Here is a 288,358-nt window from a genome sequence, read left to right as displayed (position 1 = left end):
TCAGTTGACTGGATCAGCTGACATGTGTAGCTAAGAGGTGCAGGTGGATCACTGAGCCACTCGTGCCTTTTTAACCAGTTAAATCTTGTTGTCAATCTCTGACCGTGGGATTTGACGCGCTCTGGCGGGGAGCATGCCATTCCTCGCTCTCATCGACAGCTCCGTGATATGATTGCGGGGCGCTGATGGGTTGTCATGACAGCCGATGGTCATCAGATGACCCCTGTGTCTGTCATGATGTAGTTCCTGTGAACGCCGTCTGACTGCTGACGTGTATAGGAGATCAGCATTTCTGCTGTATAGAGCAATGCTGACGCATCGCTCTGAATTGCAGAGTATATGAGCTTCAAGTCCCCTAGGACTACTAGTAAAAACAAAAAAGTGTTAAACAGCCCCCTTTTGCCCCATTGAAAATAAAACAATGAAAAAAATATACATACAGTGCTGGCCAAAAGGTATTGGCACCCCTGCAATTCTGTCAGATAATACTCAGTTTCTTCTTGAAAATGATTGCAATCACAAATTCTTTGGTATTATTATCTTCATTTAATTTGTCTTCAATGAAAAAAAAAATAAAAATTTGTCATAAAGCCAAATTGGATATAATTCCACACCAAACATAAAAAAGGGGGTGGACAAAAGTATTGGCACTGTTTGAAAAATCATGTGATGCTTCTCTAATTTGTTTAATTAACAGCACCTGTAACTTACCTATGGCACCTAATAGGTGTTGTCAATAACTAAATCACACTTGCAGCCAGTTGACATGGATTAAAGTTGACTGAACCTCTGTCCTGTGTCCTTGTGTGTACCACATTGAGCAAAGAAAGAAGAAAGAAGAGCAAAGAACTGTCTGAGGACTTGAGAATCCAAATTGTGAGGAAGCATGAGCAATCATAAAGCTACAAGTCCATCTCTAAAGACCTGAAAGTTCCTGTGTCTACGGTGCGCAGTGTCATCAAGAAGTTTAAAGCCCATAGCACTGTGGCTAACCTCCCTAGATGTGGAAGGAAAAGAAAAATTGATGAGCGATTTCAACGCAAGATTGTGCGGATGGTGGATAAAGAACCTCGACTAACATCCAAACAAGTTCAAGCTGCCCTGCAGTCCGAGGGTACAACAGTGTCAACTCGTACTATCCGTCGGTGTCTGAATGAAAAGGGACTGTGTGGTACGATACCCAGGAAGACCCTACTTCTTACCCCGAGACATAAAAAAGGCAGGCTGGAGTTTGCCAAAACTTACCTGAGAAAGCCTAAAACGTTTTGGAAGAATGTTCTCTGGTCAGATGAGACAAAAGTAGAGCCATCAACATAAGAGTCTGGGAAAAGCCATCAACATAGAGTTTACAGGAAAAAAAAAGAGGCATTCAAAGAAAAGAACACGGTCCCTACAGTCAAACATGGCGGAGGTTCCCTGATGTTTTGGGGTTGCTTTGCTGCCTCTGGCACTGGACTGCTTGACCATGTGCATGGCATTATGAATTCTGAAGACTAACAACAAATTTTGCAGCATAATGTAGGGCCCAGTGTGAGAAAGCTGGGTCTCCCTCAGAGGTCATGGGTCTTCCCAGGACAATGACCCAAAACACACTTCAAAAAGCACTAGAAAATGGTTTGAGAGAAAGCACAGGAGACTACTTAAGTGGCCAGCAATGAGTCCAGACCTGAATCCCATAGAACACCTGTGGAGAGATCTCAAAATGGCAGTTTGGAGAAGGCACCCTTCAAATCTCAGGGACCTGGAGCAGTTTGCCAAAGAAGAATGGTCTAAAATTCCAGCAGAGCATTGTAAGAAACTGATTGATGGTTACCGGAAGCGGTTGTTCGCAGTTATTTTGGCTAAAGGTTGTGCAACCAAGTATAAGGCTATGGGTGCCAATACTTTTGTCTGGCCCATTTTTGGAGTTTTGTGTGAAATGATCAATGATTTGATTTTTGTTTCCTTCTCGTTTGTGTTTTTTCATTGCAAGCAAAATAAATGAAGATAATACCAAAGAATTTGTTATTGCAATCATTTTCAAGAAGAAACTGAGTATTATCTGACAGAATTGCAGGGGTGCCAATACTTTTGGCCAGCACTGTATGATTGGTAAAGAGCATAACAAGAAAATAATCAATAAGATGCAATCAAAACATCACATCTACTGAAAAATGGTATAATTAAAAACATGAGCTCAAGATGCAAAAAATAAGCCACATAGCCCCAGATCTCGAAAAATGAGAATGTTACAGATCTTGGAAAATGGCAACAAAAGCACAATTCTTTTTTTTTTTTTAATAAATTGTCAGATTTTTTTTTTCTACCACCTTAAATAAAAATAAAACTACTCGTTTGATATCTATGTACTCGTACTGACCTGGGGAATCATACTGTCCTGTCAGTTTTACAATATAATGAACATGGTAAGTAGAAAAGAAAAAGCAAATGTGGAATTGCACTTGGAATTTATTCCTGTTTTTCAGCACAATATGTACTAGAAAACATATAAACCAGCATTGCAATACATTATCTGTCAGTGCTGCACTGACAGAAGCATTTTAGACCATACACTTATTGAGGTCTAAAACGCTTCTTCTAGCTGAGTGACCCAGAGGTAATCATGACGACATCGGGTTGAATAGCCATGGTCAAGGCGTCGCGATGATGTTGCGGAGGCACCAATCTGACGCGAAACCGAGCACACTCCTACTACCAGCCCCCTACATTCACCTCGTCATCAATATCAATCATGGCATGTAGGGGGTTAAACAGCCAGGGACGGCACAGGGACCATCCCTGACTGTAAGAGCAGGGGCTCTGCTATAACTTACGCCAAGCTCCTGGTGGCGATCACACGTGCACTGTTCCTGGGCACTCGCAATCGCCAGTACATACTTCCAAATAGGACATACCGGTACTTCCAGTGTCATGAAGGGTTTAATTAACATATCTATTAAAGTGAATTTGTCAGTAGGATTAACCCTAATAAGCTATCTATATGGGTCAGTCCAGTGCCTTGCGAAAGCCTTCACCCCCTTGGCATTTTTGTGTTTTGCTACCCCACATCCTGGAAATTCAGTTTCTTTTTATTTGTTTTTTTGCAGGGGTTGCATCAGTTTATGTAAAGAACATGCTTACAATTGTGAACATTTGGTTTTCATTTTATTGTGAAGCAAACAACATAGAGGACAAAATAACTGTAATGGTCAGTACACACGGCGAGTAATACGGAGTGAGTGGAGTGCGATAAAAAATTGCATTCCACTCGGACCAATATTACTCTATGGGGCTGCTACCATGAGCGATTTTTTTTTTCTCAGCCCTAATCGGACCGAGAAAACAATCGCAGCATGCTGCGAGTGCAATACGAGCTTCTTTCACTCGCACCCATTCAAGTCTATGGGGGCGAGAAAAATTGCATTGCTCTCGCGCTACACCGGTGTAATGAGAGTGCAGTGCGATTCTACCAAAACAGAAAAAAAGGTACATATAAGGCACCAGGCTTTTGAATAAAAGATAATGACTACGGCGGACCTTGATTTGTGCAAAAAAAATATACAATACTTTTTTAAGCATGGTGCAATAGACGCATACATATTTAAAATCCAACATGAATAAATTACACTATCAACTCCATGGATCAGATCAAGAATAACACATAGGATATCATTAGGAAATAATCACACATACAATGTATTTCATGAATCCTTGCTGGGAACTCAATATAAATCTGTGTTGATATCCCCTGTGTGCTATATATGGTGTTTGCAGAGCCCTGTCATGATGGCTGGTCAAAAGCCACAATAGACTTTCAATAGCAAAAAAAAAAAATGGTTCTTATAGGAATAGTGCAGGAAGGCTAAGTAGCCTTAGATATAAAAATGAGCACCAGGGGTGAACGCCCCAAAATAGTTATCAGAGCAACATGCAGGACCAGGAGTGAAAGTGTAGCAGCCCGACGCGTTGCGCCAGTCAAGGTGGCTTCATCAGGAGCTATGTGTTATATGCTATATGTGTGCTATATGTGTGCTATACATGGGCTCTGCAAGCACCATAGATGGCGCACACAGGGGATATCAACACAGATTTATATTGAGTTCCCAGCAAGGATTCATGAAATACATTATATGTGTGATTATTTCCTAATGATATCCTGTGTTATTCTTGATCTGATCCATGGAGCTGATTATGTAATTTGTTCGTGTTGCATTTTAAATATGTATGTCTATTGCCACCATGTTTAAATAAATATTGTATATTTTTTTGCACAAATCAAGGTCCGCCCTAGTCATTATCTTTTATTCCAAAGCCTGGTGCCTTTATATGTACCTTTTTTTTTTTTTTTTTTTTTTGCTGTTTTGGTCCCATTGTTTGGTACATGGCACAAGACTTTATTGAATTATTTAGGTAGCGCCTAACCTCCCTCTTGGTGTTTTGCAGTGCGATTCTCGCATCAGCCGGCAACGGAGGAAATAGGGAGATAAATCCCTCCCTCTCCTCCTCAGCGCCGACCTTCCCCTCCGCAGCTGTGGTCTGATTGCACGATCGGACGACACTTGCATGACACTCGCATGACACTTGGCTCTCGCTGCGAGCGTTAGCTGAGTGTCATTCGAGGACTCGCATTAATTCCTGTGTGGTCTCAGCCTAAACTTCATTGCACAAAACTATTAACCCAGTCAGTACTTTGTAGATCCTTTTTTTGTGGCAATTACAGCTGCAAATTGCTTTGGATACGTCTCTATGAGCTTTCCACATCTTTTCACTGGGATTTTTGTCTATTTCTCAAGGCAGCTTTTTCTAGGTATATAGTTTACTCTGGTGAACAGCAATCTTCAAGTCTTACCACAGATTCTCTATTGGATTAAAGTCTGGGCTTTGAGTAGGCCACTCCAGTACATTCACACGTTTCCCCTTCACTCAAATGTTGCTGTACTGTTGCTTTAGCAATCACTCAAGTACTGCTTTAGCAGTATACTTTGGGTCATGGTCTTGTTGGAAGGTCAACCTCCATCTCATAATCAAATCACTGACAGACTGAAAAAGGTTTTGCTCAAAAATATTCTTGTATTTTCCATCATCCATTTTTTCAATTTGTACCATTTTCTCTGTCCCTGCTACCGAAAAAAATTCCCTGCTGTTAAAAAAAACATCCCCACAAAATGATGCTGTGCCCACCATGATCCACAGTGGGGATGGTGTTCTTTGGGTGGTGAGCTTTGTTGGTTTGGCACCAGACATATTGTTTATCTTGGTGTCCAAAACGTTCAATTTTCATCTCATCTGACCCCAGCAACTTTACATACATTTGGGGAGCTCCCATATGTCTATTGGCAAACTAAAAACAAGCCTTCCAATTTTTGTCTGTAAGTAAAGACTTTTTACAGGTCACTCGTCCATAAAGGCCAGTTCTATGGAGTGTACGGCTTATTGTGGTCGTATGGACATGTGACGCCCTGGCAAAACCAGGTAGTCACAGATAGGCCCCCGCACAACACCCTTCCCTCACTTAGGAAACACACAGCTGACCTGAAACCCTAGTCACCCCCCCTTAGGGAAAGATAGACACACCAGTGGGCGGGACCAGGCGGTTGGACACACCCACCCAGGGGTCTAGACCGCCCGGGGTGGGAAAACAGTCAGTTGAGCAGTTGAGTAGTGAAGTTTAATAGTTCAAGTAGAGGAGTGTGGGCTGGAGCTAGGTGTAGCTCCAGCAGAGGAAGTTCAAGTTGAACGGTGCCAGGGTTGGTGCCCTGGTGCCTTGGCTAGGAGGCAGACGGTGGTCTCCGTCAGCAGGAGACGGCTCGGCAGAACCGAGGTGGACCGGGACAGGGTTGTAGCCCGCCAGTACTCACATGGGGAACTGACCCAGAAACCGTAGCACAGAGGGGGTACTTGGACCCTGACGCCAGGACCGAAACCAGCGGCCTAGCTAATTAACCGATTGAGGCCAGGATTATAGGTCCTGTCCCACCCAAAGTCCCTAATAGAAGATAACAGCCCACCGACAGGGATAGACGGCCAGGGCCCATAGATCCCACGGACCAGCGTCTGCAGGCACGGCTCCTTAGGCCACATCCAGCCGGGAGCGAACTCCTGAGTTCCAGACCAGGCAGTCCACCATTCACAAAACAAGTACAGAGGAAAAGAACAGTGACCACCAGCCTGGGTGGAGGACCCGAATGCAACCGGCCGTGGCAGCCAGCCACCAGCACCCTGGTTTACCAAAAGACTTGTGTGATTCATTTACTGTGAGTAACCAAACCTCCCTCTGCCTGCTCAGGCGCGCCGGCCCTTGCCATCGCTATACTCTGCACAAAGACACTGGGTCCCCGGGCAACCATCCCTACCCACAGAGGGGTTAACATCCAGCTACCACTACATCTCCCCCAGCTGCCCTATAACAGCAGCGGTGGTGTCCCACCTCACTACACACCGTGGGTGGCATCACAAACTCAATACGGCCGAGTCCGTACATCTACGTCCCCCCTTTTATTCGGCGTGTCCGGGCCCGGAGACCCTCGAGCCACCCCCTTAGAAGGTCCGGATCTGAGCAGCGGTGGCTGCTGGCACAGGGAAGGCACTCCCCGAAACTTGGCGTCACGAACAGGATACTTACCCATCCACTTACCTGGTGGAAGTGTGCCTTGAATTGGACAGTCAGTGGTGGTCCGTTGAAAAATTTTCAGAAGTCGCCATTTTTGCTGCCATTTTTAGGCACGAAAACTGCAGCCCAGCGTCTTCTTCCCCGAGAAAAGGGCGCGAAGCCGAAGCCCCGCACCGTGGGAACACGGCCAGAAGGTGAACCCCGAGGTCATAAAACGAAACTAACTAGCCGAAAAAGAGAGTGCTTGCAAAAGACCAAGGGGGAGAAGCGGGAAGATGTCCGCGCCTAACCCAGATGGTGGAGTGGCGCCGGCTGCTGGAGCGGCGGCAGCCGCAGATGTGGCGGATGACAAAAATGTGGCAGCTCCTGCTCGGGTCGCAGGAGCGGGGAGAGCTGTGGCTCTGGTGGTCACCCAAGTAATGCCAATCTCCTTGCTCTACGTGCCCAGTGCTGCCTGGCTTCCCCAGTATGATGGGAAACCCGATGCCCTGCAGGTATTCAAGAAGAAAATATGTACTATTCTTGATTTGTATGCCAAGACTGGCAAGCAGCGTGCATCTGTGGTACTCTGGCAGCTGACCGGCACCGCTGAGCAGGAGATGGAGACTTGGGCGGACGCTGACCGAGTCTCGGTAACCACCAGTTTTGACAAACTACAGATTGCTTTTGAAACCCGTACCGAAGCAGAGTTGCGGTTGCATTTCTATAACTGCCGACAGCACCCACAGGACAGCATCCGAGACTGCAGACGGTCCTACGCACGCTGAAGCAGGTGGACCCTATTAATGAGGCTGAGAGCAACAAAATGCTGATAGAGCAGTTCCTCCAGGGGCTAGGGTCCACTGAAGATCATTAACAACTACGGCTGTGGTCTCTAGAGTACTCGAACTTGAGCTTTGCAGTCCTGAAAGACCGGGCCATTAAAGCACTACAGATGGTCAATGCTGGTGCCACCCACCCGCCGTACTGGCCGGCTGACACCGCTCCCGTCTCGGTAGCAGCCCCCTTGTTGGCCCTGCCGGCCCCCGCAGCACTGGCCGGAACTCCAAAGGACCTGTCGTCGCAAGTCCAGCGCCTGAGTGATGACGTCGCCAGGATCCTCGCCGCCTTACAGCTACCATCAAAAGCCAAGCTGCCGGAGAAGATACAGCTCGTCGACAGCCCAGAAGACGTCCCTTGGATGCAACGGAGGAGGAACAACGACAGCTGGTATGGACCACCCCTCTGCTACAAGTGCAACAAGACTGGTCACTACTCCCGCCGGTGTCCTTTAAATGAGCAACCCCCGAGGCCAATGGCCAATCCTCAGGAATAGATCCTCAAGGCCCAGCTGATTGGCGTGATCGATACATTGGAGGTCGCCCCATCATCTCCCTTGCTGTGGACGGTATCCCGACCTCCGCCCTCCTCGACACCGGTTCGCAGGTAACGGCTATGCCCTATATACTGTACAAACGTTATTGGTTTTGACAGTGACCTCCTCCCCCCCGGATGCCAGTTTGACCATCATTGTGGCCAATGGGCTCCCTATGACCCAAGTGGGGTTTAAGGAGGTGACCTTGAAGGTGGGGTGAGTGGAGCTGAAACATCAAGGCCTGATTGTGGTACAGAATGACCCCAGTGACCGCAACCCAATAATAGTCCTGGGGACCAACGTGATTGAAAACTGCATGGGGGAAGTGCTGCACCTTTTGCAGCAACTGTCCGCCACATCAGGAGGAGGCCAGTAGAGAGCTCTGCAGCGTGAAATATGGGCCCTCCTGCAGCGGCAACAGGTGAACATGTCAGGTGGAGAGATTGGTGGCGTGCGAGTAATTGATGTGGCACCTCTAGTGGTGCCCCCGCGGAGTAAGATGATCTGGTGTAGGGCAGTAGTGGGTCCCTGTGGACAGGATTACCTGGCAGTGGTGGAGCCTCTGCCTTCTGAGCATTGGTCCACAGTAATGGCAGCCAGAGGGGTGATTGATGTCAAGAAAGGACGAGTGCCCGTGAGAATGATGAACTGCAGAGAGGAAGAGTGTAGGCTACCTCGTTACGCCACCATTGCTAAATTATTCACTGTAGATGCAGACGCCATCCATGTTGCAGCCTCCACTAGCACCGCATCACAGCCAGGCAGTGACACCCCACCTGAGCAGTTAGAAGGGTGGTGCCAGGAGCTACATGTAGGCACCAAATCCATACCTGCACATCACAAAGAGGGGGTGTACCGGGCAGTGCAAGAGTATGAGCAGGTATTTAGTAAACACCCATTAGATTTCGGGAGGATCAAAGGGGTCCAGCATCATATTCCCACTGGCACACATCCACCTATCAAAGAGAGGTACAGGCCGATTCCACCTGCACATTACCAGTGCGCCAAAGACATGTTGAGGAACATGAAGAAGGCAGGGGTCATCCGTGATAGTTGTAGTCCCTGGGCAGCTCCGTTGGTACTGGTGAAGGACAGCACCATGAGAATGTGTGTGGATTACCGGAAGATTAACCAGATAACGCATAAGGATCCGTACCCCGTTCCTCGTATTGAAGAATCATTGGCTGCGCTGAAGACAGCTAATTATTTCTCTACCCTTGACCTCACTAGTGGCTACTGGCAGGTGTTGGTTGCGGAGGAAGACCGCGAGAAGACTGCGTTCACTACCCCGATGGGTTTCTGCGAGTTCAACAGCATGCCTTTTGGGTTGTGTAAGGCCCCAGGAACCTTCCAGAGGCTTATGGAGTGCTGCTTGGGACACCGCAACTTCGAGACAGTCCTATTGTACCTAGATGACGTTATTGTCTACTCTAAGACGTATGAGGCCCATTTAGAACATCTTGAAGCCCTCTCCAAATACGGGATGAAATTGAAACCCTCTAAGTGCCACATGCTGAAGCCCAGAGTGCAGTACCTCGGGCATGTGGTGAGTGCCGAAGGTGTGGCCCCGGATCCCGAGAAGATCACAGCCATCCAGAGTTGGCCACAGCCTACCACAGTTAGAGAAGTGAGGCAGTTCCTGGGCTTGATGGGTTACTACCGTCGTTTCATCAAGGGTTACACCAAGATGGCAGCCCCCATGCAAGACCTCCTAGTGGGACAGACTAAAGCCTGCTTTACACGGTACGACCGATTGTGCGATTTCACAATCGATCGTACCCGCCCCCGTCCTTTTTGCGTCACGGGCAAATCGCTGCCCGTGTCGCACAAAGTTAGTAACCCCCGTCACACATACTTACCTCTCGTGCGACCTCGCTGTGGGCGGCGAACGTCCACTTCCTGGAGTGGGAGGGACGTTCGGCGTCACAGCGACGTCACACGGCCGCCGGCCAATAGAAGCGGAGGGGCGGAGATGAGCGGGACGTAAACATCCCGCCCACCTCCTTCCTTCCACATAGAGACGGCGGCGGCCGCGGGAGGCAGGTGAGCTGCTCATCGTTCCCGTGGTGTCACACGGAGCGACGTGTGCTACCACGGAAACGATGGTCAACTAAAGTAAACGATATTATGGAACCTAACGAGCAGTACCCGACTCACGATTTGTGAGCGATACTGCGTCGCTAGGAGGTGTCACACAGGCCGGCATCGCCAGCGATGCCGGTCTCTTGCTAAGTGCCATCATTGCGAAGTGCTGGGCAGTTACCTCAATGGCAGTGGACTAACTTCCGTCTTCTCTCTCTCTTCACACAGGTATATAACTCTGCTTCCTGTCAAGTGAATTGTCTGTTCCCCACTGCATTGGCTGAATATGTGTTCTGGTATATAACTCTGCTTCCTGTCAAGTGAATTGTCTGTTCCCCACTGCATTGGCTGAATATGTGTTCTGGTATATAACTCTGCTTCCTGTCAAGTGAATTGTCTGTTCCCCACTGCATTGGCTGAATATGTGTTCTGGTATATAACTCTGCTTCCTGTCAAGTGAATTGTCTGTTCCCCACTGCATTGGCTGAATATGTGTTCTGGTATATAACTCTGCTTCCTGTCAAGTGAATTGTCTGTTCCCCACTGCATTGGCTGAATATGTGTTCTGGTATATAACTCTGCTTCCTGTGATGTATGCTCTGTCATTTTCATAATCTATGTAATACTCACTGATGTATGACTGTATATTCCTCTTTGTAAATGTTATCTGATGGTGGATGGTGTAAATCTGTGTAGACTGGAAGTCCGGGTGGGTGTCAAATGTCCTGTTCCCTTTGATTCCTTAATCATCCCCTGGTGTGAGCAGCATTTGTTGATTTCCCTTAACAAGCTGAGCTCCCATAATCCCCCTCACCTACCCCTCTAGTCAGCCCTATATATTTGTGTCTTTCTTAAGGGGTGCATGCATGCGGGGTGTTGCATGCATGCCATCTCTTGCTAAGTGCCATCATTGCGAAGTGCTGGGCAGTTACCTCAATGGCAGTTAGACAGGGCAGGAGTCTGCAGGTAAATTACTCTTTGACGCCATCTGTTTTAACCTTAACTATTATCTCACTCTCTATCATCCTATATGCTTTTTCTGTTCACTTTCACCGCCCTGTCCCCCCTCCATCACCACTCATCCACATCAGCCCCTCTCTCCTCCCCTCTCCTATGTACAGCTCCCAGGCTCTTTTCACCTATCTTAATAATCTGACTCAATCAAGCTCCAGGGACTTCCAAAAAAAGCCATGCCACAAGTCCAAAAACCATCTGACCTTTCTCCTTCTACTCCTACTTCTTTCAGGTGATATCTCTCCTAATCCCGGTCCACCCCAGGCTAACTTTACCCCCTCCCCCACCTCCCATAGAAACCCTGATAATATTATTAACATTCCCTTTACACCCTCGCTTCCCTCTTTTAATTGTGCTCTATGGAATCCACGGTCCGTATGTAACAAGCTTCCTTACATCCACAACCTCTTTCTCAATAACTCTCTTAACTTACTAGGCCTAACTGAAACCTGGATTCAGGATTCTGATACTACTTCCCCTGCTGCCATCTCTCATGGTGGCTTACACTTTTCCCATTCACCAAGACCTGGAAACAGACATGGTGGTGGAGTCGGCTTACTCCTGTCCCCACAGTGCACCTTCCAGGTCATCCCCCCAGCTCCATCACTCTCATTCCCATCCTTTGAGGTTCACACCATCAGGCTCTTCCATCCCCTTCCCCTCAGAGTAGCTGTCATATACCGTCCACCAGGCTCACCCACCCAGTTCCTTGACCACTTTTCAGCCTGGCTGTCACACTTCATGTCCTCAGAGTTACCAACCCTGATCCTAGGAGACTTTAACATCCCCATGAACAGCCCCTCCTCCCCTTCTGCATCCCAGCTTCTATCTCTCACCACCTCCCTTGGCCTCTCACAGCTCTCATCCTCTGAGACACATGAAGATGGTAACACCCTTGACCTGGTCTTTATCCGCCTCTGCTCAATCTCTCACTTTGACAACTCACCTCTTCCCCTCTCTGACCACAACATCCTCTCCTTCAAGCTCACAAACCCTCGTCCGCCCCAGCACACTCCCACCAATCACACATTCAGAAACCTACAGGCCATCGATTCTCAGACACTTTCAGACTCTTTACACACATCACTGTCCCCTATATCCTCACTTTCCTGTCCTGATCTGGCCGTAAAGCACTACAATGACACACTCAGGACTACGCTAGACCAAGTAGCGCCCCTCACCCTCAGAAAGACCAAACACAGAGTAAAACAGCCCTGGCTCACATCACAAACTCGATTTCTCCAGCGATGCTCCAGGAGCGCCGAACGCCTATGGAGGAAAACCCGCACACCAGAAAACTTCATCCACTACAAGTTCATGTTAAGGACCTATAACTATTCCCTTCACCTCGCCAAACAGACCTACTTCACCAACCTTGTTTCCTCACTTGCCAACAATCCAAAAAAACTCTTTGACACCTTTCACTCCCTCCTCAGTCCCAAAGTACAGACCCCTGTCACAGCCCTTCATGCTGATGACCTGGCCTCGTATTTCACAGAGAAAATAGAAAACATCCGCCAAGAGATCAGCTCCCAGCCACCAAGCCCTGTGAATCCCATCCCTCCCCATATTCCATCCAGCTCACTTTCCACATTTGACCCAGTCACAGAGGAGGAAGTCTCCAGGCTCCTATCCTCCTCTCGTCCTACAACTTGCCCTACTGATCCCTTCCCCACACCTCTACTCCAGTCCCTCTCTCCGGTTGTCGCCACTCACCTAACTAAAATCTTCAATCTCTCTCTCTCTTCGGGTATCTTCCCCTCCTCCCTCAAACACTCTATCATTACTCCATTATTAAAAAAACCTTCTCTTGATCCGTCCTGCACAAGCAACTACAGACCAGTCTCCAATCTCTCCTTCATCTCTAAACTCTTGGAGCGCCTGGTCTACTCTCGCCTCACCCGCTACCTCTCCTCTCACTCTCTTCTAGATCCTTTACAGTCTGGCTTCCGCCCTTTACACTCAACAGAAACTGCCCTTGTCAAAGTGACCAATGACCTATTGACAGCAAAACGTAACGGTGACCACTCTCTGCTTATTCTTCTTGACCTTTCTGCTGCCTTTGACACTGTTGACCACCATCTCCTTCTCTCTATGCTCCACTCTATCGGCCTAAAGGACACTGTTCTTTCCTGGTTCTCTTCCTATCTTTCTGGCCGCTCATTCAGTGTATCAGTTGCTGGCTCCACATCTTCTCCTCTTCCTCTCACTGTTGGGGTCCCTCAAGGCTCAGTCCTTGGCCCTCTTCTTTTCTCCCTCTACACTGCCCCAATTGGTCAGACCATCAGCAGATTTGGCTTTCAGTACCATCTTTATGCTGATGACACACAGCTATACACCTCCTCCCCTGAGCTCACCCCCGCTGTACTACAGAACACCAGTGACTGCCTGACTGCAGTTTGCAATGTCATGTCTGCTCTCTATCTGAAACTTAACCTTTCCAAAACTGAACTTCTTCTTTTCCCTCCATCTTCCAACTTTCCTCAACCTGACATCTCCCTCTCTGTGTGTGGCACAACGATAAGTCCTAGGCCGCAAGCCCGCTGCCTGGGGGTTATACTTGACACTGATCTTTCCTTCACCTCCCACATACAATCTCTTGCCCGCACCTGCCGCTTGCACCTCAAGAACATCTCTAGAATCCGCCCCTTTCTCACAATGGAAACGACAAAAACCCTCACCGTGGCCCTGATCCACTCTCGCTTGGACTACTGTAACTCTCTATTAATTGGTCTCCCCCTAACTAGACTCTCTCCTCTACAGTCAATCCTTAATGCAGCAGCCCGGGTCACCTATCTGGCTAACCGCTACTCGGATGCCTCTGCTCTGTGCCAGTCATTGCACTGGCTGCCCATATATCATAGGATCCAATTCAAACTGCTTGTTCTCACCCACAAAGCTCTCCACAGTGCAGCACCCCCCTACATCTCCACCCTCCTCTCTGTCTATCAGTCCACCCGTTCTCTACGCTCTGCAAGCGACTTTCGACTAACATCCACACTAATTCGAACCTCCCACTCCCGGATCCAAGACTTCTTCCGAGCTGCACCAACCCTCTGGAACGCTCTACCCCAAGAACTTAGGACAAATCACAACTTACTCAGCTTCAGACGCACCCTAAAGGCGCATCTTTTTAGGGCGGCCTATCACACTCCCTAATCAGATTCGATTCACATAGTCCCTCTACAACCTCTCACAACATAGCTCCACATCAAACTCCATGGCACCCAAAGGCATCTCAAGGCTCGGGCCCACTGGTCCAGGAAACCATTATCCAGCCCCATTTCCGTGAGATGGTTGGATTGTCATTGTAAATAAGCACTTGAACCTTGCCTCTCCCCCCATCTCATTGTAGATTGTAAGCTCTCACGAGCAGGGTTGTATTTTTTTTCCCCTCTAAATATTGTATTTCTATAACTGTTACTTGTTTGTATATGATCCTCCTGAATTGTAAAGCGCTACGGAATATGTTGGCGCTATAGAAATAAAGATTATTATTATTATTATTATTATGTGCGTCACAAAAACCGTGACCCCGACGATCTATCGCACGATAGATTGCCTGGTGTAAAGCACCCTTAAGACTTGCAGAACTCCCGGGCCCCCATTCGCCTGGGGTGAAACGCACGAAGAATCCTTTCAGCAATTGAAGTCGGCCCTAACCGGAGAAAAAATTCTGGCCTACCCCGACTATGGCCTCCCGTTCATCCTCTATACTGACGCAAGAAACATGGACCTGGTTGCTGTTCTGTCCCAGATGCAAGATGGCAGGGAAAAGGTAATTGCTTATGCAAGCAGGAAGCTCCGGCCAACTGAAAGGAATCCCGAAAATTACAGCTCCTTCAAATTGGAGTTCTTGGCACTTGTCTGGGCGATAACGGAGAGGTTTAAGCATTACCTGGCATTGGCGAAGTTCACAGCCTATACGGACAACAACCCTCTGACGCACTTGGACACGGCAAAGCTTGGGGCCCTGGAACAATGTTGGGTAGCCCGGCTAGCCAACTATGACTTCACTATCAAGTACAGAGCTGGCCACAAGAATACCAATGTAGATGCCTTGTCCCGGATTCCGCACCTATCTGATGGAGGGTTGGATGAAGATGAGCTGGAAGAAATTAAGCTACCCACGTTCCATCAGCCAAAGGACGAAAAACCTTATGTTGGCCAGCAACAGGCAAACTTTGACTCGTTACCCTGCCATGGGTGGCAAGAAGCTCAAGATCAGGAACTCGCGGTCAGGCTAGTCAAGATGATGATTTCCCAAGATGCTAATGTGACGCCCTAGACCCCAGGGGTCACCGGTAACAACAACCACCACACGACACACACACCCCCATCCCTTGTGAGGACACACCCGTCACCCAAAAGGGAGACCTGATGCCTCCCTCAGGGCCAATAGGGCACACCAGGTGGGCGGAGTTAGGCTGAAAGACACGCCCACCGAGGAGAATACAGTCCTGAGGCAGGAAATACAAGCAGATTGAGTTGTAGAGTGACAGTGACAGGAGGTGTAGAGGAGTAGAGCTGTCAGGGTCCCAGGTTGGAGCCTGGGATCCCCGTAACGTCAGGCAGGCAGACGGTGGTGGCCGCCTGCAGGAGTACCAGTATAGCAACCGGCGGAACCATAGGGACCGGGCCAGGGTTGGAGCCCGCTGGCCCTGAACCAGGGAGTCAACCGTTTACCGGAGCACCAGAAACCGGGTACTCAGACCCCGTCCTAGCTTAGAAGCCACTGAGTTTAGGCAATTCACTGATTTCAGTCTGGACCTGACGGGTTCATCCTCACCCAAAGTCCCGAAAAAAGGCAACAGCCCACCGATACCGGGTCAGAGCCACCGCCAAGGGCCAAACATCCGACGGGCCAGCGCCTGCGGGCAACCGAGGGCTCTTCTGGCAGCTAAACGCCGGGGAGCGGACTACCACTGCTCAGGCAGGGGATCCAAAAGTCAAAACAAGAGGTGCAAGGGAAAGGGGCCACCATCAGCCTCACAAGGGACACAAGCAGCCGGCTGCGGGACCCGACCATACCCAAACTTTGTGACTCTGAGTGTGAATTAATGAATTAATAGTGAGTACACCAGTGCCATCCGGGCACGACATCGCACCGCAGCACGGCGCCCTGCACCCCGACAACATCATCGCGCGTCCCGCCTGGTCCCGGGACACACCGCCCCTACCCACAAAGGGGCTAACATCCAGGCTGCACCTTCAACACTGATCCCGGGAGCCCCCTTCACTCCAGCCGCAGCGGTGGTGCATCCCGTCACCACGACCCGTGGGTGGCGTCACGACCCGCACAACGACAACGCGGCCCCCAGCTGCGAACCTCGTCCCACACCACCACCCCACTGCCTCTCCTTAACAGGGCGATGTGGCCCCCAGTGCGGAGGAGCTCGAGCCACCGACAACCCGAGCCCGGACCTCGAACGGCTCGGCCCGGAAAGGGAGCGGCCAAGCCCCTCTCAGGGTGGTGCATTTCCAGGTTAGAGCCTACTGCCCCCTCAGAAGAGCAGCGGCTATGGAAGAAAGGGACCGCCTATACTTGCAGCAGGGCAAGCTGTACAGAGGGCTAATCAACCCGAAGACGCACGAGAAGACCTGCCAGCTTGTGGTGCCGCTTGCATACGTACCTGTGGTCCTGAAGGCTTATCACGACTGGGCTGGACACTTCGGCTGGAAGAAGTTGGAGATGCTGCTGAGGGAGCGCTTCTACTGGAGCCGGATGAGAGAGTCCATAGAGACCTGGTGCAGAGAGTGTGGTCCCTGTGCGCTGAGAAGACTGGATGAAACTAGTCAGAAGGCCCCGCTACAGCCAATTGTCACCCGCCAGCCGTTGGAGCTGGTCGCCTTGGACCATGGCAAGCTCATGCCTAGCCGGAGCGGCTATACGTACGCCCTGACCATCGTAGACCATTATTCCAGGTTCATGGTGGTGGTCCCTGTCAAAGATCTAACGGGCTGCACTGCAGCAAGGGCCTTCAAGGTATACTTCTGCCGGCCGCATGGTTACCCGGAGAAGGTGCTTACAGACCGGGGCCCGGCCTTCGAGGCGGAGGTTTTTCAAGAGTTCTGCAACTTTTACGGGTGCAAGAAGATCCGGACCACGGCCTACCATGCCCAGACTAACGGGATTTGCGAGAAAATTAATCACTTGGTTCTCAACCTCCTCAAACCCCTGCCTCTGGAAGAAAGAAACTTGTGGCCCAAAAAGCTGCCCGACCTGGTGAACATGTACAATAATATCCCCTGCAGTTCCACTAAGTGCACGCCTGCATACCTGATGAGGGCCCAGTCTGGGAAGTTGCCGGTGGATCTAGAATTGGACGTCGAGGTACCTGAGACCATCTCCCAGACTGCCAATTGGGATGCCAAGCACCAGAAGCAGTACCGGCAGATCCAGGAATATGTAGAAAGGAACCTGTGCCAGAGCAGAGAGGCAAGAGAAGCATTTCAACAGACGAGCCCGGGCTGCCCCCTTTGGACCCGGAGATGTGGTACTGAAGAGGAAAAGAAGGATTCACAAGCTAGATGACCAGTGGGAAAGGACTCCTTATGTTATCCAACCCACTGGATGGGAAGACCAGAAAACATACCTTGTCAGTTGTGATCAGGGAAAGACTATGGCCACTGTTTCCAGGGACCACCTGAAGAAGTGCCCAGAGCCCCTGAAGATGGTGGAGGAGGTCTCCCCTCCTACGCCAAACGTGGAACAGAAGAAAGAGGTGATCCACACTGTAATGGGTGATTTTCCGGCTGGTTGGCCTATGCAGAATGGAGCTGTGATTGTTCCCGTTATCATGTTCCCACAACCCGTGGAAGATAGAGAACCAGCAGGGCCTATCAGCAATACACCAACCCCAGCGCCCAGAGATGCACCTACACCCCGCCCCCGTAGGCCTCTGCCAGCCATATTTGACGTTGGGGAAGAGGGGTCTGTACTTCCCTCTCCCCCACCGGTCCCATGCGAACCTTGAAGGGTCAGAAGGTCCACACGCCCTAACTTGGGTCAGCCACCACTCAGGTACAGGGAGACCGCAATCTAATGAGTGGTGCCTGTTAGTTGCATAAATATATGTATTAATGCCAATTAACTGAGATCTTCACCAGATTAAAATGTTCAGGTAGCGGTTCTCAGGCTACCCAAGTTTGAAGTCCCCGTTGGGACCGTCCGTTTTATAGTCCCATTTCACAGTTCACGGACCATGGCTTTGGACTGGAAAGCCATCCCAAAAACTATTGGGTCTTGTAAATAGCCCCAGACAAACCTTCTCACCCTGCAGCAGTCTCTGGAGAGGCTGATTGGAGGAAGGGCCTGTGGTAGAGTCGGCCGAGGCCCAGTCACCAACAAAACTGGTGACAACCCTCCGGGTCAGGGGTCCCCTGGACATGGGGCCCTTGAAAAAGGACTGGCGGGTAAGGAACGTTTTACCCGGCCCGTACGGGCAACACCCCGGACCTACCCTGGACTTGGGCAAGGGGTGCCAACCTGTGTTTTAGAGGTGGCATCAGGGCTAGGTTGTTTTGGGTGGGTGAGGTGAGAAGGACCCGGTCCGTCCCATCCCGGTTTCAAATGTGCAACGTTTAAGAAAAGTGCCTCCCGTAAGGGAAGAAACCAAATATACTTCGATGTAAATATGTTAGTATACTTGTATTGTGTTTTACCCCTTTTTCATCTCTTTCAGTTCCTGTTCAATAAATGTTGGTGGTTGGACAGCCCGCGGACGGTCTGTATTAAACCAAGGGGGAATGTGACGCCCTGGCAAAACCAGGTAGTCACAGGCTCCCGCACAACACCCTTCCCTCACTTAGGAAACACACAGCCGACCTGAAACCCTAGTCACCTCCCCTTAGGGAAAGATAGACACACCAGTGGGCGGGACCAGGCGGTTGGACACGCCCACCCAGGGGTCTAGACAGCCCGGGGCGGGAAAACAATCAGTTGAGTAGAGCAGTTGAGTAGTGAAGTTTAGTAGTTCAAGTTGAGAGGAGTGTGGGCTGGAGCTAGGTGTAGCTACAGCAGAGGAAGTTCAAGTTGAACGGTGCCAGGGTTGGTGCCCTGGTGCCTTGGCTAGGAGGCAGATGGTGGTCTCCGTCAGCAGGAGACGGGAAGACTGCTCGGCAGAACCGAGGTGGACAGGGTTGTAGCCCGTCGGTATCGACACGCCGGCCCTTGCCATCGCTATACTCTGCACAAAGACACTGGGTCCCGGGGCAACCATCCCTACCCACGGAGGGGTTAACATCTAGCTGCCACTACATCTTCCCCGGGTGCCCCATAACAGCAGCGGTGGTGTCCCACCTCACCACACACCGTGAGTGGCGTCACAAACTTAATACGGCCTAGCCCGTACATCTACGTCCCCCCTTTTATTCGGCGTGTCTGGCAGACCTCCGGGTCCGGAGACCCTCGAGCCACCCACTTAGAAGGTCCGGATCCAAGCAGCGGCGGCTGCTGGCACGGGGGCGGCACAGACATATACTCCATTCTCTGCATGGGAACTCTGCAGCTCCTTCAGGGTTAACTTTGGTCTCTGTGCTGCCTCTCTGATTAGTGCCCAACTTGCACAGGCTGAGAGTTATGGTGGGCGGTCCTCTATTGGCTGGTTTACTGTGGTACCATGTTCTTATCATTTGATGATAATGGATTTGTGTTCCGAGGGATCATCAGAGATTGGGATATTTTTTTTAGAACCGAACCCTGACTTGTACTTCTCAACAACTTTGTTTCTGACTTGTTTGGAGATCTCCTTGGTTTTCATGATGTTCTTTGGTTAGTGGTATTGCAGCCTTTGTGGTCTTTCAGAAAAGACGTGTAGGCCATTTGACACTTAGATTGCACACAGGTGGACTTCTTTTCACTAAGCATTTGAATTATGAAAATAATTGCTTGCACCAGAAATTTTTAGGGGCTTCATAGCAAAAAGGGTGAATACATATGCACATGGGAATTTTTTTTTATTTTATCCCATATATTTAATTTTTGCCTATATTTTTCCCACTTCACTTCCCCAACTTAGACTACTTAGTGCTGATGCATCACACATAAATCAGATTACAAAAAGTATTTAAACACAGGTCGTAATTAGGGCTGAGCGGATCCAAACTGAGAATACCAGCCCCCAGCTGGCTCTGTCTTGGCTGGGTATCTAAATTTTTTTTTTGTTGGTTTTAAAAAAAAAACCCGCATACGATTTCTCTTAGACCGGAGTCGCACTTGCGACGAGGGATTCCCACGAGTCTGACATCGCTTCACCGGCACAGCTGCGCACACCTCTGACAGGAGCGTGCATGTGTTTCTAGGTACATGCACGCTCATGTTCAGAGAATGGCAGGCCATGCCGGCTGATGTCATGCCAGACTTGTACGAGTCTGTTATTGCATCACCGGCACAGCCGCGCACACTTCTGACAGGAGTGTGCATGTGTTTCTGTCTACATGCACGGTCATGTTCAAAGAATGGCAGACCGTGACGGCTGATGTCATGTCAGACTTGAGCGAGTCTGACATCGCATCATCAGCAGGATGGCATGATAGATCCGTTGGATTTCTTTACTGGATAGATTAGTGCATCAAGGTAGGATGGATAACATGTAGATATCTAACATTTTTAACATTTTGTCATACATTTCTGCTCATTGCCTATTGATAGTACATTTTTTTTAGGAGCTTTTTGTTGGATTTTGTTGTATCTATGAATAAGATGTAGCGACTGGTTCACTGTCGAAACGCGCTGGATCGAGATTTATTCCTTTGCCTTCTGTGCCTGTACCGTGAATTTTTAACTTTTGAAACAAACATAACTTTTACATATCTCTGTCTGCGGTCCACTGGATTCAATATCTTTATGGATTGATAGTACAATGTTCTCTGTGCTGTCTGGAGATCATCTAACGCCTCTAAGCAAAATAATATGCCAGAGTATGTGTCTGCTATGGGATTGTAAAACAAAGGATCTCGGCTCTTTTTCATCCCATCCCTTTTGCCAATTATAACCAGTTTAAGATCAGATCACCCTCTATAGAGTGGAAGAAAGGGTGGAGAATTGGCTGAAGGGTCATGAAAAGGGTGTGAATTGAGAGACCTTTTTTCAATGATTTTACAATGCGTGAACCTGGTCCAGGTTGACTTTGATCCTACAGTGGTTTAAACACAAATGATCACAGGAGTAAATCACCGTATCTGGTAATTATTAAGAGTTATCATTATGTGAATTAATGTGCCTTTTATATTAAATCATCCCATAAAATTGAGGTGATGTTTTTGCTCTATAAACAGAAATAATGAAAGCAGAATATAGTGTTTTTACATGTAAGCCACTTGGCCCATTCAGACTAGAATCTACAACAGATGTCTCTATTATATGTGTGACCTTGCTTGTCTGCCGGTGATGTCTGTAACTCTCCGTTCTACTGTGTAATATGTTATTGTATCTTCGCTTTAACGTTTCAATAACTATGTGTGAACTCTGGCTGGGAAAGCTCTAAATTGACAAGTCTGTTTGTACAATGTATATCCCCTTGCTTTGTATTTTTCTGTGCGCAGCTTCAGGAAATTCTTCTGGACTACATTACTGATCCCAAGTTGGAGCTCGTCCTGGTTATGCTGGTGGTGCCTTTTATAGTCAATGTGAGTATAGCTCGCAAAATATCCTTTTTTTAGCATATTATGGCTATTTTTTTTACCATGAGAATGGCATTGGGTGATAAAAATTAAGTTTAATCATATAAATTAAGTAAAATTACATTTTTGTTAGAATCACCTCAAAACACTGAATATAAGTTTACTGTTTTAATACAGATAAAATTAAGCAGATTAGCGTACCTCAAAGTATATCACCATATCAGCGCCCTATAAATAAGTGGTTTCCTAATTTTTCTTCTTTTCAGGCTATAATGTTTTGGGTGGTTGATAGCTTAATAATGCGAAAAGACAGAGGATTAAAAGTGGAGAATGATCTTCATAACTGTGAAGGTACAGATGGATTACCATCAGTGGTTGATGAGGAAACACAGGTAAGACCCCACTTGATGTGGAGACTCCCCTCCTTTCCATTATTTAAATTAATTTACAATCTATACTTAATAGTTGAATAATTGAAGAACATTATGGTTTTATCATAGTGCCTTGAAAATCAAGCAATGGCCATTCATCAGAATATTAGCTATGTACAGTGCCTTGAAAAACAATTAATACGCTGTGTACTTTTCCACAATTTTTTAAACCAACAAACTGAAAATTTATTTTATTTATGTTATAATGTGATATGCCAACACAAAATAGGAATCATTTTTGAACTGTGAAAGAAATGATTCATGGTTTTCTAATTATTTTAAAAATCTAAATATGAAAATTGTGATGTTCATTTGTATTCAGCTCCCTGCAGTCTGATACCCTTAAAAAAAAAAACCTGAGTGACCAATTACCTTCAGAAGTCACCTAATTGGTAAATTGAGTCTTTCAATAATGTGTAGCTTATTCTCAGTATAACTACAGCTGTTGTGTGAAAGCCTCAGTAGTTTGAGAACATTAGGCATCAAATAACATCATAAAAACCAAGCAACTTGCAATCAGGTTATTGCTAAAGGTGTGGAGAAGAGTAAAGCAGGGGTAGGTTATAAAAAATAGCCCAAGCTTTGAATATCTCATGGAGCACTGTTCAATCCATCATCCAAAAATGGAAGGGTTATGGCACAACTGCAAACCTACGATGGCATGGTCTTCCACTTAAACTGATATTCCAAGAAAGAGGAGCACTAATTAGAGAAGAAGTCAAGAGGCCCAAGACCACTATGGAGAAGCTGCAGAGATCCACAGCTCAGATGGAAGAATCGGTCCACAAGACAACAGTTAGTATACTCCAATCTGGCCTTTTGTTTACAAAAGAAAAGAACATTTTTATAAGCAAGCAAAAAGAAGTCCTATTTTCAGTTTGCAATAAGCCATGTTTGGGACACAGCTAGCATATGTGGAAGAGGGTGCTTAATTTTAGATGAGACCAAGGTAGAACGTTTTGTGCTAATTGCAAAACGTTATGTGTGGCATAAAACGAACACTGCACATCACCAGGGAAAAAACATCCCCACAATTAAACATGGTGGTGACAGCATCATGCTCTAAAATTGCTTTACTTCAGCAAGGACAGGGAAGCCAATGTGAAGATGGGTAGAGCTAAATGCAGGACAAATCTGGAGGAAACCTGTTGCAGGCTGCAAAAAATCTGACACTGTGGCGTAGGTTTACTTTCCAGCAGAAAACATACTGCCAGAGCTACAATGGAAATGGATTAAATCAAAGCATATTAATGTATTTAAATGGCTTAGTTACAGTCCAGATTTAAATGAATCTGTGCCAAGACTTGAATATTGCTAGTCACAGACACTCTCCATCCAATCTCATTGAGCTAGAGCTAGTTTCCAAAGAAGATAGAGCAAAAATGTCATCCTCTAGATGTGCAAAAGTGATCGAAACATACCCCAAAGACTTGCTGCAGTAATTACAGGAAAAGGTGGTCCTACAAAGTATTGACTATTTGCCTGAATACAAATGCATGTCACAATTTTCAGATTTATATTTTTTAAAATACCTAGAAAACCATGTATCATTTCCTTTTACATTTCACAAATTTAAATAAAGTATTTTACTCTGTGTTTTGTGTTTTTTCTTTTTACGTACACAATTAGTATTGGGGGGTTTCATAGACCCCTATCCATTACTAACCCAGGGCTTCATGACAGCTGTGATTTTTTTTTACTTCTCAGCTGTTATTAACCCCTTTTATTACCCTGTTTGCCACCACTCCAGGGCAATTGGAATGAGTTGGGTAATTGCCAGGATTGGCTCATCTAAATGATGTGCCAATTCTGGTGAAGCTGCAGGCTGCTATTTTTAAGCTGGGGAGAGACCAATAACCATGGGTCTCACCAGCCTGAGAATACCAGACTCCAGCTGTCAGTTTTATCAGCGCTGGGCCTCAAAATAGGGAAGACCCTATGCCATTTTTTTTTTCAATTTTTTTTTTTATTTCTACGCTCCACTTTGGGGACCCAGACAGTTAAGGGGGCTTTACATGCTACGATATCGTTATTGTTTTATCGTCGGGGTCACGTCGTTAGTGATGCACATCCGGTGTCATTAACGATATCGCAGTGTGTGACACTTTTGTGCGACCTAAAACGATCGCAAGAGCGGCCAAAATCGTTTGTCGCGGAGAGGTCGTCCTAAAACAAAAAATCGTTCTCTTCTAATTAACGATGTTGTTCCTCGTTCCTGCGGCAGCACACATCGCTATGTATGACACCGCAGGAGCGAGGAACATCTCCTTACCTGCCTCAACCGCCAATGCGGAAGGAAGAGGTGGGCGGGATGTTTACGTCCCGCTCATCTCCGCCCCTCCGCATCTATTGGACGCCTGCCGTGTGACGTCTCTGTGACGCCACATGAACCGCCCCCTTAGAAAGGAGGAGGATCGCCGGCCAGAGCGACGTCTCAGGACAGGTAAGTCCGTATGACGGGGGTGTGCGATTTTGTGTGCGACGGGCAGCGATTTGCCCGTGTCGCACAAATGATGGGGGCAGGTACGAACGCTAGCGGTATCGATACCATTATCGCAGCGTGTAAAGCCCGCTTTAGTGTGACTGCAACCAATCCAAGACACCGCCATAGAGAGTGGGGGCACTGTCTGACTGTAACCAATCACAGATGCTGTCACAGAGGATGGGTGGGGAAAGCAGTGAATATCCATAAGATTTAATGAATGGACCCAGAAGAATTGTGACCGCTGCACAAAATCTCTAAGTATAATTGTTCAGCTCAGGGGCAGACACAGACAGCTTGGAGCCCCTGTGCAAGAAATGTTGCCTGGGCCCCCACATTCCTTTATGGCAACAAAGCTGCAGATATATATGTATATACATGTATATTACATAGTGCCCTCTTTTGTTATGTACAGCACCATCTCTTAAATATCAGATGCTCTTATTACTTTTGCTATTTATTGCGCCCTGTCTTTAGTTTATAGTGTTCTCTCTTGTTAGATATAAAATGACATGGCTGCTGATGGAAAATGGTAAGGTTTATTTTCTAACGGAGAACCTGATGGACTGGTCTTCTGGTCAGATGTTGCTCCATCAGCAGACATTTTAGATCTAACAAGAGAGGATAAGTAACATAGAGGAGCTGTGAATAATAAAAATAACGAGAATACACTATAGAAAAGACAGTGCTATACATAACAAGAGAGGACACTATATAATAAGGGACAACACCATACATACATAACTAGACAGCATGCTAATAACAGACATAATAAAAGTCTGAAACTATGTAATAAAGGTTGGCACTTTACATAGTTTACACTAAATACTAATGGATGGTGCTATACATAATAAGGCTATGTGCGCACAGTGCGTTTTTCGCGGCGTTTTTGCGCGTTTTTCGGGTGCGTTTTTGGCCTCAAAACTGCATGACTTTGCTTCCCCAGCAAAGTCTATGAGTTTTCATTTTTGCTGTCCACACACAACTATTTTTTTAAGCTGCGTTTTTGAGCTTGAAAAAAAAATGGACATGTCAATTATTTCCTGCGTTTTTCTGCGTTTTCCTGCCCATGCAATGCATTGGAAAAACGCAGCCAAAAACGCACCGAATCGCGGTAAAAATGCATGCGTTTTTTGATGCATTTTTTCGACGCAGGTGCATTATTGTGCGTTTTTAGCGGCCAAAAACGCACAGAAACGCAGCGTCAAAACGCAGCGTGCACACATAGCCTAAAGCTACATTCCTACATGCGTGTACAGTTTCAGTGTGCTGCCTGACTTTTTTTTTTTTTCTCGCATAGCGCACAGATCCATGGAGTATGTCCTATTCCTTGTAATCGGATCAGAACAGCACATGCTCAGAGTCTCACAGATCTCATTCTCAGATCTGTGATTTCCAGATATTTGAATTGATCTTTGAAACTCTGGGAGTCCATGTTCCATTTGATAAAAAAAGGCTTGCAGCACACGAATGTGAGAATGTGACCTAAAGGATTTAACAAATAACAGCAATACTCCAAGTCATACAGCACAGAATAATTATTTTCATAAAGTTACTTACCGCTGACGTCTCCTCTGCTTAGGTATTTTCTCTGGTTTCTTCTCCATCTGGTCAGACCTTCATGTTGCAATCTTCCAGCCACGATTCGTCTTGTCACACTGATCACTGCAGCCCTGAAAATAGCAAGGTTACATTTATTGTATACATGTCATGATTGACTCCTGGCTCAGCTGGAGCTGAGCCTTTTTTTAGTTTCACTTCTGATGCAAGTCACGTTAGGGGTTAATCCTTTCTGCCTCGTTCTGGAGATCCGGCTGCTTTATTAGGGCACTGTTTCTCTTGGACTTCGCCAGTGATACTTCTGGCTCTGCTGTGTTCTGCTCTTGAGGGACCTGTTGTCTGCCTTGCCCCCTCCTGACCTCCGTGTTCACCTGACCTGTTAACCTCCTCTGTTGTCTGTTTCCATCAGTGTCTCTCCCGCTGTCTCCCTGTTCATTCCTTATCTGTTTACCTTTATTCTGTCTTGTCTTCCCACTCCCCCTCGCTTCTAGGCTCTGATTTCCCGGCTACTGACTATTTGCTTCCCTCTGACTATGTTTAGACTTTGCCCTTGTGTACTTACAAGACCTCATGTTGTGACACGGCTTTCTGACGATTCTACTGCCATCTGGTGAGCTTGACTAGTATTACCTCTGCTAGGGAATTCCCTGCTCAAACGTTTCCTCCACTTTTACGCCCCCTAGTGGTTTACCAGCTAACTACCTTCTCAGATAGTTTCAGGAATACTCTCCGTCCCACATTACTGCGCTGTACTGCTATTGTACATCTTAGAGTACAGCGTGACATTACATTTGCCTCCTTAATAAAAATCCAATAAAAATCCCGCAGACTGCGCCACTGAATATAAATATGTATCAGACTATATAGTGTATAATTATTCACCCACCATTCTAAATAAGCTGCACTGTGCCCCCCATTAACTATATTCTCTGCCACCCAATAAAAATAAACTAATCAGACTCTGACTCTCCCCCCAATTATTTTTAAGGCTATGTGCACACATTATGATATTGTAATGGAAAATATGCAGCATTTTACAGTTACAAGCAAAATGCGTATTTTATGCAGTGTTCTTTTTGATAACACATCAGGATTTGCAGCACAATTTTATGCTTGAAATCCTGAACATGTGCACTGTGAGGTAGCGTGGTCGGCTGCGCGGCAGAAGACACGGGATCCAGGCACCAATGGTCACAGCACACGGTTTATTGCACAAACAAAAAGTCCAAAACAGCACACATGTCTTTCTCTGGCAGAAACTCAGGGAGTTGTGTTCACTCCCTCACACTAGGGACCCACGCCCATGTTCCTGTTTCCTTTTAACCCTCCTTTCAGCCTGTAGGGAAACAGCATTAACCCTGGAGTGGAGTTGCTTTCTATACATGGAGGGAGCACAACCGGGGCGAGATGTACCGGCCATCATAGACAACCCCGGTCACAGTCTCACATACCCCCCCTCAGTTCAAGCGTGCGGGGTTGAACTCCCGCCATCAAACACGGGCCGCGGGACAAGGCATCGGCGTTTCCCTGCAACCTACCGGTCCGGTGTTCAACCGTAAACCAGAAGTTCTGCAGAGAAAGGAACCACCGGGTAACCCGCGCATTCCTTTCCTTGGCGGACCTCATCCAGACCAGCGGAGAGTGATCAGTCACCAAGCGAAACTGTCGTCCCAGCAGGTAATAGCGTAGGGACTCCAAGGCCCACTTGATCGCCAGGCACTCCTTCTCCACTACGCTATAATTCCGCTCGGGAGAGTGAGCTTCCTACTTAAGAAGGTGACGGGGTGTTCCTCCCCCTGAACCACCTGAGACAGCACTGCCCTCAGGCCGACCTCAGAGGCGTCAGTCTGTACTATGAACTCCTTCCGGAAATCAGGGTTGACAAGAACGGGCTGTCCGCACAGGACCCCCTTCAGGGCCCGGAAGGAGTCCTCAGCCTGCGGAGTCCAGCGCACCATGACGGACTTCTTGCCTTTGAGAAGGTCCGTCAAGGGGGCTGATAGTCCCGCAAAATTTTTTACAAACCTCCTGTAATACCCCACGATACCCAGAAAGGCCCTAACCTGCTTCGTGGTCAGGGGTCTAGGCCACTTCTGGATCGCCTCAACTTTGTTAATTTGGGGCTTAATCACTCCTTGGCCTATTACGTAGCCCAAGTAGCGGGCTTCCGTGAGCCCCAACGCACATTTCTTGGGATTGGCTGTCAATCCGGCTGTTCGGAGCGCGTTCACCACCGCTTGTACCTGTTCCAAGTGGGTCTGCCACTGAGAGCTGTAAATAATGATGTCATCAAGGTACGCTGATGCATACGCCTGGTGGGGTTCCAGCACCAAGTCCATCAACCTCTGGAACGTGGCCGGAGCGCCATGTAACCCAAAAGGCAAGACAACATAGTGGAAGAGACCCTCCGGCGTAACAAAAGCGGTTTTCTCCTTGGCGGACTCCGTCAGTGGCACCTGCCAGTACCCCTTGGTCAGGTCGAGCGTGGTGAAATATCGCGCCTGTCCCAGCCTATCAATCAGCTCATCCACCCGGGGCATGGGGTAGAGATCGAACTTGGATATTTCGTTCAATCTCCTAAAGTCATTGCAGAACCTTAAGGAGCCATCGGGTTTTGGTATTAGGACAATGGGACTAGCCGATTCACTCCGGGATTTTTTGATGACCCCCCAGGCGTAGCATTGTCTTCACTTCCTCTGATATGGCTTGTCTTCGAGCCTCCGGTACCCAGTATGGCTTCAGGCGTACCTTCAGGTGAGGCTCGGTGACAATGTCATGTATCAGACTGGTCCTACCAGGCAGCTCGGAGAAGACATCGGGGTTCTGCTGAACCAGCCGTCTGGCCTCTCGCCTCTGTTGCTTGGTGAGAGGCTTGGTGAGAGGCTTCTCCAATCCTTACTTCCGGTTCGTCCTCTCCGGAGGTCGCTGGAGCCGGGTTTGAACGACCCGAAGAGGAGGGAGATGGGGAAAAATCAACCATCAGGCTTTCCCGTTCCTGCCAAGGTTTTAACAGGTTGACATGGTATATTTGTTCAGGTTTCCGCCTACCGGGCTGCAATACCTTATAGTTGACCACCCCGATTCTTTCCTTTATCTCGTAGGGGCCTTGCCACTGAGCCAGGAATTTACTCTCCGCCGTGGGGATCAATACCAACACCCGATCCCCGGGTTTAAAGGTCCGCACGGTGGCTTGTCTATTGTAGCGGCCGCTTTGCACAGCCTGAGCCTCCTGTAAATGCTCCTTCACAATTGGCATGACCGCGCTTATGCGGTTCTGCATTCCTAAAATGTGTTCAATCACACTTTTATGGGGGGTGGGCTCCTGCTCCCATGTTTCCTTTGCCAGGTCCAATAATCCCCGGGGATGTCGCCCGTATAACAACTCAAAAGGCGAAAACCCCGTGGATGCCTGTGGCACCTCCTCGGATGGCAAACATCAAATAGGGAAGCATCATATCCCAGTCTTTCCCGTCTTTGGAAATCACCCTTTTGAGCATGGTTTTCAGGGTTTTATTGAATCGCTCCACTAAACCGTCCGTCTGAGGATGATACACAGACGTACGCAACTGCTTGATCTGGAGTAGCTGGCATAGCTCTTTGGTCACTTTAGACATGAATGGGGTCCCCTGATCCGTAATGATCTCCTTGGGCAACCCAACCCGGCAGAACACAGCAAACAACTCCCGAGCTATAAGCTTCGCCGCAGTATGTCTGAGAGGTATCGCCTCTGGATACCGGGTGGCAAAAGTCAACGATCACTAGGATGTGTTGGTGCCCTCGAGCGGACTTTACGAGGGGCCCCACCAGATCCATCCCTATCCGTTCAAAAGGGACTTCTATAATGGGTAACGGTACCAACGGACTGCGAAAGTGGGCCAGGGGTGCGGTAAGCTGACACTCCGGGCAGGTTTCGCAGAACCGTTTTACCTCCCCAAAGACCCCGGGCCAATAGAACCTTTGCAATATTCGCTCCTGCGTTTTCTTGACCCCTAGGTGGCCACTCATCAGGTGTTTATGAGCCAAGTCGAGGACCCGCCGGCGATATGGCTGGGGCACCACCAACTGCTCTACCCCCACGCCCCGTATTTCATCTACCCGGTAGAGTAAATCCTGTTTAAGAGCGAAATGGGGGTACCTTACCTGGGCACCGCGCAGCTGTGCCACCCCGTCAACCACTGTCACCCGACTCCGGGCATGTATTAATGTAGGGTCCTGGAGTTGGGCTGTCCCAAACGTATCCGGGGACGCCTCCAACTCCGGGATGGGCTCGACCATCTCAGCCTCTCCTGCCAATACCTCTAGGGGCGACCTATCGGGTTCACATTCTGTCCCTATCATGGGGACCCCTACGGCAGGCGTCCCGGATTCGGGATTGTCGGGCTCAGGTCCCGGACTGTCCAATACCTGAGGGGACTTAGGAGGCCCCTTCCATAGAGTCCAAAAATACGGCAGATCCCTTCCTAGGATCACGTCATAGGGAAGAGTGTTCATAAGTCCCACCTCATGTTGCGCCTGACCGCAGGGTGCTGTGATGGTGACAATCCCCGTGGGATAGTCTCGGCGGTCCCCATGTATGCAAACCACCCCCACGGTACGTCCTGTGGCCTTTACTTCAGCCCTTAGGGTTGATCGCACAAGGGTCACTAAGCTTCCGGAATCCAACAAGCCTGTAACCGGACATCCATTAACCTGTATTTGGCACAAGTGGGGCTCAGTCTCCGGGGAGACAAGGTCCGCGGTACACACCTCCTGAGCATACATTGAACCCCGCCGGGTAACCCCACAATCCATGGGCTCCGTGGTGAGTGGACACTGGGCTTCCATATGTCCCAACCGGTGGCACCGCCAACATCTAATAGGGAAGGAAACCCCCTTGACGAGTTGTCGTTTAGGGTACATAGCCTTCCGGACCTCAGGGACCGTGGGCGCGGCCTCAGACGGGACGGTAGCGGACTCCTGCACCGGTGTCCGCGGTGGATCCTTGGCCCGAGGCTTGGAGGGGCCGGACCGACGGGCGGCACGCAAAGTCTCAGTGTCCCATATCAAGTCCTGCGTAGCCACATGCCGCTCCACCAGGCACACTAATTGGTCCAGGGTACTTGGGTCGCCCTGTCCTACCCACCGTTGAATGGTGACGGGTAAAGTGCGCACAAAGCGATCAACCACTACCCTTTCCACCATTTGCGCAGGGCTCAGAGTGTCAGGCTGCAACCACTTCTTTACCAGATGCAACAAGTCATAGGCCTGGGAGCGTACGGGTTTGACTTCCTCATAGAACCACTGATTTACCCGCTGAGCCCGTACACAGGTATTCACCCCCAACCGAGCAAGTATTTCGGCTTTCAGGGTCTCATATTCTATGGCGTCCTCGGTACAGAGGTCCAGGTACGCTTTTTGGGGCTCCCCCGTCAGATAGGGCGACAATACCTCAGCCCACTGGGGGGGTCGGCAGCTTTTCCCGCTCGGCCACCCGCTCAAACACCGCCAGGAACGCTTCCACATCATCCCCCGGGGTCATCTTTTGCAACACTTGTCTCACCGTTTTCCGGATGCTGCCGTCGTCACCCGGTCTCGGGGTTGTTGCTGCCGGTCCGGCACGGATCGACTTGGCCAGGAGAACCATCTGTTCTTGGTGCCTTTGTTCCTGCAATTGCAAGGATTGCTGCTGACGATCCAACGACCGGAGCAGGTGTGCATTGGTCTGTTGTTGCTGTGCATTAGCCTGTTGTTGCTGTGCATTAGCCTGAGCCAGCTGCTTTAGTATGTCCTCCATGGCGTCGCCGGGTTTGGGCTGTAGTATAGCCGCTCGAATCCAGGACATGCGCTGCTGGGTCACCAGGGATGGATGCTACACCTCACCGGGCTGGCATGCCCGCATTCTCCATCTGTGAGGTAGCGTGGTCGGCTGCGCGGCAGAAGACACGGGATCCAGGCACCAATGGTCACAGCACACGGTTTATTGCACAAACAAAAAGTCCAAAACAGCACACATGTCTTTCTCTGGCAGAAACTCAGGGAGTTGTGTTTACTCCCTCACACTAGGGACCCACGCCCATCTTCCTGTTTCCTTTTAACCCTCCTTTCAGCCTGTAGGGAAACACCATTAACCCTGGAGTGGAGTTGCTTTCTATACATGGAGGGAGCACAACCGGGGCGAGACGTACCGGCCATCATAGACAACCCCGGTCACAGTCTCACAGCACATAGTCATAGTCCCTGTCATGTGACCTCCCCCACCATTTATTATACATCCCTGATAGCTTCATAATGCTGGGGTGGCGGGTACAAGACACAACTAGGGCCATATATTGAATTGTGGGGTGGTAAGGCCACTGGGGTCCATGTAATGAATTGTAGGATTCGGGCGGATATTATTAGGGTCACATAAGGAATTGTGGGGTGCGGAGGAGGCTATGAGGCCATATAATGAATTGTAAAAAGGAAGCTATGAGGAACGTAATATAGTCCCCCACCATCCAATTCATTTTAATGGGAACCTGTCAGGTCCTCTATGCCCTATAGCAGCATTCACATCTGTATGCCAAAAGATTCCCTCCCTAATGAGCCCTCTGTAATGTTATTCACTAAAATGAATGTTTAAAAAAAGGAATTATAAAGTGCATTGTCACTGTGCTAATTAGGGCAGTGACTAGTTGATGAGGCGTTGTTTCCCCAGACTAATCGGCTTCTTTCCATGTTATCACACCCCTGTAGCATAATAACATGATTTCCACAAGCCGGCATCACCACTAGCCCCTGGAAATTTTGCGCATGCGTGCGGCTATGTTCACTAACATTGAATCTTATCTGAAGTCGGGTGCGTATGTGTCTTGGCTTCAGAGAGGTGTACTGCACATGATCGGAAGTGCAGAAACTGTTTTTCCGATCATGTGCAGTGTGCCATGACTAAAAAAAAGCATAAAAAGAAGCAGGAAAAAACGCATGTGAAAAAAACGTGCAAACACAATAAAAAATGCACATTTTTTCGGCTGCGTTTTTCCTGCCAAAACATGCTTTATGTGCAAAAAAGAAGCACATAAAAAGCAATGTAGGCTCGTAGCCGAACACTGTTAAACTGCAGATTAACCCTATATTTGCAAGTTAATAAAGTTACAGTGCCTTGTGAAAGTATTCAGCCCCCTTGAATTTTTTAACCTTTTCCCACATTTCAGGCTTCAAACATATAAAGATAAAAATTTTAATGTTATGGTGAAGAATCAACAACAAGTGGGACACAATTGTGAAGTTGAACAAAATGTATTGCCTATTTTAATCTTTTTTAAAATCTAAATAACTGAAAATTGGGGCGTGCAATTTTTTTTTTTTAAACTCGTTTTATTGAAGGTTAAGTAAATCATTACAATAAAAGACAATTCAGCAATTGTACAGTAAAGATAAGTGTAAATTGGTTAATAGCTAGATTAATAATGCATCAACAATCAGGTCCACATCTATTGCTTTCAGCATGGCATTAGTACAGTAGATAATTCAAAGGTGTCGGCTCGCGAACCATATCCAACCTGGGGCAAAAAGCCCATATTGACAAGGAATGTACAACCAAGGTGTCAAGAACCACGTCACATTACTGATACGGAGTTTCATGGATTACATATTTCTCCTTTCCCATCATCGGACCAATATCGAGTATTACTGCGATAGTAATGACTGTAGGTTATCGGTCAGGGAACCGGGTGATCCTCCGGTCAAGGGCGAACCCAACCATCTACCCCATATTTTGTCAAATTTATGTAAAGAACCTCTCGTCTTATATACAAATTGTTCTAACAGAATTATAGCATTTACCAATGCAATCCAAGAGGCTCTAGTTGGGGGATGAGTGTTCATCTAATTTAGTATAATGCCCTTCCGGGCCAAAAACAGGACCTTTTTTATTAATAGATTCTCATCTTGGGACCAGGAGTGTACATCCACCACCCCGAATAAACACAGGATTGGGCACATAGCAACCGCTTTTTGAAGTATGGTGGAAAGAGTCGCTACAACCTCGCCCCAATAGGAGAGAATGACCCGGCAATCCCATATCATGTGCCAGAAATCAGCACCGTCTCTCCCGCATCTCGGACAACCCACCCCCACTAAATTATTCATCTTTTTCATCTTTTTCAGTCGCTGGGGAGTGATATAACTCTGGTGTATTATATATAATTGGATCAGTCTATTATTAATTGCGAGAGAGACCAAAGTGTGGGATTCGACATTGTCATCCCACACTACATCATCAATTTCAGGAATCCTGGCACTCCACCTCTCCCGGACAGAAAGAGGACTGTTCATGGCTTTGGCCCGAATGAGGGAGGAGTATAGTTTGGAAATAAGACCGCCAGGGCCCTGTGATCTGATAATTCCAATGATTGGGAAGGAAGAGAATCTAGCCCCACGACCAGAGAACTGAGCCCAAAAGGCGTGCCTGATCTGGAGATACTGAAACCCATGAGATTCCGGCAGATCGAATTCCGCACACAGTTGCGCGAAAGGGCGGAGTTCACCATCACGGACAATTGAACCCAGGGAGACTATTCCGCGATTCCTCCATTCACCAAATCTCGGCAACCCACAAAAGTGTGGAAGGTCCAGGTTATCCCATAAGGGGGTCTCAATTGGTATGTCATGAAATCCGAATATGACTTTAGCCTCTTTCCAGATCCTGGCCCCTAGTTTGTGTATCGGGAGGACACGGCCCTCAGGGGCTCTCTTGTGATCTGTCAACAGTGGCCATAGGAGATCCACACCCGTGAACTCTGCCAAGAGTCCCTCCGGAGAACCTCTCACCCCAGGAAGTGTCCATTGACCCAGATATTTCAATTGTCCGGCCAGGTAATAAATATGAAGATCAGGAAGGGCCATACCCCCCAGGTCTTTGGGTCTCTGTAATTTGGCCAATTGGACTTTCGATCTGGAGGCACCCCAGACAAAGCTGATCATTAAGGATTCCAGGGCCTGAAAGAAGGAGCGGGGGATCTGCACAAATACATGCTGGGTAATATAAAGACACTTTGGTTGCAATATCATTTTAAGGAGGTTAATCCTTCCCGCCACTGAAAGCGGGAGCTGGCTCCATCTATTAAATTTTTCCCCGAGGTGTGATAACAGGGGGGCAATATTACTTGCTATCATCTCCGAAGGGCTTCTTGCCAGTATAATCCCAAGAATTTTAAAGTGATCCACCACTGGAACCCTACATATGTGGGTGTTCGCCATTTCCTCTCTGTCCCGAGACAGAAAGAGGAGGTACGACTTTGACCAGTTTATTGACAGACCCGAGAACTCCCCGAATCGATCAATTAGTTCCACAGCTCTAGGAATGGAGGAATCCGGATCAGATGCAAACAGTAACAAGTCGTCTGCATACAGAGACAAATGTTCATCTCCCTTACGGTGCCTCACTCCTCGGTAAATTGGGTCCGCCCGAATGCACACCGCCAACGGTTCCATGGCCAGGGCGAACAGGAGAGGGGATAGGGGACATCCCTGTCTGGTTCCCCTCCCCAAAGGAAAAGTTTCCAACACCCCGCCACCCACCTGAATGTTAGCAGATGGTGCTTTATATATAATCTCAATCCATCTAATGAATTTGTTGCCGAAACCAAATGCCCGCAGCACCTCCAGCAGGTATGGCCACTCTATAGAGTCAAAGGCCTTGGCCGCATCCAGTGAGACCAGAGCCCAATCCTCCTCTAACTTGGTGCCCATCTGTAAGACCACCTGCACCCTCCTCAGGTTATCTGAGGTACTCCTACCCGGAATGAATCCAGACTGGTCTTCATGTATTATGGAGGAGATTACTTTGATGAGTCTAGTTGCTAGTATTTTGGTAAGAATTTTATAGTCATAGTTCAACAAAGAGATCGGACTGTATGAGCCACAATCCAATGGGTCCTGTGAGACTGTGACCGGGGTTATCTATGACGGCCGGTATGTCTCGCCCCGGTTGTGCTCACTCCATGATAGAAAGTAACTCCACTCCAGGGTTAATGCTGTTTCCCTACATTCTGAAGGAAGGGTTAAAAGGAAATAGGAACAAGGGCGGGTGTGCCGGGTGTGAGGGAGTGAACACAACTCCCTGAGTTCTCTGCCGGAGAGGCACATGTGTACTGTTGTGGACTTTTGTTTGGATATTAAACCGTGTGCTGTGACCCTTGGTGCCTGGATCCCGTGTCTTCTGCTGCGCAGCCGACCACGCTACCTCACAGTCCTTATCTGGTTTCAACAGCAGAATGATGGTTGCCTCATAGAAAGAGTCAGGCAACCGTCCCCTGCGGAACGAAGCCTCAACCGTTTCCAGGAGGGCTGGAGCCAGCCCCCCCTGATATTTGTCAAATATTTCAATCGGGAGTCCGTCCGAGCCAGACGCCCTACCCCTATGAAGGGCCCCCATTGCCTCTACCATCTCCTCCATACTCCAAGGCTGATCTCTGGGCCGAGGTCAATCTGGGAAACTCCAGATCTCGTAAATAATCAGCGATCTCCTCCCGTGACACTGTCAGTCTGGATTCATATAGGTTCCTATAGAAGTCCAAGAACACCTCCAGAATGCCATTGACGGAAGTGACTGGTTCGCCGCTAGGGTCTCTAATCTTAAGGACCGCAGGTGAACTATTGGATTGGTGCACCAAGAACGCTAGTAAACTACTAGATTGGTTCCCTTGCTCAAAATACCTCTGGTTCGTGAAGAAGACATTATTCTTAGCCTTATCTTGCAAGTACAAAAAATATTTCCTCCCAGCCTGTAGCCATTGAGATCTGTTTTCCTCAGAAGGATCCGAGGTAAATCTATGTTCTAGTGCTCTATTTTGAGTGGCCAATTCCTCCTCCTCTCTGGCCGCCTGTTTCTTGAGATAGGAGATAGAGGAGTAACAGCATCCCCTCAGATACGCCTTAAGCGCGTCCCAATAAGCCAAGTGATTCTCTTCCACGGAGTTCGTCTCAGTATATGCCCTGATTTGATCAGGAATCCTATCGTTGGTTCCAAAGAGTGAAAGCCACCAAGGGTTAATCTTCCGTGATAGTTTACGTGATTTACATCCCTCCCATTTAATGCCTACAAATACCAGGGAGTGATCTGATACTGATCTGGGCAAGTGACATACCGATTGTATATGAGCACAGACTCTTTTGCTTCCACAGATGTAGTCAATTCAAGATAGAGAATTTTTCCCGGGAGTATAACATTTATATTCTCTCAGTACTGGATTATAAAACCGCCACATGTCGCACCATCCCACCTCCTGTAGGAATGCACTCAGTCTAGTTTGTATCGTAGGGGCGATCGGGACCTGTCGGGTGCTGAATCTATCCAGTCCTGGGTTATTAATCAAATTAAAGTCCCCCATGCAGAGCACCAAAGCTTGTGGGAATTGTGAGGCAAACTTAGCCGCCTCATACAGTATCGAGATTCCCGTTGCAGGGGGGATGTATATGGCTAGGATCACTATCATTGCCCCATCGATATGAGCCTGGATAAGCACATACCTCCCATCATTATCCTTTATAATCTTACCCGGGTCCCTACGCAGTGTTTTGTGGATTAGCACTGATACTCCCCTAGAATATGAGGAATGAACAGAATGAGCTGACCATTGAACCCAAGGCTTCTGAAGCATTCTAGTGGTCTCCAACAATAAATGGGTCTCTTGTAAATATACAATCTGAGCTTTGGATCGTTTGATATGTGTGAATACTGCCGCCCTTTTCCTGGATGTGCCCAGTCCCCGAACATTCCATGTCATCAAGCTTAAAGCCATTGAAAGATACCACTTGCTAGATTGAATGGAAAATGTCAAAAACTTAACCTACAGTAGAACTTTGGTAAACTTACCCTTAAATACAAACAATCGGCTGCACTCACGCAGCCGACAAGAACTGGTCCAGTAGTGTGACCAGGAGAGATTTTCCCTAGCAACGACTAGGGTGAACCAACCGTGGCTAGATGGTGTACTTGGTACGGGGGTGTCCTCTAACAAGGACTTAAGCGTCTCCTGCAGTCCAATAACTTGAATTTTGTTAATTACCCTGCTACATAGCCTTTAACATGCATAAATAAAAGGACCAAGAATAGAGAGGTATAGAAATAAGGGAGAGAAGGGGGGAGAAGGAAAGAAGTAAAGAAGAAAGAGAGAGAGAGGAGAAAAGAGATGGGAGAGAGGAAGAGAGGGAGAAAAAAAAAAAAGGGGAGGGGGAGGAGGGGGAAGGGAGAATGTAGAAATGTGAGGAAGGAAAAGAGGTGGCGGAGGGAGAACATGGGAGGAAACTGGTGGGGGGAGAGTGGGAGGGAGGGGGGGTGAAGGGGGAAGCTGGAGAGAAGAGCAAGGGGGAGACCTAAAGAGGGGAGGGGAATGAGGGGACAAGGGGGGGAAGGGGGGGAGTAGAGGGGGGATGAGGGGTTAAGCAAAAGGGGGGAGGGGGATAGAAGGGATGGAAGTGTGAAGGAAATGAGAGGAATATTTGCAGGTAGCCTTTGGTTATAAGATACTATGATACATGGTAACCTAAGAGACTCAATACAGCTCTAAAATAGATATCAACATTATGAACTTAAGTGTGTTGCCAAATGTTGCGAACCCAAACTAGAGTCCCGTATTGGAGCGAGAGTTACAGGATGGCATGAGTTCACTTGAAAGTGTTCTTGGTGCCGCAACAGCGGTCTGGCCCAAGTCCCGCCTGACTTTGCCTCGGTCCGGTCCCATAAGCGACGCACCTGCGACCGAGTGATCTGGAGCTCAAGCTGAACTTAGCAGTGATCGCATGCCACGTCGCATCCAAAAACGCGACCTCCAGCTAACCAAACGCGAGGGGGCCGACCAGGAAACCGGCTCAGTGGAAGGCCTATAATGATCGCACCCAGTAGCTCACATGCTTCCGAAGGGCTACAAGCGCACCAGCGCATCCTGACAAGATCATCAGCTTCTCAGCGATCTGGAACCAGGAGATCAGGGAACGGGCACAACAGCGATCCCGAGCCCCGCTCCACTCACATGACAGAAGATGAGGATAAAACAAAAATATTTCGCGCCTTCAGTAACAAGGGACGCCGAATACCAGCAGTGGAGGATCATAAAGCGATCGCAACAGCGATCTCAAACACGACGTCCCAGGAGTTAGAATCTCATTACCGACCTCACTCCGTAGAAGAAGAAATAAGTGGGTCGAAGCCGCGACACCAGCACAACAATGACCTTCCGGACATCGCCCGTAACTGCAGCGCATCAGCGTTTCCTTTTCAGTGAGTTGATCCAGTCATCCGCTTCCGCAGGAGAGGTGAAGAACAGGGAACGCTCTTGATGAACCACTCTCAGACGAGCTGGGAAGATCATAGAGTAGGCAATTTGGTGTTCTCTAAGGCGTTTTTTCACGTGGATGAAGGATGCCCTTGTTTTCTGGAGAGACGCAGAGAAGTCAGGGAAGATTAATATGGAAGCGTTGTTATGTGAGATCGGGCCCTTGCGTCTCGCCGCACCAAGGATCGTGTCTCTATCCCTGCTGGTCAACAGTCGGGCCAGGAGGGGTCTGGGCTGCGCTCCTGGAGGAGGAGGTCTGGTCGGCACCCGGTGGGCTCTTTCTATGGCGAAGGCCGCTGACAGCGTCGCATCAGGGAAAGTTTTGGAGAGCCATGTTTCCATGAACTTACATGGGTCGCTCCCTTCTGTTCTCTCCGGCATCCCTAGGATTCTTAAATTGTTGCGACGCAGGCGATTTTCCAAATCATCAGCCCTCTGTGCCCAGTTGTTTGCCGCGCTTTCCAAAGAGGCTAGTCTGCCCGGCGTCGCTCTTGCGTCATCCTCCAGCGTGGAGATCCGCTGCTCCGTCTCCTTTACCCGCTCTCTTAGATTTTGCAAATCCAGCCTGAGGAGACCCACATCGATCTTAACCTCCTCAATTTTGCCCGTCAGCGACACTTTTGAATCCTGGATCGCTGCAAGTAATTGCGTGGTGACTTGCTGCAAGGTCAGCTCCTGCGATCCCTTGGATCCGGCCTCCATGTCCTCCTCCTCCTCCGTCTCACTGGCTTCCCGCTCTGCCTGTTTACCGGCGCCATATTGCTGGGAGTCTCGGGCAAATTTCTTCAGCTTCTCAGCCGCCGCAGCACTGCGACCTCTACTCATATTACCGGTCAGAATGATCACCGCACCACAGATAATATGGAGGTGTATTTAGGCACCAATTTCGGCAGGATTAATAGGATATATCAGCGTTGGACTGCGGAGCTGCTCTCAAATGCGACCGCTCATGCTGCCTGCTGGCCACGCCCCCCTGGGGCGTGCAATATTATTCGTCCCCTTTACGTTAACTTTGTAGCGCTACCTTTTGCTGCGATTACAGTTGCAAGTCGCTTGAGTTGTGTCTAGCAGTTTTGCACATCGAGAGACTGAAATCCTTGCCCATTCTTCCTTTGCAAATAGCTGGAGCTGAGTGAGGTTGGATGGAAAGCGTTTGTGAACAGTAGTTTTCAGCTCTTTCCACAGATTCCCGATTGGATTCAGGTCTGGACTTTGACTTTTCCATTCTAACACCGGGATACGCTTATTTGTGAACCATTCCATTGTAGATTTTGATTAATGTTTGGGATCATTGTCTTGTTGGAAGACAAATCTTCATCCCACTCTCAGGTCTTTTGCAGACTCCAACAGGTTTTCTTCAAGAATGGTCCTGTATTTGGCTCCATCCATCTTCCCATCAAGTTTAAGCATCTTCCCTGTTCCTGCTGAAGAAAACCAGGCCCAAACCATGGTACTGCCACCACCATGTTTGACAGCGGGGATGGTGTGTTCAGGGTGATGAGCTGTGTTGCTTTTACGCCAAACATGTCGTTTGGCATTGTGCCCAAATAGTTCGATTTTTGTTTCATCTGACCAGAGCACCTTCTTCCACATTGTTTGGTGTGTCTCTCAGGTGGCAAACTTTCAACGACACTTTTTATGGTTATCTTTGAGAAATTGCTTTCTCCTTACCACTCTTCCATAAAGGCCAGATTTGAGCAGTGTACGACTGATTTTTGTCCTATGGACAGACTCTCCCACCTCAGCTGTAGATCTCTGCAGTTCATCCAGAGTGATCATGGGCCTCTTGGCTGCATCTCTGACCAGTCTTCTCCTTGTTTGACTTGTTTGAGATGAAAGTTTCGATGCATAGCCAGGTCTAGATTTGCAGTGGTATGATACTCCTTCCATTTCAATATGATCGTTTGCACAGTGCTCCTTGGAATGTTTAAAGTTTTGGAAATCTTTTTGTAACCAAATCCGGTTTTAAACTTCTCCACAACAGTATCATAGACCTGCCTGTTGTGTTTATTGGTCCTCATGTTATCTGCGCTTTAAACAGAACACTGAGACTATCACAGAGTAGGTGAATTTATATGCGGACTTTATTACACAGGTGTCTTATATTTACCGTATTTTTCGGACCATAAGACGCACTTTTTTCCTCCAAATTTGGGAGGAAAGTGTGGGGTGCGTCTTATGGTCTGAAGCTGCGGGGTAGGGAGCTGTGGGGAGTCAGCGCTATGCAGTGGGATCACAGTAGGCAGGGAGGGTCGCTGCTGCAAGATGTCGGCTGCTGGAGAAACCACGTGTGCCTGCTGCTTAAAGTCAGTGAATATTCATTAGCTGCTCCCCGCCCACCTCTCTCTGCAGTCAGCGGGGGTGAGGAGCAGCTAATGAAAACTTGTTTAATGTAAACAGCGGTCACACGTGGGAGCTCCAGACGCCGGCTTCCTGCAGCGGCTGGGGAGACTGTGTGTCCGCTGTGTAGGAGGCAGGAGCAGGGGGACGCTGCAGTCATGTATGGCCTGGGGGGAAGTGCAGATCACTGCAGTGTCCGGGCCAGAGCACGGTATACCTTCACAGCACAGCCGCAGGCTGTGTGCTGAGGGCTCAAATTACTTTCACTTTGCTCCTGCTGCCTTTACACTAGAAACAGTCTCCCGTAGCTGACAAGGACCTACAGTGATGTAATGCAGAGAGGTGGGCCAGAACAGCACAGAACAGCACAGTGCCCTGCCTCTCCATTACATCACTGCAGGTCCTTCAGATATGTGACAATACAAAGAGAAGCCCTGCGTCACTGAAAAGATAGGTGCTCTGAGGTAAAAACATATACAAAAAAGGAGATAACCCCGGCACACTACCACTCCCAAAAAGGCAATGATACAGTAATTTGTATGCAAAAATAATTGTTTTATTGACAAATTTATTCAATATTTCATCATATGTGCTTGGTCCAAAAATTATAATTGACGTTTCGGCTGGAGGCCTTCGTCAGTATGGACTTTTTTATCATATACTTATAGATACAAGTGAAGAAATATGGCAGTTAGGCCGCAAAATAACATATGGAAAGTCTCTCAGAATCCTTGTCTGTGACTTTAAGAGGACTTCGAGTAACAAATGTACATAAACAATTATTTGGCAGGCACAGTGACCATATGCTGGGATGTGAAGGGTTCCAAAACTATGGATACCACGTCTTCAATGAGATAACGTCTATTGGGTAGTATTATCATATATGGTATAACCAGTCGACTGAATTGTGGATAAATCCTATATTTCTATAGGAAAGCAGAAATGACTGTCAGCAGTGGGACCTCCCAGCATTTGCAACAGGGATATAGATAAATCTATACACAGGGACTGTGCAGGACCCTCCTCTCTGAACACATGTCCAGCAGTCATTAGGGAAGGTCATATTCTCCCACCGGTTATACCGGATTCTCTCCCCCTCCTGGACCAGTTAGGATTGTATAGATTTATCTATATCCCTGTTGCAAATGCTGGGAGGTCCCACTGCTGACAGTCATTTCTGCTTTCCTATAGAAATATAGGATTTATCCACAATTCAGTCGACTGGTTATACCATATATGATAATACTACCCAATAGACGTTATCTCATTGAAGACGTGGTATCCATAGTTTTGGAACCCTTCACATCCCAGCATATGGTCACTGTGCCTGCCAAATAATTGTTTATGTACATTTGTTACTCGAAGTCCTCTTAAAGTCACAGACAAGGATTCTGAGAGACTTTCCATATGTTATTTTGCGGCCTAACTGCCATATTTCTTCACTTGTATCTATAAGTATATGATAAAAAAGTCCATACTGACGAAGGCCTCCAGCCGAAACGTCAATTATAATTTTTGGACCAAGCACATATGATGAAATATTGAATAAATTTGTCAATAAAACAATTATTTTTGCATACAAATTACTGTATCATTGCCTTTTTGGGAGTGGTAGTGTGCCGGGGTTATCTCCTTTTTTCTTCAGATATGTGAGACTTTGTTTGTAATGCCAGGACCAAACTGAAGCATGGTGAGCAGCACAACAGTAAAAGTAAGGCAATAAATAATATAGTATAGGCATTACTGTACACCTGGATGGGGTTGGATCATATACATACATATATATATGTGTATATATATATATATATATATGTATCTTTACATACACACACGCACACACACACACTGTATAACTATATACACACAGACACACACACACATTATACACACACACACACACACACACACACAATCCAGATTGGAGGATCACACACATAATGATGGGGAACATACATATTCCATGATGGGGGCCATATATACAAGGTACCCAGAAAGGAGGATATGAGGACAGAATTTGGGGATATTATTACCTCAGTAACACTGTCAGCAGTAAAATAACAGTGTGTCATGACCACATTCTTTTACTTTAATTTTATTTTTTTCTATTTTTTCCTCCTCTAAAACAAGGGTGCGTCTTATAGTCCGGTGCGTCTTATAGTCCGAAAAATACGGTATCATAATCAGTCATTTAGGACAACATTGGATCATTCAGAGATCCTCAATGAACTTCTGGAGTGAGTTTGCTGCACTGAAAGTAAAGGGGCCGAATAATATTACACGCCCCACTTTTCAGTTATTTATTTTTTAAAAAAAGTTTAAAATAAGCAATAAATTTCGTTCAACTTCACAATTGTGTCCCACTTGTTGTTGATTCTTCACCATAACATTAACATTTTTATTTTTTTGTTTGAAGCCTGAAATGTGGGAAAAGGTTGAAAAATTCAAGGGGGCCGAATACTTTCGCAAGGCACTGTATCAGACCTGTGAAGTTGCCTTTAAATTGTCACTGTTGTTCCGACAATCTTGGGATAAATCAATAGTACAAACAAATATAAGAGATTTCATAATATACATTACCAGAGAATTGTGCTTATTTTTCCACTTAGAAGCCTCTTCTCTTCCTCTTACCCACTTAATTCATCTATAAAGTGCTAAAATCCATCTTGGTCAAAACAAGGCAGACTACTGTCTTACTAAAGTATTGGCTTACAATTGCCTATTGAAGTCTATGGAAAGGGGAGCATAATGAGAAACAGAGAGGCACACACAGACATGTTGCTCCTTTTTATCGTGAACGTTGAGCAATGTCTTTTTAACTCCCTGTTCTTTAGACTGCAGGATAGGAGTAAAATGTTACATAAGGGGTCCCATGAATTGACCTTTTATCAGAAGAAGAGGGCTCCCCTATTCTCAGTTATGCATAATGTATCTTATACGGCAACTATATGTAGAGTTGGCTATTCGGGTGCGTATGTTCTACATTTTGCTGCACAGTAGCTAAGTACTTACTGGTATTCCACTGATGTTGGGTAAATAGCTAGAATGAATGAATATACTAGTGTTATCAGCACATAAATTGGAAAATTATTCTGACATTTCTTCTTTAGTGTTTGGCTCAGGGTTCTGAGCAGGTGTTTGCATACACTGCAGCCAAGAATAATGAGTCACTAATGTCCATGTCCTGTCCTAGACATTCCACTTCCTAAACATGTCCCGGGAAAGTTTAGCTAATTACAGAATTATAAGATGCACGTCATGATTCTGCTTCTAGTTTGTCAAGTGAAACGCTGCTTAACAGGAATATTTTTTATAGAAACCTAATATTAAATACAAATAATTTTCTTGCATAGGCTAACATTTTATTACATAGTAATTAAGGTTTAAAAGAAAATCTATAATGAAGTCATCCAAGCTCCTTGATGATCATTTTACCATCATCAGTTGTACTGGTGGAGATTTTTATTCAGTTTTCTAAATTACAGATTAAATTTAAGCGTAAACTTTATTTTTTTTGTGTAGACTTGGAGGATACTCCTGTTACATTCAAGGATGCGATGCATACTCATGTGCATGTCTGTGTCTAGGTAACTAGTTATACACTGATGAGTAAAAGAGTAACAATATTTTGAAATTTTGATTTTCAGGCTCCCTATATTAACATCGACTACAGCTAAGAGAGACTACCTTCCATTTATAGACAAAAATCTTGGCTATGTCATACATAAATTTGACTTGCAATTATTTAGCATATGATTTAGTTATGCAGATACTTGTCATGTTACTGCATTGTTATGGTTTTGCTCCTGTGGTGGAAAATAAAAATTCTTCCAGTTTAGTACAAATGACAGCTTTTTCTCACCTTCCCTAACAGCTCAGTGTTTTAATTAGTTGATTACCAAGCGTAAGGTCATTTGTTTGACTCGAGGAGCAGACATGAGGAAGATTGCCCATGAAAATAGAAACCGCATCATCCAGCTCATTAATAGCGGTCTCTCAGCCAAGAAAATTGCCAAACTGCATCATGTGATAGCCATGACAGTTGGAAGAATATGAAATTAAGTCCGTCCATGCATTTAAAAGCCAAGAGGTGTTCGCCCAGGCAAAATATTGGAGTCAGCATGTCGGCTTATCACAACGTCTCTCAGTTCTGGTGCAACAAACACAGCAGAGAAGGCGGCTCGTATGATTTGTAATATTGAGCTCACGGATGGCCGTGCAAGCACCATGCAATGAATGTTCCAAATGTGTAGAATGGTGGCCTTCAAAAAGGTGAAGAAGCCTCAACTTCAATATCCTTATAATAAGCATCAGCTTGAGTTTGCAAAAAAGTTCGAAAAGTGCACAGTAGAAGATTTCACATGGGTGATTTAGAGCAATGAGACAAAAGTCAATAGACTAGGCTTTGATGGGTACAAATGGATCTGACTAATTTACATATTGATATCCATAAAAATTACTGTTTATTAAATTTTAGAATTAAAAACCAATATATTCAATCAAACAAACACACAATGTGCACGTAGTGTGTATGTGCACACTAGGTAGAGAGGTGTTAGGGATTGATATAGAGAGGCCTGAGGTAGAGGTTGACAATGCAAGAATTCTGATCAAAAATGGACCCCAGGGGTGTTATAACCAGGGCTGTGGAGTCGGAGTCGTGGAGTCGGAGCTCATTTTGGTGGAGTCTGAGTCGGTATAAAAGCACCGACTCAGACTCCTAAAATATATAATAAATTGGGGACAGTAGTGCAATGCAGAGTGTGATGAATATTTTTTCATAGGAATTTGGGAAAGTTATGAAATTTCCTATAAATGGCTGTTCTATTACTGATCTAAGGCTACATTAACACACAGCGTTTTTGCTGCGTTTTTTGAGGATACGTTTGTCAGCTGCAAAAGCAGATCAACTTTTTAAAAAACCGCATCACCTGAAAGGTTTTTGAGCTCATAAATAATGCTTTCAATAGCAAAAGTAGATTAGAAAAAGGCCACACAAACTGACATGCTCATTCTTTGTGAGGATCCTCACAAAACGCTGTGTCTGAATGTCCTATCTTGAAACCTATTGCCTTTGCTGGATGCCAAAGTCACTGCATTTCACTGAATTATTTTGCCATCAATGTTCGATATGTTTGTAACAAGAAAGAAATTGTTAGCAAGACACTGGCAGTAAAAGATACTAAAGCTCATCACCGCAGCCAGTTTCTCCAGGCCTTAGTGGAAAACGTTCTGCAAGACTACGAACTCAAAAAAGAACAGGTTCTTGCTATTGTAAAGGACAATGCTTCAAACTTGATAAGTACAATCAAACTGATGAATGAGAGTAATGAACAACAGCTAGAAGAAAATTTAGGATTTAGCTTGTTAGAGATGGAAGGCCACAGTGCTGCTCATGTAACTGAGTTACAAACAAATATTACAACAGAAGAACCGCAAAATGATACTTTAGGATTAGATGATCTTGTTGAAGCTGCTTCAAAACACTTTCATATTCATCACATGCGCTGTGTTGTGCACAGGCTGCAGCTGGCAATAAGAGAGAGTTTGCAAGATGGACCCCGGTTTCACACATCTGGCTTTTCGCTGGTTTGGCGGATGCGGCGCACTCCACTACAGTGTATACAGCATAGTGGCAGCGTGACAAACGCCGGTCACATGCTGTCATGTGACCCGGAGGTTGCGGCGCTGCGACTGTACTGTATCGTACTGTACTGGCATGCGCCACATCCGCCAAATCGGCGAAAAGCCGGATGTGTGAAACTGGGCGGACATGCTGGAAATCTAATTGGAAAAGTGAGGAAGTTGGTTATTGCCGCCAGAACCCCTAAAATTGATTCCATCTTGAAGAGACGTGCTGGGAAAGGGGCAATTGTTGATCAAGCCACTCGGTGAGACAGCACTTATTTAATGACTGATCGATTGCTTGAACTAAAATCATTTCTTATAGATATGGTGAACCCTCAAGTAACATTAAATGAACGTCAATGGACACAGGTGGCTGAATTGAAGGAATTGCTTAATCACCCATTTACCGTGACTAAAAAATTACAAGCTGAGGATTTAATTCCTGGCATTTTCATAAGGGAGTGGAAGAACTTACTATTTTGCCTGTCCCAAAGAGGAGGTTTAATTGCAGATGACTTTTCTGCTTCAATGAAACGAAGAGAGACACAGCTATTGGAAAATAAAATTCTTCTTGCAGCTGTTTATGTGGACCCAAGTCATTGTATACTGCTTGATGATCAACAGCTTACTAAAGGAAAAGAAGCTTTGAGTGAGGTAGCAGTTAGGATGAGCGGCTACAGGACTGCCAGGTGCAAGAGGACTTGGGGCCTGACAGTGCTACTGCTGCCATATCTTCATCCTCATCACATGAGGAGTTTAACTTTGACAAGTATTTGGATGACATGGAGCAAGCAAAGTGTTGCAGCAAGGAAAAAGATTTCACTCCGTCTCCTATAGCAGCAGATTGACCACATTTCAGTAACATTTTTCACTTGCTCTCAAAGAAATAGAAAAATTCAACCGTTCATCACAACTGACTGTGCATAAGTCAATTGCTTTATACCCGGAAATTGTTAGAGATGTTGCCCATGTGGTTACGGCTTTGCCTCCAACCCAAGTTACTGTAGACAGGTTGTTCTCTAGCCTTCAAATTATTAGGTCAGATTTGAGGTCATCTGTGAAGGATGATCTGATGGAAGCGAATCTATTTCTGAGAACAAATTCATAGACTGCACAAATGTTATTTAGTATGCCTTTGTTGGAAAACTGTTTTTTGCCACTTACATAGTGTATTACATAGTGTTATATATAACACTATGTAATGCATTATGTAAGTGGCAAAAAACAGTTTTCAACAAAAACATACTAAATAATAACGTTTAGTATATTGCTTTATATTTAAATGAAAAATTTATTGTAATACAATGTGAACATCAGACATTTAATAATTTTTATGATACAATAATCAAGATATTTAGATAGAACATCACATATATTTATTGGAATACTTTAGAACACAAAAAACTAATAAATTGTAAATATGTAATACAATATGTAAATATATATATATATATATATATATATATATATACGCACACAAGATATATATGTAATCTATTGTATATTACATAGTGTATTACATATTTACAATTTATTACAGTTTTTCTGTTCTAAAGTTGTATTCCAATAAATATATTTTATGTTCTATCCAAATATCTTGATTATTGTATCATAAACATTATTAAATGTCTGCTGTTCACATACACATGTTCATGTACTACAATAAATTGTTCACTTAACTATAAGCAATATATGTAGGAGTCGGCGTCTCGGAGTCGGTGCAAGGGAAATTGAGGAGTCGGAGTCGAAGGTTTGGCTTACCAACTCCACAGCCCTGGTTATAACTCTCCCTACTGTTAGTCCTGCCTAACAATGGGGCTTTAAGCACCCTAGGTGTGTGGTGCCGCCCCTTCCACGCCGGCTCTCCCTCTTTACTCCTAACTACCATAAGGGATACCCACCACCAGCCTCCAAAAAGTGCAATGTGCAATAAAATCAGTACACAAATACCAGACACATCACAGAGTGGTATTAATAGTTCATAATATACTCCTCCCCAAGTTTAGGAGACTCGCAGCACTGGTAGTAATTGACCCACCATTCGTAATAAATTGCCCAAAAATGCTAATGGGTCTTATTAATGCTTATTAATATTCCTGGTCACAAGGGGCTAGTATCAGTAATACCACCCTTTAATATATCAAAGAAATGTCATCCTGATACAAGGTCATAAATAGGGAATCTATAATACACACACTCTCCATCATATCATATATTATTCAAGGTATATAAATGACCCACAGTGATAAGTTTATAGTGCATTAAATCAGACAGTTGAATATAACCGTAGATGTTGGTAGGGTACTTTACTATTTGTTGGTAGTCTTCCTGGGCTACAGTGGATGTAAATGAGTAGATGTCAATACTCTCCCAAACTTAGCAGATTAATAAGTATATGGTGTCTTGGTGTTGTGTAGGTAAAAAACACACAAGTCCTTCACCCAAGTGAAGTACAAATGGATCTGGAAGAAATGAGAAAAAGGGGTCATGAATCAAGAAGGAACCTCAATTTCGGTGAAGGAAACCTACTGATATGGGGTTGTTTCACAGCCAAAGACGTTGGATACTTCAGTAGGATTGATGGAGGTCTCAATACTGAGTCCATGTGAGTATCCTACAAGACGAGTTAATTCATACCCTTGAGTACTATGGGTATGAAAAGGATGACATCATATTCCAGCAGGACAAAGACCTAAAGAATACATCGAGATTGGCGAAAAAATGGTTCAGTAACAATGATGTAGAGGTGCTGGATTGGCCTCCACAGTCCCCAGACCTCAACCAAATCAAACCCTTGTGGGTAGAGTGTAGGAAAAACCTGTATACATACCCAGAGGCCTGAGATCACATTTTGGTCGCAAAATGCTTGAATCTGTTTGAGAGGATGCCCAGAAGGATAGAGGCAGTGTTGAAAGCCAAAGGTGGTTTGCAAAATACTAATAAAATAATATTAATTAAAATTTTGATTTCTAGAAGCAAAACAGGAACAATGCAGTGACATAAGAAAGTGCTTAACTAATCATATGCTAAATAGTTGCAAGTCAAATTTATGTATAGGATTGTCTATAAAATGAAGGTAGTCTCACATTCAAAGCTGAAGTGGAAAGGGAGATATGGAGCCTGAAAGTTAAAAGTTCAAAACATTATTACCCTTTTGCTTGTTAGGGTACTACACTACAAGGACATAAAACCTAAAAATGAGTGATAAAACTGAGCAGGTGATAATTAGGCCCCACTTTTAGTCATTCTGCAAGTTTGTGAAGCAGTCTTGTAGACATCTTGCAAAGATCACATCACATGCATAAAAGGAGTCTGTTAGTTCAAACTGACAAACGTATCATATAAACTAAGCATATAGCCTTGTAGGTGATATAGTCCATTTAAAAATGCTATTTAGGGTGCTTGGTGCACCCTTGGTGTGGCCAGGAATCTCGGTACACCTTTCCACACACAGATTTTGCATGCACTGCCTTCCTCACTGGTGACTTACTGCGTGACATCTGAGCTCTCTCCAAAGACTGTGTTCGCTCTAGGTCAGTGCTGTCAATCGTCTGTGAGGACTGTGTCATGCAAAACCAGTAGCTTGAACTGTGCATAGAGCCACTTAGCAGTGGTGTACATATAAATCATATTGCCCATAGCATTAGTTCTAATTGCCTCCCTAGCCCTCCAAAAAAAAAAAAGAAAAATTATACAGTCATATGAAAAAGTTTGGGCACCCCTATTAATGTTAACCTTTTTTCTTTATAACATTTTGGGGTTTTCCAACAGCTATTTCAGTTTCATATATCTAATAACTGATGGACTGAGTAATATTTCTGGATTGAAATGAGGTTTATTGTACTAACAGAAAATGTTCAATCCGCATTTAAACAAAATTTAACCGGTGCAAAAGTATGGGCACCTCAACATAAAAGTGACATTAATATTTTGTAGATCCTCCTTTTGCAAAAATCACAGCCTCTAGTCGCTTCCTGTAGCTTTTAATGAGTTCCTGGATCCTGGATGAAGGTATATTTGACCATTCCTGTTTATAAAACAATTCCAGTTCAGTTAAGTTTGATGGTCGCCAAGCATGGACAGCACGCTTCAAATCATCCCACAGATGTTCAATGATGTTCAGGTCTGGGGACTGGGATGGCCATTCCAGAACATTGTAATTGTTCCTCTGCATGAATGCCTGAGTAGATTTGGAGCGGTGTTTTGGATCATTGTCTTGCTGAAATATCCATCCCCTGCGTAACTTCAACTTTGTCACTGATTCTTGCACATTATTGTCAAGAATCTGCTGATACTGAGTTGAATCCATGCGACCCTCAACTTTAACAAGATTCCCGGTTCCGGCATTGGCCACGCAGCCCCAAAGCAAGATGGAACCTCCACCAAATTTTACTGTGGGTAGCAAGTGCTTTTCTTGGAATGCCGTGTTTATTTGCCTCCATGCATAACGCCTTTTTGTATGACCAAACAACTCAATCTTTGCTTCATCAGTCCACAGGCCCTTCTTCCAAAATGTAACTGGCTTGTCCAAATGTGCTTCTCCTTGTGCAAAGTGCGTTGTATTGTTGACCGATGCACATTGACACCATCTGCAGCAAGATGAAGCTGCAGGTCTTTGGAGGTGGTCTGTGGATTGTCCTTGACTGTTCTCACCATTCTTCTTCTCTGCCTTTCTGATATTTTTCTTGGCCTGCCACTTCTGGGCTTAACATGAACTGTACCTGTGTTCTTCCATTTACTTACTATGTTGCTCACAGTGGAAACTGACAGTTTAAATCTCTGAGACAACTTTTTGTATCCTTCCCCTGAACAACTATGTTGAATAATCTTTGTTTTCAGATCATTTGAGAGTTGTTTTGAGGAGCCCATGATGCCACTCTTCATAGGAGATTCAAATAGGAGAACAACTTGCAAGTGGCCACCTTAAATACCTTTTCTCATGATTGGATACACCTGCCTATGAAGTTCAAAGCTCAATGAGGTTATAAAACCAATTTAGTGCTTTAGTAAGTCAGTAAAAAGTAGTTAGGAGGGTTCAAATCAAGAAATTGATAAGGGTGCCTATACTTTTACACCTGTCAAATTTTGTTTAAATGCGGATTGCACACTTTCTGTTAGTACAATAAACCTCATTTCAATCCAGAAATATTACTCAGTCCATCAGTTATTAGATATATGAAACTGAAATAGCTGTTGCAAAAACCCAAATTGTTATGAAGAAAAAAGGTTAACATTTATAGGGGTGCCCAAACTTTTTCATATGACTGTATATTTAGCAGTCATGAAGCCACTTCGTGTTCTCACCAGCAGTTCTCCCTTTTATGGCCATAATATAGTATGATCCCAAAATTGCCTCACATCCACACACACTGAGTAAAGTATCCCATGGTGAATCCCTCCCCAGTTTCACCATTTACGTTCAGTATAGTAAATGATGACTCCACAGTGCTTCCAGCAAAGTATGTCCCCACAGCGCCACTATCACAGTATAATACCACCATAGCATGATGCCCCCAAAATACCTCCATATAGTATGGTATCCCCACAGTTCGCCCCACAAACAAACACACCGTATCATAGCCCCCAAATAGTATGATAGTGTGGCGCCCCTGGGACTTCAGGCGCCACAGGTTACTGCACCTCCATTTAGGTGTGGTACTTATCCCGGGTCTAAGGAATGTCAGTACCGGTTTCACCAACATACACATACATAAACAGTGGGTTGCCCTCCCCAATGGGGACCGAGTCTGGTCACAGAAGGGGATTACCACAGTGGTTGGGTTTACAGGACGCCACCGCACTAGGGGCTCCTGATCCACTGGAACCGGAACTCAGGATCAGGGAAAGGCAACCACCAGGGGGTGTTAAGAGCACACAGTGGGAGAAGCAGGTTGACCTAGTGAGAGTAGTGAACCGGCCGGTGGCAGCGGCTGGGGGCAACAGCTTCCAACACACAACACCACTTAAAAAGGACAGCTACAGACACCGATCAGAGCGGACGTGCTGCGAGGCAGCTCTGTGGGCCAAAGCGTTTCAACACGGTCGCTGGGGAGAAGCAGTACAGAACCCTAGGGCAGGCATACTTCAAGTTGTCTACCAACTTTGCAAGGGTCGCAGAAACAGGCTAGAAAGTCACCGGACCTGTCCCACCATTCCTGGAGCCAAATAGCATATAGGATCCGGGGCTGAGGTCTTTAACCAGCCCCATTGCGGAACCGCGCTATCAGCATACAGGATGGGACACTTTACTGACACCGCGGTCCCTAAGTGCTTCACGCCACAGGGATCCAATACTTTCATAGGCTGACACACTGGACCTGACCTTTCACGGATTTGTGATCGGCTGGAGCCCATCGTGGCAGAGACTGGTACTCTGAGGCAGCTCCTGAACTACCAGTAATATAAAAGACCTGCAACCGCAGCCCCTGCCTCTGCCTCTCTTTTGCTGGCCCCAGCGCTGCGGTGCCAATGGGGACTACCACCACCCCCGTCCGTCCTCCATCATCCTCCCCGGGGTAACTCCGGTCCACCTGTGGGGAGCGACACCATCCCGGCTGTGACCTTCACTATCATCCCTGGCTGTGTACCACAGGTGGCATCACGATCATAAAAGACTTTCCTAACCGTCACTACCACTCTCCATCCTTCCTCCCGTTCACCGCCTTCCCTCTCTTCTGTACGCCTCGGGGTCACAAGACCGGTCCAGGCCAGCCCGTGACGACACAGAGGATCTGCACCCCCGGCCTGGCGACGAGTCAAGTGAAAACTCCTCGACCCCAGGGTGTTACAATAGCCTGTCAGTATGATGCCCGCACACAGTGTGAAGGCCCCTCACATAGAATGCGGGATCACACTCAGTATTGGAGCCCTTCGGTCCTCAAGTCAATTTGGGGTCTCTCACAGTACCCACAGAACATCACAGCTGTCCAAGCTAGGTATCCCTCTGTCAAGCTATTCTGTTATTTTTTCCTATCTATTCTAGCTGTTCTTTTTTTATATCTATTCTATATGTTCTTTCTATCTAGCTATCTATTCTTTCTATTTTTTCTATCTATCCATTTATTCCAGCTATCTATCAATTTTCCTATCCTATCATATTTTGTTTCTCCTTTAAAAAACCTCCTTTAAAAAACGCATTAACAAAAACGCCAAAAACTCACCTACATTAACCCCTTCAGCCCCCGGGCACTTTCCGTTTTTGTTTTTTGCTCCTTTTCTTCCGAGAGCCGTAACTTTTTTATTATTCCATCAATCTTGCCATATGAGGGCTTGTTTTTTGCGGGACGAGTTGTACTTTTAAATGAAACCATAGGTTTTACCATATATTGTACTGGAAAACAGCAAAAAAATTCCAAGTGTGGAAAAACTGCAAAAAAAGTGTGATCGCACATTAGTTTTTGGGATGTTTTATTCACCGTGTTCACTATATGATAATACTGATGTATCTATGTGATGCCTCAGGTCGGTGTGAGTTTGTAGACACCAAACATGTATAGGTTTATTTGTATCGAAGGGGTTAAAAAAATTCACATGTTTGTCCAATAATAGTGTCACACGTTTTGCGCCATTTTCCGAAACACGTAGCGTTCTTATTTTTTGGGATCTATGGCTCAGTGACAGCTTATTTTTTGCGTCTCGAGCTGACGTTTATAATGGTACCATTTTTGCGCAGATGCTACGTTTTGATCGCCTGTTATTGCATTTTGCGTAAAACTTGCGGCGACCAAAAAACGTAATTTTGGCGTTAGGAATTTTTTTGCCACTACGCCATTTACCAATCAGATTAATTGATTTTATATTTTGATAGATCGGGCATTTCTGAACACGGCAATACCAAATATGTGTATATTTGTTTATTTTTTAACCCTTTAATTTTCAATGGGGGGAAAGGGGGGTGATTTGAACTTTTTTAGGTTTTTTGTTTTTTGTTTTTTTTTATTTTTAAACTTTTTTTTTACTTTTTTTTTTTATTTTACTAGTCCCCCTAGGGGGCTATAGCGATCAGCAATCCGATCACAATTATCTATCTGCTGATCACAGCTATACAGCTGTAAACAGCAGATTCAGTCACTTTGTTTTTCCCTCTGCTCTCGGCCGAGGGAAAATGAAAGTGAAACATCATAGCTGCAGGCGTCATCACATGACCCTGTGCTACGATGGCAACCACCGATAGTCACATGATAACGCACGTGACTTCCGGTGGGGGCGGCGGTAAGTAAAAAAACATGGCCGCGCGCATTTAGATCTTGCTGCCAGACTTTGGCAGCAAGATTTAAGGGGTTAATGGCCGCGGGTGGAAGAGATTCCACCCACGGCTAGCAGGCACACATGTCAGCTGTTGAAAACAGCTGATATGTGTGCCGACCGCCGCCGCCTGCCCGCGGCAGGGGGCGGGGCTTAATGGGACACGATCCTGGACGGATAGATCCGTCCAAAGTCGTGAAGGGGTTAAAAGCCTTGTTTTTTTTTTTAAATTTCCAGGTTCTCTGTGACAAGGTGCAGTTTTGGTTGCAGTGTGTGTGCAGAAAAAACTGCAGCGTGCGCATATAGCCTAAGACTGGGAGCAGGGAACTAGAAGCACCACTCCCGTGGTAAAATAAAATAAAAATTGCTGGGGTGATAAAAGAGGTGAAGGACCCGTGTAGAGACGTTAGGTAGCTCAGGGATCAGCCACAGGCGAGGTGGTGACCCCTCTACCTGATCCCTATCGTCAGGGTCTGCCTTTACTTATTCCCTGATTTAATCCTCTTGTGTCGCACACCAAGCATTTCCTCGCTTCGGTGTGACACTTGCACTCCTTGGATATTAGTTACTGCTGCATCTAGTGTATGTGGTTAGGTGGAAGGCGTCTTTCTGTCACCCAAGGTCTTCCATACTTTAATATACTCTGGATGTGCTATTAGTCTGTAATACAAATACCCTTAAAGCCATAATTTCTAAAACACATTATCTAAATATTCCCAAAAGTAACTAATTATGATTTGTGTCTACAAAGTAAATGAGTATATAGAAATCTGATGCATGTAAACATTTCCAATGCTAGATCCTATCAGAACAAAAAGCATAAGAAGTGTTAAATATTTCTAATAAAGTGTGGGCTAAAAGTGCCACTGTTTTTTGTATAGCTGGGAGCTTATGTGAGTGTTTCTTTTGCACAGTTGAAAACCATACTATGTCAAAGACTGTAATTTGTGCCAACTATGAAGGTAGTGCTGGGCTGGCCTTATGCCAACACTGTGCACTTGGTGACTTTTGTTTAGGCCTTTATAGTGGTTTGGCTTCAAGTTGAGCTGGAATGATACTAGCAAGTTAATTTTTATAAAAGGAAATAACTTTTCATCTCCAAGTAAAAGTGACATTTTCCATATCTTTTGATCAGATTTTCTGAACACAGAGAGAATTATTCTGCACACTGTATCCTCGGATTCTGTCCCATTGGCTTTCTGAACTTCTGTTACTGACCTTCATTCTCCAATTCTCACTATTTCTTATCCACACAACAATGGTTCTCCTCAGATCTGTGTTTGCATGCAGTTCCCATGGTAATGCATTTCCAGATTGTTATCTTACTAGTATAAGTATCTATGTCACACACCTTCATTTTCGACTTCATATAATCATGATCTCATCTTGTTATACATAATACCCCCATACATCTGCTGCTTTAGTGATCAGAATGCTAGTTTATTCTTCTGGTAATTCACAACATTCATCATTGTACCATGTTGCAAGACCTTACCCTCTCGAAACAAGCACTGTTGTAACAATTTTTAGGAACTGTTATACGTTTTTTTGCAAATTAATCACTTTATTTTGCTTGTGTTACTCTGTAAACAATTACTGCCGTTTTAGAAAACGTGGGTGGAATAAAAAGTAAAACGATAGCATAGGTATCCTGTACCATCTAGTAAATTGCATTTCTATTACATTTTCATCCAAATAACAACAACACTTTAATCCCTGTACAACCAATGAAGAACAAAGCACATTATGAGCAGATGTCAGTTCACACATCATAATGTGCTATGTCTGTCAAGGATTAATATTTTATATATATATATATATATATATATATATATATATATATATATATATATATATATATATATATATATATATATATACAGTTAGGTCCAGAAATATTTGGACAGTGACACAAGTTTTGTTATTTTAGCTGTTTACAAAAACATGTTCAGAAATACAATTATATATATATATAATATGGGCTGAAAGTGCACACTCCCAGCTGCAATATGAGAGTTTTCACATCCAAATCGGAGAAAGGGTTTAGGAATCATAGCTCTGTAATGCATAGCCTCCTCTTTTTCAAGAGACCAAAAGTAATTGGACAAAGGACTCTAAGGGCTGCAATTAACTCTGAAGGCGTCTCCCTCGTTAACCTGTAATCAATGAAGTAGTTAAAAGGTCTGGGGTTGATTACAGGTGTGTGGTTTTGCATTTGGAAGCTGTTGCTGTGACCAGACAACATGCGGTCTAAGGAACTCTCAATTGAGGTGAAGCCGAACATCCTGAGGCTGAAAAAAAAGAGAAAATCCATCAGAGAGATAGCAGACATGCTTGGAGTAGCAAAATCAACAGTCGGGTACATTCTGAGAAAAAAGGAATTGACTGGTGAGCTTGGGAACTCAAAAAGGCCTGGGCGTCCACGGATGACAACAATGGTGGATGATCGCCACATACTTTCTTTGGTGAAGAAGAACCCGTTCACAACATCAACTGAAGTCCAGAACACTCTCAGTGAAGTAAGTAGGTGTATCTGTCTCTAAGTCAACAGTAAAGAGAAGACTCCATGAAAGTAAATACAAAGGGTTTACATCTAGATGCAAATCATTCATCAATTCCAAAAATGGACAGGCCAGAGTTAAATTTGCTGAAAAACACCTCATGAAGCCAGCTCAGTTCTGGAAAAGTATTCTATGGACAGATGAGACCAAGATCAACCTGTACGAGAATCATGGGAAGAAAAAAGTTTGGAGAAGAAAGGGAACGGCACATGATCCAAGGCACACCACATCCTCTGTAAAACATAGTGGAGGCAACGTGATGGCATGGGCATGCATGGCTTTCAATGGCACTGGGTCACTTGTGTTTATTGATGACATAACAGCAGACAAGAGTAGCCGGATGAATTCTGAAGTGTACCGGGATATACTTTCAGCCCAGATTCAGCCAAATGCCGCAAAGTTGATCGGACGGCGCTTCATAGTACAGATGGACAATGACACCAAGCATACAGCCAAAGCTACCCAGGAGTTCATGAGTGCAAAAAAGTGGAACATTCTGCAATGGCCAAGTCAATCACCAGATCTTAACCCAATTGAGCATGCATTTCACTTGCTCAAATCCAGACTTAAGACGGAAAGACCCACAAACAAGCAAGACCTTAAGGCTGCGACTGTAAAGGCCTGGCAAAGCATTAAGAAGGAGGAAACCAAGCGTTTGGTGATGTCCATGGGTTCCAGACTTAAGGCAGTGATTGCCTCCAAAGGATTCGCAACAAAATATTGAAAATAAAAATATTTTGTTTGGGTTTGGTTTATTTGTCCAATTACTTTTGACCTCCTAAAATGTGGAGTGTTTGTAAAGAAATGTGTACAATTCCTACAATTTCTATCAGATATTTTTGTTCAAACCTTCAAATTAAACATTACAATCTGCACTTGAATTCTGTTGTAGAGGTTTCATTTCAAATCCAATGTGGTGGCATGCAGAGCCCAACTCGCGAAAATTGTGTCACTGTCCAAACATTTCTGGACCTAACTGTATATATGTGTGTATATGTATATGTATATATATATATATATATATGTATATATATATAATATATAATTTGTTGGAGGGTTTTTTTTGTCATTCTGTCCGTCCGTCCATCCAACCATCCATCTTTATATAGCTTTAGTAAGGTAGGGCGTTAGCTTGGGGAACAATTACTATAGAAATAAGCGATAGGGTATGGGAATTTGCGTTAGGCACTATTTTAGGGACTTTGAGCTTTATAAAATGTGTGTGTGTGTGTGTGTGTGTATATACAGTATATATTAAAAAAATATATAAATTTATAGTGCAATGGCTGCACGTCTGTATGAGGCTTCCACCATGATCTGTTCAGATACAGACCGCACGAGTGAGTCAGACAAGCAGTTTTTACTGATGTCGTTCTCAGCCGCCGCTAGTTCTAGTGATAACAAGTCTCAGCAACAGCTCAGTAGGCGTGAAAATGCTCAGTCTAGCTCTAGTGCCACTGTAAGTGACTTGGTGCCCACAGAATCATACACTCTGTGCTCGCCAGAATTTACTTCTGTCACAGGTGTCCATGTGCACACTTCAGGGTTTAGGGAGGTTAATTTTTTCCTGAAGAATTACTAAACTTTATGGTTGAGCAGGCCAATTCAAATGCAGCCCAATTACTGCTAACCACCCCACATCCTACTACTCAAAAATTAGTATCCAGTTTCTCAACATGGGTCTGATAAAAAAAATAACACACCTACCATTAGATCTGATTGGTCATTTGGCATACTGTGTGACACCTCTTTGTACAAAGAAATTGTGGCCCTGCAACGATTTGAGAGCATTCTGCAATTTCTATACTTTGCAGAAAACTCAAATTGCCCCCTTCCCAATGACACCAGCCATAACCGATTTTACAAAGTCAGGCTCCTAATAAATTATTATTATTTATTAATCTGTGCACATATATACCCTCCCCACCAAAAAAAAAAAATATATATATATATATTTATATATATATATACAGTAACCGTGTAAATTTGGTGCCCGCTAAATAACTCAACACAGCCGTTAATGTCTAAACTGCTGGAAACAAAAATACGTACACCCCTAAGTGAAAATGGACAAATTGTGCCCAATTAGCCATTTTCCCTCCCCAGTGTCATGTTATTCATTAGTGTTACAAGGTCTCAAGTGAATGAGGAGCAGGTGTGTTGAATTTGGTGTTATCGCTCACACACTCTCTCGTACTGGTCACTTGAAGTTCAACATGGCAACTCATGGCAAAGAATTATGAGGATCTGTAAAACAGAATTGTTACTTTACATAAAGATAGCCGCATTCCCGCAGGCCCCAGGAATGCAACTTAAGACATCGCTGGAACCGCACCGCATCGGAGGTGAGTATAGGCTTATTTATTTTTATGGGTTTGAACAAGGGGAATGAGTAGGGGTTGTCCAAGTGGATACACCAAATTTACACTGTTATACAAGCAATACACTGACTATTTTACATTTTATCAAAGTCATATTTTCAATGTAGTCCCATGAAAAGATATAATCAAATATTAACAAAAATGGGAGGGGTATATTCACTTTTGTGATATACTGTATGTGTCTTTAAAATGTGGTAGTCAACTGTATTCCGCTTTAGTTTCAGCTTTAAAGTAGAAATTAAGCTTCACAAAGCTACAATTCATATGACTATAATGTGTCTAATGTTCTATGATGCAATATATAATGAAAACTTTGCTTCTGATTTCAGGCCTTGCTTGGATCATCACCTGTTCGTACATATTGTTAGCATGACGGTTACCAATCCAGTTCCTTATTGCTTGTGATTATCACTGCTGAGATGAGTGGATCCAAGTATGTTAATAAAGAACACATCAACGTGGACATTACAACAGTTAAGAACAAGCAGTGAATGAAGAACATGGAGAGCACAGTATGTTCACAGTGGCATTCAGCATATGCGAAGACTCGGAGACTAACCGCTATGTTCCTTCCATATTATGTGGCATTTGTTGATGGTTCTTTGAGACATTTTCTCTTTATTTTTGTGGTATTTTTTTCAGAGGACCAATAAGAAATCTGGTAGGCAAACTCTTGGATAAAAAGTAGTGAAACGAATTTGCCAAACTGTTAGGTATGTGCACACGATCCAGAGACACTGCATTCTAGACGAATTGTCAGCCCTCCTGCGGAGCTGCGACTGTTCTACGCAGGAGACTGCAACTGCCCGTGCACACTATCATGGTTCGGGCCACTGCAAACATTCACTGTATTCTCCCTGCGAAGAACACTTGCGTCTTCTCAGCATAAATTGACCTGCTGCGGCTCAGGAAGCGGGCCTACATGGAAATTTTACGTTGTGGGAAAAACTAGCACAGTGGGCATGGGATTTCTATAAATTCCATCCACTGTGCTTTTACTGCAGCAAAACGCTGCAAACCCTGATCGTGTGCGCATACCCTTACAGACATGCCTTTAATAAGATTCTATTGCTTAAAAAGTAAAATGACAACAGAGATGTCCTTTGGTTCTGTACATACTAAATCTAATTAAACCGTCCATTTCATCTTATCTAGTTAAGAAGTGTTCGCAGTAAGGTAAAAGTTATGTTCCTTCAGTTTCTGTTGACCTTAATATGCTGCTCTGTGCTACTTTGTAAAAATAAAACTGAAACTTGTCAAAGATTCCATGGCGCTTAAAATCAGTGTGAATAGAGCCAATAGAAATGTGTTTTTTTGTCTAACTCAAAATATATTTTTATGGTTTAAATTTATATTTGTATCCATAAACCTTTTATAAAATAATATTAATGATGAAATGTAAAACAACTATAATATAACTGACTTCCTTATGTCAAACATTGCATTGTGGCTTGCAGATGGCTTAGTGGTTGCAGTGCTTGGGTGCTAGATTAAAATCTCAAGAATAACAATGTGATTGTGTTGGTTTCCTCCTATCGAATTAATAGTGCTATATAACTGAAAAAAATTAGATTTCTGCTCTTTTAACCCCTTCACCCCCAGCCTGTTTTCACCTCCTTGACCCGGTCAATTCTTCCAATTCTGACCAGTGTCACTTTACGATGTGATAACTGTGGAACACGTCAATGGATACAAGTGATTCTGAGAGTGTCTTTTCATGACATATTGTACTTCATATTAGTGGTACATTTTTTATGATTTTTTTTATGTTTACTTGTGAGAATATCGGAAATTTGGCAACATTTTTTCCAATTTTAAAACTTTGAATTTTTATGCACGTAAACCAGAGAGTTATGTCACATAAAATAGTTAATAATAACATTTCCCACGTGTCTACATTTTATCAGCACAATTTTTGAAATATAATTTTTTCTTTGTTATTGAAGTTTTAACCCTTCTAACTTCCTAAGTAATTTCTCATTTTTCTAAAAAAAAAATTTACAAAACGTTTCTTTTAGGGACCACATCCCATTTGAAGTGACTTTGAGAGGCCTATGTAACAAAAATATTCAAAAGTGACACCATTCTAAAAACTGCTCAAAACCACATCCAAGACGTTTATGAACCCCTTAGGTGCTTGACAAGCCATAAAGCAATGTGGAATGAAAAAAATCAAAACTTTACTTTTTCCCAGAAAAATGTTACTTTAGCCCATAATTTTGTATTTTCACAAGGGTAGCAAGAGAAAATGCACCTTACAGTTTGTTGTGCAATTCCTCCTGAGTACACCGATACCCCATATATGGTGAAAAACTACTGTTTGTGCGCACGACAGGGCTCGGACGGGAAGCAGCGCCATTTGACTTTTCGAATGCAGAATTGGTTGGAATTTGTAGATGGACGCCATGTCACATTTGGCAAGCCCATGATGTACCTAAACAGTGGAAATCCACACATATGACCCCATTTTTTAAACTACACTCCTCAAGGAATTTATCTATATGTTTGGTGAAAACCTTGAACCCCCAGGTGCTTCATAAAATTTTGTAACGTTGAGCTGTGAAAATGAAAACAATGCGTTTTACCACAAAAATGTTGCTTTAACCCCAAAGTTTTCATTTTCACAAGGGTAACGGGAGAAATAAACCATACAATTTGTTGTGCAATTTCTTGTGAGTTCACCAATACCCCATATATGGTTGAAAACTACATTTGCAGCACAATGCAAAACTCAGAAGGGAAAGAGCGCCATTTTGCAGTGCAGATTTTTCAGGGACGGTTTGCAGGTACCATGTCACATTGGCACCCTCAAAATGAAATTGTCTAAGGGTGTAGTGAGCTTATTGACATGACAGGTGTGTCCACAAAATATTTTACTATTGTGCGGTGAAGAAAATATAATTACATTGGGTTTCTTCCAGTTTCTTTCCAAAGAAATACTGATAGGAAATTTAGATTGTGAGTCCCAATGGGGACAGTGTTTGCCAGTGTATTTAAAGCACTGTGGAATAAATGGTGCTACATAAGTGAATAAATATTATGATATATTATTACCACTAAAATGTTGTTTTAACCCCAGATTTCCAATTTTCACAAAGGGAATAGGCAAAAAAACACTTCATAATGTCTCCTCAATTTCTCCTGAACGTGGCAATACCCACATGTGACTGTACAGTACTATTTGGCAGGACTCTGGAGGGAAGGAGCACCATTTGACTTTTGTGGCACAGATTTTCCTAAAATAGTTTGCAGACTCGATTGAAGAGCCCCTAGGTGCCAGAACAGCAGAAACCCCCTCGAGTGACCACATTTTGGATATTATATCCCTCTGCATTTCTGTAGTGAGAAGAGCCCTTTTCATTTACAGGGTATGTGAAAATTCCGAACCTTGTCGTGCACCCAATCAATACTTTTCAACCACATATGGGGTATCAGTGTAAAGTCTACAACACATTCTCTGTTTCATTTTCTCATGTTATCCTTAAATCCTGAAAATGTAAAATTTGAGGGAAATTAATATTTTTGTGGGGGAAAAACTAGCATTTTCATTTTTTCCTTCCACGTTGCTTTAATTCCTGTGAAGCACCTAAAGGGTTAATAAACTTCTTGAATGTTGTTTCAAGGGTGCAGTTCTAAAAATGTTGTCACTTTTGGGTATGTTCTGTCATATAAGCCCCTCAAAGCCACTTCAAATGTGATGTGGTACCTAAAAAAAAATAGGTTTTGTAAATTTTGTTGGAAAAATGAGCAATTGCTCATAATCTTTTAACCCTTCTAACTTCCTAACAAAAAAAAAAACATTGTTTCAAAACCTGTGCTTATGTACAGTAGACATGTGGTAAATATTATTTAATAATTATTTTGTGTGACATAACTCTCTGGTTTAAGGGCATAAACATTTGAAAATTGAGAAACTTTCAAAATTTTTGCCAAAATTCTGATATTTTCACAAAAATGTCAACCTAAATATTCCCCTAACATGAAGTACAATGAGTCACAACAAAACCAACTCAGAATCACCGGGATCCGTTGAAGCGTTCTAGAGTTATTACATCATAACGTTACACTGGTCAGAATTGTAAAATTTGGTCTTGTTACGAAGGTGAAAACAGGCAATGGCGATAAGGGGTTGAGCATGTAGCCATGGTGTATTAAAAATAAATAAAAAATTTTTAGTCATTATAGCTGTAAAATGACTACAATTTCAAAGCTCCTTCATCCTGTCCACATTGTGTCTTACACAGTGTACCACTCGATGCAGTCATTAATTATGATTCTTCATGTGTACATGTTTTTTGCACTTCAAAAATTGCTTTTTCTTGGCCTGAATTCCTTACCTGCTGGGCAGTTCCTCAAAACTGATTGCATTTTAAGCCTATTTAGGTAGTTATTCACACAGTGATGACAAGTATGATACATGAATTTTCTTGTTGAAGGTTTCACTTTTACCCCACATGTAAGTATGAACATGTACCAAAGGTCTTCTCACCACAAGTGTGTTGAGGACTTTCAATTTGTATTCACAGGTTTCTCAATCCCAAATATAATAACAATCCAACAATGCATAGATAATCCCAGCAGATTTATCTTATTTTTAATCATTATGGTATAAATCTTAAAAAAAAAAAATACAGGACCCCATGAATTGGCTTACGTTTTGGCTGTTTATGCCTTATTCATGGCAATTATCATCCATTTTGGATTCTATCCAACAGAAATTTCAAAAATATATCCAAGATTGAGTATTAGATTACGCTAACAAAGAATTAAATTCAGCTGTCCATGCCTTTGCTCTTACAACCTCTATTAATCTTACCAGCTCGGTGATGTAAGAGCCCCTTTTATAGCCTTTGGTTGGTCAAGATTATTAGATGACAATATCAGGTGATGAGTTTCTAAATTTGAGGTGGCACAGCTTTTTTTTATATAAAGTATTGGGATTATCAACATTTGATGCTTATTATTTTTTATTATTATTATTATTTTAACGCCATTTATTCCATAGCGCTTTACAAGTGAAAAGGGTATACATAAAAAAGTACAATAATCATGAACATTACAAATCAGACAGGTACAGGAGGAGAGAGGACCCTGCCCACGAAGGCTCACAGTCTACAGGAAATAGTGGAGGATACAGTACGTTAATCTATATTAAAAGGAATCTGTGACCAGGGATTTGCTATTTAATCTGAGAGCAGTATAATATAGAGGAAGAGAGCCTGTGATTCCATGGATGTGTCACTTAAGGCCGCTTTACATGCTACAATAAATCTTACGATGTGTCGGCGCGGTCACGTCGTAAGTGACGCACATCCGGCATCGTAAGTATGATTGTAGCGTGTAAAACCTCCGTGCAATTGCGATTGAATGAAAATCCGTTCATCGCATGCACGTCGTTCATTCCTCAAAGATTGAACGTACGGTTGTGCAATGTTCCCGAGGCAGCACACATCGCAGTGTGTGACACCACGGGAACATTGAACGACAGCTTACCTCCATCCGCGGCTCCCGTCGACAATGCAGAAGGAAGGAGGTGGGCGGGATGTTTACCGCTTCTATTGGCCGGCTTCCGCGTGACGTCGATGTGATGCCGAACCACCCTCACACTCCAGGAAATGGACGTTCGCCACCCACATCAAGGTCGTATGGACGGGTAAATACGTGTGACGGGGGTTAATCGTTTGTGCGGCACGTTTAACAAATTGAACATGCCACACATACGATGGAGGCGTTGCAAATCGCATACGATATCGTATGCGAAATTGCAACGTGTAACGCAGGCTTTACTCAGCAGTTTGCTGTAGTTTCCGTACAATCACTGTTTTATCAGCTGGAACTGATCACTAGAGTCCTCCTGCTTTATGTAACTCTGCCCCCACCAGCAATTAGCAGCTTTCTGCCACTTTGGCAGGTTTCTGTGTACAGTGTACAATTTATCAAAGTATGCAGACACATCGCTAAAATCTGGGTCTCTGTCTCTACATTATGCTGCTCTCGGATTCCATAGCAAAAACCTTCTGACAGATTGCCTTTAATTCTAATAGTAAAAAAAAAAAGCTGATTTAAACTATTCTGTGACATTATGCATTAATGAAAATGGGGAATCACCTTTTGTGCCTTTTTAACAAAATGAACAAGCTAAGCTGAAAAAAGAATTACGACACACTGTTTTCATGTGCCTTTAGGTTTCACACTATGTGTAACATGGCTCATTTGCTACATTTCAACTAATAAATTAGCATTTTACTCCAACAACTCCTCAGCTGCTATTTTCTGATGATGGTATCAAGTGATTTATAATAAAATTCAGTGTACACGTCGTAGCAGTCATTAAACCTGAAACGGTGGGCATGTATTTCTTAAATGCAACTATTATGTGGGTGAAAGCACTGAAACATCACAAAATTAAGTATTCCATTAATTAGTAGACTTTGAAAGTCTGTAGAGAAGTGTCATAAAGCAGATTTCATGTTTACATTTTTGTGAGCTTAACCTTTCCCTTCCTATCTGAATTGCTGACCCTTTATCCTCTGCTTATAGAGTAGTAATTTATTATTGCACGAGGTGTTGGGGGTTGGTTATTATCCTTAATAATTCCATCTCCAATCTGTACTTTAATTCAAGGTTTACATGAAAGTCCAAATAATAAGCCATGTAAAAAGAAAGTGATCATTTAGAATGTGTCAAACTGGGTTTATAGGGAATATTTATTTTAGTGTTTTCTCCAAAATGTATAACCGTATTTATATTGAGCATTTCTTGATCTGTATTATAACTATCTGGTTCCTGCAACATACATGGAAAGAATCAACCTGGACAGTGCAGTTAAATAAGCACTTTCTGTAGCTGCAGATTTCTGAATATTCACAGCATGCATATCACACTGTCAGGACTCTTCAGTGCAAGCGACGAGAGTGGGAGGTCATGTGACCACAAGTATGCATACTTCCGGCCACACCCCAATTAGATATGCACAGCCTTGCTCAATAGAAGTGAATTGTATGTTGTGGAGTTTAAGGAGTTGTCCGACATTAGCTTACCAAAAAATGTTGAGTTTATCTGTGCTGTATTGTCATATAAAACACCCCTACATTGTTATTTTTTGTTTTCTAACTTTTGTTCCTCTTGAATTCTGACTTTATTCTCTGCAGCTCTTTGTTTACATTCAGCTCCAGCAAATTGACAACTTCCTGTGCTAAACCTCACAGTCAGAGCTGGCACCACCCAGCCTCAGTGTCCAGCCCCGCCCCCTGCGAGCCCTCTGCACACACATTCCCTGTCAGTATTCTGCCCCAGCACCTGAGCTGTTATCACTTTAGCAATGGAAATAACAGCCCCACATCGGGCTCTGCACCACACACACACACACACACACACACACACATCGGGCTCTGCACCCCACACACACACACACACACACACACGGCGCTCTGTACCGACCCCCCCTCACCATCGTTCTGTACCGACCCTCGAAGGGGGTCCCACGACGATCCATACCATAGTCAATGTCCCAGTCAATGAAGAACAGAATGTTCCCCATTGGCTGGGAGAGCAATGCAGTGACCTGAGCTAACATCAATAGGTCAGCCCAGGTCACTGCAGGGAATGACTAGTGCTGCTGTTAGGAGGTTAGATGAGATCATTACCTGCTGTGACTATCTCCTGCACGCCTGACGTCAGCGCTGTCACTGACTTCTACGCCTGCCGCGTTCTCAACAGTATCACCTGTGACGTCACCGCTAGTGACGTCAGAACGCAGCGGGCATAGAAGGCAGTGACAGCGCTGACGTCAGGAGTGAAGCGAGGATCTTCACAGCAGGTAATGATCTCATCTAACCTCCTGACGGTAGCACTTGTCATCCCCACAGCTGCCACACTGCAGTGTGACAAGCTGCTGATACTGCAGTGCGGACAGACGCGGGGCTGGAGCGGGCCACAGACCGCATGGGCACTCCTGCTATCCAGAGCAGGGGGCCCGGTACTGGCGGTGACACCGTGGTCGGGGAGAGTATGGGGTGCCGGTAAATGTGTGGGAGGGTGCAGGGAAGGGGGCGGAGACCCCACACACTGTACCCGCCCAGCAGGGCGACAACAAGCTGTTCCCAGATTTGCATGTCAACATGGTCCTGCCCATGTTGACATGAAATGACCGGAAGCAGCAAAATCGCGGCAAGAGAGGTCACATGGCTGCTCTGAGTTGGGGGAGAGGGGCTGACAGCAGGGCAGGTAAGTGCTCACTATCTACTTATCTGCCCCAATGTAGCCCAATAGGGTAATAATAAAAAAAGTCAAAATAAGCCGGATAACCCCTTTTAAGTATGAATATTACATACATGCAGTCACATGAAGAATCCTGACAGCATGCAATGTACACGCTGTGAGAATTCTGATATCTACAGTCACACAGAGTGACCACATACTCTTATTTAAAAGCTGGACAACCCCATTAAGGTATACCTGATCCGCTAGTATTCATAACCACACAGAAATAGTTAACTTCTTAACTCAATAACATTCAGGATCTGTCCTTTATGTCTGCCGAAGAATTTAATAAATGGAAAAAGAGGTAAAGGCAGACTGATTAGATCATTCTCCATGGTTCAGTGAACCAGAGGCACTTGGCACAAACAGAGATATGTCGTATTTTAGTCCATTATCTGGGTAAAAGCATACCACAAGTCTTTATTTAAGAATCTTTAGAAATATATTGGATACTAGAATATTATTATGATGGATTATAGTTTACACAAAATGTCAGGTTACTGATATAGATAGATTGACCCTTTAAGGAAACACAATTTTCATATTTATTTTTTTGCCAACATAAAGAATGATTCAGTTTTTTGCAGGTACAGTTTTTACAAGGAACATTTAATCTATTCATTTTATTTATTCATTTTTTTCATTGTAGAACACAATTTTCCTTTTTTCTGTTGTGCAGTTCGCTAAAGACCAATAATAACACATTAATAATAAATATTGCAGGGGCGGGCAATTAATTTTTACAATGCCACATAAGAGACCAACTGTTGCAGAGGGCCAAATAAATGTTAAAATTAATTTTGTTCAATATTATCATTAAAATATTGTTATTTTATATTAATATTAATTTTATTACTTACAATTTAGCAGATCAGAACCACATAATTTCCCGATTTTTATAAAATTGATAAAAAGAAAATAGAAAAACATACTTCTCTTGTTATTCAGCCCTTGCACTATGAACAACAGTCACTACAAGAAAAAACAGTAACACCCACACATGGTATTCTAGACCCCATAGCCCCCCATTAATAGAATGATGGCCCCCCACAGCCCTGCACACAGTATGTGCCCCCTAAAAGTATGATAAGATACACAGTAAGATGGCCCCAACAAGGTATAAATGCAAAGTGTACTTTCCCCACGGCAGTATGATCCCCAACACAATATGATGGCCCCCACAACCACCCAAAAAGTATGATCCTACACACAGAATGATCCCAACCATATACAGTTAGGTCCAGAAATATTTGGACAGTGACACAATTTTCGCGAGTTGGGCTCTGCATGCCACCACATTGGATTTGAAATGAAACCTCTACAACAGAATTCAAGTGCAGATTGTAACGTTTAATTTGAAGGTTTGAACAAAAATATCTGATAGAAATTGTAGGAATTGTACACATTTCTTTACAAACACTCCACATTTTAGGAGGTCAAAAGTAATTGGACAAATAAACCAAACCCAAACAAAATATTTTTATTTTCAATATTTTGTTGCGAATCCTTTGGAGGCAATCACTGCCTTAAGTCTGGAACCCATGGACATCACCAAACGCTGGGTTTCCTCCTTCTTAATGCTTTGCCAGGCCTTTACAGCCGCAGCCTTCAGGTCTTGCTTGTTTGTGGGTCTTTCCGTCTTAAGTCTGGATTTGAGCAAGTGAAATGCATGCTCAATTGGGTTAAGATCTGGTGATTGACTTGGTCATTGCAGAATGTTCCACTTTTTAGCACTCATGAACTCCTGGGTAGCTTTGGCTGTATGCTTGGGGTCATTGTCCATCTGTACTATGAAGCGCCGTCCGATCAACTTTGCGGCATTTGGCTGAATCTGGGCTGAAAGTATATCCCGGTACACTTCATAATTCATCCGGCTACTCTTGTCTGCTGTTATGTCATCAATGAACACAAGTGACCCAGTGCCATTGAAAGCCATGCATGCCCATACCATCACGTTGCCTCCACCATGTTTTACAGAGGATGTGGTGTGCCTTGGATCATGTGCCATTCCCTTTCTTCTCCAAACTTTTTTCTTCCCATCATTCTGGTACAGGTTGATCTTGGTCTCATCTGTCCATAGAATACTTTTCCAGAACTGAGCTGGCTTCATGAGGTGTTTTTCAGCAAATTTAACTCTGGCCTGTCTATTTTTGGAATTGATGAATGGTTTGCATCTAGATGTGAACCTTTTGTATTTACTTTCATGGAGTCTTCTCTTTACTGTTGACTTAGAGACAGATACACCTACTTCACTGAGAGTGTTCTGGACTTCAGTTGATGTTGTGAACGGGTTCTTCTTCACCAAAGAAAGTATGCGGCGATCATCCACCACTGTTGTCATCCGTGGACGCCCAGGCCTTTTTGAGTTCCCAAGCTCACCAGTCAATTCCTTTTTTCTCAGAATGTACCCGACTGTTGATTTTGCTACTCCAAGCATGTCTGCTATCTCTCTGATGGATTTTTTCTTTTTTTTCAGCCTCAAGATGTTCTGCTTCACCTCAATTGAGAGTTCCTTAGACCGCATGTTGTCTGGTCACAGCAACAGCTTCCAAATGCAAAACCACACACCTGTAATCAACCCCAGACCTTTTAACTACTTCACTGATTACAGATAAACGAGGGAGACACCTTCAGAGTTAATTGCAGCCCTTAGAGTCCCTTGTCCAATTACTTTTGGTCCCTTGAAAAAGAGGAGGCTATGCATTACAGAGCTATGATTCCTAAACCCTTTCTCCGATTTGGATGTGAAAACTCTCATATTGCAGCTGGGAGTGTGCACTTTCAGCCCATATTATATATATAATTGTATTTCTAAACATGTTTTTGTAAACAGCTAAAATAACAAAACTTGTGTCACTGTCCAAATATTTCTGGCCCTGACTGTAGTGTGATCCCTACAGCTCCCTATATACAGAATGATGATCCTCACAGAGTGATCCCAGAAAGCTCCCAACACATTCTTATTGCCACCACAGTCCCCAAACAGAATGATGACCCCCCCCAAAGCTCCATATACATTAGTTCTCCCATACAATACAGTGCCTACAAGTAGTCTTCAACCCCCTGCAGATTTAGCAGGTTTACACATTCGGAATTAAATTGGCATTGTGACATTTGGACTGTAGATCAGCCTGGAAGTGTGAAATGCACTGCAGCAAAAAAAGAATGTTATTTCTTTTTTTTTTTTTTTTTTTTTTAAATTGTGAAAAGTTTATTCAGAGGGTCATTTATTATTCAACCCCTCAAACCACCAGAATTTTATTTGGTTCCCCTAAAGTATTAAGAAGTATTTCAGGCACAAAGAACAATGAGCTTCACATGTTTGGATTAATTATCTCTTTTTCCAGCCTTTTCTAACTAATTAAGACTCTCCCCAAACTTGTGAACAGCACTCATACTTGGTCAACAAGGGAAAGACAAAGGAGCATTCCAAGGCCATCAGAGACAAGATCGTGGAGGGTCACAAGGCTGGCAAGGGGTACAAAACCCTTTCCAAGGAGTTGGGCCTACCTGTCTCCACTGTTGGGAGCATCATCCGGAAGTGGAAGGCTTATGGAACTACTGTTAGCCTTCCACAGCCTGGACAGCCTTTGAAAGTTTCCCCCCGTGCCGAGGCCAGGCTTGTCCGAAGAGTCAAGGCTAACCCAAGGACAACAAGGAAGGAGCTCCGGGAAGATCTCATGGCAGTGGGGACATTGGTTTCAGTCAATACCATAAGTAACATACTCCACCGCAATGGTCTCCATTCCAGACGAGCCCGTAAGGTACCTTTACTTTCAAAGCGCCATGTCAAGGCTCGTCTACAGTTTGCTCTGTATCACTTGGAGGACTCTGAGACAGACTGGTTCAAGGTTCTCTGGTCTGATGAGACCAAGATCGAGATCTTTGGTGCCAACCACACAAGTGACGTTTGGAGACTGGATGGCACTGCATACGACCCCAAGAATACCATCCCTACAGTCAAGCATGGTGGTGGCAGCATCATGCTGTGGGGCTGTTTCTCAGCCAAGGGGCCTGGCCATCTGGTCCGCATCCATGGGAAGATGGATAGCACGGCCTACCTGGAGATTTTGGCCAAGAACCTCCGCTCCTCCATCAAGGATCTTAAGATGGATCGTCATTTCATCTTCCAACAAGACAACGACCCAAAGCACACAGCCAAGAAAACCAAGGCCTGGTTCAAGAGGGAAAAAATCAAGGTGTTGCAGTGGCCTAGTCAGTCTCCTGACCTTAACCCAATTGAAAACTTGTGGAAGGAGCTCAAGATTAAAGTCCACATGAGACACCCAAAGAACCTAGATAACTTGGAGAAGATCTGCATGGAGGAGTGGGCCAAGATAACTCCAGAGACCTGTGCCGGCCTGAGCAGGTCTTATAAAAGACGATTATTAGCTGTAATTGCAAACAAGGGTTATTCCACAAAATATTAAACCTAGGGGTTGAATGATAATTGACCCACACTTTTATGTTGAAAATTTATTAAAATTTAACTGAGCAACATAAGTTGTTGGTTTGTAAGATTTATGCATCTGTTAATAAATCCTGCTCTTGTTTGAAGTTTGCAGGCTCTAACTTATTTGCATCTTATCAAACCTGCTAAATCTGCAGGGGGTTGAAGACTACTTGTAGGCACTGTAATATATATATATGTCCCTCATCCTGGTATAGCCCCCATCCTGATATATACTGCCATCCTGGTATGTGCCCCCATCCTGCTATATACTGCCATCCTGGTATGTGCTCCCATCTTGCTATATACCTCCATCCTGGTATATGCCATCATCCTGCTATATACCCCTATCCTGCTATATAACCCAATCCTGCTATATACCCCCATCCTGCTATATACCCCCATCCTGGTATATTCAATCATCCTGTTATATACCCCTATCCTGCTATATACCCCCATCCTGCTATATACCCGCATCCTGCTATATACCCCCATCCTGCTATATGGCCGCATCCTGTGGCGCACAAAAAAAAAATAACCGTTCATACTCCCCTTTCCTCGCTCCCTGCAGCATTGCTTGTCCTGGTGTGGCATGTGTGGAGCTGGCCACGATCCCTGCAGCATCGCGATCTCCTGCTGTCTGTGCAGGCTGCGGATCTGTGGACATGTGCGCACAGCAATGACGTCATCGCTGTGAGCACCGCTAGTCTCCATACAGCTGCGGCCGGCAGACAGGAGGAGATCGCGATGCTGCAGGGATCGTTGTCGGTGAGTGTACGGATTCACTGCAATACAGTGATCACCAATCACATTTTAGACAGGATTCTGTATATAGTATACAAGTAATACAGTGATCACCGGTAACTTTGTAAACAGGAGATCTGTATATAGGTAATACAGTGATCACCAGTGACACTATACAAAGGAGCTCTGTATATAGTGTAAAGTGTATCACTAATACAGTGATCACCAGCGACATTGTACACAGAAGCTCTGTATACAGTGTATAGTGAGTGTGTACATGTAATACACTGACTTACCAGTGACATCTCTAGCTGAAGTTATTCATCCTTGATTTTCCTCTTCATCCAGTGCTGCCCGCCATCACTTCTTCCTGCCATGACTCTGCAGAAAATAACATACAGTCACCTATAGCTGATCACTCCCAGTGGACATTTCACACCTTTTCCCCAATTTTTAGACTACAACAGACTTTTGCTCCCCCCATGGAAGACTGTATCCTCAAAATAAAATTATATTTCTGTAATAATGTCCCCTAATTTGCCCCTACAGTAATTATCTCCAATATTTGCCATCATAAACCAATAATGTATGTAATGTTCCCCATATTGTAATTATGTCCCTCATCCTGACCCCCTGTATTTAATAATGTCTCCCATCCTGGCCTCCTGTATTTAATAATGTCTTCCATCCTAGGCCCTTTTGTTCCCACATCCTGGGCTCCTATGTTCCGCCATCCCAGGCGCCTAAACTGCCCCATCCTGGGCTCCTATGTTCCTCCATCCTAGGCCCTTTTGTTCCCCCATCTTGGGCTCCTATGTTCCGCCATCCCAGGCCCCTAAACTGCCCCATCCTAACATAATGAAAAAAAAAAGAACACAACACAGATTTGATCCTAGCTTTGCTTGATAGTTTTTAGTCCTTTAAGATGCAATATTTTTTTAGTTTTCCAGAGACATATCTTTCTTTTGTTTACTTCAGTTTACATAAGAGCCTGATTTTTTTTTTCCATGCTACCAACTGTCCCTTCATGCGCCATTAAAAATAAAACAATAAGAAATTAAAAATACACATATTTGGTATTGCTGAATTCAGAAAAGTTCGATCTGTCAAAATAAAGAATAATGTAATCTGAGAGGTAAACAGCATAACTGTCAGGATTCTATTTTTGGCCACTGCAACATTTCAATAAAATGCAGTAACATGCAATCAAAACATCGTATCAACCCCAAAATGGTATTTGTAAAAACGTAAGCTCAGGACTCAAAAAAATAAGCTCTCACACAGACCCATATCCGAAAAATGAAAACATTACTGGTGACAGAAAATAGTGACACAAGCAAAAATTTATTTTTTTTATCAAATTTCAGATTTTGTTTACACTAATTAAAGAAAAGAATATGTGCTTGGTATTTATAGTGTACATGTTAAATTAAAAAAAAAAAATAGTGAAATTGCACTTTTTCTCCAGTCCATCACATGATAAAATGAATGGTGTCACGCAAAATACAACTTATCCTGCAAAAAACAATGCCTCATATGGCTGTGGATGGAAAAATAATAAATTATGGCTTTTGAAGTAAAAAGAGGAAAAAAAAATGAAAAAATGGAAATTGGCACCAGCATAAAGCGGTTAAAAGGCACATGACGTGGTATTAATAGTTTGTGACACTTGATGCATAAATTATGCTCTATAATGAGTGAGTTTTTTTATAAGTACAAATGTCATACAGTATACAGATTCACTAATGCACATATATACACTATATACAGTGCCTACAAGTAGTATTCAACCCCCTGCAGATTTAGCAGGTTTGATAAGATGCAAATAAGTTAAAGCCTGCAAACTTCAAACAAGAGCACGATTTATTAACGGATGCATAAATCTTACAAACCATCAAGTTATGTTGCTCAGTTAAATCTTAATAAATTTTCAACATAAAAGTGTGGGTCAATTATTGTTCAACCCCTAGGTTTAATATTTTGTGGAATAACCCTTGTTTGCAATTACAGCTAATAATCGTCTTTTATAAGACCTGATCAGGCCGGCACAGGTCTCTGGAGTTATCTTGGCCCACTCCTCCATGCAGATCTTCTCCAAGTTATCTAGGTTCTTTGGGTGTCTCATGTGGACTTTAATCTTGAGCTCCTTCCACAAGTTTTCAATTGGGTTAAGGTCAGGAGACTGACTAGGCCACTGCAACACCTTGATTTTTTCCCTCTTGAACCAGGCCTTGGTTTTCTTGGCTGTGTGCTTTGGGTCGTTGTCTTGTTGGAAGATGAAATGATGACCCATCTTAAGATCCTTGATGGAGGAGCGGAGGTTCTTGGCCAAAATCTCCAGGTAGGCCGTGCTATCCATCTTCCCATTGATGCGGACCAGATGGCCAGGCCCCTTGGCTGAGAAACAGCCCCACAGCATGATGCTGCCACCACCATGCTTGACTGTAGGGATGGTATTCTTGGGGTCGTATGCAGTGCCATCCAGTCTCCAAACGTCACGTTTGTGATTGGCACCAAAGATCTCGATCTTGGTCTCATCAGACCAGAGAACCTTGAACCAGTCTGTCTCAGAGTCCTCCAAGTGATCATGAGCAAACTGTAGACGAGCCTTGACATGACGCTTTGAAAGTAAAGGTACCTTACGGGCTCGTCTGGAACAGAGACCATTGCGGTGGAGTACGTTACTTATGGTATTGACTGAAACCAATGTCCCCACTGCCATGAGAACTTCCCGGAGCTCCTTCCTTGTTGTCCTTGGGTTAGCCTTGACTCTTCGGACAAGCCTGGCCTCGGCACGGGTGGAAACTTTCAAAGGCTGTCCAGGCCGTGGAAGGCTAACAGTAGTTCCATAAGCCTTCCACTTCCGGATGATGCTCCCAACAGTGGAGACAGGTAGGCCCAACTCCTTGGAAAGGGTTTTGTACCCCTTGCCAGCCTTATGACCCTCCACGATCTTGTCTCTGATGGCCTTGGAATGCTCCTTTTGTCTTTCCCATGTTGACCAAGTATGAGTGCTGTTCACAAGTTTGGGGAGGGTCTTAATTAGTCATAAAAGGCTGGAAAAAAGAGATAATTAATCCAAACATGTGAAGCTCATTGTTCTTTGTGCCTGAAATACTTCTTAATCCTTTAGGGGAACCAAACAGAATTCTGGTGGTTTGAGGGGTTGAATAATAAATGACCCTCTGAATAAACTTTTCACAATTTAAAAAAAAAAAAAGAAATAACATTCTTTTTTGCTACAGTGCATTTCACACTTCCAGGCTGATCTACAGTCCAAATGTCACAATGCCAAGTTAATTCCGAATGTGTAAACCTGCTAAATCTGCAGGGGGTTGAATACTACTTGTAGGCACTGTATATGTGTATATGTATACATATATATATGTATGTATATATATATATATATATATATATATATATATATATACACAGTTAGGTCCAGAAATATTTGGACAGTGACAAGTTTTGTTATAGCTGTTTACAAAAACATGTTCAGAAATACAATTATATATATAATATGGGCTGAAAGTGCACACTCCCAGCTGCAATATGAGAGTTTTCACATCCAAATTGGAGAAAGGGTTTAGGAATCATAGCTCTGTAATGCATAGCCTCCTCTTTTTCAAGAGACCAAAAGTAATTGGACAAAGGACTCTAAGGGCTGCAATTAACTCTGAAGGCGTCTCCCTCGTTAACCTGTAATCAATGAAGTAGTTAAAAGGTCTGGGGTTGATTACAGGTGTGTGGTTTTGCATTTGGAAGCTGTTGCTGTGACCAGACAACATGCGGTCTAAGGAACTCTCAATTGAGGTGAAGCAGAACATCCTGAGGCTGAAAAAAAAGAAAAAATCCATCAGAGAGATAGCAGACATGCTTGGAGTAGCAAAATCAACAGTCGGGTACATTCTGAGAAAAAAGGAATTGACTGGTGAGCTTGGGAACTCAAAAAGGCCTGGGCGTCCACGGATGACAACAGTGGTGGATGATCGCCGCATACTTTCTTTGGTGAAGAAGAACCCGTTCACAACATCAACTGAAGTCCAGAACACTCTCAGTGAAGTAGGTGTATCTGTCTCTAAGTCAACAGTAAAGAGAAGACTCCATGAAAGTAAATACAAAGGGTTCACATCTAGATGCAAACCATTCATCAATTCCAAAAATAGACAGGCCAGAGTTAAATTTGCTGAAAAACACCTCATGAAGCCAGCTCAGTTCTGCAAAAGTATTCTATGGACAGATGAGACAAAGATCAACCTGTACCAGAATAATGGGAAGAAAAAAGTTTGGAGAAGAAAGGGAACAGAGACCTGAAGGCTGCGGCTGTAAAGGCCTGGCAAAGCATTAAGAAGGAGGAAACCCAGCGTTTGGTGATGTCCATGGGTTCCAGACTTAAGGCAGTGATTGCCTCCATAGGATTCGCAACAAAATATTGAAACTAAAAATTTTCTTTTGGGTTTGGTTTATTTGTACAATTACTTTTGACCTCCTAAAATGGGGAGTGTTTGTAAAGAAATGTGTACAATTCCTACAATTTCTATCAGATATTTTTGTTCAAACCTTCAAATTAAACGTTACAATCTGCACTTGAATTCTGTTGTAGAGGTTTCATTTCAAATCCAATGTGGTGGCATGCAGAGCCCAACTCGCGAAAATTGTGTCACTGTCCAAATATTTCTGGACCTAACTATATATATATATATACTGGGTGGGCCATTTATATGGCTACACCTAAATAAAATGGGAATGCTTGGTGATATCAACTTACTGTTTGTGGATAATTAGTATATGGGCGGGGGAAACCTTTCAAGATGGGTGGTGACCATGGTGGCCATTTTGAAGTTGGCCATTTTGGATCTAGCTTTATTTTTTCCAATGGGAAGAGGGTCATGTAACATAAAATTATTGAGAACTTCATAAGAAAAACAATGCTGTGCTTGGTTTTAACGTAAATTTATTTGTTCATTAGTAATTTACAATTTTATGACCACTAATAAAATGTGTTCAAAGTGCTGCCCATTGTGTTGGATTGTCAATGCAACCCTCTTCTCCCACTCTTGACACACTGATAGCAACACCGCAGAAGAAATGCTAGCACCGGCTTCCAGTATCCGTTGTTTCAGATGCTGCACATCTTGTATCTTCACAGCATAGACAATTGCCTTCAGATGACCCCAAAGATAAAAGTCTAAGGTGGTCAGATCTGGAGAGCTTGGTGGCCATTCAACCGGCCCACAATGACCAATCCACTTTCCAGGACACTGTTCATGTTGGAATGCTCGGACCTGACACCCATAATGTGACGGTTCAAGAAGAGAGACTGTGTGAGGCAGGGGCCCACCATTTTCCCAATGGGCCAGTCTGAGCATGATGGGATTATATTATTGTGATAATTGTTTAATAAATGTGCATATAAAAAAATGTTTATTCTTTCTTACATGTAATACTGTGACGGGGTGTACATCAGAGCAAAGAGAGACAACAGGCCGAGGATGATCCAACAGGTTTACTAACAGGAATACAGGAACAGCACACGACAAGTCCAAATAAAACAGATTCGGGGGCACCTCCCGATAATCCAAAGTGCCAGATCACAACGTAATAGTCCTTTTCAGAGTCCCAGAAATCCCACACAATCCACTGGACGGCGAGGTCTGTCCGCAGATTCAGATCTCGCTCCCTTCCTCTTCAAAAACTCAACTCCCAACTGCATTTAGAAACAGGAGTGAATTGTTTGAGCTCGTGGGCCCGCCCCTCAAGGGTAGGGGTCTATGCAGTGGTTGGGCCCACTAGAAGATTCTAGAAGGTTGGCTCCGAGATGTCTACAGGTTTGTGTAGTTGGCGTTATCCACTGCTTACGAAACAATGAGAAGTTCCCCTGGCTGTGTGGACAAGAGATAATTGCATTATGGGCCCAGAGACACAGGAGATGGGGGGAAGGTATGGTTACTTACATCCCAAGACATTTCAAAGTGTTCAGTAAGTACAACCAAAGGAAAGTGACATCACATCCTGACATAGTATTACAGCAAATACAGTGAGAAGGTAAAATACATCATGACAATTCCTTCCCCTCCCAACTTGTGTACGTACTAGGGACCTCTACAGGTCGCTGGTTAAGTACACGCAGGCATGGCTGACAGGACTCAAGGCTCCTCTTGCCTGGACAGTCCATCTGCATTTTGGTGTTGGCTGCCCCTTCTATATTGTATGGTAAAGTTATAGGGCTGCAGAGCCAGGCTCCATCGCAGTAAGCGTCCATTGTCCCCAGAGACTCTGTTCAGCCAGGTGAGGGGATTGTGATCAGTAACCACAGTGAATTCCCGTCCATACAGATACGGCCGTAGTTTCTTAAGGGCCCACACTACAGCCAGACATTCCTTCTCAAGAGTTGCATAGGCCACTTCTCGGTCCAGCAGTTTCCGGCTGAGATAGGCGATGGGGTGCTCGTCCCCAGCTGCATTCACCTGGCTGAGGACAGCTCCCAGTCCATAAGCAGAGGCATCCGTTTGCACAATGAATCTCCTCTTGTATTCTGGAGCAGCCAGGACAGGATCGCAGATCAAAGCATCCTTCAGCCGGTTAAAAGCCTCATCACAGGCTGGAGTCCAGATCACCAGCCGGGGCATTGTTTTCTTGGTCAGGTCGGTAAGAGGCTTGGCCACAGTACTGAAATGAGAAACAAATTTTCGGTAATAACTGGCAGTGCACAGAAAAGCCATAACTTGTTTCTTAGTTTGGGGTACAGGCCAGTCTCTAATAGCCTGGATTTTGGCAGGCTCAGGTCGGAGCTTCCCTCCTCCCACTCTATGTCCTAGGTACTGGACTTCCCCCATCCCCAATTGGCATTTATCGGGTCGAATAGTTAGGCCGGCTGCAAGAATCAGGTCCAAAATAATGGCTACTTGATTCAGATGTTCCTCCCATGTGTGGCTGAAGACGGCGATATCATCCAAGTAGGCACAAGCAAAGTCATCACATCCCCGGAGGATCTGATCCACCATTCTCTGGAAGGTGGCCGGGGCATTTTTCATTCCAAAAGGCATGCTTAGAAATTCATACAGACCAAAGGGGGTTATAAAAGCGGACCGTTCTCTCCCTTCATCCGTTAGAGGGATCTGCCAGTATCCCTTACTGAGATCCAAGGTAGTGACATATCGGGACCCAGCCAGTCGGTCTAGAAGTTCGTCAATACGAGGCATTGGGTAAGGATCGCTGACGGTATGGTCGTTTAGTCGCCGATAGTCCACACAAAATCGAGTACTCCCATCCTTCTTGGGTACTAACACCACAGGGGAGGCCCAAGGGCTATGGGAGGCCTGGATTACCCCAAGCTGTAACATCTCCTCCAGTTCGTGCTGCATGGTGTTTCGAACTGATTCAGGTACCCGGTAAGGAGCCAGTTGTATGGGACGGATGCCCTGAGTGTCCACATGATGTTGGGTGACGGTGGTTCGACCTGGTTGGGATGAGAAAGCAGCCCGTCTCTGTTGAAGCACTTCCAGCATCTGGATTTTCTGTAAGGAGTCCAGGTAATCTCCCAGGGGAACCTGTTCCACAGTGGATGGGGCTCTCGCTGCTTCCACGAGATCAGGTAGAGAGTCCTCATCCTCTTGACCATCTTCTGAAGCCAACCGACAGCTTGCTATCATTGGAATGTTCCGGTCATGGTACTCCTTAATCATATTCACATGGACAGTCTTTTGCCTTAGCCCCTGATCATCTAAAGCAAGAAGGTAATTGGTATCATTCAGTTTTCTGAGAACCCGGAAGGGACCCTCCCATGTGGTCTGCAGTTTATTCTGCCGATGGGGAACAATCATTAAGACTTGTTGTCCTTCTACAAACTCCCGATAGCGTGCGTTACGGTCATACCATGTCTTCTGTCTGGTTTGAGCCATACGCAAATGACTCTGCGCAAAACTAGCAAGTTGGGCCAAGGTTTCTCGCAGCTTTAGGACATAAGAGACAACAGGGGTTCCTGTATCTTCAACTTGCCCCTCCCAGTATTCCTTGAGCAGGGTTAAGGGTCCTCGGACCTTTCTTCCATAGAGTAGTTCAAAGGGGGAGAACCCAGTGGACTCCTGGGGAACTTCCCGATAGGCAAACAAGAGATGGGGTAGGTACTTCTCCCAGTCTGAATCTCGGTCCGTGAAGGCCCTCAGCATATTCTTCAGAGTGCCGTTGAATCGTTCACAAAGTCCATTTGTTTGGGGATGATACGGGGTCGTTCGGATCGCTCGTACTCCACAGGTGCGCCACAGACACTGGACCAACTCTGACATAAACTGGGAGCCTTGGTCCGACAAGATCTCACTGGGGAATCCTACTCTGGTAAAAATAATAACCAAGGCCTCGGCCACCTTGGCTGCAGAGATACTTGACAAGGCCACGGCTTCTGGATATCGGGTGGCGTAGTCCACAACAGTGAGAATGTACTGCTTTCCAGATTTACTTGGTTTAGCCAGAGGTCCAATGATATCAACAGCTACTCTTTGAAAGGGTTCTTCTATTATAGGGAGCGGTTGCAGGGGTGCCTTTGGGTGATCTCCGGGTCGCCCTCTACGCTGACATATGTCACAAGTTCGGCAGAAATGCGCCACTGCTTGGGAAATCCCCGGCCAATAAAAAGTTTGAGTCAATCGTCTCTCGGTGCGGGTTTTGCCTTGATGGCCAGCCGTAGGAATGTCATGAGCCAGGTGTAATAGGGGAATTCTGTACTTCTGAGGAACAATCAGCTGTTTGCTATAAGTCCAGGGCTTATCTAGGGAGTCGGCATTGGCAACCCGATACAGAAGTCCATTTTCTCTGATAATTCTTTCTCCGTTTTCCCCTAGCTGCCCTATTTCAGCCCGAGTTCTAAAACTAGCAAGGGTGGGGTCAGTCTCTACTTCTTGTCTAAACTGAACTTTATCCCAAGTAACATTCCTATTATCCCCACAAGAAGAATCACTCACCGGCTGTAATGGCAGTTCTGGTGGCCTCAGTTCCATGGATGGGTTGTACACGTCCACATGGGCTGCTCTCTTGGCTTGACTTCTGGTTACCGCACCGACAAAGTGGCAATGAAGATTACCCACATCATTTCCTAGAAGAACGTCTGCAGGGAGGCCGCTCATCACACCGACCACACATTGTTTTGCCCCAAAGCCATAATCCAGGGTCACACTCGCTCTTGGAATATATCTCTGGGTACCTCCTGCCAGTTCAATGGCAATTCCTGGTCCCTTTTGAATTGCTTGTGGTTGAATTACTCGGGGATCGGCTATGGTGAGGAAAGCCCCAGTGTCACGGAAGCCAACAACTTTTTGGCCATCCAGCACGACCTCCTGTAGATGTTTGTCCTGAAGATCAGAAGAACAGGTGGCTGGAGCTCGCACCCCATAGACTCCGGGTAGGGGAGCCAGGATATCTGAGTCACTTGGCATGTCATCAGGCACAGAATCCAGCTCTTCTCCTGGTGAAGGTGTCTGTAGGTAATGAACAGGCAAAGGCGGTCTGTAGCTGTTCTGTCTACGAACACCTGGACATTGGAATTGCATGTGCCCAGGCTGCCCACATCCATAACATCTGCGCTCTGGGATTCTTCCTCCGCGTCGTATTCCCAAAGGTGGAGCATGAGTAATGCGAGGCACAGTCACACGAAGGTCCCCATGAGTTGACGGTCTAGGGTGATGGTGAACATTGGGGCCAGAAGGACCAGGGGCCACCAGCGTTGGGGGGTTGGTGTTTTTTTTCTCACTGGGTAGTAGTTTTTTCCACTGAGGCTTGATGGTGAGAGCCTCATCAGCTAGAGCTGCAGCTTCCTCCACAGTGGCTGGTCTCCTTTCACGCACCCATTCCCGGATCTCAGCGGGGCACTTGAAGTAAAACTGCTCTTTTAGGAGGACCTGGAGGACGGTCTCCAAGGTTAAGGCCTCCTCTGCCTCCAACCAACGATGCCACAGATGTTTGAGTTTGTGGGCATACATCTTGAAGGACACTTCCTCATCACATGCTAGAGTACGGAACTGAGTCCTGTAAGTGTCTGGCGTTACAGCATAATGTTCTAGAATAGTCTGTTTAATATCCGCATACTCACAGTTCCACCGAGGGTCCATAGCTCTATAGGCTGCAGCAGCTCCACCCTCTAAGAGCCCAACCAGATGCCGGACGCGCTCCCTTTCTGGGACTTCCATTAATCGACACTGATGCTCAAAGTCCTGGAAGAAGCCCTCAATGTCACCAGCAGCCTCATTAAACTGCTTGAAGTCTTTGCGGGACACTCTGGGAAGTTCCCTCATGATGGGTGCTGGGGTTACAGTCTGTCTGGAACCTCTCGCGGCTTCCACAGCGAGCTGCTTATCCAGCAATGCCATCTCCTCCATCCTGCACTCCTTCTCTTCAGCTCCACGCATGGCCTCCCTCTTATCTTCTATGGTGGCCTCATCTCCAAGCAGTGCCATCTTTTCCTTGTACCACACAACCCATTGACTTTTTTGGGTATTCACCTCCGGCTCCCGTCTTTGCTCCCCTTGCTGTGGAAATTGTTCCTCGGTGCCATCTTGCAGGCAAGCGTGTTCCAATGCCTCAATTAGTTGCTCCTTAGAGAGTCCTTTGTAGCCGACACCTAATTCACGGGCCTTTGTTTGTAGACTCGCCACAGTCCAGTTCCTGTATCCTGAGGTTCTGGTTTCAGACGTCGATTGGCTGTTGTCCTCCATTTCTTCTGCTCTGATCCCGCCGCTGCCACCAGTTTGTGACGGGGTGTACATCAGAGCAAAGAGAGACAACAGGCCGAGGATGATCCAACAGGTTTACTAACAGGAATACAGGAACAGCACACGACAAGTCCAAATAAAACAGATTCGGGGGCACCTCCCGATAATCCAAAGTGCCAGATCACAACGTAATAGTCCTTTTCAGAGTCCCAGAAATCCCACACAATCCACTGGACGGCGAGGTCTGTCCGCAGATTCAGATCTCGCTCCCTTCCTCTTCAAAAACTCAACTCCCAACTGCATTTAGAAACAGGAGTGAATTGTTTGAGCTCGTGGACCCGCCCCTCAAGGGTAGGGGTCTATGCAATGGTTGGGCCCACTAGAAGATTCTAGAAGGTTGGCTCCGAGATGTCTACAGGTTTGTGTAGTTGGCGTTATCCACTGCTTACGAAACAATGAGAAGTTCCCCTGGCTGTGTGGACAAGAGATAATTGCATTATGGGCCCAGAGACACAGGAGATGGGGGGAAGGTATGGTTACTTACATCCCAAGACATTTCAAAGTGTTCAGTAAGTACAACCAAAGGAAAGTGACATCACATCCTGACATAGTATTACAGCAAATACAGTGAGAAGGTAAAATACATCATGACAAATACCGTGAGGGCTTTTCTTTAGACCTTGGCTATCAGCTTAAATCTATAAGGGTATGTTCATACACTGCTTATTTTCTTAACCACAAAGATGTAGCATTTTTGGCCCCAAAAAACACACCCTCGACAAACACCCATGCATTTTTGACTCGTTTTTACCGTATTTTGCTCAAAGCGTTTTTTAAGTCTAATCGACTGACTGGAGGGCTCATAAACACTGGCAAAAATGCAAACAGAATTGACATGCTGCATCTTCAAAAACACAGCCAAGATGCAGCCAAAAAAGATGCCCAGTCTGGACTGCAAAATAGAAATCTCATAGACTTTGCTTGGAGAAGGAAATGCATGCATTTAGGTGCATCTTTCTGACCTCAAAAATGCACCAAAAACGCAGTAAAAGATGCAGTGTGTGAAAATTGCCTAAGCTTTAGTGCTTGAAACACCAAGTCAGAAAGGGTTAGGAAAAAATAAGCCATCTTCTCTAGCATTGGCATTTTTTGCAGGGAAGTTAGCAAATCATAATGAATGGTAATATAAGATATATATAATACGCTCTATAGTTGATTATGCTGATATGCATACATTACCAGCATTTACTTTGATATTTAAAATATTACATTACAATTAGAGATTGGCGAACCCGCAGATGTTCGGGTTCAGTGGGTCTGGACAGACATAAAAAGAAGTACAGTTTGGGACTAGGGATGAGTGGACTCAGACTGGTAAAGTTCAAATCCGCGCGGTTTCAGAGGCACTTTGGTGCCGGACCCGGACCTGGGCCCGGGTGTTTTGTTTTTTTTTTTAAAAAAAAAAAGGAAAAATAAAAAAAATAAGAATGAAACAAGCGCTTTATACTTACCGAGGCTCTGTGTCATGGTGGCAAACAGCTTCCAGGTAGCGCATTCACTTCCTGTGCCGTGCATTATGCTCATTGCATGTGCACGGATTTCCCTGCTTTTCTCACCCATTGGCCATCCTGGCGTCTGTGATTGTTTGCAGTAAGATGTGCCCCCAGCCTGTGACAGCATCTGACTACAACCACTCACAGGCCCTGTCTGCGATTCAGAACCGAGGTATAAAACTAAATAAATAAAACAATTGACATAGGGTCCCCCATATTATGATACCCAGCACAGATAAAGCCCATGGCTATAGGCTACAGCCCCAGCCCTGCGCTTATCTTGGCTGCGTATCAAAATAAGAGGAACTGCATGCAGCTTTTTATTTTTGTTTGTTTGTTTAATTATTTAAATAAATAATTTTAAAAAACGACGTGAGGTCCCATCAATTTGGATACCCGAGATAAAGCAAGACAGATGGGAGTTGCTATTCTCAGACTGGGGTCCATGTTTATTGGGCCGCCCCAGCCTAAAATTAGCACTTTGCAGCTGCCCAGGATTGTCGCATCCATTAGATGTGACAAGCTTGGCGCTTTATCCAGCTTTTCCCGTTACCCTGATGCAGTGGCAATCAGGGTAATAAGAGTTTAATAACAGCCCACAGCTGCTACTAAGGAGGTAAAAGAAAAAGTGGTGTATAACAGGGCACTGCAGACCATAAATGAAGGAATAATAATTTATTTTATTGCACTATGCGTTTCAAGGACTGTGCTGTCCTCTTCCCCAGGTGCACAGTCCTTGAAACGCGTAGTGCAATAAAATAAATTATTATTCCTTCATTTATGGTCTGCAGCGCCCTGTTATACATCGCATTCTCTTTTACCTCCTAATGTCTATCTCTTTGCATTTTTGCAATTGAGAATGTGTAGGGTGCAGCAGCAGACCCTCAGTCTCTGTCTGCACTTGCAATCATGCTCTATGACCGCTCGCTGTGACTTGGATGTAGCAGAGCTGAATTGTTGTGGGACCTCGTGTGGATTACGTCGGACCTGCAGGTATGTTTTGGGGGGTTAATAAAGGGGTGAAAGAGGGTGTATTTTTGTATTTATGCCAAATAAAGAATTTTTTTTAGTGTTTGTGTTTATTTACTTTCACATAGACACCATCCCATCACTAATCTAGGGCTTAGTAGCAGCTCTAGGCTGTTATTAATCCCTACTATTACCCCGATCGCCACCGTATCAGTGCAATTGGGAAGAGCTGGGTAAAGTGCCGATCTTGTCGCATCTAATGGATGCAATAATGTCGGGCAGCTACAGGTTGCTAATTTTAGGCTGTGGCCTAATAACCATAGGCTTCCCCAGTCTGAGAATACCAGCACCAGCTATCGGGTTTTATCATTGCTGGGTATCAAAATTGGGGGGGACCGGATGTCGTTTTTTTAAAATTATTTAAATAGTTGAAAAAAACACGTGGTTCCTGTTATTTTGATGCACAGCCAAGATAAGAGCTTGGCTGGGTGCTGCAGCCTGTAGCCAGGGGCTTTATCTGTGTTGGTGTGTTGGGTTTGATAATATGGGGGAACCCTATGGCAATTGTTTTATTTATTTTTACTGCACAATCTAGACGCACACAGTGCCTGTGAGTGGATGCGTCAGACACTCTTGTCATTTAGCGTGGGGCGTGTCCGACTGCAACCAATCACAGGCGCCGGTGGGTGGGGAAAGCAGTGCATATTCAATTATCAGCTCCGGAAGTGAATGCGTGACCTGGATGCAGTATACAGCCATGACATAGCCTCAGTGAATACAGCATATGCGCTGCCATCCCCCCATCCCTTCCACCATCATTTTTAATCGTCGGATTCTGGTCCCCATAGATTTATATGGGGACCGGATTCTGGACTGGAACCGGATTTTTAAAAAATTAACAGGGACCTGCTAGTCCCAGTTATCTCCGAGTCCGCTCATCTGTTTTCGGGACCGGACTTGACCTGGACTTAAGTTGAGAGTCCCCATAGACTTATATGGCATTCGTGGTCCGGGCTAATGTTCTATAAATTGGTGCTAGTGAGGGCTAGGGGACTACAAAAGGAATCAAAATGGGGATTAATGTATGACAGTTATACTTACTGAGTCTCCGTGCAGCTGTCACACTACTTCTGGGTCAGCTCATTAAATCTTATGAATATTTACTGCTTCCCCTGCCCTCCCTTTATGACTGTGTTAGTGATTGGTTGCCCTCACACTAGCTGTCTGGGTCCCCAAAGTGGAGTGTAAAAATAAATACTGAAATAACCAGTGTGATATCTGATGTCCATTCTCTGCTCTTCTGATCTCACTGCAGAGCTGTGTGTGATTATAACGGACATCTGTAGGTGTCCTCTCAGTGCTTCAGCTTTTACTTCAATGCGTTGCACGGCCTAGCCCTATTTGTGTGCAATTTAAATACTAAGCAATCACTCTCTACAACAATTGGTAGTATGTGAGTGGTAGTGAGTGTCTCATCAATATTTTGCACTTGCGTTGCCTGCGTCTTTATCATGGGGGTGTGCTGCATCCTGCTAGTGCTTTAGGCTATGTGCCCATGGGAGTTTGTACCTGCAGATATATCCGCAGGTTTCCCGCAGCAGCTCCCCAGGAACCGCAGCTATTTTTAGCTGTGGTAGTACAGCGAAATAGCTGCGGTAAACCTGCGGGCATTCGTGTGGCTTACCTGCGGAAGTCCCAGTCTCTATCTCCATAGTGGAGGGCCGGGATTTCCGCAGGTAATTCCGCAGAAATAATTAACATGCAAGTATGTGCAGCTGCAGGACATCCGCAGCATATTCCGCAGCCACATGTATCCGCAGCATGGACACAGCACTCCCCATGTCCCATAGGATAACATGGGGAGTGTCTGTACATGCTGAAACCTGCGGATTTATCTATAAAATCCACGGATTTTCCGCAGGTTTAATCTCCCATGGGCACATAGCCTAAGTTTCTGTGACCTGGGCCAGTAAATACTGTTGCCCTTTTCTGCTTTGTTATACTTTGATTTTTTTCTGTGGCTTTGCTTTTAATTTTATTGTTGCAATACAGCAGAGCTGTGAGAGCTGATCTGATCAGCCGGCATGTGCCTCTAACAGCCAAGGGTCGCTTGGAGATCCGTCTACAGCTGGTAACCAGTTAAATCCCGCTGTCAATCTCTGCCAGCAGGATTTAACATGCGGTAAACATTCCATTTCCCGCTTCCATCAGAGGCCCCATGACATGATCGCAGGGCGCCAATAGGTTGTCATGACAGTCAGTGGTCAACTGATAACCCCTAGGTCTGACATGATTACCTTCCTGGTAATGCCGGCTTGTAAATACAATAAAAAGTGAGAAAAAAATATTTAAAAATATGAAACCCCACACAAAAGCTCAAATAACCTCCATCTTGCCCCATTAACAAAATAACAATAAAAAATATACATATTTGGTATCTCTGCTTTCAAAAATATCTGATCTATCAAAATTTAAAATAAATTAATCAGATCGGTGTAATGGAAAAAAAATAAAAATGCCATAATAAAGTTTTTTTAGTTGCTGCAACATTAAATGCAATAAGAGGTGATCAAAACACTGCATCTACACAAATATGGTATAGGTAAAAACATCAGCTTAGGGTGCAAAAAATAAGCTATCACACAGCCCCATATACTGGAAAATTGTGCCAAAAGTGACATTTTTTCACAAACGTCTGCATATTTTTCACAAATTAACTAAAAGGAAACCTTTACGTTTGGTATCTTCATACTTGTTCTGACTTGGGGGACCAAACTGCCAGGTCCGTTTCACCATGTAATGAACATGGTAAATAAACAACTGAAAAAAACAATTGGGGAATTTCACTTTTTTTCTCCATACTTTGATAATCTTAATGGTTTCATTCATAATTACAAATCGTCCCGCAAAAAAACCCCATCGTATGTCTACATTGATGGAAAAATAAAAAGGTTATGGCTCATGGAAGAAGGGGAAGAAAAAATGAAAAGTATAAAATCGCCGGGTGAGGCAGATTCTCATGTAGATCAGTGTCCGGCCTGGAACAGCTCATTTACATATAAGAAAAAGATGGATTTTCTAGAATATAACATTGCATTAGAGATGTCATGGTCTCATTGTATTCAGCTTTCTATGACCTACAGGTCCATACAGATGGGAGGGGGATTGATCCTGCTGACAGATTCCCTTTGATAAACACTGAAGGGTTCTCAGAATCTTCATTTTCTTATCCATGCTTTTGATTCCTGCTGTAGATTAATTTACCAGAATTCTGATTGCATGCAATTACTGGAAAAATTAATAACACTGTTGTTAGTCTGGTGGCAGGATGACAAACACTGATTTTTGGTTGATCTCATGCACCGCATTATTTACAAGGTTACCATTACCTGAAAACACAGAAGAATTTAATAGAGTCTGCAAATTAAATACCAATTGATTGCCAATTACCTGAAAGTGCACTTGGTAGGGGCAATAAGTGCAGTGTGTGTGTGGGAACAGTGTTCTTAACTAGAAAGGGAGCACTGAAACCTCCCAAGTATATTATCGTACTGTTCCAAGCCAATTATACTACCAATTACAGTAGTTATTATTAAACATACATAAGACCAATATTGGCCTTCAGAATTAACCATTTGTCAGCTTTCTAGAATTTGTCATTTTTGCTTACACTTTATGTGGTCCTAATTATAATTTGAACATATAACATCTTGCCAGCTATATAAAACATACAAAAATAAGACTTGTAAGATAGCTGCTGTACATAGTCGATATGTAGTAGGTATCGCACAGTTGGTTATCCTCTAACATGTAAGCCCGGGATGCAAGCTCTAGTACACGTTATACTAAGAAAGTTATTAGGGCATATCAAGGCCAGGTTTTACGAGCAGCCAGAGAGATGAGCGGGTCTTGCTGCTAACATACCCTGACCCCTAAAGCCACATGGCTTTAGGCAGAAGGAGGAGGTATGTGTAGTGCCCCTGCGGTCATGCTACTAAAATCTGCAACCTGGTTCCTGGAGTCCTAGCTCTGACTAAACCCGCACACACCTAAAACACTCACACAACCCTGAACCACAAAAGGGTTGGCCGTCCTATGGTGTAAAGCCTGTCTAGGAAGTGGAGGTTGCCTAGGAGGTGTAAATTCAACCCTCCTGTAGCTAGGTCCCTAAAGGGAAGCGGAAGAGTTGGTGAGTGAAGTGGAGGAGAAAATCAAACAAGTCCAGACAGAGACAGAGGGGAGAAGGAAGGAGAACGATGCCAGGCTGGGTGTCAGGTCTGGGTGCGAGGCCTGAGGATCATCGCACGATGCCCAGGGGAGAAGAAGCTGGCTGCGGGGTCTGCAGGAGACTCTGTCAGAGTTGTGCAAGAGAAGTGCATGGAGGGGGCCATAGCCAGGCTACACAGAGCCGGAACAAAGGGAACCAGGAATCTGTCCCCAGCACCAAGAGAGTGTAACCTGTGAGTAAAAATCAGCAGTAAAGACTCTCTGTTTCACTCGGACTTTGCCTGTTTGGATTCCTTTCAGCCTGTACCTCATTCAGCACCACGGTAACCAGCAGTGTGTGTCCCTGTTTCCTGCATTGTGTACTTCATCCAACACCAAGAGGTCTCATAGCCTGTTCCTGCACTGTCCCCCTCATCCAGCATCTAGAGGACAATGGGTTTACCCTACCTGCGGAGTAGGTTAATACACTTGCTTCTGATTCCATCAGCCCCAGTCCCTCATAAGCAGCAGCAGCAGCACCTATTCCCTTGCTGCACTACCGCAGGTGGCGTCACCAACATTAATTTCATTATCCCTTGTAAATAGCCCCTGCCATTTCATTAAGTGTCCCCAGGTCACGGGACCGGGCAACGGCCACCCAAAGTGACGTTCCCATTTGCAACCGCCCGGGACCGAGTACCCCCTTCCCTGGGCGACACATATGTAAGCTGGCTGACGGACATGCTATGCCAGATAGGTATCGCAGAGGTGGTTATCTTCTGTGATGTAAGCCCAGGATGCAAGCTCTACTACACATTGTATTAAGAAATTTATTAGGGCAAGTCAGGTCCGGGTTTTAGGAGCAGCCGGAGAGATGGGCGGGTCTTGTTGCTCGCATCCCCTATCCATGGGAGTGGTATGTAGATTAAAATGGAGACTGTTTGTCTCACATGTGTTTTGTGTGTGTAGAGGTTTGAACACCTCCTGTGGGACCTTGGTATTGTGAAATCCTGTGCGGTCAAACAGATATATGTACAGATTTGTTATTTTTCTGTTTATTATTTTGGGACATAAAATGCAGTTTTTGTTTTATTTTTCTGTTTGAGGTATATGAGGATGAAATAAACCCGCTGGATTTAAATGAAAACCTGTCTTTGCCTTTAACCCGCAGCCAAGTGAGTAGCATGATTACAGACTATACTATTTCTTTATTGTTGTTGGTAAATATTGTCTCTAAAATGCCAAATTTGCAGAATTAATTTATTTTATATGGTTTCTAAAATAGAATAAATTATATTTTATTTATTTTGGGGGAAAATGTAGCATTTCAACACTGCTTTAAATAATGACCCCTTCTCTCCTAATAACAATCTATATATAGGCCACATTAGACAACCTCCTTTATCTTTATTTTTTAGCAGATATATAGGACTTGTGTATACTAAAGCATAGTGTTTGCATGTAAAAAGATGCCTCTGCATTTGTTATCTCCTGTTAGTCTTTATTTATTGATTTATTTTCATCAAAAAATGATGTTACATTGCTTATGAACAAAACATTTCCACTGAAAATCAGTCAGAGACACCAATAAAGATTTGTCCTTCCATTGTCTTTTGTACAATGTATTGTACAAGTCATTTTCTTGCTTATATTTATTTCTTGGAAAACTAGGTGATAAAGTCAAAGGTTAATTCAAAACAAATGGCTGGATCCAATTCTAACTTTCGGTAAAAAATGCATCCACAACTGTGTGTTTCCAGCCCTAAGCTAGACAATATGTTGTGATAAGTAAGAGGATAACAATGTTATGAACTTTTGACTTTCAGCCTTCATATCTCACCACCCCCTACATCTTTGAGACTGTGATCACCTTTATTTTATAGACATTCATCTTGGGTATCTCATACATAAATGTGACTTGAAACTATTTAGCATATGATTAGGTATGCAGATTCTTATCATGTCACTGCATTGTTACTGTATTGCTCCTGGTGTTTGAACAATTACTTTCTTCCTGTATACTACAAATTACAACCTGATCTCACATTCCCTAATAGCTCAGTGTGTTATTGGGTTGATTCCTAAGCGAAGTCACTGGTTCGTATCGAGAAGCAGCCATGAAAAAGATTTCCCAAGAAAAGAGAAACCGCATGATCCAGCTCATGAATAGGCCTATCGGCCAAGAAATATGCCAAACTGGATCATGAGAGTGCCATGACAGTTGGGAGAATACGAAATGAAGTCCATTCATCCATTCAAAAGCCAAGAGATGGACGTCCAGGCAAAAAATCGAAGTCAACTAGTTGGCTGATCACAAGGTCTGTCAGTACTTTTGCGACAAACACAGCCGTGGAGGTGGCTCAGATGCTTCGTAATAGTGAGATCATACACATGCGTGGAAGAAATAAGGGAAAGAAGGGCAAACTGATCAAGAAATTGAAAGAACTTCCAAGGTCGGTGGAGGATGCCTGACGATATGGGGGTGTTTCTCAGTCAAAGGAGTTGGATACTTGATGAGGATCGATTGTCTCAATGCTGAGCTATGTGTTAGTATCCTACAAAATGAGTTACTTCATACACTCAAGTACTATGGGTATGAAAAGGATGACATAATGTTCCAGCAGGATAACAACCTGAAGCAAACATCAAGATTGGCAAAGAAATGGTTCAATGACAATGAAGTAGAGGTGCTGGATTGGTTCCCAAACTCCCCAAACCTCAACCATATCAAACAATTGTGGGTAGAAAGATTCAGGCAGTGTTGAAAGCCAAAATATAAATTTAGATTTTTAGAAGCAAAATCGTAACAATGCAGTGACATGACAAGAATTTGCTAAATAGTTGCAAGTCAAATTAATGTATGAGATCACCAAGATGATTGTCTATAAAATGAATGTAGTCTCACGTTCAAAGCTGTAGTGGATGGTGAGATGTGGAGCCTGAAAGTCAAAAGTTCGAAACATTGTTACGTCTTTTCTCGTCAGTGTACTTTAGGTGACTTGTCAGCCAAACAAACTGTTATCTCTCCCGAATCCCTAAATGCATAAATGCTTGGCATGGCTAAGTATTCATGTGTTCTCTATGGGAAGAATGATGAAAGCCGCTGCCAGAGATGTCTTACCTTTAAATTCAAGCTGCCCAATATATTGATGTTGGTGGAATGAAGAGACAATCATTTTAATTGGAAGGTCAGCAACCCTAAAACAGGCTGTTGTTCAATGATCTTTGAAATGGGTTCTCCATGGCGCTTTAGGATAAATCCTCAAATACCAGGTGATTGGGGGTCCAACATTTGGTACCTCAAATGATCAGCTCTTTGTAGCTCTTGCAATGGCAATCAGTAAATGGTTTATTGTGCAGCATTCACCAGTGCGCTGTACATTGTGTAGTAGCACTTATTTTTATATTTATGTTACTCACTTATATAGCACTATTCCACAGCGCTTTACAGATGTGATCATAACTGTCCCTATTGGGGCTCTTAATCTAAATTCCCTATCAGTATGTCTTTGGACTTTGGGAGGAAACCCACACAAAACACAAGTAGGACATACAAACTCTTTGAAGATGTTGTGGGATTTGAACCCAGGACCCTAGCACCCAGGACCCTAGTACTGCAAGACTGCACTGCTAACCACTGAGCAACCGTGCTGCCTTTTCGAGGTTGCTGCTTCTTAGCTCCCATTCACTTCAATGGTAACTCAGCTACAGTACTCATGATCTTCTACTACATACACTAGCTCCATACACTACTTTTGGACATTGCAAGCAGCTGATCAGTGGGGCCCTGGCTGTTGGACCCCCCCATCCTCTGCAATCTAATACTGATGACCGAAGTATTGTAAGAATATGAGCAAAGATCTGAGCAACTATAAATGAAAACATAAGTGCAAACTTTTTATCTGTTTTATTTTTACATCTCTATGGATGGCTTATATTTAAAGCAAGATCCTTGTTTTGGCAACAGAGTTAATAACACAATTATATATCATACATAGATCATATTGCAAATCTATAATACATTTTTTAACCTTGAGGTCTGAATGACCAATTTTGAACATTTATGAACCCACCCAAAGAAAACAAATAATCATGGTAATATCTATTACATAATGACACACAAGTGAATGGAGATCTCTCCTTGAGAAAATAACACAGCGCTTAGGAATGATGATGTAATGAAGTCAGCACCGAATTCCGACAGTGTCCCAGCCCTACAGTGTTTCTTCTATCTGCAACCTAGATAAACATCTCCGGAGCTACGCAGCCAGAGTACGAGCTATGACATATCCATAAAACATATATTACATTCTACTATTAGCTATTTTATGCTAAACATGAATAAAGCTAACTTGGCTTCAAATAATACAGCAAGAGAAAAAGTGCAGATAGGAGCAAAATGGTAGTGTAATGTAAAGGAGAAACCACAGTGCCTGTGTAACTCCTCTGGGCTGTCAGCTCAGTGTTATTACAGAAACCGAGGCTAAATAACAGGCAATCTCTTGTTTTTATTTGTTTCCTACCAAATCTGTGCTATGTGTATGTAGTGTGTGATTTATATTCACCTACCACTGTTTTCCCCGGTATTAGACGTTATTCTGCTCCTCTTCTCAGTGACATCACTGCTCCTCAGACTATCTGGCTCACTTTATACTCTATGCATTGGCCAGAAGTCTCTTTCAGAAATCAAGTCTGTGTGGCCTAGTTCTGATGCTCTATTGTAAAAAACCACTACCAGGTCACATAGAGCACAGCATGACCCAGAGAGTCTGACGAGTGGTGATGTCACTGAAAAGAGGAGAAGAACAATGCTGGATACCGAGATGGTGGCGGTAGGTGAGTATATTACCATATACACACTACATGCACATATGGATAGATTTAGTTAAAAAAAACAACGTGTGAGCTTGTTTTAGTTCTTATGTGTAAAGCTGTCTGCATGTGCCAGTATTATGGTTCCTAATGAGGTGTAACAGAAATGTCATGCTTCAATCTTGTTCCTGGTAACAGACTATGGGTGGAGATCTGCCAGTTCCAATAGTCATTAGATTGTATTTGGTAGCTTAAGGAAGAACTCCTATAAGTATATTTTTTTAATTAAATAAGTGTATATGTGCATGGTGTGTAGTGTGAATTTATTTATATACTCTCCGCCAGAATCGGACTGGCTACCAGAGGAACCTCCAGTAATACAAGGCCTGGCTGCGGTTACCAGGGTTGAACTCCAAAGCTCTCACCTGAGCTCCAGAGTGCAGCATGGACTGAACTCGGGGTTTGCAGGACTGAACCGCAAGCGCCGAATGATTCCACGGCCATTGCGGTTCAGTTCATGTCATAGCTGCGGTCAGTCCAGGCTTCACTTTGGAGCTCAAGTGAGAGCTCCGAAGTTCAATCCAGGTAACCGGAGCTAGGACTGGTATTACTGGAGGTTCCTCCAGTAGCCAGTCCGACACTGCTCACCGCTGCTCTGTCTGGGAACCAATGCCATTCTGCTCCTCTTCTCAGTTATTTCACTAGTCGACCCACTCCATGCTAAATGCGTCAACAGGAAGTTTATTTTACAGTGTAAGTCTATGGAACCTCGTTTTGATGTTCCATAAGCTTCCATTGTAAAAGTCACTTCTGGGTCACACAGAATGCAGTATGACCTAGAGAGTCTGAAGAGGAACAATGTCACTGAGAAGAGGCGCAGAATGGCACTGGACACAGAGAATGCGGCAGTATGTAAGTATGTTAATACACTCACCCTACACTACATACACACACACACACACACACACACACACACACACACACACAGATTTAATGAAAACAAATATTAATGTGGGTGCTAATTTAAAATGAATCTGTCAGCAGATTTTTGCTACCTCATCTGAGAACAGGATAATGTAGCGATAGAAGTCCTGATTCCAGCAATATGTCATGCACTTTACTGTGTGCAACAGTTGTGACACAGAGTTCTTAAATGCAGAATGTTGCAGAGTTGAAAATCTTTATCCACAGGTTTCTGTGTCCATTGTATTGTCACAGTGAGCTGCTAATTACTGATGGGGGCATGGTTGATCTAGCAGGCATGTGAGATTTAGTCCAGGTATTGATAATCTCCTGGCGATAAAACACTCATTGTAGTGAAACAACACCATGCAACTGAATAAGTGACACATCACTGAAATCAGTGTCTCAACCCCTACCTCAAGCTGACCTCAGATTTACATCGCAAAAACCTGCGGACAGATTCCCTTTAAGGTGGTTTTTCACCTAAAAATACAACCTGATAGTAAAACTCTTATCTTGAGATTTGTAGTAGTATGTTGTAAGCTCCAGGTTTAATCAATGTTTTTTCCTATAGTTTGTAGATAAATTTGTGAATAACAAGAATGTACAATATAGAAGCTGTGTATTTTTCCAGACAGGTGTATTCACATAACTGTAGTTAGAAATGGGATAATCATATAACTTGGAAGTCTATGACTACAGTACTGGCCATTAGGGGTATTAACGTTTGGGATATTCCAATGCAAAATGAACATCAGTCTAATATAGAGTTTGGTATATAGTATGTTTACATACAAGAAAGTCTATTGTATGCTGGATACACTACATGAGCTGAGCAAGAAATCCAAAGAGGCATTACATTTCAGTGCATTCACAGATTCAGTTAATATGTGTCATATTCGGAATATTTGCTTCTCAAATTTACACCAACTAAAAGAAAAGTATAAGTGCAAATTGTTTATTTCTGATATAATATAAAAAATCTAAATATCAAAAAGTTTTTAGAACTCAAAGAGACTGATTCATCAAAGCTGTTATTCCAAAAAACTGGTGTAAATGCTTTGAAAATAGCGTTGCACAAACAAATTGTGCTTTTTGGCGTTTTTTCGCCAGTTTGACTTAGCCCTGCCAAAATAAGTGGAAACAGGACGTGGCCATGCACAGCCATCAACTTAATCAAATATGCCGGAGCTTTGTACTCCAGAAACTGGAGTATCTATTCTGGCGCAGCAGATGGAAGTGCATGCCACTTACTGGAGGCACAGAATTCATTAAGTGGCGGGCACTTCTTAATGAATTCGGTCCCTTCTATTTCAGCAAGACTGGTGTATCGCGATTGTGAACTATGCCAGTCTTCACTGACATTTGCTATTATCTTTATTACCAAATCTAGTAGTAGTACATACAGTACATCCGGTTTTGGACCTGTTACCGTGTTTTTCAGAATGTATCCTATATATGAAAAGAGGACAGTTTTTATTGGGTTCTCAACAACTTTTCGGTCTGCAAGCATTGTCTGGGTATAGATGTCATACATCCACAGCTTTTCTACATGTCACAGCGACAACTTCTGCTTATATGTGGTCTACATCTCTTGGCTTTCTGAATGGTATTGACATACGGGTTGGAGAATACAGGCCCAATTGTTTAAGGATAGTTTTGTACTATTCTTTCTACTAAAGGAAACCCATCTCCAGAAAAGTTCCCTTCACATTAGAAAACAATGTAGATGCCCCAACAATATTTATGTTAAGGGTATAATTGTACTCTCCAAGTTCTCTCATCACATATCCCATTTTAAAGAATTTAGGGATAAGGAGTACTCTCCTGGCTCAGTTCATAACATTTTGGACAATGGATTTAATAGTTGCAACTGTGGTGGATAAGTTTTCATAAGAATTTTCCTCATGAAGAAAGTATATAAAATGCAAAAATATATATTGTTTTTATTGCATTCTATGTACTTGAGTGAATAAAACATATTTGCATTTGCTTTCCATTAAACATGTTGCATCATTTGTCATCTGCAGCTTTCATGTATTAAACAGCCAGCTCAATTCAATTCTATGGTAGATTTTAAAGATGGTGTCCCATTGGATCAGTCTTCAATCTCTCTCCTCTCTAATCTATTTAAATTGAAATAAAATCAATTCAATTTAGATATAAGCTTAGATTACAATCTAGGAAAAAAGGGAGAGGGACTGAAAAACTGACTAAGGATCGAGAATGAAAAGCATCGAGCAGCTTGAAGTTTATCGAAGGCATGCAGTCTGCAGAAAATAATTGGTTTTCTTAAAACCAATTGCATAAATGTTTTATTAAAAAAAATCTTAAATAATCAAGATTGAAAATGTCATGTGTCAAATAATACAGTGCTAAACAATCGTAATTCTATTTCTTTAAAGCAGTACTGTCACGTCACTGCATTTTATGCAAGTTCCAGACAATGTCAAAGTAATCCTAATGAGCCAATGAGCCTAATGAGCCAAAGCATTGTAAACTGGTGTCCATTTCAATGTATATAGGTCCCTCTAGCCTTCAGAAGTAACGAAGACTTTAACTTCTTTAGGCTATGAGCGCACGCTGTGGATTTACCGAAGATTTTACTGCGGATTTGCAGCGGATTTGATGCAGAAAATGTTTCTAACATTTCTGCAGTCATTCCCCAGCAAAACCTATGGGTATAAAAAAATGCTGTGCGCACACTGCGTTTTTTTTATACCTGCGGATTTTCCACTGCAGAATTAATGCGCATGTCACTTCTTTTCTGTAGGTACCTACGGTTTTTGCCATAGATCATAGTAAAAAAACGCAGGTACCAACCCGCGGCAATACCGCGGCAATACCACGGGTGCGTTATTACCACGTTTTTTGACGCGGGTGCGGTATTCTGCCACAGAGTGCAGATTTTTCTTTAGAAAAATCCATTTTCTAGTGCGTACATAGCCTTACTTGTACTAATAGTGTCTCATATTGCTGTGTATTTCCAGACGTAAGATTTTAATGATTTGGCTAAAATGTGCTTGTCCTAAATGGACAATCCATTCAATACAATAAATCTGAATCCAAATGAATAAATACAATAAAGTAACTGGTAAAAACGATTTTGTAAATTACTCAGTAAACGATGCAGGTAGTTACTATAGGTCATAGGACTATGGTTACATATTAAGAAGAATCTTCATTAAAGAGGACCTTTTAACAGATCAAAAGTGGCCATTTTTTCTTTTCTTTTATTCTTAGAGCTCTCGTGAGTATTCTATTTTATTATTTATTTTTTTTCAACTTCACCATACAGTTTTAGAAATATGGCCTTTTTAGTCAGTGATATTTTTTATGGTCTCTTCAAGGGGGCTTTGCTCACAGGGTAATAATGCACACCATCCTAAAGAATTGTCCTCCCACCTGCAACAAATTTTGTAAAGACAAACCCCTTGGATAAGAACAAAAAGTTAACATTAATTGAAAAAATCCTTGTGTCTGTGAGATGAAAGAAAAAGGTACACAAGGGATCAATGGCAGAAACAAAAAGAGTAAAAACGTATCACTTTTGACCTGGTGACATGTCCTCTTTAACCTGTAATGATAAGCACCATGTCTACCACAAAGAACCTATGCTTTGGTTGAGCTGAAAATGCTCTCATGGAACAATTGTGCAAACAAGTCAGAGTATTTTCTGTAACCCATAAATACATCGCTATATAGCCACTGTGTAAGATGGATCCAAATGTAAGGAAACATTTTGCTGGCATCATGTTCTAGTCCAGAGATTCTCTCCTGGCAACTGATACGCTGAATATAGTAGATGTTGCCGAGCATGAATCCCACTTTAAATTTCATTTGTTATTAGATCATTCCCACAATGAAACGGATGAGATACCAGATAATCCTGGTAGATCCCATCAATCAGTTTTTCAGCATTATTTTTTGCAAACCAACAATCAACTTGATGAAGGCCATTGTACAACTTCCTTTGCTTTCTTATCACAGGGACTGAGCGGTTTCTCACTTTCAGCATACTGACAATATTTGAAGATAGGGCTGAGGCTTTGCCCTTGGTGCTCACTGACACATTGGTGACTTTGACTTCATTATATAAAAACTGACCTGTGAAAGAAAATAAGTGGAAATGTAATTTGTATTTTTCCATCTTTTTCACTGTACTTCTTAAACAACTTGCTAATTAACTAAAAGGAATGCATTAGCCGAAAATGACCTCAACATTGAAATTGCAACATCAAGAAGAAAAAGTCATGGCGTTATGGAAATAACAGGATCAATAGACTTATTAACAATATACAAATGATGAAAAAATTTAAACAATTTTTCAAAACATCACAAATTATTCTGTATTGAGTATGTACCACACACAGAAATACATGTACTTACACACCTTAGCATGCTATCACTGAGGTTATTAACGGTTGTCTGAGGAATGTTCTGCTATGCTGAATGTACTTGGGCATGTAAATCATCAAGATCTGCTGCTGGCAGCTCCCTTTGCACTTGACAACTCATGATGACATACCAAAGATGCTCAATGGCAAAGAAATCCAGAGATGCTTCTGGCCATGGTAGTGCATTTAGGCCACACAGGCTACTCACAGTAGCATGAGCAATATTCACCCTGGTGTTGTTGGCTTGAAAATGGCTTGTAAAACATTTTGTAATAATGGTCACATCACTGGTTATACGTCCACATCAAAGCAATACTAAGCTGTTAATGTACCTGGACTGAAGACTAGAGGGTCCAGCTACCTTACATTATGCCACTGTAATGCCCCTGTAGCTTGGTCATTACAGGGTATTGAATAATATCCTTCCCGAGCAGGATGAGGCACCCTGGTAGGTTTTCACACGCACACCAGCAGCCACCAGGAAGGAGTTAATACTTTTCTAGCACCTAGCTTAGGTTTGCATAACACATTCTGTCTCCTAAATGAGCAGGAAGCAGGTGGCTTCACACAGACAGGTCCCCTTGACAACGTGTTGAATTCTCGTGAGGTAGGGGGCCTGAGCTGGGAACAAGTGCAGAGCAGACAGGAAGTCTAGTTAGAACCGGCTAAGTTGTGAAAGAGCACAGACCTCTGCAGGGACAGCTCCTGCAGAGGGGAACCAGCCAGACCAAGGCTAGTAACACCCGGAGGAAGGGAATGGGGACAGGTACTGGAGATCATGGAGAATGTACCTGGTGGTGCCTGTAGGTCTCAGGGGCACTACCAGAGTAGTAGAGTGAGAGAGAGGCGGCAAGTCCCCAAGAAGCTCCATGCCATGGGGACCGCACAATACGCACACGAAAGGAAGACCCTCAGGTTACCCTACCAGACCCTGCCTCTGACCTGCCCGAGACCGACCGGAGGCTACAACAGCGAGGACCAGCACCCGGGTGCAATGTTGGAACAGACCAGTGAATAAAAGAATCTGGAACCCGCACCCGGTGACTTTTGTGAGTAAATGCTGCCGCCCTGTGCCCGCTGCTCCCGTGGACTGCCGCTCCCGGTTCTCACTAACCTCCCGGGGCTTCCCCGCTCTACCAGTGGGGAGTGATTCCATCTTGGCCGCATGTAACACCTGCACCAAAGAGAGACTGTGCAGCTGCGGCTAAATACCTGGCCGCATACAACAGGTGGTGCTGCTAGCAACCCCCGTTCCCGTCCCATACTGTTCCTGGGGGAGAAAAGAGTTGTAGGGGGAGGGGGTCCATGGCAGAGAAGACTGAGACCCCAGTCGTCGCTGCAACCGGTGACATACTCCCCAGGAACCCCGTCACCCTCCTTATATTACCCCCTTATCACACCAGACTATCAAACTTTCTTTTATTGAAACCCGCCGGGGTCACAGAAGCCGGGTCGGGCCACTCACAGCTTGACCCCGGCCACCACCGGCCCGGTGACCGTGTCAGCCCTGCAGCTCCAGCGTGGGTGTTTCATCACCCCACATTATAATCGCAAGCTTTGACTCAGTGAAGAAAAACAAAAAGCCAGCACTAAATGTGCACTTCAGCACTAAAAATTCCAAACTGTACTTATTATAAAAATTTTGAGATTTTTGGCAAAAAATTGCAATTTCTTGAGCTGCCTCGCCACATCACGGCAAATCTCATTTGAGGCAGTCCTACACTAAAATATTTTTATAAAATGTGCCATACGGCCTCACATATGAATAGTAGAACTGTACTGGTTGTTGACTGTACACATTCACTCATCAGGCCTTGTCCACAGGCTTTTTACTTCATGCAGCATTTGCTTGGACCTGTCCCCCCCACAGCCATGACTCAGTCATGGGTACGGGATTGAAATAGACCAGGTGAGTGCTGCTAAGAGCAGTTCTACTATTTCATATGTGAGGCCGTATGGCACAATTTTATAAAAATATTTTAGTGTAGGACTGCCTCAAATGAGATTTGCCATGACGTGGCGAGGTAGCTCAAGAAATTGCAATTTTTTGCCAAAAATCTCAAAATTTTATAAGTACAGTTTGGAATTTTTAGTGCTGGAGTGCACATTTGGTGCTGGCTTTTTGTTTTTTCTTCATTGAATTGGTCGGTGGCTGACCCCCACCATGCTATGCACCCCAATTTGGGATGTATTCCACCTGTCTAGATTTTGGCGGTTTATGACTGTACACATTCAGTCATCAGGCCTTGTCCACAGGCTTTTTACTTCATGCAGCATTTGCTTGGACCTGTCCCGCCCACAGCCATGACTCAGTCATGGGTACGGGATTGAAATAGACCAGGTGAGTGCTGCTAAGAGCAGTTCTACTATTCATATGTGAGGCCGTATGGCACATTTTATAAAAATATTTTAGTGTAGGACTGCCTCAAATGAGATTTGCCGTGACGTGGCGAGGTAGCTCAAGAAATTGCAATTTTTTGCCAAAAATCTCAAAATTTTATAATAAGTACAGTTTGGAATTTTTAGTGCTGGAGTGCACATTTGGTGCTGGCTTTTTGGTTTTTCAAGCTTTGACTCAGTGTAGCATTCCCTTGTAAAGCCCTCATCATAGCATTGCCCATGTGGTCTCTAGACAATCTAAGGCTATCAATGCATCCAAGAGAAAAGCAGAACTCCTCACTAAAGAGGATAGACCTCCATCACAGCCTCTGCATAATGATAGCCTCTGAAAGTGGTGGCATGACATTAATTGAACACCTGCAGCTGTATGTTCAATTTGTAGCCCAATTATTTTTCATGGTTTTGTGTAGATAGTGAACATTACAAACAAAGCCTAAGGAATCAATTTCATTTGGGGTACAGAATAGATTAATCGTGGGATCAGAGGGTACAGCCTTTTCTCCAAAGTGTTCCAGGAGCCATTTTTTTAATCCAATTCAAGGCCCCATGTGGACGGTACTATTGTGAACAGTCTACATGGCCTAAACATACTACATTGGCCGGCAACCTCTCTGGAATTGTTTCCCATTGGGCATATCTGAGGCATCATTGATTGGCAATTACAAAGGGACCTGCCAGCAGATGATCTTGATGTTGTGGTTGCCCAAGTGCATTCAAAATGGCAGATCTTTGCGCTGACAACCATTAATGATCTCACTGATAACATGCCAAAATGTGTATTTCTGAGAGTGGCACTCATATTCGATAATGAACAAATTGAGATGTTTGAAAACTAGTTTACATTTTTCTTCATCTCCATACTATTAACGTGTCTATAAAACCTGTAATTTGCAAAAGTCCTTGACTTTTCCTTTTTGGTGTTGTAATTTTAATGCCAAGGAGAATACACCACTATTTATATTTCTGAAACATTTTTGGGAACCTTGCAATAAAAGGCATTTAACATGTATATTTACAGTATATAGATATCATCCAATCCACCATTCACAATAGGCGATAGCTGAGCTCCTTCCACTTCCTACACAGGAGTTCTGTACAGATCAGAAAGCATACCTAGAAATTTTCCAATATAATTCAATGGATATCTCCAGTCTATTGCCAAGTAGCTGTTGTGAAGGATACAACCGAATTATGGTAACAGGCAGCATCTCAGGCACTGTTGTTATTTGTATTGCTTTTTCTAATAAGAAGACTAACATATATAAGCAGAAAACATATTATCCCTTTAAGTGAAATGTTTGTTTTTTTCATTAGCAAAATCTGCTCTATCAACTCCTTTTTTGTTAGTATATCCTGTACATCCACAGCAGCAAATAAAAGAAGTTATCAGAAGTTTAGACCTTACCTAATAGTCCATGAGAATTAGATGACAATCCTTTGCTGTTGGAAATGTAAAATCCCAAGTGATTCTTTTGAAATGGAGCTGGATTTTTGTATCGATGAACCAGAATCACAAAGCTGATGGTTCCTTGGACAGTTATGGTGACATTTGACTTAGCAGTAATGGAGACCATTAGATCCTCGTTTTTCACTATTGTACTCTTGTCACATGAGAGAATCAGACGATCTTTACTGTCCAGTATCACCTTGAAAGGAGTCACTTCAATATAAGTCCGCCTTGGTTTATTAATTATGATGGTAATTCTGCTAAAGTAGGTCCTATGTTTTTTATGACCATTTGGTGGGGCTGGAGCACCAATTAATTCTCCATTTACGGTTACACCTGAAACATGAACAGAATAGGACTTACTTAGGTTATTTGGATATTGCACTACATGGTTTAGCCATTTGTTCATACTTTCATATTGTACTATTTAAAGGGTGGGGGCAAAATCGGAAAATTATGAACCAGTGTGTAAACAAATATCGCCTAAACCTGTCGATATTGACATGGTCAGCTAACAGTCTAATGTCCGATTTTGGGCTAATGATGTTTTGTCCTCTGGACATTTCTGACAATGGCTGTGATAGAGAACACAGAAGTAGTCACCTGAATGAGCAGTGGATAGTGGATTGTTGGCTGGGTTGACTTCTGGTCGAATGATCAGCCGAAACCAGCTAATATGTATGACCGGATTAACTTTCACATTTATACTGGAAAAACCATTGTGAAAGTGAACCTTTTTTATTGTAGTCATTGAATTTATGTAAAAAGCTGTAAAAATACTTTGCTTACAGTGTAATTCTGATCCTTTATGTGCACATTAATGGCTTAAAGGTTTAGCTTATTGTGGCCTTTAAGGATCACTAAAATAATGAACCTGTTTGGTTCTTGGAATTTTTTTTATTTTGTTTTCAATTTATTTTTGTATAAATTGTGTAGGGTTTATTTATCGTACTTACGCCTTGTTACAGATTATGTTATAGATGTTATTGGAGAAACATAGATGGAAGATTGAACTGAGTACTATGCGGCATGAAGAACCAAAAAGACAGAAGACGGATTGGGAAGAAAGATTAAGACGGTTGAAATTACTCATCTAAAATATCATCTACATCAATAAACACAGGAACTGCATTTCTGAAGAGGTATTACTAGCGACTTCTTGCATAACATTTTTGTTCTTTAATTTAGTTGGTTTAACACAAATGCTATTATCAACTTACCAGAGTTTTTGTGATCGGACACAAGCCTCAGTATGTCGCCAGGCTCACCATCAATGTTGAAGCACACTGTCAATTTACTCAGCGGAAAATCAACAACGAAATGGGGATCTCCATCCGCTAGGATGTGTAAAAATACAAAGGGTTAACGCAGAATATTTTAAACCAGATAATACATAACGGATTCTGGAAAAGTGTTGCTGTTTCCCCAAATTCTTGTCTATACAGCTAAAAATACTTTTGAATCTTTTAAGCCTGATTGTCCCCAATACAAATCCAGTAATATTTTGATGAAAAGACTCTCATTACAAGTGTCATACAGATGAATGTTACTGTATCCATTTTGGATATTCTGTCATTTTTGCCGGCCATAGTACTGAAAGCCCAGCTACTAGGTGGAAATGAACTTTATTCCTCCCAGCAGCCTCCAGCTTTCAGTCATAGAGGTGCGGCCGGCACGGCTACTGTTCAGTACACAGTGAGGGGCAGCTGTATACATGCCCGGGCACTGACTGACAGCCAGTGCATCAGTGGCCTTGGTTATAGCTGCTACTCAGTATGTGCTAAGCGATGACAGTAGCGGCGCTGGCCGCTCCTCTATGACTGAAAGCCAGAGCCTGCCAGGAGGACTAAAATTAATTTCCTCTCATTAGGTCAGCGAAGTGTTGAAAAGGCACATTTTTCAAAGATTCACTCATGTTAAACTATGAATATAAATACATATAAGTGTATGTATATATATAGACTTTGCAAGCCAGTCTGGCTGCCAGGTAAGGGGACTTATAGCTGCAATGCCCCTCTGGGAAATATTCAAATTGTCTCTCCAGTAAAGGAGACAAACTCTAGCACAGCGCCACCTATTGGAAGTAGCGATCCTAAAAGTCACAAGTGGATTTTCAACAATCCTTTGCAATATGACTCAGGATATATAAGCCAGATCAGAATCCCAATTTGCAGACACATATATATATATATACACACACACACACATACAATTCTATTGTTATTGTTCCACTGTTATCCTCGCGCAATTAGGCAAAAAAAAATATTATTAAATTACCTGATGTTTTGGAGATGGGTGGTTTGCTTGTGCTTATTAGTTTAGATGGAAATTCTATAAACACAAAAATAAAATGATATAACTTGTATTACTTTGTAGTTGCCAGCCAAAAACATCAGATACGGCTGTGCTTCCTTTAGATAACATGTTTCCCTTGAAAAATATTTACACAGAGCTGCTGTAAAATACACACTTTGAACTTGCATTGTTGGGAAAACTGACCCGCACCTTTACTTCTACCAGAATATGGCAATGATTATTTTTAGTAAAACCTGCCATTTAGGGTCTTAATAGACTATCTAAATTTGGCAATTGATAATGTTCCCCAAGGACCAGCTTTGCTATTCACAATGTTTTTTTCTTTCTGATTTAAAGGAACCTCTCATGTATTGAATTATATCAAATATATTATTTTTCATTATTTAAAAACATTAATTTCTTCCATTGTTAGTTTCTGAAAGTACATTTTTTTTATTCTAATTTGCATACATGATTATTGTGACATTTAAAGTTATGAACCATAGGACACAATTGACTGGAAGTGACTGATTTAATTCTGTGTGAGAATGTTGTGAGCATGCTCTGTGCGCTGTGCAGAGATCACTCTCCGGGGAAAAAGCTGTGACATCACTGATTGTGAATGGTGGATCCTTGTGTTTTCTGTACACCTCTGCTATTTCATTATAGAATTGTAATCCTGCCTGTGGCGATAATGAGATGACTACTGAAAAGTGATCTCTACTAAACAGGAACTCTATTGTTAAGCTTAGTGCCCAAACTTAAAATTACAATATATAATTTTTCATGTAATTAGTGATGGGCGAACCCGCAGATATCTGCGATCAGCGTGTGCAAACTGATTTTAAAAAAAAAACCCGGTTCGGGACCGGAAATAATCCTGGATATCTGCTAGGATGCCAATGCCTATATAAACCTATGTGAACCCAAATCACATGCTTTAAAAAGGTGGTAGAAAGGGCTAGTGGGATGAGAGCAAGCGCGTTATACTTACCAGTCTCCATACTGTTGTAACACTATTTCTGGGGCTGCTCATTACCCTTATCATTTGCACTGCTTCACCCACCCACAGGCACAGTCCTGGCGTCTGTGATTGGTTGTAGTCAAGCCGCACCCCCATCCTGTGTGACAGCCTGTCTGACTGCTTGGAATTGCACACGCTGTCTGCATATGTATAGTGGTATAAAAAGAAATAAAAAAAATTGGTGTAGGGTCCCCCATATTATGACACCCAGCACAGATAAACATATGGCTACAGGGTACTGCCTCCAGCCATGTGTATATCTTGGCTGTCTATCAATATAAGAGGAACCCATGCAGCTTTTTTAAAAATGATTTAAATAAATAATTTAAAAAAACAGTGTGTGGTCCCCCACAATTTTGATACTCCACCATGACATAGCTGACAGCTGGGGGTTGGTATTCTCAGGCTGGAGTAGTCTGCAGCCCCCCACGATTACCGCATTCATTTGATGCGACAATCCCAGCACCTTACCGGGTTCATCCCGATTGCCCTGGTGCAGTGGCAATGAGGGTAATATCAGCAGTTAATAACAGCTCAAAGCTACCACTAAGCCATAGATTAGCAATGGGGAAGGTCTATGAAACCCCCCATTATGGTCTAATGTTCTCAAAATATCTGTTGGTGGAGGATCATATTGTGACTTTTAGCGTTTAAATGTCAGTCCCTGCCAGCTACGCCAATATGGGCATGGTGTGGATGGAATGGAACAATTTATGACCACCCATCAAATTCATCATAAGATATGGATGTAATTTACTCCAGAAATGTGCACCAGCGTACAATTCTGTTGGGAGCGCACACTGGGAATTAGACTATCACGGTCGACTCCCTTTAACGGTCTCAGGCTCTGAGTCTCTTATTACCATCTGAGACTACATATTAAATGTTTTTTCCTTTTGGCATGCACAGGGTTAATGTGAATTTTCTTGCTGCAGCAAGCTCATTACCCCTAATCAGGTGTTTCTGCTGATCACCACGCAAAACATGGATAAATACCGTCTGCTCTCAGCAGAGGGTGCCGGTTATTCAAAATTCATTATGGAGGTTGGGTTTGAGTTGGAAAGAGGTGTTTGCTGCCGCTGATGCTGCCATCTTTAGTTGTTTGGTGTGAATGTACCCTGTTGTTTTGTCACCTTCTCCAAACCTTATTTACCCCCTATACCCCTTCCTGTAGTTCGCCTGTTTGTTTTTGGGGTGTGTGAGTTTTGTTGTCTAACCTGTCTGTGTTGTTTGTCGGTGGGGTTTTGTGACTACTATCCCGGCCCCACCCTTGGGTGGTGGGTGTGGAGGGTGTTACACCAGGGTCTTTGACAGGGGATAGTGACGCGCTGGGGGCCCAGACCTCACTACTATTAAGCCTACCTCTGGGTTAAGGGTCAGCTCAGGGTCCTATCTAGTCTGAGAGCCAGCTTAGGGGTCCCAATCCACTCAAATTCTAGTCACCAGCGTGACATAGACACTCCTGATTCATTAAGAAGAGATCGCCACTTAATCAGGTCAGCATATTGCAGTGAGCACTTCATTAACATTGACATGCACTAAACCTGCTTAATTACTCATCCCCATTATATCAAACCCAATTAAAGTGGATTTACAGATACAAATATTTGATTAATCAAAATAAAAGTGCAGATAATAAAACTGGCTTAAGTCGCCCAACCAATTCTCAACTATTATTCTCATTGATCTCTTATGATTGACTGAAAATATGCTTGATCTCTGTTGATTGATCTCTGATGATTGACTTTAAAAAAACTGTGTGCTCAGTGCGTTTTTGATCTCTTTTTTTGATGCAGATTTGGTGCAGATTGTGGCACAAATCTGCATGTCTATCTTTATACCAGACTAGCTGTAGTACCCGGGCGTTGCCCAGGATAGTAACTGTCTCTCTGTCTCTCTCCCAGTCTCTGTCTGTGTGTCGCTGTCTGTCTGTCTCTATGTCTGTGTCTTTCTTTGTCTGTCTGTGTCTATGTCTCTGTCTGTCTGTTTCTCTCTGTATTTGTATTAGTCTATCTGTCTCTATTTCTGTGTCTGTCTCAATATGTGTGTCTGTCTGTCTCTCTCTTTCCCCGTCTGTCTGTTTCCCTGTCTGTTTTTGTTGTCTCTTTCCTGTCTGTCTCTTTCGAAGTCTGTCTCTTTCGAAGTCTGTCTCTTTCCAGGTCTGTCTCTTTCCAGGTCTGTCTCTTTCCAGGTCTGTCTCTTTCCAGGTCTGTTTCTTTGCCCGTCTGTCTCTTTGCCCGTCTGTCTCTTTGCCCGTCTGTCTCTTTGCCCGTCTGTCTCTTTGCCCGTCTGTCTCTTTGCCCGTCTGTCTCTTTGCCCGTCTGTCTCTTTGCCCGTCTGTCTCTTTGCCCGTCTGTCTCTTTGCACGTCTGTCTCTTTCCACGTCTGTCTCTTTCCACGTCTGTCTCTTTCCACGTCTGTCTCTTTGCCCATCTATCTCTTTGCCCGTCTGTCTCTGTCTGTGTTTCTGTCTGTCTCTTTCTGTCTCACTTTATCCGTCTCCCCACCGACTTCATATTACCTCACACATAAGCTTCTTATACTAACTGTTTATTTTGTTCCTATAGCAACCACTGACAGTTGCTATTAATAGCTTGTAGCTCCCAACTCCATTCAGTTTAATGGAGGCAGGATTTTGGAGAGTAACTGTAAAACGCGGGGTTAAATTTTCCCGTCAAAACATAGTCTATGATGTTCCCCGAGTCAGATGAGGCGTCTGTGCAAAATTTCGTGATTGTAAGTGTGACGGTGCGGATTCCTTTAGCAGACATACACACATACATACACTGAGATTTATATATTAGATATGTCAAAGTCAATAAGAATTCTGAAGTGCTGGGCACACTTTGCTTATTTTGATTCTTGCAGATTTGGTGCAGAAAATAATCTTTAGCATGTAAAATCTTGGTGGGGGGTTTTCTGCGTGTTGTATAGCCCTTCCACCGATTGACTTCATTAAGAAAAACGCATGCCTTTTTTGGTGCATTGTTCTACCAGAAGGTGCAGATTTGATGCAGAAAATTGCCTTTATATTTCCTTCAAAGGCAATGGCTCTCAACTATGCTGTTTCTAGGATACAATTAATGTGATTGATGGAGCAATTTTTAAACCTAACAGATCAGTTTGAGTGGCACGGTGACTCAGTGGTTAGCACTGTAGTCTTGCAGTGCTCGGGTCCTGGGCTCAAATCCCAGCAAGGACAACATCAGAGTTTATATTTTCTCCCCGTGGGTTTCCTCCGTTTTTCTCCCACACGCCAAGACCTACTGATAGGAACCTTAGATTGTGAGCCCAAATGGGAGCAGTGATTCTGATGTATGTAAAGCAATAGAGAATTAATAGCCCTATAGAAGTGAATAAATATTCTCATTTATCTGGTAGATGAGAGAGAGTTCAAACATATCAACTAGTCATTTATACAAACCAAATTGGATTAATAGTGGTCGAATTGGGCAGAAATTAATTAGTTATCTGTACATCTAACCACATTATTAAAGGTGTCTGTGTGACGCCCCTGGACTATCAGGTCATCACAGGGTACTGCACTCTCTTTTCCCTTGCAGTATTCAAATCTCTCATGGTTCTGGGTCTGGGCCTAGAGAAGTCGGACCCCTGGTCGCAGGGGATTGCAGTGAGGTGCCTAGGACCTGGCAAGAGGACGGTCAGCAGCCTGGTCCTATCTCCGGTCCGGGACCGAAGGCACAGCGGGGTACACGGACCCTAGGTCGGGAAGAAGCTTCAGGCAACCCGGCAATAAACCTGCAGGGAGCAGCGCCTTTATGGACTGTTCCTACTAGCTCCAGAATCGGGGCACTAGCGCAATGAGGGGGATAGGGCCTTCCACATACGCAGCCAACAAGATCCCAAGCGTGAGCCCTGAGAGCAGGCTCCCACACTTAGCCACAGTGGGGAGCGGGGCCTGGCAAGTTCCAAACTACCGGGCTACTTCATTAAATCTGAACTTTGTGCCAGGAGGCAGGTCACAGGTCACCAGGCAGCACTGCAGGGGACGGGACCCGGACGAGCTCCCCGAGAGAGGCAGTGGCACCTAGAGACTTTGTTTACCAGGTTGTCAGCGTCTGCTTATTGGCTGAGTGAGTACATGAGTGATCTCCCTGTCACGGCACCCAGTAGCACCATCCAGAGCCCCGGGGCCTACCCTTACCCGTGGAGGGTAATAACACCTTGCTGCCCCAATCCATCACCCCGGGTACTCCAAACAACGGCAGAGACGGTACTCCCAATTACCGCACACCATGGATGGCATCACAAACTATCATCCCCCTTTAAATATACCCTTTCACTTTAGATACTTTAGAGTGTGGCCCAGAGCCCCCGGGTCCGGAGACCCTCGAGCCATAAAAGGACATTGTCCACGGATCCAAGCGGTTCGATCCGCTGCTGGGGCTGCACATCTGTATATAGTGTATTATGTTGCTATTCTGCATTTATGCCTCTAGTAATTCAGTACAACCTTGAGACATTTTCACCATGTCTTGAAAATGAAATGATTCTTCTCATTCTGTCCAAGTCTACATAGCAAAGCTACATAAAATGGAAAGCTTTAGACTACTGTGTGTGCTCCTGGAGTGACTAATATCTAAATCCAATTATTTCAAGATTTTGTTTATATGGATAAGACAGAAAAACAAATGTTTTTTCAAATCAATTTATAATAAAAGGTTGCTTAAAAAAATGTAATTTTCTGATCATAAATTGTTTTTGCGAGCATAAAACTAATTCTCTATTACCTTGAGTAACTTTTTTTCCTTGCAGTGTAAGTAGTTTTTGTCCAATCCCTTCTGTATACAGGCTGGTTGAATCTTCTTTTGGAAAGTCTGCTTGGAATCCATAGTCTTTGACTTCAAGTAGTGTAAATGGAGTTACAAAGTTATACTTCACAGCGAGCTTGCTGGCTTTATTTGTTATTGTGTCTTTTTCTGCATCGCTGTCACTTTTATGCCATGCTGTCAGAAGTTCCTTAAATGTCAGGTAACCCCATAGCCGTTCTATGTGGTTCTTATCCTCAAATATCTCAGATCCTGTAATCTCATTTTGGCCAGCACCGTCAATCTTTATATCGGCTTTTAGGATAACATATTTATTGCTATTGCTTGCTTTGATTTCCACGTGCAAAATATCTTTGGACTGGTTAACAAGTTTTCCAGCCACCACAATTTCTGACCCATTAAAGTAGTTGTAGAACATGTTCTGGGTGATGTACTCAACACTGTCTTCTGGGTAGTTGATGCGTATGTCAGACAACAGAGGTGTGCCGATCTCATCATAAAACCTGGAAAGCAAATATTCATAATAAAAGTATTGTTTACTTGCTATATAGATCAATCATTGTCTATTACATGTCATTGCTATATTATTATTTTGAGAAATATGTCTGGTTAAGAGCTATTACTCACAGACACCGACTCAACATCATTTAAAATTATTTTGTATTAAGTTATAAAATAATAAAAAAAGGATAACAGATATTATTCAGCTATACACTTCCAGACAGGTGCCTAAAAATTAATACAGTACAATGTGGCTCCTACCATACACTGTACAAATGTACAGTACCAAAGTAACCGTGTCATACAAGGCTTTAGGAAATATAACAATAAAGTGACCAAAAAATATGAACCTACATTAATCAAGCAAATGCTATACAAATAATATTAGGATTCATGGTCTATGATGCCAAGCCTTCCTAGACATCCTTTTAAAGGGTTATTATCAAGTTGTCTCTTGACCAGCTCTAACCTCATGTTTTCTAAGGCCCTGTTCGCACTAGAAATTTTTGCAGCGTTTTTTGCGGCATTTTACCGTGTTTTTGTGCTGAAAACACTGTGACATTGCTTCCCCAGCAATGTCTATGGGTTTTCAGAATTGCTGTCCACACACAGCGTTTTTTTGTAGCTGCGTTTTTGTGGTAACCACAAAAACGCAGCATGTCAATTATTTCTGCGTTTTTCACAGCGTTTTTCACTCATTGAATGCAGTGCACAAAAACGCAGCCAAAAACGCGGTAATAACGCTTCACGTTTTTACTGCGGGTGCGGGTTTTGTTGCGTTTTTGTGCGTTTTTGCGGACAAAAGCACACAAAAAACGCAGCGTATAAAACGCCTAGTGTGCACATAGCCTAAGACGGTGGACTCTCCTATGTGAATGACCGTTCTGGTGAGTAGCAGAACTATACTATTAGTAACACTATAATTATGCTCAGTAAACGTTCTGCTGTAAAGCTGGGTTTACACACTGCAACATCGCAAAGGACATCGCTGTAACGTCACCGGTTTTGTGACGCAATAGCGACCTCCCTAAGTCTCTGCTAAGTCTCTGGTGAGCGTTCAAACAGGCAAACCTGGCCAACAACTCAACAGCGATCCGGACCTGCAGAGCGACCTAGCTGGTTGTTGGGGACGTTGATAAGCAGCCTTTTGAGAGGGAAGTTGCTTACAAAGTCGCTGCAAAGTCTTCACATACTGAAACTTCATGCTGCACAGCGGGAAACAAAGGACCTAGGAATGGTCCTGAACGATTTGTAACGATTACAACTTCACAGCAGGGGCCGGGTCGCTGATAGGTTTCACACACTGCAACATCGCAAACAACATCGCTATTGCGTCACAAAACCGGTGACGTTACAGCGATGTCGTTTGAGATGTTGCAGTGTGTAAACCCAGCTTAACAAGTCTGCTATCAGTGGTTTATTGTGAAGTCCACACTGCTGTAACTATATTTGCATATAGAAATAACATGCATTTGAATAAGCAGAAGGCTTAAGACAGTGAGAGCTGTAATGCTGGGTGTTGGGGGATTGTAGTTACACATTACTGTTAAAGTACAGCTTGTGGGAAGCTGAGAGGGAGATGGTGGGAGGTGAGCTGCTAACTGCTGTATGTAAATCAATGAGTTGGAGAGAGGTGGCTTTGATTTTAAGAATTAACTCCTCTCATGCAATGTAACCACTGCACATACTTGGCCAGACTCTGACAGCCAAGCTTCATGAAAATAAGCTATGCACTATGTAAGATAAAAGCTCTCATGGCAGGACAATGGAAGCAGATAGTAAAATGAACAAATCTGCAACTGACTTGCTTTTTCAGTTTAACTAAATAACTTGAGAATCCCCCTTTTAAAGCATGTGTGAGCTAAGGTCACACACCCCTAAGGTCAGCCCTGGCTGTAGTGTGGTATATGTGACGCCCCTGGACTATCAGGTCGTCACAGGGTGTTGCACAATCTGCCCTCCAGGGCAGTATCCACCTCCTCCTTGGTTTAGGGTCCCTAACCACATGGTGTTGCCTACATCAGCTAATCAAATCCTAGATATACCCTGCACCACACCCACCAAACACACCAGTGGATGGCCTGAGTGGAATAGGGTCGCCCACCTGGGGGGGGGGTTGGAGAAGAAGTTAGGGGTGTCAGTAGGAGAGAGTCGAGCTTGAAAAGTGAAAGGGAGAGGAGGTCAGGAGCAGGGCTCCTGAGGAGTAATCTATGTGGCAGACAGTTGTCTGGGCCTAGAGGAGCTGGGCCCCCGGTCGCAGGGGATCATGGCAAGGGGCACGGAACTGTTGAGGAGGACAGCCGGCGGCCTTGCACCATCACCGGGCTGGGACCAGGGCATGACGGGGTACGTGGACCCTAGGTCTGGCAGTAGCTTCAGGCAACCCGATAACTTACCCGAGGAGAACGGAGTCTTCAAGAGCTGTTCCCACCCACTCCAAAATCAAGGTACTAGCCCAACCAACAAGGGGGATAGGACTTTCCACTCAAAACAGTCCAGAAAATCCCAAGTGTGAACCCTGAGAGCAAGCTCCCACACTTAGCCATAGTGGGAAGCGAGACCCGGCAAGTTTCATCCTACCAGGACCAACAGAGAAGTAAACTGAGTGCCAGGAGGCAGGTCATGGATCACCAGGCAGCACCATTGGGGACGGGACCCAAACTAAGCTCCCCTCAGCGGCAGTGGTATCCAGAACTTTGGTTTATCCAGTTGTCGGTGTCAGCTTAATGGACTGAGTGAGTACGCAAGTGACCCCCTTTGCATTCAACAGCACTCCCCCTCACCACAACCTAGTCCCGGGGTATTCCCCCTACCCGTGGAGGGTCCACAACACCTGGCTGCCCCATTCCATCATCCCTGGGTACTCCCAACTGCAGCGGTGGTACTACTAATTACCACATACCACGGGTATGTGGTATGTGGTAATCCCCTGTAAATACCCCCTTCATTTGAGTGGCCGCACGACCCCTGGGTCAGGAGACCCTCGAGCCACCACGGATCCAGATCCGAGCAGCTCAGTTGCTGACACGGGGGCGGCACATATACAAAGCATGCCGGGGAATCACCAAACTGTAACATCAGGCATTTGAATTAAGAATAAATTCTTCTATGTTAGTTTAACCTTTATCCAGCTTACTTCTATTTTTTTACAAAGATAGAAAGAAAACAGCAAGAATGCTTCAGTGATTGATTGCATACATATATAAATGCATACAGCATGGAAAATGCTGGTTAACTTTGTCTTTTCAGCACACTAGCTGATGTTTATTTTACTTGACCTGTGGGGGCAGATATAGATCTGTTTGATCAAATAATAGAAACATTTTTTTTTTTATTTTTTTTTAAAACTTGCATGTCAACTCACTTGGAGAGGATACCAGTATTAGACAGACACACATATCTCTATTTACCCTTCCGAATTTTCAGCTAAGTATCACATAAATGGTAAAAATAACTAATTCAATTTACATAGGCTGTGGGAATGGTCAGATGGCCCGAAACTATTCCATGCCTTCTCTCTACCCATACAGTTTGTGTTTTCTTTGCAGGCATTCATTTAATTATAAAAGAGGTTAAAAGAAATTAAAAGATGAAAGATAAAAATTGTCCTGTCATGTCAAAGTATCGTCTCTGCTATTTGCAACTATGAACCAGGTTGGGGTGGGAATTAAGTAAGGACACCCCTGGATTCTATAATAAAGCTACATATTAATTTTAATTAAGGTGAAATTTTGGAAAGGATTTTTAAAGCTTTTCTTTGTCTGGAGCTTAGGCTTAATCAGTTTTTCCAATTTGGGTATCACAAATGACTTTTTGAGTAATTATTATGACATTAGGTCAGGACTGGATTGCGAATGACCCTAACCTCTGAGTTTGGTTTAATTTGTGGTGTTACAGCATCCAGCTTGGTTTAGTCTTAAGGCCCAGTCACACACAACGACTTACCAGCGTTCCCGAAAACGATGTGTCCTGATAGGGATCGCAGGTAAGTCGCTGGGAGGTCGCAGGTGAGATGTCATACAGTCAGATCTTACCAGCGATGCAGGAACAATACAGGTCGCAGTAGCGACCTGTATAACGATCTCAGCAGTCACTGTGACCCTGTCACACAGTGTCAAACACAGCGATGTGTCCTGCCCAGCAGGACATCGCCTTTGAAGAAAATGGCCTGGACCATTCAGCAATGACTAGAGATCTCACAGCAGGGGCCTGATCGCTGGTAGGTGTCACACATAACAAGATCGCTAACGGGATCGCTACTGCGTCACGGAAACCGTGACTCAGCTGCGATCTAGCTAGCGATCTCGTTATGTGTGACGGTACCTTTAGTTAAAATCCATCATTGATCCAATTACTAATCCACTCTTTTTAAGGTAGATTCACACAAAGGGATTTTGAAACAAATCTCCTGTAAAATCTTCATTGAAACCCACTTGAAATACTCTTCCTGTTCTATGTAATGGAAAATGCACTTTTCTGTTCAAATGACAATTTTTTTTACCTTTTTGTACTGCAAGGTAAAAAGCTTGGGATGTTGTCCATGTTAATTCTGATATACCTGGATAGGTGAGTGAACCTCAAATGGGAAATGTTACAGGGTATGTACTGATGGAGCAGGGGCTCCTAAGTTGGCTCTTAGACTCGAGACCCTGTGCTGTCCCTTATCTTTGAGGAAAGCTTCATGGTAGCCAGGTTTGATCCACCAGCGTGACCCTGTCTCCTGTGCGAGCCCTGATCTTACTCCCCCACCCTGGGAGCGGGCCGGAAACCCAGTAACAAAACCCAACAGAAAAGACACAGACAACGCAGAACAAAACTATGTACACACTGCACTCAAACACAAAGGGGAGACAATATGTGTACAGGGGAATAAAGAATGGGCAGGGAATAAACTCACAACAGGGGAACGTTCACACCATGCAGAATAGCAACTGTAGTTCACCATGAATGAGATAACCTCTGAGAAGGGGATCGCTGAAGCTATCTTTGGCAATCTCTTACTATACTCCCCAGCCTTAAATAGGAAGAGACCAGCTGTGCATGGTAATAATCAACCTGGCTCTCAGAAGAGTTGCACACTGCTCCAAAAAGGATTAACTACTGCACAGTTGGGAGCAGTGAAACAACTCAGCCGATGCCCAGCAGAGGTGAGCACTTAAGAGAGACCAGGTTGCCTGTCCGATTTCACAATGTGAAGAGAGTCCGACACTGTAGTAGCAATCCACATTTGCGGCTCCGGGCAGGACATGACAGGCAATTCAGACAATCTGATCCATTAATATTATATCCTTTATGTAGAAACAAAACACCAGATAGTAGGAACCATATGTTACTGTTCTTTTTCTCTATAATAGTTATAATAGGCATTAGAAGAAAGTCAACAGAACTTGGTCAACTATTTAATCTGTATGTGGGATTTCTGACTCTCCTGATAGCAGATGTTGAAGGCAAGAAGGATCAGAAATGTTGAAATTTAACATGCCTGATACTTTTTCTCCATAAATGAGATAGGCCAACAGAGGTGTCTGGCAGGGGTTTATTCCCTGGACTCATGCATGCTTGGCCCAACTATGTGTACATGAGTATGGGGAGTTTGGGGCTGGAAGTGATAAACGTCAGCCAAATTGTTGTTCAGTCAATAGCTAGTTAAAGTGTATAACCAACTTAAAGGAGTTGTTCTGACTTAGTGAAAAATCACATATCCACAAAATTGCTGATTAGTGAAGGACCAACAACTGGGACCCCCACTTGTTTTGAAAATAGTGATCTGAATTGTCCTGTCTGAATGAATGGACAGTGTTCCACCACTTCTTTCATTGCCTATTGGATGAATAAAGACTCCAGTATACATGAGTAATGACTAGAAAATTCTGGGGTTATATTAGGCTCCTTTGCAGATGTGTCCCTTCTGATCTTGTATGTTTGTGTACTGAACAATAGCTTCTATAAATAATATTCAATTTGCTTTAAGGAGAGCCAAATTATATACCGGGGTCAGTGTCGATTCTGGAATTTCTCCTGGGAAACAAAAGGAAAAATAAACTATACAAATTGGTATTATTGCTACAGTAACCCATGGGGAAGCATCTCTGGTGAATATTGTGAAAATCACTAATTTATCAGATGAAGTAAATATTTGTAGAGTTAGCTGTGGCCAGATATTTCTTCCCAGTTGCCAAGTTGTGGTCACAACTGTTATACTTAGCTTTGTTAATAAAGTATTATTGTATATAGTGATGGGCAAACCCGAACTGTAAAGTTCGAGGTCCATACTGGACACCTAGTGTTCATGCACGAACCCTGAACACGGACTTCTCAGGGAAGTCCGTGTTACTGTTTGGGTTTGGGTTCGGCCATACGAATAAAAAAAAATAGAGCAAAATGGGATTAAAGCAAGACATTTATACTTACTGAGGCTCCTGCACAGCTGTTACACTGTTTCTGTGTCAACTCATTAGATTTCATGAATATTCACTGCTTCTCCCCCCACCCTCTGTGTGATTGGTTGCAGCCAGACTGTCGGCGTGCCTGCATCTGTGATTGGTTGCCCTCATACTAGATGTCTGAGTCCTGGAAGTGGAGTGTAAAAATAAATAACTGGAAAAAATGGCATAGGGTCGCTCGTATTTTGATACCTGCGCAGATAAATCAGACAGCTGGAGGCTGCAGCACTCAGCTGTGTGCATTATTTTGTCTGTGTATCAACATATGCTGGACCCCATGTGGCTTTTTTAAAATTATTTAAATAAAAGGCTATTGGTCCTCCACAATTTTGATACCCAGCCAAGATAAAGCAGTCAGCTGAGGGCTGGTATTTTATGGCTGGAGCAACCTTTGATTATTGGGCCCTCCCCAGACTAAAAATAGCAGCCCACAGCTGCCACAGAATTGGCGCTTCCATTAGATGCACCAATCCTGGCGGTTACCTGGCTCATTCTGATTGACCTGTATCTGTGGCAATCAGGATAAAATAAGCGGTTAATAGCAGCTGTGATTTGTCAAAAAAGTAGCTGTCATTAAGCCTCAGATTAGTAATGGGTAGGGATCTATCAGGAGACCCCCCCCACTACTAATCATCTAAGTCACAAGAAATAAACACAAAAGACAGAGAAAAATCCTTTACAAAAAAACAAAACAAAAACACCCTCTTTCTCCAATTTATTAATGCTCAAAACACTCCTGCATGTCTGACGTAATCTACAGACACGAAGTCCCATGATGATCTCGACTCTGCTTATCTGAGGTCACATTTTGCAGTCACATTAGAAAACATGACCATGCAATGCGGCATGCAGGACACACTGACGGAACCGCAGATTTGGGCGGTGATGTCAATGAGTTCACCTGAGGTCACAGCAGGCTGTTTCCACGGTACCCTAGCTGTGATCTCGGGTGAATTGACTTTAAGTGAACTCATGCGGTTTTAGTGCTTTTTTTTGCCAGGAGATGAAAATTTGGTGCAGAAATGTTTGCAACCAAATACTCAACATGTGCACATAGATTAATCCGGTGATCCAGCATTGAGTGCATTACTGCACAAAATCTGCATCTTCTTGTAAAAATACACTGAAACCACATAAAAAACGGGCTTGATTACAGCTGTGACTTTTTTGACAAATCACAGCTGTCATTAACTCCTTATTTTACCCCAACTGCCACTGTTCCAGGGCAATCGGGATGAGCTGAGTTAGTTATCTAATGCATGCACCAATCCTGGGGTGGCTGCAGGTTGCTATTTTTAGGCTTGGGAGGGCCCAATGACCATGGGCCTCCCCAGCCTGAAAATACCAGACCCCAGATATCCGCTTTATTTTAACTGGGTATCAAAATTGGAGGGTCTGCATGCCATTTTTAAAAAAATATTTACTTAAATAAGCCACATGGGGTCACTCATTTTGATACACAGTCAAGATAATGCATACAGGACAACCAATCACAGACGTCGGCATGCCAGCAGTCATACTGCATCTAATCACAGATACTGTCAGAATGAGTATGCTGGGGAAGCAGTGCATATCCATAAGGTTTAATAAGCAGACACGGAAGCAGTGTGAAAGCCCCATGAGAGACTTGGTAAATATAATTGTTCTGCTTTAATTCCAATTTTGCTTACTTTTACAGCCCCCTAGCCCTTACTAACACCATTTTATAACATTTAAGTTTGGGTTCCTTAAACTTATATGGGTTTCAGCATACGGGGTCAAGTACGGTATCAAGTCCGGCCAGACCCACTGATTCTGCACATATGTGAATTCGCCCATCTCTAATCACGAATTGATTAAAAAAATATATTTTTTCAAAATAGCAATAGACATTTTCCACTCTTTCAACATGGGAGACCAGTCAGTCAACCAGCCAGTCAGCTAAGCTGACATACATAAGCTGACATACATTTAGGTTTCATGATGTAATTGTCTGAATGCAACTGTTGTCCCTTAAATTATGGATGAAACAAAAGGACCATGCCACTGTCACGCTAGGTACGGGAAAGTATCAAGTGAACGGTGTAAGGGAAGGCAAAACCTGTGTCTAGGAAAGGGTGAGATGGTGACCTCTGACCAAGCCTACCGTTAGGCCCTGGGTTCCCTCACCACTCTAAATAGGTTCCACACCTATGCGCTGCGATGGATACCTGACCCTTATCTGACCCTGATCTGCGCACAAGGTAGAAAGTGGATGGAATGAGCTCTTCGTTAACCCCACTAGGCACTAGAAGACACACATAACAAACAAAGGAAAAGAACAAAACAACTTATCTCTCTAGATGACTGAGAAAAAAGTTCAGTATAGACCAGCAACGATCCTACTGATGAGTGCAAGCCGCCTGCTTGCATCCAGGGCTTGTGAAGGAACTGAATTATATCACCAGCACAAGTCCAGGGAAGATGGAAGTATTTAAGCACAAGGGGAATACTGATAATTAGCAGCTAGATGTAATGAGCACTTTGCTGGGTCCTAAAGGGGAAGAGATGAAAACCCAGCAGTAAAGCTACCTAATAGAAAGTCAGGGAGCATTTAGCTTAGCCAAAGTCTGTGACCTACTATTGCCAGAAACCACATGACTGTCTGACACCATGAAATCGACCAACAGCCAAAGGAGACTTGTACTCTAGTACACAATGGCACAACCAGAAAATCTGTAAAGTTCCCTTATCTTTAACAGGCTATTATACAATAGGCTTTCAAATTCAGACGCTTTAAAAAAATATCTTTGGAAACTACATACCCTTTTAGCTGAAGTGCAGCATCCTCATCTTCACTGATCCTGCGCATCATGCCACAGTTTTCTAGAGAGAGTTTCTCTAATAGATGAAAATCCACATCATTACCTATTCCAATGCTGAATAGGCAGAACTTTTCTTGAATTACATTTTTAGTATTTCCTAAAATTCGGCTAGATTCAATCTCCCCAATGGTAGGTCGCCCATCAGTCAAAAATATAATCAGAGAGACGCTCTTTTCATGTTTGCCATTATTAGCAAGGTAATCCTTCAGGAGATTTGATGCTGTCTGGATGCCACCATTTATATTTGTACCTTAAATAGAGAGTGTTTGTTAAGTACATTCCATGAAAAAAAAACCAACATAAAACAATAAAAAAAATCTAATCTTCTATTTAGAAATTCATTATTACATGCAATCTGTCACCATCTACCCTACCCCCATCCACACCACTGATTGATAGCTTTTTATGTACACTATGTATAGTCAGAAAGCTATCAATCAGTTCTGTGGGCTTGGTAATACAGACCTTATGAACATGGAGGACTACCTAGCAGCAGGTCTACTAGTCCTCTAGTTTGAATCTGCTTGTGATAAAACAATGATTTTATCAAAACTACATCAAATAACCCAGTAATTGACAAATTGCCAGAGTCAGGGTCTCTGTATCTAAATCATGCTTCTCCAAGATTAGGTTACAGAACCAATGACAGATTCCCTTTCAAGGTATATCTGATATACTCCCAACCTGTTATTAATATATTGTAATATTATCAGTGGTACTTCACTGTCATTATTCTTATATTTTGTGTCCCAATATTAACAAATATTAAACATGAAGCACAATTTAAGAAACTATGGAATAAGAAACATTAAATATACTTTAAATAGAATTCAAGCTGGTATGAATCAATATGCAGGACCCGGTATATTGACCATGTAATCTTAGGCCGCTGGACAAAAGCCATGAGAATCTCTTTTTATAGCTCCGCATCCAAAACTCTTCTTTTAAAGGGAATCTGTCATGCTTTTTTGCATGACATCTTCATGACCGGTTAATAGCCTCTTGCTAGTGTCCGGCTGCTGCACTGAGAGCACCAGGAGGAAATAAAATTTTTCCCGGCAGCCTTCAGTCATAAATGCACAGCCGATTCGGTTTCAGTCACCACTCTCTGCATAAGGAGCGGCGGCTGTAGCCTGGCCACAGGAACTGATGGACAGCCGGCTCTGCCCTGATGCACTGCTAATCCGGCTGTCAGTACCGGGGCATGGTTACAGCCACCACTTACTGTATACCCAGCGGTAACTGAGACCGCTCTGACCACAAATCTATAGGACAGAAAGAACAAGGCTGCCAGAAGGGAATAAAGTTCATTTTCTGAAGGCAGGGGGGCTCCAGAGTGGCGGCTGCACGGCATCAGAACCTGAAGGTCAACCATAAAGCTGCAGGCTAAGACTGTTTTATAACATGGCATGTTCCTTTTAAATAGCCAGGCTGGTGTGACGTCATTTTTGTAGCGTAACATACATGTGATGGCTCACCGGATTATCTAATCATAGGAGGAGGTCCGATGTCAGGAGGCAGGAGATGTTTTTCAGGGCTCCTAAGTGGCCTTAGATTATTAATGTGGTCAATTTGCACCAACTATAATCAATAATTATTCTAACTTATCATGAGCTCTGTGGTTTTGTGGTAATTGGACTTGGAATGTCAATCGATAAGTATTGACTCACAATGAATTACACAAAGAAATTCAATTTTGTACATATTTTGTAAGAATGTACATATTTTTACAAAGTCATTATGAATAAAAATGTTATAAACAGTTTTGAAACTGTTATATATATATATATATATATATATGTATATATATTGGGTTTAATGGACATATACTGTAATATATAATTTTACTTATTACTATTTTAACACTGCAGTCTTAAATAAAAAAGAAAAGTATATATAAAATATATCTATATAAAATGTAAAAAATATATATATATATATATATATATATATATATATATATATATATTTAAAATATATTCATAGAGAATGCCTGTCTTATTCTTGTTAATGTATACAAGTTTATACACTGATAAAATTGTATGTCACACAATGTTAAAAATCAGTAGTTTAGGAGAACCCACCTCCTGTAGGTGACAAGCCAAATATAAATTTTTTTGCATCTCGGATGTTGTTAGGAGAAACTTTTACAAGCTCATTTGGCTTCCAAACTTTGATTTTGTTCGAAAATCCTATTATATTAAAGTGATCATCAGGCCTCAAATCCCGAAGAATTGTAAATAAAGCTTCTTTGGTCTACAGGAAATAAAGATATTCAGCTCAACAAAGAAACTTATATATTAGCAGTGAGCAATTGATGCCAACTAATGAAGAAAAATTAATATTACGTCAGTGTTAGAAGAACAATCTGGCAGTTAGAACTTGCACAAAAGTCAGTTATACCACATGTCAGACATATGTAACTCACTAGGTCACACTTCTGTTATATCAGAATTAATCCAGGTTAAAACTTTCCCTTTTCATGCCAAGGCCCTATATCCATGGGTGAAAATTATCTGGAGCATTCAAAATAATAGTCTACTTTGCAGAATGAGATTTATGGCACACTTGGAAAAATGGCTGCTCAAAAAGGGGTTCAAGCCCATTAATAAACTAAAGAAGAACTTGGCACTCCAAAATGAATATAAGGAATTTATTATACAGGGAGTCCAAAAAACTATAACGTTTCGACCCCTATATTTGGGTCCTCATCAGACATAATATTCAACTATGAGCATTTTTATTTAGCATTTTCAATGTTCTAAAGACAGTAATATTGTCATATAACCATAGTGTAAGATCAACTTTTATTTTGTAAGAAAGTAAAAACAGGGATGAACTTTGGTGAGAGGAGGAAAGGAAGTGGGGGGATGGTATGGGAGAAATGTGAGAAGAAGGATGGGAAGTCCTGTTCAGACCTCGGAAATATGCATATAGTGAAAGCTTATCTATGAGTAGTGATTATGTGTGGCATAAATGTTACCTATGACCAGGGTAATAAGAGGAATGCTTTAATAACAGGGGTCAGATTAATTGAAAATTGTTGAGTTTTGATATAAATACCATGAGTACCTAAAAATCTAAGTTTTTTGTTCTTAGAGTGAAACAATTGGGTTTCTGCCTTTTTGCTCTCAGCTCACATGCTGAGAGCTTGTGGAAGGTGAGTTGTCCAGCTCCTTCCACAGGGTGCTTGTGCTGTGTGGCGGCCATTGTTGTGGTGGCTTTGTGTCAGTGGGACGGTGTGTCCTGGAGTCATGGGAGCTCTGCCTTGCAGCATGGGTGTTGTGAGGCACCAGGTCACCTGCCCTATTGGTGCATTTTCACTACTGCAGTGGTTGGCACACAGCGCCGCATCCTTAAAGCTTCAAATAAGTTAGGGACCCACTGAGAGACTCGCCGTGACGTGGTTGTGGGCTTCATACAGTCTGATCAGAATGTTAAACCAAGAACTTCATATTCAGGTATATAAATTTTTGCCTAGCGGCATTAGATCAAAGTATGATTTTTGGATGTGTGGTTCATGTCTTGTTCTCCAGCTATGAAACAATTGGGTTTACTTAAAGGTGCAAATAAGATTTCACTCATTGAGTAAGAAAAGAAAAGACGGTTCTGCACCACCATAACCAGCCTGACAATAGTCCTGGGGGGAATGGACATCTCACGGAAACCCCATTTCACTCACCGGTCCTGGGTGCGTGTTGAAAGGATAAAGAACCTCAATATAGCCAATGTTAGGAGAATGAAACAACCGCACAATCCAACTCAGATCCGGTAAAAAACTTCTTCTTTATTTTACAAATAGATGCATATAAAACGCAGGGTGAGGACTAGGTGCAGGTCCTACCAGGACCACAGCCGTTTCGCATATAATCACACTTCCACAGGTCCACAGCAGTGACTACAGACCATCCATGGAACACTCGGTCTTCATCTCCGCCAGTAAAAGCATCACAAGTGCATATAATTAAAAAGGAACAAAGAACTCCTGAGATACATACGATATTGAAGTTCCATTTTACACCTTTCACAAGGAAGAGTCAAAAGAGGACTCAAATTCAAACATGATTACAAAAACGGTTACAAAAACACTGATAAATCATTGCGGTCATTCAAACCTAATTGCCCTGTGCTTTGAACTTTATAATAAGCTTTGCTTCAACTTGTAACAGTAGCTTATGTAGATCGCCACCTTACGGTGGTAGATTAACACATTCAAGTCCAGCAAACCTCGAAAGATCTGGGTTAGCATTATGACTTTCCTGCATGTGTTCAATTAGTCTGGGAGAACCTTTATTTGACAAAATAGAATTATAGTGTTCTTTAAAACGAACATATAACGGACGTATAGTCTTTCCAATGTAGAAGTGGCCACAAGGGCACACCACTGCATAAACTACAAATTTTGTCTTGCAGGAAATAAAATGCCTGACCCAATGTGAATACGGGCCAAATTTTACAGGGTTAGCTACTAAATATAGCTTGCAAAACCGGCAGTTGCCACATTTAAAGTTACCTATTGGACATGCATTGTCTAACCAGGTTTTTGGATTTTTTTAATCTATTTTTTACCAATAGATCTTTCAGATTATTGATTTTACGGTACGTTAGTAAAGGTTTTTCTGAAGTTACTTCTTTAAAGTCAGGGTCGTTCTGCAAAATGTGCCAGTTTTTGTATATGGTGTTTTTTATTATGTGGTCCAGAGAGCCAAACTTGAAATTGAAAACTAATCTTCTAGAGGTCTTCCATGCTAACTTATTCTTTTTTGCCAGATGAGGTGTGTCACATTCTGATCTTGCAATAGCCTTTTTTAGCAAGTTCTCAATTAAGAGTTCAGGATAACCTCTTTCTTTTAGTCTTCCCTTTAATTCCTCTGTCTGCTGCCAGAATATGTCCTCCTCATTATTAATTCGTTTTAATCTTAAAAATTGATTAAACGGCAAGGCCACTTTGGTATGATGTGGATGAGCACTTTCAAAGTGCAGTACGGAATTAGAGGCAGTCGGTTTTCTAAAAACCTTTGTGCATATTTTTCCTTCCTTCATGAAAATATCTACATCAAGAAAACTCACAGAGAGACCACCAAATGAATACGTAAATGACATGTTCATTGTATTGGATGAATTTAGATATGTTACAAAGTCAGCAAAAAGCTCAGATAAGCCATCCCAAACAATGAACACGTCATCCACATATCTTAAATACAATTTGATGTTTTTCAAAAAGAGGTTCTGCAAAGAAAAAACATAACGGCTTTGAAAAATACCAAGAAAAATGTTGGCGAGGGCACCATTTATCTAAGAACAAAAATGCATTTTTTGTCAAAATAAATGTAAGTGCCTCGCCCACAAAATTACAAAAACTGGGCTCTTTTCTACAGTTCTGCACAACTAAAATTTGACTCATTAATCCAAACTAGCAAGGTAGAGGGAGGTTATTGTGTCTCCAACGCCTTGCAATGGAAATTTTAGCGCCATTACGAAGAAGAGGAATTACAGAATATTTGTTTACACTACTGTGAGTGTGACGCCCTGGACCCCAGGGGTCACAGAATAACATCACATACACACACCCCCTCCCCTGGTCAGGTATATCAGTCAAACAAAACCCTTGTTGCCTCCCTCCAGGGTCTGATGTCCACACCAGGTGGGGCGGAGCCAGGCGGTTAGCCCCACCCACCGAGGAGTTCACAGGCCTGGAGGCGAGAAAAGTGGTCAGAGAGAGTTTTGAGGTTGAAGTAGAGAGGTGGTAGTGAGAGGAGGAGAGACTGTGTGTGTCTGGGTCGGAGCCCAGGCACTATCAGCAAGGTCGGCAGACGGTGGTGGCCGTCTGCAGGAGTTGGTGGAGGTCAGCGGAACGGTAGGACTGGGGTCGGGCGGTGGCCCGCCGGTACCGAACCGGGGAGCAGATTGAAGCCAAGCACCAAGGCAGGGTACTCAGACCCCGACTAGGCTCGGAAGCCGCCGGAACAGTCAAATTCCCTGATTGCGGTCTGGACCTCAGGGGTTCATTTCCAACCAAGTCCCGTCAGAAGGCAACAGCCCAACCCGTCCGGATAAGAGTCACCGCCTACGGCCAGAGATCCAAGGGCCAGCGCCTGCGGGCAAAACGGGCTCTCCCAACACGTACAAGCCGGGGAGCGGACTGCCCGTGGAAAGCCATAGGAGTCAAACACTTACACATAGGTGCAGGGAACGACAGCCACCATCAACTCGTCCGGGGAAAGTGAAGACACCGCAGCCGACTGCGGGCCCCGTCCATCCAGCCATTTGGTTTACCAGAGACTCTGTCCTTGTCTACCTGAGTGAGTACAACAGTGCCATCCGGCACCGCAACGTTGCACCCGTTCCATGCTGCTTCCCCGCATCGGCACCTGCACCTATCCCTCCTCCCTACTCCCCAACCGGGGCCCCAGGACCAACAGCCCCTACCCACGGAGGGGTCAACACCTTAGCTGCTCTCCGCCATCGCTCCCAGGATTCCCCGTCACCAGCAGCGGTGGTGCCCACCATCACCACGACCCGTGGGTGGCGTCACAACCGACATCCCACCACAAACCTTCCCTCCCTTTTCACTCGTGGGCGAGGAGGTGCTGCTCGAGCCCCCAGGTCCGGCCCCATGCTCGAGCCACCGAGGAGCAGAAGCACCGGACCCAAGCGCCAGCGAACCGCCAGGCGAGCGGCGTTCCCGACCCCTCCGCCCGCGACAACTTGGCGTCACGAACAGGATTCTACCCATCTACTTACCAGTAGAAGTGCGCCTTGCAGTCCCCGCCGGCGGTGTCTGGCCGAAAAATTTGAAAGTCTGCTGCCATCTTGGGCGCGAAAAGTTCCCGCTCTAGTAGTCTTCCCGTGAAAAGTGAAGCCCCGCCCCCGGGAGAAGGAGGTGTCGGAGAGAACCAAGGGGGGCCAGAAAAAGATGTCTGCGCCTGACGGGGCTGTTGGAGGGGCGCCGGTCGTGGTTGCGGCGGTGCCCGGAGATGGAAATATGGCAGCCCTCGCTCCAGCCGCAGAGGCGGGGGGGCGCGGGTCCAACGGTCGCCCAGGTAATGCCGATCTCCCTGCCCTATGTGCCCGGTGCTACCTGGCTGCCGCAATACGATGGGAAATCTGATGCCTTGCAGGCGTTCCGGAAAAAGATTAGCCCGGTTCTTGACCTGTATGCCATGACCGGCAGACAGCGGGCGGCGGTAGTGCTAGGGAAGCTAACCGGCGCGGCTGAGCAGGAGACGGAGACCTGGACCGACGCGGCCCGGGCTCAGTGACTACCATTTTTGAGAAACTCCAAACCGCTTTCGAGACCCGCACAGAAGCTGAATTGCGGATGCAGTTTTATCAATACCGACAGCGACCTGCAGATAACATAAGAGACTATGCCTTGCGCCTGCAGACTGCCCTCCGTACACTGAAACGAGTGGACACCATTAACGATGTGGACAGCAATAAGATGCTAGTGGAACAATTCCTGCAGGGGCTGGGGTCCACGGAGGACCGCAAGAAGCTGTGGCTGTGGGCCCTGGAGCATCCCGATCTGGACTTTACCGTATTGAAAGAGCGGGCCATCAAGGCCCTGCAAGCCCCAAACCCTGATGCCCCTGATGTAGCCCCGTGGCCGGCTGAAACCGCTCCTGTCTCGGTAGCACCTCCCCTCCTGGCTCTACCAGCCCCTGCAGCGCCCGGCGGACCGATGGAGGAGCTGGCCGCACAAGTCCGCCGCATGGATGGAGACCTCGCCCGGATCCTCGCCGCACTCCAGCTTCCGAAGATCCAGCTCGCCGACAGCCCGGAGGATGTCCCCTGGATGCAGCGGAAAAAGATCAACGACCAGCGGTATGGACCCCCTACCTGTTACAGGTGCGGCAAGCCTGGTCACTACTCCCGGTGATGCCCGTTTAAACGAGAACCCCTGGGGCCAAGGGCCAATCCTCAGGAGTAGACCCTAACGGCCCTACCAATTGGCAAGACTGGTGCGTTGGAGGCCGCCCCATCATCCCCCTGGCGGTGGACGGCATGCCGACCATGGCCCTATTGGACACCGGATCACAGGTAACCACTATGCCATAAACGTTGTACCAGCGGTATTGGGATGATAGTGAACTTGCCCCTCCTGATGACAGCCTGACCATTATTGCGGCCAATGGGCTCCCTATGACACAGGTGGGCTTCAAAGAAGTGACCCTGACCGTGGGACGTACCGAGTTAAAACACCAAGGGATGATTGTGGTGCTGAATGAATCCAGTGACCGTAACCCAAAAGTAATTTTAGGGACTAATGTAATTGAGCATTGTATGGGGGAAGTGCTGAGTCTGTTGCAGCAGTTGTCCACCACTGCAGGAGGAGGTCGACAGAGGGCCGTGCAGCTTGAAATCCGGGCCCGCCTACATCGGCAGCAAGTGAACTTGACGGGTGGAGAGATTGGTGGAGTGCGGGTGATGGATGTGGCCCCTTTGGTGGTGCCACCAAGGAGCGCGATGATGATTTGCTGCAGGGCAACAGTAGGCCCACAGAAGCGCGATTACCCGGCGATGGTGGAACCCACGGCTTCAGAACACTGGCCCACGGTGATGGCGGCCAGAGGGGTGATTGACGTCAAGAAGGGGAGAGTGCCTGTGAGAGTGCTGAATTGTGGGGAGGAAGAAGTTAGGCTTCCCCGTTACGCTACCATTGCCAAGCTGCTTACCATAGACCCCCACGCCATCCACGAAGCCACCCCTCCTACCTCTGCACCCCCCACCAACAGTGGCACACCCCTGAACAACTAAAGGAGTGGTGCCAGGAATTACAAGTAGGCTCTGAAACTACACCCACGCATCACAAAGAGGGTGTATACAGGGTAGTACAGGAGTATGAGCAGGTTTTCAGCAAACACCCGCTAGACTTCGGGAGGATTAAAGGGGTTCAACACCATATCCCCACGGGCATACATCCACCCATCAAAGAAAGGTATAGGCCAATCCCACCAGCACACTATCAATGCGCTAAGAACATGTTGAGGAACATGAAGGAGGCAGGGGTCATCCGGGATAGTTGTAGTCCCTGGGCAGCTCCACTGGTGCTGGTGAAGAAGAAAGATGGCACCATGAGAATGTGTGTGGATTACCGGAAGATCAATCAAATAACGCATAAGGATGCCTATCCTCTCCCCCATATTGAAGAGTCGCTGGCTGCGCTGAAAACTGCTAACTATTTCTCTACCCTACCAGCGGATACTGGCAGGTGGCGGTTGCACCAGAATATCGTGAGAAGACTACATTTGCCACCCCCATGGGACTCTGTGAGTTCAACAGCATGCCATTTGGGCTGTGCAATGCCCCGGGGGACCTTCCAACGACTTTATGGAGGGCTGCCTGGGACATCTTAATTTCGAAACTGTCTTACTGTACCTGGATGAAGTAATCGTGTATTCTCAGACGTACGAAGCTCACCTGGAGCACCTGGCGGAGGTACTTAGGTTGCTAAGTACGGGATGAAGCTGAAACCCTCCAAGTGCCATCTGCTGAAGCCTAAGGTGCAGTACCTCGGACACGTGGTGAGTGCAGAAGGTGTCGCCCCAGACCCTGAGAAGGTTACCGCTATCCAGGACTGGCCGCGGCCGACCGCAGTGAGGGAGGTGAGGCAGTTCTTGGGCCTGGTGGGCTATTACCGCCGCTTCATCAAGGGGTACACGAAGATGGCTGCACCAATGCAAGACCTCCTCATGGGACAGACCAAGGGTGGTAGGGCCCCCGGACCCCCGTTTGTGTGGGGAAAGAAGCACGAGGGGTCCTTTCACCAGCTGAAGTCAGCCTTGGCAGGGGAAGAATTCCTGGTGTATCCCGACTACGGCCTCCCGTTCATCCTTTATACCGATGCCAGCAATGGGGGCCTGGGGGCAGTCTTGTCCCAGGTCCAGAACGGGAAGGAGAAAGTGATCGCCTACGCCAGCAGAAAACGGCCCACGGAAAGAAACACAGAGAATTACAGCTCCTTCAAGCTTGAGTTCCTAGCCCTGGTGTGGGCAATCACCGAACGGTTTAGGCATTACCTCACGGCGGCAAAATTCACTGCCTACACGGACAATAATCCGTTGACCCATCTGGATACGGCCAAGTTAGGCGCACTGGAACAGCGGTGGGTGGCTCGGCTGTCCAACTATGACTTCACTATCAAATACAGAGCCGGCCGCAAGAACACCAATGCGGACGCGTTATCCCGGATGCCCCACCTACCTGATGGTGGGTCAGAAGACGACGAACTCGAAGAAATCAAGTTGCCCGCATTCCACCAGCCACCAGCCGAAAAACTTTGTGTCAATCAGCAACAGGTGGACCTGGACCCGCTACCCAGTCAGGGGTGGCAAGAAGCCTAGGACCAGGCGCCTGCCATCCAGTTGGTTAAGATCATGATTGCACAGGGCTCCTCCAAAATGGATCCCTCAGCTCCCTCTGAAGCCCAGCGGCTGTGGAAAGAAAGAGCCTGGCTATACCTGCATCAAGGGAAGCTGTATTGGGAGCTGATCAACCTGAAAACTCATGAGAAGGTTTGCCAGCTGGTGGTTCCTCAGGCCAGGCGTACCATGATGGCGCTGGACACTTCGGGTGGAAGAAGCTGGAGATGTTGCTGAGAGAGCGGTTCTATTGGAGTGGGATGCGGGAATCTGTGGAGGCCATGTGTCGAGAGTGTGGTCCCTGTACACTGAGAAGGAGGGATGAAATCAGCCAGAGAGCCCCCCCTACAGCCGATCATCACCCATCAACCGCTGGAATTGGTCGCCTTGGACCACGTCAAGCTCGCACCCAGTTGAAATGGGTATACCTATGCCCTAACCATCGTAGACCACTACTCACGGTTCATGGTGGTTGTTCCAGTTAAAGATCTGACAGGCTATACTGTAGCTTGAGCATTCCAGGCCTACTTCTGTCGACCGCATGGGTACATGGAGAGAGTGCTCACGGATCGGGGTCCAGCCTTCGAAGCAGAGGTGTTCCAGGAGTTTTGCCAGTTGTACGAGTGCAAGAAAATCAGGACCACACCATACCATGCCCAAACCAATGGGATGTGTGAAAAGATGAATCACTTGGTCCTGGGTCTCCTCAAGACCCTACCGTTGGAAGAACGAAACCCGTGGCCGGAGAAGCTGCCCGACCTGGTAGACATGTACAACAACATTCCCTGTAGTTCTACCAAGTGTACACCCGCGTATCTGATGAGAGCCCGATCGGGCCGGCTGCCAGTGGACCTGGAAATGGGCCTGGACGCTCCAGAGGCACTTCCCTCCACTGCAAACTGGGATACCAAGCGGCAGGCGCAGTACCGACGGATTCAGGAATATATGGAAAAGAATCTGCGTCAGAGCCGAGAAAAACAAGAGCAACGCTTCAACAGACGGGCTCCTGCTGTCCCCTTTGAGCCTGGGGATACAGTGCTGAAACGGAAGAGGAGAACCCATAAGCTTGATGATCAGTGGGAAAGAACCCGTATGTCATACAGCCCACTGGATGGGAGAACGAGAAGACTTATCTGATTAGTCGCGACCAGGGAAGAACCACGGCTACAGTTTCCAGGGACCACCTGAAGAGATGCCCACACCCCTTACAATTGGCAAATGAAGTCCCAGTCCCCATACCGAACGGGGAGAAGAAAGAGGTGATCCACACAGCGATGGGTGACTTCCCAGTAGACTGGCCTATGCAGAACGGCGCGGTGATTATTCCGGTGATAATGTTCCCACAACCCATGGAAGAAGTGGAAACGGAAATAACCGCCAGTGAACCGCTTGAACTCGTGCCCAGGGATGCACCTATACCAGCCCCCCGTAGGTCTCCACCTGCCATACCCGACAGACGGGAAGAGGAACCAGTTGTCTCCTCTGTCCCAGTGCCCCCCAATGACGACATTGTGCCCAGAAGGTCCACACATCCCAACCTAGGTAGGCCCCCGCTTAGGTATAGGGAAACTGCCATCTAGGGGTGCCGTATGTTGATTGTGTAAATATCTGAATGAATGAACACTAATCACCCAAGGTTTTCACCTGATTTGCAGAAGAACCGTTCTCCCCGTTGGGACCATCAGTATGTTGTTGTCCCCTTTTGCCACATTACCTCCCTGAAGCAGCCTACATGAGAAACTGCTCATGAACACGGCCGAGAACTAGCAGGCCACCCACAAACTTCTGGGCTTGTAAATAATTCCGGGCTGGAGTCCCGTTAACCGCCTCCGGAGAGGCAGGTTGGAGGAGGGACCCGCAGCAGAGCAGGCTGGGGTCCGGTCACCACTAGGACCGGTGACCATCCTCCGGAGTCAGGGGTGCCCCTGGACGTGGGGCCCCCTGAATGACAGTCGGGTGCGAGATACCGTACCCGTTCCCGCTTGGGCAACCTGAACCAGGTTCTGTTTTCCGGACTGGGGAAAAGGGGTGCTGCCCGCTTCTTAGGGGCAGCATCAAGGTTTAGGTTGTTTGGGTGGGGAAGCGGAAGAACTGGGATCCGTCCGTTGGTATTAAAAATGTTTTTTTTTTTATTACCATTAGTAACGTTAAAGTGCCATGCCTCCCGTAAGGGAAGATTTGAAATATGCATACAGTTGTTTGTTTTATATCTTTTCAGAAAATAAAACCGGTGGTGGACGGGCAGCCCGCGGACAGTCTGCGTTTTACCAAGGGGGAGTGTAACGCCCTGGACCCCAGGGGTCACAGAATAACATCACATACACACACCCCCTCTCCTGGTCAGGTACATCAGTCAAACAAAACCCTTGTTGCCTCCATCCAGGGTCTGATGTCCACACCAGGTGGGGCGGAGCCAGGCGGTTGGCCCCACCCACCGAGGAGTTCACAGGCCTGGAGGCGGGAAAAGTGGTCAGAGAGAGTTTTGAGGTTGAAGTAGAGAGGTGGTAGTGAGAAGGAGGAGAGACTGTGTGTGTCTGGGTCAGAGCCCAGGCACTATCAGCAAGGTCGGCAGACTGTGGTGGCCGTCTGCAGAAGTTGGTGGAGGTCAGCGGAACCGTAGGACCGGGGTCGGGCGGTTGCCCGCCGGTACCGAACCGGGGAGCAGATTGAAGCCAAGCACCAAGGCAGGGTACTCAGACCCCGACTAGGCTCGGAAGCCGCCATAACGGTCAAATTCCCTGATTGCGGTCTGGACCTCAGGGGTTCATTCCCAACCAAGTCCCGTCAGAAGGCAACAGCCCAACCCGTCCGGATAAAAGCCACCGCCAATGGCCAGAGATCCAAGGGCCAGCGCCTGCGGGCAAAACGGGCTCTCCCGACACGTACAAGCCGGGGAGCGGACTACCCGTGGCAAGCCATAGGAGTCAAACACTTACACATAGGTGCAGGGACCGACAGCCACCATCAACTCGTCCGGGGAAAGTGAAGACACCGCAGCCAACTGCGGGCCCCGTCCATCCAGCCATTTGGTTTACCAGAGACTCTGTCCTTGTCTACCTGAGTGAGTACAACAGTGCCATCCGGCACTGCGCTGCACCGCAACGTTGCACCCACGCCCACGCTGCTTCCCCGCATCGGCACCTGCACCTAGCCCTCCTCCCCAACCGGGGCCCCGGGACCAACAGCCCCTACCCACGGAGGGGTCAACACCTTAGCTGCTCTCCGCCATCGCTCCCAGGATTCCCCGTCACCAGCAGCGGCGGTGCCCACCATCACCACGACCCGTGGGTGGCGTCACAACCGACATCCCACCACAAACCTTCCCTCCCTTTTCACTCGTGGGTGAGGAGGCGCTGCTCGAGCCCCCGGGTCCGGCCCCGTGCTCGAGCCACCGAGGAGCAGAAGCATCGGACCCGAGCGCCAGCGAACCCCCAGGCGAGCGGCGTTCTCGACCCCTCCGCCTGCGACATGAGCATTTTTATTTTGCTTGCTTAAAATGGCAATGAAAACCCTCTCCCTTGACATTCACTAACAGGAGTTCTCTCAGGAATATTTCTTGCAGTTTTATTTTCCCATGCTAAAACTACTGGTATATGCAATAAAAACAGATGCTATGGAACACTATACATAGAAAAAAACAGCAGCTGGAGATGTACTGCAAAGCATAGCACTTTTCTTTTGATTTCTGGTACAGATTTCACATTAAATACAGTACAATATACTGAAAGTGAATGGAGTTTAGACATCGAGGCGGTGGAATATGCTTGTTTATTTACATGGTTGGCAACCATACAAATGACTAGATTCTTCCAGCACCAGGCTTCATGCCGTCATGTTTCTGTCCTCCTTCAGTTTACTCGAATACATTGTGTAAGTCTGGCTGCGGTCACACAGAGGAGGTAGGATTGGTATGCTATATTTACAGTAGGTGCATTAACGCTATCAGCTTGGCTTTTGTATTCATCCAAAAAGCATAAGCTTGTAAGATAAAGAAGCATCTGAAGTATGAGAGTTTCTGTAATTATAAACTTTTACGAAATCCCTCGTCCTTCTGATTAGCGTGCAGGAAAAAGATAAAAAATTACCATATTTTCTGCACAGATGATTGTGGATACAAAGGATTATTTGTAAGACAGAGCCTGATGTTCCATAGCTGGACCCATTAGCTATAACCAGCTGTAGATCTTCTTTACCAAGAAAAAAATGATGTGATTCAATCCATTACTGAAATGTCACTTCAATAATAAAGATCATTGTGGTAGGACAAAGTAATGCTTTAGTGGGCTTCTTCATCAGCACATTGGTATTTAGTCAAGGCCAGGGCCAGTAGCTGGAGAACTCAGGCAAGTGCCGATGGCACATGGCACCATATTTCAACTTGCGACACACATCATACATGCATGTCAGATACACTGCATGTAAGGAGCGGGCTCAGGAGCTGAGCACATTCATACAAGCTCAAGTGCTGGCTGTGTTTTATAGATGGCAGTGTGCAGTGGGATTCAGCCGGTTCTGTCTGGTTCAGGAGAACCGGTTGTTAAAATAGCAGCTGGTTCCCCGAACTTGCAAGAAACTGCTCTGGCGATCCGGTTCTCTGTATTCACTTGTGTTAGTGTTTTTAAGACACTAACACAAATGAATCCCCGTACCTCCGTACGCGCCACACTTCCGGGTTCAGGGGAGCCTGTCTGCTCCCTGACCTGGCGTGCAGCGATGCGCTGATGCTGCTGAGGTCACGGCAGCATGGTGAGGTTTCTCATCCTGCTGCCGCCTGCCAGCATCAGTGTGCCTGCAGAGTGCCATGGAGGAGGATGGAAGACAGAGGAGAGGCCGCCAGGGCTTGGAGCAGGTAAGCGCTCAGTGAGCCGAAGATGCAGTGAGACAAGAATCTGCAGGGGAGAGGAGCCACATACCATGGGAACTCTATGGGAAAATGAGCCATACGGGACAGGATCTGCAGGGGAAAAGGAGCACATGGGATGAGATCTGCTGAGGAAAGAGGCCATGATGGGATCTGCAGGGGAAGGAAGCCATAATGGGATGGGATCTGCATGGGAAAGAGGCCATAATGGAATGAGATCTGCATGGGAAAGAGGCCATAAAGGGATGAGATCTGCAGGGGAAAGAGGCCATAATGGGATGGGATTTGCTGGGGAAAGAGGCCATGATGGGATCTGCAGGGGAAAGAAGCCATGATGGGATGAGATCTGCAGGGGAAAGAGGCCATAATGGGATGGAATTTGCTGGGGAAAGAGGCCATGATAGGATCTGCAGGGGAAATAGGGCATGATAGGATGGGATCTGCAAGGGAAAGAGGCCAAAATGGAATGGGATCTGCAAGGGAAAAAGACCACATGGGATGGGATCTGTAGGGGGAAAGAAGTCACATGTGATGGGATCTGCAGAGGAAAGAGACCTCATGGGATGGGATCTGTAAGGGGAAAGGAGCCACATGGGATAAGATCTGCACTGGAAAAGCAGCAACATGGAATGAGATCTGTATGGAGAAGGTCATCCGTTCCAATTCTAGCAGGGCTTCTTAAGTAATAATTTTTAAAAATTGTAGAAAAAACGTTTAATACAATATGACTGACAGTGACTGGAACAACTGGTTCTGGACAGGAGAGTGAAGGTATAGGAGGGTTAAACGGGGAAAGAGATTTACCTTTTTTGAATTACTTGTATTTTTTGGTTGAGGAAAGTGTGAGAAAATGGGTGTGGCTAACAAAATGGGTGTAGTTACAGAATGGGTGTGGTTTTCAAGTGGGAGGGGTTTACAGAGAACCTGTTAAAAATTTCAATCCTACCCCTGGTAGTGTGTGTGTGTGTGTGTGTGTGTGTGTGTGTGTATGTATATATAGAAAGTATGTGTACATAGTGTATGTATAGTGTGAGTTTGATTCGCAGCCTTTTATGAGGAATTATATTCTACTAGAGGGGAGATGAGACAGAGCGACCTAGAGGCTTTCTTAGGTACAATGACATTACCCAAAATTACAGAGACAGAGAAACACAGTCTAGAGGGCCCTATCACACTTGAGGAGATAGAGAGAGCTTTGCATGGCATGGCAAATGAAAAAGCCCCGGGGGTAGATGGTCTGCCGGTGGAGGTATACAAATTTCTGGAAGAAATACTCTGACCCAATTTGCCGAGTGTCTTGGAGGAGGCAAGGGAGAGGGGGACACTGCCAGAGTCTGAGGGAGGCGATAATACCGTAATACCTAAAGAGAATAAGGATCCAAAACTCGCCGAATCATACAGGCCCATCTCACTGATAACGATGGATGTAAAAATTTTGGCCAAAGTACTCTCTAATTGATTAACAGAAGTGATATCTACCCTAATCCACCAGGATCAGTTGGGTTTTATGCCTAATAGATCCACGGCAAAAAATATACGAAGATTATACCTTAACATGCAACTGCCGGTGGACAATCCAGGACAGAGAGTAATAGCTTCATTGGATGCTCAGAAAGCATTTGACAGTGTGGAATGGGGATACCTGTGGGGAGTGCTAAGACATATGGGATTTGGCCCTAATTTTATATCCTAGATACAGCTGTTATATGCTAAACCAGTAGCTAAAGTGAGGATTAATGGAATATTGTCACACAAGGTGGATTTACAAAGGGGTACTCGCCAAGGATGTCCACTCTCGCCTCTCCTTTTTGCTCTGGCAGTAGAACCACTGGCAGCTGCTGTACGGCAGAACAGAGACATAAAGGGATTTGTATATGGCCATCTAGAAGAGAAGATAGCCCTCTATGCAGATGACATTCTATTGTTTCTGGGAGACCCATGGGCATAGTTGAGCTGTGCCATGCAGGTGATCGAGCGGTACCGGGGGATCTCTGGACTGACTATCAATTGGACCAAATCGAATTTGTTTCAGGTGGATACGGGAGTGGATAGGTCGATCCTGGGTGATGAGGTCAACAGACTGCGGCTTGTGGACCAGTTTAGATATCTGGGCATTCAGGCATCCATGCCAATTGGGAACTGCATTACTATTAATCTAGTCCCTTTGCTGAAGCAACTGCGAAGTAAGATAACTGCTTGGAATAAGCTTTATTTATCAGTAATAGGACGGATTAATCCTATTAAAATGGTGCTTATGCCCAAGATACTCTATGTGTTGCACAATTCTCCTGTTTGGATCCCTCAGAGTCACTTTAAGGAGATTGATTCCATGTTCCGTGCTCTAATATGGATGAACAAACAAGCCAGACTTAAACTCGAGACACTACAGAGACCGAAGGATGAGGGGGGCTAGCACTACCAAATCCAGGAATATATTATCTGGCAGCTCAGAGTCAACATTTCAGGGGATGGGCAGATTTAGGGGATTTAGACCCAGCATCCAGACTGTTAGGGTATGTTCTGCATCGGAAACCATTAGTGTTCGGACTGGATGACAGATCATTTGGGAGAGTAGGAAAAACGAGCCCCACACTTAACCTGATGAATAGAATCTGGAGGAAGATCAAGCAAATAAGAGGGATTACAGCAATAACTGAATTCTCTCCGTTGTGGGACAATGAAAACTGCTCTGAGATCTACAATATAGGCAAAATTAAGGAATGGGCACGTAAAGGTATATGGTATATTGGGCAAATTCTTAGCCAGGGACGTCAGAAATCGTTTACACAAATACAGGATGAGTTTGGGATATACCCACTTGGGTGGTACCAGTATAAACGGTTGGCGCATGCAGTAGTGGCTCAGGGGGTTAAGCAATCATTGCTGGTACAGGCAGACCTAGTACTGAAATATGTGTGTAGTAGTGGACCCACAAGAGTATAGTGTGTGTTTGAGTATGGTGTGTGTGGGTGTATATATGTGTGTGTGCATGTAAGTGTGTGTCTGTGTGTGTCTGTCTCTGTGTATAACACTGGCTAAGGCCCCCTTCACACGTCCGTGAAAAACACGCACGTGTGTTACGGGCCGTTTTTGGGGTCCGTGTCCCGTTTTTGTGTCCGTTTTTATGGTCCGTGTGGCATCTGTGTGAATTGCGTATGCTAGCCGTGTTAGTGTGTAGAACGTCCGTGTGTGCGTGTGGAATGAACGTGTATGTGTACGTGGAATGTCCGTGTGGAATGTCCGTGTGTGTGATGAACAATGTCGTTTATAAATTTCGGCTGACAGCCGACAGAGTTGCGTGATGAGAATGAACTCGGGTGAACTTCACCCGACTTCATCCTCATACCGCGGCTCTGTCTGTGTCGAGTACTGATTAGCGGTCACCTGTGAAGGATTCACCGGTGACCGCTAATCCCCCGAGTGACTGAAGTTTCCCCCCCCTCTCATACTCACCGATCCCCAATCACCGGCGCGGCGCTGCACGGCATTCACACTGCTGCGGCGGCTTTTACTATTTTGAAAAAGCCGGCCGCTCATTAAACAATCTCGTATTCCCTGCTTTCCCCGCCCACCGGCGCCTTTGATTGGTTGCAGTGAGACACGCCCCCACGCTGAATGACAGGTGTCTCACTGCACCCAATCACACCAGCCGGTGGGCGTGTCTATACTGTGCAGTAAAATAAATAAATAATTAAAAAAAAAGGCGTGTGGTCCCCCCCAATATTAATACCAGCCAGATAAAGCCATATGGCTGAAGGCTGGTATTCTCAGCCCATAGCTGCCACTAAATCCTAGATTAATCATGTCAGGCGTCTCCCCGAGATTTCTTTCATGATTAATCTGTAAGTTACAGTAAATAAACACACACACCCGAAAAAATCCTTTATTAGAAATAAAACACAAACATATACCCTGGTTCAACAATTTAATCAGCCCAAAAAAGCCCTCCATGTCCGGCGTACTCCAGGATGGTCCAGCGTCGCTTCCAGCTCTGCTGCATGGAGGTGACAGGAGCTGCAGAAGACACCGCCACTCCTGACAGCTCCACGCTGCAAATGAAGAGTGCCGGGCGATCAGCTGAGCTGTCACTGATGTTACCCGCTGTCAACGCTGGATCCAGTGACAGCGGGTAACCTCAGTGACAGCTCAGCTGATCGCGCGGCTGTCTTCAGTTGCTGCGTGGAGCTGACCGGAGCGGCGGTGTCTTCTGCTGCTCCGGTCACCTTCATGCAGCAGAGCTGGAAGCGATGCTGGACCATCCTGGATTACGCCGGACATGGAGGGCTTTGTCGGGCTGATTAAATTGTTGAACCAGGGTATATGTTTGTGTTTTTTATTTCTAATAAAGGATTTTTTCGGGTGTGTGTGTTTATTTACTGTAACTTACAGATTAATCATGAAAGGAATCTCAGGGAGACGCCTGACATGATTAATCTAGGATTTAGTGGCAGCTATGGGCTGCCATTAACTCCTTATTACCCCGATTTGCCAAAGCACCAGGGCAAGAGCCGGGTACAGTCCCAGAACTGTCGCATCTAATGTATGCGGCAATTCTGGGTGGCTGCTGACTGATATTGTTAGGGTGGGGGGCTCCCCATAACGTGGAGCTCCCCATCCTGAGAATACCAGCCTTCAGACGTATGGCTTTATCTGGCTGGTATTAATATTGGGGGGACCGCACGCCGTTTTTTTTAATTATTTATTTATTTATTTTACTGCACAGTATAGACACGCCCACCGGCTGGTGTGATTGGGTGCAGTGAGACACCTGTCACTCAGCGTGGGGGCGTGTCTCACTGCAACCAATCATAGGCGCCGGTGGGCGGGGAAAGCAGGGAATATGAGATTGTTTAATGAGCGCCCGGCTTTTTCAAAATAGTAAAAGCCGCCGCAGCAGTGTGAATGCCGTGCAGCGCCGCGCCGGTGATCGGGGAACGGTAAGTATGAGAGAGGGGGGGAAACTGACCGACAGACTGTGAGAGAGGACACTACTACCTTGTATATCGCTGTTATGATCGCTGCTTAGCTGTCAAACACAGCGACGCAGCAGCGATCATAACGTCGCTACATGTGCAGAGAGCAGGGAGCCGCGCACACTGCTTAGCGCTGGCTCCCTGCTCTCCTAGCTACAGTACACATCGGGTTAATTAACCCGATGTGTACTTCAGCTACATGTGCAGAGAGCAGGGAGCCGGCACTGGCAGCGTGAGAGCGGCGGAGGCTGGTAACGAAGGTAAATATCGGGTAACCACCTTGGTTACCCGATGTTTACCCTGGTTACAGCTTACCACAAGCTGCCAGATGCCGCCTCCTGCTCTCTGCTCGCTTCATTTCGTCGCTCTCTCGCTGTCACACACAGCGATCTGTGCGTCACAGCAGGAGAGCAACAATTAAAAAAAATGAACCAGGGCTGTGTGTAACAAGCAGCGATCTCACAGCAGGGGCCAGATCGCTGCTCAGTGTCACACACGGCGAGATCGCTAATGAGGTCACTGTTGCGTCACCAAAACCGTGACTCAGCAGCGATCTCAGCAGCGATCTCGCTGTGTGTGAAGCACCCCTAATACCAAGTTCCAGTGATAGTAAAGGAAAGTTGTCTACAGATACATTACTAATGCTGTAATAAAGAGTGAAGAAGATTAAAATACTGTATTAAAAAAAAAACAAAAAAAAAAAATATTCCTTACACACCAGCCCTCTGTGACCATTTTATTAAATATTTGGATCCCAGGCCGGTCCAACATAGTCCATCTAACGTAGGCAAAACTGAAAACCTGCAAAAAGTGAAAGCACTACAAAAACATGACTAGGATATTGTAACGTATCCCAAGCACAAAAACCACAAAACGCTGAGTCAGGTTGGAAATATATGGCCACGGTTGGAAATATACAGCCACAGCAGCCTTTATTGATTACAATTAAGAACATACTCAACATAAAAATCATCATAACCATAACCTTTGCTCTGAGGAGATCCTAGATGTCCTGAATCTCTGAACAGCACCAGAAACCATCCCCAATCGCACCACTCCAACTTGGGGCTGACAAATATTACAGTGCTGGCCCTTCTCCAAATTTTAACCTGTTTCCTGAGAACAGTCTAAGCAGGAACCTAACCATAACAAAATATGAAGAGTCAGCATACCTCCGATGTGACCCCTTACTCCGTTTACCAAGGCTATCCCTGCCCTCCTCACCTCAGCTGCCATGACATTAATACAAAATATCACTGACCATCACCCCATCGCCATATTCATTTGTGTGTTTTTGTTTTTTTTTTTTGTTTTTTGTTTTTTTAAGACAAACAAAGAAAAATAAGGGCAGGTGGGCAGATCATTCACTGTTCCTGGATCCAAGAAACAAGGTAGAATTCCTCCCTTTCCACACCCCTTCCTACATACTTCCCACCGAACCATCTTCCCACCGAACCATGTGACCTTACTCAAATCCTATAACTCCCTCCCCAGCTTCTCTTATGTGAACATGCCAATCCTTCTGTTAACCTCTTCCTGCTCAAACTCCTTATTAACCATCCCTATCTGTGCTTTCGTCTTACAAACCCTTGTCATGTCCAGTCTTCCACTATAGCTGTGCCCCATTCCACCCCCCTCTGGAAAATAAAACAGAAAGAAATCTCTTATAATTACTTTCACATGCTTTGTCTTAACACGGAAACCGCAGCACTAAAAAGGTTTGGATCACAGTGTGTAAGTGCTGGAAGTGAACGCCACTCCTTAAACCACATTTACTAAACAAGAAATATAGTGGGATCACTAACCAATGCTTTTTCCAGAATATTTATCAGAGATGTCTTAATACATATCAGAAACGGACAACACACAATAATACATCTGTACACCACAAAGGATGCCATTCTAATGGAATGGGCCCACAATCCCCGACTTACCCAATAATGCACCAGAGCTACCGGTAAAATAATAAAATACTAGGTCAGTTTACAGAGATGTGCAAAGGCAATAAATAGACTTGTATGGCTGATTTTGATTTGTGGTTGGAACAAATATAATTATATTGTGGTGTGGACGTACAGTCTTCAAAAAACCACAGAGATGTGAACAGCTCCATAGAACAGCACAAACACTAGATGTTACCTTTTAGCATGACAGTGCAATGTGGAGACTGAACTGCACTGGGGATTTATACATTCACTTTCCATCACTTCCTTGTGACGATTTTCAATGTGGATTTTTATCCTTTGTAATGTATAGTGTGAAATGTGCAGCAAAATCAGTATGTAACAAATGTACTTATTAGTGTGGATTTGCTAAGGAAAAATATGCAACAAACCTGTTTTGTATCAAAAATACCCTTGGGCCAGTGGCATATAGCATCTAATGGATGCGACAACTCTGGGCGGTTGCAAGCTGCTATTTTTAGGCTGGGGGGGGCAATAACCATGGCTCTTACTAGCCTAAGAATACCAGCCCTCAGCTGTTGGCTTTATCATAGGTGGGAATCAAAATTGGGGGAACTCTGTACACCATTTTTTAAAATTATTTGTATTTTTTTTAAGAAAAGCCAGGCTGCAGCCTATAGCCATATGCTATATCTATGCTGTGTATCACAATATAAGGGATCCTATGCCAATTTATTTATTTTTACACCACTATAGAGACACAGTCCAAGCAATCAAACACACTGTCACACATGGTGTGGCACAGTTTGACTGCAATCAATCAGAGACATGGGGACTGCTTGTGGGCGGGAGAAGCAGTGAATATGCATGAGGTTAATGAGTGGGCCTGGAAGTAGTGTTACAGTTTTGCGGGAGACCCAGTAAATATAATGTGCCTAATCTAATCCCCCTAGCCCTTTCTACCACCATTTTAAAGCACAATATTCGGGTCCCCATAGACTTATATCGGGATAGGCGTCCAGGCAGATATTCGGAAGCATTTTTTTTTTTAAATAAATTAAAAATCCGGTTGGATTTGGCAGTCTCAAATATCTGTGGATTCACCCATCTCAAGTTATCACTTTCCAAGGCGTTTTGTACCTTTCTTTCTTCATGTGTTCAATACTTTTTCCATGTGCCTTTTCTCATTACATTTATTACACATAACTTAATTTATGGACATCTATGGTTTGATATCTTTGCCTGCATGGATTTAATTGGTTGTTATGGATATTTGATGAGAAATTCATGTCCATAGCATCTTTAGAAATATAGTTATTTAGAAATTTGTTGACATGTTCAATACTTATTTCACACACTTCATGTTTTTGTTCTCATTCACATTCTATTTGTAGCCCTAAGCGTCAACAATAGCTTCATTTTTATGTAATATAGTGACGCGCCCACGGGGTTGGAGGTTACCCGTCACCGGGCAGCGGTTCTTCTCCTGGGTCACCACTGTGGCCTTGCCAGGTTCCGTGACCCTCGCGGTGCCAATAAAGATGGGGATGGGGATGATGGGAGTAGTTGTCCGTGACAGCACCTGTGCTGTGCGGCCAATTATTAGCCGCCGCTGCGGGGGTTCTCTCTCTACTGGGGCGGATGGTGACGCAGCTCAGGTGGTACAGCTCTCCACAGGTAGAGCTAGGCCCTAGGGAGGATGATGGTGTGGTAGTAGTCTATGGCGCCGGAGCGCAGGGGCGACGGCGCTGGTAGAAATGGAACGACACAGAGGCTGCAGGTCAAGGTTTTTACTCACTGTAAGGTCGTCACCCTTGGCGTGCCGATCCCCGCTGTGATGGGCTTCAAACGATCCCGGATAGGTCAGAGGCAAGAACAGGTGCTGTGGATTGTGAGCCCTTCCTCCTTGCGCTGTTTGATGGATCCCTATGACTTGTAGTCCTACAGAGACCCGTGTCCTGGGTTTTGTTCCCGTCCTATATAGCAGGCAGCGCGAGTCCGTTATGGGCCGGATCATGATCACAACTCCTGGCTTTGCCCGGGCGCTTGTGGTGGGCCAGGAGACTTGGAATCCCCTGCCTGGTGGATTTGTAAGAGGAACATAAAGTTCCCTCCAACCTAGGGCTCCGCACCCCGTCTGCACCGGACCTGAGGGAGCTATCAGCTCTCACCTCAGTGACCATGTAGCTCCTGCATCTCACATCTTCCCTGTCTGTGTCTGTTTTGTCTCAGTGTGTTTGTGTCACTTGACTCCCCAGTGTGTAGCTCCACCCCACAGGTGCTGACCAGTGAGTGGAAAGTCCCATCTCCATAATGGCCACCTCTAGCCCAGTCCCAGTGGTTGGCTACTAAGCTGTGTGTTGACTGTATTGTGATGCACACTGGTGAATAACCTCCTCCTTACCCGGAATGAATACTGCACCTTAAGTGAGGCGCAGTACCCTGTGGCAACTGAAACCCCAAAGGTACCACAAAAGCTTTCTCTCTCTGTGTGTGTGTATGTGTATATATATATATATATATATATATATATATATATATATATGCTGTATAATAATAATAATATATATATGACAATTATTTTTATATTTTCTTCTATACAACATTAGAACATTATGAATCTTGTCATACATTTTTATGTGTCATTTGCTATGCAATTTCAGCAAGTTGTTGGTGACATCAAAAGCCTTTTTATTACTCCTGTGAGATACTGCCAGTCGGCGTGCCTATTTGTTTTTTGTTTTGTTTTTTTTTAGATGAAGATTGTTCCCTGTATTCTTCAGAGCAGTTCAGAAGTTTAGTTTTCCTGAAGGCATTTTATTTCAGCCAATAATATGGTCTTTTTTTACAACAATAAAGGGGTTATCCGGGATTTTGGATTTTTTTGGCTATGGAGCTAAGAACTTACCAGCAGTTAGCTACTAATTACTTTCCTGTTCTACCCTGTGATGATCAGTTCCGACACAGGCAAGTGATTCTACTGAGAGTGGCTACTTCTCTGCAAACCTCATCCTGTTTGATAGTCAGTTCCTTGCAGTTAGGTAGTGGGTAGTTGGTTGTCAAACAGCAAGACATTGGCAGTGACACACTATTGACAGAGTAGAGCAGAAGAGCAGGAGCTGCTCTGTTGCGGTGATGTCACTAGAAGCAGGAAAATAGCAGGCTGGATCTGTCTGTAACCACTCTCAGCAAGAACAGATTGTTGAATGGCAGAACAGGCAGGTAGATATTAACTACCTGCCAATAAGTTCTTACTGCAATAGTCAACACCCCCCCCCAAAAAAAAAAACTCCATAGAACCATAGAATGGTAGAGTTGGAAGGCACCTCAAGGGCCATTGGGTCCAACAACCTGCAAGTGCAGGTTTTTTCTAAATCATCCCATCCAGGAAACCCCTTTAATTGTAAGTATTGTACCCTGTCCCTTATATAATACTAGAAGGTGGCCCGATTCTGACGCATCAGGTATTCTAGAATTTATTGTGTAGTTACTGTATGATTTTAGTTATATATATATATATATATATATATATATATATATATATATATATATATATATAGATGTTGTTGTCTGTAGTTGCCTAGTGTTTGTGTAGGGCGCTGTAAATGTTCTGGGTGTTGTCTGGGTGGGGGTGTGTGAGAGCGGTGTTGTTTGTGTGTTGCGTTGTTTGTAGAGCGCTGTGTGTCTGCAGCGTTGTGTGTGTGGTGCTGTGTGTTGTGTTGTGTGTGTTGTGTTGTTTGTAGAGCGCTGTGTGTCTGCAGCGTTGTGTGTGTGTGTGTTGCTGTGTGTTGCGTTGTGTGTGTTGTTTGTAGAGCGCTGTGTGTCTGCAGCGTTGTGTGTGTGTGTGTGGTGCTGTGTGTTGCATTGTGTGTGTTGTGTTTGTGGAGCGCTGTGTGTCTGCAGCATTGTGTGTGCGTGTGGTGCTGTATGTGTTGCACGGTTTGTGTGGATGTGTGTGTGTTTTGGAGGGAGGTATGTTTTGTGCAGTGTGTGTGTGTGTTGGAGGAGTAGTCCTGGAGGGAGAGGAGTATAATAGTAGGAATAGTCCTGGGGGGAGAGGAGGATAACAGGAGGAATAGTCCTGGGGGGAGAGGAGGATAATAGGAGGAGTAGTCCGGGGGGAGAGGAGGAGAATAGGAGGAGTAGTCCTGGGGGCGAGGAGTATAATAGGGGGAGTAACCCTGGGGGGAGAGGAGTATAATAGGGGGAGTAGTCCTGGGGGGAGTGGAGTATAATAGGGGGAGTAGTCCTGGAGAGAGAGGAGTATAATAGGAGGAGTAGTCCTGGGGGGAGAGGAGTATAATAGGAGGAGTAGACCTGGAGGTGAGGAGTATAATAGGAGGAGTAGTCCTGGGGGGAGAAGAGTATAATAGGAGGAGTAGTCCTGGAAGTGAGGAGTATAATAGGAGGAGTAGTCCTGGGGGGAGAAAAGTAAAATAGGAGGAGTAGTCCTGGAGGTGAGGAGTATAATAGGGGGAGTAGTCCTGGGGGGAGAGGAGTATAATAGGGGGAGTAGTCCTGGGGGGAGAGGAGTATAATAGGGGAAGTAGTCCTGGAGAGAGAGGATTATAATAGGAGTAGTCCTGGGGGGAGAGGAGTATAATAGGAGGAGTAGTCCTGGAGGTGAGGAGTATAATAGGGGGAGTAGTCCTGGGGGTAGAGGAGTATAATAGGAGGAGTAGTCCTGGAGGTGAGGAGTATAATAGAAGGAGTAGTCCTGGGGGGAGAGGAGGATAATAGGAGGAGTAGTCCTGAGGGGAGAGGAGGATAATAGGAGGAGTAGTCCTGGAGGTGAGGAGTATAATAGGAGGAGTAGTCCTGGGTGGAGAGGAGGATAATAGGAGGAGTAGTCCTGGAGGTGAGGAGTATAATAGGAGGAGTAGTCCTGGGGGGAGAGGAGGATAATAGGAGGAGTAGTCCTGGAGGTGAGGAGTATAATAGGGGGAGTAGTCCTGGGGAGAGAGGAAGATAATAGGAGGAGTAGTCCTGGGGGAGAAAAGTATAATAGGAGGAGTAGTCCTGGGAGAGAGCAGGATAATAGGAGGAGGAGTCTTGGGTGGAGAGGAGTATAATAGGAGGAGGAGTAGTCCTGGGGGAGAGGAGGATAATAGGAGGAGTAGTCCTGTGGGGAGAGCAGGATAATAGGAAGAGTAGTCCTGGGGAGAAAGGAGGATAATAGGAGGAGTAGTCCTGGGGAGAAAGGAGGATAATAGGAGGAGTAGTCCTGGGGAGAAAGGAGGATAATAGGAGGAGTAGTCCTGGGGAGAGAGGAGTTTAATAGGAGGAGTAGTCCTGGGGGGAGAGCAGGATAATAGGAGGAATAGTCCTGGGGGGAGAGGAGGATAATAGGAGGAGTAGTCCTGGGGGGAGAAGAAGATAATAGGAGGAGTAGTCCTGGAGGTGAGGAGTATAATAGGAGGAGTAGTCCTGGGGGGAGAGGAGGATAATAGGAGGAGTAGTCCTGGAGGTGAGGAGTATAATAGGAGGAGTAGTCATGGGGGGAGAGGAGGATAATAGGAGGAGTAGTCATGGGGAGAGAGGAGGATAATAGGAGGAGTAGTCCTGTGGGGAGAGGAGGATAATAGGAGGAGTAGTCCTGGGGGGAGAAGAAGATAATAGGAGGAGTAGTCCTGGAGGTGAGGAGTATAATAGGAGGAGTAGTCCTGGGGGGAGAGGAGTATAATAGGAGGAGTAGTCCTGGGGAGAAAGGAGGATAATAGGAGGAGTAGTCCTGGGGGGAGAGCAGGATAATAGGAGGAATAGTCCTGGAGATGAAGAGTATAATAGGAGAAGTAGTCCTGGGGGGAGAGGAGTATAATAGGAGTAGTCCTGGGGGGAGAGGAGTATAATAGGAGGAGTAGTCCTGGAGGTGAGGAGTATAACAGGAGGAGTAGTCCTGTGGGGAGAGCAGGATAATAGGAGGAGTAGTCCTGGGGGGAGAGGAGTATAATATGAGTAGTAGTCCTGGAGGTGAGGAGTATAATAGGAGGAATAGTCCTGGGGGGAGAGCAGGATAATAGGAGGAGTAGTCCTGGGGGGAGAGGATAATAGGATTAGTAGTCCTGGAGGTGAGGAGTATAATAGGAGGAGTAGTTCTGGGGGGAGAGGAGTATAATATGAGTAGTAGTCCTGGAGGTGAGGAGTATAATAGGAGGAGTAGTCCTGTGGGGAGAGCAGGATAATAGGAGGAGTATTCCTGGGGGGAGAGGAGGATAATAGGAGGAGTAGTCCTGGGGGTGAGGAGTCTAAGGCTATGTGCGCACGTTGCGTAAATACATGCAGTTACGCTGCGCTTTGTAGCGCAGCGTAACTGCATGCGTCCTGCGTCCCCTGCACAGTCTATGGAGATTGTGCAGGGGCCGTGCGCACCTGGCGTTTTAGAGCGCAGCGCTTCGGCTACTGCCGCATCAGCGTGTGACAGCAGGAGACCAACGATCTGAATGGGCAGGGAGCTGGCATACGCTGGTAACCATGCTACACAATATTACCCGATGTGTACCATGGTTACTAGCGTACCCCGCCCCCCGCACGCACGGGAGCCCACACCAGCGTACGCCGGGATCCCCAGCAATGCGAGGGTATGTGTCGGCTGGGCTGCCGGCATACGCTGGTGTGGGCTCCCGGGGGTACAGCACTCACGTGTAAGTCGGGGCTCCGTGTCGGTTCGGGGAATGCGTGCGGGGGGCGGGGCCAGAGCGAGCGTGCAATGCGTGAGGGGGGCGGGGCGTGGCCGAGTTGCCAATGTGTGCAGGGGGCCGGGGCGAGAAGCCAATCCGTGGGGGGGGGGGCGGAGCCTGGGCGAGCGGCCAATCCGTGCAGGGGGGCGGAGCAGAGGCGAGCGGCCAATGAGACGCTTGTCACGGTAACTACAGAATTTTGGAGCAAGACAGACAGACAGAATAAGGCAATTATATATATAGATTGTCAATATTAAACCCAAGCATCAAGTTAACTATTTTGTTGTCAGTTTAATGTCAGGCTCTCAACTATTGGCATTGAAATAGTGTTTAGTATATTTTCCAGATAAATTGATGTTCGCTTACGGAGGCACTCAAGTGATGGTCTTTCTACTAGCTCTTAATAGTCGTCTTACTGTCACTTCCATGTCTGAACATGCTGCTGCCACTCCTGCCCTGGTCGCTGGCCGGCGATAGTTTCCCCTTTCTTACTCCCTTTTGTTTTGCTGTAGTGAGCTGGTAAGTAATTAGCTCTCTGCTGGGAGCCATGGGCAGGGTTCCCTTCTATATACAGACTGACACTAGCTGCCAGTTATTAGTCAGTATGTTTAGCTAACACTTGTCTCTCTGACCTTGCTCTGTCTTGGCTTTTGTTATCTGTTTTGTTTTTCCCGTGTTCTAACTCCGGCTTGAATTCTGACTATTCATTTTTTGCCTCTTGATTTTTCTCAGCTTTGGCCCTGCTTGGTGGCCATTTCTGCCTCTGGTTTGCACTTCCAGAAGGTAGCCCTTCCATGGTAGCAATCCACTTTACCCCCATTGTAAGACCAGATCCCTGTATAGGGGTTAAAGGGTGTCGAGGTTTCTCTGGAACCTGCCTGATTGAGTGGGCTTCTGAGTCTGTCCAAGGTAGCCTTTTTGAGTCTGTGGCCTCCGATACACTTACTTGTTTTAATAGACACCTTTAGAGACATTTTTTTTTTTACTTAAATGCATTTATTTTTTGGGTTGCAAAAAATGTTGGACATAGAGATGTAATAAAAGTGTTACTTTTTTTGGCTTCTACAACCTCTTTGTAAACACTGTACTTAGCTGACTGCAGAATGTGTTAACTGTGAATGTGACTGTGAGCTCATTTTGATACCGTAGCTAAGTCTGTAACCTTTATCTTTCCTCAGATCCATTTTCGTGATTTAGTCATAAATTAGTTTAGAAAACGTATTATGATACATGAATTCTGCACAAAGCAAGTAATGCAACATTTTCTAGTAAAACTGTGTTGCAAAAATGCTTTCAGCCAAAAATACATGCATGTCTATATCCTTAAATTAGACGATAACTGGAAAGACAAAAGAAGAGCAGATAGGGTCTTAGGCTGCTTTCACACATCCGGCTTTTGCAATGCGGCACAATCCGGCACTTTGCAGGAAAACCGCAACCGTTTTTTTTTTGCTGCCGGTTGCGTTTTTCCTGCATAGACATTAATTAGTGCCGCATTGTGCCGCATGGGCTTGCGTTTGGTCCGGTTTTTGCTGCATGCGGCAGATTTGGCCGATGCGGCGCTTTTCCCAATGCATCCCTATGGATGCCGGATGCGGCGCGATGCTGCAAAAACCTCATCCGGCCGCCGCATGCGGTTTTTGCCACTGCGCATGCTCAGTAGCATGCCGCAAGCGGCAAAAACCGGACCAGCCGCATGTAAAAAACTTATGCAAAGGATGCGGTGTTTTCACCGCATCCGTTGCATAGGCTTCACAGCCGGATTGAGCCGCACTGCTCAAACCGGATGTGTGAAAGCAGCCTTATCCGGGATATTAGCAAACTCCAAATGGAGTGGTAGGCTCACCTCCTGTGGTTGTGAGAAGTCACAACCACTGTAGTAACATGTAATATGGCTGCCGCAGCATCCCAGTGGAAGATAATCAGTGTGGGACCTGGGTATATGAAAGGGTTAAAGGCCGCTCTGCCGTGGCAGGAATCTCTAACACTCAGGATGATAGATGATTGTGATCTTATTTGTCAATGCGTTTCAGAGATAATTCTCCTTCAGGACAAAATCACATCAATGTGATTTTTATCCTGAAGAAGGAAAATTATCTCTGAAACGCATAGGCAAATACAGATTATGATCATCTATCATCCTCAGTGTTGCAGATTAGAGATGAAAGAACCTGAGGCTCGAGGGTTCGACGTTCGGGTTCGGAAACCAGGCTCCAAAAAAACAAGGTTTGGATTTGAGGTTTGAGCGAGTGATGAATATGAACCACTTAAGCAAGCAGCGCTGTGTTTGGGTATGAGTGATGTTCAGCCCTGTGCGAGCGTGCAGTGTTTGGTTGGCTTACATTTGGTTGGCGTACATACCATGATCAGAATTAATGTACACAGATAAACCTCCCCCCAGGGTGGATGGGGTTTATATTATTTTTTTTGGGGGGGGTTGTGTGTTTACACTACATCTGATCACGTTGATTTTACCCGACATGTGAGCTGACCAAACACTGCATGTGGCTTGCACAGGGTTGTGTATCACTCATACCCAAGCACAGCGCTGCTCGCTTGAGTGTTTCGTATTCGTCACTTGCTCAAACCTGAACCTTGTTTTTTGGAGCTTGAGCCTATAGGGTACTTTACACACAACGATATCTCTACCAAAATATCGTCGGGGTCACGGTGTTCGTGACGCACATCTGGTGTTGTTAGCGATATCGTTGTGTGTGACTAAAAGGAGCGACGATCAAAGATCGCAAAAACGTCAAAAATCGTTGATCGTTGACGCGTCGCTCCTTATCATAATATCGTTGGTGGTGCATGCCGCTGGTTCTTCGTCGTTCCTGCGGCATCACACATCGCTATGTGTGACACCGCAGGAACGACGAACATCTCCTTACTTGCGTCCACCGGCAATGAGGAAGGAAGGAGGTGGGTGGCATGTTCCTGTGACATCCTGGCCAGCCAGGTAGTCACAGATAGGGCCCCGCATTACACCGTTCCCTAACAAAGTGACAGCAGCGAAACATATAAAACCCTAGTCACCCCCCTCAGAGCTTGATGGACACACCAGGGGGTGGAACCATGAAGACGCCCAAATAGGAGTCTCAGACAGCCTGGGGCGGGAAAGTTTAGTCTAGTCGTGAAGTTCAAGTCTAGAGGTCAAGAGGAGAGGTGTGTGGGCTGGAGCTGTGTGCAGCTCCAGCAGAGGAAAGACCCAAACTGAACCGGTGCCAGGGTAGGAGCCCTGATACTATTGGCTAGGAGGCAGACGGAGGCCTCTGTCTGCAGGAGCAGGGAAGACGGCTCGGTGGAACCGTGGTGGACCGGGACCGCGTAGTGGCCCGCCGGTACCGACCCGGGGAACCGCCCCGGAAACCGGAGCACAAAGTGGGGTACTCAGACCCTGAAGCTAGGTCCAGAAGCTACTGGGGGCTAGCTAATTAACTGATAGCGCTAGGACTAGAGGTCCTGTCCCACCCAATGTCCCGACTGAAGGCAACAGCCCAACAAGGGGGATAGAAAGCCACCGCCACGGCACAGAGATCCCACGGGCCAGCGTCTGCGGGCAAAAGGGCTCCTCAGGCAACCAAAAGCCGGGAGCAGACTCCTGAAGTTGCAAGCACAGGTAGTCCACCATCACAAACAGGTGCAGGAGAGAGGCAGAGACCACCAACCGGGTGGGGGACCAGACTGCGGCCGGCTGCGGGCACCGACCACCATCACCTTGGTTTACCAGAGACTTGTGTGTTTACTAATCGTGAGTACATCAGTGTCCTCTGGCCGCCCATCTCCCTGCACCGTCAAACACCCCCAACGGGTCCCGGGGCCACCATCCCTGCCCACGGAGGGGTTAACAACTTGCTGCGCAACATCTCCACCGGGCGTCTCGTAACTGCAGCGGTGGTTTCTACCTTCACCACATCCCGTGGATGGCGTCACGAACTTAAACACGGCTCCGGCCGTACACATACGTCCCCAAACCGCAAACCCCTTTTTAATCGACGTGACCACAGGACCCCCAGGTCCAGAGAGACCCTCGAGCCACCCACTGAAGGTCCAGATCCGAGCGGCTTGGCTGCCGAGCACGGGGCAGTACATTCCGGCCGCTCAACTCCGCCCCTCCTCTACTATTGGGCAGCCGCTTAGTGACGCCGCTGTGACGCCGCACGAACCTCCCCCTTAAAGGAGAGATTGTTCCCGTGTCTCCAGCGATGTCGCTAAGCAAGTATGTGACTCGCCCATCCCAGGGCTATGGGACACCCGGTGCCGGGCCGGACTAGTTCGGGGGTAGTCAGTGGTGGCGGGGCCCGACTCCGTGGCCCTGGTGGGTGTCAGTTAAATATGGCTGATGAATAAAGTTTGTGTTCGTGACGCCACCTGTGGTATGCGGCTATTAAGCCACCGCTGCTGTGTGAGGCCTCCGGGGTGATGAAGTGGCAGCAATGGTGGTACTGCTCCCCACAGGTGGAGCGGTGTCCGGGGCTCAGTTGGTGCTCGTGAGAGTCTATGGTGTAATGGAAGGCTAAGCAGATAAAATAACAGAGACCACTCCAAGGGTGCAGTTTCAAGTTCTTTACTCACACATCCTGGTAGGAGCTCGCTGGTGCCCTCAGACAACTGGAACCCACTGTCAGGGACCTCCACCGTTTCTGGGTGACTCCTGGAGTGAAAACCGGTACCCTTCTCTCTAAGGTGTCTCTGTCTTCAGCTGTCTTCCTAAGCCTAGCTCTTTTAGGATGTACCTGCTCGGCCTCCACTACAGCCTCCAGGCTGGGGGGGTCACCTGTCGGATGATTGTCCCCTTTCTAGTGGTTCTGCGGTGGGCTGTGGCCCAGGGAGTTTACAACTTTCCCTAGGCCTCGGTTTTCACTGTTGGAGATGATTTTGCACTCCTCCGGTTTCTAGGGACCATCCCCTGTTGCAGCTTGATCCCTCCACCGATGTTCCTGTGGAGCAGGCCACCACAGCTCTACAGCTATCCGTGGCCCTGGGATCCCTTCTTCTCTCTGCTTGGTGTCACCTGGACCCTCTGAGTCCCAGGATCTTCACCAGGAAGCGTCTCTTTCTTCTTCTTAGCTCCTGACTGACTAGAGCTCTTCTTCTACTTCTCCTCCTTGCCTGCCTCCTGCAGACCTCCTCCTCCTTCCCCACTCTCTCTCAGAATCCTCAAACTTGACCTTCCTCTCTCTGACTGCTCTCTAATGGCTCCTCCCACCTCCCCAGTTGCTAAGCTGTACCCTATAGGAGCAGGGATGGGTCTTACGGCCCCTCCCAGCATGCAGCATGGGAGGGTTACTGCCACTGTCCCTGGTCCCAGTGTGTACCTAACAATGGGTGTTGTGTGGATTTACCAGGGGACCGGTGTTCACTCCTTTCCTCACCCAGAATGGGGCATCACACCGCTGGATGGGGTGCAATGTCCTGTGGCGACGGAAGCCTCAGGGGCGCCACATATGTGCGTGTGACGCTGCCATAGCGATATTGTTCGCTACGGCAGCGATCACCCCATGACGAAAAAGCAACGTGGGCGGGTGCTATCACGCATGACATCGCTAGCTATCACTAGCGATGTTGCAGCGTGTAAAGCACCCTTTAGGTTTTCTCATCTCTATTGGAGATTTCTTCCATGGCAGTGCGACTGTAAACCTTTTAATCTACCCACATTGGTTATATCCTTAAATTAGTATGCCGCGTGCCATAGATTTATGTCATAAGCCAATATCACTTGGTGCCCATTCAGCTGATCTCTTAACAGATTGGGGGACATAACGCTTGGTGTCATTCCTGAGAATTCCATCACACACAATCTTCCACACTTTACCTCTGTTACATCACTATTAATTTCATGGAAGTGGAAAAGAAAACAACAATGCAGGTCACATGTTGTAACTCCACTGTTGTTTGAAGATGAGCCTGCAGTCATGTACAGTGGCTGTATAAAGATATAAAAGAATATATTGATAGTCTGTTGTTGCTCTGCATTCCTATGGAAGAGAGTAATAGACCACAGGTCAAGACAAGAATGAGCACAGCCAGGGAATGCCAGGTGCACGGAGAACAATACCCTCTCCTGCCCGTGTCTCCTCGCAATTTGTATGCCTCACTGCAACCTTAACAGCATCCTTGTGTGTGCATTAAGTACATGATTTCTGTGGCTCTGGGAATTGCCTGGTGTTGAAATTAGCAGTACTGTTTGCTCAGCAGCAGCCATGGAGTTTCTTTGGCACAGCTCACAGCAGTTCCCATTGGAAAGCAGCCATTTGTTTATTACAGAGCGCCAGTCCTCTGCCAGCTATCCTGCACTACCGAGGAATGCTTTCTCAGGGTCAAGGCCTGCATTTCTTATCCAGCTCTGGAGGCCTCTGCATGAACACAAAAATGTAAGATTGGATTTTTTTTTGGCTGAATGTTAAATAAACTGTAGATTATTACATGAGGCAGGAAATTCTTTAATGTGATGGCTACAAACACTGATTTATTTTACACTTAAGTAGTGATACTTTTAGCGTGCTGAATCAGAGTGGTACAGTGATGTTTCGTATCACCAATTTAAAGGGGTTCTCCACTACTAGGGCAACCTCTGATTCCACATGTTTCTCCCAGGTAATATAAAAAGGTCTATACTCATCTCCTGTGCCAGTGCCATTTCAATGGTGTCCAGTCACGTGCCCCAGCACTCACAGAACATTGTGATGTCATGCGAGCCCTGCATCCAATCACCACCGCCTTCTGTCTCCCTGCCTTCGGACAAATGAGTTGATCAACAGGAAATGAGCGCTGCGGCTGCCGCTCATTTCCTGTTAATTGCTCCTGCATCCGAAGGCAGGGAGACAGAAGGCGGTGGTGATAGGACATAGGGCTTTCATGGCATCACAACTTTATGTGAGTCTTGGTATTGCGAGCCCAGACACTGCTGGAATGGCGCCAGTGATGGAAGGTGAATATAGGCTTTCTTATTTTAATTGGAGTAAAATGTGGAATCAGAAGGGGTTGTCCTAGTAGTGGACAATCTCTCTAAGTTACTAGCCCCAATCCTGCAGCTTCTTTGCTGTCATGGCTCTATAGCTCAACAGAACATGCCAGTTTAGATGCTAATATTGATGTGGATGCAATTACTCACTCACTAAGGCCTCTTTCACACGTACGTGCCTCCGGTACGTGATTGGCAGTTTTCTCACGTACCGGAGACACGTACACACGTAGACCTATGCATTCATATGGTTTTGGACACACGTAAGTCTTTTTGCACGGAACGTGTGTCCGTTTTGTACTTATGTGTGTCCGTGTGTTTCTCACGGCAACATGTCCGTTTTCTCTCCGGCATCACTGGTATCACACGGAACACAAACGTGTCACACGTAATGCAAACAGACCACACGGATGTGTTACGTGTGACACGCACTGGATAAAATACATGTGTCTGTGAGAAAAAAAAACAAACCTTTACTTACCTTCTCCTGCCCTGCTGTCTCTGCCACTGCTGTCACTTGCTGCCGACCGCCGCTCATTATGCTCATTCAATATTCACTTCACTGCGGCCGGAAGCAGCAGCAGCGGGGAGTCGGCAGGACCCATTCTCCGTGTGTTATCACGGATAACACACGGAGAACACACGTGTGCCATACACACGGCCCACCGAAGGCAATACGCACCTTTGACATGTCCGTGAAAAACGTGCGTGATTTTCACGGACGTGTGAAAGAGGCCTAACACAGAGCTCCATAAAGCCAGAGCACAAGAAGGACATGGTGTCATGTCAACAAAGGAGCTTAGAAATCACAGGCTTTAAACTCTGGTAATACTGGCAATAAGAAAAAATTCCATATGTCATGAGAACTAAAGGCATTTAATATAGCAGTATACATAATTATCCTTTAAACCCTTTCCTACATAGCATGTAAAAGTATGTCCTATTTTGGGTCCCCACCATACCCAGCAGTTGCTGGTTGTGTTATGTAGCGCCCTGGAAAACCAGATATTTGTACATGTAGGCCCCCGCATAACACCTATCCCTCGAAGGGTTAAATCAGCCGACCTGAAACCCTAGTCACCCCCCTCAGGGAAGGATGGACACACCAGTGGGCGGGACCAGGTGGATAGGGAACGCCCACCTAGGGGTCTGGAGAGCCCGGGGCGGGAAAACAGTCAGTTGAAGTTTGGAGTGAAGGTGCAAGCTGACAGGTGCCAGGGTCAGAGCCCTGACACCTTGGCTAGGTGGCAGACGGTAGCCAGACTCTGCAGAAGACGGGAAGACGGCTGCGGAGATCCGAGGTGGACCAGGACAGCGTTCGAGCCCGCCGGTATCGACACCGGAGAACCGACCCGGAAACCGTGTGCACAGAGGGGGTACTTGGACCCTGAAGCCAGGACCGGCACCAACGGCCTAGCTAATTAACCAATTGAGGGCAGGATTTAAGGTCCTGTCCCAACCTAAGTCCCGAAAAGTAGACAACCACCCACCGAGAGGGATAGGGGCAACCGCCAGGGCCCGTAGATCCCAAGGGTCAGTGTCACACGGGCACGGCTTCTAACCAAAGGACCGGGAGCGGACTCCTGTGTTTCAAACCGGGAAGTTATATCTATAAAACACTGAGTACAGAGGAGAGAGACTTTGACTACCAACCCGGGTGTGGGATTAGATACACCCGTCTGCGGCACTCGGACACCATCACCTTGGTTTACCACAGGACTTGTGTGCTTTATTTGACCGTGAGTAACATCGCCGGCCCCTGCACTCACCATCCTCAACATAGAGACACTGGGCCCCGGGACATCCATCCCTACCCACGGAGGAGTTAACATCCAGCTGCCAGCCTAACGTCCCCGGGAGCCCCGCAACGGTGGTGCTGCATCTCACCACACACAGTGGGTGGCGTCACAGACATTTTACAACCAATCCCGTATAAATACGTCCCCTTTCATTCGGAGTGTCCGCTCAACCCCTGGGTCCAGAGAACCCCTCAAACCGCACCTTAGATCTGGATCCGTGCAGCACTGGCTGCTGGCACGGGGGCGGCACATGTTACGTAGCAGCAGACCTTCCAACTATCCCAGCAGGACAGTCACAAATTTGAGGATCTATAAAGGAAGGTTGGGGGTATGATCAAACTTTAACAGTATCTGTCCCCTAAGAACACAGAAACATTAACAAAATGGTGGAGGAAGGAGCTGACAGATACTAACTTCACCATTCCATCTAATAAAGCCTGAGAGACTACAAAAACTTTCAGGTCACAAAACCTAAACATCGCAAATAACCAAAAGGTCCTGATAGGTTTTCGACAATTACCTAGAATGGTAGCAGAGATCAGTTCAGTAAAACAGGAACAGCAAGTAGAAAAGTGAATGGCAAGTGTGTTATGGGGGCATCATACTTAGTGGGAGGAACTGTATTAATCATCATGCCATGTGTGTGAAGTGGAGACTGTGGTCAGCATACTGTGTTTTTCGATTGTGGGAGAATCATACTTTGTAAGGGAGGCTGGGGGGCATTATACTATGTGAAAATGTAAGGGAGGCTGGGGGGCATTATACTATGTGAAAATGAAGGTGGGGTATCAAACTGAGTCTAGAGGGCTGTGGGGGCACCATACTCTGTGAAGGTAGGGTGGGAGCATTATACTGTGTGAGGGGGCTATAGAGGCATTGGGTGATGTGGATTGTGATGGAATCATTCTATGTGGGGTGGCTCTATGGGAATCTTATCAGTTTAGAAGAATGCACTCTGGTAAGTATATTGAGTTGGGAGGAACTCTGTCTGCTCTGTAAGCTGGAAGGTAATGTGGGAGCATCATATTTTGTGTTGGAGGACAGTTGGTGAATCATACCGTGTGGGGAAATGTACTATAAAGGCATCACACTATATTGGGGAATGTACTATGAGGGCATCATATTTTACATGAGGGATGTATGTGGCATCATACTGTGTTTAGCAGATTGTACTGTGGAGACATCATACTAAGAGTGGGGTAATAACACTGTGTGGGGCATGATACTGTGTGTGGGCATGCTCTCTATGGGCATCATACTGTTTGTGGGGAATGTAATGTAGGGGCATCATACTGTGTGGGTGGGTATGTACTACGTGGAGGCCATCATACTGAGTGTGGCAGACTGTAGTGTGTAGGGGAGCTGTGAGGACATCATGCTGTGTGTGGGGAATGTAATGTAATGTAGGGGCATCATACTGTGTGGGTGGGTATGTACTACGTGGAGGCCATCATACTGAGTGTGGCAGACTGTAGTGTGTAGGAGAGCTGTGAGGACATCATACTGAGTGTGGCAGACTGTAGTGTGTAGGGGAGCTGTGAGGACATCATGCTGTGTGTGGGGAATGTAATGTAATGTAGGGGCATCATACTGTGTGGGTGGGTATGTACTACGTGGAGGCCATCATACTGAGTGTGGCAGACTGTAGTGTGTAGGGGAGCTGTGAGGACATCATGCTGTGTGTGGGGAATGTAATGTAATGTAGGGGCATCATACTGTGTGGGTGGGTATGTACTACGTGGAGGCCATCATACTGAGTGTGGCAGACTGTAGTGTGTAGGAGAGCTGTGAGGACATCATGCTGTGTGTGGGGAATGTAATGTAATGTAGGGGCATCATACTGTGTGAAAAAAAATAAATATCTTTTAAAAATTTTTTATAGATGTAAAAACTATAATCACTCTCTTTTCCACTATTTAAAAGAATTGGTATTGTAGTCTGTAAAATTACAAACTATCAAAATATAAAACAAGTTAACCCAAACCGTATACTGCACAAAGAGAAAAATATCACACTTGCCTAGAAAAATTAATAAAAATTTTATATACCAACCAGAATGGTGCCAATATAAACTTCAGCTCACCATACAAAAAACAAGCCCTAACACAGTTCTAATGACAGAATTGTTTTTCATGATTTAAATAAAAAAATATATATCATTTTAGATCACTGCACTCGTACTGACCTGAATAATTAGGTTGCCAAGCCACTTTTACCGGACAGAGATGGATAAATAAAAAGTTATAGCTGACAGCTCATATGTGTGGCCAGCTAACACAGGGCTTATTTATTTATTTTACTCACTTATATAGCACCACTAATTCCACAGCACTGTACAGACATCAAAACTCCTGACCCCATCGGGGCTCAAACTGTAAATTCCCTATCAGTATTTGGAGTGTGGAAGGAAACAAAGTACCTGGAGGAAACCTACACAAACAAGGGGAGAACATACAAACTGCTTGCATATTTTATTCTTATTTGTTCACACACTGTACCTAAAGGGATTTCAAATAAAATCTCTTACAATGTGATTGTCATTAAGGTTTTTCAGGGATTTTTGAGCAGTACATGTAAAACGTTGTGTTATATAATTTTTGTATCCTAGCAGAGCTTAGAAACAAACATTTTCTTATGCCTGAAGGTAAGGAAGTTTGGTACATAGCCCAGAATATGACGTATTTTTACTGCTCAACCCTATTTTTTATTCTCAATCTCCCCTTATTATAGTATCGAAGCCTCATAGGTTGATATCAAATGTAGTCCTCATTACACATCATGGTGCCACATATAGCCAGGTGATATCAGACTATCGGATAACAAGCAACATGTTTGCTAAATTGAAATTTCAGGAAAGTTCATTGAACATCTTCAAAAGTTAAAAATTTGAAAGAAATAGGGAAAACTGAAATACATTGACAAGCAAAAGGGTAACAATGTTTTGAAATTTCAAGCTCCACATCTCACCATCTACTACAGCTTTCAGCATAAGACTACCCTTATTTTATAGACAATCATCGCTATGTCATACAAAAAATTGACTTGCAACTATTTAGCTATGCAGACACTTGTCAGGTCACTGCATTCTTACTGTTTTGCTCCTAAAAATCTAAACTTAAATTTGTATTATTTTATTAGTTTTTTGTAAATCCAGTTCTCACTATCAACACTGTATGACATGTCCTTCTGGACATGCTCAAACAGATTCAAGCATATCTCGACCAAAATTTGATCCCAGGTCTCTTCTACACATTCTCAATGTTGATGCATATTTGTCATCTCACTTGGATATGTACCGTATTTTTAATTTTATAAGACGCCCCGGATTATAAGACGCACCCCAAATTTAGAGATAAAAAAGGTAAAAAAAAATAAAAATGGGGTTCGTCTTATACTCCGGTATTGCCTTACGGAAGGGGGCAGCAGTGGTGGTGAAGCGGGGTCACAGGGGGCAGAGGTTGTGCTGGCAGCTGCGGCGGGTCCGTAGTGGCAGTGGCGGAGGGTCAGTTGCAGCACCGGCGGCGGGTCAGTAGTGTCAGCGGCGACGGGTCAGTGGCGTCAGCAGCAACAAGTCAGTAGTAGCAGCAGCGGCGGAGGGTCAGTAGTAGCAGCAACGGCGGTAGGTCAGTGGTGGAGCAGGCCTGTGCGGTGAGTGTGCCAGTCTGTCTGCGGACAAGGTTAAAATGATGGCGCCTGGAGCGGCACATGCGCAGATGGAGCTCTCATCCAAGGGCTCCAGAGAGGAAGCTGGCCCCAGGACAGAGAGGCAGCCGGCACCGACAGGCACCCGGCTACCTGCACGCAGCCACAGGCACCTGGCCACCAAAACGCACCTGGTCGCTGCACAGACAGCCCCCGCGGGAAGCTTAATTTGCATTTTAAGGTGCACCCCTCATTTTCCTACCAATTTTTTGGGAGGAAAAAGGCGTCTTATAATCCGAAAAATACGGTATACAGCTTTTTCTTCAACTCTACCCTCTTGCTTTCAGTCACTAGTACTGAAGTAAGGGAACATTCATTAGGCCTCTAGTGGATATGGATCCTTTGCGTCACAGGTTGGGCTTACCCAGGGACTACCTGGTCTTCACTAGGGCCTGATATGGCGAGTATAGGCCGGGCCAGAGGTAGTTGCCAGATAGCACTCCAGGGCAGTCCCCAGGTCTGCAGCAGCTAACCAATGGGTCAAGGTAGATGTATGAGGTACATGTGGGGAGCCTAAATTGCATAGTTGAGCAGTCCGAGGTCAGGGCAGGTAGCAACATGTTCAGGATACAGAGCTTTGGCCAGCAGTGGAGGCACCAGATTGGACGGGTAAACAACCTGAGTCAATAACAGGAGATGCAGAGCAGAACACAGCCAAACAGAGCAGAAGATAAAGCCAAACTAAACCTATAATCAGGCAAGGTGTGGAAGGAGGAGTTGCCTAATAAATCCACCACTATCAGTGGATAGACCAGAACCGCAACAATCACAGGAGACAGGTGAATACACAAGGGGCAGACAGATCAATGGTGCAACCTGTGTTACTGCACAGAGGCCCTAGAGGTAAAAGGAGACGTTTCTACCTCCAAAGATGGTAGAATTCTGAATTTTGATAAGTTATTGCACTGAAAAGGGCCCTGTTATGGTCAGGAGACCACAAAAGATCTTGCATCTTGCAAAAATCCCATAAAAAATGGTAGAAGATAATATACAAGAGTAGTTGGAAACTTAACTGGCTGCAATCCACTGAGTACACAAACACAACTAGAAATAGTGGTGTAGCTTTCCTAACAAACCTAGATGCTTCATCACCGCCAGAGAACTAACTAACCTCATAGTTGGAATGAGGAATCCTGAATTGCCTCAGAGCAGCCCGAAAGGAAAGTCAAAGCCCCCAACATATAAGGACGGTGATTTAAGAAAAAAATAACACACAGATGGTAGATATGGAATTAAGCAAAGTCAGGCTCTGCTAGCTAGATTTAAAAGTATAGGGTAGATTGCTGGTTGCAGCCAGTAAAAACCCTGAATAATACCAGAACCTGATAATCAAAAAATTCCCTAAAAAATCACATGATCTTCCTCCCGCTATATCAGGAACTCTTGTGGAAATACATTTAAATAGAAAATACAAATATAATAGAAAAGATCATAAATACCAAAACACATGAGATTCAAAAATACAAAACTCCTTATTAAAAACTCCCTTTCTTGCTGGGAATAAATTGTCATCCAAAAATAGTGCAGGAAGATCACTTATTCACTTGCAAGAAACAAAATGGGAATATTCTCTAACACAGATTTAGAAAAAGACATAGATTAAGCAGAAACGCCCTTCAGTGCAAATTCAGCCTTTAACCAAGCCCAGACTAAGAAAACAAAATACTTATCAGGCATAGCTGCAGACTCAGGATGACCTGGAAACAAAACCGATGCAAAGGAACGAAAATCCGCTGTGGAAATCATTCTTGGAATCCAAAAAGGCGCTGAAAAAAGGCAAAACAAAACCTACAGGGAAAGGCAAAAGCCTAAAGGCTGGAGGACAAATTCAGGACATCTTAACATGGAGCAGAAACAATTATCACCGGCAAAGGTTAGAGAGAGACTACCTTCCTATATCCCCCCAGGCTGGACTCCATAGGCTTCCTGAAACAGCAATCATCTCCGACACCTGACTGAGCGACAGATAAAGAATCAGACTCACTACCAGCAACAACCACCAGAGGGAGCCCAGAAACACTCCTGGGAACAGCACCATCTCTGATGATATTCACAACAGGGCCCATTTACTGTTTTTGCATAGGGGCCCTTATCGATCTCTGTCCACCAGTGGATTACACTTCTGCAGGATCTGACCACACCTTACCATAGTCGGATGGAGACTCTCCAGCAGCTGGAGGATGTGTTGCCATGAGCAACTCACTAGGTGACCTTACACTAAAGGGAGCAGAGCAGCATTTACCAGCCACGTGAGTCACGGGCGTGACAGCCTCATTGAGACATCAGTGATTTTTCTTGTACAAAACAAACCAGATCAATTTTTATCTGTGTTTTGGACCAGGCATCTCTGCTTCCTCAATGTTTCACTTTTTGCCATGAAGAGGTTCATATGAAAAAGAAAAAAAATTGCAGAACTTCTCCTAGTCATTAAAAATACACTGCACACAGAGGGCAATGTATGCTGTCTGTGACTTTTTATGTATCATAGACTTGTAGAGGGGTTGATTTGTGATTCAGATGGAAAAAATGACGTCTCTGATTTTTTTTAACACACTGCCCATAAAAAAACAGGCATGTTATACAACGCCATGGAATTGATATGTATTCTATCTGTGATAATGGATGTCTGAATGAGGCCCTACATATACACCAGTCATTGCAGAGTAGTCACAGATCAATTTTTACTTTACTATTTTTTTGATGATTTATTGCCATCAGGTAGAGAAAAGGCATAATCTTTGATCTAATATTAAATGTGGTTCTTTTTTGTTGTTATAGATAATAATAATAATAATAATTTTATTCATTTATATAGCGCTATTAATTCCACAGCGCTTTACATACATTGGCAACACTGTCCCCATTGGGGCTCACAATCTAGAGTCCCTATCTGTATGTCTTTGGAGTGTGGGAGGAAACCGGAGGAAACCCACGCAAACACGGGGAGAACATACAAACTCCTTGCAGATGGTGTCCTTGGTGGGATTTGAACCCAGGACCCCAGCGCTGCAAGACTGCAGTGCTAACCACTGAGCCACCGTGCTGCCCGTTTTAACCCCTTAAGATTTAACCCCTTTCAGGACTCATCAATTATGGACCTTCGGGACAAAGCATTTTTTGTTTCGGTTTTGTCTCCACGCATTCAAAGAGCGCAACCTTTCTATTTTTCCTTCAGTGTAACCATACGAAGACTTGTTTTCTGCGGTATGAGATCTATTTATCAGTGGCACAATTTTGAGGTGTATATATATCTTTTATTAACTTTTTATGTGAAGGCATGAAAAACATCAATTCTACCATTCTGTTTTCCATTTTAAATTTTACAGAGTCCACTGTATATGCATTCAGTAGGTCAGTACAATTATGGCAATACCAAATTTCTACAGCTCTATTTATGTTTTATTACCTATGTACATAAAATACATTTGTTTGTGTGTTCAGAGAGCTACAGTGGCATAATCTCGCGCATGCGCAGTAGCACTATCGCTGGACAGCACTGTTTTCAGATTGCGAGCGCCGGTGATGTTATTGCACATGCGCGAGATTATGGGCGGCTACTTCGTTGACGCTGGTGATGACAATGTCATCACCAGCGTCATCCAAGTACCCACCCATAATCTCGCGCCTGCGCAAAAAGATCGCCGGCACTCGAGATTTGAACAGTGCTCAGTCTCGCGATAGTGCCACTGGGCATGCGCAAGACTTCAGAAGCACTGTGGAAGATGTGGGCGGCGGCCTCATCTATGTCAATCAACACTGGGGGACGGCGAACAGTGGCAGGAGAGGGAATAACGGACGCAATACAGCCCGCCCTCGTGGCCAGCAAAGCTCATTAGCATACCAAAAGGTAATATTTTATAAAGTGTTTATTTAGGTCTGAAAGGGGGCCCAGTAGCAAGGGGAACCTATCTAGAATGCAGCCTAGGAGCTGCAGAAGGGGATTCTTTTAGTTTCATAGTGAAAAGTGACAGGTTCCATTTAAGCAAGTTGAAAATTAAATGATCTCTAAAAGGTATAAAGTTATAGATTACACATTTCCTTTGTATTTTAGGCCCCTAAAAATGTTATTTTCTTCTTTTACATTTTAAAATTAACAAAAAAGGAAAATGGGGCAATGCAAATGTTTGGGCATCCTGCTTGGTTAGTACATATGAAATCAAATATATCTGACACATGTTATTTCTCACATATGGAGACTCCAGACATCATAGAAATTCAAGAAAAATGGAGTCATATTCCAAAATACATATAAATTTTATTGGACATAGTTAATATTTCATACATTAAATAATCAAGAACAGGGGAAGGCAAAAGGGAGGGGGGGGGAGAAGAATAAAGTGCAAGGGTAGGGCAGCAATCACCACAGATCAAGGTACATGGCAAGCACTATGTCAAATTTCATTGTGGACAACAGCATGCATACAGAACGACAGCGTTTAAGCAGACCGCACAGGGTACAAAACCGCAGCTAGTGTAAAACGTGGGCACGGGGGACAACCCAGCAGGAGTGATGTAAATTAAAGGCCCATGGGAACTATGGTCAAGATGCACAGGCAGTTGGGAGCACTCACTGTGTTATCACATGTAATTTAAAGTACCACATGTACATGGTGCTCACAATCATAGCATGTGCTGCATACCATTATAGGGAAACATATTCCCATTCCCTTAAAGGGCTAACAGGACGTATAAAAATGTAAGGAGCTACTCCAAATTGCGGGTTAGCTCCCGTCCCAGCGGTGAGAATATAGCATTACGGTTATAACAAAGCCCGCTGTACAATCAAGACCATGCTGTGGTCCTACATAGAAAAAGGTAGAGGGTTAATTGTGCTTACCCATATATGACTTAGTAGTGAGAGCTGTCCAGGGGGCCCCGACGCAGCGTTTCGCATCGGGCTTCCTCGGGGGGCCTTTTGCCTTCCCCTGTTCTTGATTATTTAATGTATGAAATATTAACTATGTCCAATAAAATTTATATGTATTTTGGAATATGACTCCATTTTTCTTGGTTAGTACATAGTCCCACCTCTTTTGGCAAGTGTCACAGGTTGTAAACGCTTTTTGTAACCAGCCAAGTGTGTTTCAATTCTTGTTTGAGGGATTTTTATCCATTCTTCCTTGGAAAAGTCTTCCAGTTCTGTGAGATTCCTGCCTCATCTTGCATGCACTGCTCTTTTGAGTTCTAACCATAGATTTTCAATTATGTTCAGATCAAGGGTCTATGAGGGCCATTGTAAAATCTTATTGGTTGGTGAGATGTTCTTTTCCTGAAATTCTGTCTCATTTTCTCTCCACATACACCTTTGATCATTGTGGCCAAGAGTTCTATTTTAACCTCATCTGTCCACAGGACTTGTCTCCAAAATACATCAGCTTGTTTAAATGTTCTTTTGCATACTTCCGACTCTGAATTTTATGATGAGGATAGAGGAGAGGTTTTCTTCTGACTTTTGCACTAAGACCATTTTTTTGCAGGTGTCTCTGGAAAGTAGAACAATGTACCATCATTCCAGAATCTTTGTGAATGTCTTTTGCAATAAAGCAGGGGGTTCTGATTTGCCTCTTTAGCAATCCTACGATCAGCTTTCAGAGAAACTTTGCTTGATCCTCCAGACTTTACCTTGACCTTCACTGTTCCTGTTAACTGCCATTTCTTAATTACGTGATTGCAACCCCATGATTGCTATTTTATGGCACAATGTTAGAGGAGGCTGTGCTTTTATAAAGCTGTGAAATTTGCATCACCTGGCATTTCCTAACTATTATAGTGAACAAGCCAAAACCCTAATAGGCTAATTAAGGTCTGAAACCTTGGTCAAAGTTATCTGAGCACACAAATCTCCAAGGGTGTCAAAATGTTTGCATTGGCCCACTTTACTTTTTGTAACTTTTAAAATGTAAAAGATTAAAATATTTTTGTTTGCCTATTATACAAAGGAAATGTGTCATGCTGAGGTCCTGGGTTCAAATCCCCCCAAGACAATATCTGGAAGGCGTTTGTATGTTCTCCCCATGTTTGCGTGGGTTTCCTATGGGTTTTTCTCTTTTTCTTTACAATACTTATTAGTCCCACAAAAGGAAATAAATATGCGATCCTTTGATGGCATGAGCACTGCTCCTGTGCTCCTTTCCATTCTCATACCATACATGTACAGCATAGAGCAGTAAGAAAACTTTTTAAAAAACCAATTTACTATGTCAGGTTTTGCAAAGGGGTAAAAAAAAAACCTTTTTAGAGGGAACAAATCACCAGGATTTTCGTATATACGAAATATATACGTGATATACATATATCACTTTGTCTCTTGCAGGACCTGTGTGAGGTCATACCCATGTGACTAGAAGGGGCGGGGCCTCAGCCAATGTGACGCCCTGGACCCCAGGGGTCACAGGTCACAACACTCACCACATACACGCCCACACTAGAAAGGTTCCATCAGTCAACCACAAAGACCTGATTGCCTCCCTCAGTGTTAGACAGGCACACCAGGTGGGTGGAGTCAGGTGGAAAGACACGCCCCCCGAGGAGTCTGCTGGCCTGAGGTTGGAAAACAGAAAAGAGTCAAGTTCAGACAGACAGTGCAGACAGACGGTTCAAACAGGCAGGCAGACGGCAGTGGCCGCCTGCAGGAGATCGTGAATATGACCAGCGGAACCGTGAGGGACCGGGACAGGGTAGTGGCCCGCCGGAACTGAACCGGGGAGCTAACTGGATACCGGAGCACCAGGCAGAGTACTCAGACCCCGACTAGGCTATATGCCACCACCATAGTCGAATTAACTGATTGCGGTCTGGACCTCAGGGGTTCATTCCCACCAAAGTCCCGATTGAAGGCAACAGCCCAACCCATCCGGATAGTAGCCACCGCCAGAGGCCAGAGATCCAAGGGCCAGAGTCTGCGGGCAACAGGGGCTCCTACGACACATACACGCCGGGGAGCGGACTACCAGTGCCCAGGCACAGTGGTCACACTACAAACACAGGTGCATGAGATAGGCGGACATTGCCAACCCGACTAGGAAGCTGCAGCTGCGGGCCCCGTTCATTCCTCCATTTGGTTTACCAGTGACTCTGTGTGGTTTAATCGTGAGTACAACAGTGCCATCAGGCACCACACCGCGCTGCACCGCAACACTGCACCCTGCATCCCTGCCCACAGCCCGACCGGGCCCCGGGACCAACATCCCCTACCCACGGAGGGGTCAACACCTAGCTGCGCTACAACACCGCTCCCGAGAATCCCCGTACCTTTACAGCAGCAGTGGTGCCCACCATCACCACAACCCGTGGGTGGCGTCACAAACAATCATCCCAAAACCAAACACTCGCATTCCCCCGTGTGTAACGCCAACCCCCTTGCAGAGCGACGTGACCCCCGGGTCCGTGAGAAGCTTGAGCCACCACCCATAGAACGCGAGCACGGATCCGAGCGGCTCGGCAGACGCAGCCGAGGCCGCGGGGCGGTACCCCAACAAAGCTGGATGCGAGGTCACATGGGTATGACCTCACACAGGTCCTGCAAGAGACAAAGTGAATCGTTTGTATAATACTTATGCGAATTATAACAGGGGGAGGGGATAAGTATAAATATATTTTCTGCTCCTCAGCTGCAGTCACTCAACAAGCAGCTAATTTTATAAACTTTACTTTCTTGGATTTCAAAACCTAAACATCCGAGCTGACCACTATAGGTATGTATAGAATCAGCCTGATAGTGCCAGTATAGCACTGGCTTTAGGTTATATACGAAAATCCTGGTGATTGGTTCCCTTTAATGATGGTGGACTGAGCCTTGAAATGAAAATGTGAAATGAGACCAGAGGCCAGGTGTATATGGAGCTGTTCTAATGGCATTTTAGGCTTAGTTGACAACGCAAGTTATAAAAAAAATATAGACATCTAGATCCTGTTATACCAAACTACATAAAACCCATAATATAATAACCTGGCATAGTAATCTTTAACCCCTTAACGACCGAGGACAGTAATATTATGTCCTAGCGGTCATAGTATTACTGCCCGCGATCTGCCGCCGGCAGGATGCCACGATTGGCGCACATCTCAGCTGATTTTCACAGCTGAGATGTGTGCCTGCTAGGCGCGAGCAGAATCGTTATCTGCTCGTGCTGTTTAACCCCTTCAATGGCGCTGTCAATATGTGACAGCGCCATTATAACGGCATCGGTGGTAAACATTTACTTACCGGCCGATACCGGAAGTCACGTGGCATGATCACGTGACTTCCGGTGGTTGCTATGGTAGCACAGGGTCATGTGATGACTCCTGTAGCTGACATGAATTACTTTCGGTTTCACTCGGCCCAGAGCCGAGTGAAGCAGAAAGTGAGCATATCTGCTGTTTACAGCTGTATAGCTGTGATCAGCAGATGTGGCAGAGCTATCGGATTGTTGATCCATATAGCCCCCTAAAGGGACTAGTAAAATAAAAAAAAAAGTAAAAATAAAGTTTTAAAAATTTTAAAAAAACCAAACCTAGAAGTTCAAATCACATATTACACTTTTTTTTGCAAATATTAGGACGACTAATAATTGATAAGTAGTAGATCAATAATGAGAGCGAACAGCATATACAGACATTTATCATGGGAACTGCTCCTTAGACATACTGTATATTGTATAATATACTGTATGTAAAAAACTAAACATGCTCAGTTACTTTCCTAGGTTTTAGAGCCACTATCTCAGAATCATTGGGTCCCCACAATCAGACCACCGAATGATTGATACGTTATCCCCTATCCTATGAATAATGGATAACAACTTAATATTTTTAAAATAATCCTTTAAATCTTCAAATCTTACGCTTTGATTCTGAGTTGCTTTTTGCAATGATAGGAAGTGGTCTGAGGCTAGGGTAACAGTACATATAGTTTACAGTACAGATGTACTCTTCTATATTGTAGACACATAACAGAAAAGTGTCCTTTTGGCATATACTCAAACATGGATACAAGATACAATTTTTTTGGACAGTATTAAGAAGCCTAGGCTGTGACTACTTACAGAAAGACTCAAAAACATAAATGTTGAGAAATACTTTTTTTTTCTTAAAAAACAAACAAACAATACCAGACATATGTTGCTGCATAACACAGGCTTATAAATCTATAACAACCTCTGATAAATAAGAAAAAAATGCCAAACCATACTATTCACTAGAATACATTTTATTAACTTTAATGTTTAAAATTAATTTATATATACAGTATGTATACTGTGTGTGTGTATGTATATATATATGTATATATATATATATATATATATATATATATATATATATATATATATACATACACACTAAAATCAGAAGGGGTTCAAATAGCCATGCACATCATGTAGTCTATTCTCCTCATTTCTTGGTAAAACAATTCTCAAATCTCTCAAATCTAAAATTGTATTTCAATATATGCAGGTAATACAATAATTTATCACTACTATACAGTAAAACCAGAATCATTTAGCTCTCTAATATATAGACTGCATACATATTATTTATCCGAATTTACTAATTAAATGTACTAAATACCCAACCAATTAATATCAAAGTAACATCCATAGTACAATAAATTATTAAATTATGACTGGGTTTCAATTTAAACTTCAAAGTTGTATTTATGCAGATGGTCTAAGTATATTAGATAAATGAACAATAGTGGAATGTTTATGAAGCATCAAATAAACAAATAAAAAGCAAAATAGCATAAGACGATGCATACTTATTAGCAACCGTGTTCTATTATGATGACTAGTGGCCAGGGGGTGAGAACCAGGCGCCTCGACGCGCGTTTCACTCTTGTTTTCTCAGGAGGCATGTGGACAAAAAGCTATCAAATACCTGCCTATTTATATTGCCTTTTGTTTGTTTATTTGATACTGAATAGACATTCCAGTATTATTCCAGTAATTATTAAATTTGGTTAAATAACATGTATGTATGCAGCCTATATATTAGAGATCTATATGATTCTGGTTTTACTGTATAGTATTGATAAATCATTATATTACTGGCATATATTGAAATACAATTTTAGAATTGAAAATTCTTATACAAAGATATGAGGAAATTAGACTACATAATGTGCATGGCTATTTGATAGAAATATTACAATTGTGACTTTTTTTGTGGCCTGAGGAGGTGGAACCTTTGTTGGAACCCCTGCTGACTTTAGTGTATGTATATGTGTGTATATAATATATGTGTGTGTATATATATATATATATATATATATATATATAAAGAATGAATTTTAAACATTATATTTAATAAAATGTATTCTAGTGAATAGTATGGTTTGGCATTTTTTCTGATTTATCAGAGGTTGTTATAGATACGTTTTTGATGCTGTATTCCATTGACTTGTGTGCCAATCGGAGAACATACTTAGCATATAGTTGCATGAATCTGCACAATTTTAGACAACATATAAAGGTAAGACATATTGTTATGCTTCAGTTTCCCTCATTACATACAATACAATGAAAAACAACCTCACATCAGAGTATGTAAAGGCAGCTAGCCGTATGCAGTGTGGTTCAATTTTTTATGACTATATTCTAAGTAAAATCTTTTTTTTTTGCTTACTTCCTGCATTAAAAACCTTTACAGCAATTTGTATACTTTATTAAATTTTAAGGGGTTTACAATAACAGGGGAGGGGGTAATTGAAGTATTTAAAATGCATTCTTAAAAATATTGTTGAAAGAACAAAGAAGGGGAAGAGGAAGGGAAGAAAGGGTAGGCTAAAAGTGGATGGGGAAGGGGTATTGGAGGGGAAGTGGGAATGGAAGAGGTTAGGGAATATAAAGGGGGAGGAGAAAGGGAAGGAAGATAGACGTTGAGGCAATTCGTTAAGTTTCAAAGTCAAGCAAGATTATAAACTCTTATATTCATTTAGCACAGTAAATAAACACATTCGGAAATAACATATTACATTTATATTATTTAGAGAATGTCAAGGAACTAAGTCAAAACAAGGTTTGGCATGTATTTCTGGGACCAAGGAGACCATCTTATTTTATATCTTTGATAGTTTTTTTCTTTTAACGCAATATTATACTCTTCTAAATTATGAGCTGAAACCCTGTCCGTAACTTCTGAAATAGATGGTATTCTTTCTTCTCTCCAGTTGGCTGCTAATAAATTCTTAATAACTAAGAAAATGTGACAATGTATCTATATTTTTTCTTTACAGCAATTTGTACGTTAAATGTATGAGTTGTGTGAACACATCCCACAGTAATACCCTGTTTCCCCAAAAATAAGACCTACCCCGAAAATAAGCTCTAGTAGGATTTTGGGGGCTATTTAGAGTATGCTTCAAATATAAGCCCTAGTTGCGTTTTTAGTCCCAATATTCATTTTCATCATTGTAAGTACTATTACTAATATTACTATTTAAAGCAATTTATTCTGATCTCAGTTTATTCAAACTAGAAAGATTCAGACTTACCTGCCTAATTTTAGTTCCTACCATAGAAGCGCTTGTATCAATCACAAAAACCACATTCTTTGGTAGTGGAGGCAGATCTGTAGGTGCAAAGTAATGCACAAAGTATCCATTTAAAACCTAGAAAAAAAGGGCACATTTAATGTGTGTTAAATTGACTAAATATTCAGTTAAATCAGAGTAACATCACATATAGTACAATGGCTATAACTTTATTGCAGCTTTTAATTCTTAGCTGATACATAAAGCTGAGTAAATTTACTTTAAATTATCTATAATCAGGGCTGTATTATCCATTAGGCACTGGAACTGGCTGTTTGGGGGCACATTTTTTTTTAAACCCTCCACCCTACTATGCGCTGATCTTCATAGAAAATCCAGTAGCTTTTATGGAAAGAAATGAAGGGGCAGAGTCGAATTTAGCCAGATGGTTGTTAAATTGACAGCTTCCTTCCCTGACGTGCAGTGGCGTGATAAGGTTACTTCTTCATGCTGCTGATGTATAGTGCCTTGAAAAGGTATCCATAACCTGTAAAATGTTTCCATGTTACACCCACAAACATAAATGTATTTAATTAGGATTTTTTGTAACATACCAACACTAAATAGCAAGCATTTGTGAAGCGGAAAGGAAATGATACATGGGTTTTCTAAATATTTTAAACATATAAATCTGAAAATTGTGATGCGCATTTGTATTCAGCCCTTTGAATCAATACTTTGTAGGACCACCTTTTACAGCAAATACTGCTGCAAGTCTTTTGGGGTCTGTCTTTACCAGATTTGCACATCTAGAGGATTATATTTTTACGCATTCCTCTTTGCAAAATAGCTCTATCTCAGTGAGATTGGATGGAGAGTATCTGTGAGCAGCAATTTTAAAGTCTTGACACAGATTCTCAATGGGATTTAGGTCTGGACTTTGACTTGATCATTCTAACACATAAATATGGTTTGGTCTAAACCATTCCATTGTACCTCTGGCAGGATGTTTATGATTGCTGTCCTGCTGGAAGGTAAACCTACACCCCGGTATAAGACGTCTTGCAGCCTCTAACAGGTTTTCCTCCAGGATTGAGCTGTATTTAGCTCTATCCATCGTTCCATCAACTATGACCAGCTTCCATGTACTTGTCAGTGTGGGATTCATAGCACATAAGGTGGGATAGTGTGGCTGTTATAGTACATTACGGGGGATGGTTTTGCTGTCATAGTACGGGAGTAAGGGAGAAAGGTGTGGTAATTTTCATGGCTCAGCTGGGGATGTTATCCGCTGACCTGTTGTTGCATGAACAATTCCTCTGTCTGCTGGGCTATTGCCTTTAATTCCCTATCTAAATGCTGATGGTTCTGTGTTCTAACTTTTTGCTTCATTCCTCTCCAGGTGTTTCTCATTTTCCTATTTTGATCTACCCTATCACATTCTAGGTTAGGTTATACAATGGATACGGAAAGTATTCAGACCCCTTTAAAATTTGCAAAAATTTCTACATTTCTGTTTTGTTTTCTGACAAGATGAGGTGCAGAGTGTACATTACTGAGAAAAAAAACTTTTTTGAATTTACTAAATGGCTGCAATCAAAGAAAGTGTGAAAAATTTAAAGGGGTCTGAATACTTTCCGTACCCACTGTATATGTTCACCTTTCACTGCACTTCCTTGTTGGCTATACTTCTAGGTAGATTTGTTGTTTAGGAGTTTCAGCTCTTCAACTTAGGGGTTTATCTTTTGGTAAACAGTAGTTGAGTTCTTCCTGTGAGTTGTTTTGTTTTTTCTTCCCAGCACCTATTCCTTTCACCTTATATGAACATGTTTAGTTCTCTCACTCTTTTTTGTAGCTTTCTGTACACCTTTCTCTCCCATTGTTAGCAGTGTCTCACAGACTCCCCTTTGGTCCTTCAGGAGGTATGAGAAACCCCTCGACAGCCTTTCAGGGAGTCAGATCCGAGATGGTGTTGCTATTTCTGTGGCTATGGTCTTTCTAACTCTGTACAGGGACCAGTTCAGTGCAGTTGTGTCTTCTCCCTGTAATAGGTTTTCCCCTTTTCCATTACCGATGTATGAGAGTGTTTATGTTCAAAACAGCAGTCATAGCATAAAATTTGGGATGATGAGGCAACTTTTTATTAGAGAAGAGAGTGTGATGGTAATTTTTTTTTTTTTTTTGCAGTAAGCATACTGAGGGTCACCTTTTAAGGGACACAACTAGGGCCTTATATAGGGCACAGCATGGATGGATAGTTTTATCTGGGGGGGGGGGGCACTATAACAACACTATTACTTTTAAGGACTCGGCGTTAGAATCTGCTGTAGAAAACCAGAGAAAAGGTAAGTCTGCAGACATGAGCTCTGGCTGTTTAACCCCTTCACCACCCTGCGATTTTCTGTTTTTTTATTTTCGTTTTTCCTCCCCTTCTTCCAAGAACCAACTTTTTATTTTTCTGTCAACATATCCGTATTAGGGCTTGCTTTTTGCGGGACAAGTTGTACTTTTGAATGAAACCATACAGTTTACCATATAGTGTATTAGAAAATGGCAAGAAAAAATCTAACTGTGGTGAAATTGAAAAAAAAAAGTGCAATTACACAATTGTTTTTTGAGTTTTTTATTTGCCATGTTCACTAAATGGTAAAACTGACTTAGCAGTATGATTCTTCAGGTCAGAATGAGTTTTCGGATACGAAGCATGTATAGTTTTTCTTTTATTTGATTGGTGAAAGAATATTCAGAAGTTTAAAACTTTGCTTTTGGCGCCATTTTCCCGAGACCCATAATATATTCATTATTCGGGATCTGGGGTTGTATAATGGCTTATATTTTTGCACCCTGAGCTCAAATTTTTGCTGATATAATTGTTGGGTAGATGTGATGTTTGAATCGTCTTTCATTACATTCCATTGTAATGTTGCGACAGCCAGAAAACATAATTCTGTATTGAGGTTTTTTTTGTTACTCTGTACGAATTGCATTAATTTCTATTTTGATAGATTGGATATTTCTGAACACAGCAATACCAAGAATTTTTTTATGGTTTTATTTTCAATGGGACAAAAGGGGATGATTTGATCTTTTGTGTTTTTTTTTTTTTCATATTTTATAAAAACTTTTTTCACACTTTATTTTTTTTACTAATCTCCTTAGGAGACTTGAAGCTGTGATCATCCAATTGCTTGTGCTGTAGAGAGCAGTGAACCAGCACTGCTCTGCACAGTAGAAATGATGACGTCCTATGAACGACAGCTCACAGCCAGCGTTCACAGGGTTTTTGTTATGCCAAAAACAGGGATCATCAGCTGAACACCAATGTCATGACAACCCATCAGCACCCCGGCATCGCCGATGGGAGCAGAAAATGGTGCGCTCCCCGTAGCGTGTGTTAAATCCCGCTCTCGGAGACTTATAGAGAGATTTAAATGGATAACAGTTGTGGATGGATCCCCGATCCACCTGTGGTTGTTAGAGGCACAAGCTGGCTGATCAAATCAGCAGATATGTGCATGGAAAGATACAGGCTCGGCGTATGAGTCCGCATCAAAGGCAGGGACATGACCTTGGATATAGCAGTACTCTCAAGATTGTGAAGGGGTTAAAGTCATCCTTGCATAAAGATCAGATAAAGGAGAAAGGGATGATTATTGATCCATCTCCTATAAAGTATCTAGTTCCAAGGGTGCATTTACAATTGCCAATTTCAACTGAAATAACAGCTGATCGGCCATATAAAGTGCTGTACTGGAGGTCTACACAGATTTAAAGGACCTAATACATATACAATATCTCATAATAGTGACGTTACAATTAAAATGTTTAATAGTACTACTGTATTACAGTATGGTCCAGAGCCTGATGATGGCTGGTAACAAAAACTCCCAGGATCAATTTACCATTGTTATGGTCATATTGGGAGTTGAAGGTGCATGCACTGCAAATGACTTTGCAGTTGATAGCTATACTAAGCTTGGTGCTATATTCATATAGTGATGGTCATTCTTGTGCTTTATTCATGCACCGATGATGGTTTTGGTGTTGTATTTATGTGGTGATGGTGATTCTGGTGTTGTTTTCATGTACTGATTATGATATTTCTGGTGCTGTATTTTTGTAGTGATAATGGTTATGGTGCTCTATTTATGTGCTGTTGAGGGTTCTGGTACTGTATTCCTGTACTGATGTCAGATCTGATCCTGGTTCTGCTCATGTATTCATGTACTGATGGTGTCTCAGGTGCTGTATTCATATACTGACATGGAATTAAGTATTTTAGAAAAGTTACAGGTCACATAGATGACTTCCAGGTTTTGGAAGTTGACATTCAAGACCAATTTTTACAAAGAATGGATGTAAGGCAGTTCAATGTTGCCAGTCGTGAAATATATAATAGTAGTAAAGTGTATGTTGTCTCACACTTATTATCAGCTACCATTGCACTGTACCATCTATATTACAATGTATCAAAATATAAAATGTGATAGCCAGATAAATAAACTGCATAATGAGAAACTCAAAATGTCAGAATTGCATATCTTGTTTGCTGTCGGAACAGAGCAGGAAATACAGAATGAGGCGATCAAAACATTGTAGCTGTAACGATCCATACCACATAGTGATGTCGGTAATACTACAATCCTGGAATATTTCTGGTCACCATTAATGGTGATGTATAAATACAGACATAAATATCTAGTTGCTAATAAAGTTGCTAAATATATACTAATAATACATTTCAACAAGTAACATCTACTTCAAATTGTATTTTTGTAATGGGGTTGTAAGTTGTAGGTTTTTAGTAGGGAAGAAAACACTGGTAACATAGCTATAGTAAAAAAAATAATATATTCCCTTCAAGTAAAAAAGCTTTTTTATTATTATAGATACCTGAATGTCTCCAACGCTGAGCTCTCTTCTTACGTCATAGCGAACAACAAAATCACCCAGAATCCCATTTTGAATGATCTTGGCTTGCTGGAGCACATTGGGCTTAAATGTTATTTTTGCAAAGTTTTCTGTTTGATTGATTACTGTGGAAGGAGGAGGAGCTGTGCCATCTGTTGGAGAAAGAAACCATTTTGACCATTTTCTAAACATCTGGTAAATTATAACATCCTGTAGTCCAATATATGTATTTATTGTCATTAATAAGATAAGTTTTATGTTCATGGAGGAATTAATAATTAATGTAGAGGTTTGGAGTAAGCAAAGACTGCCAGGACATTCCCTTTCCTCTTTTTATAGTCCTGTGTTCTTTAATAGAATAACATTTCAAGATCAAGTTACAAAAATAAGAAACTAAATCCAAAACCTAAAGAGCACATACAGTAGTGACCAAAATTTTTGCTTTTTTTTTTTTTTTTAATTACAGTGTAATTACTTCTGTCTGGTTGTTGTGAGGCCAATTTCCTGGTGATTTTAGTAAACTAGAAAACAATGGTTGTCAGCTCTAAGGATGAAAATTGTGTTCGACATTGTTTTCTCCCTTTATGTCTTAATTTTCCACATTTGCCTGGCCAAATGATTGGAATATTTTGTCATGAGTAGTCTAAGCTTGCCTATTTTTTTTTTTTGTTTGTGTGTTTTTAGGTTAAAACATGGCAAAGACAAAGACAAATTTATCACCAGATGTCAGGAAGCTTATTATTCTGAGACTGAAGTCACACAAAAGAAAAAAAGAAGCAGCTATGGAATTCAACTGTTCTCAGAGACAAATGTCACATATAATAAAAAAAGGAAAAGAAGGTTCCGGAACAGCTGACAAACCTGGAAGTGGACGACCACTGAAAAACGTCCTCCAAAGGTGATAAGATTATTAAGAAAAAGTCTATATCTGATGTCCATAAAAGTGCTGTACAGATTTTGCACAAACTGAACGAAGAGTATGGTGTCAAAGTGAGTCGACAAACTGTAGTGTGACAGCTAAAAGCAGTAGGCTTGAATGCACAAGTTTCAGTCAGGAAGTCTTTCATCTCTGCAGAGAACCGGAAGATCCGATTTGAATTTGCCAAAGAACACAGCAAATGGAAAGAGACAGATTGGTCTAAAGTATTGCGGTAGGATGAATCCAAGTTCAATCTTTTTGGTAGTAATGGCAAGCACTACAGTGCCTACAAGTAGTATTCAACCCCCTGCAGATTTAGCAGGTTTGATAAGATGCAAATAAGTTAGAGCCTGCAAACTTCAAACAAGAGCAGGATTTATTAACAGATGCATAAATCTTACAAACCAACAAGTTATGTTGCTCAGTTAAATTTTAATAAATTTTCAACATAAAAGTGTGGGTCAATTATTATTCAACCCCTAGGTTTAATATTTTGTGCAATAACCCTTGTTTGCAATTGCAGCTAATAATCGTCTTTTATAAGACCTGATCAGGCCGGCACAGGTCTCTGGAGTTATCTTGGCCCACTCCTCCATGCAGATCTTCTCCAAGTTATCTAGGTTCTTTGGGTGTCTCATGTGGACTTTAATCTTGAGCTCCTTCCACAAGTTTTCAATTGGGTTAAGGTCAGGAGACTGACTAGACCACTGCAACACCTTGATTTTTTTCCCTCTTGAACCAGGCCTTGGTTTTCTTGGCTGTGTGCTTTGGGTCGTTGTCTTGTTGGAAGATGAAATGACGACCCATCTTAAGATCCTTGATGGAGGAGCGGAGGTTCTTGGCCAAAATCTCCAGGTAGGCCGTGCTATCCATCTTCCGATGGATGCGGACCAGATGGCCAGGCCCCTTGGCTGAGAAACAGCCCCACAGCATGATGCTGCCACCACCATGCTTGACTGTAGGGATGGTATTCTTGGGGTCATATGCAGTGCCATCCAGTCTCCAAACGTCACGGTTGTGGTTGGCACCAAAGATCTCAATCTTGGTCTCATCAGACCAGAGAACCTTGAACCAGTCTGTCTCAGAGTCCTCCAAGTGATCATGAGCAAACTGTAGACGAGCCTTGACATGACGCTTTGAAAGTAAAGGTACCTTACGGGCTCGTCTGGAACGGAGACCATTGCGGTGGAGTACGTTACTTATGGTATTGACTGAAACCAATGTCCCCACTGCCATGAGATCTTCCCGGAGCTCCTTCCTTGTTGACCTTGGGTTAGGCTTGACTCTTCGGACAAGCCTGGCCTCGGCACGGGTGGAAACTTTCAAAGGCTGTCCAGGCCGTGGAAGGCTAACAGTAGTTCCATAAGCCTTCCACTTCCGGATGATGCTCCCAACAGTGGAGACAGGTAGGCCCAACTCCTTGGAAAGGGTTTTGTACCCCTTGGCAGCCTTGTGACCCTCCACGATCTTGTCTCTGATGGCCTTGGAATGCTCCTTTGTCTTTCCCATGTTGACCAAGTATGAGTGCTGTTCACAAGTTTGGGGAAGGTCTTAATTAGTCAGAAAAGGCTGGAAAAAGAGATAATTAATCCAAACATGTGAAGCTCATTGTTCTTTGTGCCTGAAATACTTCTTAATCCTTTAGGGGAACCAAACAGAGTTCTTGTGGTTTGAGGGGTTGAATAATAAATGACCCTCTGAATAAACTTTTCACAATTTAAAAAAAAAAAAATAAAAAAAATAAATAACATTCTTTTTTGCTGCAGTGCATTTCACACTTCCAGGCTGATCTACAGTCCAAATGTCACAATGGCAAGTTAATTCTGAATGTGTAAACCTGCTAAATCTGCAGGGGGTTGAATACTACTTGTAGGCACTGTATATATACCATCCAATTGGAAAACATAATGATGTAAGGGACCAATGTGACGCCCTGGCCTATCAGGTCATCACAGGGTATGGTGCAATCTGTCCTTCTGTGCAATATCCACCTCCTCCTTGGTTACGGGTCCCTAACCAATGGTGTTGCCAAAACCAGCTAATCAAAATCCTAGGAACACTCTGCACCACACCCACCAGACACACCAGTGGACGGCCTGAGTGGAATAGGGTCGCCCACTTGGGGGGTTGGTAAGGGGAGGTCAGGAGTGTCAGGAGTAGGCCAGTGTAATGTTGGAAGTGAAGGAGAGAGGAGGTCAGGAACTGGGCTCCTTGGAAGTACTAGGTAGCAGACGGTGGTTTGGGCCTAGTAGGAGCTGGACCCCCGGTCGCAGGGGATCGTGACAAGGGGCATGGTATTGTCGTGAAGGACAGCTGGCGGCCTTGTACCATAACCGGGCTGGGACCAGGGCACGACTGTGTTCGTGGACCCTAGGTCAGGGAGTAGTTTTAGGCAACCTGCAATTCAACCGACGAGAACGGAGCCTTCAAGATCCGCTCTCCACCCACTCCAAAATCAGGGTACTAGCGCAACGATGGGATACGACTTTCCACTAAAACGGTCCAGGAAATCCCAAGCGTGAACCCTGAGAGCAAGCTCCCCCAGTTAGCCACACTGGGGAGCGGGACTAGTTTCAAGCTATAGGGGACAACTAGGAAGAGACCGAGGTGCCAAGGGAAAAGTCACAGATCATCAGGCAACACCACCAGAAACGGGACCCAGACGTGCTGCCCCTCAGCGGCAGAGGTGTCCAGAACTTTGGTTTACTAAGTTGTCTGAGTGAGTATGCAAGTGACTCTTACCTCCCCAACGGCACATCCCTGTCACCATCACCGAGTCCCGGGGCTTCCCCCCTACCCGTGGATGAGTTAAACACCTGGCTGCCCACTCCATCGCCACTGGGTATTCCCCAGCTGCAGCGGTGGTACTCCACCTTACCACACACCATGGGTGACGTCACAAACTGTAAATACACCATCCCCTGTAAATACCCCCTTAATTCAAGCGGCCGTATGACCCTCGGGTCCGGACGCTCCTTGAGCCACCGCGGATCGGGATCCGAGCAGCCCAGCTGCTGATGCGGGGGTGGCACACCAACACCTAAAATGAAACATGGTGGTGGCAATGTCATGGTTTAGGGCTGATTTTCTGCATCTGCCTTGGCCCTCTGCATAGAATTAATGGAAATATGAATGCTACCATTTACAAGGAAATACTGGAGATTGTAATGCTGCCACATGGTAAAACCAAAGTAGGCAGAGGCTGGAAATTCCAGCAAGACAATGACCCTAAGCATATATCTAATTTAGTTAAAAAAGTTTTAGCAAAGAAAAACGTTCATCTGTTGCAATGGCCAAACCATTCACCTGATTTAAACCCTATTGAGCACCTTTGAGAGGAGTTGGGGCAATGAGTTGGGGCCTGTACCCATAGCAATAAAGATGAATTGTTTGCAGATTCTGCAAATGGAATAGAGAAATATCCCTCAAGATGTTTCAACGCCCCGTCGGTGTGGTACAGTAATTAAAGTAAGAGGTTATGCTACAAAATACTAAGTTATGGCATTGTAAACAATGAATTACTCTCTATGTTGTAATTAATAAATAGTCTATGCAAAACTTTTGCCAGTCAAATTTCTTTAATTAAATGACTATACCTATATTAAAAAGTATTTTGGGTAAAATTTAGGTCGTGTATGATGACAACTTCATACACTTTCAATTCATCACCAGGAAAATAGTATCACAACAACTAGACAAAAGTCAACGCATTAAAAAAAAAATGCAATGGTCACTAAATGGACAGTGTAGTAAAATGCAAGTTGCTGTCATGACTTTATTACTGGTTTGTACCTTACATCTCCATTCCCAAATACCAAATTTGAATTGCCCATATTGTAAGTGCAGTAATTCACAAAATAAACAATGAATAATACATTAATAATAAGTCTTTGAAACAAATTTGACTGGGTGAATAGTAACATTTAACAACCACTTCTAATATCCATCCACTTCCTCAATTTCCATGGATCTACAGCGATGGTCATAGATCAGACACATTGTACAATATGTTATATCCTTGAGATTGAGTGCATATTATTTACAAACCCAATGGAATGTCTGATTTGGAAAACTAAAGCGGGCTTTACACGCTACGATATAGCTAACAATGTCATCGGGGTCACGTCGTAAGTGACGCACATCCAGCATCGTTTGACATATCGTAGCGTATGACAGCTACGTGCGACTGTGAACGAGCAAAAATGCTCACCTTATCGTTGCTCGTTGACACGTCGCTCATTTTCTAAAAATTGAATGTCCGGTTGTTCATTGTTCCCGAGGCAGCACACATCGCTCCGTGTGACACCCCGGGAATGATCAACTGCAGCTTATCTGCGGCTGCCGGCAATGCGGAAGGAAGAAGGTGGGCGGGATGTTTTCGTCCCGCTCATCTCCGCCCCTCCGCTTCGATTGGCCGGCCGCTGTGTGACGTCGCGTGTGACGCCAAACGTCCCTCCCCCTTCAGGAAGTGGATGTTCGTCGCCTACAGCGAGGTCGTTTGGAAGGTAAGTACATGTGACGGGTTTACAACATTGTGCGACACAGGCAACTAATTGCACAAACGATGGGGGCGGGTGCGATCGCAAATGCGATTGCACGATTAATTGTAACATGTAAAGCAGCCTTAAGTTGGAGCAATAATTCTGAAAAATGCAATGATTGTAAAGCTTTATTAGCAAGAAACCATCATTCCCTCACCATCTAAGTGCCATGGCTGATGGACTGATTCTTTAGGCTCAGAAGATGAATGCTAACAATACCAACATTGCTGTGACAAAGAAAGGTGGTTAATCTGCAATGCTGCTGCCACAAACATTGGATCTGATATTGTAATATATTTGTGTTTTATTCAATCTAAGCATTTCAAGGTCGTCCGACTTCTTCAGGATCCACACATAATACTAGTAGTAGTAAAATGACAGTCTTTTATATTACATTCAAAAAAGTGCTAAAAACAGAAGATGGGAGGGACACGTGCGTGTCAGAGTCTAATTTGTTTGTACAAAAAATGCAAAGACAATCTCAACATGCAATGTATTAGATTTAGAATATCATATGCACTAAACAAGCTTCGCTAATGTGGAGTCGTTGGGGTCACGGAATTTGTGACGCACATCCGGCCGCATTAGCGATGCCGTTGCGTGTGACACCGATAAGCGATTTTGCATCGTTGCAAAAACGTGCAAAATCGCTAATCGGCGACACGGGGGTCCATTCTTAAAAATCGTTACTGCAGCAGTAACGAAGTTGTTCCTCGTTCCTGCAGCAGCACACATCGCTCCGTGTGACACCGCAGGAACGAGGAAGCTCCCCTTACCTGCCTCCCGGCCGCTATGCGGAAGGAAGGAGGTGGGCGGGATGTTACATCCCGCTCATCTCCGCCCCTCCGCTGCTATAGGGCGGCGGTTCAGTGATGTTTCAGTGACGTCGCTGTGATGCCGCATGGACCGCCCCCTTAGAAAGGAGGCGGTTCGCCGGTCACAGCGACGTCGCCGGACAGGTAAGTATGTGTGACGGGTCTGGGCGATGTTGTGCGGCACGGGCAGCGATATGCCCGTGTCGCGCAACAGATGGGGGCGGGTACCCACACTAGCGATATCGGGACCGATATCGCAGTGTGTAAAGTAGCCTTTAGGGTCCCGTCACACGTAGCAATGTTCCAGCTATCCTACCAGCGATCCGACCTGGCAGGGATCGTTGGAGCTTCACTACATGGTCGCTGGTGACCTGTCAATCAGGCAGATCTCCACCGCGATTAGAGACCAGCCACCAGCGACCCGTACAACAACGCTGTGCTTGGTAGTCAGGGTACACATTGGGTAACTATGCAAAGCACTTTGCATAGTTATCCGATGTGCACCCTGGCTACGTGTGCAGGGAGCCGGCGTCTGGTAGCCTGTAACTGGCGTACGCTGGTAACCATGGTGTACGTCGGGTAACTAAGCAAAGCGCTTTGCATGGTTACCCGATGTGTACCATGGTTACCAGAGTACCGCTGCTTACAGGCTGCCAGACGCCAGCTCCCTGCACATTCAGATCGTTGGTCTCCTGCTGTCAAACACGCCGATGCGTGCTGCACAGCGGGAGACCAACAAGCAAAAAATGGTCCTGATCGTTTTGTAACTATCAGCGACCTCGCAGCAGGGGCCCGCTCGCTGCGGCTTGTCACACACAGCGATATCGCTGGCAAAGTCGCTGATACGTCACAAAACCTGTGATGTTTCAGCGATCTCGCTGTGTGTGACGGGGCTTTAGAATCATAACTCTATTAACGGACCACCTCATCCTAACCCCAGTCAGGTAAATAACTATTAACTACCGCAGAGGTTAAACTCCACTTCCTAATGTCATATTCCCTGTTCCCTGTTGCTCAGTTGTATGGAATCAGGTGTAGAAAATGACTTTGTATGTAATTTGGCAGAAATGCTGAAGATGATCATTTGCAGTTATTTTTAGATGCTGTTAAGGAATTGCCTTACTGACACCTTGACATATCTGCATTTCCTGACTCCAGCTCCTTTCCGCTGTTTAGACTGATAAAGAAGCCAAACAAGTAGCCATTGTGCAAGGTTTACAAGACTGTGTTATTTTATGTGTAATGTAACTTTCCCCTGATAAGGCCACAGGAAGTCTATTACTTTATTTCAGTACTGAAATATCTGCAGCCACGAATGAATATCTATTACTGGCCTAGCATGAAAGTGGTGAGTTTATTTGTTCCAGTGCACTGGAAAAGCACAATTCTATTATTGTTGTGGGATAATTCATTCTTCTATGTAGACATCTTTTATACGATGCCAAATGCAATAAAACAAACAAAATACAAGACAAATAACCTCACATCACTCAGATGTGAAGACGCATTTGATTATTTCATTTCTAATGTATTTATTTGTACTGACTTTGATGTCAGCTGCGAATACAAAGACAAAGAGACACAAAAAGCCAGAATATAAGACCTTAGCTGAGCTGCAAACAGCCTGAATTTTCATCTAAAAAATAAAAATGAAAATGTGTACCCAGTGTACGCATAGGTATTTATAATATTTCATAAAAAACATCATTGATATTCTGATTGTATAAAAACTCTCGATAATTTTTTCTATTATGTATTGGAGAGGATGGCCAAAGGACAACGTGAAAGGATGAAAAGATACGAATGACATTCAGGAATTATCCTATTCTAATACCAAGGTTAGTTTGCACCAGTGGCAATCAATCTGATCTTGCCTATAGCCCTGCCCTACCCCACTGTATCAATTAATACATTAATATGTGTGTGTATATACATACATATATATATATATATATATATATATATATATATATATATAACTCCTCTACCCCCCCCCTCCCCACCTCAGTGATTTTCCATTTTTTGTTTTCGTTTTTTTCTTCCACTTCTTCCAAAAGCCATAACGTTTTTTTATTTTTCTATCAATGTAGCCATTAATGGCTTGCTTTTTGCCGGACAAGTTCTACTTTCAAACAACACCATTCATGGAAAGCGGTAAAACAGATTCCAAGTGCGGTGAAACTGCAAAAACAACTGCAATTGAAGAACTGGTTTTTTTTATATATATATTACATTATAATATATATATATATATATATATATATATATATATTATATATATTTTATAAAAAAAATATAGTGTTCATTATATGGTAAAACTGACCCAGCATTATGATTTTCCAGGTCAATACAAGTTTGTAGATACCAATCATGTATACCATATTTTTCATTTTATAAGACCAGATTATGAGACACAGACTGAGCTCTTGGCTCAATGACAAGCCAATATCTCATGTGCGCACGCACCACCTCCAGGTGCCATTTTCCTTAAGTCCGCTGCTGGTAGATTAACGGACCGGAGGTGGTGCGTGCGCAGATGAGATCTTGAGCGGAGACCTGCATCCGCGCATGCGCCCACTCCGGGTGCTATTATTTGAAGCCAGAGCATCTGGGACACCCGCCGCACTGCCTTACTCTACACAGCTAGCCGCCTGCACAGACAGGCAGCCGCCCGCACAGACAGGCAGCCGCCCGCACCACCAGACAGCCTCCTGCACAGCCAGATAGCCACCGACAGCCCCCACCGCAGTGCCCATTCTCCATCTCCCAGTAAGCTACATTCAGATTTTAAGACGCACCCCTCATTTTTCTCCCAAATTTTTGGAAGGAAAAGTGCGTCTTAGAATTCGAAAACTACAGTAGTTTTACTTTTATCTAAGTGTTGAAAAAAAATCCAGACGTTTGTCCAAAAAAAGAATTGTACACTTGGCGCCATTTTCAAGTATCGTTCTCGTTTTTCGGGATCTGGGGCTCAGTTATGGCTTATTTTTTGTGCCTTGAGATGACATTTTTAATTATACCATTTTTTCATTTTTTCATAGATGCGATGTTTTGATCGCCTGTTGTTGCAATATTGCAGCAACCAAAAAAATGTAATTTTGGCGTTTGGAATTTTTTTTTCTTGCTACGTCATGTGCCAATCAGATTAATTGATCTTATATTTTGATAGATCCAGCATTTCTGAAAGCGGCGATAATAAATATGTATTTTTTTCAATTATTATTATGGTTTTATTTTCAATGGAGCAAAAGGGGGGTGATTTGTACGTTAAGGTTTTTTTTTTTTTCTTTTTTTTACTTTTTTATTGGTTTTACTAGTCCCCCAGGGGAGTTTATGGCTGAACACTCCAATCACTTCTGCTGATCAGGACCATGCTACACGGTCATATTGTATGTGTTATACGTTTTGACACTAAATTGTCATATTGTACTTGCATGTGTTCCACACCATGTTGACATACTACAATTACTTGTTAAATCCAATAACCTGTGTATAACACTCATCCTTCTGGATTTAATCTACACATTGTTTTTACCTGTGTATTTCTACACTTTGTCTTAAAGGTGCTTTACACGCTGCGACATCACTATATGCGAATCTCGCAGATAAGATTTGCCGAGATCGCACATAGGTCATTTTTTTGTAGCGCCGGTCACATGTGCGATCTCGGCAAATCGTATGTGCGATCTGGCATGTTACATCGCTAACGAGATCGCTAGCAATGTCGCAGTGTGTAAAGCACCCTTTACTCTCACATGTGATGCTCCTTTTTTCTGTAATTTGCCGGTTGTTGGAGGTCATTATTTTTAATTACCGTAATACAATTTATTGCTCATGACCTCATGGGTTTTTGTTTAGATTTTGTTTTAATCTTTGGTGCCTCTATTGAGTCTTCCAGAGGTCCGCCATATCCCCACAACCCATGCACTATCTATACATACATGTTGTATATACATTTCATCCTGCATAGTGTCATGTATGAATGGTTTTCTTTGCTCTAACTCAGTATTTAAAATTTAAGAGAGGCCTGGATGCCTTTCTTGAAAAGAATAAAATATTACTGGTTATGTGTACTAGATTCTGTGATTGGGCGTTAATCCAGGGAACTTGCCAGATTTGGAGTCGGGAAGGAATTTTTCAGCTAATATGGAATTTACTGTGTGCCCCATAGGGTTGATTCCTTTGTCTGGATCAACATTATAGGCTATGGGTTGAACTCGATGGATTTAACTCTACCTTCAACCTTACAAACGATATGCCACACTATTCATTGAGGACAGAAAGACCAAAAGATAACTGTCTTGAGAACCAAAGTTGTCCTAAAGTATCAACAATCTCAAGATTACAAGTCTATCTACAGAAATCTTGATGTTGCTTTGTCCATGGTGTGCAACATAATCAAGAAGTTTACAAACCATGGCACTGTAGCTAATATCCCTGGACGTGGACGGCTGAGAAAAATTGATGAAAGGTTGAAACACAAGATAGTCCGGATGTTGGATATGCAGCTCTAATCACGTTCCAAAGAAATTGAAGCTGAGTGCATCACTGTCCTCACAAAGTATCTATCGACATTTTAATGAAATGAAACACTATTGAAGAAGAGCCAGGAGGACCACATTGCTGACAAAAGAAAACATAAAAAAGCTAGACTGCAGTTTGCCAAAATGTACTTAAGTCAAAATCCTTCTGGAAAAGCATCTTGTGGACAGATGAAACCAAGATACAGCTTTTTGGTAAAGAACATAATTCTACCGTTAACCGAAAACAAAATGAGGACTACAAAGAAAAGAACATTGTAACTACAGTCAAGTATGCTGGAGGTTCAAATATGTTTTGGGGCTGCTTTGCTTCCTCTGGCACTGGGTGCCTTGGCTCTGAGCAAGGCATCATGAAAAACTGAAGATGTGCTTCGGTAAAATGGGTAGTGGGCGATAGGACTTGGAATCCCCATCCCCTGCAGATTTGTTAGGGTCCATGAAGGTTTCCCTAGCCAAGGGCCCTGCACCCGACTGCGCTGGCACTGTGGGTACGGTTAGGCTCGACCTCAGCTGTCATGTTCTCCGTCTCACCAGCTCCACCCGGTCATCTGCTTCTCTCTGTCCTCCCAGTTTTTTCCAGTCTGCCCGGTCATAGCTAAAGAAGCTCTCAAGCACTCTCTATAGCAGCCAAGGTACTAAAAGTCCCATGATGTTCTGGCTCTTTCTCCTTTCCCGAGATAGCTCTGAAGCACGCATCCCAGGCACTCTCCCTGAGGAGAGCTGGGTCGCACACACCCCAGGGACCTGTTGTTGCTTCTCTGTCCCAGACTGATCTAACTAGAAAAAGTTTGCCTTTGCTCACTTCCTCTGGCAGCCCCCACCTTTGGGATGACTAATTGGTGGTTGCCAGAGCAACCAGGAATTCCCCAGACTGTCTCTCTTCCTGTGTAACAGGTTGTTTATGTAATTTATGAGCTCAGGATGTGTGTAAGCTTTGAACATCAGCGTTTAACCTCTTCTTACCTGGATCAGTGCTGCACCTTAAGACAGATGCAGTACCCTGTGGCGCCTGAGGCCTCAGGGGCACCACAACTGTATGTGTGTGTGCAACATGCATTCCGTGTGTCACATACTGTGTGTATGTAGCATCCATTTATAAATCTTGGATGTACAGTTTAGAGTTGATAGGTGTAAACATGTCAGTGATTGCCCAAAAAAACAAACAAAATGCTGCTCATTTATGGGGTGATTGGATTGTTTAAGGCAGAACAAAAATAATTGTTCTCAGCAGCACATAGCCTGATGCAAACTACAGAAGTGCTGCTGATAACATGATACTGTATGAGGACAGATTGATCTATTAGAGATTGTTATGTGCCCATCATTCTTTCTCCTCCTCTCCTCCTGTGTAAAGAGGCCATGAAACAAGCGCTGAACGACTTGAATATTGTCGATCGTGCTCATTTAGCGGCCTGAACTCTGCGCATGTAAATGCAACCGAAATGTTTGAGTGTGATCTTGCCATATATGAGCATTTAAGGCCCCTCTTTAATCTTTTGCCCGGGGCCCCACTTTGTCTAAAACTGGCCCTGTGTGGTACACAGAATATATTACACACATAGATGCTACAAATAGTAGTATCTTAGTTTCACACCTGCTCATTGTTTCTAAGGTGTTATGGGGATCATCACTATAGAAACATAACTCATTTATGGGCTATTTTTCCCATCCAGGTGTTATCCATAACATTTTCCCCAGGAAACCAGGAAGGTGTGAATGTGGGAATGAGCTATTGTTTTATTTTCCAGATAAACACATTTATGTTCATCACATGCAGTATTTCCTGGCTTGATGGTTCTTGTGCTAAGTGCTGATATCATTGAATGATGTATATCTATACATGTGGTGTATGTATACGGTGGCGGAACAAGGACTATTGCATTAAAGTATCTGGATAGTATTGAAAATGTCACAATCCATGATGCATACAAACCCCAAATTTTCCACTGCGGAGATAGCTGTTACGTTTCCAAAGAAAGTATTCAAATCTTTAGTCTACCGCTATGGTTATTTAGCCATGAAAAAGAACATCCTTATCAAAATTATTTCCACACACACACACAAAAATGGAAATAAATTGATCCAATGTCAACAAAATGTCATATACTACATAATATTCTTTGTATAATTCACAACAAACTAGACAAACACTATAAAGATCATCATGAAGTCCATTAGCAGGCTCAGGTTTGGCAGGTCAATACAATTCAAGAAGATGTTGAAGAGAAGAACTTCACTTAAGAAGGACACTTGTCAGTAGGAAAATGGTGAATGTTGACTAGATGGTCATCTATATGTATATACAGTATATGGTTGTGTCAGGTGTATCATAGTGAAGAGGGAGAGGACTACAACCCCTTATTTCTATCATAGAAAATATAATTTTCAACTACGTAAGGCTTGTCCATAATACTGTACTCTGATGAGGCCAGATTGGTTTGGCTGGCCATATTGGTTTGGTTGACCATAATAAGCAATCCACAAACTCAATGTCAAGGTGATCTTGCTAGTGGAGGAAGCTGTAAGACAAGTTCCTAGGTAAGGTGATAGCCCAAGCAGCAATGAAGGTTAGCCAGAATTGCTGATGGTTCCAAAGAGACTTTACTGATGAAAGGCAGGAATGTTCTAGGGAATGGTATGGGTGCCAGAGATAAGCATAATTAAAGCTATTGAGAGCGGTGTAACGATTGATCAGGCTACATTTTACTGTATGTTTGTCATGTGGAAAATCTAATAATGTTTGCTACTAGCAATGTGTTTTGCTATTAAGTTACTGGTGGGGTATAACTGTCTAGCCATAGGTCCTTCGATGTATGTTTTTATAAATGTCATAAAAAAAAGTACAAGTTACTTCTACCATTATCCTCTGTCCTCATCATGTGAAAAGCAATGCTTACCCACATCTTTACTCTTTTGCTTGTTGTTCTGAAGAGGAAGAACCTCTAGAAAGGTGATACCAGATGTTTCCAGAATATTGACCTCCACCGATAGGCTGCCCACTAACTGCATTGGACGTACACTAATTGCATGCTCATACACTCCCAGACGTCTTTGCAAAAGCTCCTCATACTTCAGCAGAAAAACTGCTTTATTTCGACCAGGGATTGTTGCAGATGCATTAAAAGTTTCCATTCCATTTTCCCTGGAAGAAATCCATAGGAGAAACGTTACTGAGAAACATAATCAAATTCATCTTAAATGGAACGTGTAATGTAAAAAAATGCTGCTATCATGAAAATATGGGGTTAATGTGCAGGGTAATAGTGTTCTGAGGATGCCTGGCGCATGCACTGGGAGCCTCGCTGCATTGGAGCCAGCTGTCAGTCAGTGCAGGGGGCACAGTGATTGAGTGGTGACTAACGCCAAACCGGCCCATGCTTATGGCTAAGCCAGAGAATAAGTAATGCTTAATTTTTGGAGGATATTTATTCCTCTTTTTGTTGCTATTTTTATATTTAGTGTAGAGACCTACAAGCATGAGGTTCCCGTGACGAGGGTTGTAGGCTTACGTATTCTGGCCATAATACCGACTAAAACCTCATATTTTTTTCGTACAGGATGCAGCCAGGCCCCTTTCTGTTAGGCCTTGCATATTACAGTTCCTGTCCCTCTATGGTGCACAGATGGAAAACGGCTTGGCAGCCCGCCTGATCTAATAGTATGGGCGTCATCTAATAGGCTGCGGGCTTGTGACCGTGCATCTGCATGTGTGAACAGCGCTCTATGCAAGCCATCAGTGTGCAGTTTTATCATCCAGCAATCGCCCCTTCCATGTTTGGAAGTGTGTGTGTGATTTGCTCCTCCTGCACCTGTGATGCCTCCACTTAGTGGGGGCTTAGCTGTATCCTGCTAGAGTACTAGTTTTTGGTCTGGGCAATGTACAACTGCTGCCCTTCTTTGTTGTAAGTAATGCTTAATTTTTGGAGGATATTTATTCCTCTTTTTGTTACTATTTTTATACTAAGCCAGAAAGTGCTAGAAGGAATATAGTAAAAGGGGTTGGCTCATGAACAAAGTTAATTTTAATCAATAATAAGTCCTACATTTGGATGTGTTTAAAAAAAAAATGTTCCTGTGTGGAGATAATCTTATATATGTGTCCCTGCTGTGTAATGGCTGTGTCTGACTGTAGAGGGTGTGATATAGCAACCGACAATGTTGTAAATGGCCGGTATGTGTCACAGAGGCGGACATCCTCTACGATCTGAACTTGGAATGTTTCTCTAGGACTTGTAGTTGAATCAGGATTTCAGGGCTGGGTTCATGGGATGGTCAAAGTTATGGGCGGGACTGACCATCCACATACCTCCCATACCTAGGTGTGTCTAATGTGTTTTAATGAGGCTGTTTGTCACTGAGCTCTGTGTGCTGGTGGGAGCCATCTTGGTGGAGCACATGTGGAAGAGCTCCTGAACATGCAGAGCTAGTGAAGGCTCTGAACCTTCAGGGAGCTGCAGAATCCACTGAAGCTCTGGACTAACGGCAGGAGCCATTAAATAGAGCGTGTCCAAAGGGCTGGGAATGAGCCCAGTGTGAAATTCTCCATGGACTGGATGGAGCCAGACTGTCAGCCTGCAAACCTATTGCCAGGTAACCCCCTAGAAAAAGGGGGACTATACTGGCTGAGGCCAGTGCATGAACTGTGCGGATAATTCCGTAGGTGAATCAGACCGTGGGATGCTATTGTACCTACTGAAAGAACAGACTCTGTATCGTTTATGTTATACAAATCCAAAGTATGGCTTATGTTTTATTTACACAGACCGATTTATCCGGAAGTGAATAAACCGATTGGATTGTTTAAATGACAAAATGACAAATTGTTCCTGCGTGCCTCAGCTCCGCTGCCAGATGAGTGTTCCTAAATACATTCAGTGAGCGCAGAATCACAAGGGAGATGGTCTGATCATACCACAGGTCCTGGGCAGGGGAGGAAGTAAAAAGTATACAAACATTACAACATGGAATTAATTTTTCTTTGAGGTAAAACATTTTTTCAAAAACAGGCAGGGAAATGTTTTACCTCACAAAATGAATCAGCTATGATCCCATGTTGTAATGTCTGTATACTATCTTTTATGTCCTCCTCTGCCCAGGAGATGTGGTATGATCAGACCATGTCCCTGTTCGGTCAGACACTGCCATTACACAGAACATAGCAGGGACACCTATGTTAGATTATCTCAGCACAGGAATATTATTTAAAACCACATCCAATTGTGGAATTTAATATTATTCAAAGATCCATTGATTATAATGAACTTTAAAATTAACTTTGTTCGTGGAAAAAACCTTTAATTTCCTTCCGGCAACAGGGCTCTCTGTGCAGGCACCAGGCAGCTTGAGAACCCTATTAACCTGCAGATTGACTCCATATCTGTAGGTTAATAGCATTATTTTAACATGTCAGGTTCCCTTTAAAACTAAACACCTGTTTTAAAACATTAATGAAAAGGATTGTATTGATTTACATATTACACTCTTCCAGATTGCAAGTTGTCTGTTGGTGCATTAAGACTCCTACTCCTACGAACTATCAAGAGCAGGTGGAGTCCTTAGCTGCTGTCAGAGATGACGAGGGACCCTCAGGAGAAGCTAGAAGTTGTGTGTCTCCACTTGTGAGGTCTCTTTTCCAGACTACACAAATCTCAGTAAGTAATAGAATCATTAAAAATGCTGATGTTTCTATTTAAACTGCCACTCTCATGATCTCCAGGTGTCTCTCCAGCACATTGTCCATTAACAATTGTCTAGCCATAAGCAATTAATTTTTCAATGATTCAACATTTAGGACATGCCTTTTCAGAAGACGCACCCCGAGCGTATCCTACATGTGCGCCAAGTGCTAAGTGTGTCCTTAGTTTAAGGGGTACTTTGCAAGCTGCGACATCGCTAGCCGATGCTAGCGATGCCGAGCGCGATAGCACCCGCCCCCGTCGCACATGCGATATCTTGTGATAGCTGCTGTAGCAAACATTATCGCTACGGCAGCTTCACACACACTTACCTGTCCTGCGACGTCACTCTGGCCAGCGACCCGCCTCCTTCCTAAAGGCCACTTTACACACAGAGATAAATCTTTGGCAGATCTGTGGTTGCAGTGAAATCATGGACATATTGTTCCATTTGTACACAGCCACAAACCTGGCACTGATTGTCCACAATTTCACTGCAACCACAGATCTGCCGCAGATTTATCTCTGTGTGTAAAGTGGCCTTAAGGGGGCGGGTCGTGCGGTGTCACAGCGACATCACACGGCAGGCGGCCAATAGAAGCAGAGGGGCGGAGATGAGCGTGACGTAAACATCCCGTCCACCTCCTTCCTTCCGCTTAGCCGGTGGAGGCAGGTAAGGAGATGTTCCTCGCTCCTGCGGCTTCACACACAGCGATGTGTGCTGCCGCAGGAACGAGGAACAACATCGTATCTCCTATTGGTGCAACATTATGAAAATGTCCGACACTGCACAGATCACCGATTTACGACGCTTTTGCGATCTTTTATCGGTGCATCTAGGCTTTACACGTTGTAACATCGTTACCGGCGCCAGATGTGCGTCACTTTCGATTGGACCTCGACGATATCGCAGTAGCGATGTTGCAACGTGCAAAGTACCCCTAAAGGCTACTTTACACACTGCGATATCGGTCCCGATATCGCTAGTGTGGGTACCCGCCCCCATCTGTTGCGCGACACATACTTACCTGTCCGGCGACGTCGCTGGGACGGGCGAACCGCCTCCTTTCTAAGGGGGCGTTCCGTGCGGCGTCACAGCGACGTCACTGAAGCGTCACTGAACCGCCGCCCAATAGCAGCAGAGGGGCGGAGATGAGCGGGACGTAACATCCCGCCCACCTCCTTCCTTCCTCATAGCGGCCGGGAGGCAGGTAAGGGGAGCTTCCTCGTTCCTGCGGCGTCACACGCAGCGATGTGTGCTGCCGCAGGAACGAGGAACAACTTCGTTACTGCTGCAGTAACGATTTTTAAGAATGGACCCCCATGTCGCCGATTAGCGATTTTTCACGTTTTTGCAACGATGCAAAATCGCTTATCGGTATCACACGCAACAGCATCGCTAATGCAGCCGGATGTGCGTCACAAATTCTGTGACCCCAACGACTCCGCATTAGCGATGTCGCAGCGTGTAAAGCCCGCTTAAGAGTGCATGTACAGTGGCTAATTATCGTGAATGAGCATTTCCTGGAACTTTCCTGTTTTTATAGGTAGCCAGTATAAACAGATGACACATCATCCAAACAATAGCCAAATTGTTTGGCAAATGAAACTCTATTTAAGCTTGCATATAAATAAGATGTGCTGCCGAGAACAATGACAGTCTGCGCACACAGAATGATGTATCACATTCACTGATCGTTTTGGTACACACAGGAAGTGAGGTCAGTCAGTCTAAACAGGCAATTAAAGAACACCAAGTGACAAACATATATCTATTTGACGATCAACGAGAGCTGAAGCAGGGGTCTCCAACCTGTTGCTTCGGAGCCACATGTGGCTCGCGAGCCTGTGATATGTGGCTCGCGGCTGTCATATAGCTTGGTGCATTAGAGCCATGTCTAGCAAACAGCTATCAAGAGCAGGTCTCCTAATGGGGACTTTTGTGAGTAGCCCCATATAAACGAGCAGATCTGTATGGGGGTAAGGTAGTAACCCCTGGATCTTGGTATACTGCCAAGGTGTCATTTCTATGGAAAAGCTTTGGCTGTCATTATACTGGTAATGGGATCCCAAGGTACCCCTACTGTGAGGGGGCGACAGCTGGATGTGGCTCGTGATCCTCTCTCAGAGCTGAATGTGGCTCATCACCCTCTCAGAGCTGAATGTAGCTCTCATGGTCAGAAAGGTTGGGGACCTCTGAGTTAAGCGGGCTTTACACGCCACGATATCGTTAATGAATTATCGTCGGGGTCAAGGTGTTTGTGATGGTCAAGGTGTTTGTATCGTCTCATTAACGATATCGCAGTGTGTGACACTTTTGAGCGACCTTAAACTACCGCAAAAGCGGTCAAAATCATTTGCCACGGAGAGGTCGTCCTGAAACAAAAAATCGTTTTCTGCTTATTAGTGATGTTGTTCATCGTTCCTGCTGCACCACACATCGCTGTGTGTGACACCGCAGGAGCGACAAACATCTCCTTACCTGTGTCCACCGGCAATGCGGAAGGAAGGAGGTGGGCGGGATGTTACGTCCTGCTCATCTCCGCCCCTCCGCTTCTATTGGACGCCTGCCGTGTGACGTCGCTGTGATGCCGCACGAACCGCCCCCTTAGAAAGGAGGCGGTTCGCCGACTAGAGCGACGTCGCAGGGCAGGTAAGTGCGTGTGACGGGGTTAAGCGAGGTTGTGCGGCACGGGCAGCGATTTGCCCGTGTCGTACAATCGACGGGGGCAGGTACGATTGCTTGTGATCTCGCTAGCATGTAAAACCCGCTTTAGAGTAAACCCAACCTAAGCGTAGTTCACGTAGAATTTTCTGCCACAAGTCGGCCATGTGTGAACATGTTCTCCCATCTTGAAAAACACAATGTCGCATATTAGGATATGCAACCATACTAGCATTCTTACACTTTGGAAACATTTTCAAGTGAATGTATCTTAGATGCATTACTAAACAGTCTCTGAAAATAAGTGAAGAAGTTACATTTTTTGAAATTATCAGTACAGTTTTTATACTGTGAGGGGTTTTTTTGCCAAACTTAACACTAAACAGAAATGTGTGTTTGTTTTATAGTTTTTTATTCTTTTTTGGCTCAAAAAACTTTGACAAAAACTGCACCAAAATCAGCATGTGTTTATTAAATATGTGGAAAAATGAAGACAGAATGCTGAAAAGTCTGCTGAAAAGGGTGCTCCATACAGTATAGAGTTGTATTACTTTTGTACTGTGTATTGATATAAGGGTAAATGTAGGGGACTGTACATACACATACATGAATTTTGGACAATTATACATTGTCTTGTACATTGGGTTTTCTGCTCTGTATATAGAGACGCTGTAAAACTTATGAAATTAAATAGCAGCTGATAGAAGGTAAAATCTACTTATAGAAGGTATTATGTTGGCAAAACATATAAAGTACTAGCTGTAGTACCCAGGCGTTGCCCGGGATAGTAACTGTCTCTCTCCCAGTCTTTGTCTGTCTGTCGCTTTCTGTCTGTCTCTCTGTCTGTGTCTTTCTTTGTCTGTCTGTGTCTATGTCTCTGTCTGTCTGTTTCTATCTCTCTGTATTTGTATCAGTCTATCTGTCTCCATCTCTGTGTCTGTCTCTCCCTTTCCAGGTCGGTCCCTTTCCAGGTCGGTCCCTTTCCAGGTCTGTCCCTTTCCAGGTCTGTCCCTTTGCCCGTCTGTCCCTTTGCCCGTCTGTCCCTTTGCCCGTCTGTCCCTTTGCCCGTCTGTCCCTTTGCCCGTCTGTCTCTTTGCCCGTCTGTCTCTTTGCCCGTCTGTCTCTTTGCCCGTCTGTCTCTTTGCCCGTCTGTCTCTTTGCCCGTCTGTCTCTTTGGCCGGCTGTCTCTTTGGCCGGCTGTCTCTTTGGCCGGCTGTCTCTTTGGCCGGCTGTCTCTTTGGCCGGCTGTCTCTTTCTAGGGCTGTCTCTTTTCTTGTCTGTCTCTTTCCAGGTCTGTCTCTTTGACCATCTGTCTCTTTGACCATCTGTCTCTTTGACCATCTGTCTCTGTCTGTGTCTCTTTCTGTCTGTCTGTCTTTTTTTGTCTCTCTCTATCCGTCTCCCCACCAACATCATATTACCGCACACATAAGCTTCTTATACTAACAGTTTATTTTGTTCCTATAGCAACCACTGACAGTTTCTATTAATAGCCTGTAGCTCCCACCTCTATTCAGTTTAATGGAGGCAGGATTTTGGAGTGTAACTAAAGCGCAGGGTTAAATTTTCCCGTCAAAACATAGTCTATGAAGCTCCCTGGGTCACATGGGGCGTCTGTGCAAAATTATGTGATTGTAAATGCGACGGTGCAAATTCCTTTAGCGGACATACACACATACATACAAACATACACTGAGCTTTATATATTAAATACGGCATCTAAAGGGTGTAACATAGTAAATTCCTGCTTACCCCCCTCCATCACTAATAATCTTATCATACTCCTGTATATTGTTTTCTCCGGTCTTTTTTCTCCATGTGACTTCACTGTGATATGTCCTGCCTCCAATAATCCTGCAATGCATATACATATTATTAACACGAAAGAACAGATCAGTTTCAAAGAAAAAAACAGATGCAGATAGTAATTACAAAAAATGACTTCTAAAACAGGGTAACATTGCAAAACACCTGAATGTTAAGTATGAATATGTGAAGAAAGGGAAAGTTACGACTCACAGGGGCACTACTGTGAATGGTGGTCTGCCAGCTGCATATGATAAAATACTTTATTCAAACAACGCGTTTTAGGGACAATCCATTGCCTTCATCAGGTTAGCGGTAACATGATGAAGAGGGCGGATCATTCCTGAAACGCGGTTTGAATAAAGTATTTGGCACCTGAAGCTGAGAGACCACTTTTTACAGTAGCGCCCTTGTTAGTCGTGACTTTCCCTTTCTTCACAGATTCTCTATCCTAACCGGAGTGAGCGGTCGGTGTAGCAGTTGATTGAGGATTAACAAGCTTATATAAGGGTTGTGCCTGCCTTTCAGGTGAGCAGTGGGGATTTGTTAACCTCACACTTGGCTTTAGTCGGATTCACACATGCAGCGCTTCTCCCTCTTCTCACTGCAATTATGAATATGTGTTCCTAATAATTCTTATATTACTCTCACTGGGCTAGTGATGTGTCGGTCACGACCAATCCGAGACAAAGAATCGGTTCCCTGATGTGATCGATGGGAGCCAACACCCCAGTGAGAGCCACTAGATTCTCTTAATGGCTCTCACTGGAAGTAAAATTCCGGTGTTTGTCAGACCAAACTCCACACACCTTGGGTTTTGGTTGTGGGTGGGCGGGGTTTCGGATTAACTTCATCTTAAATATATGTTTTCCTGGGATGAACACATATTTAATAAGGATCCATTTAGGGTCTAAAAGATCTGGCTCTTTTTGGTGAGCGGAGCCACGTGAGCCGGATCACCAAAAAGAGCTGGACTGCCGATCACTACACTGGGCACATATTACATTGGTGTGTAAAGCATTGTAAAAATGATTTCCATATCATGAAGAGCAATGGTAAAAAAAAAAAAGCTGCTACTACCTAGAATATACAATCTTTTAAAAAATATATCTATATAAAAAATTGCAATTATTTTTGGCTTGCGAAATAATCCATTTGTACTATTATATTTCAATATCCTAAAAATAGCATTAGTCATGAAATATGTTAATTTACCCAGAACACTGCAATATTTGTATATATTAACTGTTTATGGTTTTTTTACATACTGTCTGTCCACAAGAAATTATGGAGTTATATCCGTTTAATCCAATCAAAATCATACAAGTCTATGGATCTGTGACAATCTTGGATAGCACATGAATGCTAAATGTGTGCGATTATCCATGTTCTGTCTGCTTTTAACATTGAAATAGGTAGGGGAAGTTTTGCAGATCAGAAAATCACTGACGGTAAAAAAATCACACACTGACCAAACACTGAGGGAAATCTGATCCTGCAAACTAAAGAAAATGGGTGTGATTTTTTTTTTTTGGGGGGGAGGGGTTACATACTAGAAGGAAAAGGATGTATGGATGAAGTCTTATTTTACCCAAGTAGTTCAATTCTTTGTATAAGTTTAATGCAACATATTCTTACATGGTGAAGTTGGAGACAAAGGCTGCGGCTGGGATCTGCATCTGGAATACCACTTCTTTTGCCTCCACAGCCCTGTTGACTATGGTGCAGGACACACCGGTGAAGGCATAGCGTGATATGATTGTGGACTTCACAGTCAAGTCTGTAATCAAGGGTTTGATTTCCTGTAAATAAGAGAGGCATTAACTCTTAACATACCAGTCAGCTCTCTTCAGCCCACTGATTTCTGCACAGCAGTTATCTTCTGAAGAGATGCAGTTATAAATCACCATCCCAGCAGCTTTCAAAGCAGGTCTCTTAATCTCAGTACAAGTCTGCTAATAAAGGCTCTGGATCTGTGTGCTTGTTCAAATGCTCTGTTCTTTCTATGTGTAAATATAATCATAACAATGTATACCCCAGAACAAACCACAAATTGTTTTATAGTATTAATACTGATGAGCTTTATAGTTCTACTAATACTACAGTTCTATTCATAGACCACTATTAGGATAACAACCAAGGTGGAGTTACACGAAAACCACTTAAACACACCTCTATAAAAATAAATTATTTATTCAAATTAATGGTAGAAAAATATACGACACCAAATATCTGACATAGACACGAAAACACAGTGATCAAATACGGCCTAGTGGAGAGCAGAGGGAGCGTGCAAAGATAGATAGTTGATAGTTTAATGGCTCTCAGTGAACTAGGAGGGACTACAATACTCCTCAACTCCTCCTGCCTACTTGCGGAGAGTGTTGTAAAGTTTTGAACACTCCCCGCTCCGGGTGGCTGTCCCTATATATCCCTGTACTCCACTGACCTATACCACCACCACCAGGTGCATTGTGAGACGACCAGGACAACATATAGTATATTAAAATCTGTTGGTTCCTGACTAGGATTGCAGACTATGCTGCAGTCCAGATACTGTAAACAGCAGTTTAGGACAGAGCTGATGGGCCCGACAAGACCGGTACCCACAGCTCCTCCCATCGGTCTTGTCGGGCCCATCAGCTCTGTCCTAAACTGCTGTTTACAGTATCTGGACTGCAGCATAGTCTGCAATCCTAGTCAGGAACCAACAGATTTTAATATACTATATGTTGTCCTGGTCGTCTCACAATGCACCTGGTGGTGGTGGTATAGGTCAGTGGAGTACAGGGATATATAGGGACAGCCACCCGGAGCGGGGAGTGTTCAAAACTTTACAACACTCTCCGCAAGTAGGCAGGAGGAGTTGAGGAGTATTGTAGTCCCTCCTAGTTCACTGAGAGCCATTAGACTACAGTTCTATTCACCAGAACTGTCACTCAGGAGAGTAAGCCCTACTAGAAACCAGGAGATAAGGAAACTAAAGGCCCCGTTACACGCAACGACATATCTAATGATATATCGCCTGGGTCATGGATTCCGTGACGCACATCCGGCATCGTTAGCGACGTTGTTGCATGTGACACCAACGAACGGTCGTTAACGATCAAAAATACTCACCTTATTGTTGGTCGTTGACACGTCGTTCATTTTCATAAAATCGTTGATTGCTGAGGACGCAGGTTGCTCGTCATTCGCAAGGCAGCGCACATCGCTACGTGTGACACCTCAGGAACGACAAGCTGCAGCTTACCTGCGTCCGCCGGCAATGAGGAAGGAAGGAGGTGGGCGGGATGTTACGGTCGCTCATCTCTGCCCCTCTGCTTCTATTGGGCGGCCGCTTAGTGACGCCGCTGTGATGCCGCACGAACCGCCCCCTTAGAAAGGAGGCGGTTCGCCAGCAACAGCGACGTCACTAGGCAGGTAAGTCTGTGTGATGGCTCCTAACGATTTTGTGCGCCACGGGCAGCGATTTACCCGTGACGCACAACCGACGGGGTCGGGTGCTTTCACCACTGATATTGCTAGCGATATCGCAGCGTGTAACACCTTCTTTAGGAGACTGCATTGCTCGTAACTGTTGAAGAGACAACTTGAGAATGCCCCTTTTACAAAGACTTCATCAGTAAGCTTGTTCTGATGGTCTGATAGGAGAGGTTGTAACTCTTTTATCTCTATTTTTCCTGAGCTGCTCTTAGGTGACTAAAAAACCCGTCACACATAGCGACATCGCTAGCGAGATCAATGAAATGTCACAGGTTTTGTGACGTATCAGCGACCTCGCCAGCGATATTGCTGTCTGTGACAAGCAGCAGCGAGCGGGCCCCTGCAGTGATGTCGCTGATCGTGACAAAACGATCAGGACCATTTTTTGCTCGTTGGTCTCCCGCTCACATCGACGTGTTTGAAGGCGAGAAACCAATGAGCGCCAGTTCTGAGTGTGCAGGGAGCCGTCTTTGCACGAGTCGCTGGTGGATGATGGCTGGTCGCTGGTCACTGTGGAGATCTGCCTGATTGACAGCGCAACAGCGACCGTGTAGCAACATAACAGCGATCCTGACCAGGTCGTATCGTTGTCGGGATCGCTGGAACATTGCTACATGTAATGGGACCCTTAACACCACTGACGATCAAAGTTTATTGTGGAGGAAACAAGGAAGTTGTACATCTAAATGATTAAAAATTTGTAATGAAATCCAATTGTAAAATTATTTTTAGCCCAAAATACACGTATTTAAGTAAAAAAATATCCTCAGAGGTGGATAATGCATTTATAGGAAGGTTCATGACACTTACCCTTCTTGATGCATATGGAACTTGCCTTGGAAAGCGGGATCCGACCTGTAGTTAATAAACAAAACAATATGTTTATAAAAAAAACAGACTGTGAGGAGCTGGCTGTGGACTAGGATTATTATTGGACCAATGGACGTAGAGAGCAGTTCACAGCTCTTAGTGATGTGGAACTTTTTCCAACACGGAGCGCCAGGTAAAGCCTGCTTTACACGTTGCAATATGTCGTATGATCGCATTTGCGATCGCACCCGCCCCCATCGTTTGGGCGGCACGGGTAATTTCTTGCCCGTGTCGCGCAATCCTGTAACCCCCGTCACATGTACTTACCTTCCAAATGACCTCGCTGTGGGCGGCGAACATCCACTTCCTGAAGGGGGAGGGACGTTCGACGTCACAGCGACGTCACATAGCGGCCGGACAATAGCAGCAGAGGGGCAGAGATGAGCGGGACGTAAACATCCCACCCACCTCCTTCCTTCTGCATTGGCGGCGGGATGTAGGTAAGCTGTGTTCATCGTTCCAGAGGTGTCACACGGAGCGACGTGTGCTGCCTCGGGAACATTGAACAACCGGACGCTCGATTTTTAGAAAATGAGCGACATGTCAACGATTAACGAGGTGAGTATTTCTGCTCGTTCATAGCTGTCACACGCTACGATATCACTAACGATGCCGGATGTGCGTCACTTATGACGTGACCCCGCCGACATCTCATTAGATATATCGTAGCGTGTAAAGCCCGCTTAAGTCTATCACATTGTTGTGTTTTACTAGGTATTTTCTTGGTTGTCAGTTTAAGGTACACAGAAGGCCAGGCACTAGATTGGTAATTCGAGTAACCGAATCATTCCACTACCCTTGTTAGTGTCTCAGGGGCCTCAATTAAGCCATTATTCTCAAAGCTTCTAGTCCCATTATGTGGATGGGGATTGTAGACTCTGTGGAGCCATCACCATAAGGGGTCTCTCATCTCTCATGCAGTCACAGGCGAGGGGCTTGGAAGGAGGAAATTACCTCCACCAATACACAGTTAGCTTTGGGGGGAGTGGTTCCTGGGGGCCGGGCTTGATCCCGTGGGGTGGCTTAAGGTACTTAGGATTCTGATGAGGGGATGGAGGGTTGTTGCTGGCTGGAGCGAGATCCACACAGTGCGGTCGTGGGATCCATTGTCTGGAAGAGTATAGGCCGTGACTGCAGACTATACCAGCGGAAGATACAAAAGCTGTGGGCCAACCAAAAGTTGGGAGACAGTGGAATTTCGTGGACTGAGGGCATCTCATTTTTAGCCATCTACCTGGAATTGTTCTAAGACCGTGGATGGAAGAAATAAAAATTAATAATTGCATTGTTAACTTGCCTAGGTGATTATTACAACCCACAACCTCAGATCTTCCCACAGACTAATATTAAATGACAACAGAAAGGGGGGGAGCCAGCACTGCTTGAGAATGGCATGCAAACAATTAAAAGTGTAAATTCACCAATTCCAACTGTACTATAATGTAAAATGAGACTTTTAGCAAACAATTCATCAATTTTCTGAGCCACCCCTGCCAGATCACGACAAATCTCAATAGGGGGGAGGTCCTACTCTATATTTAATATTACCATTGTGCCATGCGGCCTCCTAAATTAATTAAAAGCAGAACCATATTGAAGCAACACATAAACCTGTAACATTTCAGAAACCACTTCCATGTTTGCAAGGAGAGGCAACCGTGAATAAAGGCAGCCCAAGTCCCAGCATGTTCAGCAGATCTCACACACATACCAGGACAATGTCAGAACTGGCCCTCACAGTTCCAGACCAGGGTCCATGAATAAAGGCGGAACAGGCCCAAGTAAATGGTGTTTAATTAAAGGAGTTGTCCGACATTAGCTTACCAAAAAATGTTGAGTTTATCTGTGCTGTATTGTGATATAAATCACCCCTACATTGTTATTTTTTGTTTTCTGACTTTTGTTTCTCTTGAATTATCCCTTTATTCTCTGCAGCTCTTTGTTTACATTCAGCTCAAGCAAACATGATAACTTCCTGTGCTAAACCTCCCAGTCACAGCTGGCACCACCCCCGGCCTCACTGTTCAGCCCCACCCCAGTGTCCAGCCCCGCCCCCTGGCTGCCCCCTGCCCGCCCCCTGCATACACATTTCCTGTCAGTATTCTGCCCCAGCACTGACCTGTTATCACTACAGCATTGGAAATAACAGCCCCACATCGGGCTCTGCACTCCCCACCATATCGGGCTCTGCACTCCACACACACATATGGCTCTGCACCACACACACACACACATCGGGCTCTGCACTCCCCACCACATCGGGCTCTCCACACCACCCCCACATATGGCTCTGCACCCCACACACACACATCAGGCTCTGCACTCCCTACCACATTGGGCTCTGCACTCCCTACCACATCGGGCTCTGCACTCCCCACCACATCGGGCTCTGCACACCACACACACATATGGCTCTGCACCACACACACACACATTGGGCTCTGCACTCCGCACCACATCGGGCTCTACACACTACACACTATATGGCTCTGCACCACACACACACACACATCGGGCTCTGCACTCCCTACCACATCGGGTTCTGCACTCCACACCACATCGGGCTCTGCACTCCCCACCACATCGGGCTCTGCACTCCCCACCACATCGGGCTCTGCACACCACACACACATATGGCTCTGCACCACACACACACATCGGGCTCTGCACTCCCCACCACATCGGGCTCTGCACACCACACACACATATGGCTCTGCACCACACACACACATCGGGCTCTGCACTCCCCACCACATCGGGCTCTGCACACCACACACACATATGGCTCTGCACACCACACACACATAGGGCTCTGCACACCGCACACACATGGCTCTGCACTCCCCACCACATCGGGCTCTGCACTCCCCACCACATCGGCTCTGCACACCACACACATATGGCTCTGCACCCCACACACATCGGGCTCTGCACTCCCCACCACATGGGGCTCTGCACTCCCCACCACATCGGGCTCTGCACACCACACACACATATGGCTCTGCACCCCACACACATAGGGCTCTGCACTCCCTACCACATCGGGCTCTGCGCCACACACCACATCAGGCTCTGCACACCCCACCACATGGGGTTCTGCGCCCGATACCACATCGGGCTCTGCACTCCCCACCACATGGGGTTCGGCGCCCCATACCACATTGGGCTCTGCACTCCCCACCACATGGGGCTTTGCGCCCCATACCACATCGGGCTCTGCACCCCCTACACCACATTGGGCTCTGCGCCCCACACCATATCGGGCTCTGCACACCACACTCACATCGGGCTCTGCACCACACACCACATAAGGCTCTGCAACCCTCCCCCCCACACACACACACACGGCGCTCTGCACCGACCCCCCCACCATCCTTCTGTACCGAACCCTACCCCCATAGGTAACACATGTAGGCTACATTCACATGACCGTTCCGTTTTTGCGGTCCGCAAAAAATAGTCCATTTTTTTCACAGATGCATCCGTGTGCCTTCCGTTTTTTTTGTGGACTGCAAAAAACGGAAGCAGGAAGAAAGATAAATAGATGAGTAGATATAGAGACAGAGAGAAAGAAGGATGAATGAATGAAAAGAGGGGATAGATAGATAGATAGATAGATAGATAATAGATGAGAAAGACATATATGATGTCCCACCCCCTGCATATTCTAAGCTGGCATACCTTTAGTGACTTTCATGTGGCACTAAGGGGTGCTTAGCCTTGTATTTAGCCAAAAAATAAAAAAAAAAATAAAATTTAAAAAAAAAACGTCGTGGGATCCCCCCTATCTTTTGTAGCCAGCTAAGGTAAAGCAGACGGCTGCAGCCTGTAGACCACAGCTGTCCGCTTCACCTTGTCTGGTAATCCAAAACAGAGGGCACCCCACACTGTTATTTTAAATTAAATAAATAATTTAAAACAAAAAACATGAGGTCCCCCCCAAATTGGATCACCAGCCAAGGTAAAGCGGACAGCTGTGGTCTGGTATTCTCAGACTAGGGAGGTCCACTGTTATTGGACACTCCCCAGCCTAAAAATAGCAGGCCGCAGCCACCCCAGAAGTGGCGCATCCATTAGATGCGCCAATCCTGGCGCTTCGCCCCAGCTCATCCCGTGCCCTGGTGCGGTGGCAAACGGGGTAATATATGGGGTTGATGCCAGATGTGTAATGTCACCTGACATCAGGCCCTGTGGTTAGTGATGTCACGCGTCTATCAGATACCCGACATCACAAACCCAGTCAGTAATTAAAAAAAAATAAACAAAAAAATTTTTATTTGAAAAAACACTCCCCAAAACATTCCCTCTTTCACCAATTTATTGAAAAGAACAATCAAATCCGGGTCCAGCATAATCCAATAAGGGGATCCCACGACGCCATCCATATCCATACCATAGTCACTGTCCCAGTCAATGAAGAACAGAATGTTCCCCATTGGCTGGGAGAGCAATGCAGTGTCCTGAGCTAACATCAATAGCCCAGGTCACTGCAGGGGATGACGAACGCTGCTGTCAGGAGGTTAGATGAGATCATTACCTGCGGTGACGATCTCCTGCCTCCTGACGTCAGCGCTGTCACTGACTTCTATGCCCGCCGCGTTCACAGCGAAGAATCGCGGGAGCCCGTGACGTCACCACTAGTCACAGTCTCGGGCCGCCCGTGAGACTTGATGTGAGAACGCGGCGGGCAAGGAAGGCAGTGACAGCGCTGACGTCAGGAGAGCAGGGGATCGTCACAGCAGTTAATGATCTCATCTAAGCTCCTGACAGCAGCGCTCGTCATCACCGCGGCTGCCAGCACTACTGATAATGCAGTGCGGGCAGCCGCGGGGCTGGAGCGGGACACTAACTGCACAGGCACTCCTGCGATCCTGAGCAGGGGGCCCCGATGCTGGCGGTGACACCGTGGACAGTTGATGCCAGGCCTCTCCCCCAGGTCACAGACCCCACAGCAGTGCTGGGGAGGTTGCGGGGAGAGTACGGGGTGCGGGGGAATGTGTGGGAGGGTGCAGGGAAGGAGGGCGGAGACTCCACGCACTGTACAGCCCAGCAGGGCGGCAACAAGCTGTTCCCAGATTTGCAAAATCTCGCCAGGAGCGGTCACATGACCACTCTGAGCCGGGGGAGAGGGGCTGCCAGCAGGGCAGGTAAGTGATCTTCTTACCTGCCCCAATGTAGCCCAATAGGGTAATAATAAAAAAAGTCAAAAAAGCCGGACAACCCCTTTAACAAAGCCTGTGGAAAAGGGTGGGGTGGTTGAGTGTGAACAGCCACCAATATTTAATGTTGATAGAAACCAAGGAAATATAAAATATAGAGTACAGTGTCCCCCTATTGAGATTTGACGTGGCAGGGCTGGCTGAAAAAATTGATCAATTGTTTGCTAAAAATCTCATTTATATCATCATATAGTACAGTTGAAATGAATTTGTGAATTTACACTTTATTTGTTGCATACCATTGTCAAGCAGTGCTGGCTCTCCCTCTTTTAATATTAAATGACATTTGACAATCATTTTGAGTGTAGTCGCAGATTATTACGGTATACATTTTAGCTGAGAAAAGTGATGTTAGTAAAGTTTAATCAGGTTAATCTAGTGCATTGCTGAAATGTTCACTGTCAACAAACTACTATAGAAACAATTTTGTTAACATCTTAATGGTACATCTAACCAATCTAACATGGCACAGTGTTTATTTTAACCCCTTCACGATCAGCCGATTTTTCGCTTTTCGGGTTTTTTTCACCATTCTTCTTCCAAGAGACGTAACTTTTTTATTTTTCAGTCAATATGGTCATGTGAGGGCTCATTTTTTGTGGAACAAGCTGCACTTTTAAATGAAACCATAAATTTTACCATATAGCGTACTGGAAAACTGAAAAAAAATTCCAAATGCAAAAAAAGTGCGATAGCACTATTGTTTTTTAGATATTTTATTAACTGTGTTCAATATATGGTAAAACTGATATGTGGGTGTGATGCCTCAGGTTAGTGTGAGTTCGTAGACACCAAACATATATAGGTTTACTTTTATATAAGGGGTTAAAAGAAAATTGCACATTGTACGCCATATTCCGTGACCCGTAGCGTTCTCATTTTTTGGGATCTATGGCTCAGCGACTGCTTATTTTTTGCATCTTGAGCTGATGTTTGTAACGGTATCATTTTTGCGCAGATGCTACATTTTGATCGCCTGTTATTGCATTTTGCGCACAATTTGTGGCAACTGAAAAACATAATTTTGGTGTTTGGAATTTTTTTGCCTCTACGCCGTTTACTCATCAGATTAATTGATTTTATATTTTGATAGAGCGGGCGTTTCTGAACGTGGCGATACCAAATATGTGTATATTTATTTTTTTTTAACCCTTTAATTTTCAATGGGGCAAAAGGGGGGTGATTTGAACGTTTAAGTTTTTGTTGGTTTTTTTTATTTTTTAAAACTTTTTTTTACTTTTTTTTTATTTTACTAGTCCCCCTAGGGGGCTATAAGGATCAACAATCTGATCGCTTTGCACAATATTACTGCCCGCGGTTGTTAAGCTGTTAATAAATGAATTACTTATGTTGTAAAAGGGCACAGGTTCACTCCTTTCCCCCAACCTAGCTGTGTGGTTTAGAGAAAGGAAAAAAACAATCCCTCTGACCAGCTGGGATATTAAATTTCTTATTAAACCCACATAAGAATCTGAAAACTTACTGACTTATTCATCTTATGAAGGATAAAAGTCCTCCAGCAACTCAATCACACTCCCAGTCTTGGTTTACATGAGGACATCACATGACCACTGAAGCCAATCACTGACTGCAGAGGACAGTCACCGCTCCGAGGTGGGAGCCATAGCAGATGTTTTTAAAACTAAAATATAGGTAACCAATTAAGTATCAGACCTATGTAAGATGTTGTCTATGAATCTTCGTTTTTCACCTCGTAGAGTAGGGCATTCTAAAGTAAAGCCCTTATATTGGGGCGATGATCACCTAAATAATTGGTGTATAAATTGGATAAGTGCACACCCATTCAAGTCTATGGGTGTGTGCAAAACATTGGACTGCACTCGGATGTCATCAATGCAGTTCAGTATACACCAACACAGACAATGGAGAAGGTGGAGAGATTCATTTCTCCCTTTACTCCTTACCTATGCTCTGATTCGCACCCCAGAGATCATCGAAGCACAGTGAATGAAATGACACTTGGCTCACGTTCACAGCAGAGTTTGAGCCGAGGGTCATTTGCATAATCCATCAGATTAACCCACATGAGACAATGCTCGCCAGTGTGAGCGAACCCCTAATATGAACATTCCAGATAATTGCCCTATGTAATTATGGCCAGCAATAGAATGACCCATTCTTTGTGCAGACATAAAATTGTGCGAAGTGCTGCCAACAATAATGTACGAGAGAAGGGATAACGTGCAATTGCATAAATGATCATTTGTATAAAACTCATGATAATTGCAATATGTAAAGAGCCCTTTGCAGTCATGATCTCTGACCCCAGTGTCCCCTATCAAGTGCTGCCTATTTTCTTGAGTATACCTCGTCTGTGGCTTGTTAATAATACTCCACTAGAGCAGAGTGGTAAGTGTGATCATCTTAGATATAGTGTTTAATGCAGACTTCAGGATCTAATGATAAAAGTGCGAGGCTCATATGCCGTTGCTCTCTATATGATTTTATATTAGATCATTCTCTAATTTCTATTGCCTTCTTAATAGGTTAATCATAGTGAATGTGGAAAGATATGTCCAACTACAAAATAAAGATACATTTGGAAAGGGGCTGTTTAAAAGTGGACAAACCCTGAACAGGCCATAGTTAGGAAATGTAGTAATTATAGGAACCTAGTAATTTGTAATCTATATATATAATTGCCTTATTCTGTCTGTCTTGCTCCAAAATTGTGTCACGTGACAGTGTCACCGTAAGTGTCATAAAAGTGACAACTGTCGGATTGGCCTCTGGGCTCGGCCTGGCCCCGCCCCCCCCATGGATTGGCCGCTCGCCTCGGCCTGGCCCCGCCCCCCCGCATGGATTAGCCGCTCTGGGCTCGGCCTGGCACCGCCCCCCCCCACGGATTGGCCGCTCGCCTCGGCCTGGCCCCGCCCCCCACATGGATTAGCCGCTCGCCCCAGACCTCCGCACGCATCGCCCGCTCCGGCGTACACCGGCTCCCGGTACACATGTGCAGGGAGCCGGCATACGCTGACGCCTCGCCCGCTCAGCCCCGCTCCAGCGTACACCGGCTCCCGGTACACGCTGCGGTCAATAATGAAGTGTCATGCAGCGGTGAAAGAGTTAAAGACACTGCAAGACACTTCATTATAGGCACGGGCACCCCCAGAAGAGAGAAGACAGAAGAAAGAAGACCCCGCAGTCATACTTACCAGACGCCGACCGGGAGCAGGTGAGCGCATCAAGATCCTGCAGCGGCGGAACACACACACACACACACACACACACACACACACACACATAAGAACAGACACACACACATCAGATCACACTCACTCACTCTCACACACACATCAGATCGCATCCACACACAACAACATCCAGTGATATCGCTTACTTCTTGGCGGCGACACTGTGCGTCCAGTGACCTTCCAGGACCTGCCGGAGGATCACATGGCCGGAAGCATGTGGTATCTCCGGATGTTGTGTGTGTGAGCGCGTATGTGCGATATCGTCAGTGTGTGTGTGTGTGTGTGTGTGTGTGTGTGTGCGTGTATGCGATCGGGTGTGTGCGTGTATGCGATCGGGTGTGTGCATGTATGCGATCGGGTGTGTGCGTGTATGCGATCGGGTGTGTGCGTGTATGCGATCGGGTGTGTGCATGTATGCGATCGGGTGTGTGCGTGTGTTCTGATGTGTGAGTGTATGCGATTGGATCTGTGAGTGTCGGCAGAGGAGCACGGCATGCAGCACAGCTGCTGGGACCGCCCACCGGAGGGCACAGGGAGAAGTGGGGTGTGAGTGTATGCGATCAGATGTGTGACTGTGGAGCACGATGGGGAGTGCGCAGCATGGGGGATGGAGCACGATGGGGGGTGCGCAGCATGAGGGATGGAGCACGATGGGGGGTGCGCAGCATGGGGGATGGAGCATGATGGGGAGTGCGCAGCATGGAGGATGGAGCACGATGGGGAGTGCGCAGCATGGGGGATGGAGCACAATGGGAAGTGCGCAGCATGGGGGATGGAGCACGATGGGGGTGCGCAGCATTGGGGATGGAGCACGATGGGGGGTGCGCAGCATGGGGGATGGAGCACAATGGGGAGTGCGCAGCATGGGGGATGGAGCACGATGGGAGTGCGCAGCATGGGGGATGGAGCACGATGGGGGGTGCGCAGCATGGGGGATGGACATGATGGGGGATGGAGCACGATGGGGGGTGCGCAGCATGGGGGATGGAGCACGATGCGGGGTGCGCAGCATGGGGGATGGAGCACGATGGGGGGTGCGCAGCATGGGGGATGGAGCACGATGAGGGGTGCGCAGCATAAGGGATGGAGCACGATGGGGGTGCACACCTCCTCCCAAAACACGCACACAGCGCCACACGCGCACCGCACAACACACCACACACACACTGGGAACCACAAACGCCGCCCTACACAGACAACGCCGCACACACACAACACTCAACACACAAACACCGCGGCATACACAAATATACACATATACCGTGCAACACACACACTGCACAAAACATACCTCACCCAAAACACACACACGCACTCCACACCCACACAAACCGCGCAACACACACAGCACCACACACACAGAACGCTGTAGACACACAGTGCTCCACAAACAACGCAACACACATACAACATCGCTCTCACACACACCCCCACCCAGACAACACCCAGAACATTTACAGTGCCCTACACAAACACTGGCAACTACACACAACAACATCGATATATATAACAAAAATCATACATTAACTACACAATAAATTCTAGAATACCCGATGCGTTAGAATCGGGCCACCTTCTAGTGAAACTATAAATATATGAAATAATTACATCAATTCTGGAGGATGCCACTGCTATTAGTATTTATGTGTATATTAAGTTTGACAATCCACTTTCATTTTTAATGGGCAAATGAACGGATAAAACATGTGAAACACATGTCCTCCACATGTAACACAATACAATTGTTGTTAGAACGTAACGATTTCATGTATTTGAGGTCTTTAAAACTATATGTCAATGAATCCTCTCAGACAGTATCCTATCACCCACTGAGTTTCTGAAGTTTTCCGTGAGCCAGTGTATTTTGGCAACAATAAGACTCTGATGAGAAGAAAATGAATAAGTCAATCAAGCCACGAAGTGGAAATATACCACAGATCATAACTATGTTACATAGCAAACTAGCTCTGGTTACATGGCACACTCAACTGTTGATGACGTAATAATGTCCCTTCCTCTATATGAACTCATTGATATTGCCAAGCATTGACTTGGGGAGGATCACACAACAAGAAGGGGTTCACCACAACAAACGAGTTACACCGATGACACATAAACAACGGTGGGCCCTGATGTTAGAGAGGGGAAAGATGGGACACCTCTTGCACTCACCTATAGCTGCACCCTGCACTACTAGCCAGTCCCTATACAGGTTCCTCACCTGTCGCTGAGAAGGATACCTGAAGCCCTGAAAGACCCTACAGTAAATCCTAGCTAGTGAGCTGGCAGGTAAGGATCACTAGTCCCACCTCTGCGTTAATACAATATGAAGGGAAAGGTAAAACAGACAGGGAAAACAACAAGGATAAGCCCAGCTTCATGGCTGTAGTGAGACACCAGGACTTCAGCCTACACTGCTTTATAGCAACAAGAGCTTCAGCAGCTCGTTCCACCTCAAGGCCTAGCTACAGAATGGATTCAGAATAACTGGCACCCTTTACTGGGAGATGTGACAATATATAGGGGAATTGAGTGGTCACCAACCGGAAGCACCCGAGGCCAAGAGTCAGAATCTGCTGGACAGCATAACTGACATTAAACCTTTTTGCACCAAAAGAAAAGTAATATGTTTAATGTGAGGAGTTTTAGATGGCAAAGAAAGAATCTGGCTCAGATCCTGTCACAAGTCTCTAGTAAGAGATGGCTGTGACAGATATGTACTATGACAAATTTGCAAAATAACTCATGGCATCACCATCTTCTGGGAAAGATGGTTGGCAAAAGAAAAACTATGACTTCAACATAGTAGATTAGGTTCAAAGCAAGGTACATTCAACTTTGCTGTCTTAATATACAGCAAAATCAGTCAAAGCACAGAAATAAAGCAATGGTTGGATGTCTGTCCACTTACTGAAACTATACAGTGGTACTTCACTAATGGGCTTTGAGTCTAGTGTCCAGACCTTAGAACACAACATCATAATCCATATAATTCCTCATGGTGGTGAAGACCCTCACAGGCCTTGGCATAGCCGGATCCTCAGGTGGGAGCATTTGTGTGAGCATTCACATGGCTTTAATGTGCCCACTTAGCCTAAGGGTCTTACTTTTAAAGCACCTTAACAAATACTGATCAGCCACATCCAACTCCATCTCTGCTTCTATACAGGCTGACGGATGCTGAGGAGAACAGAAAGATGGTTCCTGGGGCCTCACAGGCCTGCTAGGTTACTTGTTTTCTATGGTTGCGCGTTCTAAAGGCCCCGTCACACTAAGCAACATCGCTAGTAACATCGCTGCTAACGAACAACTTTTGTGACGTTGCTAGCGATGTTGCTGTGTGTGACATCCAGCAACAACCTGGCCCCTGCTGTGAGGTCGTTGGTTGTTGCTGAATGTCCTGGGCCATTTTTTAGTTGTTGCTGTCCCGCTGTGAAGCACAGATCGCTGTGTGTGACAGCGAGACAGCAACAACTAAATGTGCAGGCAGCAGGAGCCGGCTTCTGCGGAGGCTGGTAACCACAGTAAACATCGGGTAACCAAGAAGCCCTGTCCTTGGTTACCCGATATTTACCTTTGTTACCAGCCTCCGCCGCTCTCACTGTCAGTGCCGGCTCCTGCTCTGTGCACATGTAGCTGCAGGACACATCGGGTTAATTAACCCGATGTGTGCTGTAGCTAGGAGAGCAGGGAGCCAGCGCTAAGCATTGTGTGCTGCTCCCTGCTCTGTGCACATGTAGCTGCAGCACACATCGGGTAATTAACCCGATGTGTGCTGTAACTAGGAGAGCAGGGAGTCAGCGCTAAGCAGTGTGCGCTGCTCCCTGCTCTCTGCACATGTAGCTGCAGTACACATCGGGTAATTAACCCGATGTGTGCTGTAACTAGGAGAGCAGGGAGCCAGCGCTAAGCAGTTTGCGCTGCTCCCTGCTCTGTGCACATGTAGCTGCAGTACACATCGGGTAATTAACCCTATGTGTACTGTAACTAGGAGAGCAGGGAGCTAGCGCTAAGCAGTGTGCGCTGCTCCCTGCTCTCTGCACATGTAGCTGCAGTACACATCGGGTAATTAACCCGATGTGTGCTGTAACTAGGAGAGCAGGGAGCCAGCGCTCAGTGTGCGCTGCTCCCTGCTCTCTGCACGTGTAGCTCCGTGCGCTGGTAACCAAGGTAAATATCGGGTTGGTTACCCGATATTTACCTTAGTTACCAAGCGCAGCATCTTCCACGCGGCGCTGGGGGCTGGTCATTGGTTGCTGGTGAGCTCACCAGCAACTCGTGTAGCGACGCTCCAGCGATCCCTGCCAGGTCAGGTTGCTGGTGGGATCGCTGGAGCGTCGCAGTGTGACATCTCACCAGCAACCTCCTAGCAACTTACCAGCGATCCCTATCGTTGTTGGGATCGCTGGTAAGTTGCTTAAGGCCCCGTCACACTAAGCAACATCGCTAGCAACATCGCTGCTAACGAACAACTTTTGTGACGTTGCTAGCGATGTTGCTGTGTGTGACATCCAGCAACAACCTGGCCCCTGCTGTGAGGTCGTTGGTTGTTGCTGAATGTCCTGGGCCATTTTTTAGTTGTTGCTGTCCCGCTGTGAAGCACAGATCGCTGTGTGTGACAGCGAGACAGCAACAACTAAATGTGCAGGCAGCAGGAGCCGGCTTCTGCGGAGGCTGGTAACCAATGTAAACATCGGGTAACCAAGAAGCCCTGTCCTTGGTTACCCGATATTTACCTTTGTTATCAGCCTCCGCCGCTGTCACTGCCTGTGCTGCCGGCTCCTGCTCTGTGCACATGTAGCTGCAGGACACATCGGGTTAATTAACCCGATGTGTGCTGTAGCTAGGAGAGCAGGGAGCCAGCGCTAAGCATTGTGCGCTGCTCCCTGCTCTGTGCACATTTAGCTGCAGCACACATCGGGTAATTAACCCGATGTGTGCTGTAGCTAGGAGAGCAGGGAGCCAGCGCTAAGCATTGTGCGCTGCTCCCTGCTCTGTGCACATTTAGCTGCAGCACACATCGGGTAATTAACCCGATGTGTGCTGTAACTAGGAGAGCAGGGAGCCAGCGCTCAGTGTCCGCTGCTCCCTGCTCTCTGCACGTGTAGCTGCTTGCACTGGTAACCAAGGTAAATATCGGGTTGGTTACCCGATATTTACCTTAGTTACCAAGCGCAGCATCTTCCACGCGGCGCTGGGGGCTGGTCACTGGTTGCTGGTGAGCTCACCAGCAACTCGTGTAGCGACGCTCCAGCGATCCCTGCCAGGTCAGGTTGCTGGTGGGATCGCTGGAGCGTCGCATTGTGACATCTCACCAGCAACCTCCTAGCAACTTACCAGCGATGCCTATCGTTGTTGGGATCGCTGGTAAGTTGCTTAGTGTGACTGGACCTTTAGTGTGACTGGACCTTTAGGTTAATATTATCATTCTGTCCACAACCAGCATCATCAACTCCTGTTTTCACTGGCTTATGGGCTGTCAATAATTTTTGTAAGTGGTCCAATCACTCAACAAATAAGCATTGTACTCAATTGCCTGGTGATAGGCGGCATGTTTACACAGGCCAATAAATAAATAAATGCACCATTAACCCCTTTAGGACGAAGCCAGTTTTGTACTTAATGACCAGGCCATTTTTTGCAATTCTGACCAGTGTCACTTTATGAGGTCATAACTCTGGAACGCTTCAACGGATCCCGGTGATTCTGACATTGTTTTTTCGTGACATATTGTACTTCATGATAGTTATAAATTTAGAACAATATTTTTTGCTTTTATTTGTGAAAAAAACGGAAATTTGATGAAAATTTTGAAAATTTTGCAATTTTCAAACTTTTAATTTTTATGCCCTTAACCCAGAGAGTTATGTCACACAAAACAGTTAATAAATAACATTTCCCACATGTCTACTTTACATTAGCGCAATTTCTGAAACAAAATGTTTTGGGGTTAGGAAGTTAGAAGGGGTCAAAGTTCATCAGCAATTTCCCATTTTTTCAACAAAATTCACAAAACCATTTTTTTAGGGACCACATCACATTTGAAGTGACTTTGAGAGGCCTAGATGACAGAAAATACCCAAAAGTGACACCATTCTCAAAACAGAACCCCTCAAAGTACTCAAAACCACATCCAAGAAGTTTATTAACCCTTCAGGTGCTTCACAGGAACTAAAGCAAAGTGGAATGAAAAAAAGCAAAAAATAAAATTTTACCTAAAATGTTGCTCTACCCCAAATTTATTCACTTTTAGAAGAAATAACACAACAAAATGAACCCCAAAACTTGTTACCCACTTTCTTATGAACGCGCCAATACCCCACATGTGGTCAGAAACCTTTGTTTGGACAAATGGGAGGGCTCGGAACAGAAGGAGCAATATTTGAATTTTGGAAAGCAAATTTGGCTGAAATAGATTGCGGGCACCATGTTGCATTTACATGTCCGCTAAGGTACCTAAACAGCAGAAACCCCTTACAAGTGACACCATTTTGGAAACTAGACCCCTTAAGGCTTCTATCTAGGGGTATAGTGAGCATTTTGGATCCACAGGTACTTCACAGATTTTGATAACGTTACGTTGTCACATTGAAAATTTTCATTTTTTTCTCAAAAATGTTGCTTTAGCATCAATTTTTTCACTTTTTCAAGAGGTAATTCCAAAAATTTGACCCCAATGTTTGTTACCCACTTTTTTATGAGCGCGGTGATACCTCACTTGTGGTCTGAAACCTTTGTTTGGAGAAATGGGATGGCTTGGAACGGAAGGAGCAATATTTGAATTTTGGAAAGGAAATTTGGCTGAAAAAGATTGCGGGCACCATGTCGCATTTGGAGGACCCCTAAGGTACGTAAACAGCAAAAAAACACCACAAGTGACCCCATATTGGAAACTAGGCCCCTCAAGGAATTTATCTTGATGTTTGGTGAGTACCCTGAACCTCCAGGTGCTTTACAGAAGTTTATAACGTTGAGCCATGAAAATAAAAAAATAAAATTTTACCACAAAATTGTTACTTCAACCAGGTAGCTTTTTTTTTCACAAGGGTAACAGGAAAAAAATCACCATGAAATTTATTGCGCAATTTCTCCTGAGTTTGTTGATATCTTGTATGTGGTGGAAATCAACTGTTTGGGCACACTACAGGGCTCAGAAGAGAAGGAGTGCAATTTGACTGCAAAATTGGCTGGAATCAATAGCGGACGCCATGTTGCATTAGGAGAACCCCTGAGGTGCCTAAGCAGTGGAGGTCCCCCACAAGTGACCCCATTCTGGAAATAAGACCCCTCAAGGCTTTAATCTAGGTGTATATTGAACATTTTGAATCCACGAATACTTCACAGAATTTGATAAGCTTAGGTTGCCATATTGAAATTTTCATTTTTTTCACAAAAATGTTGCTTTAGCGACACATTTTTCACTTTTTCAAGAGGCAACAACAAAACGTGTACCCCACAGGTTATCTAATTTCTTATGAGCGCAGGGATACCCCACATGTGGCCAAAAACCTTTGTTTGGATAAATGGGAGGGCTTGGAATGGAAGGAGCACCATTTGAATTTTGGAAAAGTTGAAGTAAATTGCGCGCACCATGTCACATTAGCAGGGCCCCTTGGGCACCTATACATCAGAAACCCCCCACAAGTGACCTCATTTTGGAAACTGGACCCCTCAAGGATTTTATTCAGGAGTATAGTAAACATTTTGAATCCACAGGTACTTCACAAAACTGTTGCTGTAGCAACAAATTTCTCACTGTTAAGGGGGCTTTACATGCTGCGACATCGCTAATGCGGAGTCGTTAGGGTCACGGAATTGGTGACGCACATCCGGCCGCATTAGCGATGTTGCTGCGTGTGACACCGATGAGCGATTTTGCATCGTTGCAGCAGTAACGATGTAGTTCGTCGCTCCTGCGGCAGCACACATCGCTATGTGTGACGCCGCAGGAACGAGGAACCTCTCCTTACCTGCCTCCCGGCCGCTATGAGGAAGGAAGGAGGTGGGCGGGATGTTCCAGCCACTCATCTCCGCCCCTCCGCTTCTATTGGGCGGCCGCTCAGTGACGTCACTGTGACGCCACACGGACCGCCCCCTTAGAAAGGAGGCGGTTCGCCGGTCACAGCGACGTCGCCGGGCAGGTAAGTATGTGTGACGGGTCTGCGCGATGTTGTGCGGCACGGGCAGCGATTTGCCCGTGTCGCACAACAGATGGGGGCGGGTACCCACGCTAGCGATATCGGGACCGATATCGCAGCGTGTAAAGTAGCCTTTAGGCTATGTGGCCATGATCCAGCGACACGGCGTCTAGTACCCAGTGTCAGCCTCCTGCAGAAATGTGAGTGTTGTCCACGGGAGAACGCAGCTGCCCATGCCCACGATTTGGGTTCAGGCTGCTGTGGACTTTAGTTCTATTCTACCTGCAAAGAACACTCATCTCCGCAGCATAAATTGACATGCTGAGGCTCGGGAAGCTGCGCCACAGGTCGATTTATGCTGCGGAGAAAAGAAACACAGTGGGCACGGGATTTCTAAAAATCCTGCCACTGTGCTTCTACTGCACAACGCAGCGTTATGGACGCAGGGAAAACACTCTGCGCCCAAAACGTTGCAAACCCTGATTGTGGGCACACAGCGTAAAATGCTACAATGGATGAATGGATAGATGTCAAACATATATAACGTCCCACCCCCCTGCATATTCTAAGCTGGCGCCCTTTAGTGCCTTTCATGTGATACTAAAGGATGCCTAGCCTTGTATTTAGCCCAAAAAAAAAAAAAAGAATTAAAATAAATGACGTGGGGTCCCCCCTATTTTTGATAGCCAGCTAGGGTAAAGCAGACAGCTGTAGCCTGCAAACCACAGCTGACAGCTTCATCTTGTCTGGTGATCAATTTGGAGGGCTCCCCAAGCTGTTTTTTTTTTTAATTATTTATAAATAAATAATTAAAAAAAAAAAAACAAACGTGGGGTCCCCCCAATTAGATCACCAGCCAAGGTGAAGCTGACAGCTGGGGTCTGGTATTCTCAGGATGGGAAGAGCCACGGTTATTGGACTCTTCCCAGCCTAAAAATAGCAGGCTGCAGCCGCCCCAGAAGTGGCGCATCCATTAGATGCGCCAATTCTGGCGCTTCGCCCCAGCTCATCCCGCGCCCTGGTGCGTTGGCTAACGTGGTAATGAATGGGGTTGATACCAGGTGTGTAATGTCACCTGGCATCAAGCCCAGCAATTAGTTATGTCACAGCGTCTATCAGATACCCGACATAACTAATTGACAGTAATAAAAAAAAAATTGACAACAAAAAAAAATTTATTTGAAAAAACACTCCCCCAAACATTCCCTGATTGACCAATTTATTGAAAAGAAAAAAAAAATCCACAATAATCCATTTGGACGTCCCACGTCGACTCTGGACCTTCTAGAATATAGGGGACACGTTCAGGGAACGTATCCCCCATTTTCTAGGAGGGCAGACCCTCCATTTGAGGAGAGTGGGTGCAAAGAATCTGCACCCACCCTCCCTGGGTCACAGCTGCACAGTGCCGAGCAGCAGCCAGCGTCCTGAACACAGGAAGCTGACAGCTGCGCTCTGCTCATGTGACCGGAGTCTGCTGTGAAGGAGCCGGAGGAGGGGGCCGCGGGGGATCAGCGCTCCGACAGGTATGTATGACACCGGGGGACACCGGGGAACACCAGGGGGGGTAGGGGGGGACCCGGCAGGGCCTAGGGAGCAGGTTTCTGTCGTATGTGTTTTGGCACATACGACAGAAACCATAGGAACAGTGGAAATGCGGCCGGCGCGCTGCTGTGCTCGCCGGTGCGCGCGGCCATCTTGGATTTTCGGGAGGGTTTGGGGGTCGGGGGGGGCACTTTGGGGACACCGGGGGACCGGAGGGAACCGGGAAAAAGATTTATCTCCCATCTGGCATGTTTGATCATGCCAGATGGGAGATAAATCATTTTTTACCGGCGCGGTCATTTACTATAACTTGATGATCGGTATACGGTGTATACCGGTCATCAGGTGAGCGGGGACCGGAAAAACCGGCCCGAATCATGATCTCCAGGGTCTCAGCTACCCCCGGCAGCTGAGACCCCGGAAATTTTCTGACTCTGGGGGGCGCTAGACCCTTTTTTCCGACCGCCGTTAAAAAGCGGCGGATCGGAAAAAGTACCCTTATTTACCGCCGTTAAAAGGCGTATCGGCGGTCGTTAAGGGGTTAAACGAATGCTAGAAATGATTCCTTATCTGAAATCCCATTCCTTCTTGATTACAATATTACACTGTGCTGGCAGATATGTGCTACTCCAACAGCTGCACTGACACAACACTTAAAACATGCAGGAATTAAAGGGACCGGTTAGCTCAGAAAACACTATTGACCTGCAGATATACAGTAGTGTCAATATGCAGGTAAATTTTGTTACAATGTTGTCTGGCCGACTTAAAGAAAGTGGGGCTACTGGGAGAAAATGAACTTACTCCCTTCCAAGTGCCACCGGCTTTCAGTCACAGGGGACCAGAGTGGCTTGAGTCACCACGTATATGACTCGCCCACCCCAGGGCTATGGGACACCCGGTGCCGGGCCGGACTAGTCCGGTGGTAGTTAGTGGTGGCTGGGCCCGGCTCCGTGGCCCTGGTGGGTGTCAGTAGAATATGTGACTTCAATTAAAGTTTGTGTTCGTGACGCCACCTGTGGTATGCGGCTAATAAGCCGCCGCTGCTGTAGGAGGCCTCCGGGGGATGATATGGCAGCAATGGTGGTACTACTCCCCACAGGTGGAGCAGTGCCCCGGGGCACAGTTGGTGCTTGTGAGTGTCTATGCAGATGAAATAACAGAGGCAACTTCAAGGGTGCAGTTTCAAGTTCTTTACTCACAATTCTTGTCACAGTCCTGCAGGGACCCTTGGACTGCTGGGACCCCTGTCAGGGACCTCCGCCGTTTCTGGGTGATTCTGAGAGTAAAAGCCGGTACCCTTCCCTTAAGTGTCTCTATCTTCTGCTGTCTTCCTTAGCCTTGCCTTGGTAGGTTGAACCTGGCTTGGCCTCCACAACAGCCTCCAGGCTGGGGGGTCACCTGTTGGCTGATTACCCCTTTTCTAGAGGTTCTGCTGTGGGCTGTGGCCCGGGGAGTTTACAACATTCCCTGGGCCTCGGTTTTTACTGTTTGGAGATGATTTTGCACTCCTCCGGTTTCTAGGGACCGTCCCCTGTTGCAGCTTGATCCCTCCACCGATGTTCCTGTGGAGCAGGCCACCACAGCTCTACAGCTACCCGTGGCCCTGGGACCCCTTCTGTTCTCTGCTTGGTGTCACCTGGACCCTCTGAGTCCCAGGATCTTCACCAGGAAGCGTCTCTTTCTTTCCTTTCAGCTCCTGACTGACTTGGAGCTCTTTTTCCTTTCTCTTCTCCTCCTTGCCTGCCTCCAGCAGGCCTCCTCCTCCTTCCCCACTCTCTCTCATTCTCTGACTAAACTAGACCTTCCTCTCTTTGACTGCTCTCAGATGGCTCCTCCCACCTCCCCAGTTGCTCTGTTCTACCCTATAGGAGCAGGGATGGGTCTTACGGCCCCTCCCAGTATGCAGCATGGGAGGTTTTCTGCCACTTTCCCTGGTCCCAGTGTGTTCCTAGCAATGGGTGTAGTGTGGATTTACCAGGGGACCGGCGTTCACTCCTTTCCTCACCCAGAATGGGGCATCACACCTCTGGATGGGGTGCAATGTCCTGTGGCGACGGAAGCCTCAGGGGCGCCACATATAGCACTGTAAGCGGCGGCTGTAAACAGCCCCAGGATTGTGACTGACAGCTCACTCCACACATACACACTGCAGAGGCGGCGATCAAAGTGCTGCAGTGTATTGCTTTCTGCAGATTACAATTTTGTAAACAACTTTGTGTTCGTTAACAGCATAAAGGTCTATCCAACTTGATTTACATCGGGTTTATAATCAAAAAGTGATCTCTTAGGTTTTAAATTTGAACAAGGTTCTTTCCATTCACTGAAAGCAAGCAGTGATCTTAGTAATGGTAAAAAATAAAGCACAAAAGACAAAATAATATTTCATTTTTACCAATTAAATTTACTTTAAATGTCTATAAAGCCATTAAAGCAGCACAAGGCATAGCTTAGATCAAGGAGGTTAGACTGCACTATAAAGGCCCCGTCACACTAAGCAACATCGCTAGCAACATCGCTAGCAACATCGCTGCTAACGAACAACTTTTGTGATGTTGCTAGTGATGTTGCTGTGTGTGACATCCAGCAACAACCTGGCCCCTGCTGTGAGGTCGTTGGTTGTTGCTGAATGTCCTGGGCCATTTTTTAGTTGTTGCTGTCCCGCTGTGAAGCACAGATCGCTGTGTGTGACAGCGAGACAGCAACAACTAAATGTGCAGGCAGCAGGAGCCGGCTTCTGCGGAGGCTGGTAACCAATGTAAACATCGGGTAACCAAGAAGCCCTGTCCTTGGTTACCCGATATTTACCTTTGATACCAGCCTCCGCCGCTATCACTGTCAGTGCCGGCTCCTGCTGTGTGCACATTTAGCTGCAGCACACATCGGGTTAATTAACCCCATGTGTGCTGTAACTAGGAGAGCAAGGAGCCAGCGCTAAGCATTGTGCGCTGCTCCCTGCTCTGTGCACATGTAGCTACAGCACACATCGGGAAATTAACCCCATGTGTGCTGTAACTAGGAGAGCAGGGAGCCAGCGCTCAGTGTGCGCTGCTCCCTGCTCTCTGCACGTGTAGCTCCGTGCGGTGGTAACCAAGGTAAATATCGGGTTGGTTACCCGATATTTACCTTAGTTACCAAGCGCAGCATCTTCCAAGCGGCGCTGGGGGCTTGTCACTGGTTGCTGGTGAGCTCACCAGCAACTTGTGTAGCCACGCTCCAGCGATCCCTGCCAGGTGAGGTTGCTGGTGGGATCGCTGGAGCGTTGCAGTGTGACATCTCACCAGCAACCTCCTAGCAACTTACCAGCGATCCCTATCGTTGTTGGGATCGCTGGTAAGTTGCTTAGTGTGACTGGACCTTAAGTTACAGCCCTTATTATTATGTGTGGCGGTGTTATCTTTGGATGTGTGAGAGCCGGATATGGTGTGTTTGTTGATTGTACATTCTCTGACCTTAATCTATGGAAAGCTTTTCCAGATCAGTTGACCTGGCTTCCTATCATGGACATGGAGAGATAAGCCAAAAATCTAAGGGCTCCACATTCCATTTCCAGAGTAGCAAGGGGACCTAAGGCACATCTGTAGAGCTTCACCAACCCTATTTCATAGGTATACATGAGCCATGTATTTTTGTTTAGTCTTCTAAGGCAAAAAGCATAGAAACTGTATAAATCAGAAATATTTGTCCTAATATCGATATTCTCCCATCTAAAATGCTAAACCGCGTCAACCATTTAAAGAGCATAACCCACTTGGTAAAAGAACTTGTCAGGACTCCAGATACTCCTGGTGTCAATGATTGTATTCCCTATATTATAGCAATATTGGAGCATCTTGACTCAGCTCTGCATTATGCCATTCCTCTGTAAGGGCCTGTGCACACATTGTTTTTGTTGTGTTTTTTTGCATGTAGTTTTGTCACAAAAACCTGAAGCATTTCCTAATACCAGCAAAGTGGATGAGATTCCTGACATCTCTCTGGTCCTTAAAAACGCACGTGTTGCATGGTCCGTTTTGTCCATCCTTGATTACATGTGTGTCATCCGTGTGTCATCTGTGTGCCGTCCATGTTTTTCCGGTAAGAATTAAAGGAAGAATAAAATTCTAAAGCTTCTCCTATACTTTGCAATGTTAACACGGACGGCACACAGATATCATCCGTGAGCTGTATGCATTTCATCTGTGCTTCTGGTAAAAAAAAGGACATGTCTCCATGTGTCTTCACATGAACACATGGGCGGTGTGAAAACACGGAGGTGCTGCTTACTTTTTCCTTGCAGCTCTACAGCAGATTTATATCTGCAGCATGCCAATTCTTACAGCGTTTGTAAAAAAAAAAAAAAAAAACACAGCAAAAATGCAACAAAAGAAGGCAGAAATTAGCGTATTTTACTCTGCATTTGTCCTACCAGCAGAATTTTCTGGGCACAAATCCTTATTCTTCCTGAGATATATGAATAAACTGACAGGTGGACCTTACCAGCTGCGGGTGTGTCATTGTCCAATGATAGCTGCCAATGTCAGGGCAGGAGCCCCCTTCCCCCATTGATAAGGAGAGTGGTACCACACAGTTGTCAATCTATTCCTAAACTTTTAGGAGGAATAACAGAGGAACATAGTACATTTGGTTCTAAGAAGAGGTTCTCCAGAATAGTGATTTTTGAAATACAAATTAGTAAAATAGCCATGTCATGAGCCATCAGGACCTCTGTTAGAGTACACTGTATGGATAACATCACTTAGAGCATTCCTATGGTTGCCCTATGGTAGTCCTAGGGTTGTCCTATGGTAGTTCTATGGTTGTTTAATGGTATTTCTATGATTGTCCTATGGTTGTCCTATGTGGTAGTCCTATAGTTATCCTATGGTAGTCCTATGGTTGACCTATGGCAGTCCTATGGTTGCCCTATAGTAGTTCCATGATTGTTCTATGGTAGTCCCATGGTAGTCCCATGGTAGTCCTATGGTAGCCCTATGATTGTCCTATGATAGCCCTATGGTAGTTCCATGGTTGTCCTATGATAGTCACATGATTGTCCTATGGTAGCCCTATGGTTGTCCTATGATAGCCCTATGGTTGTCCTGTGGTTGTCCTATGGAAGCCCTATGGTTATCCTATGATAGTCCTCTGGTTGTCCTATGGTAGTCCTATGGTAGCTCTATTGTAGCCCTATGGTAGTCCTATGGTAGCTCTATTGTAGCCCTATGGTAGCTCTATTGTAGCCCTATGGTAGTCCTATGGTAGCTCTATTGTAGCCCTATGGTTGTCCTATGGTAGTTTTTCAGTCTAAAAAACAGGCCACTATAGAAGCTATATATCTTACATTGTATATAGTGGATGTAGCCATTGAGTGCAACTTCTATCAACTGGGGTAAATAGTGTCTATATCTGAGCTGTATACACAAGATTAGAACAGCAAACTGCACTGCATTACTAGTTACAACAATAGCATAAAAGCCATGTACATTTACTAAACTGTATGTATAGCTCTAATTATTACAAGTGTATTAACAAGTCATTATGACAAATAGTAACCGCACTGATAATTTGCCATGCGATAGAAGCTGGAAAATTACTACACTTTCTAATTAGTACACGATAGTCACTCACTAATTGAAAGTGGAAAAAAAAAAAGATTTAGAAAAATAAAATGTATTTAATGTTTATGCAATGATTAATATGATATAATGACCATCCGACAGTTCAACATATAATCATTAATATCCACATGTATGATTATTATTATTATTATTATTATTAGACTTCTATTTTATGTTGTATGGAAAAGCTAAAGCAAAATGACGAAACCTGTGATTTTTCTTATTATAGCAAGAAACAAGTGCTGCAAAATATACATGAAGTACTCACTTTCTCCGCAATTCCATTTTTTATTGTAAACTCAAACAAGTTACTCTCAATTTTCTCCGATTCATGATCTCCCAAGACAAGAGAAAAGCAGAAGCAGAAGCAGATCCCAGGCAGAAAGTCCATGGTAATCCTCTGGGTGCGGAGCTTCTCCCTGGGAGGACTGCACTATGTCTGTGGCTGGGTTTGTACTTGTACAGTGGGAACCTGCCAGTCTGGAGCTGGCTGAGATGCCTCTGAGAGACTGGAGAAGGCAGCCACAGTCCACCCCTCCCACACCTCACCCCAGCCTCTCATCCATGTTCTTTCCACCAAACCTGCAGTGTGCTGTGTATCGTACAGATTACAGATGTGGATGATGGCTTCTGAGATCTGGTGCCAGCTGCATGAATGATGAGTCCGGACTCCCAGCACCTGTTACACTTCAGATAGTAACATCATGGGAATAATGTATCCCAGTGCTAGTGCTGCTGTTCCCTGATTACAACCCTCCATGCAGACTGTATCATCTGTGCAGTCACTTAAAAAGAGTACAAATGTTTCATAGCTCCTAACTTTGAAAGAGAAGAAGACGGGACAGCGGTAATTTTTATTTTACGATAGTCCATTCATTTTGTCCAGTCCTTTATATGAGTCCACACAGAAATGTTGCTTCTAGAGAAGCACATTAGAGCCCCCACACACAGTAGAATGTTTCCACAGTATACGGAAGTACATTTCTCACAGATAACATGATGCCCCACAGTCCCCATGATAGGGCATGATGCACTTTCCCCCAAAGCTTTCCAACAAACAGTATGATGCCACCACACACAATATAATGCCACCATAGTTAATTCCCCACACATAGCATAAAGCCCCCATAGCTCCCCAACATACAGTTTGATGCCTTACTGCCCCTACACATAGCATGATGCCTTCGCAATCCAAAAAACAGTATGATGCTCCCACAGCCTCCTACACATAGTATACCTCTACGGTAGATCCCATCAAACAGTCTGATGTTCCCCTATAGTACATCCCTCCCCCCAAAAGCCAGCACACTATGAATCCCGAACACAAGCATGTCCCTTGCTGGTTCATCCTGCTTGTATGCTGAGTTGGTTGCTACTGCTGCCAATCATATGACCTGTAGATTCTTCAGTCTCTAACATTTTGAACAGTGGTGTAGAGATCTGACGGCTACCTGCTCCACCATTGTATTCAACTGTGTGATGTGTGGACACAGCCTTAGACAAGAAGTCACAATGTACCACTGTAAGGGGTGGACGGACCCCTAGAACGAAGAAGCAGTTTCCCCCCCTGAAGATACCCACGCTGGGGTAGCCGGAGATGTTGATATGATGTTATCTGTGTTTGTAGCAGTAACTTGTGTCCCCACTAGGTGTCAGGGTGGAACAGTGGTCCCCATGGGAACAGTGATAGGGAAGAAAGGGGCAGGAGAGCCTAGGGGGAGGGTTAGAGGACTCTGTAGCAGAGTGAGAGTAGTAGAGAGAGAGTCTGTTGGTGCTGAGAGAAGAAGCAACGGGGCAGAGTGTGGGAGCGACCGTGGCAGATAGCCAAAGAGAGAAAGAGAAAAGTGCCTTGATCAAGAACCAGCAGTGTACGGGTAAGACCCGCAGAAGCATAGACAGAGAAGTAGAAGTTTATGGGCAAAGACTGTAGTAGCCGGAGTACGAGCATAGTTGAAGAGAAACAAGAGTAGCCGGGTAACGCCCGCTGAAGAGAAACAGGAGCAGTCCCCCGGCAAGAATTGTGATTTGGAAGCTGGTAGATTTGTGTACCGAAACTGTATAGAAGTTATGTGCAATAAAATGCCTTTTGGTTCACCAGATACCTGTCTGCAGTGTTTACCTGAGTCTGGCGAAATGCCCCTGCCATCCACACTCTGCCCCACAAACAACACCCCTGTTCTAACAGAGACGGCCGGGCCGGGGGTCAGTCTGATGCATAAAGCGGCCATTACAGCAACCCCCCAGGCACCCCCGGCACACCGTTACACCACGACCATTACTGTCCGGCTGGATTTGCTACAGTTGAGAAGTGTTATTCTGAGGCTGAGCACCCACGGCGAGAAAACCGGAGAGAGTGAAATGCAATAAAAAAAAATCATATTCCACTCGGACCCATGTTACTCTATGGGGCTGCTCCCATGAGCTATATTTTTCTCAGCTCTAATTGGACTGAGAAAACGATTGCAGCAGGCTGCGGGTAGAAGACAATTCATTTTCACTCGCACCCATACAAGTCTATGGATGCAAGAGAAACATCACATTGCACTCGCATTACACTGGTGTAATGCGAGTGCAGTTCAAGAATCGCATCAGCTGATAATGCAGGATCACATCACATCCTACGCAGGATCACATCACAGTGGCATGACAGCCGCATGACACTCGGCTTACACTCCAGCAGAGCGGGAGCCGAGTGTCATGCGACTGACTTGCATTAATGCCCGTGTATCCCCAGCCTTACATTAATACAGTCTAATTGTGACAGCGAACTTTAGATACAAATATATTGATTTATATTTTCATTACCTTTAGCTTTGCATTCACATTGGAGATTTATATTTATAAAATCACATTTACAACTTTGACCTATATATATTTACAGATTACATCCACATGTTCTTAACAGTAGCCAAAGACAGATTCCTATGTGCACAGAGTAGCAGGTGGCCAGACTGTTACTGACATGCTATGATTTCAGTGTCCAATCATTTACTGAGTTAAATGAGAAAGACGAAAGAAAATGTAACTTATTTTAAGCAAGTCTTCCTGAAAGCATTTGTAGCTGATCCTCGAGTTTAGGTTAAAGGGAATCTGCCAGTAGGATCAACCGTCCCAAGCCATCTATGTATGGGCACGCAGGTCATATCTGATGCATTATTCAAGAGAAATCAATGTTTTACTTACACTGTAAATGACCCGTTGAGATCTGGGGGTGAGGCTATGTCCGCACTTTGCGTTTTTACCTGCGTTTCCACAGCATTTTGAACTGCAGCGTTTTAATGCCAAAAGGCCCGCGTTTTGATTTTCAAGCAAAGTCTATGGGAAATGGGGATTTCTTGTGCGCTCTTTGCTGTTAAAAACGCAGCGTTTAATTTGCATATTTTTGGGCAAAGACTCAACGTTTAAAGAAACAGCATGTCAATTGTTTTTTGCCATTTGGGCAACGTTTTGCTAACATTGAAGTCAATGAGAAGTTGCAAAACGCAAGCAACATCAAAATTCCAGCGTTTTACATGCTTTTTTTATGCTGAAAATATGCGTTTTGGACCAATTAATTGCATGCGTTTTTGGCAAAACGTTAATGGCATGATATGTTTCTTTACACACACACACAGTCCGACAATTATTTTTAAGAAAATCCATAAATAAATGTAATTGTATGCATAATTATTATCACAAAGTTATCATTTTAATAAAAAAAAGCCATTTTTTGATTGATAATAATTTTGATATTTGTTATCATTTTTTTCCGTTTTTTTCATAGTGTTTGAATGTTTAAACTTTATTTAGTAGTGACTTTCTATTCAAAACGCATCTGACTTTTTAAGCTATGGAAAAGCATGTAAATCGCGCTAAAAACGCGGCTAAAACGCGGTGAATACGCACACGTATTTATCGCGTTTTTGTGGTGAAAACCAACTTTTGCAAAAACCATTTCTGCCAGACGATGCGTTTAGAACTGCAACTACTTCGGCGCAAAGTGCGCACATAGCCTAACACTGGTCTCCCCAAGAATCTGCCTACACACAGGGAGTTTGGAGTTCATGCTGCCCTAGGCACTTTTAGTGGTGGCGCCCCCTTCTGATCAGTCAGATTAAGGGTATGTGCACACAGCATTTTGTTTTCAGACAGATCCGCCCTGTAACCCGCCGAAAAAACCCAAACTCTAAATATAAAAGGAATGAACTCATATACTGCAATGTAAAAACAAATTGTTGTTCATATGTTCAATCTTTGGAGTTTTTTAAGCGCGTCAGAAATGAAGCGGCTAAAAGTGTGCACACGCACACCGACACTGCAGTCACATTGTGTGCGCACCCACACCGACACTGCAGTCACATTGTGTGCGCACCCACACCGACACTGCAGTCACATTGTGTGCGCACCCACACCGACACTGCAGTCACATTGCGTGCACACCCACACTGACACTGAGTGCTATTCTGCTCCTCCAGTGTCAGGACATGTGCAGAAATGCTAAGTGATTTAGACAGCACTGACTCTCACCAAAGGATGAGGGACTGTCTTTAATATGCAAATAGGAGAGTGCACATCTGCACCAAGACACCGGCCGCAACAGGGGGGACAGAACAGTCTGCATATATATAATAAAATATTAAGTTATCTGTACATGCCAGTGTGACGTCCCCTGTATAAATGTATCTGCAGATTAATTGACATTTTGGGAGTAAAAGTATAATGTCATTGTTCTTAGCAACGCATTGTCATGTGTCTCCCAAGACTTCCCTCTCGTCTGATCTTCTGCAGCACATACCGAAATGGTGCCCGTACAGGGAATCTGTCACAAGGTGTTTGCTCCGATATCTGAGAGCAGCATAATGTAGAGATAGAGACCCTGATTCCAGCGATGTGTCACTTACTGAGCTGTTTGCTGTCATTTTCTCTGCTGCAGATCTAGCAGTTATACAGAACTCCTGAATATGCTGGACTACCTGCAGCACGCCAAGTAGTCCTGTAATGATAAGCTACTCCTGATTAAACAGTGATTTTATCAAAACTACACTAGCTAACCCAGTAAGTGACACATCACTGAAGTCAGGGGCTATGCCCCTACATTATGCTGCTCTCAAATTAGGTGGCAAAAACCTGGTCACAGATTCTCTTTAAGGCCCCCTTCACACGTCCGTGAAAAAAACGAACCGTTTTTTCATGGACGTATTAAAGGGGTGGTTTGCTCCCCGTGTGCCGTGTTTGTGGCACATTCGTGTTCTCCGTGTGTTATACGTAATAACACACGGAGAACGGAAAGCCCTGCCTTACCTGTTTCTTCCGGAGCGGTCTGTGGTGCTGAATGACGGTGTCCGGCACAGGCCACGCCCCGCTGATGCTGTTCCGGCCTCCAGTGAAGAAGATGCATTGTTCAAATTCACTGGGGGTCGGATGCAGGTGACAGCCGTGGCAGAGACTGCAGGGCTCATGGAGGTGAGTGTGTGTTTTTTTTATTTTAACAATGACACGTATGCTTCTCCGGCGTGTGTCACGTGGGACCGCATCCACACTACATCCGTGTGGTACGGGTGCGGGCCGTGTGACACCCGTGCTGCCGGAGATAAACGGACATGCCGCCGTATGGAGCACACGGGCACACGTCTGCTCCACACGGAGGCATGGGCCAATGAATGAACACGTGTGGGCACATATACCCATTGATTTTAATGGGTATACATGTGCCCGTGTCTCCGGTACATGCGAGCATGGACCTAGCGCGTACCGGAGGCACGTGCATGTGAAGGGGGCCTAAGGCAAACGGTGTCAATATAAAGCTGCTCACTAAAGAGTAACCACCATAAGTAAGCCCAAGGCTGTGCCAAAGAATAAATAATTGCCAATCACTGAGCTCACAGCACAAATAATGACCCCACACCGTGTCACTTACACTATACAGCCTCCACATTCTCTCCTATAACATTCCCACTACACTGCCCCCTCAAATGAAAACCCCCACTGTCCTCCCCACTAAATTATACCCTCCAGACCTTCCTCATTTATGAACTATGTTCTCCACTGTCCCCACCTCTCCATGCAGCCCCCACTTCACTGCCCCCCTCATGTTGTCCCCACTCTACTGTATAATGAGCCTTATGCTTCGCATTCTGTATACTGAGCTCTCCCAGGTTCCTAACTGAGCGCTCCCCATGCTGCCCCTTCTCCATACCAAGCCCCCTCCATATCAAGCCCCCCATGCTGCCGCTTCTCTATATCAAGCCCCCTCCATACCAAGCCCCCCCATGGTGCCCCTTCTCCATATCAAGCCCCCTTCATACCGTGCCTCGCATATCAAGCCCCCTCCATACCATGCCTCCCCATATCAAGCCCCCTCCATACCGAGCCTCCCCATATCAAGCCCCCTCCATACCGAGCCTCCCCATATCAAGCCCCCTCCATACTGAGCCTCCCCATATCAAGCCCCCTCCATACCGAGCCTCCCCATATCAAGCCCCCACATATCAAGCCCCCTCCATACCGAGCCTCCCCATATCAAGCCCCCTCCATACCGAGCCTCCCCATATCAAGCCCCCTCCATACCGAGCTTCCCCATATCAAGCCCACTTCATACCGAGCCTCCCCATATCAAGCCCCCTCCATACCGAGACCCCCATATTAAGCTCCCTCCATACCGAGCCTCCCCATATCAAGCCCCCTCCATGCCGAGCCTCCCCATATCAAGCCCCCTCCATGCCGAGCCTCCCCATATCAAGCCCCCTCCATGCCGAGCCTCCCCATATCAAGCCCCCTCCATACCGAGCCTCCCCATATCAAGCCCCCTCCATACCGAGCCTCCCCATATCAAGCCCCCTCCATACCGAGCCTCCCCATATCAAGCCCCCTCCATACCGAGCCTCCCCATATCAAGCCCCCTCCATACCGAGCCTCCCCATATAAAGCCCCTTCCATACCGAGCCTCCCCATATCAAGCCCCCTCCATACCGAGCCCCCCATATCAAGCTCTCTCCATACCGAGCCCCCACATATCAAACCCCTCCATACTCAAACCCCCATTCACTATACTGTCCACCACCCTTATTTTCCTTCCCCCCAGTCTCCATGCTGCGCACCTCCATCCTGCTCCATCACTTCATCATGCGCACCCCCATCATGCGCCATCCCCCATGCTGCACACCCACATCATGCTCCATCCCCCATCCTGCATGTTGCGCCCCCACATCATGCTCCATCCCCCCCATCCTCCATGTTGCGCCACCACATCATGCTCCATCCCCCCCATCCTCCATGTTGCGCCCCCACATCATGCTGCATCCCCCATCCTCCATATTGTGCCCCCACATCATGCTGCATCCCCCCATCCTCCATGTTGCGCCCCCACATCATGCTGCATCCTCCATGTTGCGCCCCCACATCATGCTGCATCCCCCCATCCTACATGTTGCGCCCCCACATCATGCTGCATCCCCACCATCCTCCATGTTGCGCCCCCACATCATGCTGCACCCCCCCATCCTCCATGTTGCGCCCCCACATCATGCTCCATCCCCCCATCCTCCATGTTGTGCCCCCACATTATGCTTCATCTCCCCCATCCTCCATGTTGTGCCCCCACATAATGCTTCATCCCCCCATCCTCCATGTTGCGCCCCCACATCATGCTGCATCCCCCCAACTTCCATGTTGTGCCCCTACATCATGCTCCACCCAACCCTCCAGTTGCGCCCCCCCTCCCCTCCATGTTGCGCCCCCATACCCCCCCGGGCTGTCTGTTCGGGGCTGTCTTCGGCTGTAAAGCGCTTACCTGCTCCAGGCTGAATCTCCGGTCCTCAGCGGCGGCTCCATCTCCCGGCGGCGGCTCCATCTCCCGGCGGTGGCTCCATCTCCCGGCGGCGGCTCCATCTCCCGGCGGCGGCTCCATCTTCTGGCAGCGGCTCCATCTCCCGGCGGCGGCTCCATCTCCCGTCCTACTGTGCTCGGCGCTGCCTCACGCTGCTGTGACCTCTGCAGAGTGAGCGCAGCGCACGGCAGCACGTCGGGGCAGGGAGCTGATTGGAGCTTTGCTGATCCGGAAGTGCCGGCGCTCTCACAGCTTCATTTATATTCGGGTGATAGACACGAATATAAATGATTGCAGCGCCCCCTCCCTCCTCCAAAAAGAAGCAGGATTTAATAAAAAATTTGGATGAGGGAGGAAGATTTAAAAAAAAAATAATTTTTTTTTTCGATCTTGGCGCCGCCCCCTAGAAGGCGCCGCCCCAGGCACGTGCCCTCCAGTGCCTAATGGTGAATACGGCCCTGCCTACACAGTTTATTTTATCTCCCCAAGAATCTGCCTACACAGTTTATTTTGAAGGGAAGAGATGGTATTACCTTTGTGAACAATGTAATGACTGACCGTCTTCTCTCATGATCTCACTGCAGAGCTGAGTGACTCTAACTAACAGCACAGTAGAGCTGAACTTTGTCTCTTTACAAACACTTCGGCAGTGGTAGTCATAGCTGTAATCAGGCACAGCTCCGCAGCAGAGTTGAGAACACTAAGGCTATGTGTCCACGGTAGAATGTTGCTGCGGATTTTTCTGCATGAAAATCCGCGACTTTCGCGGCAAATCCGGACCTTTTTTTTGCCGCGGATTTACCGCGAATTTACTGCGGAATTGCCGCGGATTTTGATGCGGATTTTTTTTTTTTTCCCCATTCTATAGCCAAAATCCGGATCAAAATCCGCAACAATAATTGACATGCTGCAGATTTTTCTGGATCAAAATCCGCGGAAAAATCCGCAGCATGGACACAGCATTTCCAAAATGCCATTGAAATGGCTTGGAAGTGCCGCTGCTGCAGATTTTCGGAAAATCCGATGCTTTTCCGCGAGAAATCCGCGGCAAAATCCGCGCATTTTCCGCAGCGTGGGCACATAGCCCACTTGTTTAGCTTCCATCTCAGAGGCAGCCAATGAAGGGGAGAGGGGAGTACAGCTGAACTGACATGTGTCACTAAGGCCAGAGTCACATTTGCGAGTGACTCGTGCGAGTCTTGCATTGCTTCACCAAATACGGCCTCGCACTTTCCAGACAGGAGCGGGTAAGTTGCATGTATTTATATGCAGCTGACACGCTCTATTAGGAGAGCATCAGGCCGTGCCGGGTGATGCAATGCGAGACTCGCATGAGTTACGCGCAAGTGTGACTTTGGCCTAATACTTCTACTGAGGTGCCAGTCAGGGTTGCCAACCATCCAGAAATTCTAGTACAGTCTGTAAAAAAGAGGGCTCTTTTCTGCCTTGTCCATAACATTTTTTTAAGATGTCTGTGGGTTTTTTTGATGCTGAAGAACCTTATAGAGATTATTTTGTCTATAATTATCATCATTTTACAGTTTACAGTGAATACAATGTCTTCATGTCAGAATTGTGGGCTGTGGACATGTATAACACTTATAATCATATTGTCTTAATTCTAGTTTTTCAATGTGAACGCAAAAAAATATTATCGGTCCGTGATTTTTTAATAAATAAAGAAATATTGTTTGGAACACCATTCTAAGTCTGAACTGGGTGCAAAAACTTAAAAAAACTGCACTATATGGAGAGAAGGTATGCACACCAGTGACTATGCAAGGGGAATACATGTAATAGCAGTAACTGCTGTGTGAATATTGGCCTGAAAAATACAATAGCTACATAGAAAAATGAAAAAATGACAATGGAATCTGCATTACTGCAATGAAATATGAATAAAGAGAAATTTAGCTATTGAATTGATCAATGCAACAGAGCCCCAAAACCTCTTCACGGTATTCTCTTATTTTTGGGGTCCCTAACTAATGTGTGTCTTTTCTTGCAGGTAAAAAACTTACCAGGTATGGAAAGCTGAGACCGAGGCTATATATGTATAATGTGGAGCGGCAAGGTATGGGTGGGGACGGGTTCACAAACGAAAGACTACTAACAAATAAAGAAATAACGTTTGGAACACCATTTTAAGTCTGAACTGGGTGTGATTTTTTAATAAGCTGTCCAATAAAAAGAAAAAGTCAAGTTGTCAAATCTAGTGCCAGTGTCAGTGACACCTCTCCCACAGAGTTTTCAGTGAACTCATCTCTTTTGCAGAGGTGTCAGTCCAACTCCAAAACCAAGAACCGGCACAGCAAGTGAAGGAGGAAAGGATGACGTGTGCCCCTGTAAATATGGATTAGATGGGCAATGCATAGCTGTGGTAGGGCGGGAGTGAGAATGGCTTTACAATGTTCCTTAGTGATGATAGGGCAGTGGCCTGCCAAGGAAGGTGTTTACTGGCTCCCTAATGGCCACTCTGAGCCTGTCCGTAGCCATGAATGGTAAGGTCACATTGTGTTTGTGTTAATGAGATTGAAGGGGGTAAAAAGAATCCCAGGACAACCCCGGGAGTCACACGTCTTTTCAGGGCAATTAGGGGCCCTGGATATACTTTTGATTTGCCACAAATTGATTCACCGTGAATTGGTATGGGGCAGTAAATATTTTCTCATCTATACTGTCCTTGTCCTTCAATCATAACATGAAATTCCTTCTGGTCTAGGGTATTAAAGAATACATGATGTTCCTGGTGGTCAAGTAATAAAGTGGGGTTCATGCTAACATACCTGGTGTATTTGGGTAGTTAAGGAGTTTAGGATTGTTCCAGACACAGTATTTTCAGAAAAATGTGAAACTAACCATCATAAAGGGTTTTTTTTATTTCAATTATATAGTAATTATAGCAAAATTTACATAAAAAACCCCATTAAGGTTAACATTACTAGTGATCTTAAGTAGTTAGTTGTGCTGGTATATACCTCTGATATACGCATAGTTAGTATTGACTTTCGGTCTGTACGTGTGTAGTTTGTTTCAATCTCTGGTATCTATTCACATTACACTAAAGGCCCAATTCATGAAAGTGTTTTCGACAAAATTCTGGGATAAACACCTTTCAAATGTTGCAACATGTTTTTGTGCAATATGGAGTTGTACAAAAATGGTGTCACTTCTGGAGCTGAAAGGTTCGTTTTGGCCAGTTCTACCAAAAAGGGAGTAGGTCACAGTGTAGCAAAACTTACAAAAACTCATCAAAGTTGAGGTTTAATGTCCACTAGTCTTTAACTAAAGAAAGATTTCTGGTGGAGGCACACGCAGAACAATGTCAGTTGTAAGATGGGCATAATTCAAGCCATGTGCTACTTAATGAATTAGGTCAGGGGTGGGTAATTAATTTTCCTTAAGGTCTACATGAGAGACTGTGGCTAATGTGTAGAAAGCAGAACCAATAGGCTGAAAATAATTCTGCTCAATATAAATATTAACATAATTAGAATTTTATATTCATTGTTTTATTTAAAGGGAGCCAATCGCCAGGATTTTCGTATATAAGTTAAAGCCAGTGCTATACTGGCAATATCAGGCTGATTCTTTACATACTTGTAGTAGTCAGCTATGATGTTTAGGTTTTGAAATCCAAGAAAGTAAAGTGTATAAAATTAGCTGCTTGTTGAGTGACAGCAGCAAACGTGCAGATAATATATTTATAGTTATCCCCTCCACCTGTTAGAATTAGCATAAGTATTATACAAACAATTCACTTTGTCTCTTGCAGGACCTGTGGTGAAAATTCTGGTAATTGTCTCAGTTTAATATTGAGAAGAATTAAGTATGCTGACATCCCCCTATATGAGCCCCTACAGTCTCTGAAATAAAGTATGAGTCCACATATCGTCTCCAAAATACAGTATGAGCTCCCACATAGCCTCCTACGGGTGTTCCCGCACTGTCCTGGCCTCCTCCCCCGGTGGGGATGCTGGCACTCTCAACTTCCCAGTCACCCAGTGGGGACTGCTCTGTCTCCAGACCCAGTTACATGTGCCTGGGTATTGTACAGTGGAATTAGATTCTATTAATTTTTTTAAAATATTCTTGAATAAAAATTTATTTTTTTAATATCATGATTTCTTCAGCTTTTTTCAATCTGATATACCCATTTTGTGTATTATATATTCAGTAGAAGCTTTACCACTTTTGTGAGGAAATTACTATCTATTATTTGGCGAATTTTGTGAATTATTTAACTTCATTTATAATGTAATATAATAAATTAATCACCTCCATACTCAATCACTTTGGATTAGCAGGGGGCTTGCTAGGTCTTGCAGGTACTCACCTCTTTACAGCAGACTGAACCTGCGTCAGTAATTAAGTTTTGCATATATTATTTTTGGATAGAATTACTCATGAAAGGTGTGTCTCCCTTTCTTCACAAATAGTATAAAGGTTTCTATTTAAATAGTGACCTCATGAATGACATATTCTCCAGCTCAGATAAATATAAAGGCTGTAGCTGACTGACAGCAGCAGTCACATGATGCTACGCCGGATAATGACTGCAAGGAATCGGCAGGGGATACAGTGCTGATTGCAGAGAAGAATTATTTTGGGAGGTATCTATTTGTTTGCCACCATTCTGGGACTATCCAAGTAGGGGAATATTCAAGTTGTTAAGTAGTGCAATTTACATACAAATACATCAAAAAGATTGAACCGAACATCAAACAGATGTGAACAGGTGCTAGCTGAAAACACATTATAACTACAAAATACATACTTAGCTTATGTATTGGCCAAAGCATGTGAACTCGATAACCAACGGCAAGGTGATCTCTATATACCCAGTATATAGAGATCATCTTGCTGTTGGTTACCGGGCTCACATGCCTTGACCAATACATAAGCTAAGTATCTCTTTTTTCAAATATTCCTGTAGCAGTAATGCAATATCAGAGTTCCCTTCTTCATTGTTAGCATTCTAGAGTGCAGCTGTATGTATTTTGTATTTATATCGTGTTTTCAGCTGGCACCTGTTCACACCTGTTGGATGTGTGGGTCAGTCTTTTTGATATATTTGTAGAGCATTTATTTCTGATTGAGCACTCCGCCCTGTAACCAGGCTGTGTTCTTCCTTTATAGCAGGATCCTTTCTCCCAGCCATGTAGGTTTTTAACTCAGCTAGAGGCATTTAAGTTTGCGTCCCAGTATATAGAGATATACCTTTCCGTGGTGACCGGGCTCACATGTACTGACCAATACATAAGCTAAATATCTTTTTTTTTTTTTTCAAATATTCCTATAGCAGTAATGCAATGCGAGAGTTCCCTTATTCATTGTTAGCATTCTATAGTGCAGGTGTATGTATTTTGTAGCAATTTACATAAATATCTTCATTAGGCTGGGGATAAATGTCAAAATGTGTTGTGTGACATCTCTGAAAATGAACAAAAACATTTGTGTGACTTTCTGATTTTCATAGAAAAACACAGCAAAGTTGCAAAAAAAGTAATAAACAAGACACATGTCACGTGCGATTTGCATCGAAGTCTATAGCAAGTGTGTCACATACAACTTGGGCCCAGTTGCATAAAATCCAACACGTTTGGAATAATTTGCGATCCTGACGCAGGTCGCAACACGAAACCATAGGACATCATTACACTCAATGTTACAATGTGTTGTAGCAATTTCAGTGCTACGCATCTCCATGTAGCCTTAACGCTTAGCGCTATATAAAAATAAAGATTTATTTATTTTTTATTTATTTATTTAACGTTGAGCTACTTCATCTGTATATCATGTAATGCTTTGGAGACCCCAAGTTTGAATACCTTTATGAGCCTTTTTTTTCATTTGAATTATAATTGGCAGTGATTTACTCAGACTGCAATTTTACACCTAAGCCTACAACCAATAGTCCTACAGATGTACTATGTGCTAAATTTATGAAATATAGCTCAAATCCGTGCCTGCTCATAGCAGGAGTGGGTTTTAAGCTCCTGCACATCAGTCAACCAAAGCCAAAGATGTGCGCCTCATAAATTTGCCTCAGTATTTCAGCGTAAACCATAGATGATTAGAATGAAAAAACAGTTCTATGATGCGTGCATCCTCTAGTTCGGGTAGCACAAATCAGCTGACAGATTTCCTTAATGCTGCGAGATAGCAGACTGTCCCTGCTGGACTTGTTATAGCTAAGCATGAAGAAATTGTGTCTCCAATATGGCTCCCTTCCCTAGTGAAAGTAATTATGTAAATAAAACCTAAAAAAAATTTACAATATAGGAGGTTTACCTAGATAAATGTGTAAAAACGGTCTGTCATGACTTAAGTCATATCATGATCATCATTGTCATGATGACTTAAGTCATATCATTAAGTCATATCATTAAGTCATGTCATGACTTAAAGGGAACCTGTCAGCAGAAATTTTGCACTAAACCTAAAAGATTCCCCTTCTGCAGCTCCTGGGCTGCATTCTGGAAAGGTGCCTATTGTTATTGTGCCCCCTTTTAGACCAAAATAAATACTTTATAAAGTGTTACCTTTTTGTATACAAATCTTATTTGTACACGAGGGTGGGCTGTCTGGTGTCCGTTATTCTGCCTTCTGCCGCTTTACGCTGTCCCCATCACTCAATTTCATACCTGAGGACGCCGCCCAGTGTTCCTGAGGTCTCGCGCATGCGCCCGTGCCACTCTTGCGGGACTGAGCACTGTGCACAGTGTGACCGCTGGTGATGTGTTGTGCAGGCGTGAGATTATGGGCGGCGCTGTGATTGTCATCAGCAAGTACCCGCCCATAATCTCGTGCCCGCGCTTTCCCCTCTGCCTCCACCATTCTGCGCAAACGCTGGCCAGATGAACCCACGTCACCTCTTACCAAGATGGGTAAGAGGTGATGTGGGTTCATCTGGTCAGCGCTTGTGCAGAACGGTGGAGGCAGAGGGGAAAGCGCGGGCACGAGATTATGGGCGGGTACTTGCTGATGATAATCACAGCGCCGCCCATAATCTCACGCCTGCGCAACACGTCACCAGTGGTCACACTGTTCACAGTGCTCACTCCCGCGAGAGTGGCACGGCGCATGCGCGAGACCTCGGGAGCACTGGGCGGCGTCCTCAGGTAGGAAATTGAGCGATGGGGGACGGCGTAAAGCGGCAGGAGGCAGAATAGCGGACACCAGACAGCCTGCCCCCGTGTACAAATAACAAGATTTGCATACAAAAAGGTAACACTTTATAAAGTATTTATTTTGGTCGAAAAGGGGGAACAATAACAATAGGAACCTTGCTGGAATGCAGCCCAGGAGCTGCAGAAGGGAAATCTTTTAGGTTTAGTGCAAAATTTCTGCTGACAGGTTACCTTTAAGTCATATCATTGATAATCATTTGCGACTTAATGTAATTTTTTTGGGGGGGGGCTTGCAGTATTCCCTGTTAATTTTTGTACCAAATTCTTCAAAATGGTGCACATGTGAATCATGGAAATGATCTTTATTTTTTTTCTTCTTAATAGATTTTTGATACTTTTTAGCACAAAAAAAATGCAAATCCTTAAAAATGTCTCATGATGGTCTTCAACAGTGAATAAAATAAAAATTCAGCCTAAAACCTTGCTCAAGGAGCTGGAGTGAGATGTGACGATCAGAAAGGGTCATATTGCATGAATCTGGCTAAAACATCTGGATGGGCAAAAATGTCAAGGAAAAATCAAAAAGACAAAAAAATAAAGATAGTTTAACTAGTGCAAAATGTACATACAATAAGGCACAAACTCTAAAGCCACTAATAAAGTGTGAACTACTCCAGAAAACTGGAGAAACAGTAATGGTAAATCAGGGCATATGTTTTTTAAGATGTTTTCTACACCTTTTCTAACAAGGAAATGTATTGTGAAAGGGTTGTGCCTAATGTACAACAACATGCGCCAAAAATGCACCAGAATTGTGGCACACTTTTATAGTATAAATGAAGATAATATAAGCTTAAAGGGAACCTGTCATGTCCTGTATGCACCCAGAAGCAGTTCTGGGTGCATATTTGTAATCCCTGCCTATCAGTCCCAGCCTATAGTAGCATAGATCTAGGGATCTTTAGAAAAAGTATTTCTAAAGATCCTTTATGATATGCTAATAAGGCCAGCAACTAGTCACAAAAGCGTTACTTCCCTTGGCTAGTTGGCCCTCTTAGCCTGTGGGCGTGCTAACATGCTAATGAATGCACAGCATCAGAGGCATGGTCGCTCACCTCTCTGCTCTCATCGTGGCCGACACTGGTTTTCATCTCAATATGCATGATCAGAAGTCCCCGGATGTCTGGTCATGCACACTATGAAGTGTCCCAGCTACAAACTGGTGTAGTGCGCATGACCAAAAGTCCAGGGACTTCTGATCATGCGCACTGACTCTAAGCCCAGCCTTCTGAGTTAGGGCAACGGACATAGGTACTCGCGTCACTGCTGGGAAATGGGGCATTAAATAGCATGTTAGCACACCCCTGTGGGTGTGCTAACATGCTAAGAGGGTGGAATGAGCGCAGGAACTAACGGCCTTGAGACTAGTACCTGCGCTCATTAGCATATCATAAAGGATCTTTACAAATACTTTTTCCAAAGATCTCTTTATCTATGCTAGTGTATACAGGGACGGTTAGGCAGGGATTAGCAATATCCACCCAGAACTGCTTGTGGTTCTGGGTGCATATTAAACCTGACAGGTTAACTTTAAGGTTAATTTACAAGAACTAACTAGCAGCATTAAGTGACCGCCGATTTGTACATATTTATGATCGAATAATAGTCTGTTAGAATAGTAGACCACTCTTAACAATCAAAAACAAACAGAAATCAGAGTATATTGTATCAAATATTTATTTTTTATTTTGCAAAATATTTTTTTTAAATATATATTTAATCTACACCATTAGATAACACCAAGAAAAAAATCACTTGAAAAAACTAACATAGGGGGTATTTTTGACCATAGATTATTGGTAAGAGAAGTGGAGGGATATTGTATTCAAATTGTAAGATTATAAGATATATCAAAAAACTGTATAAACTGAGCAACACCCCAACACTCTCCCCAATATTTAAATATATTGCACTGATGGAACCGATATATATATAAAACCACTGTATGGATTTATTATAAAATTCTTCATACTCTAACATGCTCGTCAAAAGGCGTTATATATCATGCCACATGTCCATGTGAAAACATATATATATATATATATATATAGAGATGATGACTCGTTTATTGAAAGTACGCATCCGCGAGCACGTTAGAGATATAGAAAAAGCAAGGACGGCTAAGGATTTTGATCAATTAAAAACGTTAGCTAAACACTTTAAAATTCATCATAAATCAGACTCAAAGATGTTAAAAATCAAAGCTATTGATAAAGTGGATTTGGGTGTCCGAGGGGGAATCTTTTCAAGGCGCTCGCAAAAAAAGAGAGTTGGTGGCTTTATAAGTCGGGCTCCATCAGCCCAGTGGGCCTAAATGAAAGTTTTGTTTTTTCTACCGTAGTTCTTTAATGAGATAAAAGGATCTTCAGGTCTTGGATTTTTTTAAGGGGTAGGGTGTTTTTAATTTTAGTTGTTGTTTATATGTTGTTTTTAATGATAATAATTTAATTATGTTTTTCTATTTATACAGTTTTTTTCTATATAAGTGTGTGTTTCCGCAGACATGATAATTGTGGCGACTTTTGAAACTCCTATATATGCCGTGATGGAAGATGACTAATAATAATTGGAGGAAGGGAAAACAAGTTTTGAGAAGCTTCTTCGAAAAAATATTTCAAGAAATCTGATGTAATTTATAGCATTATGATGAATTCAATGTATATATTTGTGGACTATATTTGATATATATTACTATACTGTAATTGATAAATATTAATTTGGGGTCATATGTATTTTTACTATTGGTTATATAACGGATGGTGCGCTTATGTTGAGGATAACAGGCCTGGGACTTCTATGTTATGGCCAAAACTGCGAAGCCATTACACATCTGCTGCCTGATTGACGGTGAGATGTGTTGACTTTGCGATGTGCCGCCACATGGAAGTACTCAAATATCACCCTGTTTTTTTCTTACCTCTATCCAAGCGCCATCTTCATCTGTTTTGTTTGGCTGTCATCTTAAACTGAGAACCCCTTGATTTGTGTGTGTATATAGAGAAATATTGGTTTTGCTATATAATGGATATATTGGATCTGGATATCCTCTTTAATGTATACACATGGTAAAACTGATATCGCTCTATAATAAATGCATTGACGTTACAGTCATTTGAAAAAGTTTGGGCACCCGTATTAATGTTAACCTTTTTTCTTTATAACAATTTGGGGTTTTGCAACAGCTATTTCAGTTTCATATATCTAACAACTGATGGACTGAGTAATATTTCTGGATTGAAATGAGGTTTATTGTACTAACAGAAAATGTGCAATCCGCATTTAAACAAATTTTGACCGGAGCAAAAGTATGCGCACCCTTATCAATTTCTTGATTTGAACACTCCTAACTACTTTTTACTGACTTACTAAACCACTAAATTGGTTTTGTAACCTCATTGAGCTTTGAACTTCATAGGCAGGTGTATCCAATCATGAGAAAAGGTATTTAAGGTGGCCACTTGCAAGTAGTTCTCCTATTTGAATCTCCTATGAAGAGTGGCATCATGGGCTCCTCAAAACAACTCTCAAATGATCTGAAAACAAAGATTATTCAACATAGTTGTTCAGGGGAAGGATACAAAAAGCTGTCTCAGAGATTTAAACTGTCAGTTTCCACTGTGAGGAACATAGTAAGGAAATGGAAGAACACAGGTACAGTTCTTGTTAAGCCCAGAATTGACAGGCTAAGAAAGAAAAATATCAGAAAGGCAGAGAAGAAGAATGGTGAGAACAGTCAAGGACAATCCACAGACCACCTCCAAAGACCTGCAGCATCATCTTGCTGCAGATCGTGTCAATGTGCATCGGTCAACAATACAGCGCATGTTGCACAAGGAGAAGCTGTATGGGAGAGTGATGCAAAATAAGCCGTTTCTGCAAGCATGCCACAAACAGAGTCACCTGAGGTATGCAATAGCACATTTGGACAAGCCAGTTACATTTTGGAAGAAGGTCCTGTGGACTGATTTAACAAAGATTGAGTTGTTTGGTCATACAAAAAGGCATTATGCATGGAGGCAAAAAAACACGGCATTCCAAGAAAAGCACTTGCTACCCGCAGTAAAATTTGGTGGAGGTGCCATCATGCTTTGGGGCTGTGTGGCCAATGCCGGCACCGGGAATCTTGTTAATATTGAGGGTTGCATGGATTCAACTCAGTATCAGCAGATTCTTGACAATAATGTACAGAAGTTGAAGTTACGCAGGGGATGAATATTTCAGCAAGACAATGATCCAAAACACCGCTCCAAATCTACTCAGGCATTCATGCAGAGGAACAATTACAATCTTCTGGCATGGCCATCCCAGTCCCCAGACCTGAATATCATTGAAAATCTGTGGGATGATTTGAAGCGTGCTGTCCATGCTCGGCGACCATCAAACTTAAGTGAACTGGAATTGTTTTTTAAACAGGAATGGTCAAATATACCTTCATCCAGGAACTCATTAAAAGCTACAGGAAGCGACTAGGGGCTGTTATTTTTGCAAAAGGAGGATCTACAAAATATTAATGTCACTTTTATGTTGAGGTGCCCATACTTTTGCACCGGTCAAATTTTGTTTATATGCGGATTGCACATTTTCTGTTAGTACAATAAACCTCATTTCAATCCAGAAATATTACTCAGTCCATCAGTTATTAGATATATGAAACTGAAATAGCTGTTGCAAAACCCCAAATTGTTATAAAGAAAAAAGGTTAACAGTAACAGGGGTGCCAAAACTTTTTCATATGACTGTATATTAATCTGTATAATTTGATATGGAAGAGATAGAGCCTAATCTATATCGGATCTATATTGGACCTACAGTTAGGTCCAGAAATATTTGGACAGTGACACCATTTTCGCGAGTTGGGCTCTGCATGCCACCACATTGGATTTGAAATGAAATCTCTACAACAGAATTCAAGTGCAGATTGTAACGTTTAATTTGAAGGTTTGAACAAAAATATCTGATAGAAATTGTAGGAATTGTACACATTTCTTTACAAACACTCCACATTTTAGGAGGTCAAAAGTAATTGGACAAATAAACCAAACCCAAACAAAATATTTTTATTTTCAATATTTTGTTGCGAATCCTTTGGAGGCAATCACTGCCTTAAGTCTGGAACCCATGGACATCACCAAACGCTGGGTTTCCTCCTTCTTAATGCTTTGCCAGGCCTTTACAGCCGCAGCCTTCAGGTCTTCCTTGTTTGTGGGTCTTTCCGTTTTAAGTCTGGATTTGAGCAAGTGAAATGCATGCTCAATTGGGTTAAGATCTGGTGATTGACTTGGCCATTGCAGAATATTCCACTTTTTTGCACTCATGAACTCCTGGGTAGCTTTGGCTGTATGCTTGGGGTCATTGTCTATCTGTACTATGAAGCGCCGTCCGATCAACTTTGCGGCATTTGGCTGAATCTGGGCTGAAAGTATATCCCGGTACACTTCAGAATTCATCCGGCTACTCTTGTCTGCTGTTATCTCATCAATAAACACAAGTGACCCAGTGCCATTGAAAGCCATGCATGCCCATGCCATCACGTTGTCTCCACCATGTTTTACAGAGGATGTGGTGTGCCTTGGATCATGTGCCGTTCCCTTTCTTCTCCAAACTTTTTTCTTCCCATCATTCTGGTACAGGTTGATCTTTGTCTCATCTGTCCATAGAATACTTTTCCAGAACTGAGCTGGCTTCATGAGGTGTTTTTCAGCAAATTTAACTCTGGCCTGTCTATTTTTGGAATTGATGAATGGTTTGCATCTAGATGTGAACCCTTTGTATTTACTTTCATGGAGTCTTCTCTTTACTGTTGACTTAGAGACAGATACACCTACTTCACTGAGAGTGTTCTGGACTTCAGTTGATGTTGTGAATGGGTTCTTCTTCACCAAAGAAAGTATGCAGCGATCATCCACCACTGTTGTCATCCGTGGACGCCCAGGCCTTTTTGAGTTCCCAAGCTCACCAGTCAATTCCTTTTTTCTCAGAATGTACCCGACTGTTGATTTTGCTACTCCAAGCATGTCTGTTATCTCTCTGATGGATTTTTTTCTTTTTTTTCAGCCTCAGGATGTTTTGCTTCACCTCAATTGAGAGTTCCTTAGACCGCATGTTGTCTGGTCACAGCAACAGCTTCCAAATGCAAAACCACACACCTGTAATCAACCCCAGACCTTATAACTACTTCATTGATTACAGGTTAACGAGGGAGACGCCTTCAGAGTTAATTGCAGCCCTTAGAGTCCCTTGTCCAATTACTTTTGGTCCCTTGAAAAAGAGGAGGCTATGCATTACAGAGCTATGATTCCTAAACCCTTTCTCCGATTTGGATGTGAAAACTCTCATATTGCAGCTGGGAGTGTGCACTTTCAGCCCATATTATATATATAATTGTATTTCTGAACATGTTTTTGTAAACAGCTAAAATAACAAAACTTGTGTCACTGTCCAAATATTTCTGGACCTAACTGTATATAATGCTGAGGTTTATATATGTGAGTAGAGAGTAATGGATGCTATTGAGCAATAAATACAAAAAAATTGGAGCCGCTTTGTTGTAGACATATTAAAAATTAGTACAATGCGACTTTTGCACAGGAAAATGTATACCATATTGTAGTGGATATGTTTAAACTATCTAACGTAGATAAGTGTATATATAGGGAATGAGCGGTGCTATGGATGCACCTAATCCATATAATGAAGTTTAATATAAGTATAGAGAAAGATGGGTGTTTCTCCATATTACATATACTGAATTCCTATGATGCGGTTTTTATATATATATATATATGTTAGGAAGTTTGGGCTTTCCCTAATAAATGCACTGAATCACATAAGGATATATTGATGTGGCTTTTTGTATTTATAAAGAAAGATTGATGCCGCTTTGGAGTCAAAACAGTGAATTCACATTATGTGGCTTTATATATGTGTAGGGAGGAAGTTATACCCCTTTATAATTGATGCACTTAACACATACAAGCCTTTCCATCTATGTGCAGGGAAAATATATATGCCGTTTGTTAATGGATGCTTCCAATTCATACCATGCGGTGTGGTGCAATGCAGTGAAATATCGGTGCCGCTCTGTACTGGAATCATTTAATGTATTTTTTTCTTTGTGTAGGGGAAGATGGGTGTAGAGAGATACATTGAATTTTTATAGTGTGAACTAATGTACATGCAGAGAAAGATTGATACCGCTTATTACATTTATATACTACTAGAAGGTGGCCCGATTCTACGCATCGGGTATTCTAGAATTTACGTATTGTGTAGTTCATGTATGATTTTTGTTATATATATAGATGTTGTTGTGTGTAGTTACCAAGTGTTTGTGTAGGGCGCTGTACATGTTCTGAGTGTCGCGGGGGGTGAGAGCGGTGTTGTATGTGTGTTGCGTGTGTTGCGTTGTTTGTGGAGCGCTGTGTGTCTGTAGCGTTGTGTGTGTGTGTGTGTTGCGCGGTTTGTGTGTGTGTGGTGTGTTTTGGGGGGAGGTATGTTTTGAGCAATGTGTGTGTTGTGCAGTATGTGCGTATATTTGTGTGTGCAGCGTTGTCTGTGTGTGTGGGTGTCTGTGTAGGGCGTTGTTTGTGATTCCTAGTGTGTGTGTGTTGTGCAGTGCGCGTGTGTGTGTGTGTTGGGGGGAGGTGTGCACCTCCCATCGTGCTCCATCCCCCATGCTGCGCACCCCCCATCGTGCTGCATCCCCCATGCTGCGCACTCCCAAACGTGCTCCATCCGCCATGCTGCGCACTCCCAAACGTGGTCCATCCGCCATGCTGCGCACTCCCAAACGTGCTCCATCCGCCATACTGCGCACTCCCCATCGTGCTGCATCCCCCATGCTGCGCACTCCCAAACGTGCTCCATCCGCCATGCTGCGCACTCCCCATCGTGCTCTATCCGCCATGCTGCACACTCCCAAACGTGCTCCATCCGCCATGCTGCGCACTCCCAAACGTGCTCCATCCGCCATGCTGCGCACCCCCTATCATGCTCCATCCGCCATGCTGCGCACTCCCAAACGTGCTCCACCCGCCATGCTGCGCACTCCCAAACGTGCTCCATCCGCCATGCTGCGCACTCCCAAACGTGCTCCATCCGCCATGCAGCGCACTCCCAAACGTGGTCCATCCGCCATGCTGCGCACTCCCAAACGTGCTCCATCCGCCATGCTGCGCACTCCCAAACGTGCTCCATCCGCCATACTGCGCACTCCCCATCGTGCACCATCCGGCATGCTGCGCACTCCCAAACGTGCTCCATCCGCCATGCTGCGCACTCCCAAACGTGCTCCATCCGCCATGCTGCGCACTCCGAAACGTGCTCCATCCGCCATGCTGCGCACTCCCAAACGTGCTCCATCCGCCATGCTGCGCGCTCCCAAACGTGGTCCATCCGCCATGCTGCGCACTCCCAAACGTGCTCCATCCGCCATGCTGCGCACTCCGAAACGTGCTCCATCCGCCATACTGCGCACTCCCCATCGTGCACCATCCGGCATGCTGCGCACTCCCAAACATGCTCCATCCGTCATGCTGCGCACTCCCAAACGTGCTCCATCCGTCATGCTGCGCACTCCCAAACGTGCTCCATCCGCCATGCTGCGCACTCCCAAACGTGCTCCATCCGCCATGCTGCGCACCCCCCATCATGCTCCATCCGCTTAGGAGTGCGCAGCATGCCGGATGGTGCACGATGGGGAGTGCGCAGTATGGCGGATGGAGCACGTTTGGGAGTGCGCAGCATGGCGGATGGAGCACGTTTGGGAGTGCGCAGCATGGCGGATGGACCACGTTTGGGAGTGCGCAGCATGGCGGATGGACCACGTTTGGGAGTGCGCAGCATGGCGGATGGCCCACGTTTGGGAGTGTGCAGCATGGGGGATGCAGCACGATGGGGAGTGCGCAGTATGGCGGATGGAGCACGTTTGCTCAGCCTCTCTCCTTCCAGCCTCCCTCAGCATCAGCCCCCCCCTCCCAGCCTTCCCCAAGATCAGCCTCTCTGCTCCCAGCCTCCTCCAGCACGCCGTGCTCCTCTGCCGACACTCACCCACACCCGATCGCATCCACTCACCCACACAACCGATCGCATCCACTCACCCACACAACCGATCGCATCCACTCACACACACAACCGATCGCATCCACTCACACACACACCCGATCGCATCCACTCACCCACACACCCGATCGCATACACTCACACACACACCCGATCGCATACACTCACACACACACCCGATCGCATACACTCACACACACAACCGATCGCATCCACTCACACACACAACCGATCGCATCCACTCACACACACACCCGATCGCATACACTCACACACACACCCGATCGCATACACTCACACACACACCCGATCGCATACACTCACACACACCCGATCGCATACACTCACACACACAGACACTGACGATATTGCACATACGCGCTGATACTCACAACATCCGGGGATATCACATGCTTCTGGCCATGTGATCCTCCGTCAGGTCCTGGAAGCTCACAGCACAGTATCGCCGCCGAGAAGCAAGCGATATCCCAGGATGTTGTGAGTATTTGGATGCGATGTGATGTGTGTATGTGAGTGAGTGTGATCTGATTTGTGTGTGTATGTGTGTGTGTGTGTGCTGTTATGTGTCTGTATGTTCTGCAGCTGCAGGACCTTGATGTGTGGATGCGATGTGATGTGTGTGTGAGTGTGAGCCGGTGTACACTGGTAACTATGATACACATCGGGTAACTAAGGGACCTTAGTTACCCGATGTGTATAATGGTTACCAGCTTTCACGGCCTCCGTTAAGATCCCAGCATCGCAAGGTTATGTCTGGCGCTGCCGGGATCCTGACGGAGCCGGTGTAGAAGCAAGCGATATCCCAGCATGTTGTGATGTGTGGAGGTGATGTGTGAGAGTGAGTGTGAGAGTGAGTGTGATCTGATGTGTGTGTACTCACCTGGGAATCGGAGCCCCGTGTCAGTTGAGCCACAGCGAGCGTGCATTGCGTGAGGGGGCGGGGCCTGCAGAGAGCCGGGGCGAGAGGCCAATCCGTGTGGGGGGGCGGGGCCATGGCGAGCCCAGCGGCCAATCAGCTTTGTGTCACCGTAAGGACACAATTTCGGAGCATGACAGACAGACAGACAGACAGATAGACAGACAGACAGACAGACAGACAGAATAAGGCAATTATATATATAGATATCTCTATACCTGTGCAGTTAAAAGGTGACGCTACTATTGATATAACGATTGTACACAATGCAATTTATTATTATTATATATAGTGATTGGTGCCGTTTTTCGGTGGATGTATTAAATCGCATGGTGTGGTGTTGAACAAATGCAGTATGTTGATTGTACTTGCGCTCAGGTGTTTCTTCCCTTCTATTTGCTATGGGCTAACTGGTTGCCTGGCAGCAATACAACAAACTCACCATGCAACGTGTTTGAGAAGGAAAGTTTACATTTAGTTAGCAACGGTTAGTGAAAAGAGCTGGCTTGATTTCATGTGAACTTGATTGTGAATATCAGCTGTTTTTTACCTTTGGTGGTACCCTCTTTCATCAGATAAAGGGTACCGCTATGGGTACATCATGTGCACCAAATTTTGCAAATCTTTTCTTAGGATGGTGGGAGGATACTTTTGTTTTTTGTGATGATTTCAGCTTTTTTGTCAGTCATATTATTTTTTGGGGTATGTAGATCGATGATGTGCTTATCCTATACAACGGACCATCCTTGATATTTCTGGACTTTGTACATATCCTCAACAATAATCAGATAGGCATGTTCTTTACATCTGAGATTGGCCTTAAGTCTATTAACTTTCTGGACCTTAATATCTCAATATCAAAACGGAGGGGTACACACCGATATTTATCGGAAACCGATCTCAACTAATTGTCTACTCCACTGGGATAGTTGGCACCCAACACCTTTGAAGGCTGGCATCCCAGTGGGTCAGTATCTTCGGGCTCGGAGGAACTGCTCGACTGAGCAGTTTTTTGAAAAAGAGTGTAGTAACCTCTATAATAGATTCTCTGCAAGAGGTTACCCCAAGAAGGTGTTATATTGTGCTTATCACCAGGCAAGATGTACGTGTCGTGACAGTCTCCTGGGAGATACTGCATGTAGACAAAACTCCGATTTGATCAGGATTATTGGTACCTTTGATGCACAGAGTAATGGGGTATCAAGGGTTCTACGATGTTATTGGCCTTTGCTGCAAGTGGATAGTGACCTTAAGGATAGAATTGGTGAATATCCTAATATTACGTATAGGAGAGGGAAAAATCTGAGAGATACACTTGTTTCTAGTCACTTCACACAGCATCAATGTACGGATTATTTAGGCACTAGACAGGATGGTTCATATCCATGTTCCACATGTACCTTTTGTAAGTATTTACCCAGAATACGCAAATTTGTAAATCCAGCGGATAACAGGAGATATACAATAAGGGACAATATTAATTGTAAGACTAAAGGGGTAGTATATATTGCATCTTGCGCCTGTCCCAAACTTTACGTGGGGAAGACAATACAGGAGTTCTGTAAAAGAATTTCCAAACATATCAGTTGTATTAATACCAAGGCTAATACGCCCCTCTCTATACATATGAGAACTATACATGCGGATACCCCTTTGGATCTACACTTTTGGGGCATTATAAAAATTTTCCTGGGCCCAAGGAAAGGCAGCCTGGATAGGTTGCTACTACAAGAAGAATCCAAATGGATCTACAGATTGAATTTGCGATCCCCTGTGGGCTTAAATGAGGGTTTTACTTTTTCAGCCTTTTCGTGACATAGAACCGTTTATATAGTGTCTAAAGTACTGGACTAATAATTATGTAACCGACTTCCCTTATTATCCTTCCGGACCCAGTATAGATCTTAAGGTGATAACTGATCGCCCAAATTATATGAATCATTGGTGTGTTTATAGAGCACGCGCTGCATGAGGGAACTTTCCCTTCCCCCTTATTTATTGGAGACTAATTGCGTGAGCATGCGCTACTCGCTCTTTTTATTTGATAGCTTCCCAGTTCACGAGCATGCACTGTGCACTCTCTGAATTTGATATAATTTTTAAGTCTATAAGCATGCGCTTTTTGGCTTTCTGTGTCTGATATTTTCTAAGTCCATGAGCATGCTCATTTTACATTCGTGAGATACTTTCGAAGTTTATGAGCATGCGTTGTTTCATCCTTTATATTGGTTTCCCTAAGTCCATGAGCATGTTCAGTTTACATCTGTGAGACATTTTCTAAGTCCATGAGCATGCTCTGTTTTGTTCTCTGCATCTGATCTTTTTAAGTCCATGAGCATGCTCAGTTTACATCTGTGAGATTACCCATAGTTCATTGTGGGATTACCCATAGTTCATTGTGAACGAGATAAATGTCACATGATCGAACTTAGATCTCGGACATTTGTTCTGATAGGCGGCAGGTTTACCTGCTGGGAAGCTATTCATTGGTGGACTTTATTGATTGACTGATTAACAACCCTATTACAGAGGGGGACATAAAGTCATACCAAACTGTGGAAATGCCTGGAGTTATATCGGTTACCTTGATAGGTGCTTACTTATGATTGACTGATATATTGGCAAATCATAATGTAGAACACATAACAGTGTTCAATCACATCCAATTGAAGTGTGAATGGAAGTTATCTTGAATTTGATTTGGCCACTGGAGTCCACCACTATTGGTAGCCCTATGGTGAGGTCACCATCAAAGGTTTTAAAAGGGGATGTAACCGGTTTTCAGCATTCTATAGCCTCAGCCCCTGATGAAGCCAGTCATGGCGAAACATGTCGGGGAGGCTATTAGCTGTTAGGTAGTTTTTAACAGGCAGTGTAGGTGATAGCCAGCCATATTACGTTAGGAATTATCCAGAGTAGTGTCGGTCCGCGGCCGCACTCATCTAATACGGAATTGGCCTCCCACCTGCCATTTTTAATCCTTGTCCATTTATATAATTTAATAAAGTTTAATTGATTAGGTCCTTAGTTAGGGTACGTCTTGTTGCCCTTCAAGCAAATAGTGTTTGTTTAATTACCCCTACGCTGACCGGGTGTGACAATCAGAGGTTAGTGTTTGTATCAGCTGTAACACACATGGATCTTTTGGAAGTACTATTGGCTAATGGAATCTATAAATAGTTAACTCCCTAGCCTCGACTTCAGCCTCCTGATGAAAAGGTTTCCTTGAAACGTGCGTCGAGGTGTTTGGTGGGTTTTTCTGACCTTGTATTATGTGAGTAGTATTGCATGGATGATCTATACATGAGCAATTAGAGCCTCTGTTTGTAGGGAGTTGGTTTATGTTGGAAATAGGCGCTGTATGAGTGGACATTTAGCCTTAATAGGCATACTTATATCACCTATTTTTCATCTATAGGATATTCACTCATAGTCACTATATATTAATCGGCTAGGTGGGCCCGTAGAAGCCTGATTGGCAGGCGAAACGGCCGTCGTCCTCCAGGAGGGGCTCGCATCCAGGTCATCTCCCGCTGATTTTACCTGCACTGATGAAAAAATTCCTTGAATAAACTTTTCCGGCACAGCAGCTGTATGCAGTCAGGTTTCCTTCTTGCTTCTTATGAACTACTGAGACTGACTCTCTTTCCTGACGTGCACGCTGCCTCCGGAGCTAACCAAGCGCTGCAACTCCTTCCCCTACACGTGTGTGAAAATCATAAGGTAACCTAAAGGCTGGCGGTGCAGGACTTTTCCTTCACTTGTAGTATATTAATAGGCTGAGTCTCTTATAAATTTATCATTTTCTATTTGAATATTTATTCCTTCATATATTACTGTTAGAATAGTACTAAAGAGATATTTGTATTTATTAAATTGCATATTTATTTTGAAAATTTATTGAAAGACGGAGTAGGACTTATATAGCAATTTAATATTTGGGGACTTAATAAATCTATACAGTGGTTTTATATATATCGGTTCCATCAGTGCAATATATTTTAGTATTGGACAGAGTGTTGGGGTGTTGTTCGGTTTATACAGTTTGTTGATATATCTTATAATCTTAGGGGCACTTTGCACACTACGACATCGCAGGTGCGATGTCGGAGGGGTCATGTCGAAAGTGACGCACTTCCGGCGTCGCACTCGACATCGTAGTATGTAAATCCTAGATGATACGATTAACGAGCGCAAAATCGTCGTAATCGTATCATCGGTGTAGTGTCTGGGAATTCCATAATTACGCGACTGCGACAGGTACAATGTTGTTCCTCATTCCTGCGGCACTACACATCGCTGTGTGTGAAGCTGCAGGAGCGATGAACATCTCCTACCTGCGTCCTGCAGCTCACGCCGGCTATGCGGAAGGACAGAGGTGGGCGGGATGTTTACATTCCGCTCATCTCCGACCCTCCGCTTCTATTGGCCGCCTGCCGTGTGACGTCGCTATGACGCCACACGACCCGCCCACTTAATAAGGAGGCGGGTCGCCGGTCAGATCGACGTCGCAAGGCAGGTGAGTCCATGTGAAGCTGCCTTAGCGATAATGTTCACTACGGCAGCTATCACAAGATATCGCTGCTGCGACGGGGGCGGGGAATATCGTGCTCGGCATCGCAAGCATCGGCTTGCGATGTCGTTGTGTGCAAAGTGCCCCTTACAATTTGAATACAATATCCCTCCACTTCTCTTACCAATAATCGTTTGTTTTTTCAAGTGATATTTTTCTTGGTGTTATCTAATGGTGTAGATTAAATAAATGTTTTAAAAATATTTTGCAAAATAAAAAATAAATATTTAATACAATATACTCTGATTTCTGTTTTGTTTTGATTATATATTCTTTTGAGTTAAGGTATCATAAATATTATGGTGGAGAAAATATAGGAATCTGTTGATATGTATTCACTCTTAACAATGTACACTGAATGATCTGTAATGGATCGCTTAATATGTATAGACTGCCATTTTTCTTTGCTGTGCAGGTCCTGTTTACATAGGTCAATGCTCTGCCAAGAACGATGATCTTTTGAGCAGCAAAAATTATAATTTCACCCAACAAACAAGTGTTTTGGAAAATTAAAGGTTTAAAAAAATAAAAAATATACACACATTTGGTATCTCCGCGTTCAGAAATGCCCGATCTATCAAAATATAACATCAATTAATCTGATTGGTAAACGGCGTAGCGTCAAAAAAATTTCAAACGCCAAAATTATGTTTTTTTGTCACCACAAATTTTGCGCAAAATGCAATAACAGGTGACCAAAATGTAGTATTGGCACAAAAATAGTATAATTAAAAACTTCAGCTTGACACGCAAAAAATAAGCCACTGAGCCGTAGATCCCGAAAAATGAGAATACTATGGGTCGCGGAAAATAGCGCAAAATGTACGCCAATTTTTTGGACAAACTTCTGATTTTTTTTTAGCCCCTTAGATAAAAATAAACCTATCCATGTTTGGTGTCTATGAACTCACTGCACCGCCCATACCTCTACTTAAACTGTGTCCACGGCGCCATTAACCACATGGCCGCCGCACAGCCAATACACTGGATATTTCCCCCAGGCACCAAGCTGCTCTCCAGAGGTAACCCACTATGAACCACCACTTACCATCCACTTTCTACATCCCTGTTATCCATCTTTAACCTGCATATCTCTCTCCAGGCGCCAGCACATTATCACCTCGCCTTTCATATTCTAATATATTATATATAATATTTCATATTCTTACTCCTTGCAGCCCTGGAATGCCCCCCCTTTTGCATATTATGTACTCTTACATTTAGTTCTCAGTGATTGACACTGCATCTTTTCATTTTCTAGGCATTCTTGCTGCCCTTGTGCCCAGTCACAAAGCACTTATATTGTCTCTCCTGCTAATATATTTCTGCAAGCCTTCTCATAGTCTACCTCAGGTATGTCACCTTATTTATCAGATCTGATTGTGTCTGATTGGATGTCACGGCCTTTGTCTCTGTATTATTTAACACATCTAGATATATGGCTCTACCTGTATTTACTTATGTGCCCACTTGAATTCTATCATCATGTTTCCTATTATTCTGTTCTGCTTCAGTCATCCGTGACCAGCTTTTCCCAAATCAATGCACATATTTTCTCTATGCGTGCGTACTATTGTACTGTTATATTATAGCATAATTTGCACATATTACATTGCATGCATGTACTGTATATACCTTGTTTTTCTTTTTGTTTTTTCTTTTTTCTTTTGTAAGACTGATATGTCCATTTTTCTTTACTAGATCATTTTGCCCCGACAAAGGCTCTGAATATAAGAGCCGAAACATTGGCAAACTGACGGTATGACTTTTTGAAGAAATCACAAAACAAATAAAATATTATTTGCTCACATGCCTACGTGTGCCAGAAATTTGCAGAAAGCTTTATATGCGCTGAGAATCAAAAATACAGCGGAGCGCTATGTCATTTTTTTTTAATGATTTTAATTATTTTTACAGTACTGTGATGTCAGGCAATCACAGACCCGACACAGAGAATGGGCATCTGTTATTGTCTGTTTGAGGAGGGGACAGTCATGTAGTCTTGTTCAGCTGGTCACACCCACTTATCTGGAGGCAGATCATACAATGTGTGTCTGTGGGAGATATATATATATATATATATATATATATATATATATATAATGTACACAATATATAGTTGTATGAAAAAAATAATTTTAAAAAATTACGTAGCACTCCGCGGTGTTTCTGATTCTCAGTGCAGATAAAGCAGACGGCTACATGCTGCCACCCCCATCTGCCTGGCATTACCTTGGCTGGCAATCAAAAATAGGGAAGTCCAATAAAAATTTTTTAATTTTTTTAAAAAAATAATTAAAAAAATAAATGTGTGGGCTACCGTCGTATTTTGATTGCCAGTCAGGTAAAGCCAGGCAGCTGGAGGTTGGGATTCTCAGCATCCCGCACCCACCCCTGGAAATGGTGCATTGTTGCTTAGCGCTATTTCCCGGTGCTTTCCCCAGCTAGTCCAGTGGCCCTGGTGTCAGGTGGCACGCTGGGTAATAAAGGGGTTAATACCAGCTTTATATTCTCAGAGCCCGAAATCCATGATGTCATGCCAAATTAGACATGGCCACCATGAATTTCTAGTAAACAGTAAAACAAAAACACAACACAGAGAAATTTTTTTTATTACAAATAAAACAAAAATGCATTTAGAGACTCCATCTTTATTATAAAAACAATCCTTAGTCCAACGTAATCCACAGGGACAGCAATGTCACCTCTGCTTCATCACTCTGTACAGACACAGTCTATACAAAGTGAGAAGCACAGAGAGCCATGTCAACTCTGCTACATCAAGCAGGCTGACAGTGAGGGTATGACTCGTGCAGTCTTGCATTGTATCACCTCGCACCTGACACTCTCCGGACAGGAGCGCATCAGCTGCATGGAAACACATGCAGCTGACCCGCTGCTGTCGGAAGATTGTGCGCCGTGATGCAATGCGACACTCGCACAGTGACAATTCAAGTTCAGTTAACAGGACCTGCGAGACGTTATAGCCATGTGACCAGTCTGTAGCCAATGAGGTAATAAAACATTCACACCTGACTGGTCACATAGTTATGATGTCACGGAAGGTCCTTTTAGTCAGCGGTGGTTACCGGGCAGCACAGCAATGATTGGACTCGGAAGCAGAACGGCTGGGAGACAGAGTCTGCAGGATGCGTCGCGGGAGCTGTAAGTATAATGACAATGTTTATTATTAACTATATTCTTTATTATACAGCCCCCTCCTGCCCATCACATAACTGTAAAGTCCAAGATCGGTGATCAGACGCAAGATCGTGTTACCTTTACAAAACGATTGGGCGAGGCTCCCCGATCCCGACCATCTGGGCATTCGTCCATCACTACTTGTATGCTCACTCCTAGGATACAGCTCTGCTTGCCAGTTCCAGCAGTCATCACATGGTTACTCCACTCATATGCGCTTTTCATACTTATGGTCACACAGCATCGGACTGGCTTCTAGAGGAATCTCCTGTAATGCTAGGCCTGGATTCAGTTACCTGTTTTGCACTCCGGAGCTCTCAGCTGCAGCCTGGTCTGATCTCAGAGTTTGCAGGACTGCACCGCAAGCGCCGAGGGATTGATTCCCCAGCGATTGAGGTTCAGTTCATAACAGCTGCGGACAGGCCGGGCTGCAATCCGGAGTTCAGGTGAGAGCATCGGAGATCAGCCCGGCATGTATTCAGCTGTCATGAACTGAACCGCAATTGCCGGGGAATCAATCACTCGGCGCTCGCGTTGCAGTCTAGGCTGCACTCCGGAGCTCAGGTGAGAGCTCCGGAGTGCAATGCAGGTAACTGACATTACTGGAGATTCCTCTGGTAGCCAATCCGGCGCTGTGGTCACATGACAACTAGCTTTTCTACTTCTTTTCGTTTTTTTCTTTCTTTCTTCTTCTTTTAGATTTCCACTGAAAATTAGAAATTGAGAGAATTAGGAAGAGCAACTAGTCGGCCTGTGACTGTAAATGTGAAAATTGCATATGAATAAGAGTCACATAATGGCTACTTAAACAGCATGAGAGGGGTCACCAAACTGAATTATTGCCCCATGTACTGGAACCAGAACCATATAGAAGAAGCAAGATGGTGTGTAATAATTGGGATCACTAAATAGAAAATATTCAAACAATTTTTATTAGTCAAAAAAACACCAACATGGAGTTAAAAGCATTTAAAATACTTGCATATAATAAGACAAAAACCCCACAGGTCACCCCCTCCATATAAATAAGTAAGACACTATATATTAATAAGAAAGGCAAATCCTCAATACTGATAGATGGACATCAGCAGAGAAACAAGCAAAATGCACCAGAAACATACATAATAGTAAATAAGATTTCATAAATACCACATAGACAGGGTAAAAAGGTGCAGCGAAAATCAGCAAGCAGGAGCAGATTCTGCAATCACAAAGGAGGCAGCCATACAGGAGGGAGGACAAGAAGAACACCCCCCCCCCCCAACGCGTGGCGACACCCCTAGAGTGGCTTCCTCAGGGAAAAATGGGGCATGTTGGGGGGGTTTTCTTCTTGTCCTCCCTCCTGTATGGCTGCCTCCTTTTTGTGATTGCAGAATCTGCTCCTGCTTGCTGATTTTCGCTGCACCTTTTTACCCTGTCTATGTGGTATTTCTGAAATCTTATGTACTATTATGTATGTTTCTGGTGCATTTTGCTTGTTTCTCTGCTGATGTCCATCTATCAGTATTGAGGCTTTGCCTTTCTTATTAATATATAGTGTCTTACTTATTTATATGGAGGTTATATGGAGGGGGTGACCTGTGGGGTTTTTGTCTTACTATATGCAAGCCCCTGTATGTGTTGAACACGTTTGTGTATTTTAAATGCTTTTAACTCCATGTTGGTGTTTTTTTGACTAATAAAAATTGTTTGAATATTTTCTATTTGGTGATCCCAATTATTACACACCATCTTGCTTCTTCTATATGGTTCTGTAATTTCAGGTGTGTTTTTTGGATTGATCCCAGTGTTTAATATTTGTGGTGCCCTCATTACTTTCTCAAAATGTACTGGAACCAAGCTCCACGTCTGCCTTAATACTCAGCTAATAACATGATGTCTGAACCTGCGCTCCCTCCCTTTAAAATGACCTTTGTGCACGCATATAATTTGATTAAATTCAAAAGATAAGAATACTGCTAAATCTGCAGCAATTGAAACAGTGATTATACGTAAACTATAGAAAGCAGCTCAGTGATACTTCTCTGGAATTAGAGTCTCTGCCCTTACATCATACTACCTTCAGATATGGTAGCAAAAAGCTCATAACAGATTCCATATAACTGCTTAAATATTACCAATAAATGAAATTGATTTCACCTGTAACATGTATTGTAACTTCCGTAAGCCACAGTACCATCTCTGGAATGGTGCCAGTTCAGTGAATATGAGCATTCGCCAGTTGGCCATTCTGATACATGCTCAGTATGTGCTCCCTGCTCATTGCTCTATTTTCCTTTGCACTGACATTGTGGTTACTAGCTGGGTCTAAAGAGAAGTGGCAAGAGAGTGCATTGAAAAGGAGAGAATGCAGCAAGCAGGGATAACAGAGGCCAGCCCAGCCCTTGAAATAGACTTCCCTGCCCGATTCTCCCTGCTTACCATGCTTTCTCCTTTTCCATGTGCACAGTGTGCTTGCATACTGGCTGATCACTTCTCTTCAGACCCTGCGAGGGAGTGCACTGTAAGTGCGCATTCAAAGGAATACTACACAGTAAGTAAGGAGCGCATACAGAGCATATGTCAAAATCGACAACTGACGCATGCTTAGCAGACCAGGACCTAGCACAGACCCTATGGACGTATAGATGTACAGTAACTAATGAAGCCTTGTTTGAGGGTGGTGATAGCAGATAGCTCAGAGGCCACAGCACTGGACCCCATTGATGTTCCATGTGAGAATCCACAGTGTTTGATTGGAAGAAGAAAAGAAGAGTAAAAACAGACAAGAAGTATAAAGTAGAAAGTGCAGAATTTTCAAATAAACTACATTATCAGAGTGTTAAGGTTATTAAACTAAATAGACATTTAGTATGATATTCGCCTTTGGTTTCTGAGAACTACTTTAATCTCTAAATTTAGGACAGTAATAATAAATCTGGGTCATAATGTCCATTATGTAATGGATTATCGTCTGGATCTAAGTGTAATGTATCTTTCTTTCAGATAACTGACTTGTCTGTTACATTAACTAAACTACCATTTTGCTCTTTACTTGATGGCTGTGTGTTTTTGTGACTGTAACTGAATACAAAGCTTTTTCCAGTATTAGGTACATAAGAGATATAATTACAATGGAACAAAGTAGCCATCAGATGCTTCCTATTCACTGCTTTACAAAAGTACCTGGCAGACACTCGCTATTCTGTACAGATGACTTAATTACACCTCATATATTAGGGTGATTTTCCTGTCACATCATAGTAGATTTGCTCCAAAATACAGACTGTTTGCCCCTTCCTGATTTCTTATTCTTTGCATGTTTGTCACACTTAAATGTTTCAGACCACCAAACACATGTAAATATTAGACAAGGATAACACAAGTAAATACAAAATGTAGTTTATAAATGAATGTCTTTATTATGAAGGGAAAAGTAAATCCAAATCTACAGGGCCACGTGTAAAAAAAGTGATTGCCCCCCTTAAAACATAGATTAACTGTGGTTTATCACAACTTTGGGTAGCTGAGTTCAATTTCCCTAGCCACACCCAGGCCTGATCACTGCCACACCTGTTCTTAGTCAAGAAAGCACTTAAATATGACCTGCCTGACAAAATGACGTAAAGATCCTCAAAAGCTAGACATTTTGCCGCTATCCAAAGAAATTCAGGAACAAATGAGAAACAAAGTAATTAAGATCTATCAGTCTGGAAAAGGTTATAAAGCCATTTCTAAATATTTCCAACTCCAGAGAACTACAGTGATACAGTGAGAGCTTATCCACAATGGCAAAAACATGGAACAGTATTGAACCTTCCCAGGAGTGGCCAGCTGACCAAAATTACCCCAAGAATACAGCAACGACTTATCAAAGAGGTCACAAAAGTCCTTCACAACAGCATCCAAAGAACTAGAAGTGTCACTTGCCTCAGTTACGGTCAGCGTTCATGACTCCCACCATAAGAAAGAGACTGGGTAATAATTGCCTGCATGGCAGAGTTCCAAGATGAAAACCACCCTGAGCAAAAAGAACATAAATGCTCATCTTAGTTTTGCCAGAAAACCACTTGAAGATCCCCAAGACTTTTGGACTCTGTGGACTGACGAGACAAAAGTTTAACTTTTTGGAAGGTGTATGTCCCATTACATCTGGCGTAGAAATAAGACAGCATTTCAGAAAGGGAACATCATACCAACAGTAAAATATGGTGGTGGTGGTGAGATGGTCTGGGGCTGTTTTGCTGCTTCAGGACCTGGAAAATTTGCTGTGGTAAACGGAACCATGAATTCTTGAATTCTGCTGTCTACCAAAAATTCCTGAAGGAGAATGGCCAGCCATTTGTTTGTGACCTCCAATTGAAGCACACTTAGGTTAAGGGCCATTTAAACGCTGCGACATCGCTAACAATATATCGTCGGCGTCACGGTGTTTGTGACGCACATCCGGCATCATTAGCGACATCGCAGCGTGTAATACCTATGAGCGACCTTAAATGATCGCAAAAGAGGCCAAAATCGTTTGTCTGTGATAAGTCGTTCATTTACCAAAAATCGTTGTCTGGTCAGTAGCAAGGTTGTTTGTCGTTCCTGCGGCAGCACAAATTGCTATTTGTGATACCGCAGGAACAAGGAACAACCTCGTACCTGCGGCCGCCCGCAATGAGGATGGAAGGAGGTGGGCGGCATGTTCCGGACGCTCATCTCCTCTCCTCCGCTTCTATTGGACGGCTGCCGTGTGACGTCGCTGTGACACCGCATGAACCGCCCCTTTAGAAAGGAGGCGGTTCAACAGCCACAGCGACGTCGCAGCGAAGGTAAGTCCGTGTGCCGGGTGTAAGCGATGTTGTGCGCCACGGGCAGCGATTTGCCCGTGACGCACAACAGACGGGGGCGGGTACGCTCGCTAGCGATCTCGCTAGCAAGATCACAGCGTGTAAAGCACCCTTTATGCAGCAACACATTCATCCAAAACACACCAGCAAGTCTACCTCTGAATGACTTAAGAAAAACAAAATTAAGACTTTGGAGTGGCCTAGTCAAAGTCATGAGCTTACTCCGATTGAGATGCTGTGGCATTACCTTAAAAAGACGTTTCATGCTAGGAAATCTTCCAATGTGGCTGGGTTACAACAATTCTGTAAAGATGAGTGGGCCAAAATTCCTGAAGAGCATTGTGAAAGACTGATTGCCAGGTATTGCTGCTAAGGGTGTCCCAACCAGTTATTAGGTTTATGGGGCAATCACTTTTTCACACAGGACCCTGTAGGATTTTGGATTTCTTTTTCCCTTAATAACAAAGACCTTCATTTATAAATTGCATTTTGTGTTTACTTGTGTTATCTTTGTCTAATATTTAAATTTGTTTGGTAACCTAAAACATTTAAGTGTGACAAACATACAAAAGAATACGAAATCAGGAAGGGGTCAAACAGTTTTGCACACCACTGTATCTGCTGACTTCTCCAAACATATCCATTTTAGACTGACAAATGGCAGTGAAGTTAGTTGTATCACAACAGTAATTTAACTGCCCAGCAATATCAATAGGCATAGATGTGGTAATTACACAAGTATAATGTAAATACCAACAGTATTAACCCCTTAAGGACGAAGCCAGTTTTGTACTTAATGCCCAGGCCATTTTTTGCAATTTTGACCAGTGTCACTTTATAAAGTTATAACTCTGGAACGCTTCAATGGATCCCGGTGATTCTGAGACTGTTTTTTGTGACATATTGGGCTTCATGTTAGAGGTAAATTTAGGATGATATTTTTTTATTTTATTTGTGAAAAAATCTGAAATTTGACAAAAAATTTTGCAATTTTCAAACTTTTAATTTTTATGCCCGTAAACCAGAGAGTTATGTCACACAAAATAGTTAATAAATAACATTTCCCACATGTCTACTTTAGATCAGCGCAATTTTTGAAACAAAATTTTTTTTGTTAGGAAGTTAGAAGGGTTCAAAGTTCATCAGCAATTTCCCATTTTTTCAACAAAATTTACAAAACCATTTTTTTAGGGACCACATCCCATTTGAAGTGACTTTGAGAGGCCTAGGTGACAGAAAATACCCAAAAGTGACACCATTCTAAAACCTGCACCCCTCAAGGTACTCAAAACCACATTCAAGAAGTTTATTAACCCTTCAGGTGCTTCACAGGAACTAAAGTAATGTGGAATGAAAAAAAATAAAAATTAACATTTTACCAAAAAATGTTACTTTAGCACTAATTTTCTTACTTTTTCAAGAGGTAACACCAAAAATTGGACCTCACACTTTGTTACCCACTTTCTTATGAGCTCGCCGATACCCCACATGTGGTCAGAAACCTTTGTTTGAGTAAATGGGAGGGCTCGGAACGAAAGGAGCAATATTTGAATTTTGGAAAGCAAAGTTGGCTGAAACAGATTGCGGGCACCATGTTGCATTTACAGATCCCCCTAAGGTACCTAAACAGCAGGAACCCCCCTCAAGTGACCCCATTTTGGAAACTAGACCCCTTAAGGCTTCTATTGAGGGGTATACTGAGCATTTTGGACCCACAGGTACTTCACAGATTTTGATAACGTTACGTTGTCATATTGAAAATTGTCATTTTTTTCTCAAAAATGTTGCTTTAGCATCAATTCTCTCACTTTTTCAAGAGGTAATTCCAAAAATTTGACCCAAATGTTTGTTACCCACTTTTTTATGAGCGCGGTGATACCTCACATGTGGTCTGAAACCTTTGTATGGACAAATGGGAGGGCTTGGAATGAAAGGAGCAATATTTGAATTTTGGAAAGGAAATTTGGCTGAAAAAGATTGCGGGCACCATGTTGCATTTGGAGGATCCCTAAGGTACGTAAACAGCAAAAAACCACCACAAGTGACCCCATATTGGAAACTAGGCCTCTCAAGGAATTTATCTAGATGTTTGGTGAGTACCCTGAACCCCCAGGTGCTTCACAGAAGTTTATAGCGTTGAGCCATGAAAATAAAAAAATAAAATTTTACCACAAAATTGTTACTTCGACCAGGTAGCTTTTTTTTCACAAGGGTAACAGGAAAAAAATCACCATGAAATTTATTGTGCAATTTCTCCTGAGTTTGGTGATATCTTATATGTGGTGGAAATCAACTGTTTGGGAACATGGCAGGTCTTGGAAGGGAAGGAGTGCAATTTGACTGCAAAATTGGCTGGAATCAATAGCAGACACCATGTTGCATTAGGAGAGCCCCTGAGGTGCCTAAGCAGTGGAGGTCCCCCACAAGTGACCCCATTCTGGAAAATAGACCCCTCAAGGAATTTATCTAGATGTTTGGTGAGTACCCTGAACCCACAGGTGCTTCACAGAAGTTTATAATGTTGAGCTGTGAAAATAAAAAAATACAATTTTACCACAAAATTGTTACTTCAACCACATAGCTTTTTTTTTTCAACAAGAGTAAAAGGAAAAAAAGCAGCATAAAATTTATTGTACAATTTCTCCTGAGTATGCTGATACCTTATGTGTGATGAAAATCAACTGTTTGGGTGCACGGCAAGGCTCGGAAGGGAAGGAGCGCCATTCGACTGAACATTTGGCTGGAATAATTAGTGGACGCTATGTCGCATTTGGAAAACCCCTAAAGTGCCTAAACAGTGGGGGCCCCCCACAAGTGACCCCATTCTGGAAACAAGACACCTCAAGGCTTTTATCTAGGTGTATATTGAGCATTTTGAATCCACGAATACTTCACAGAATTTGATAAGCTTAGGTTGCCATATTGAAAATTTTCATTTTTTTCACAAAAATGTTTCTTTAGCATCACATTTCTCACTTTTTCAAGAGGCAACAACAAAACGTGGACCCCACAGGTTGTTATCCAATTTCTTGTGAGCGCAGGGATACCCCATATGTGGCCAAAAACCTCTGTTTGGATAAATGGGAGGGCTTGGAATGGAAGGAGCACCATTTGAATTTTGGAAAAGTTGAAATAAATTGCGCGCACCATGTCACATTAGCAGGGCCTCTTGGGTACCTATACATTAGAAACCCCCCACAAGTGACTCGATTTTGGAAACTGGACCCCTCAAGGATTTTATTCAGGAGTATAGTAAGCATTTTGAATCCACAGGTACTTCACAAAAATGTTGCTGTAGCAACAAATTTCTCACTGTTAGGCTATGTGGCCATAATCCAGCGACACGGCGTCTAGTACACAGTGTCAGCCTTCCTGCAGAGATGTGAGTGTTGTCCACGGGAGAACACAGCTGCCCATGCCCACGATTTGGGTTCAGGCTGCTGTGGACTTTAGCTCTATTCTACGTGCAGAGAACACTCATCTCCACAGCATAAATTGACATGCTGATGCTCGGGAAGCTACGCCGCAGGTCAGTTTATGCTGCGGAGAAAAGAAGCACAGTGGGCACGGGATTTCTAAAAATCCTTCCACTGTGCTTCTACTGCACAACGCAGCGTTCTGGATGCAGGGAAAACACTCTGCGCCCAAAACGCTGCAAACCCTGATTGTGGGCACATAGCCTAAAATGCTACAATGGATGAATGGATAGATGTCAAACATATATACCATTCCACCCCCCCTGCATATTCTAAGCTGGCGCCCTTTAGTGACTTTCATGTGGCACTAAAGGGTGCCTAGCCTTGTATTTAGCCCAAAAAGAAAAAAAATAATGAAAATAAATGACGTGGGATCCCCCCTATTTTTGATAGCCAGCTAGGGTAAAGCAGACAGCTGCAGCCTGCAAACCACAGCTGACCGCTTCACCTTGGCTGGTGATCAATTTGGAGGGCTCCCCAAGCTGTTTTTTTTTTTTTTAATTATTTATAAATAAATAATTAAAAAAAAACAAACGTAGGGTCCCCCCAAATTAGATCACCAGCCAAGGTGAAGCGGACAGCTGGGGTCTGGTATTCTCAGGGTGGGAAGAGCCATGGTTATTGGACTCTTCCCAGCCTAAAAATAGCAGGCCGCAACCGCCCCAGAAGTGGCGCATCCATTAGATGCGCCAATCCTGGCGCTTCGCCCCAACTCATCCCGCGCCCTGGTGCGGTGGCAAACGGGGTAATAAATGGGGTTAATACCAGATGTGTAATGTCACCTGGCATCAAGCCCAGCAATTAGTTATGTCACGGCGTCTATTTGATACCAGACATAACTAATTGACAGTGATAATAAAAAAAATTGACAACAAAAAAAAAATTTATTTGAAAAAACACTCCCCGAAAACATTCCCTCTTTGGCCAATTTATTGAAAAGAAAAAAAAAAAGTCAAGTCCCTGCTGTAATCCATTGTGAAAGTCCCGCGGCGATTCTGGACCTTCTAGAATATGGGGGGCACGTTCAGGGAGCGTATCCCCCATTTTCTAGGAGTGCAGACCCTCCATTTGAGGAGAGTGAGTGCAAAGAATTTGCACCCACCCTCCCCGGGTCACAGCTGCAGACTGCCGAGCAGCAGCAGCCAGCGTCTCTGAAGGCAAAACAGGAAGCTGAGCTGACAGCCGCGCGGCGCTCTGCAGTGTGACCGGCGTGCAGTGTGAAGGAGGAGGGGGCCGCGGGGGATCAGAGCTGACAGGTACGGGGGACACCGGGGAACACCGGGGTGGGAATAGGGGGTGACCTGGCAGGGCCTGGGGAGCAGGTTTCTGTCGTATGTGTCATAGCACATGCGACAGAAACCATAGGAAAGGGGGAAATGCGGCCGGCGCGCTGCTGTGCGCGCCGGTATGTGCGGCGCCATGTTAGATTTTCGGGAGGAAGGGTGGGGTGGGGGGACACTTTGGCAACATCAGGGGACCGGAGAGGACCGGGGGATGAGATTTATCTCCCATCTGACATGTTTGTTTATGCCAGATGGGAGATAAATGATTTTTTACTGGCGCGGTCATTTACTGTAACCTGATCATCGGTATACAGTGTATACCGGTCATCAGGTGAGCGGGGACCGGAAAAAACAGCCAGAATCATGATCTCCAGGGTCTCAGCTACCCCCGGCAGCTGAGACCCCGGAAATTTTCTGACTCTGGGAGGCGCTAGACCCTTTTTTCCGACCGCCGTTAAAAAGCGGCGGATCGGAAGAAGTACCCTAATTTGTCGCCGTTAAAAGGCGTATCGACGGTCGTTAAGGGGTTAAAGGGGATGTCCAGGTTCAGCATGAAAGTCTGCAGTTACTCTGTGACAGCAACCTCGTGATTCTGCACTGCAGTGCTAAGATATGTGGAACAATGAATATGGGAATATAGACATGCATTACTGCTATGAAAAAACATGTAAAAATTGAGATACTTAGCATACAAAATTGGTCAGATTTTATGTGAGCCCAACAACCAGTGGCAAGGTGACCTCCTTTTTGTTTTGTCCCTATCAAACTAAATCCTCACTTTGGGTTAAAAAACCTACAATGTATGGGTGGACAGGAACCTGCAAATGGAGAATTAAAATTGCCTGAGGCTGAAGAGCCGGAGTGCTCAATAACAAGGCATGACCCTGTAATCTAAGAAAAAAAACTGATGGCACATCCTATCTTTCTAATGTGAACAGGTGCAAACTGAATATGAAACATAGTAACAAAAAGGAGATAGTTGCACACTGCAGTGCTAAGATAAGTGAAACAAAGAATATGGAAATATAGACATGCATTACTGCTATGAAAAAATATGTAAAAATAAATTGAGATACTTAGCACACAAAATTGGCCAGATTTAGGTGAAAGGTGGCTCAGCCATTTGTTGATGTAGTTGTCTTCCTCTCGCTTTTCGCTTTTCGACAGTGCACACAGTCATGGAGTAATTGTGCCACACATCTCTTTATTGCAATACCCCAGAAGCCTGCAGACCAGCTTACATTTATTTGGAACTTGATTGGGGCTGCTTATCCACCATTCGGACAATCCGGCTTTGCAATCTTTCACCGATTTTTCACTGCCACACACGACTAGGGAGATTAGCTACAGTGCCATGGGTTGTAAACTTCTTGATTATGTTGTGCACCATGGACAAGGGAACACCAAGATCTCTGAAGATGGACTTGTAACCTTGAGGTGGTTGATATTTTTTTTAACAATTTTGGTTCTCAAGTCTTCAGACAGTCCTTTTCTTTTTCTGGTCTCCATACTTAGTATGGCACACACAGACACACAATGCAAAGATTGAGCCAATTTCATCCTGTTATCTGGTGTCAGGTAGGATTTTCATATTGCACCACATGCATGAAACAACGTTGTTTACCCACAATCTTGAAAAGGTGACAAATACATTGTAAATAATAAATAATACATAATAAATAAATGGACCACATTTATGGAGTTTTGTGTGCAATTATACTCAATTTGCCTTTTGTTTCTCTGTTTTTTTGTGTTGTTCCAATACACCCAAAGGAAATAAACATGTGCATGACAAAACCTGTAGTTGCAATAATTTTTGGGAAGAAATACTTCATTTTCTGGAACAATTTCAAGGGTGACAACATTTTGAGCCATGAGTGTATGACTTCGGCTTCCAGTAGACAAGCTCTCCTTAAAGTGTAACTGTTATTTTAAATTTTATTTCATAGATCAATGGTGCACATGAAAATAAGCAAGTTTTAATATATCTTATCAGAGAAATCTGCTTACTTTTCTGACAGAATTGATCAGTCATTAAGAGAATTCTCAATTCTGAGGTAAAATCTGTATTCAGCAATGACTTTCTCATTATTGAGATAGGAGATGGTAGTTGGTGTTGATGAGATTCTATGTAGATAGAAGCGCGAGGAGGGGGCAGAGCTCTCCTTCTAGCTCCTCCCTCTGCCTTTAGCTCCTCTCTCTGCCTCTAGCTCCTCCCTCTGCTTTTAGCCCCTCCTTCTGCCTTTAGCACTTCCCAACATCATAGAATCTCCTCAGTAAAAGCCGCCATCACCTATCTCAGTAATGGGAAACTGAATACAGATTTTACATCAGGATTGAGAATTTTGATAATGACTGATCAATTCCAGAGGAGAATGAAGCAGATTTGTCTGAGAAATATATTACAAAGTTACTTATTTTCATGTGTGCTATTGATTTATGAAATAAAAATGAAAATGAAAGTTACACTTTAGGCTCTAGTGATGAAGTTGCGTACGAAACACGTGTCGGGGCACTAGGCAGTTGGGTTTCCTTGACAGCACCTATATTATGGCACTGAGTGGTTAGTGGTATGGGCTTCTTCCCTAGTACTTGCACTGTTACTTATTCAATGGGCATCCTGCTGCTATTTGCAATATGGGTTTATTCTGTGTACATTTCAAGTGTGTCCAGTTTCATTTGTTTGTGCATCTACTGGATTTATTTAATCTGATGCTTGTTATATGGCCTGAGCACTTATCCCTTTGCATTATTGATATTCAGGACACTGATCCATGATATGTATATTAGTATATCTTGCCATCTAGTTATGTGCTGTTCTCAGCCACAATACCTTGTTTTTATGGGTGTGGGAGTATTTTATTTGTATCTCAGCTGAGTATTACCGTATGTGTTTTTGTATTCAGGGTGATTAATAAAATAGTTTGCATATCTTTGATGTTGCATTTCTCATATATAAATGTTTGGTAGTTCATTTATTTTTTCTGTAGTGAGAAGAGATCCTGAACACTGATCTGTGCAGCTCGGAAGGATCAGGAAATATGTTTATCTGGAGTCTTTCTCCTTTTGGAGAGGACTTAAAATAGGTTGTATTCTTGTGAACTATTTTTGGTGAAGCTCGCTGCACCACTTAAGTTGCGCTTGGATGAAAGTACAATCTTCAGTTTCCAATAAAGTTTCCTAAAACTGTATTCCATGATAGAGAGGAACACATCTATGTTAGATCACAGCTGCTCGTGAAACAGGGCAGCTGTCAGGGGACAATCAGTTTATTGTCATTGAGCACTTGAGAGTTTTTCCAGTTTTATATACTATCTCCAAGGAATTTCTTTGCAGTGAATGATGGAGGATCTCTCAACTGAAAGCTATATCCAACCTAAGCAATGCTATGTGAGCTAAGCAGCCTGAACCGCACACTGATACACTGGAGCAAACTAACAGCGATTTACAGCTGCTGTATACAAACTACAGTATATTAATGCACAGTAAACAGTATCTTTACACTTGTCGGAAATTGAAATACAAAGTAAATTAGAAAGCTGAAGAACTTTTATTTATACAATGATTAATCTCTATTTATATCTGAAAAACAAATAGTAAGTGGCTTGTAAGAGAAAGTTTGTTTGCTTGTCTTGTGTTAGCACCATAGAATGTAAAATCTCAATTTACTTTTAATTTATTTATTAATATTTTATAAATTATGTGCTTTCATAATTTGTAATACAGGATATGTCAAAAAATGGTATGACTTTCTAAATCTACATTATTACAAATTTAGTTGTAGACAGCCTCTGTAAAGATTTTACCTTTTGGTGACTTTGCTTCTCATTATACAGTACAGCTGTCACAGAAGTTGGGTTAAAGTAAACATGGATTTAGGATGCCGCCTAGTGGTGGTAAGTGTTTCATGGAGTAGGCAGTTCAAGTACTATTTTACACTTGCTTGCCTTAATTTTGGTCACAATTCACACTAATTTGGGAAACACAATACGAATAGCAACAGCTAATTATAATTCATGATTTATCCTGTATTTTCGTGATTGCCCAAGATAGTGATTTCACACATTTACTGTAACTACAGTAAGTAGTGAAAATCATCTATCCTCAAATATGTAGTATGAGGCTCTGGTCACATTATTTTGAGAGCCTTTCTTTAGTGGCTTAAAAGAAGGACTACCATAATTTTTTCCAATTTTTCCTCAAATGGATGGCAACAATACACGGACTATCAAAAGGGGTAATAATATTTTGAACTTTTGATTTTCAGGATCTCACCATACACTACAGCTTTGAGCATGAGACTACCTTAATTTTATAGACAATCATCTTGGCTATCTCATACATAAATGTGACTTGCAACTATTAAGTATATAATTAGTTACGCAGATTCTTTTCACGTCACTATATTGTTACTATTTTGTTCCTAAAATTCAAAATTTTACTTTATATTATTTTATAAGTATTTTTTAAATCCACCTTTGGTTTTCAACACCACTTGAATCCTTCTTGGCATACTCTTGATCATATTCAAGCATGTCTCAACCAAAATCTGAACCCTGGTCTCTACATGTTCCCAATGTTTGTGTGTGGCGCCCTGGACAAGCCAGGGGCCACAGAGAACAACACCAACACACCCCACACTCCCGGTCAGCCACACCGAAGTCAGACACAAAACCCTTGTTGCCTTCCTCCAGGGGCTGATGATCACACCAGGGGGTGGGCCAGGCGGTTGGGGCCAGGCAGTTGGTCCCGCCCACCGAGGAGTTCACAGTCCTGGAGGCGGGAAAACCAGGCAGATTAGTGAAGGCAGTGAAAGTGGAAGGAGGGAAGTAGAAAAGGAGAAGCCTGAAGTTGGTCCGGGTGTGCGGCCCGGACGGATCAGCAAGGTTGGCAGACGGTGGTGACCGTCTGCAGGAGTGGCCTATCCGAGTTACCGTAAGGACCGTGGACGGGCGGTGGCCCGGCGGTACCGGACCGGTACACAAAGAGAAGCCAGCACCATCTGGCAGGGGCTTACGGACCCCGGCAAGGCTTGGAGTCACCGTGAATTTGCCGAATTCGTTAGTGAAGGGAACCTCCTGGGTTTCCCAACAGCCAAGTCCCGACAGAAGGCAACAGTCCAACCAACAGAGGGAGACACTGCCACCGCCAAGGCAACCATTTCCCAGGGCCAGAGCCTGCAGGCAAAGAGGGGCTCCTTCAGCCCATATCCAAGCTGGGGAGCGGGTTACCGGTGGGAACCCATCGGAACCATCTACCGTACATAGGTGCAGGGAAAGGCAGTCACCATCAACCTGCCGGGAGAAACAACACCGCAGCCATCTGTGGGACCCGTCCATCCAGCCGAGTGTTTTACCGAGAACTGTGTCTTCATCATTGGGCTGAGTGAGTACCACCGTGCCATGCGGCACAGAGCTGCCCCTGCGACCCTGCACCTCACCAGGCCCCGTAACCTGCCTGCCATCCATCCCTACCCCATCACCGGACCCCGGGACAACCAACCCCCTACCCACGGAGGGGAGAACTAACAACAAAGCTGCTCCCTGTCACCGCTCCCGGGATCCCCGTCCAGAGCAGCGGTGGTGTCACTATTATCACCACAACCGTGGGTGGCGTCACGGACAATAAATCCCCACAATCAATCCCCTTTTCACTCACGGGCGAGGAGCGCCGCTCGAGTCCCCAGGATCCGGCCCACCGCTCGAGCCACCACCGAGCAGCGGCAGCCGCAGCGGCCGGACCCGAGCAGTGGGAGAGCGCGGCGTCCCCTCCTCCGCCCGCGACAACTTGGCGTCACGAACAGGATCCTACCACTCTGCCGTTGGGTAGAGGTGCGCCTTGTTATGGCCGGAGGTGTCCGGCTGAAAATTTGCCAAAACCGCCATCTTTGGCGCGAAGAATTCCCGCTCGAGCGTCTTCTCGAGTAGTGGAGGCGCGAAGGCCAAAACCCCGCCCCTATAGAAGAGGAGCCGGAAAGAGACTGAGGGGGACGAAATGGCGGCCGGTCGCATGTGAGCCCGGCTATAAAAGGATAAAAGGAGGGACGCCAGGACCCTGCAGCCATCTTGTTCCTGGAAGAGGCCGCCAGCAAGATGTACATGCCGTCCCGTAGCACTGTAGCCGCCGCACCTGGAACCGCGGCGTGGGTGGAGATCCGGACCGCGCAGCTCTATCAGAGGCTGCAGGTCAAAATGCAGCTCCTCTTGGAGGAGTGGGAGACCGACATGACGGAGGTCATAGCGACCGTGCGGAGACGCGAGGAGGAAGTTGCGGAAGGGAGGGTGAGTGATCCACGCCCCGATACCCCTTGTGGGTCGGTCATCACGGCTGCGGGGCCCAGTCTGAACCCGCTCGACCTACTGCCTCCCTCGCTACCCGTCCCGGCTGCTGTGACCCCGCCACTAGGCCCGCTACCCCCACAACCGGTAGCGATGCCCCGCATGTCCGCCCAGGCGGACCGACCTGTAGCCGGAGCCCATAGCCGACCGGAAGTGCTACCGTGGAAAGCCCCGAAGCCTGAACCGGAGGCATCCCCCGAGAGATTCACTGAGCCGGAGCCGATAGACCGCTCCGTGCAAAAGGCCCAGCAGAGGAAGGCCCCTGTGCCCATCCCCCACACCTCGGCTGAGGTTGCCCCGGGTTGTCGCTGCAAGGCGGCGTCCAAGGCCAAGTCACCGCGGGACCTTCTGCCCAGATCACCAGCAGTGGGCAGTGTCCAAAAGGTCTCGCGAGGCCCGACCCGTGCGCCGCAGCTCGCAGCAGCACCGTACTGGGATAGGGAGCCGGTACCGTTGGGCCCAGAAATCGAGGAAAGGGACAGGAAGAAGGCGGAGTTGGTGGCCCGTACGATCCGGGAGAAAGAGAGCCTCCACCAGTCAACCTTCCGCATCCGGAGCCCGCTGTATGAAGGGCAGGTGAGGCGGTTTGATGTCCGCCGGGGCTATGGTTTCATCTATGAACCGGGCCTGGAGGCCGAAGTCTTTATAGCCCGGCGGGATGTTAATGCCCACCTGCCAGAAGAGCACCCAGGCTGTAACCTGATGCCAGGAGACCTGGTGCAATACACCCGGCACTGCGGGGAGAGGGGGTGGTTTGCGTTGGACGCCAAGCTGAGGGGCAGCAATGAGGCCCGAGTGTGTACCGCGCCCCCTCCTCCAGCCGATACCGAGGACTCAGAATAAGGGCAGCGGAATGCCGTTGTCACCGTCCCCGTTGGGACCACCACTGTTGTAAAGTTTGAAAGTTTGGAAATGATCAGAATAATCAACCGAGATGTCACCTGATTACTGCTTGATTGAACCGGTCGTTGCCGGCACCGTTGTCCCCGTGGGGACCGTTTAAAAAGTTTTGCATAAGGAACTCTTTATGAACAGGCCCGAGAACTTGCAGGGCAACCACAAACTTAGTGGCATGTAAATAATAATGTTGTTGTGGCTTCCACCGTTGCCGCCTCCGGAGAGGCAGATTGGAGGAAGGGCCCGCAGTGGAGCAGGCTGGGGCCCAGCCACCACCGGAACCGGTGGCGATCCTCTGGGGATTTCAGGGGTTCCCCATGGACGTAGGTCCCCTGAAAAGGACAGAACCTGCTCGGGCAACTTGTGCAGGACTGGGGTCAAGGGGTGCTGCCTGTTTGCTTAGGGGCAGCATCAGGGCCAGGTTGCTTGGGTGGGAGAGAGCGGAAGCCGTAACCGTTTGCAACTGTTTAAGTAAGAGTACCTAGTTACATAGTTACATAGTTACTTAGGTTGAAAAAAGACCTAGGTCCATCTAGTTCAACCTTCCTCCACCAGTTCTACATTTAGTCACTAAGTCATTTATAACCAACAATGTTTTGTGTACTGAGGAAATCCCGAAATTCCCGATGTGGGAAGATGTTATTATAAATGTAATCTGTGTTTTACCGTTTAACCGTTTTCATATTTTTCAGTTGTAAAAATAAAACCGGTGATGGACGGGCAGCCCGTGGACGGTCTGCATTTAACTAAGGGGGAATGTGGCGCCCTGGACAAGCCAGGGGCCACAGAGAACAACACCAACACACCCCACACTCCCGGTCAGGCACACCGAAGTCAGACACAAAACCCTTCTTGCCTTCCTCCAGGGGCTGATGATCACACCAGGGGGTGGGCCAGGCAGTTGGTCCCGCCCACCGAGGAGTTTACAGTCCTGGAGGCGGGAAAACCAGGCAGATTAGTGAAGGCAGTGAAAGTGGAAGGAGGGAAGTAGAAAAGGAGAAGCCTGAAGTTGGTCCGGGTGTGTGGCCCGGACGGATCAGCAAGGTTGGCAGACGGTGGTGACCGTCTGCAGGAGTGGCCTATCCGAGTTACCGTAAGGACCGTGGACGGGCGGTGGCCCGGCGGTACCGGACCGGTACACAAAGAGAAGCCAGCACCATCTGGCAGGGGCTTACAGACCCCGGCAAGGCTTGGAGTCGCCGTGAATTTGCCGAATTCGTTAGTGTAGGGAACCTCCTGGGTTTCCCAACAGCCAAGTCCCGACAGAAGGCAACAGTCCAACCAACAGAGGGAGACACTGCCACCGCCAAGGCAACCGTTTCCCAGGGCCAGAGCCTGCGGGCAAAGAGGGGCTCCTCCAGCCCATATCCAAGCTGGGGAGCGGGTTACCGGTGGGAACCCATCGGAACCATCTACCGTACATAGGTGCAGGGAAAGGCAGTCACCATCAACCTGCCGGGAGAAACAACACCGCAGCCGTCTGTGGGACCCGTCCATCCAGCCGAGTGTTTTACCGAGAACTGTGTCTTCATCATTGGGCTAAGTGAGTACCACCGTGCCATGCGGCACAGCGCTGCCCCTACGACCCTGCACCTCACCAGGCCCCGTAACCCGCCTGCCATCCATCCCTACCCCATCACCGGGCCCCGGGACAACCAACCCCCTACCCACGGAGAGGAGAACTAACAACAAAGCTGCTCCCTGTCACTGCTCCCGGGATCCCCGTCCAGAGCAGCGGTGGTGTCACTATTATCACCACAACCGTGGGTGGCGTCATGGACAATAAATCCCCACAATCAATCCCCTTTTCACTCACGGGCGAGGAGCGCCGCTCGAGCCACCACCAAGCAGCGGCAGCCGCAGCAGCAGCGGCTGGACCCGAGCAGTGGGAGAGCACGGCGTCCCCTCCTCCGCCCACGACATGTGCATACTGGTCGACTCACTTGGGTATGCATACAGATTTTTCTTCAACTCTACCCACAAGTGTTCAATTGGGTTGAGGTCTGGGGACTGTGAGGAGAAATCCAGCAAGTCTACTTCATTGTTATTGAACCATTTCTTCACTAATCTTGACGTATGCTGTGGGTTGTTGTCCTGCGCTGGAACATTACGTCTTCCTTTTCATATCCATAGTACTCGAGTATACAAAGTAACTCGTCTTGTAGGATACTCACAATTAGGTCACCATTGAGGTCAAAATCGATCCTTGTCAAGTATCCAACGCTTCTGGCTGAGTAACAACCCCATATCATCAAGCTTCCTCCACCGAACTTATCAGTTCCTTCAATTTCTCCATCCGTTAATCCTTTTTCCTTTATTTCTTCCAGACCCATTTGCACCCATCAGAGCCTAGTCTAATGAAATTTGTCTCATTGCTCAAAATCACCCATTTCTAAAAGTCTACAGTCCACTTTTCATTCTACTATTAACCCTTTCACCCCCGGTCACTAAAACACCCTAATGACCGGGCCATTTTTTGCAATTCTGACCAGTGTCACTTTGACAGGTTATAACTCGGGAACGCTTCAACGGATTGTGGCGATTCTGAGACTGTTTTTTCATGACATATTGTACTTCATGTCAGTGGTAAATTAAGGCCGATATTTTTTGCATTTATTTGTGAAAATTTAGGAAATTTTGCGAAACGTTTCAAAATTTTGCAATTTTCAAACTTTGAAAATTTATGCCCATAAATCTGAGAGATATGTCACACAAAATAGTTACTAAATAAAATTTCCCACTTGTCTACTTTACATCAGCGCAATTTTTTAAACACATTTTTTTTTCGTTAGGAAGTTAGAAGAGGTCAAAGTTCATCAGCAATTTCTCATTTTTCCAACAAAATTTAGAAAATATTTTTTTTTAGGGACCACATCACATTTGAAGTGACTTTGAGAGGCCGAGGTGACAGAAAATACCCAAAAGTGACCGCATTCTAAAAACTGCACCCCTCACACTGCTCAAAACCACATCCAAGAAGTTTATTAACCCTTTAGGTGCTTCACAGGAACCAAAGCAATGTGGAAGGAAAAAATGAAAATTTTACTTTTTAACACAAAAATCTTACTTTAGCCATAAAATTTTCATTTTCACAAGGGAGAAAAGAGAAAGTGCACCATACAATTTATTGTGCATTTTCTCCTGAGTACGCAGATACCCCATATGTGGTAAAAATCAATTGTTTGGGCGCACGGCAGAGCTCGGAAGGGAAAGAGCGCCATTTGAATTTTTGAACGCAAAATTAGCTGGACTCATTAGCGGACGCCATGTCGGGTTTGAAGACCCCCTGAGGTGCCTAAACAATGGGGCTCCTCCACAAGTGACCCCATTTTGGAAACTAGAGCCCTCAAATAATATTTCTAGATGTTTGGTGAGCACTTTGAACCCCTGGGGGCTTCACAGAAGTTTATAACGTTGAGCCGTGAAAAGAAAAACAATTTTTTTTACCACAAAACTGTTGCTTCAACAAGGTAGCTTTTTTTCACAAGGGTATCTGGAAAAAATGCACCATAAAATGTATTGTGCATTTTCTCCTGAGTACGCAGATACCTCATATGTGGTGAAAATCAAATGTTTGGGCATACGGCAGGACACGGAAGGCAAGGAGCGCCATTTGAATTTTTGAACGCAAAACTGGCTGGGCTCATTAGCGGATGCCATGTCGAGTTTGAAGACCCCCTGGGGTGCCTAAATAATGGAGCTCCCACACAAGTGACCCCATTTTGGAAACTAGAGCCCTCAAATAATTTTTCTAGATGTTTGATGAGCACTTTGAACCCCTGTGGGCTTTACAGAAGTTTATAACATTGAGCCGTGAAAAAAAAAAAAAAAATTTTGCCACAAAACTGTTGCTTCAACTAGGTAGCTTTTTTTCACAAGGGTATCTGGAAAAAATGCACCATAAAATGTATTGTGCATTTTCTCCTGAGTACGCAGATACCTCATATGTGGTGGAAATCAAATGTTTGGGCATACGGCAGGGCTCGGAAGGCAAGGAGCGCCATTTGAATTTTTGAACGCAAAATTAGCTGCACTCATTAGTGGACGCCATGTCAGGTTTGAAGACTCCCTGTGGTGCCTAAACAATGGAGCTCCCCCACAAGTGACCCCATTTTGGAAACTATAGCCCTCAAATAATTTTTCTAGATGTTTGGTGAGCACTTTGAGCACCTGGGGGCTTCACAAAAGTTTATAATGTTGAGCCGTGAAAAGAAAAATTTTTTTTTTTTTACCACAAAACTGTTGCTTCAACTAGGTAGCTTTTTTTCACAAGGGTATCAGGAAAAAATGCACCATGAAATGTATAGTGCATTTTTTCCTGAGTACGACGATACCTCATATGTGGTGGAAAGTAATTGTTTGGGCGCATGGTAGGGCTCAGAAGAGAAGGAGCACCATTTGACAGCAAAATTGGTTGGAATCATTAGCGGACGGCATGTCACATTTTGAGACCCCCTATGGTGCCTAAACAGTGGAGCTTCCCCACAAGTGACCCTATTTTGGAAACTAGACCCCTCAAGGAATTTATCTAGATGTTTAGCGAGCTCCAAGGGGCTCCACAGAAGTTCATAATGTTGAGCCATGAATACACTTTTTTTTTTATTCTCACCACAAACCTGTTACTTGAAGAAGGTAGCTTTTTTTTTCACAAGGGTATCAGGAAAAAATGCACCATAAAACGTATTGTGCAATTTCTCCTGAGTACGCAGATACCTCACATGTGGTGGAAAGTAATTGTTTGGGCGCATGGCGGGGCTCAGAAGAGAAGGAGCACCATTTGACAGCAAAATTGGTTGGAATCATTAGCGGAAGCCATGTCACGTTTGGAGACCCCCTATGATGCCTAAACAGTGGAGCTCCCCCACAAATAACCCCATTTTGGAACTAGACCCCTCAAGGAATTTATCTAGATGTTTGGTGAGCCCCTTGTACGCCCAGGGGCTCCACAAAAGTTGATAACGTTGAACCGTGAAAATTATTATTTTTTTTTTTTTTACCACAAAATGTTTGCATCAATCAGGTAGCTTTTTTTTTTACAACGGTATCAGGAAAAAATGCACCATAAAACATATTGTGCAATTTTTCCTCAGTACGCAGATACCTCATATGTGGTGGAAATCAATTGTTTGGGCGCATGGCGGGGCTCAGAAGAGAAGGAACGCCATTTGACTTTTCAAACGCACAGACCCGGTGCACTGATCGGCCACTGCAGGACGCGCGGTCGGATGAAATACGAAAAGCGTCAGGGATACGGAAAAAAAAAACCAGTCACGCCAAAAATTGAGCAGGGATGCCGATCCGTTATGTGCATCCCTGATCAGCACTCGGCGGGACGCACAGATGGATGCGATACAAAAAGTGTCAGGGATACGGAAAAAAAGACACGCCAAAAATTGACCATGGATGCAGATACGTTATGTGCATCCCTGATCAGGGCTTAGCGGGACGCACGGACGAATGCGATACAAAAAGCATCGGGGATACGGAAAAAAAAGTCACGCCAAAAATTGAGCAGGGATGCAGATACGTTATGTGCATCCCTGATCAGCGCTCGGCGGGACGCACGGACAGATGCGTGCGATACATAAAGCGTTGGGGATACAGAAAAAAAGTCACGCCAAAAATTGAGCAGGGATGCAGATACGTTATGTGCATCCCTGATCAGCGCTCGGCGGGACGCACGGACGGATGCGATACAAAAAGCGTCAGGGATACGAGAAAAAAAAAGTCCCGCCGAAAACAGACCATGGATGCAGATACGTTATCTGCATCCCTGATTAGCGCTCGGCGGGATGCACGGACGGATGAGGCGTAAAAATGGACATGGGATACAGAAAGAAAAAAAAAAAAAAGTTATACTCACAGTACCCCGAGGATTAGCAGGAGGATCACTGACTAGAAGAACTGCAGGAGGTACAAAAGGCAAGCGAGATGGACAGCTTTACAGGAGCAGCAGGCAGGACGTTGGACAGCTCTGCAGAATACCCAGGAAGGACCCAGCGATGGAGGCAGATGTGATTGAGCCAGTGAAGACCTCGGACGACCCGGTGAGGACAGGTAAGAGGACGTCTGGGGGAGAGCAGAGGGAAAGGGGGAGAGCAGAGGGGTAGTGGGGAGAGCAGAGGGGTAGTGGGGAGAGCAGAGGGGTAGTGGGGAGAGCATAGGGGGAGTGGGGAGAGCAGAGGGGGAGTGAGATACCGGAGAAGGAGCTGCAGAAGCAGAATAGAGATCATGGGGGAGGCAGGCAGATCGCGGGGGGGCAGATCGGGATGTCGGGGGGCAGATCGGGGGGGTGGGGGGAGCAGATCGCAGGGGGGCACAGGCAGGGGCCATCACGGGAGCACGCAGGGGGCGTCACGGGAGCATGCAGGGGGCGTCACGGGAGCGCGCAGGGGCTGCAAGGTGAGCAGTGCACAGTACTCACGTGGAGCAGGAGCGGTGACAGCGGCGGCGGCAGCAGCAGCGGTGGTGTGGTACCACAAGTACCAGCCAGTCCACGCTGTAGACATGTTGGGGAAGGGCTTCCCAGACCAGCACAGGCCTGGGGAGGGCGGCCACCTGCAGATCAGACCGCCCTACTGCACACTGATTGGAGCGATTGCGCGTCATAGCACGATCGCTCCAATCAGTGCTGCAGGGGCTGGGGGCGGCATGTTTGAGGTCCACCTATGATATGCTGCAGCTGCTACAGCATCTCATAGCTGGATCTCACAGTATCGCACTAATTCAGGAATTATTTTTGCCGAAATTAGTGCGAACGATGTGGTTGGCGGTTCAGATTTGAACAGCCAATCACATCGATCGTCGATGGGGGGTGGTGATGCCACCCCCCTGGGGTCAAGCAAAGGTCCCCTGCTGTAAGAAACAGCAGGGGACATCATTTGAAAGCCGTTGCTATGGCCGCGGCAATGAAATGAACTTTAGGCAGTAAAGTTACGTCCCTGGTCGTTAAGTCACTTTAAAATAAGACTTAATTTTACTGCCCGCAGTCGTGAAGGGGTTAAGCTTACTGGGAAGTCTGATTCTCCAGGTTAGTACAATTATGTAGCTACCAAACATGTATAGTTTTTGTTTTACTTACTCTTGCTTGCGTCCCGACTTTCTGAGACGTAACATTTTCCCTTTTTGAGGATCTGGCCCTGCGTGAGATCTTGTTTTTTTGTGCCTCGAGCTGTTGTTTTTATTAATATTATTTTGGGGTATATAGGATGTGTTAATTGTCTGTTATTACATTGTTTTCTGTTGCTGTGGCAGCCGAAAAACTGCAATTCTGTCATTTAGATTTTTTTCTCGTTACACTGTTTACCAATCAGATTAATTTATTTTACATTTTGATAGGAAGGATGTTTATGAACGCAGAAATTGTGGTAAAAGGGGGGTGATTTGAACTTTTATTATTTTTTCATATTTTAAAAAAAATGTAATTCTACTTTGTACTGTATTTAGTAGCCCTCTTAGGTGACTTGAACCTGCAATAATCTGATCACTGTTTCTATATACACCAATGCCATAGCATTTCGGTATATAGAAGAAATCACAGTCTCCTATGAATGCCAGCCACGGGCTGGCTTTCACGGGAGTACTGTGATGACAGGTACAGGGGTCATCAGCTGACCCCTGGCTGTCATGACAACTCATCAGTCTCCTGTAATCGCATTGCAGGAGCTCAAATGAGGGCTTAAAACAGCATGCTTCCCTGCCAGTGTGCATCAAATGCTGATGTCAGTAATTTTCAGCAGCATTTAACAGGTTTTCAGCCGCAGGCATAACAACGCTCCATCTGTGGCTGTTAGAGGCACATGTCAGCTGAATAAATCAACTGAGCAGGAAACGATGTGTGCATGGCTTGCAAGCTGGCATCAAAAGTAGGGAAATAACTCAAGATCTATATAGTACGTAATCATTAAGAGGTTAACATTAATTGCATGCTTTCTCCTGACTCTTAATTGTGCCCTCTGGAATACCTTGTCAGTGTGTAACAACTTTCCTTACAATCAAGACTTATTCCTTTCATATTCTCTTAACCTACTGGTTCTCAGTGAAACCTTGATCCATCAGTTGAACACCACCACTACTCCTGCTCTCTCATGTGGCGGGCTACATAGTTTACATCCCCCCATACCTGAAAACAGAGAATGTGGAGGTGGTTTCTGATCCTTTCATCACAATGTGCTTTCCAGGTTATCCTCACAGTACACTCATTTATGTTTCCTTCTTATGAGGTCTATATTGTTGGATTCTTCAAGCCCTTCTCCCTGTGCGTGGTGGTTGTGTATCGCCCTCAGGGCTCCTTCCGTCATTTTCTAGATCACTTTGCCACCTGGCTTCCACACTTTTTATCCTGTTACATTCTCCCTCTCATCATGGGGACTTTAACATCCCCATTGATGATCTACTCTCTGCATATGTTAAATATTTTCTGCCTCTAACCTCCTCTTTTACCTTTCCTTCTTTCACAGCTTACTAAGTCTTCTACACTTGAAGAAGAGAAATCACTGGACCTGATGTGCTTCCAACATTGCCCGGTGTACAACTTTACTAACTCACCTCTCCGACTACAACCTTCTTTCACTTTCAAGAACTGTCACCCCACTCAAAACACCCTCACATACCGCACATACAGAATTGTATGTGTCATCAATACCCAGCAGCTTATGGACAACCTAGTCTTTAGACCAGGGTTGCCAACCTACTATTAAGTTTTGGATAGTCCAAATTTTTTAGGGATATTTGCCACGCCCCTTAATAAAGCCATACTCCTTG

General features: G+C 44.6%; 2 protein-coding genes across 2 annotated transcripts in view; one reads left to right on the top strand and one right to left on the bottom strand.

Moving 5' to 3' along the window:
* The window catches only part of LOC142301576 (store-operated calcium entry regulator STIMATE-like), a 228,704-nt gene extending 166,616 nt beyond the window's left edge, over positions 1–62,088 (top strand). Inside the window, exons 6-8 of the mRNA XM_075342599.1 lie at positions 21,585–21,668; positions 21,929–22,054; positions 60,911–62,088. Of these exons, the coding sequence (XP_075198714.1) occupies positions 21,585–21,668; positions 21,929–22,054; positions 60,911–60,949 (249 nt within the window). The 3' untranslated portion in view covers positions 60,950–62,088. The remainder of the gene's footprint in view (positions 1–21,584; positions 21,669–21,928; positions 22,055–60,910) is intronic.
* A 33,269-nt stretch (positions 62,089–95,357) lies between these two features.
* Positions 95,358–230,540, bottom strand: ITIH5 (inter-alpha-trypsin inhibitor heavy chain 5). The gene is made up of 14 exons (XM_075345320.1): positions 230,288–230,540; positions 206,243–206,287; positions 203,585–203,748; positions 201,893–201,994; positions 194,698–194,942; positions 180,967–181,136; positions 176,095–176,211; positions 125,465–125,636; positions 123,321–123,630; positions 113,555–114,096; positions 107,762–107,815; positions 106,705–106,821; positions 105,443–105,820; positions 95,358–101,347 (listed from the first exon to the last, which is right to left on the bottom strand). The coding sequence occupies exons 1-14, from the start codon at positions 230,408–230,410 to the stop codon at positions 101,070–101,072; spliced, it is 2,817 nt and encodes a 938-aa protein (XP_075201435.1). The 5' UTR covers positions 230,411–230,540; the 3' UTR covers positions 95,358–101,069.
* Between the last annotated feature and the right edge of the window lie 57,818 nt (positions 230,541–288,358).

This window comes from Anomaloglossus baeobatrachus, chromosome 4 (assembly GCF_048569485.1).
Source record: "Anomaloglossus baeobatrachus isolate aAnoBae1 chromosome 4, aAnoBae1.hap1, whole genome shotgun sequence".
Lineage (NCBI taxonomy): Eukaryota > Metazoa > Chordata > Amphibia > Anura > Aromobatidae > Anomaloglossus > Anomaloglossus baeobatrachus.
The sequence above is the reverse complement of the archived record's forward strand: the minus strand, read 5'-3'. Positions and strand labels throughout refer to the sequence as shown.

Bases quoted from the DNA above. Each gene is read 5' to 3' on its own strand.
- ITIH5 (XM_075345320.1), bottom strand. From the start codon at position 230,410: ATGGACTTTCTGCCTGGGATCTGCTTCTGCTTCTGCTTTTCTCTTGTC. The intron at 203,749-206,242 runs GTAAGTGTCATG...TCTTATTTACAG, and splicing joins TTCCATATGCATCAAGAAGG to GAAATCAAACCCTTGATTAC. The intron at 107,816-113,554 runs GTAATAGAGAAT...TTGTGTTTATAG, and splicing joins AGGAAAAAAAGTTACTCAAG to AATTTCCATCTAAACTAATA.